Source organism: Protomyctophum parallelum (assembly GCF_964188405.1).
Source record: "Protomyctophum parallelum genome assembly, chromosome: 1".
In the NCBI taxonomy this organism is placed as follows: Eukaryota; Metazoa; Chordata; class Actinopteri; order Myctophiformes; family Myctophidae; genus Protomyctophum; species Protomyctophum parallelum.
Genome location: NC_139697.1, coordinates 81,412,901 through 81,683,594, shown reverse-complemented (window position 1 = coordinate 81,683,594; position 270,694 = coordinate 81,412,901). Strand labels below are relative to the sequence as shown.

The window sequence follows — 270,694 nt, the reverse complement described above, 5'->3', positions numbered from 1 at the left end:
CCCACACAGAGAGTCCTGTCTGTCGCATACGGGGCTATCGTCTATTATGGTGATCAGCCCCCGCGTGGCCCGCTCTTGTGAACTATACTACCCCTTTAATCTCATCTGCCATATTCATACCTACTGGAACATGCTGTGCCCCCCTTCCCTTCCTGTCAGTCCATTGGTCATTCTACAGCCTTGGCAGCAGCAGCGGTTCCTTACAGAAGTTGGTGGCAGCGGGCCAGGAATAGAAGCTCCCCTACCGAGTCTCAGTGCCTTGGACTGGTTCCAGGAGAGCATGTTCCTAATTGAACCCTGGGGATTGGACCCCAGGCTTTGGCAATGTTTTCATTTCCTGTGAGCTACAGTGCTAGATTGGCCCTCTCAATAAAAGCTAAAAGGCAGAAAGCCCAACTGTATCTAGGCCAATGGGGGCAGAGAGACTTCCAAACACTTGACACTTGTGTGCAGGTATTTAGTGCTTATAGTGACAGCATAACTGGCTGAGTGGAGGACACCATACTGTACGTTGTCAATATTTATGCTTTGCAGACTATACACAGCAGTGATTCTCAGGTTCCTTGGGGTCCCGACAACATGAGTTAAATATAGCATTAAAAAAATCTGTTTAACCACTTTAACTTTAACTTTAAACCCTATATTAAACAACAGCTATTTGCTGCCCATTAGATCAGCTATTTGTATGGGGGAGCCCTGACGATTTTTTTTTTTCAAATGGGAGTCTGTGGTCAAATATATTATGTATATATATTCATTTGGGGGGCCTTGACATGAAAAAGGTTGAGAACCACCGATGTACAGTACCTGTCCATCACAAGGACCAGTGTTCTAACAATATAGTGTTATGATGTCATGAATAATTGAAAAAGGCCGAGAGATGAACCGTGTTTGTTGCTACATGAGCAGTTTCATAACACTGGTTCAGCATGTTGTGGGTTGCTCTGCCAAAAGCCTTTCTATCGATCCGTACACTACAAAATGCTGAGAGATAAGTTAATTCTGAGAGTAAAAACCGGGCCAGTATGGTTACAATTTTAAAGTGTAGTTCTGCACAAATGTATATTATTACCTGCCTTTCGCAGAAAATAAAGCTCAGTAGCGGATTCTGAGCAAATCTGGGCATGAACCACTGCAAACCTAAAAGCACAACACATTATGGAACTGGGATACCTGTCGCCATGTGATGCAAGTGGCTCCAACAATACATAGTAAAACCCTTACTGTAAATTTAACTCAACTCAGTCAGTGTATGAATGCAACCAAAATTACCATAATGGGCCAATTTGTTTCCATTTGTGCCCACTCAGATTGAGAGAATTTCACTGTGCAGAGACCAGGTAAGTGTAGAGAACAATCATGGTGACTCACAACTATTAACATTTATAAAAGTAATGGGTCGCACTCAGGATGACAAGAGTGAGTTAACATTTTATTAGTGTGGTTGCCCTAACCAGACTAAAGTAATTGCCCAACTTTATCAATTAATTCTGTATAAACGTTTTAGGGTCCCTGTGACGTCATGTAATCTACATCTATTTATAATGAAGGACAAACGTTTCAGCTATCCAGCCTTTGTCAGTGACTCACAACCATTAACATCAGTATCTTCCTCTTTTCTGAGCCTTTCACCATAAACAGACTTTGTTCTGTTATATTTTCTGGATCTGCTACAACTGCAGTAAACAACCCCCAGAACCAGTATTATGTCCCTGGACTACGTTCAGCCAATGGTCACATGACTCCGTTCAGTCAATGGTCATGGGCTTTGGACTCCGTTCAGTCAATGGTCATGGGCCTCACATTTTTTACTTTTGTAAAAGTCTCAAAAGTAGAAAGTAGTCATTATGCAGAATGTTCCATTTCACAAGTTTTCAAATGGAGTAAAAGTACAATATTTACCTCTGAGATGTAATGGAGTAGAAGTAAAAGTATAGGACATTGGAAATTCTCCAGTAACGTACCTGAACATTGGACTTAGGTACAGTACTTGAGTAAAATAATACTTTACACCACTGGTTTCAGTAAGAAAATTCCTGACACTCTTCCCTGATAAGAGAATGAATAGCAACTGTATACTAGTGAGAAGTTGGCCTACAGTACGTCTTTGCCAACACTTCTGCTATTACATTTACATTCATTACATTGTTGCTGTCTGATGAAAACCTCATGTCCAAAACTGTTGCTTTTCAGGATTCAAATAAAAGTTAATATTGACAGCAATATGTAGTTTAATGTTTAGATCTTTGATGATAAATGAATCTAGCTGCTTTATTAGACTGTATGTCTGCTGTATATGTCTTAAAATATTTTCATAATGGTGGTTTAGTGTCTAAAATGGTGCATTCATGAATGATGGGAACCCTGTTTGCCTTTAATGGTTTACAGTAATTTACCCCTGCGTTAAGCCATTAATTCATCTTAATATTTGCGCATCAGCTGCAACAAGCCCATTAATCCATGTTATGACAGTGACCCATGTTTGGTCTCCAACCCAGAGAATACAGTAGTTTCCTCAATCCTTTACAGCATGTAATATATGTTTACATGTACTATTTATAGTCAATTTTGAAGATATTTGCAGGAAAACATAATATGAATGAATGAATGAATTTGATTTGTATAGCACCTTTCCAAACGTATAGTTACAAAGTGCTTTACAGACAGGTTATAAAAACAGTAATCATAAAAACAACAAAACATCAGGACATCAGATATAATAAAGCATGAAGAAAATAACAGGTCAATAAAACAATAAAAAGCAATATTAGGAAAAACACTTGGCATACAGATGTGTTTTTAAAAGCGTTTTAAAAGAAGGCACTGATTCTGCTAAACTTCTCCAGGTGGAGCCAAAGGCAGGGAGTTCCAGAGCAAAGGTGCCCGAGCCGCAAAGGCCCGGCCACCCCGAGTGACCAGACGCGTTGCAGGAGGAACTAGGAGGGCCCTCCCCGATGACCTAAGGGAGCGCACAGGGTTATGGGGTTTCAGCAAATCTCTTAAATAAATGGGAGCTAGGCCATGTAGAGCTTTAAAAGTAATTAATAAAATCTTAAAATCAATTCTGTAGCTTACAGGGAGCCAGTGAAGACTAGCTAAAATCGGTGATATGTTTACGTATATACCAGAGCAAAATTATCAGATGCCCTTATTGATCCATGTAGGCCTACTGATAGTCAATGCTGTGTACACACAGAATGCATTTTGCATTCAAGATCCAAACAAGCCCTACAACAAAACAACAAAACACATATTGAAAATGGGAAAGATGTGACACTTTTATTATTGAAACACTAGTCAGCTCAACAGTATTTGGCTTGAAGCACTGACATCTGTGTATCTACTATCTCCAATAAAGAACTCTAGTTCTTTCATAGTCTCTCTGATCTATTTCTCTCACCAATTTGATCCAAAATCAAACTGGGCCTGTTGGACATTTTTATATAGAGCATTATGTTAACGGCTTAATTGTATAATAGAGTCCACCTGTATGGAATAATAATGCATTGTTGTTTCTCTACTCAGATTCAGTTTTCCTTAAGGCCAAGCCGCACCAACGCAAATCCTTGCAACAAAACAGTTTTAAGGCCAGTCCACAGTACACCAATGCAACTCTCATTGCAGCTGCCATTGGGGATAATGGTTGCATGTTGCAAGGAGTTGCATTGGTGTGGACTGTGCACAGTGTGTTTCCTTGTCTACTTCTGTTGGATCAGTAAATGCATTTCCCTGCCCGTCCTCCAGAGATGAGTTCACTTGGTATAGTGGTGCAATACAATGTTTCTCCATCAATTATGGAGATTGGGACGAGCCGAGAGCCACATATACAACCCTAAGCATGGCTGCTGCTCCTCCCCTGTCCCCTACACACACACACACACCCTTCACTGAAACATAAACAGACGTAAACATAGTTTTCATATTAGACACATTATCGCATATAGGGTTGTGTAATTACTGTGAGAGGTTGCAGCGGCATGCTGCTGTGTTGATACATGGAGACATATTGGGGGTGCATTAAGTTAACATCACTTCATCTAGAATAGTGGTTCTCAACCTGTGGGTTTTATTTCCCTCCTATGTCCAACTTTGAGGGTTTGTGTAAACACAAACTTCGTCCTAACACAAACATTAAATGCCATTGACAATGAATGGCCAGCTTTGAGTGTTTGTGTAAACGCAAACATTGAAGACGCAAATTCTGATTGGCCGGAATGAGATGACGATGATACATCATTGTGCATCATCCCTCACTTCACACGGGTGTGATTATTATTTCCCCAAATTGTCGAAAATAATTGACTTGTGAGGCGGTGTGAGCTATAGGCTATTTTCACATTTGTCGTGTCGAGTCAAACTAAATGCAATGCCTCAACTCCCACAATTCCAAGTGCTTGACTCAGGGTGGGGGGGGGGGGGGTCACCAGTTCAAATGTGATTTTAGCATTCACATTCACAGCCTGAAAAGGTTCAGAACCAACCACTGATCTAGAGTAGGCTACATACAGTACACTGTGGTAATACTATGTACTCTACTCTTTATGGCATACATCCTATAGTATAATGTACAGTAATTGTACTATTTTGGGTATGTAAGGTGGGAAGTTTCAACAACTAAAATAGCAAATCTGCAAGCTCATGTGTTGCAATGCATTGAGCTTGTAGATTCCATTTTATATTTTCCTCCACTATGGGATAAATGTAATTTTCCCTTTTGTAGTGTTTGTAATTGTTGGTGTGATTCTTTTATGCTGTTGAGTAATTGAAAAGTCCCCAGGACTTTTGTTATCCTTTTAGCCTTAAAGTCTCACTATAATAAATATATAATAAAGTATTCAATCAACCATATTGGAAAGTCAGAAAGCTTTATGATGGAGTAAGAAACGGGAGCACGTCGTACATCAGACCAAGGTATAAAACCAGAGTAATGTTTATTCCTCTGAAACCACAAATATTGGTTGCTGCCAAGAAGTGTACACTTTATCCTTCCTGGAAGGCGCCACCTACACATCAGTCCAACCGTCTATGGATAATAGGGTTTGAGCCACAGAAAATTATACTAGCAGGATGTCCAAAGATTGAAGCAAAGGCAGTCCAGAAAGCTGCACACTGGTTCATTCCGCCTCCACAACCCGGTTTTAAAACAACACTGGTGCCGGATTCACAGATGCAAGTGGTTTACAGTAAATGTAAATAATAACCTAACCACACAATAAAAAATAAAGACAAGGAAACAATTGGCAGAGAGAGTTAAGGGGCTTGGAAACACATGGAATAGATATAATCTTATTGTCACCGTCGGGCAGAAACCCATGTCAGAATCCTTTCAGGAAATTAATTAATGATAAAAAGAAAGATAAGCGTTCCAATGGATGCAATGTAGTTAGGCCTATTTAGTCAGAAGCTCGTGTACATTATGGTTGCTCTTGTCAAAAATAGTGGAGGGAAAAAGCTCTACCATACCTAACCCTTCTCCCTCTTCTAGCCTAACATTAAGCCTTTCCTCATTTGCATTTTATTTTGACTTTTGTATTTCCAGCGTGCTAATATCATCCATCTGTTGTATGGTACCATCTGGCTCTGCCTGAACAGCTCCAACCTCCACCATACCCTCCCCTTCTTTATCCTAGGCTCTTCTTGCCTAACTTCTTGCCTTTCCTCACTTGGAAATTCTTTTGACTTTTGTACTTCTACTTAGATCGGCCAATGTCACTATATTTGCTATGAAGTAGATCATTTATACGGAGCCCTGGTGTGGCCATGGTGAGAAAAATAATTTATCTCGACCGGTCAAGCTAATATATCGACCCAATATCTCGACCGGTTGAGATTATTTTTCTCACCACAGCCTATCCAGTTCGAGATAATATCTCGACCAGTCAATATAATATCTCGACCAGTCCAGATATATTTTTTTCTCACAATGGCCACTCCAGGGCTCCGTACATTTAAGACAAAATAAAAACAAATAAAAATAAAAACGATACAAGGTTTCAGCCCGACAGCAACGATATTGAAAGTTCTAAACAGTAGCAGCCTGTCCAGTTTACTCATGCCCTCCCACAGGTTTCTTGTGCTTCTTCTTGGCTGGTTTGCCTGTGGGTGTGGGTGGTGTCTTGGCCTGTGTGCTGCCCTGCAGTGACTTGGCCTTCTGGGCTGGTTTGCCTGTGGGTGTGGGTGGTGTCTTGGCCTGTGTGCTGCCCTGCTGTGACTTGGCCTTCTTGGCTGGGCTGGGCTGGGAAAGTGCCTGTCCGTCCCCTGGCCGCTTATTTTTGTTTTTCTTTCTCGCCTGTCCTTGCTGGTCTCCCTCTGGTCCGTCCTTGGGGAAGGAGACATTTTGTGCACCTTCTGCGACCTTCACCTTCTTCTTACGATTCTTCCGCTTTTTAGTTTCGGGCAAGAAACCTTTCTTCTTCTTCCCATCGTCCTCTTGGCCTGCTTCCTCTGTTCCCTCCGTCTTCTTTGTCTTTTCCATTTTAGGCTTACTGTCAAAACATGGCAACACAACTTGTAAATTCTCAATATTTTTCACACTTCAAATTAAAAACATTGACATTTTGAGTGCATGCTTAGTTACTAATACAATACTTAAGTATCAGTAATGTCTAGGTAATAGAGCTGTCTGGCAAAGCTGGTCGGTACATGGTGAAAACTCACATGGCTCCAAAATGTGTCATGATGGCCCAGTACGTGTCTGCCAGGCGACCACATTTATTGAAATCGGGGGCTTTAGTCAAGGGCTGTAGTGCCTTCTTCAGAGGCTCCAAGTCCACTGATAACTTCTGTACAGGCCATAAGAAAAGAATATTGACTCTAAACAAGACAGCAGCCACAGTAACACGATATCCATCATACCTTGTGGAAACGCCAACTTTTGATTCCGAGATGTTTCATTACAAACCTTGGATCACAAACACGGATATACTGATATATTGTTGCTGTTGGGAGGAAAACACCTAACTCCATTTTGTTTTGCATAAATCAGTGCTATTGAACACCCTTACGCTTGTGTTGTTTCGAAAATATTGAACCAATGAAACGTAGTAAAAAGCGCTTGGGACAAAACCTCTTAATTCCATTGGATCCTGGCTCAAACTGTCTGCTAAAACAGCTAACTCCACCACCTCTCCCCTTCTAATGGAAGTAATTGACAATATATACAGTATAACACCAACTTTGATGAGGCAGTATTGCTGTGTTTTTTAAATATAAGGTTTTCTTAATTTCCTGAAAAATTAACATTTTGGAGTTAAGTGGTTTTAAAAGACCGAGATATCAGGGTTACAATATATGTATTATTATGTCACAAATATATGTATTGTTCTTGTACTGAAGCAGACTTCATGAGGCTGACTGCGTTGCAATGAAAAGGAACTTACATAAACACTGCATGAAACTTGAAATTACCTCTTGGTGGATGCGTTTGATCAGGAATTTACAGAGCTCCAGGGATTTCTCCATCTTTTCTCGCTCCACCTTGCTCTGAACACTCTGCTCCACCTTTTCAAAACTCTGAGAAGTGGGTACACCATTTAACAATTATCATCAATGGTGGCTGGATGGGAACCCAAGGCTCCCAGTTCCATCCCAGGCTTCCCCAGTTATTGTCGAGGTGTCCTTGAGCAAGATGTTGAACACACATTTGTGTGTGAATGTAATGCACAAGCTACTGTATGTAAAGTGCTTTGGATAAAGGCACTATATAAATGCACCATTTACCATATACCAAATAATTATGTTTATTGTAATGTTAAGCTTAATTTATACTCACTTGTTAAGAAAGCAACAGTGTTGCTTTCTTAACAAAACGAATACATCTACAAGCTAATAAAGCCATCCACACACCTTACATTGCTGATGCATGCTGAGGCTTCTTTTTAGGAGCCGATGCAGTCTATGTAATAGAGTACAATTGCAGACTTTTTGTCTTTAACAAATGATAATCCTCCAGATCAACGTTTGTTTGCTTCAATGTTGACATCTACCCGATGCCTGTTGTAACTTCGATCCATAGGCTTGCGTTGTAAATCGATAACATTCACATAATATTCAAAAATGTATTGCCAAAACCAATTTGCAGTTGAAAGAAATGTTTTGATGAACGTGAACATGCATTGCAAGCGTTAACAAGATTAACTAGAAAAAGTGCGCTTCTGGGCACAGGTCTCCACCAGGAGGATATAGGAGTGTGTGTGATGTTTGGCAAAATGTTTAGGAGTAATATACCGGTAAACATGTTTTTGTGTGGGTTTTTTTTTCTCCAACAATTCAAAGGAAATGCAGAGCCAGATCACTCATAGCATCTCTGAGGATAGAATTCTGGATGAGCAGGACATGTGCAGCATTTTGTACAAAATGGGCCACTCCTGAAAACTTTGGAAGGCAATCTTAGCCAATCAGTGTAGAATCTGAGAAAATTTGCGTGAGATTTGGATGAAATCTGTGCGACTAACATAAACAATGTGTTTTGCAGAAATCGGCCTCATGGTGGTGCTATTGTATACAGATCGATGCAGTTATAGGTAAAAACAGGAATTGCCCTGTTATAGCGCCACCGTGAAGCTGATTTGGAACAAAATGAGTGGCATGTCGTCCGCGGCCTAGTGGAAATGGGCGTGTATAATTTCACGGAAATGGCACACTGCGTTTGCGATTTGTGGCATTTTGTTCGAAACAGACCAATCAACGGACCAATCATGCTTTGGAAGCCAATCTTAGCCAATCAGGATGGAAAATGGTGCAGATCCGTGTTGATCACATAACTATGGAGATAGTGTATACCAAATTGTGTGATGTATGGATAAAATGTGTACGAGTAATCTACAGAAATGTGTTTTGCCTAAATCGGCCTCATGGTGGCGCTATAACAGGCCGTTGAGGAATATTTGGGGCAGAGGTTCGTCGTTAGCATCCAGGGAGTGTGTGTGCAAAGTTTGGCATGGATCGGGCCAACGGTGCCCGAGATTAGCTGGTAACGGACGGAAGGATGGACACTCACACACACGGACGGAGTGCAAAACATACTCTCTCGCCAGGCCTTCGGCCTGGTGGAGACAAAGAGTGTCTTCTTGCAACTTTAACTTTACTAAAGTCGCGTCCTCCCCTCCCCTCCCTCTCCTTAGGTGTGTATCAAAACATGAAGCGTCCGTAGGTCTAGCAAAATAATATCACTTATGTTCATAAGATATAAGATGGAGCAATCTTCCATCGTAATAATAATAATAGTAATTTACATTAAAAATGAATACAATTCTATTTAAATAGAGGGACTCACAGACTCGCTACAGTTCATAATATTTCTAAAGATAATGAATGAATAATAACTTGTAACTAGAAAAAGTGCCCTTCTGGGCACAGGTCTCCACCAGGTTATCCACAGATCCGTGCAGTTAGAGGTAAAAACACTTTTGGGCCAGTTATAGCACCACCTTGAGGCTGAGTTGAAATTGTTCATGTGGCATTTCGTCCTCGGCCTAGTGGGAATGTGCGTGCAAAATTTCACGGAAATCACGCGATGTGTTCATGATTTGCAGCATTTTGTTTGAAACTGAGCACTCCTGTGAACTTTGGAAGCCAATCTTAACCAATCAGGATGGAGTCTGAGAAATCTGAAAGACCTGTTTCGTTGAATGGCTCTAGAGAGACTGTGTACTAATTTGCGTGATGTTTGGACAAAATCTGTAGGTGTACTGTGAAAAAACTTGTTTTGCACAAAGCGGCCTCCTGGTGGCGCTATAACAGGCCGTTCTGGAAAGTTTGGGGCAGAGGTTCATGGTTGGCATCCAGGGAGTGTGTGTGCAAAATTTGGCATCGACCGGGTTAACGGTGGCTGAGATTAGCTGGTCACGGACGGACGGACGGACGGACGGACGGACAGACACACGGACACACGGACGGACGGACGGAGTGCAAAACATACTCTCCCCATGCCTTCGGCTGGTGGAGACAATAACCTACCTGGGCCAGCTGGCCTGTAGTCTTACAATAGAGCTCAGTCCATGGAGCCCCTGCTAACAGCAGCTGCACCTCTCTGCTCTGCATCGAGCGCAGCACCAACACACACGCCTGGCCCTGGTGTGTACACAAACGCACACGCACACAGACATTTAGCATACTCTTATCCAGAGCGACTTTGTGTACAAGTGCGAGATCAGAGTAAATAGACCATATTCACATGGTGGCATTTTGCATTGAAGAAGTCATCATACTACTTTCATCATCATCATACTATAATTCTGACAATGTCTGTCCGTCTGCCTGTGACTGCTGTAGCTCCTCACCTCCTGCACCAATCACTCCCACTTTTCACACAGGCATTGCCCACAATAATAATGGAGGTCTTAACGAAACCCTTTTTCCAATTTAACAAATTATAAATTCATAATGAATTTATTAGTGAATTAAAAATGCGGAAAACACACCCAGGGTGCAGTACCGCCCACGGCCACAAGGGGGGGGGGGTATCTCACAACGGGTAAGGGCTAGTAGATATAAAAACCTAGATGTCTCATTGGCCGCTGCAGTTCATTGGAGCGACCTGTATCGCACAGGAGGGCGGAAGTGCACCAAGGTACGCTGCCACTCAAGTGACTACTGGCCAATCACAGCGCGTCTTTTCTGTAACTTATCAGTTACATTCAAAGGAGCTTTATTGGCACGAGAAAACAAATGTTTACATTGCCTCCGATTGGCCTCCCGAACAGCTTCCGCATGCGTCACAGAAGCTTGTATTGCCCTCCCTCGAGATACAGACGCCCACCGTGAAATTAACTTAATGGCAAGATGGCCAGCGTGTGAATATGGCATGAACCCAAGTCATTGTTGACACAACATTATAGTGTCAACTCAAACTGGCTGTACTAGTGTATTCAATTCAAGTAGGGTTCAATAGCCTAGAGAGGATTTATAAAATTGCACTGTGATAAATTATGATTAATACTGGAAAACTTTGAGATGTAATAGAACCATATACAATATACATCCATGTGATATCTTAAAAGATGGATGACACTATCAAATGCTATTAATGATTGACTGTAAAATTAGACATAAAAATTTAATCACACCCGTGTGAAGTGAGGGGAGCTCTTATCATCATACATAATGTCATTCCGGCCAATCACAATTAGCGACCTTACTTTTGTCTTCAATGTTTACACACTTTTGTCTTCAATGTTTGCGTTTACACTCAAAGCTTGGCAAAAATATGTCAATATGACCTTATGCGATTATTTGCTCAAGGATTTCTATATTGGAAGTATTATGCCATTTCTTACCTGTTGGTGTTCTCTGACTCCTGATGTAATGTTTTCCACTGCTGTGTCCAACAGTTTGATAAAAAGATCCTGGAATAAATCAAATAAAAATGTTCACAATCAACTTCACACAAGATATGCTAATGCATTTGCCAGACATTACGCAAAGCTTGTTTCTCTAGTCGGTTACCACTGAAGTTATTTAGATCAAAGGTAGCGTTCTGAAAGGAGATTAAAAGTCATAATTGTAGGCCTGTGTAATCCAGTCTGGCAGTGTGCCACGGGTTCGACTCCCGATCTCGACGGCCTTTACTGCATGTCTCTCCCCCACATCTCTCTCCCCATTTCCTGTCAGCCTACTGTCTGTCCCTCCATAAAAAAAATATAAAATAAAGGCGAAAGCCAAAAATAAATAAATAAATAAATAAAAATAAAAAGTCATAATTGTACTTACAGGGAATTTATTCAGGATGTCGACGAACATCTGTGCAGTTAATGGACATTTCCTCTTTGTCATAAAGGCGCACAGGGCGTCTTTAAAGATGGCTACAACCCGCTCCACATCCAAGCTCCCCATGGAGAGCAACTAGACATAGAACAGAGTGATTAGTTACACGCTAGGGAACGCTTTGTGGCTCAGAGTAGACTGTGACATTTATGGAATTCTTATTATGGCGGTGAAAAAGCAGCAAACCCAATCGGTTAACCACATGAACCATAGCATGCCTATTCTGTTGGTATGTCTAACAAAATACACGCACCCTTCTGTGAATGTGATAATAAGCAAAGATTTGTCTACAAAAATAGATCTACAACCCAAGCTAGAAGCCTCTGCTGCCCTGGCGTGGGTCACACTTTAAGCACTTGTTCTTATTCCAAATTCCTTTAATCTACACACTACATATGCACAATAACTCCCTGACACTTTTTCTGACAACATCCAATCCGCTACGTGCAATCTCCATTCGGACGGGCGGCAAAATGGGCCTATTATCAAACCTTGGGATAAAATGGAGGAATCTTTAGAAAAGGCATAAAGTGAGACGTACATCCTCAGCAGGTGTGTCTGATGTCTTCTCCTCTTTGGTCTCGGATGCACTTCTCAGTACTTTGACAAGGTACAGAGATGCACTGCAGAAAAACAAAGACAGCATTGTCAGCTCAAAACCAGTGACAGCATAAAGACTTGATTAGCATAAAAATCCAATGTTGCAAAGTAACGGATGAGATGCCTCAATCTCATTTAAGATTGCAGGCCTGTGCAGATTGTTCCATGTCTGGATGTGCCCCTTCCCACAAATTGTGCTTCCAAGTACTCTTGATGAATACAGCGTGTCTCTATTTATTCTAGTCATGTGATAAAAAGGTCCAACCTGAAGAAGTAGTAGGAGACTGAGGAGTCTGCCTGCTTCCTGGCTTTGTTCATCAGTTTCTCTATCAGGTCATGGAGCTCCCCTGCTCGGTCTCCAACTGTCTTACAGTAAGACTTAGACCTGCACAGCTGGTTCCTAGGGAGTGCGCACGCGCACACACACACACACACACACACACACACACACACACACACACACACACACACACACACACACACACACACACACACACACACACACACACACACACACACACACACACACACACACACACACACACACACACACACACACACACACACACACACACACACACACACACACACACACACACACACACACACACACACACACACACACACACACACACACTTTACAATAGCGCCATGACTATCATTGTGTTCCTGTTTCCTGTGTCTACCAATTAATTCTGATGGCAAATAGCGCCTATTTTATAGAATTTAACCCATTAAGACCTTGATATATACTTGAACTTTATATACATTTGTCTGGAAACAATCCTGAAATAATAAATAAACGACAGCATTTCAGAAACAATGCAAAGACGTTTTGGGGGCGGAGCTTACTTGAAGATGTCTGCAGCCTTGCGTAGGAAATCCTGCTCCTGCTGGTCACTGTCAGAGCTCATGCCCCTCTCGATGATGGTGAGGAGGGGCTCCACCAAGTCCAGGACCAGAGGGCTGCGGTCCTGCTTGTCCAGAAACACCTCCAAGAGATCCAACACCTACAACAAGTCAGGTCAACAACAGTGAGCGGCCTCATGAGGAGTTAAGAGAAGAAATGTTTGCAAGAATTCTTTGAGTAAACAAGACAGCTTTAAGTTTAAAGGGGAACACCACCACCTTTTTGGACTGCTGCTGCTCTGTTCACAATCGAGACAGCTACGTTCACAACTTCTGTACAGTACGTCACTGTTTAAAGAACAGAACGCAGTTTGAGCTCGTTTTCACTGCTGCTTATTTTTTTTTAAATACTGTCAGAGCGCTAGAGAGAACTCTTCAAGGCTATGGACAAACCTTTTCCCTAGTTCTGAGGGAGGATGGGGTTCTCCAGCTCATGGAAGATAGGTAGCTCAGTCGGTAGAGCTCTCGCCTTTGGACCACAAGTTCATGGGTTTGATCCCGAGCACCGCCAACTCAGCGTATGAGTAGCGTGGCTTGGGTGTGGAAAGATACTGGGGTTTCAAGTACTGGGAGCTGATGGTAGTTGTGACGCTCCACCTCAGCAATCCACCTCCCAGAGTCTAACGCATTGTGGCGGGGACAGACTCCTGCCTGTTACCGGCCGATACTGACAATAAGCCACTGCTTCTTCTTCTTCTTTTTTTATCGGTTCACCATTAGCCGTTGGTGTTTATCGGTTACCAATGTCTTAACGGATAACGGTTATCGGTTGGCCATCCCTAGTGCGCCAAGTTGTGCACTAGGCATGGCGCTGCACTTCAGCAATCAATCTCCCAGGGGTCTAGCGCATTGTAATAGACTACTGTATTTTTCATAACTCTATAAAGCAATTATAAAACTATTAGCACACATACCAGCCCTTTAAACCCCTTATGTTCTCCAAGTTTGACTATTATGAAATAGGGAACTGGGACACTAGGTTTCATGTGATTAAGCATAAACGTGTATTTTCTACCTTGATCTTGAAGTCTCGGATCAGCATCTTATCTTTGTGCAGTCGTTTCTTCTCATCCTTCTTGGCCTCCGTCTTTTTCTTCTGCTCAGAGAAGAGCATCGCAAGGCTCTTATCCAGCTTCATCATGGATTCATCGTCCATCTCCTCGTCGTCATCATCACTGCCATCTTCCTCTATAGGCTACATGTGGGAGGTAGTGTGACTGATGTTATAACATACTCACTTCATACACCTAATAAAACACATTTCTGCTTAAAGGAGACAATTAAAGCCTTTAAGCCAGGGGGTCATGTTGGCTTGTGGTGGACATTTGTCAAAATTACATTTTTGCCACAGGCATACAAATGAGTGGCCAATAATATTACCAGAAACACAAAGACATAGCCCTGAATGGCCCCGAATGACCATAAAGGGTCTGTTGGTGTACAAATGGAGTCCCACTATAATTACTATTATTATACATCATTAGCGGACTCATAATATGCCATAGTGTCATAGTAATTCTCTGTCATACTATTATTCTGAAGAAAACCTAGAGATTTGACATTCAGTAATTGGCTATTATGATCAAAATAAGAACATGGTGTGCAAAACAGAAAATCTAAAGCTTGCCACGGCCGAGGCCAAGTCTTTTACCACAGACACATTTGTCCGTGTAGGGACATATTAACAACCCCTGCCCATATTAACAATACAGCATCCACTAGAAACCCACCATGGTATTCTGCTGATGGAAGACCTTCATCACCTCCAGGCGGAAGTTTGGATCTACGTCGCCTTGCTCCTGATCCTCCATTAGCTCATTATCATCTTCATCATCATCTTCATCATCGTCATCATCATCAGACTCCCCAGACTCTTCCTCCTGGAATTAGCCAGTGCAATGTATTAAAAGGTGGTACACGAGCAATATATATTTCTTTAAGATAAGTGTTCGATATTCTGATGTTTCTGTGTTTGTTCAATAATACAGGTCTCCCAGTCTCTCAAGCTGGTTGCGCACACATTTTGTTTTTTAATACCGGGACAATAAACATCTCATCTTATCTAATCGCTAAGAAAATAATCGATAGCTGCAGCCCTAGTAGAGATGAGTTTGATGAACAAACACATTTTAAATGTCCTTGGCACAATGTGTACAGTACAGTTGTACACATTGTGTACAATAAACCCCCAACGATTTACTGTACATATATATTTTTGCCATTAGTGTTTATTGCTAATAGATGATGTCTAGGATATAGCATTACTGACAGCTGACGCGGAAGTGATGGCGCCTGAGTTTGTGGTCGTCCGTCTCCCGCTGTTTGTTCTGGTTGTGTTTGTGCTTGTTCTAACAGTTGTCACAGAAAATGTCAACTCTCTACTGGTCGCCAAGCCCTGCTGGATATTCGCCTTGCTAGTGAAAATTTGACTCAGTTTCCGAGACAGAAAACGTTTCCTCTGCCACCGCTGCTCGCGGGTATACCTGCTCACTTGTGCGCTCCTCTCCCCCGTCGGAGACGGCACAAGACCCGCTCCCGTGGTAAACGCAGCGGCCAACTGGTGAGGCTGAAAGCCGCCCTGGTGCATTTCTCTGCATCTACCCTGGTTGGAAATGGATCGACCTGTCTCTACTCTGTCTCCCGTCGCTCTCTCTCGAGCCTATCGGCACCTGGCTGGTGCCTGTCACTGACACTGACGTGGATAAGGATTTCCCGAACCGTCGCTGCTCTCCCCACCTCCGCAGACGAGGAGTGAACCACTGCTGCCTTCGACCTCTCGCCCGGGCTCCCGCGGCCGGGACTGAACGAAGCGCTGCCCCGCCTCCAGCAAGGATCGCCCTGGTGAATGCTAGGTCACCAACAAACAAAACGTTTATCCTGAATGATTTCTTCGTCACACGTCAGCTTGACTTTCTGTCAATCACCGAGACTTGGGAGAGAGCCGGTGAGTCAACCACTTTTTCCGAACTTTTGCCGCCTGGCTGTGTGTATTTCAGCACTCCACGAACGACTGGCAAGGGAGGTGGAATTGCGACAGTTTCCAAACAAAACTTTGACTGTAAACAGCTGTCACCGCTCTCATTCTCCAGTTTCGAGCTGAACATGTTTGAGCTGGGTCGCTCTCCTCCTGTACTGTACGCTGTAATATACAGACCGCCAAAATACAACAAGCACTTCATCCCTGATTTCTCAGACTTTCTGGCTGAAATAATGCCGAAGTATAATCATGCTTTAATTCTGGGTGATGTAAATATACACGTGTGCTGTCCCTCTAAGCCAATGGCTAGTGAATTCTTAAGTCTCATAAGTTCCTTTGATCTTGTGCAGTCTGTGTCTGGTCCCACACAAGAGCACGGGCACACATTGGACTTGGTCCTCTCATATGGTTTACCTGTTTCTAATGTTGAAATATGTGGTGCTTTCTTCTCTGACCATATGCCTGTTGTTTAATATGTCACTCCCATGTCACACTGTTAAACAAGCTGCACCAGCTATTAGATGCCGTATACTTAACTCTTCCACTGCCGCCCGTTTCTCGTCTGCCTTCACTAGTGCAACAGTACCAAGCCCAGCCAGCCTTGTGTGTATGACCACAGATGAGCTAACTGCTCGCTTTGATTCCATCTGTCATAAAGCCCTTGATACTGTTGCTCCCATTAAAACCAGGCGTGCTAGACCTAAAACTGAGCCCTGGTTAAATGACAGCACACGGAAGGTCCGAAAAGAGTGCAGGCGAGCTGAACGTCAGTGGAAAAAAGATAAGCTAACGGTGTCGTTTGACATTTTGCGTGATAGTTGGCGTAAATACCAGCTAATTGTCAAAACTGAAAAAATGAAATACTTTTCAGATATCATTGTGACAAACTGTCACAAACCTCAGGTTTTATTTAAAACTATAAACGACATTCTTGACGTCCCCCAGCCTGTCTGTCTAGATGCTTCCCCTGAAACATGTGAGCTCTTTTTTATGTTTTTTATGGAAAAAGTAGCTAACATTAGGGCTAGCATCCCTACTCCGACACATGACCCGTCTACTGCTGTCACCTGCCCCGCCATTTTGAGCCACTTTGAGCCTGTGTCTCTTATTCAGCTAGAGGAAATTATTTCCCAAATAAAACCAACTGGCTCCCCCTTAGACGTCCTTCCCCCTCGGCTGGCTAAAGAGACCAGTGGTGCTACAGGGCCGGATCTCCTATCGATCTTAAACCGGTGCCTAGCAGGTGTACCAGCCGTTTTTTAACATGCTGTGGTACAGCCGTTGCTTAAAAAGCACAACCTCGATCCCTCTGTCCCATCCAACTTCAGGCCTATTTCCAAGCTCCCGTTTAACTCAAAAGTTATGGAAAAATGCGTCCTGGCCCAACTGATGCCCCATCTGAACGCCCATGGCATCTTAGAAGTGTTCCAGTCTGGGTACAAAACCCTCCATAGTACTGAGACTGCACTCATACGAATTTTTAATGATATATTTTTGGCTACGGACTCTGGTGATTCTCTTATTTTGGTGCTCTAGGACCAGCATTTTGCTCTCTCGCTTGGAGCACTGGGTTAGCATTAGAGGGTCAGCACTGGAGTTTTTCAGATCCTACCTGTCAGGGAGAAGTCTCTGTGTCACCCTAGGAGACGCTACATCCTCCACAGCATCCCTCCACTGTGGGGTGCCACAGGGCTCGATCTTAGGTCCAATCTTGTTTATGTTGTACCTGCTCCCCCTAGGATCTATTTTTTAGAAAACACGGTGTTTCCTTCCACTGTTACGCTGATGACAGCCAAATCTACCTGCCTCTGAAACGTAACAACCCTGACTCCTTAAAACCCTTGCTCGCTTGCCTGGAGGATGTAAAAGCATGGCTGGCGTTAAACTTTTTAAACTTTAACGACGGCAAGACCGAAGTTATGGTGTTTGGGCCAAGCAACAATGTGTTTCCTCCCGGTGATTTAGGTCCCCTTGAGCCTTTCTTAAAGCCAATTGCCACCAATCTAGGCGTTAAAATAGACTCTGATCTAAAAATGGACAAACAGGTAAATGAAACAGTCAGAAAGAGCTTCTTCCAGCTGAGAAGGCTGGCAAAGATTAAATCTTGTCTTTCCCGCCCTGTGTTCGAAACTGTTATCCATGCCTTTATGACATCCCTCCTCGACTACTGTAATGCCCTGTATATTGGAGTCAACCAGGTCTCCATATCTCGCTTACAGTTAGTCCAGAATGCCGCCGCACGGTTGCTTACAGGTACACGTAAGCGTGACCATATTAGTCCTGTACTAGCCTCCCTCCATTGGCTTCCTGTGCGATACAGGATTGATTTTAAAGTTTTGCTTTTTGTTTTCAAATATTTAAATGGTTTGGCACCCATTTATCTCTCTGAACTACTCAAACCGTATGTTCCCACAAGGACCCTCAGGTCCTCTGACCAGCTTCTCCTGGTGGTGCCTAAATCAAGGCTGAAGCTCAGAGGGAACCAGGCTTTTGCAGTCGCAGCTCCCAAGCTCTGGAATGAGCTGCCTCTGCACATAAGACAGGCCCCCACTCTTCAGGTGTTTAAATCACGCCTCAAGACATATTTTTATTCTTTGGCTTTTCCTAGCATAGTATGAGCTTTTTGATGTTGAAAGTGACACTGTGTACTGTATGTTGTTTGTTTTTTAAATGAAGCTGTGATTTTTATTATTTTATTGTAAAGCACTTTGGTACAACTTGTTATTTAAATGGGCTATAGAAATAAAGATGGTATGGTATGGTATGGTATTACATAATATGTCTTTGAATGTCTATGAATTGAATACACAGACCTCAACGGAAACTATTCGTTTGCAACTTTGCATTTCTGTCTCATAAAGTATCATACAAAGTCAGCGTTATGTCTATTCCAAACAAGACTACACACCTCCATGTCCTCGTCTTCATCGAACTCCTGTGGCTTTTTACTGGCGGTCTTCATGTCGTCTGTAACCACCACAGCACTGTCGTCCGCGTCTTTATCTGGGTCCAGGACCTACACAACAACACAACCACCACAGCTGTTTATCTGGGTCCAGGACCAACACAACAACACAACCACCACAGCTGTTTATCTGGGTCCAGGACCAACACAACAACACAACCACCACAGCTGTTTATCTGGGTCCAGGACCAACACAACAACACAACCACCACAGCTGTTTATCTGGGTCCAGGACCAACACAACAACACAACCACCACAGCTGTTTATCTGGGTCCAGGACCAACACAACAACACATGTCAACCACAGCTGAGCTTTGGAGCAGCCATTCCCACACTGTGTGGAACGTTAGAATATTGCAAGTGGGCCCCCAAATAATTGTCAAAACAGTAGTGTTTCACATACATACATACATACATATGTGTATAATGTCATGGTAATTTTTGTCTTTAAAATGTTGTTTTCATTGTGATACAGATAAATATTCTCTGAAATTGCATGCGGACCAACCACTAGACGACTTAACACAGCAGGCTTGTTAAGTGGTCTGGTGGTGGGTGGTCCACGCTTTCGAGATGCTCTCAACACAAGTAGGCCCTGATTCAGAGGCTGCTTTTAGAGGACCGTGAGCACAATGGTAACAACCCCCACACTGCAACAGCCATGTTTTAACACATTTAGGACTGACGTTGAATTAAAATAAAATCACACCCGTGTTAACCGAGTGGTGCAACTCCCCTCTTCCCCCCCGCCGCCCCTCGCTCTCATTCTCTCTCTCTCTCATTAGCAGGCAACAGTGCAGCACTATCTCTCTCTCTCTCTGTTTCTGGCACAACAGTGCCCCTACTGGTACTCATACTGGTGCTCATAGGTTAACATGGACATAGTCACATAGGTTAACACGGACATAGTCACAGTCACATAGGTGAACACGGACATTGCTGTTCCTTGGAGTGGTTGCCCCACTCAAAAACGTTCGCTCTGAAAGAATATATATTCAAAGATTTGTGCCGCATTTTTACGATTTTTCAAAAATAGCAGACCTACAAGCTCGTAGGGTGGCGCGCTACATTAAGACTGAGAGCCACTTACGTCCAGGATGGCAGTGAGTGCCCTGGCAGTGACGTGGGGACAGATGGAAGAGAAGACCGTCTTGCAGACCTGTCGTATGTGGCGGCTGGGCTGGGACAGGAGGGACAACAGGATATCCACCACCACCTCCACCCAGTGGGGTTCATCCTCATCTTTTGCTGTAGGGGGAGAGTAAATTTATACTTTATTCATTCCCTCTCACGGCACACTCACCCTTACACGTGACCCACATGAACCCCGGCGTCCTGATTCCAGGGGCGAGCATTTGGTGAAAATAGGAGATGCAGTGAGCTTGTAGATTGGCTATTTTTGGACTGCGACACACAGTCGTACGACAGGCTAAATTAATCGGCATCTCAAATTTGAAATGGTGACAGCCCTAGTCGGGGGACGACACAGGGACCTTCTGACTCCCAGATGGCCTCTCTACCCATTCAGCTATGGCTTCTCCGTTTCATTAAACGTTGTGTTCCGTTATCATTTGGATTCTGTCTTCCAGTTTTGTCAGCTTGTTTGGTTTTCCTCTGTCGCCGTTGCTTGCTTTCAGGTGAGACAGATGTTTTTACAAGCCCCATAGGAGTTTTTAACTTCGCCTGCATGAATTATACTTTTATTATATTGTACAGCTTATGTGTTTATCCTACAATAAACCACACAAGAACTACATTAAAAACAGAGGTAGCTATATACATTCCCCAATTACATTATGTATGTATTATGTTTATAATTATGCTATCATAGTTTTGTTGACTATAGAACAAATGAAGTATCCATTATATAAACACGTACTGTAAGCATTAGGTTTTTACCTCAACATATTTTTGTTTCTTGATCTACTTTAACCTTAACAAAGACATGATTTAAGTAAGTAAAAGTAAGTAGAACAGATTTTCAAGCTAACATTGCACCACGTTGTTAAGTTGAAATCCTGTTTTTTCAGCAATGCATTAGGATAGATATTAAGATATTAGGATAGCATCGATACAAACAGGAACAGGAACATTACCTGGTTTCTTTTTCTTCTTGGACTCTTGGGCATCCTTCATGCAGTTCTGGAGGTCCTGCATTATGTCCACCAGCTCCTCTGGGGCCTTAACAGCCACACACACACAATGTTTTATTGAGGATTTATGGAAGCCTATTTTACTGGCCAACATATTTAAAAATGTTTTCATCGCAGTTTTAGTGGCTTCAGCTAGGGTTTAAGCAATGTCCATGTGCACAGCTGCGCGCGTGCGCACACATGCACTATACTGAAAAGAAGCACTTGGAACGAGTCCCAGTCAACAAGGTCTGTAAAATGTAGATAGAATTGAATTTCTAATGTGTTTCTCTCCAGGGCTATGGAGGTCCGGTGTGTTATTTTGCTGTGGCAGGCACAGTAATAAAGAAATGCTAGTGATACCTTAAAGAGATGGATGCCAACCAACAGGAACAGCTGCTGGAAAGCATTGGTTTCTGGTGCATTGCTTTTCTTGGCTTTCTTCATCAGAGCGGTCACTGACTCCAGCATGCTGAAACAGCGGACAGGAAACAAACTGAGAGGTTAGGGCTGGGCAATTAACTGAAAATATTATCAAAACCGGATATTTAGAACCAATAATGGATTTAATCTAGCTCATGTAGGTTAATCAATTCATCGACCAGCCGTTTTGTGAAATGACTAAATCCATTAGTCGGTCTGATTAACCACATAAACCTGTGTTATACATCATTGCATTGCTTACAAAATAGCAGATCTACAAGCTCATAATGTGTATTGATGCAATGTGACATGCTGTGCGCTTGTAGATTTGCTAGTTTATATTGATACTATATTTTCGCTTTTTTGTAATTGTTCATTAAAAGGTTAACATTTTTTAAAATTGTGTTTTTGATTTAAAGTCAGCTATCACCCAGCCTTATGACAGGTATCAAACTGTCTATGGAATGGATTGCTGCATGATTACGGTCCTATCCCTAAATGGGACTGAAAAATGTATGAACAATTAATGAAAAAATTATGAACGCTATAAGCTAATTTGATGTACAGTATAAGAGTGGGCACAATGTCAAGTGATCTTAATGGTAAATTGATGTTTCTTAATGCTGGATAGCTTGTTCCATTTCTCTTCCACTGCAATTGGAGAGAGTTCACTTCCTTAGCCAGCATCATTTCAATAGGGTTACTTTTTAAGATTTATTTTTGCCATTTGCCACTCTTTATTTCAGCATAGAGAGACAGGCAACGAAGTGCCGAGAGAGAGAGAGACAGACATGCGAGACCAGACAGGATTTGAACCTGGGTCATTGTGCTCTACATGAGCATATGTTCTCTGGATGAGCCACCAGGCACCCCATTGTCTATTGTTTTTCCTCTTACCCGTCCCAGGCTTGTCTTTGCTCAGGGCTGAAGGGCTGAGCACTCTGGACATATTTTGGCTGGTTGAGCAGGACCTGGGCATACTGCACCAGGCAGTAGACCCACAATGTTCCGTCAGCCGTCACGCCCTGGACGCGCTTCTGGTTGAGGGCTGCAACCTCGGCGGAGTCCCCCAGCACTGGCAGGTGATACATGTGCTGTAGCAGCCTGGAGTGGAGGGTGGGACAGTTGGAAAGCCATTAGGCATGAGATGCATGTGCTGTTAGGCATGCTGCAGTAGAAAAGTGGTTCTCAAATTTCTTCATGTCAATTGGATCCCCAAATTGATAGGGATTTGGCTGCGAAGCCTCAGACTTATTTTGTGCATTGTAAATTTTTATTTTAGCCTCATTTCTATATCTTTTCATCCCAACTTATTTTTCTTATTCTTTTCATTTCACTAAATTACTATCTTGTGTATATTGCAGTGCTATTGTTGCAGTCTTGCAGACATGCTGCACCAACATTTCGCTACTTACGAGTGAGTGACAACCCTCATGATACCTCTTAAATCTTAATGCTCTGTTATATTCCTTCTACCCGTCCCTGGTTTAGTATTTTGTCCCGTCTTAGATGTAGTCTGAAGCAATATACTTGTATAAGGCTTATTTATGTATGCTTATGTTTGTTTGTCCTGTTGAAAATCACTAAAAAGAAAATGACATGGGTAGAAAGGTCTATCCAGAATGGAGTCCCGTTTTATGCAGTCTGAACGACAAAAAGAACTATATGGTTTTTCACAAATCAGATTTGAATCACTCCTTAGCCTTGTTCTTGTTCAGACTAAATACAACCATATCCGACACCAATCGAAAATAACAAGGCAAATAATGATTTACAAATATGTAACCAAAAGTTAGTTAAAGAGCTCTTACCCAAAGAAGGAACTGACTATAATGGCTCTAGTCCTGTCATCCAGTGGCATAGAGAGCTTTCCTTCGGTCTCTGGTATGTCTGGAGTGGCCTTCTTGGCAGTGAAGAATGCATGGAAGAACACAAACCTGGAACCACAACAACACCACCTCACCGTCATTTCTTTGGGGCGAAGGAAAACAAGTGCTTGACAGAAGTTCACAGAACTAAACAAGAAGTGGGTCTGACCTCGCCACGTCCATCACCAGGCCCTCTTCTCTCTTCACCTGCTGGTTCTCGATTGAAGTGAGCCGAGCAACGATCCACTTCCTCAGACGAAACACGCAACCCTCTTTCCTGAGAGAAGAGAGAACGAGCAACAGTCAGAAGATGAGATAAACCTTTACTGGGTAAGAGCACAGTGATAACCAACCCATGGGTCAGTGTTTTGCCAAATAACTGGCAAAACTCTAACGCCAGGGCTCCACTGGGCGCGTCTGCGGCGCGTCTGCGTCGCGTCTCCGTCAGTGTCGGGAATGTGCCCTTTTAATCAATGGAGGGTGGCTCCACTGCCCGCGTTGCGTCGCGTCTCCGTCACCATAAAATTGAACCGGTTCGTTTTTTGACGCAAGCACGCGTGACGCACGCGTGACGCACGCGTGACGCGCCCAGTGGAGCCCTGGCGTAAGATTGTAATATAACATTAATATTAAATTAAACAATAAAAACAATGAATGATCCAAGGCGAAACAATTGATTGATTGACCATCCACATAAACATAACAATGCCAACCCATCTGCGAAAGCGAACGCTTTAAAAAAAGTGAAAAGTGGCCTGGGCCGTGCGACAAACGCTAAAACGGTTTTGTTGCATCTCAGATCATTGCCGTGGTTTGGGCTTAAACGGCTGCGCAGCATGATCGCGGAGTGATCGGTGTGCAAATTAAGTCGAGCACTGAGTGAGGGAGGAGCGGGCTGGGGGGGGGGGGGGGGGGGGGGGAATCCAGACGAGCGAATGTGTAGCGGAACAAAAGCCGCCTGGAGCTAAGAGCGTTTTCTCTGGTACAGTTATCCTTCTGTAGTGTAGTTCTGTAGTGTGTACATCTTACTAAGTGTGCCAGAGAGTCAGTCACTAATGATCCAAAACAGACACTCATTTCCAATTCAAAACTATTTTAAGAAACTGCACAGGAAAAATGTTTTCGCACTCTCAGAACTGTTAAGGGTCCATCTGGGCCCTTAAAGCTAATTTTTTGACACACTCAGAGATTTGACTGTGCAGCGGCACCATATGGCAAGCAGCATCAAACACCATATGTGCAAAGGTACAACCTTATGTCTACAGGCAAGGCAGTGCCAGGTATTATTAACTGCCACTAACTAAATACAGACATGACTTTTGCATATGAAATTCAAATAAACTCTTAAGTATTAGACCTTTAACCCATTAAGACCCATTCTACAAATGTCTTCTAAAATCAGTATATCTGCTATTGTTGAATAGCCAATGCTAAAAGCTAAAACGAGACAGAAGCTCAAAGCTATTCAACTTTTGTGCCATGTATGGCACAAAAGAAAAATAAGATAGGGGTATTTGGTCTATTTGTTTGAGAACCACTGACTGACACTACCTGTCCTTCTGTTGTCCTTCTGCCTGCGGGTTGTCCTTCTGCCTGCGGGTGCTGAAGTCCAGGCACATCTCCAGCTGGGGGTTGAGGAACATGGCCTTCAGCCAGTCCACGTAGCGCTGCAGCGCCGCGGGCCGGAGGTGCTGCGCCACCCGCCATGCCGACGGCACCACCGGGTAGCCCTCGTTGGTGAGGGTGGAGAAGCCCACCATCACGGCCAGCTGCCTGTCGGGGTCCTCGCAGCCTCGAAGGAAATCTGCCACGTAGGTCTCCATCTCTGGAGCCAGCTTGACGCGTTTGGGTTTCTGGGGGGGGTGGGGGGGGGCGGGGGGGGGGTGGACAATGGGAGAATCAGATATAACTAGAAAAAATGCCCCAGTGCCTGGCCTCCTGGTGGCGCTATGATGGCAAGGATGATGTGAAGCATTTGGTTCCAAAAAAGTGTTTTGCAAAAATCCACCTGTTGGCGCTATAACAGACCAATGTGGAAAGGGTGGTATATATTCATCAGCCTAGTAGGAGAGTCTGTGAAAGATTTCACGTAAATTGCACGCAGCTTTCATGATTTGATGCTTTTTGTTTCAAAAGGGCCAATCCTGCAAACTTTGAAAGCCAATTAGGATGGAATATGAAATATCGGACAGATCCATCTTGAACACATGACTATAGAGATAGTGTGTAACGATTTGCGGGATTTTTGGACAGAATCTGGAGGAGTAATATAAAAAATGTGTTTTTCAAAAGTCTGCCTCCTAGTGGCGCTACAACAGGCCGGTCTGGAAATCTTGGGGCAGTGGTTCATCGTTGGCATCCAGGGAGTGTGTGAGCAAAATTTCGCATCGACCGGGTTAGCGGTGCCGGAGATTAGCTGTGTATTAGTGTGGAGTTTGCATGTTCTCCCCATGTCCCCTAGGGTAGGTACCCTCACAAAAAACATGCAGTAATCCTGGTCTCTAAACTACCTCCACCTGGCCAGCCGGGGCGCCTGATGGAGGGGAAAGGAACTGGTTGGAATAATGTGTTCCTTCCACACGCTACGTCCAACCGGGGAAACTCCTCTGTCAGGTGAAAAACAGCAGCTTGGACTCCTCATGCATAGAAGGAAGCATGAGGTCAGTGAGCTGCCCTCCCCAGGTTGGCAGAGGAAATGTAGCGCCCAGGATTACATTAGATAATTGACACTGGGTGAAAAAATGTGTTGCAAAATCGTGGGATAAATCAACTGATAGTACAAAGAAATGGGAACACATGTCACTGTCTGATAACTATAATCAACTACTCAAATTAAAACACTATCAATTCCTAAGCTTGCACATTTGAAGCACATTCTCCCCCCGCTAACATTGTTTTGATTCCACAAACCTGAGCCGAGACCACGTGCTCCCCATAGCGCTTCATCACCTCCCCATTGAGGACATTTTTCAGCTGGGACAGAGACAGCAGGGGCAGGGCGGCTCCCAGCAGACGGAAGCTTAGGAACCTGGAGAAATGCAGGCAAACGAGCCTCGGTCAACATCCAGAGCGGCAGGGTCTTCAACAGGGGGGTACAGGACCTCTAGGGGGCCCTCAGTTACAACAGCCCAAATCTTTGTGTGATTCAAACTGTTTTTTTATGTTAAGCCATATACATATCAATTTAGGGGTCCTTGACTTAAAAAGGCTTGAGAACCACTGATTTAGAAGGCCTTTGCAGAATTGGCCTCAGGCCTAAATTGGTTTAGAGCAGTGGTCCCCAAACCTTTTTGGCCGTGCACCCCCCCCCCCCCCCCATTACCTAGCTGATGCACCCCCCCAAAGTTCAGTCTCATAGTATTTGGCCGAAAATGATATTTTTTTAAATATGATTATGGCAAATAATCACAGAATGTCAAATGAAACCAATGGGCGCTTGTGGGTACATTTGGCTTAATTTTATGCGTTAAAATAATGTTAAACATCTGCATGAATTAATTTTCAAGAAGTCCTCACAATTGGAGAATGTAAAATAACTAGAATTTCGCGGCCGCTCATCCCAGAGTTACGTTGCCGCGCACTATGGGAAGAAGGAAATTGCGGGAGTTGACTCCACATGTAGTAACGGATGGGTTATTAGTTATTAGTATGTGTCCTTATTAGTGTAGTGTAGTGTAGTCAACACGTTATGGCTCATACACACTGCCCGGTATTTGCTGCGATTATGCTGTCGGGGAGCATTTTGGCGAAGGCCGACAAAACCCCTGAACTGACGTTAAGCGGTGCCCAAAAGTTATAGATCACAAAGGCTTTGCAGGTAGAGCACATGACATGGCCATAAAAAAATATATAATTTTAATATAAAAAACTATTTTTGCATCTGCCGCTTGAGATGACCTGAGATGACTTGATTGATTGACATAAAAAGTGGCCTGTCAGCTCAAACACACAATGCAATAGTTGTGGTTGCGTACAATCATCAGTAGCAAAGTCAAATACCAAAAATAAAAACCCTACCATTTCCATTTCCCCCACTCTATTTCCCATTCCATGTGCGTTTGTCTTATAGTTTCTCTGGCCTCTGTACTACTGCCACCTACCGTCCATTCATTGTATTACACAGTGGGTGAAAAAAACACACCCCTTAAGACTAAACCCGACCCATCAGAGGTGTGGCTTCCAGAGGTACCTTTGACATGACATTTTGTGTGTGTGTGTGTGTGTGTGTGTGTGTGTGTGTGTGTTTCGATGTGCAGGGCGTTGCTGAAAATGAGCACCTGTGCTCAGCTACTTCCCTGGGTAAATAAAAAAAAGAAAAAGAAAAAAAAAGAAAGGTACCTTTCAAAACCTATAGAAGTCAGCCTGGTAAAGACGAAGGGGACACCACTGTATGTAGCCTCAATTACATTTTGTAACTATTTTCTGCAATGGGATGATAGTTTTATTTGGTGGGTATATGAGCTGGTCGTTTTGAAAGTAGCACTGAAGTAAAAAAAAGTGTGGGCAGCCCTGGTATAGATGAATATATATATATATATATTCATTCCGTGGGTAAATCCCTGTAGTCTACCCACATATTGGTAGCCTATATTAGCCCAATATTGGCATTATGCATTTCCCTTGAATAATGTTGTGTGCGCACGTGCGCGTGCGGAGAAAGACAGAGTTATTTAATGAAACTGAAGATTATAACGTCCTGTATTGGTAGCCTATATTAGCCCAATATTGCCGTTACGCATTTCACTTGAATAATGTTGTGTGCGCACGTGCGCGTGCGGAGAAAGACAGTTATTTAATGAAACTCAAGATTATAACGTCCTGTCTCGCTGCCGCGGCGCCGCCGTGTAGGTGTGGCGTGGCAAGAGAGAGAGAGAGAGATCGTGTCTTCCAGGCGTGCGTGTGTGTGTGTGCAAGCCAGGCGTGCGTGTGTGTGCAGGCGTGTGTACTCGGCAGTTGGCTGGCAGGCAAAAATAGCCAAAGCGATCTGTGTAATCGTAATATTTAGGCACAAACAAACTACTGACAAAGTACAATGTTGATGTAACTAAGAGATTCGCTGAGTGAGTTATATTTTAAATACAGAGATTTAGAAGGAATAAGCAAAATCGTGAGGCTATACAATTCCTCTCCTTCCTTGTTTCTCTTCTCCTGCGGGAGATCAGAATCAGATTCTGAGAGCTAGTGTGGGCCTATTAGAAGACAGGGCAGTGTTGCCAGGTTTGCGAATTGTAAGTGAGTCGTAGTGTGTGTTGAATGGCATTTGAATGGCATTTGTGGGCTTGTGAATGCATTTTCTCACGTGTAATTTGTGCTCACTTGCATAGACCTGGCGAATGGTGAAATGGCAACAGTGTTCCGGGGGTGTGGGTGCTTCGGGCGATAATGTTTGTAGTAAACAAATGCATTGCCGCCGTGAGTGTGGACGGGAGGCATCTTTGGTGGCAGTGCAATGGGTATTTTTTGGCGGGTGGTGTCGAGTGTTGGCGTTGGGCGTGATAGGAGGAGATAGGTCCCGAACACTGCGAAGGCAAGTGTGTGACGTCACTGCCGTGTGAGTGTGTGTGGGTGTAGTGTGTAAGATGGTGTTGTGGGTGTTGCAATAGTGACGTAGCTGTTGTGGCTTTGGGTTTCTTGCCATGTGTTGGGTACAAGTTCTCACTTGTTAATATAGATTGTTGTTTTGATCAACATTTGTTATCGCTCCTATGGTACCAACATCAATACAGCATGGAATTGTGTACAAATTCGTATTACAATAAATTCATATTCTATGTCTTGGGTCTCAGTGGCTAAATCGAATCAGTGGCTGAAATTAATTATGGACCTTGTTATGAAAAAGGTTGAAAACCGTAACAACGTACTGCGTGGGTGATGACTGCTCCTCGAACTTGTTCTTGGGAGCGGTTGCGGGGAACATGCTCTCAACAATGGCTTTGGTCCAGAAGATCTGAAAGGTGTCTTCCTTCAGGGACATCTTCAGCAGGTCCAGGGCCACGGCTGGAAGCTGTGGGTCATTCTTCACAGAGCGCGCTGCCATCTTCAGCACCTCTGTGAGCCTGCAGGAGAGGACACCACAGGGTGCAGGAGTTTAGGGATGCCAACACTTAATTGAGCCAATTGCTTTAATCCATTATTTAAAAAAAATGATCGAATAATGTATGGATAATTTAATAACATTAAATGGCTGATCTACAAGCTCACGACTCGGCTATTTTTGGTTTGTGACACTGCACGGAAACATTAACATTAAGCGGTGTGTGAGTGTATATTTGTGGTGTTGGGCAGAAACCTTTTTTCTCTATAAATGAATGCCCTACTTTGTCATACTACACTAACTACAGTGCCACACAAAAATAGAAAAAATATATGATCTACAAGCTCACAACATGTAGATCGCTTACTGTAAATATCTCTGGATTAAATGCTAAATGCCTAAATTGTAAATTACCGGTAGCTATTTTTGCTTTTACACATTTTTAAATATATAACTAATGAAAAGTATAAACAACATGATCTTTGTTGTGAGTAATTTATAACTACACTTGATCCATTAGAACACAGAATTTTTTCTTTCTTTTTGATTTTGTGAAAAGACAAAGACAGACCCAAGACAGAGCAGCTTACATGTAGTTGATACATTCTAAAAGAACTTCAACATGGCCACGGTCAATGGTCACATTTAGTTACAGTAGTGAATGAACATCGATATAAATTGGAACCCGTTACGTTTCTTGCTTTTGATTGTTACGGAAGGAAATATTAAGGTTATATTCTAAATCAGGTTTCGGCTTGATGTAAATCAAATAATATTTATCCTGACAGAAGCATGTGATCAGAATCAGCATTTCAAGTCTTGGTTGAAGCTCACCGTTAGGGTCCAGATCCCAGCATGCCCGGTTAGACAGCCGGCCCAGTAGAACACTGGGTCGGTTCCGAGGGCCGGGCAGCCAGACCGCCCTGATGTCAGAACGACACCAGGGGGGCATCGGAGCCCGGGCTCAGCACGACTCAGAGAATGGATAAACTGTTGCATCATTTCACATGCTTACTTTCAAGTTTTATTCATTTTCATTCAGTGTTAATTTGGTTGACTAAGACTAATAGAATAAAACTAAGACTAAAAGACTAAGGTTTTTCAGAAGACCAAATAGGACTAAGAGTAAGACTAAAATAATAGTGTGTTATTCAAAAGACTAAATCAAAATATTCTGAAAACAATTTACACCGTTTTCATTGCAGAAGTAACACTGTATTCACACTGATTTGAGATTTGTTAAATTCTATTGTCTTGTGCAAATATATACACTACAGACACACATATTGATACAATGTACATTATGCTAAGCCAGTCAGTCTGTCAGACCAAGTACAGATGGCCAGGGCCAAGTTATTTTCTCTTTACTTGTACTGTCCTGTACGTATCCTACATTTCACTCTTATTGCCTTTGCTGTTACATTTCCCCACACAGGGATAAATAAAGGTGGTGGTAGTAGATCTATACACACCAGTGTTGTTTAATTAACCTTCATACTTCTTCATTGTGTTATTTTTTTTCTTCTTCTTTTCAGATCATGTTGTTTCTATTAACCCGTCTACCTATCTATACAATGTTTCTGCCAGACAGCGACCATCTGGCTATTATTCTCATAGATATAAAAGAAAAATAGATGCCTCATTGGCCGCTGCAGTTCGCCATGTGTGTCGGCGGGAAGGCGGAACAATTTACAAGTGCACCGGAAGCCATGCTACGCCACGCTGCCACTCAAGTGACTACAGGTCAATCACAGCGCATCTTTTCCGGGACTTCAGACCCAAACATATGCTCTGTGACACACGTGGAAGCTTCTGTGAAGTACCAACACAGAAGCTTGCCCTCTGTTGAGAGAATCCACCCCAGAGCCGTCTACCTTTCTATGTCTATGATTATTCTCACTTGGGGATGTTGTCCTCAGTGACGATGGTGGACGTTCCCAGCAGCTTCTTGAGCTTCTTGGGTTTGAGGGACTGAGGGAAGCGCTCCATGGCCACCAGGAGGAGCTGCAGCTGCTCTGGTGTGCTGAAGGCTGAGGACAGGTCCGACTGCAGAGCCCCCAGTAGCACCTCATCAAACACCTCCTCTGTTGTCTGTGAGACACACACACACACACACACACACACACACACACACACACACACACACTTCTCTTACCACATTGAGATCTTTCCTTGACAGTTTGACACCACAGTCTAGCCTAGCTGATAGACTTGGGGCTGAGCAATATATATCGATATTATATTGATATCATGATATGAGACCAGATATCGTTTTGAGCTTGATGTTCTGCAATTTTTGTAACAATTTTATTTTATATATAAATAAAATAAAATTTTATATTTGATATTGCTGTTGAAAATCTGTGATATTTGATTTTGTCCATATTGCCCTACAGTCACTAGTCACTATTCTGTTAGTATGGTTTGTTTCAAAACAGTGGTTGCAACTGCAGCTCCATTTAAACACCAGACTGGACTCTACTCAGCAATCCAAGTGAAGATTTCATCAAATCACCTCAGACAAGATGTCCACCATGGTCTTTCCGGGCAAGTCCTTAAGATGTTCTCTGTACTGTGACAGACTCTGCAACAACTGGACACACCCCAACACAACCTGTGGCTCCTGAGAGACAGACACACACAGACACACACAGACACACACACACACACACACACACACACACACACACACACACACACACACACACACACACAATTACATACGGTAATCATTAGACCATGAATACCAATGATTAGAAACAGAGTGGCTTTTTACCTTGGGGAGACGTGTGGACTGTGACAGTGCAAGAACACCAAAGAAGTTCCCGAACGCAGCATTTCTGATTAGTTTCTGAAATCATAAAAAAGTCGTTACACTCAAGGTCAGACCCAAGTTATACAAAGATGTGGCAAAATGCCCTTAAGACAAATTGTTAGGTGTTTGTTTTTTTTTTACCTTTTTCGCTAACTGTAAATTGTGTGTCTCTTTGATCCTATCAAAGACAGCCTGGAGAGATATATCCTCAGATGTGCTCAGCAGCTAAGGAAGCAAACAGAACATTTTGGTTTGAAGTTCAGACAGAAATTGCAGATCTATAAGCTCACTCAGTTGTGAGCTTATAGATGAGCTATTTTCGGCATGCGACACTGTTGTAAGAGATCACATACATTAGGCATAAGATCTCATCAACAATGGAACATCAACTAACCTGTCCAAGAGCCAGACTGAAGCCAGGACGGGCGACCTCTCTGGTGTGTGCCAGACCATCCACCAACCTCTTCAATGTGTAGTCCAGCTCATCTGACTGCAGGACACAGAAAGAAACCCATTATTCATGTTGTTGTTGTTGTTTTTCCACCCAAGGTTATTATGTTGCCGTCAGTTTGTTTTCAGTGCAGTGGAGTCATTTAAAACAGTCAAGGCCAGTGATTCCCTGTTCGAACCCGGGCACCCCAGGGTTAGTGTCGAAGTGTCCTTGAGCAAGACACTGAACCCCAAATTGCTCCTGATGTGCTGGCTAGTGCCTTGCATGGTTTCTGCCGCCATCGGTGTATGAATGTGTGTGTGAATGGGTGAATTGATGCACAATCTATATAAAACGCCTTGGATAAAGGCGATATATAAAAGCACTATTTACCATTTTAACCTATGTTTTCTGAAAACCTTCAAAGTATTAATTTTTTTTATGTATAGCAACAACTAGAGATGTCCCGATACTGTATCGGTAAAGTATCGGATCGGCCCATATTCGGTCATATCGGTATCGGCAAATATGCCAGTTGTGGAGTTTGCTTTTGCATTGGTATCGGGAATCCGGGATCGGATCGGAAAGGGAAAAAAAGTGTATTGGGACATCCCTAGCAACAACTAATGAGACACAGAGCTAGCTCTCGGATTGAAAGGTATAACAATTTATAGGTTGCAACAGGTCTAAATGGGTTAATAAATACTTAATAAATTGATTGGCTCAGGAATGCAACAAAATATGTATTCAAGGCTTCACAGGGTGAGTAATTGATAGAAAACTAGAAAAAGTGCCCCTCACGGCACAGGTTGTGGCCTCCTGGTGGCGCTATAATAAACCAATGTGAAAAGGGTGCCATTGGTTCTTATGCCTTTGATGGCAATTGGATGATTTGAGGCATTTTGTTCCCAAAATGTGTTTTGCTAAAATCCACCTGTTGGTGGCACTATAACAGGCCATTGTGAAAAGGGTGGGATATATTCCTCAGCCTAGTAGGAAAGTGTGTGAAAGATTTCACGTAAATTGTACGTTGTGTTCATGATTTGAGGCTTTTTGTTCAAAACGGGCCAGTCCTGCAAACGTTGAAAGCCAATGTTAGCCAATTAGGATGGAATATGAAATATCGGACAGATCCATCTCGAGCACATGACTATAGAGATACTGTGTAACGATTTGTGGACAAAATCTGAAGGAGTACCTGCAAAAAAAATGTTTTACAAAAGTCAGCCTCCTGGTGGCGCTACAACAGGCCGTTCTGGAAAATTTGGGGCAGAGGTTCATTGTTGGCATCTAGGTAGTGTGCAAAGTTTGGCATGGATCGGGCCAAGTGTGCCGGAGATTAGCTGGTAACAGACGGAAGGAACGGACGGACGCACTGCAAAACATACTCTCTCCCCATGCCTTCGGCCTGGTGGAAACAATGACTACTTTTTTGGGTATTCCTTCCCCCATGTTGAGAACCACTGGTGTTGAGGGAGTTTATGGAAATAGAGGAGAGGATCCATTAGTAAATGAAAAGGGAAATACAATTTAATTACAACACATCAGATGATGAAACAAATGGGATGCTGGTACTGTATAAAGACAGTGAGGCCATGCCCTTGTTCTTCACAGTTTTACAACAACACGTAATCAGATGATGAAATAAATCTGATCATAAATAAAGAGGATGTTGTTGTTCCTCTCACAGCTAATAGGACTTCGGGGGGTGAACAACAGCCATCCAGGAAAGGTGATGAACCGTCTGAAGTGTCTATACTAGTCTCTTTAGCCTTAACAGACGACGTCACACTGATGCACCAGCATGCATGCGCAGGCCGGCAGCGCATGAACCCTGCCTCTCAGTACTCGCGTGTAAAAATGCACCATCACACTTTCAGATGCTATTTTTCTCCCAGTGTGAAGGAAGAATGATTAGGATGTTTATTGTGATCTCTCGCCCTTGAAATATATAATCCTTGGTTTCTGTTGTGTGCAGTTGTCCTCAAAAGTCAAAACCACACCTCCAGTTGGGGAGAGTCGTTTTTGCAGAGCCTGGGAGTCGATGGTCGCTGAGGGGGCGTTTGTTTTACAGGTTTAGTCCACCCTGGGCAAGACCTACGCTGAAAAGACTATCATCGGAAGTATCGCCCAAGGAAATTACGTTGATGCTTTACAAATCAGTTTACATTCTCCGCGAATGAAACAAGTGTTGTGATTGGTCGGGAAAATATCGTATCCGGGGGATACATCCGCCGATAGCTTCTCTGCCTTACGTTGTGACCAGGCTTTTCTTTTCACAGATAAGTAAGCCTGGGACCGAGGCTAGGTTTAGGACTTTAGGCATAGTTTTAGACGTGTGGAAACAGTGACTAGCAGACCTCTAAGCTCACAACAGTCGCACCCGCGACTATCACCTGTTCTCTGTGCGCAATACTGTTGTGCAAAGTATAAATGTCTCCCTAGGGTGCCCCTCACTAGCCAATACACAAGAGGAGGTTGAATTAAATGAAACCAGCAGTCCCCAAAACAACCGGTTTGGAGATCTGTTGCGAATTCATTACATGAAACAGTCACCCATACAGTCGTAATGTTTTTAAACAAATAATTGGTCTATAGAGATGGACCTCTGCTTGTGGGGATCCAGGGGGTCCCCTGAAAATTTTAAATTTAAAACATTTAAAACAATGCGTATTTGAGAACAGTAGATCTCACTCACAACACATTGCGAGCTAAGATCTGCTATTTATTTTTTTTTACATTCTGAAATATCATGAAAGAAATGTGTAATACTAATAGCTTGGAAAAACTGAGGGGGGGGGGATCACAATAAACATTTCAGATGTCTACTGCCCAATACATTTAAGGGTCCTTGACCTGAGAAAGACTGGTCTTCAGTTTCAGTACCTTGTCACTGTTCTTGCCAAGTATGTAACTCTGATGTAGGAGTGAACAAAATTAAACCAAATTTAATGGAACCAAATGGACCGTTGCAGTTACATGAACAGTTACGTTGATGAATTGAACATGGTGAATAAGTGTAATGATTTATAGTATCGTTTTGTATCGAGTTGTGCTTGAAATGTACTGCAATTCTACAATCTGTTAATAAATACTTACTTCAATCAAGAATCAAACAAACAGGTCTGTAACTTCTAGTGAGTGTGTGTGTAGAATGTATTAGATGTTATTATATGGAACCAGTGTTCACAACTTCACTCTCAGAGTTATGCAGGACTTTGAGGTAACATAAAACAACGTTAATTGTACCAGTCCTGAGCATACTTTACTGGGGCTATACCAGTCCTTGTCACTGTTCTTCAGATAGTTTAAAGGACACAGCTGTTTTTGATTGATTTGATTGAATACTTTAACAGTTTCCAAAAATGAAGGTCTACTCTGAGAGTGAACAAAATGGAACCAAATGGACCCGCACTATCAGAGTTATGGGGGACATAGCATGTTCCCTCTCCCTACGCTCATTCTGTAGCTCCGAGCTATGGGGGACATTGTCTCCTTGAGAGGTTACCACGAAGAATAAACCAACGTATATAGTACCTTGTCACTGTTCTTCAGGTAGTCGATGAGGTCTTGTATCGCCTTCAGACGGACCTCCTGCTCGGGCTTGGCGATGTCCCAGAAGAAGTCTAGAAAGACTCGGTTCTGCTGCAGCACGCCTCGCACGTCCGTCACTCTGGCACGAGCCTTCTCCGTCTCTGATGCGGTGATCTCCCCCATGCTGTCCATATGCTGCTTTAACAACACGTTAATAAAGAAAACTAAAACACACCGATGATGATGATGTTGTTCACACAACACACATCTGCTCCATGCTATCTAGTATCTGGCTGCTGAGGAGGGAGAGAGAGAGAGAGCGTGGGAGAAAAACGTGCGTGACCCCCCAAAAGTGTTTCCTTCCGGGGTTAATTCTTCTTGTGTGATGTGATGGTTGACGGCTGTCACTGTACCCGATCGCACCCCCTAGCGCAGTGGTTCCCAAACGTTTAAGCCTAATATGAATGTAAAATAATAATAATGATGTAGGAAACAAAAACTGAAGGGACCCATATGTATGACATATAACAATGAGTGTAAAATAGAATGTGTCCGCGACCCCCGGGCCCTTGTTTGGACGGGACTGTCCAGCTATTTTGTTATGGTTTTGAATAGCCCCATATGTGCCCTTGATCCCTACGCTCATTCTGTAGCTCCGAGCTAGCCATGGTTCATGACTCTCGTATTCATACGAGTCATGAAGAAACTGCACCCTGTTTTTGGCGCTCGCTACATTTACAACTTTTCCGTATATATAAACATTCGGAATTCAAATATAAAGTACTCACAATTTGTCCCACGGGTGTTAGTTAGTTACAGCACCAGCGATTAGAATTTCTGCATCCTAATAAAAAGCATTTTTATCCGAGCTGTTATTTTGCCATTGGCTTTCAACTACGCGCTCCTATCGGTCGGGAGGAGGGTGGCACTCGGTGTGTTCGATATAGGTACGCTGACCGCCCTGCCAATACAGACTAATAGGCGAGTGCGCTCCCGGTGTGCAACTGTGAATTTCCCAAACGAACCCCGTTTGAAAAAAGTAGCCGGGGAGCTCGGATAAAAATGCTTTTTATTAAACAACGCGGGATGCAGCAATTCTAATCGCTGGCGCTGCTACTAACTAACACCCGTGGGACAAATTGTGAGTACTTTATATTTGAAATCTGAATGTTTATATATACGGAAATCTTGTAAATGCAGCGAGCGCCAAAAACAGGGTGCAGTTACTGCATGACTGTCATGATAATCATCATGGCAGTCATGTTTCAGGGCTAGCTCCGAGCTAACACAACATATGGGGCTTAGGCTAGGTTTTGTAATCTCAAATGTGATATACAAATTAATTAATTAATTACTTCTATGTGCAGCTACAGTTAGACCCGGCCCTTTTGGAACCCCGTACCTTTTTTTATTATTTTTTAATTGTTATTGTATTCTAGTTCTAGGAAGTTTAATAGGAACTATACGTCAGTGCATGCTTCCTGCCAGTAGGTGGCGGACGGTATGCTTCATATTTTTTGTCCGATCTTCCAAGGAGGCGTAGAAGAACAAAACAGAGGAAGTGAATTGATCATCATCATGAAAGCATGATGGATAATGGATGGATAATATTATGACTGAATATTAATGATTATAAGTCCCACTTCTTTTTCTCCACAAGACAACTAATTTATACTGTTTGCTGTTCACACTGTACAACAGTGTTTGGCGGAATACACTGGAATATCTGCACAGGTATGTATCTGTATGTGTTTAACCTTGTGTAGAGGCTTATTGGACAAGAGTAGCATTGAATCAATTATGAATATTATCTTTGCATTGCATATGTGAAAATATCAAAACATATTGGCATATCTGCAAATATCAAAATCGATCAAATACATCTACATTAGACTGATAGTCTTGATCTAAGGCTAGAACAAGAGAAGAAATTGACATGTAGTCAGGCTACACACAGAATCTAATGTGATTATATCAACTGGGATTTTATTAAAACTGTAATGTTTCTAAAGGCAAAGTTGTGTCATCATCAGTTTTAACCATGGTGAGAGCTATGGTGATGCTATGAATGGCCCACCTTTTGAAGAATATAATGGTACAAATAAGAAATGGAGTGAAAGAGTTGCAGTGATTGCCTCCTGGGTATATTTATTTGAAACTCAGCAAAAACAGCAAAGTAGCAGATCTACAAGCTCAAAATGTGTCATTTTGCGCCACGTTTTGAGCTTGTGGATCTGCTACTTGTGTTGTTTTTTTATGACGCTGTAGTAAGATCAAGTAGGGCATTAATTACGAAAAAAACACAAAACGTTAGAATATGGAGATAGGTTTCTGCCCAACAGGCGACAGCAACGCTATAACAGTTTACTTTTGTATTTTTTAATAAAATTTTGGTATTAACGGCAGGTTCACACAATGTTTGTCAATTAAACAGTAAAATATTTGTTCTACTTTCTCTCACACTTTCTAGTCCTTTCATGTACCCCCGTATTAACCCCATTTGAGAAACACTGCAACGTTTTGACGTGATGTCACAGTATGACGTCACATCACCTTATATAAACTGCTGTGCAGTAGTGTATATTATATCAGTATAAGAGTAGAATATATCTGAGTTCATCTACCTTAATAATATTAATACTGATTCACTCCCGAGACCTACTTGCACAGAATAACATCTGCAAACAGCTTGCCAGGGACTGACCGAGAAATACTAGGATTCAATTATTGACAGCTCAGCTCGTCCCTCCTTAAGCTCTCCAACACGGGTGTTGCTCTTTTTGTCTGTGCAGGATGGCGTTGCCGTGTCTTCGACTGTGCACCCCGTCCGGGAGAAGAGTGGGGCTTGGGCTTCGTTGTTACGCAAATCACGTTACATCCAAATCACGGGAGAAAGTGGATGGTCCGGTTTTTCAGTATGTTGGCCAGCACAGGAAACCCAACCACAAAGTGTTTGTGTGGGGATTCAGCTACACAGGTGCTCTAGGTATCCCCAGCTTTGTAGTGCCTGACACTGGCAGGAAGAAACCCAAGAAGTACCAGTTCTCTCCATACAGACTGGACACTGAAGACCAGGTTAGATTAACACTTGCTTACAGAATTTGCCAGACACAACTTTAATCTTCTTACTGCTCTTATCTTTTTTAAGAAAAACAATTAAGGCTAATAATTTTGATTTTCATTTAATACATAATCACATAATCTCCTCTTCTGGGGCGGTCACTGGCACAATACATATCAGTTTGGGGGTCTACTGATTTAGAAGGAATTTGTAATATCTGACCTTGATCAGGTCTTAATGAAATTAAATTAAATTCTTCAGTGTGTAGACCATATTCACACAGTGGCCATGTAACGTTGGCATTGTGCATTGAAAAAAACAGCGTGGCATTTCATGAACTTAATGGCAAGATGGCCGCCGTGTGAATATGGTTTATTTCTGATAACCGGTTGATCAGTGTTCTCTCCATAGATCTCATCTGCAGCGTGTGGCTATGGATTCACTCTCATGGCCTCGTCCACCAGAGATGTGACCAAGCTGTGGGGCATGGGTCTCAACCAGGACTCTCAGCTGGGCTTTCAGCGGACACAACATGATCGCCGTGAGAGAGAAATTATTTCTATCAATCAGCCTCTTGTGTGTTTAACTGGCTTTAAAAAAAATTGAAATCAACTGCATTTGATACCCTTCAAACATTCAATTGTGATGATCCTCTTATGTTCTTGTCATGTCCTCCTCTGTCTTTCTGAGCAGAAAAGAGCTATGACTACGTGTTGGAGCCCTCACCGGTAGCTCTGCCGCTCCGCAAGCCCCAGGAGACCAGAGTGCTGCAGGTGGCCTGTGGCCGCGCTCATTCCCTGGTACTCACTGACCTGGAGGGCGGTAAGATGACAAAGCCTAAACGCCAAACAGAAGGGGGGAGATTCAACGCGTAATGACTGGGCAGACCTCTGATTACCAGGCCACTAAGCTATGGCCATCAACTTATTGCATATCAAATTATATCCTCAAGGAAAGAGCCTATTAACTCTGTAGATCAATGGAAATAAAGCCTGCCCTTAATCTCTAACCCTTTATCCATTTTTTCTCTCACATTAAGCTTTCAGCATGGGAAATAATGCTTATGGACAGTGTGGGAGACCGATAGTTGAAGACGAAGTCTACAGGTAAATCTCAATGCATGCAGTACACACAAAAAACACAAAAAGCACCCCTGCTTTCTTTGTGCTTAATTATCTCTGTTGTTCATGTTCTCACCCCCCAGTGGCAGTCATGTGATTCACAAGGTCAGAGGCTTCGATGAGAGGCTCAGCCAGGTATGTACGTCCCTTTAGATCTGGAGTAATGAGACAGAGCTTCAGTCATGCATTGACAATGCGGAAGTAACAACAATAGATGATCTACAAGCTCGCTACTCGCCACGATGCGACGCATTATGAGCTTGTACTGTAGATCGGCTATTTTCGTAAATAATAAATCGTTTCTATTGGGTGGAAACCACATTATGTCCAAAACAATTACTTTTCAAGATACAAATTAACTGGCAACTAGCAAAAGTAGCAGATCGACAACCACAAAAAACCACTACTTTTGATGCATTTGTGTGATGCTGTAGTATGATATGCTCAAGTAATCCAGTAAGGCATTAATTTACGAAAAAATATGTAGAATATGTAAAATATGGAGTTTCTGCCCTACAGCAACGATAAGGATTCAGATCTGCTTTGTGTCCCATGTCTCACAGTGAAGTGTAAAGTGTGTTTTCTGTTTCCTCTAGGTGGCGTGTGGACAAGACCACAGTCTTTTCCTCACCGAGACTGGGAAGGTGTATGCATGTGGATGGGGAGCTGACGGACAGACGGGTCAGTTCTTGTTTCATCCCTGGCTGAGTCTAAAATAGGAGTCCTGGCTGTAACGTACAACATTTGATTCCTAAGCAGGCTACACATTTTGAAAGGGGAACTAAAGTTACTAAAACCCTAGGGCACTTTTGCATCAATTTGTTTGTGTGCTGCTATCTAAAGGTTAAAAATAATCGAAAGGCCAAGGCTGAGCTCGCTACATGATTGATTTGATTGATTGTATGTTTATTTTTGTGTACTGCATACAAAGTGCCCAACCCTCATCGGTACCGTATATAAGACACCATTTTACGCTTACAGCATGTTTATATTCACATGATACATTAAATTACAGCTCAGAATTATACAGTGTTCTATCTTCTCTCTCAAGCTTGACAAATAAAATGTACACTAGAGTAAGCATTACCAGCGGCAGCTAATAAAAATGATAATGGTTGTGTTAGATTTAGCAACTACTTAATCTATTGAGCAACTACTCAATGAACTACTCAATTTGCATTAGTTTTCACTTTTTAGCATGACCACACTGGCACACTTTGATGTAACACTTCCTGCAGTGAGTGTAAGTGGTATTTATAGAGCATGTTCATTTTAATGATCTATCTATCGATTGTGTTCTGGCTTGGATCAATGGAACCACTGTGGTATACCTTTACATTCTGAATTTTAAAGAAATTAAAATTAAAATAGTTGTGTTTTGCCAATTATCTGGGAGCCCACTTGGTTGGGAAATGCTGCTTTATTAAGAAAAATAAAATAAAACGCACAAAAAGAATATGGAGATAAGAGATTTGTGGCCAACAGCGACAATATGAATAAATGCTCTCCTGTCCTGCCAGGTCTGGGACACCACAACATGATCTCCACGCCGGTCCAGGTTGGAGGGGAGTTGTGCGGGGTGGAGGTTCAGCAGATCAACACCTACGCAGACTGCAGCCTGGCGGTGTCCAGAGACGGACAGCTCTACGGCTGGGGCAACTCTGAGTACCGCCAGCTGGCTGCCATCACTGAGGCTACGCAGGTATGAGGGCTCACCGCATGCAGGGCTGTTTTATTCTCTTAGAGAGGATTCTATCCATTACAGTTATACATGCATATTATATACTATATTTTGTAAATCAACGAAAAATCAAATAAAAAACATTTCTAGTTTCCCCCCCAAATAATTATAACGGGTATTGTATGATTTTGTACAGGTATAGAAAATATCTAAATGTGTTCTGGCATCACATCATACCATGATATGGATTGACATAATGATATGCATTTTGTCTTCTGTTTATTTATTTTCCGTCAGATGAACTCTCCTCGACATATTCCTTTGAAAGGGCTTGGCAAAGTGGTCCAGGCAGCCTGCGGAGGAACACAGGTGGCCATTCTCAATGGTCAGTTGAGTCAAAGTAGATAATTATCCACACTGAAACTCCCTAGAGTGATTATCCAAGTTAAAAGAAACTAGATTTTAGAGCGATTATTCACATTAATACAAACAGTTTTTACTATCCACACTAAAACAGAAGTCGCAATACTATGAAACTGCTACAATGTAATGAATGCATCTGGTGATGTAATTAATTGAAAGTTTTGTGTTTCAAAGTGCCATTTTGTTTTGTGCAACATTTCCAGACAGAGGAGAGGTGTTCGTGTGGGGCTATGGCATCCTTGGAAAAGGACCAGAGCTTTCCGAATCCTCAACCCCAGAGATGATTCCCCAGACGCTGTTTGGACAGTCTGAGTTCAACCCCTCTGTGGTTGTCAGGAGCATCAGATGTGGACTCAGTCATTTTGCTGCAGTCACAGGTGAGATGATCAGTGTTCATTTGTGACATTCATCAATTGTTATGCCGTCACCTACAGTATTATTATTTGGTTTTATATTAATATTATTGTTGGTGGTGTGGTTCTTCCCCATCCCCCAGTATGTATGATGTAAGAGCAAAATGTCTGCCATGTCAATGGTCGATATAGGTCAGAGGTGATATTTGACCGTGTCATTTACTCATTTTCCAGATCAAGGAGAGTTGTTTGTGTGGGGAAAGAATGTGCGAGGCTGCCTGGGCATTGGGAAGAAAGAGGATCAGTACTTCCCATGGCGAGTAAGATGACTTCATTTATAAACATAAATAAGTAACAGCAAAGCAATAAAGTCGGTAATGTTTCATGTCGTCTGTCAAAACCTCGTATGTCCAGAACTGTTAATAAAATGTACAGATCTACAATTCGAAACGCGGCAGCAAAGCCCACAAAAACAAAATATGGAGATAAGAGGTTTCTGCCTGACAGCAACCAAAACTGAGCATACCCCAAACCTATTTTTTTTTCCCCCACCATGGCTGTTTCTTCCAGGTGACAGTGCCGGGTCATGTGATGGATGTAGCGTGTGGCGTAGACCACACGGTGGCGCTGATCAAGTCCCTTATCTGAGCCGCTCTTCCTAGCATGGACAACGTGATGTTTGCACACCGCAGGGAGTGGGCTTGCCTTACGAGGACCTGGGCTGGTTTTTAGAGCACTGAGTGATTTGAGCCAGCTGTTCTCCACAGGGCGGGCGGGGGGACGGACCCTACTAGCCCCCCCCCGCACCCTCCTCTCGCTCTCTCTTCTGCACTGATATCATTCAGAATGCAGCCAGCCAGGCCAACCGGAGGCTCACTTCTCAGGCAACTGTCGAGTGCAGTGTCAGAGCACTCAACTGTATGTGTGGTGAGGAGGAGGCCGGTTAATCTCAGCTGTGTAGCCAGCCATCTACGCCTGGTTGGCAGTGGTGCTTCTCAAACTTTTATGTTTTTGGTCGTGGACTGACCCAACCGAAGAGAGTTTGTGCCAGGGACCCCTAGAAGATTTGTTTAAAAAAAATCAAAATTATTAAATTCCCAAACATTTTAAATAATTATGTTTCAAACATTTTCATGAATTGAAATAAATAGGAGGCCGAGTTTAACAAGAGCATTTAAATTATTTGCTTATGACCTCTGGCAGTTAGTTCCTCTGGAGTTTATTTTTATATAATTTACTTATTTTTACAATTCAATTTACTTCAATAAATTATGGAATATATCTCTTTTTGGATTATCGTTGAAAACCCTTTCTACCTACGTAAGATCAGAGCTGCTTAAAAATGTTGTAAGATGTCAGACCTGGTTGTTTTTCTTACCTAGTTGTGAATAAATAACATGAATCCCAAAGTGCCAGTCTTCTGATACTTCATTTACAGTGAGTAGCTGACAAAGATAACTATCATTATGGCAATGATGTTGCTTCTGCCAGAGAAGTCACCCATTTTAACCACATGAATCCCAAAGTCCATATTCTGAGGGTGAATATTCAGTGCAAATAGATGTACATCAACAAGCTTACATTGCATTGTAAGCTTGTTTCAGCTGTTGTCAGCAAATGGATGGTGTAGAGAGGGAAAAGATCACACTCGTGTGAAGTGAGGGGCACTAATATATTAAAGTCTAACTCATGTTCATTAGGTGATGTAAAACAAACGGTGCAAACAAACATTAAACGCCATTAACTATAAAGAGACAATGACATAAATGGCACATTATGACATACATTTCCCTTCATTGTCAATGGTGTTTACATGAGTGAGAGAGAGAGAGTAAATAAATAGTCTAAACTAAAGGGGTTTATTTAGGAGACAGACAATGTTCTTCTTTAACCATACTAATACCATGTATAGAGGAAATCCCTTCATTGATGCATTTCCACCACATCACAACATAGCTAGTGAGTACATTAAACCTAGCCTCCTTTTTTCTGGACATGTCATTGTAAGCGAAAATTTCAAAAATAGCCGATCTACAAGTTCACATCACAATGCATTGTGAGCTTGCAGATTGGTTATTTTGGCTATTTGCCGTACGACAAAGTACAATAGGGCTTAAGTGGTTCAAGGTGCTGTCTGCAGTTTTGTACATAACCGTGGACACTAACACAGCAGTGGTACTCGACCTTGTGTGGATCAGGGCCTACTCGAAAGTCTCAAAAGCGTCCGCAGCCCTTTTATTTCTCGATTGAGTTCCGCTTGGCGTAGCTAGTAACAACCTATTTGACCCTTTTTATTTATATGAAATTGAAATTGTTTCTTACAAGGGCCCTTCCTATGCAGCTTTGTTTGTGTGCTTGTAGCATGGAATGTGGTGATTTGATTGGCTGATGTCTGATGATAAGAGCGCCCCTCACTTTTCTTTTTAAGGTCATCATTAAAATCTTAGTTTAGCCAATTGCAATATCGTCTCTGTCGTTTGGAAACCTCATATGTACAAAACTGTTACTTTTCAGGATTCAAATGAAAAAAATAAAGCTCAAACCTCGAGCTTGTAGATCTTTTGAGTGATGCTGTAGGATGATCAAGTAGGGCGTTAATTTACAAAGTGTATATGGTTTCTGTCTGATGGCAACAACATTCTCACAGCCCCCCAGTGGACCCCGGCCCACAGGTTGAGGCCCCCCAGTGGACCCCGGCCCACAGGTTGAGGTTTCCCCCAGTGGACCCCGGCCCACAGGCTGAGGTTTCCCCCAGTGGACCCCGGCCCACAGGCTGAGGTTTCCCCCAGTGGACCCCGGCCCACAGGTTGAGCTTTGCTGGGTTAAGATGTGATGACAGGAGCAAAGAGTCTTCCTCTGAATTAGAATTCCCTTCTCAATCACACACTGGTGTCCGAGACGTCTATCCAATCACAGAAGCTATACACAGGATCACGGGTGGGAAACGCTGGCATTATTTTCCAAGGAAGAAAAGGGTCATCTGTGGGTCGATCTAATCTCCATCAGATGTGGAAAGTAAATAAGTATTTTTACACAAGTACTGTGCTTGAGTGCGATTTTGAGGTACTATACTTTATACTTGAGTATTTACATTTGAGTGGTGTTAGCCACTCCTATAGACAGCCGTGTGTGTACCTGGCTGTCCGTCCGAGTACGGACATAGCGTTTGTTGACCACCAAGTGTCACTGTTGCGCAGCCTAACACACACACACAGACCAAGAGGGCTTGTACAGCACGAGTACAGTACAGCGCCACTCACTTCAGACTGGTCTGAATTTTCAAGACTAGTCAAATATAATATTTTTAATCCACTAAAAAAAAGAAAGTAAAATCGTTTATTTTAATAAATTATCAATTATTGTTTTACAATTGATTAAATCCATTAGGTTAATAAAGTGTTAATAGATGGAGGCCATCCCATGAAGACGAGCTGAATGTTATTGTCACCAGTTTATTGATTAAAGTACACATTGGGAGCAAATAACAGTAAGAGGACATTCCTCTGATTTCCTACTAATGTCAGTAAAGTAAAAATGACACATGATGTCTTTGCAAAACGGAACACACAAGCTTAAAATAAAAAAGCTTTCATGTTTATTTTCCACACAAGCTAGAAAATGAAAAGCTTTCTTGTTTATCAGAAGAATTGTTGCCTTTCTCACTTTGTTTTTTTAACACTGATAAATACTTGTTTTCGGCAAAATGAAATCTAGCAAAGTTTCTTTTTTTTTTCTTCTTTTTTTTTGGGGTGCGACGTGAGGCGGAGAAAAACCTCACCCTTTTGCTTAAGACCAACAAACATCTCCCCTACTCGATAAATCCTTCAAAAGTAGTCCTCCCCCCTTTTTCACATCAGTACATCAGGCCTCTGGGGTTTGACCTGTATTAAAGTGCAGACTGGGATGGGGGAGGGGGAGCTTCTTGAAGGCCTAAAATGGACACCAGGGGCTTCAAATGAAATGTTCCCTGGGTGAACACTAGCTTATGTAAAACACACTTGTCATTATTGGAGTATATCATCAAAAAGTGGCTCAGTCATTTATTACCGGATGCAAACATAGTCGTCACTGGATGTCTTGTCAGAGCTGACTCTTGAAAAGCGCAAAACCACAGATGACGGTTTCCATATGGCGGTGGTTCACAAACCTAATTTCGAGGACCACCCTAACTCAAATGTGACCAAATGGACCCGGAATTTTTTAACTCAGTTATAGACCTAAGGGTCAATTTAGAACCCCCTTTAATGAACCCTGAGTCCCTGACGGTCCCTGGACCCCACTTTGAGAACCGCTGCTATAAGGGAACCCAGCATCGCAAGACCTAATTCCCCAAGAAGGCTGAGGGATTCGAATAATCAGATCATTATCGGAGCTGTAATTAAAATATCAAGTAAAAGAAAAACCACACCATTATCTTTAAACCGCACAGACTGTCGTTGCTGCTGGCAACATTCCTTCAATTGCACACATACATTTTTGACAAGGAAGGCATCAGTTTAGGCATTAAAACATCTTGGCACTGAGAAAAAAGAAATGTGTGGGGAGGGTGAAACAGCTTGATAATGTTTTTTGTTTTGAGAGTACATTCTTGTTCCTTCCACCATAGAAGTGTATTTAACTTATAACAGTATAGTCGATATGCAGGGGTGGGGAAAAGCAGCTTCGGCGTGAAAAGCAAAAGAAAATAAAAAAGGCAAAAAGGGAAAGATTCAGTCTGGTAAACGTTAAAGCAACAACTATCAGAGCAGGCAGTCAAGGGCCTCGAGTGCCATGGATGGGAGAAAACGTTAATCAAGGAACAAAGGCATCCTAAACACAGTCATACACCTCTCTTCCACCTCCCCCATACAACAAGCGTTGGGGTTGGAATCCCTTCCTCTCACAACCAGTCCATAGTAGTCCATTGATAAGGTCTTGGCACTTTTTGGGCATGATAAATCAACGTCTGAACACAATGAATTAAAACGGTTGTTTCCAATGTCTCTTACTCCTCCTCCTTTCAATGTCCTGCACTCTCATTGGTCCTCAGAGCTCCAATCACACTCTGGATGTTTTCCTCAGGGACCTGCAAGAGGTGAGGGGGAACAGTGAAGGGGTGTGGCAGAGAGAGGGGGGGTTATATTAATTTATTCTTCCAAAACCGCCAAGTGAAACCCTTAATTTGAAGGTTCCACCGGAACCCGAGATGTGAACCGGATGTAGGATAACGCTGTGTGTTGTGACAGACGCTCGTCTTTTCTATCACCCGGAGAAGACATTTTGTGGACGCGATCGTCGGTTCTTTGGTTATGGGCCGTTGAATAATTTTTTTTTTTTGACCAATGGCGCAATCTGGGAAGAGAATCGGACATGTGGACGGACACTATCTTGTTTCTGGTTTATTTTCTGTTTACTCAATCGCCTAGCAACCCAGAGCTAATGTATGTAGCATACGACATAAACCACTATAAAGACCATTTGACGTAGATTGACGTCATTGGCGCTTAACCGCTGGATTGGCCTTGACATGAATTTACATCAATGGCGGTGAATGTATTAACCCTAAATTTAGCCATGTTCATAGAAAGTGTTTAATGAGCAGTGGAGCGCTTTGAATATCACGTCCAGAGCGTTCACACAGAGCATTTATTATCGATGCCCAACCAACCATTCAATTTGAGTTGCTCTAATGTCATGTCATCCGTGTTATTACCACAACCAGCCTAGCTGAAACAATGGTAAACATAGTTGTCAGACACAGTCAGTAGGATCCAATCTGAGAACGATGAGCAGCGCTCCTCTCTAAAAATTGAACTATTTCCAGCTTGAAGCTGCCGGGAAGAGTGTTGCAGCGATTTACCTACATGGAAATGTATGACAGAGAAACGCTTCCTGTGGACAATACAAGCCCACTTATAATAGCCCATCTTTGTAGGTGGGCAATTTTCGACACACACGCACAATAAACCAGTATAAATCCGTTTTTACTGCCTCATTGAAATTAATTGTAGGAATTAAATCTTACCAGGGCATGGTCAAATTTGAAGGTGCTGATGTAATAAGCTGGAATGTCAGCAGTAGCCAGGGGTTCCGATATTTGAGCCACAATACCGCACTCATCTAAGAAAAGGCAAATGAACAGGTAATTAACATCTGGGCATGTAATCCATTCCACACAAAACTAAATTCTTAATGCTGGAGTATTTTTTTTGTTCCAACCTGGGCCTTATTTTTGTAGTTCTTAACATCACGTCTTTCACTGTTAAAATGTGCCTAAATGCTTCATAAAGGTAGATTCCAGTATGTTAAAAGGTGCAGTAAGTGATATTTATGTGTTAAAATAAGTGTACGGTAGTTTTATATTCTCATAGATCTAGAATGTTTGTTCAGTAACAGGGGTGTCCCCTCTCTCCTCTCTAGTGAGAAGAAAATTCATTTTCAGGTATTTTGCCAATTCCCTCTCTCCTCTCTAGTGAGAAGAAAATTCATTTTCAGGTATTTTGCCAATTTTATCCAAGCAGGAGAGAGTACCCATGCATTACAGCTTAGATTGTAGTGTTCCAATACCAATTCTGTCCGCTTTATGCCTTTGTCACCACTTCCAATTTCACCTGTTTATACTGCATGCATCCTGTATGTTCACTCTCCTGACTGGAAATTGGTATCCAGATCTGAAAATGCCTTTTCTATTACTAAAGCGCTGGAGAGACCACACTGTTAATGAAAAAACTTTTTATAGTAAGCTTTAACTTTTTAAAAGAAAAAAAGAAAAGAAAATGTTCATGTTTTATATCACCTACACTACAATCTATGCACAATCTATGTAAAGCGCCTTGGATAAAGGCGATCTAAAAATGCACCATTTACTACCTTTAAAGCCAGCAGCATTTAAATTGTGAAGTGATTTTCTTTTTGTCACAACCACTCACCATGGAAACGACTAAGGCCCAGGTTGAAAGAAACTAATACAAATGGTCCATTATTCTTGACCTTAACTCTTGTGAATGTACTAAACCTGCTACTCACCAAATCCTAAAGGTTGTCCTCCAATGCGAACCATTTTCCACAGCTCTCCTGAAGCACTCGTGAAAAGGACATTGTTTGGAAACCTAAAATAGAGAATGCAGCAAAAGGGCTTAAAGCCAAAAAGAATCCCAAGACTGAAAATGCTTTTTTGCAAATCTACACTGATGCCATTAAATGACCCCTATGAAATCATCAGGACTGAAATCAGGACATCAACCATGTCCCTCTAATCTCTCTAAGTTGAGGTGGAGGGAGAGAGAAAAGAATAATCATTTTCATAAAACTGCAATACTCAATGACCCCTGGCTTCATTTTCACATACAAACTTTTCCCTACTGGGTATAATTCAAAATGGGAGATCTAACGAACAGAGGTCATAGGTCACATACCACATTGTTCCTCATAAGGAGATGAATATGTGCAATGTAGTTTCCTTGCTGTAGTAGTTCAAACCATGGCCATTGCCATTAATCAACGGCAATGGCGTTAAGCGTCAGTATCAAAATTAGGCTTCAATTGACTTTAATCAACGGCAATGGCGCTGAAAGTATTAAGAGGTGACCTCAAGCTACAACGATCAGTTGAGAAAAAAACTTTATCTGACGAAGCCATGTTCAGCCAAAAATCTGCCTTTGGCTCCCGGACTAAATCCGTTTCTAACACATTCGAATGAACGCAGGAATCAAACGGTTAGATTTACAAAATGTCTCACCATCACAAAGACACTCGGATGGTAATTTCAGAGTAGTTTGGTCAGAGAAACGTGTTCATTTTAGATGTTTGTGCAAATAAAACAGACTCTGGTATTAACGCGCAAGTAATCAAGCTCACTGAAGTCGTGTCGGATGAAGTCGGTTGAACCAACAACAGTGAAGGTAAGAGAAAAAGTAAAAATGGGTGACCTATCCCTTAAGGCAATATTATGGGTCTCATGTAAATGTGTGGGGCCAAGGCTGCCCTACATGCTGCTGAGAAAAAAATCAATCACTTAAAAAATGAATGTCTCGTCCAATTATTGCAAAACCACATTGCTTGGCGAAATCACTGACCCATATAAAGGATGCAGCAACTCCCATGTCTGAATGAACAATCCTAACAAGTGCTAATGTAGCGGTCAAATTAGAGACACCAAACCAGACATATTGACTGGTTATTATGTCGCCTATTAGTTGTATTCTTATCGCTTTTTGCACCGACAGTCTCCCATGAGAGTGACAGAATAAAGAACAGCGACAGACATAAAATACTGAGAAACACACAATGTCAAACGTACATGGTATGTACCAGACTACTCTAATATTAGTTAGCAACAGGGCCAGCTCAAACGGAAATGCCACTGTTCACATTCTACTAAACAAAATAATGTGTCATGTCTTTCAAACAGTAATTGGTGGAGCAAGTTGAGAGGAATAGGATTAAAAAGAGCACTACTGGTACTTTACCTCTGCATGGTCTGTTCATCCATGACCAGAGAGATATAGCCCTCGATCAGCGAGAAAGAGAAAAAACGGATGTGGCTAGGGTCTTCACTTGATGTTCCAGGCTCCTTGGAGCTGAAAAGAAGAGGTATAATAATATAATAATATATCTTCATACCCAGTAACCAGATCTGCTCAAATGAACAATGCCTAGCCCATGCAATTATTCTCTTTGTGATGTACAGCATGCCATTTTGGCATCATTTCAATTCAATATTAACAACCACAGACAAAAGATATCTGCGAAGCTGCGATAAATTATTACGCTACATATCGTCGCTGACTAGCGGAAAGTCGGTAACCTCCTTTCTCCATATTCTAACTTTGAGTTTTTATCGTTTATCGTTTTTATCGTAAATGAAAGCCCCCCCCCCCATTTTCCCTCACTGTATATTGTATCTTTTCCCTTTTTTGCTTCCCATATGATGAATTCCTGTTCTGTACTTTAGCTACATAGAAATGTCTATTTGTATGTCTCTAAATGTCTGTATGTCTTTAAATGTTTTGATGAATTGAACAATGTGGACCCTGTTGTAAACAAGTGTAATGCTTAATTGGGTCGTCCACTCACAGTTGACAGTCTTTGTATTGAGTTTGTGCTTAAAATGTACTGTAAATTCTACAAACTGTTAATAAATATTTCAATCAATCAATCAAAAAAACCCTAATTGATCATACTTAACTAAAGTATCCAAAAGTAGCATATCCAAAAAGCTTGAAGCGTGGTGCGAAGACGAAGTGACACGTTTTGAGCTTTTAGATCTGCTACTTTTGGTAAATGGTGCATTTATATAGCGCCTTTATCCAAGGCGCTTTACATAGATTGATACTAGAATTTTTATACTAGAATTTGAATCCTGAAAAGTAACAGTTTGGGACATAATGAGATTTTCAACCGACAGACAATACACGATACAAACATTTATCGGGTTGGAGTAGGCTAATTTCCAACACTTTTATTTGGAATCGCAATGGCACGCATTCCACCAAGGAAATGCCGGGAGTCTTGCCGGCTAAACATTTTTAATCAATTTTTAATCCTCAGATTTAATCCAAAACTCTAACCCATACTCCAGCAATTAGTTGGTGATGCCCATCAGTCAGTCAGTGCAAAGTAACTACCGGTAGGTACATTTAAGTGCTTACAATGCACAGTATCATTTTGAGGTACTTTTACTTTAGGAGCCGGACAGGAACAAACAGGTTCCCAGTTCGATCCCCGGCTCCCCCAGAGTTAGTGTCGAAGTGTCATTGAGCAAGACTCTGAAGTCTGAACCCCTAATTGCTCCCAATGAGCAGGTTGGTGCCTTGCATGGTTTCATCCGCCATCGGTGTGAATGTGCTTTGGATAAAAGCGCTATATAAATGCACCATTTATTTACAATTACAGAATTTGACAGCTTTACTTTGCAGATTTTATTAATACAAAACATCAATAATAACTGCTTAATACTTTGGCTATTTGATCACGCGCGCGCACACACACACACACACACACACACACACACACACACACACACACACACACACACACACACACACACACACACACACACACCCCTGATTGCATAAATCAGTGTTATTGAACACACTTTACGTCTCAAAAATATTTAACCAATGGAAAGTAGTAAAAAGCGCTTGGGACTAAACCTCTTAACTCCATTGGACCCTCAAACTGTCTGCTAAAACAGCTAACTCCACCACCTGTCCCCCTCTCATGCAATTAATTGACAATATATAAAGTCACCAACTTGGATGAGGCACTATTGCTTTGTTTTCAAAATATAAGGTTTTCTTAATTTCCTGAAAAAAATATACTGTATTTTTAATTTACTGAAACATAAACATTTTGGAGTTAGGTGGTTTCAGCAAAGATATAGAACATTTATTTCAACAACAACCTTTAACATATCATCCATGGTTAAGTGTATGTGAAGGAATAAGTGGTCCCTCTCACCCGCCAGAGTAGAACATGACATCCATGAGCAGGGTGGCTACCGAGGGCAGTGTGTCTGGGTCCAGGCTGGTCACACAGAACATGTTACTGGGACTAGATAAGGGGTGGATGATGGGCCGGGGCACTGCAAGACAAAACCATGGATCAAAGCTAAATAAAAACACACGACAGAAATGTGTAGTTATGGCAATTTGTGCAACGGTGAAACTAGCGCCATCTTTCATAAACTGAGCCACTGCCAGGGCGCCAGTGGATCAGGGTTAGAGTGGCCGGTAGAGCGGGCGGGCTCGATCCTTGGCTCAACCCAGAGTTAAAGGACCACTTCACCACTTTTCAACCTACCTTCATATCATAGGTCCTCACTAATAATCATGAAAGAAAATGGCGCAATTATTTTCTACTCGGTCTGTGTCTCATAGGAGGGTTGTGGGCAGTTCAGAAACCGTCCTCCAGTGACATCATCGATGGGGAATACAAGCTAATAGAAACTGCAGGCTTTCTAGTCCTGAAAAGTTGCAATGCGAAAATGGAAGCCATCGTTCTCACGATGATGAAAATCTAAACATTTTTGTAAAGAATTCTTGTTTAAAAAGAAATCTGCCTAATGATGATGTCACTGGAGGACGGTTTCTAAACTGCCCACAGCCCTCCTATGAGAAAACAGACTGAGTAGGAAAAAATCGTACCATTTTATCATGATTATTAGTTAGTACCTATTATATGAAGATAGGTTGAAAAGTGGTGAAGTGGTCCTTTAAAGGTGATAGAGACAAGTTTCCAGTGTTTGTACACAGAAGTGATTGAGTGTTTCCAAACAAATGCAAATCTAGCTCCACCCCCCCCCCCCCTCATTCTATTGGCTGAGCCAGGTCACTTCAGGCACACTTGTTGCTGCTGGGAGGGACGCTATGGATATTGCGCTCGTATGGCTAAATATGACATTAAAACATTATACATTTCTATCGATATCTTAGTTACAACAATGACATCGAGTTGACATGTTTTTTTAAGGGCAACTGTAGCATAATCGCAATATCACACAGAGTCCCGCAAATGAGGAAGTAGGAAGTAGAGGAGACTCACTGGCTCTCAATTCAATTCTCTTTTATTTGTAATCGTGCATATAAAACATACTGCCCCTCAAATGCTCCAGCCACTACAGCATCGTTCATGTGAACTACTCTGTCCACGGTTATTCATTGCAATGAAAAAAATCGCTATGATGATCCGCGACGGCTAGCCTGTCACCGTTGGCGAGCACGGGTTGAATGCACGCTTCAAGCCGGCCGGCAGGCAGTCGCCGCGGTGGTGGCTGGTGAAATACTATTACTCACTTCCACAGTCCACTTCCACCATTTCAACAAATAAGCACATACAACCCACTCCACATGAACGAGAACGATATTGGCCTAACCAGGAGATTTTATTGGGGTCCGAGTCGTTCTGTGACTAAGGATCATCCGAGTTCTGAGGGGTGCTTGCTGCTGGTGTTGTTCAGTTTCACACCACCCAACCATGCACTATACATAGCAATTCTCATTTTCAATAGGCTTACATATGAAATCATAAACATACTATTTCACATGAACAATGTTAGTGAAACTAAGATATGGGGATAATATTATACATTGAAATCGCATCGCGTTTTCATTATAATACTACTGGGTTGAACAACGTCACTGCCTCGCGCTGCAATTGGCTAAAAGTTTAAATCCCCTCCGACGTCACGAGTAGTAAACTGTAGTGGATATAAACAGCGCATTCAGCCACAGGGGGGGCAAAGGGGGAGTGTGCTGTTGCAGGAGAACACCTCAGCATCATAATAATAGGGAAAGATAGAGGTGGAAAAGGCCAAACAAATACATTTATATATATTTTAGATTTTGGCTGAAAACTTGTCTATATCACCTTTAAATGACTCAAAATCTCCTTGAGCAAGAACCCCTAATTGCTCCTGATGTGCAGGTTGGTGCCTTGCATGCTTTACTCTGAAATTGGGGGAATGAATGTGTGGGTGAATGTAATGCATCTATATAAAGTGCTTTGGATAAAAGCGCTATATAAATGCACCATTTACAAATTACAAAAAAAGAAAGAAAAGGCAAGCCATACAGCCAACCAATATTGGAGAAATTGCAGATTGAGGCATACATCTTTGCATTTATGAAATATTTGAGATCCTTTTGTGGAAGATCGAACGATCGATGTATTTTATTGCTAGTTTGACCACTTCCAATACCCTTTCATTTTAAAATAATATATAACCGAAAATAGGCCATCTGCAAGCATACAAAGCATCGCTGCATGGCGCGTTGTGAGCTTATGGATGGCCTATTTTCAGTGTGTGGCATGATTCCATAGAAGACATGCCGACATAGACACATCTATGTAATCCAAATGAGTGAAATCTGTCACATGGAGACTGAGAACTTTAATCCCTGCAAAATGTTTGAAGCTGTGAGGGCTCAGTTCTAGACCCATTTCACTGTGCATCTTTATTATGAACAATTCCAAATAAATGACCCCCCGATAACATACCCTGTTCTCTGCTGTTATAATAAGTGAGTTTGTAGAACGTCTATATTTTTGAGGGGCGCTAGCCCCTCCTATATACAGGTTTAATGTTTGTTTTTAGTTCAATGTTTGTTTTAAAAACGCCATTGATAATGAAGGGAAAATTTACGTCATCTTGTTTCGCTGTGGTCCTCGCACACTGATGCATTTTTCGAAAGACCGTCAGACCCGAAATTCGTGCAGAGATTCGGGTCCGAAAACGCAGCAGTCTGCAAACACCATGAGCCTTTGTTATACGATGGTGATTTCAAGTATCTAGGGTTTAAACAGATTAGATTTAGTGTGGGTGGGTGCGTGCGTGTGTGTTTAGTACAAGCCTAAAGAGGACGATTAATGATTCCTGGAGCTAGTATCATCCCATATTGTGTTATTTTATTTTGTATTACCCAGTCCTTCTACCAAGTAGCTAAAACAATAGAGCACAGACTATATAAACATCTGGTCTGCCTGCACAGATTGTTCTATCTAGGGGGGTAATATCCTTGTTCAATGTCCTTGAACAAGGTGCTTCACTCTAAAGCAGTGGATTTCAACCCATCCCATTATTTATTAGGCATTTGAGTCACGGACCACCATTTGATGACATTTAGCCTCTCAGACACAACTTAGAAATAGAATATGTTGTTGTTGTTGGGTAAGATTTTGTCCACAATTCCATGCTGTATTGATGTGGGCAACAGGTACGGTCGCCCCTTTTCCATCTCGCCCCACTACTCTACCTAGCTGTAAATAAACATAATTCTTGTTGGTGATTATATGAAAGGTATTATCATCATCATATCATCATCATCATCATACTATAATTCTAACAATGTCTGTCTGTCTGTCTGTGTGTCAGAGCCGTAGTGTCAGAGCCGTAGATCCTCATTGCCTGCACCAATCGCTCCCACTTTTCACACAGGCATTGACCATATGAATATGGAGGGCGTAACGAAGCCCTTTTTTGATTTGACACATTAATGATTATTAATGAATTTATTAGTGAATTAAAAACGCACCGGGCACAGTACCCCCCACGGCCACGAGGGGGGGCAAATATCTCACAACAGGTAAGGGCTAGTCATATTAATTTATCATTGTTAAGTTCACTCTGTATATCCACGGGCATAATAGCATGATGATGCCATTACAAAACATGGGCTACAGTACATGGAAGAAATGCGTTTAATAAAACTAAATTAACTGCTAGAAGGTCCTAAATTAACTTAATTAAGCAGTCGCCGTCTCTGTCTCATGTTATTTTTTCTTAATTTTACAGAGTATAGAGATCAACTACTATACAATCAAATAAATCTGTATACAAGACAATTTCAGAGAGGGAGGGAAATACTAAATTAACTGTTTATATTAGGTGTGCTGCCCCGTGGGAGGTTAGGAGAGGCAACAGGCAAACGTTGATCAAAATAACAATTCTTCTACATTCTGTAATTTTGTAATCTGTAGACTTCTTGTAAACAGATGTTTAACAATAATTTAACTCTTGAGAGCATGAATGAAACCAAAAGGTTAAATATCTATAAAGGGTCCATTTGGTTACCAACTCTCCATCATTTAGCCGGTGACCACCTGGAACCCCGCCAAGGACCACCGGTGGTCTAAACTTAAAGTGGGTCAGTTAAGTAGTATATGTATGTCTGTGCTGCCTGGGAATTTCCCAGCATAAACAAAAGGCTTTGTTGTGAATATGTTTTCAATTAATTTAAAGGTTATATGAATGTCAACCATACGGCTCCCTAATGGTCCATACATGATTGTTTCCAGGTTTTGATGTGTACAAATAAATAAAAAGCACTCCAGTCTCATATATACTCGTCATGTGAAAACTAGCAGAAATAACCAAGCTTGTAGATCTTGAGTTAATGTGGTTAACATGCGTTTTAAAATGTTAAATTGAAATATCATCAAACATAAATATCAAACGTACCAGACAGTCTACCTTTCCCACAAGGAAATGCTTGTATTTAATAGAGTCTGAACAGAAGCACGGAAAAAAACATATCCTCTCTACTAGCGTTAGAAAATGAAATGACCAGAGTGGGGGCATATCAAAAGCAGAAGCATGAAGAGACATGATCGATTGTGTCAACGACTTCTTTCATATCGTCTCTGTCAGGTGGAAACCTGTTCTTTTCAGGATTTAAATTCAAAAACAGGTCTACAGTACAAGCTCAAGTTTGGTTTCGAGCTTAATGCATATTTGATACTTTTGTGCCACGGTGCTGTAGTATGATCGCATAGGGCTTTCACTTTTCAAAAAAAAATTAAATTATGGAGATAGTTTCTACCCGACAGCAGCGATATACAGTAAACATTCAGTACTGAAATTAAATTAACTTCTTCTGCCTACCAAGCTTGGGCTTTACAAAGCCGTTGGTGACTCCCAGGGTGTGGGCAGCGACGGTCTCTCCGTTCACCACCCTAAGGAGTGTGAACTCAGAAGATAAGGTGTGCATGACCATGGGAAGGTCTCGCTCTCGAACCTGAGAACAGAACAATGTGTGGGGTTAATTTTCTCTCATTCCGTCTCAGCTCAGCCGTAATAAAACATTTGTGCCAAAATGACATAAACCTTAAAAAAGATTGCAGATTCAGCTATATAAGAGTATGCAGTGCACACCTTTTTTATGTACATAATTGGTCACGTTCAAAACAGCCTTATGTATAGAGTATTTAGGATGACACTAGGTTAATGACACTAAGAAGAAAAGGAGCTTCCTATCATGGCGTCTCCAATATGACGGCAACATCATTTTTATACTGTACTTCAAATATTAAATAGATCAAATTGCATTTCGTCTCTGTCGGGTGGAAATCAAAACTGTTTACTTTTCAGGATTCCAATTTCTAAAATAGCTTAAAGGGATAAAGTAGCAGATCGACAAGCTCCGCAGCTAAATACATATTAATTATGGAATCCTTGACATGAAATATTTGGAGAACCACTGAGTTGAAACAACATCCGACTGATTTGAGCAGTAAAAGGTCAGGTGATACTCTTAAAGAGCACACAGGAATGTTAAGGTAACATGAGAAGGCCAGAGAGGATGACCTTTCAAATTCAAACAGGCTCATTCAATTATTGTACACCTTAACAACCTCAAACTTGATCTATATGAAAATAGCAGATCCACGGTGCATCGCAGTGCATTACGTGAGATTGTCGATCTGCTATTTTCGCCCCTGTTTTGGGCCTATAAATGGCATGCCAAAAATTCACTATAGGAAAACTATTTTATCACGCAATGTCAATAATGTCAAACAATTCAGTGACATACTGCAAAGTGCTTAAGTTAACACTGAAGATAAGTGGTTTATTTAATCAATAATAAATCATATCATTTACTGTATATTTATTAACACAATCAGTACCCGGGATTTCTTTCAAAATAACAGCTCGGGGTGCCACGCAGATATGGCCGCTTTTACTCTGTAATATGCCCATCTATGGACAGGTTGAACTAAACGTACAGTATGTAAACCTTTACATTTGAAGGCTAGAATGCCCTCTCTCTCTAGTATACCTGGTTCTTGTAAGCCAAAGGTGAGTAGGTATATATATTCCATTGCTATAACCGAATTGCCCATAGCAGCAAATAGATCCTAATCCGAGTTACAGTTACTATTATGAATAGAAATCTAAGGACTTGGTGAAGAGCTGGCTGGCATCACCACCGAGTGGCTTGACCCAAGCATCATACAGTACTCATGACATGACAGCAACATTTAGGTCAGGCATTACAGGTTTATGTAACACAAATAATCATAACACAGAAAAACACGGACTGGTCTCTGGCTCGCTCCCTCAACCTGACTCAGACCCGAGTCGGTAATGTACCCGTCCCGGACTGCTGCACAAACGGAAAGAATGCATTATAAACGCACATTCAAGGAAGCCTTTATGTTTCTCAGAAGGGGACGGACGCTTATGAGGCAGGGAAGACAAGAGGCGGACGATTAAAGCGGTCATTAGGATTGTGTTGGTACTATAGTGCCAGCTGGTTTACAGAGGAGAGGTACACCCATGTATGTTACCTGGAATTCCAACAACAACAGCCTGAGCCCAGGATTATCCTCTTTACATAACTACTGCCCCCCGATTATCCACATAAACACACTTTCTTTCTTTCTTTATAACAAACACACCAGCGCCATTAAGAAGCCTGTGTGTGTGTGTGTGTGTGTGTGTGTGTGTGTGTGTGTGTGTGTGTGTGTGTGTGTGTGTGTGTGTGTGTGTGTGTGTGTGTGTGTGCGTGCGTGCGTGCAACAATGTAATAAAACTGCTCCCTGAGGCCAAAAAGGCTCTGGAATGAGACATTAATAGTGCCGTTGACAAAATGAAAATATTCTTCTGAAAACAAAAACAGAAGCCCTGGGAGAACGCAGCATATCCACTGATATTGCTTTGCCATCTCAAGCTTTAGGAGACAATGTATTAATGTAAGCCTTTGCACATGTTATGAAGCTACACAAATTAAAAAATGTATATACTAGACTATTACTTATATCAGTATAATACAATATACACACACAGTATATCGATCAGACCCGAATCTTCACTACCTTGAAGTAGAAATCATGAAAAGAGCACAATGTAATGTCTAATGTTGAATTTGACAGAGCTTACCGCATCTTTCATAATGACCGTGACGCTATATTGTACTAATGCAGTACACCGATTGTTTCGATTTCCCAGCTAGAAGATTAATAGTTAGGAAACGAATGGACCCTCATGGGACTGGAACTCAGACAGTGTACAAATGGAAGAAAATGGTCCATTTGGTTCCATTTTGCACTCTCAGGGTCAAATGAACCTAGAGGATTTTACAGTGTAGATCGGGGACCCAGAGACAAGAGTCGTATGAAACGGGGGACCGTGGTAGCCAGAATTTCCATTAGGCTTCACTTAATTATTCAGTCTGTGCTCCCATTGCAGCCTTTTTCCAAGATGTTACTGGAGAGGGAGTCCTCGGCAATTAGACCATCTCCAAACCAATCCAGTGCCAGTCACAGAATTTGATGTAACACTGAGATATCATTTCCTATTTAAGTGGAATATTTTAACTGAATAGTCTGACACTCCATTCCATTTGGTTTCACTTCCATTATTCCTGGGAGTCTTTTAAAAACAGCTTCAATAGCTTGGAAGTTTGCGCTTGTTGTTCCATACCGTCTTACAGTTTACTTCCATCATCGCATTCAAAGGATGCTGATTGGCCTAGTTCGATTCCAAGCAAGAAAACGCAGCCAACGAGACCACGACACACCGTTGCATTTCACGATTGAAATGCGAAAATAGCAAAAGTAGCAGACCGACAAGCTCAAAACGCTTCACTTCACACCGAGTTTCAAGCTTGCAGATCTGCTACTTTTGTCCTTTTGTGTGACACATTCCTGATTTGCAATGTTTTTAATGGGCATGGCTAGTGATTCAAGGGCTGTAACTGGGCCTGTGGCCTAGTGCAGAGGTTCCCAACCTTATCTGGATCAGGGCCCACTTGGAAATATTTAAAGCGTTCGCGGCCCACCCATCTGGCAGCCAATCGACTGCTATGATCCTATTTATAGCTATTACAAGACATTTTTCTTTTCTTTATTTTTCTTTCCTTTTTTGCAGGATTTTTTTTTATATTAACATTGTATTATAAATTCAATCTTTGTGTTTGGCCATTTTTTTGGAGGTCCACGGCTCACAGGTTGAGAATCACTGGTGTAAGAACCCAATTACATTTTGCACTAAATCGTTATATCCTGGGTGATCAGACATGGTTATTGTGAACTTATTGTGAAACGTACCCGTTATAAGACGATTTCCCGTTATTTTGTGTGTTGAGCCTAATACTTTGATTTTGAAAGGAGTTTAGCATGACTTAGCCACTTGCGTAGTCTCGCCTTGCCAGACTGTTGCCTCTCGCAATTTCCAAATGCTTCCGTCATATAGTCTGGAGCAATGGAAAAGCCATCATGAATAAAATATAAAGTGGAGCCTTCTCCCCACTTCAGTTTCGTCTTTACAATTTATCCTAATATAAATAGAAAACATCCAAGCATATATAGCTTGTTGCTTATCAGAAAACGAAATAAAAAAATAAAATGTAAAGATATTTGAAGATATATTTTCGTGAACGGAAATAGCAGCTTCCTTACTCGGATTTCGGGAGGCATAGTTCCAGACTCTATATAGCATTTGGAGATTGTGGAATAGTTGTCTGGCTACGAGACTACTACTTGTGCGACGCAGAGAGGAAGTATGACGTAATAACATGCGTGACGCAGCAAAGGATTACATAATAAGAAGGTGCATGTTTTTGCTGCTTGCTGCAAAGCAAACAGTGCATTTTTTTGTTTGTCTTTTGAGACATTCAATTTAGTTTAGCAACCCCCTGAAGAGGCATAAGGTTAGTAACCATGGACTGTGCTTGCTACTTAGAATAGAAGATCGTTACAAATGCATGGCTTGTTTTGTTTACATCCTGTTCAGCTATGGTAGATTGAAAGACGTTAATTTAAGAAACGTATTTCTGCAACAAATGTACATGGTGTTAAGTATGAATAATGTACTGAACTGCAACTAAACCAGTTTGATTTTCTACTCTTTTGTTGTGTTTGCAAAGGAATTGGTCATTCTTATGACTATATTTCATACATTATGTGATAAAAGTAATTCATGTCATTATATAAATTTACATTTAAAAATAAGGTTAAAAGAAGGTATTTCATTACTTTATTTGTTAAAAGGGTAAACCGATTTCATACAATAAGATGATGTTGAATAAGTCATGTGCCTTAATTGATTGGACTTTAATTACAGTAATTACAGGCTTTTGGTTAAAACTACTTTAATTAAAAGGACTTTCAAGTGAGCTGTTTTGAATATGCTATTTACATTTGGAGCTTATGTGAGTGAGCTACAGTAATGTTATGGAAGAAATATGTAAAATACTAACAGTATTTTGTTTTGTGTTCTTTCTTTTCTTTTATCACTTCTCACGTTGGTTTATGGATTTCAATAAATTCACTACCATCAGTATAAGTCTTGACCATCTTTCGGCGGAGACCACTACAACTGGTCTGATGCATAATTATCAAACTGGGTGTCCTTGGCAAAAGAAAAAAAAGGCCTAGTCGTGTATTAAGGCACCAATGGATTTGCACTCACCAGAATGAAGTCTGTCTGATATGTCGACAGCATGAATACAGAGATATTATGATCTGCCAGTGGCGCGATGACCGATTTAGCAATTTTGGTAACTCCGATTGGCTGTGAATTGGTGGCATTCCCGCCCCCTGACACCACGTTAAGAGCCAACCACGTTGCGTCAGCAACGCTGATGTGCTCCGATTGGGGTAGTTCTGGAAGAGACAACAGAGAATGAAGTCAGTCGTGAGCTACTGAAACACTGACTAGGGCTGAGCAATATACTGACTGATATTATATCGATATTGCGGTCTTGAGATTAGATATCAAGTAATAAAAGTGTATAGCCGCACACTCGTAGCTGCCGATGGAAGTTTTATTGTGTCCACATTACAATAAAACTTGCATCAGCAGCTATGAGTGTGCGGCTATACACCTTTGATAACAGTCTGAAATTAGATATCGTCTGGCATTCTTGGATATCGATCGTAATATCATATCTATATCGCTCAGCCCTACCACTGACCCAAACACTTTGAGAGTGTCACATGTGTAATTTTACAAGTAACCTTAGAATGAGTGAGGAAGAGCCGTTCCAAGATAAAATAAAAGAAATGGTAGTGGTTTTTGCCAAAACCCATTCACATGCCAACGGTGGGGAATCCATGCAAGGCATCAAGCTGCTCATCTGGAGCAGGTAGGGGTTCAGTGTATGGCAGAAGGACCTTTTGTCACGAAGCTAGGAGGAGCCGGGATCAAACCAGGATTGATTGATTGATTCCCAAGGGGCCGGCCCACTCTACCTCCTGAACCACTGCCACCCCATATAAAATCTGCCTATAACTGATATATTTATTAGTTTTTATATTGCAATATACAGTCTTATACTGCTATTTGTACTTTGCTGCTATGCTACTTCACTACTCAGACTTTATGTCGCAATATACAGTAAATCTTCAAATCTTGTACTGCTATGTTGGATTTCACAATGCATACGAGTTTCACAGAAAACATGCATACAACAGAAAATACCTGCACCTGTTTCGTAACAAATAGCTTGTAGTATCCATGGTGACCAACGAGGGTCACCCTGGAAATGGCCAGTAATGACATGGATTCACTCACTGAACCAACCAACTACAAAACACAGAGCGTGGCAGCTTGGCTTCTAATCTGTAATGGGACTGGCAATGAAGCAATATGTGGTCAAACATTGCCAGCGAACATGCTGTATGGAATTGCAGAAAATCATAGGGCTACACAATGTGTCAATTTCCTGCTCACTGATCCATGGTTGCTGCAGTAACATAAGTGATCCATAAATAATTGCCTGGAGAGAGGCTCACCTTTGAATCCTTCCTCATCTACGATAATGGTGTAGTCCTCTGGAGTCTCCGTCAAACTAAAGAACTTGCATCTGAAAGTGAGAGAGACAAGTTCAAATTGAGAGAGACCATATTACAAACAGTTAACCCACTGAAAGTCATACTTAAATATTTTCAAAAATAAGAAGAAAAGGGTTAGGGTTAAAGTGGAAACATACGGAACAGTGACTGGGAACAAAACATGTGCACATGCTCAGCACTCCATGGACATGATGGTGGACCCTTTCTATTCTGGGGTGCTTCGGCTAGGTGTGCATATCTGAACGCACCCTATAACATATAGGGCTGTCACGATTAACTATTTATTGTGTTTTTGTTGCTGAACACTGGAAGGAAGAACAAGTAACATGTCTGTTTGGCTTTTAGGCTTTGAAGTTGCACAGGGAAGACATGGTAAATAAAAATAACCTAAAAACTAACTTTTATACTGAAAACATTAATAGTGGAAATAGACAATTTACAATCTCACATGTTGCATCGCAACGCGTTGTGAGCTTGTAGATCTGCTATTTCCACTATTTTTTGAAATATTTATTAAATATCTTGTTTTATTTTCTTATTTTCAAAATGGAAACGATTATGACAATTATGCAAAAATAACTCAAATAATCTAATCTCTAAATTATAAAGACAAAGACAAACCATTTTACAAGTCAGCTGACAATACAATTATGCCTGGCTCTTGGTCCAGTTGTGTAAAGCCGTGCTGGGAAAGGAATTTTAGAGACGAGGGAGAGATGTTTTTTTTAATATATTTTAGTTTCATACATCTGTGTATGTAAGTTGATACTTCTATATTTTTGTTCCATGCAACGTTCAATGCAAAGTGCAAACATATACAACCTGCTGGTATAAATACTGGGGGGAAAAACACCAAATTGTGTGGACTAGGTTTATTACAACGAATGACCACTGATCATCACAAACAATCATCTCACTGTTGTTAAACCCAATTAAATCTTCAAGATCCCCTCTGCATGGTTTACTAGGTTACAAGGATAAATGACTAGGCTATTCCCGTTGCTATTTCTTTCTTTCTGTTTTACCATTGTCAGTCAGTTCAGTTGTATGCTTTATTTCAGACCGACAGTGAACAGAGACTGGAAAGTTGGTGGTATGTGTGTGTGTGTGTGTGTGTGTGTGTGTGTGTGTGTGTGTGTACTGTGTGTGGGATGGGGGGGGGGGGGGGGTGAAGAGCCTTGGGTTATATTCAAACCCAGGTATCATTGTGGGAAGGACTATAGCCTTATTCACGTGGTATGTATGTGCACTCTCACTAGGAGAGCCATATTCTGGTCAGATTTGAACAGATGAGAAATTGTGTGAACCCCATCTTCAGAACCCCATCTTCAGAACCTCCCAGCAACACTCCCAGCATGCATAATGAATGGTGCCATTTCACAAGGAAGGACTTTTGAGCTTAATTTAGCGATTCATATTTAAACTCTGCCTTAAATGTAAATGTAAAACACCTTTCTGAGAAAGGAAAGCTGAACAGTGGGAACCAACCTTGCACACAACACAAACACACAACACCAATTGGAATTATTTGAGACAATCATCATAATTTTTGCATAATCGTTAGAATGCCTGGATTCCAATACATCTGTATAAATTCTGTTGAATCTGTTGGAAAAATTTCCATACATTTTCAAAAGCAGATCTACAAGCTCATAAGGCGTCACATCACGATGCGTTGCGAGATTATAGATTGTCTATTTCCACTACTTTATCAGCTTGCAGAGCTGATAAATGATCAGACTTTCTAGTCTAGTCACTTGGTCTAGTGGTGAGATTTCCATGATTGGCTGGCCTCTAAGCCAATGGGAGACTAACCCTATACTGCAATGGGACACTAAGCCCGCTCTCCTCTTCCCCACCATGACCAAGGAAGCTCTGAGAAGGAAGGGAAGTGGTCACGTGACTGGGCTGCGCCATGACACTTTCATGGACACTTTCATGGGAGGCGGGAGCCAAACTCACACCGGAAGTGCAATGAATACATGGCAGTGAATGGAGCCGGCTGGACCAGCTCATAACAAACATTATTTATGAACAATTGAGACCTTGTGAGTGCACAGTATATCATTTTATCTGAGGATCTAAACAGCAGCAGGTATTGTTTCTGGCTCCGAAGTATCGCGATATTTTGCTGCCAGACAGGAAACGGTGGGAAGTCTCGCGATACTTTGGTGCGTTCAGAAAGGTACTTTGTGCTCAAAAATTACACAGTGTACACATTGAATAACAACACACTGCAGACAATAATGTATGTGTTACATGTCTTGAGTCTTCTGTTATTTTCCAGAAGTGATTACTTTACAAAAGGTCTCAATCGTTCATAAATAATGTATGTTCATGAGCTGGTCACTGAGCTCTCATTGACTCCAGTGCATTCTGCCAAACTTCCAGGTAGTTTGGCTCCCATGAAAGTGTCATGGCGCAGCCCAGTCACGTGACCACTTCACTTCCTTCTCAGAGCTTCCTTGACCATGACCAGAGACTGCAAACGCAACTACAGAAAGGCCCTACTATTACTTACAATATGCAAAAGTATAAAATTATTAATAAATATGGTCTATTTTGGCGAAAGGACATTATATAATTGGTTTGGTACGGTCATTTTCCGTCAGTTGAGTTTACAAAGCTTAAAAGCTAAACAGAAATGTAATGAACATGTTCCAATGTTCAGTGTCAAAAACACAATTAAATTATGAATTGCAATTATTTCTATGATAATTACTCTTCAAGTACAATCTTATGATTGTGACAACCCTACTAATGATCACTGTGTTTTTGTTTTGTAGCAATCTTCAGTTAATACCCTGAAAATTAGTCTGTGTTGATCAAAATCCTGTAATCACTTTCTAATTATGATCATGTCAATAACACCTCTCCATGACATTCTATATCTGGATTCTGGATCTAACACCGTCAACAGTCAGTGGGGTGAAGGGGTCTCACAGCCTGAGCAAGATAGCAAATCAATGGAGAGGAATATTAATCACTGTGTAGCTGTTAATTCACTCAACACTTAATTAGCATTCCTCACATAAATGTGAGAAACTTAACACGGTCTCACAAATTGGGTTCCAAGATATGGCACCTAAATGCATTTGGTGAGCACATGCTCCAATTAGGAAACAAATCCAAACCATAGCCACCAATACTAAACTAATAAAACTAATATCTAGAACTTTAAAAATAGTACATATGCTCAAACTGAACAGTTTCATTAGTTTTGTAATGACTTGAACCCTAACATTCCCAGCTACTCCAAGCAAATAATAGTAGATCTACAAGATCACAACGTGTAATTCATTAGTAAAAAAAATTATAATATCCCATTCCCAATACAGGTTGCCTCACACTATTCCAGTTAGACCCGAGTGAAAATCACAGAGGTTTGCCATTGCCATATTATTATACTGTAGTGAGAGAACTGTAAATGGCCCTCCCTCGGACAGTTTATGTAGGAGCTTTACGGCTAATCTGGTTCCATTTGTACACTTCAGGAGGTACATTAACTCAGTAGATTTTACATATATATTGGAGTCGCATTCGCATCCAGAGATAACAAATCTAATGCATATGAAATTTGGGGTCATTGAGAATTCTTAGTGGCCTTGTGTATAACCATGATCAAGCACATAAGCTTTGAAGATGATACATACATACTCATAGTCACTTAACTTTCTGAGATTTCCCCAGTCATTCTGAGGACACGATTTTAAAGGGGTATGAAAGATTAGTTTAAGTTTGTTTTCCAGTTCAGTTACAGTAAAAAGCTACAGCAGATTAATACCCTGGCAGGATTGTAAGCAACGCAGCTGCAGCTAATTAAATGAATGGGCGTGTTAGATTTAGGTGTGCCCAGAGCCATGGGTGTGTGGCGTGTGCCACTGGTCATTCACACACCAAAATCTAACGCACCCATTGTTAATCTTATTAGCTGCAGCTGTGTTGCTGACAGTTGCTGTACTGTACAGCACTGTGTACTATGAGGTCAGCCTTATGCAGTTTTACCCTGCTGTAGTTTTTAAGCTGAACTGGAAAAACAAACTACAAAATCAGTCTAGGGTTTAATTCATGCTATCCCTCTTTGTGGGGAGATTATTGAACGGCCTCTGACACAGTAGTTGGACAAGGGCTGTACTTTAATGCCCACTGATTGAGAGTATACAGTAGCACACTGGTTCAACTTCTCAAATGGTCTGGCCTGGGGACTGCCAGCGGTCCATAAACTCTTACAGGGCTGTAACTGTGGGAGCGTAGAAATGGAACCAAATGGACCCTTGGAGTTAAATATAAGCACTGAGGATTTGTACAGTGTAGAATACTGTAGATTGCGTTCCCCCGGTTTGATGCATTAGGGTACAGACCATATTCTTATGTCACTGGGACCTCAATCTACTCTGTAAAATCCTCTAATTGCACACTTTGTCCCATTTGGTCCCCCTGTGGAGTGGTGGTCTCCCATACCTGAGAAGCAGTGAATAGCATATGGCAGCAATGGTCAATTCGTTTTTTTTAAGGAGTACAATGATAAAACAAGTCAATAGAGCACCAAAGTCCTGACGTCACTGTCAGTAGAGGGCGCCAGTCCACAGGTTCGTGTACTTTTTATTTGCATTGAAATCCCCAATTTTAGATCTCTTCATATAAGAATTGTGTTTGAAAAATAAACCGATCATCCCGGCCTTTTCACTCATATGGATATGAAGCATCGACTGAAGGTGGAAATGTACAAATATACCCAAAGAGTAACACAATAAGCGCTAGAAACGAGTCAAACAACCCAGAGACTACATTTCCGGGTAGGCGGGGTGGCTGCAGCTGCCTGTCGCACAACATAAACTGACATGTTAATTATTATTATTAATTTTTTTTTAATATATATATATTTAATGTTTCGTGGTTAGTACGAGTCGAGTCACCGCCAACTAAGCTTATGTCAACGAGGAATCTCAGGAACTCAATGTGTTGACAGCTGGGCGTGACGTATATTAGCAGCGACATTGCTTCCGCCACTGCCCCAGCCCTTCTCTCTGTTTTTACTCACCACCGCTCAACGTTATTTCAGCTCCGGTGGTCACCTCACCACCGAAAATCCAGACTATGAATGAGCCACTGAATGAGCCATGAATGAGCCATGAATGAAGCACTGTGACTGACCACAGTCAATTCAATTCAAATAGGGATGCACGATATTTTTTTAAACCTATAGATAACTTCCTGCTTCTCAACTCAAGACGATACTAATAACCGATATACACACATAAAAAGGACATACTAGTGAGTAACGGTACATTTAACATAGCTTTGACCTAAGAAAATTCAGAATATCATACAGACGATGAAGCATATGAAAATAATAATATATAAATAAATAAAAAATATATATACAAAATAATATCGGAGCTATTAATAATGTTATCAGAGCTATCGGGATGATGTCATAATTCCTGATATCAGGATTTATTTTTTTATCAATGCCAATAAAATAAAATAAAAAGTATCTGTGCTTATTATTGCTTATAATTATTGTGCATCCCTAAATTCAAAGGAGCTTTAATGGCATTTAAAGGCCTGTGATTCCTTAGCCCCTTTCGGGACCCTAGTTTACCTTTTCTGTATTTATCCCATACAGAAAAGGTAAACTAGGGTCCCGAAAGGGGCTAGTGATTCCTCTGGACTTTGGAATGAGAAGGTTCCAGACTTGAGATCTTAGGTTACACTGCTAACTCATAGGGTGTTGAAGGGTCAGTGATATATAGCAGCCCCAGACCTAGCTCTGGTCCATAGCTCTAATGCGTTTCATTTATACTTATACTGCAGGGCAGAATCGAAGCAGCTAGAAGGCTATGGACCAGAGTAGCCCCTCTCGGAACCCCCTGGGTCAGCCCAATCGATTCGTGCCGAACCGGGCTACCCGTGGGGTCCCTGTGCGTATCTGTGTTTTCATATTGAAATGATAGAACGCGGACATAAATATCGTCGGATACGTCGTGTCTGAGTCGTTTGACGGCTTCTTTTCGTTTGTGTCAACTATAAGTACCTATACATACCGCTGCGAATTCTCCTGTGCCGCGGAAGCCGTTAAGTACTACTACTTTGTTTGACCGATTTGGTCGCTTTGATTCTTCTTGTTTATTTACCGTTTATTGTACCGCCTCCCGATGTGCGGTTGGCTTGTGCATGGCTACGTTCCTGCCTCTGATCTGCTCTGTCATAGCTATAGCCATGTACAGTACTATATAGTACAATGAGGTGTCAATAAATAAGGAAGGAAGAGAAGAATCAAAGCGACCAAATCGGCTTCCACGCCACAGGAGATATTCGCAGCGGTATTTATAGGTACTTATAGTTCACACATTCAGAAGCCCTCAAACGAAAAAAAGCCCTCAAAGAGCGCAGAAGGACGTATCTGAAGGTATTTATGTTTATTTATGTGTGCGTACCAGGGGGGCAGTCAGACATATATTTTGTGAAGCCACTAAGGAAATGAAAGTTCATATAATGGCCTGTTGTGGCACTGTCATTGGACCCAGAAAAACCCATAGCCCCATAGAAGTCCATGTATTTGGGCCCAACTTCACCTAGACTGTATTACCTTAATAAACATGGTCATTAATACTTTCTGCTTCCAGTCACTAGTTTAAAGTCTCATTTCTAATCAATGTCATAATATTCTTTTTGGAAAATTATGGTCCCATTTATTAAAGAAATTACCATAAAGTCACTTATGTTCTGAGGGGCGTGGCTACCGTTAAAGTCTATGATCGGGATTCCCCTCCCACTCGAGTCAAAATAAAAACCAATGGAGAAGAAGGGGGGGGGGGGGGAAGTCCCGCCTCGTTGTCTGGGCCAGCCAATGGCCAGCTGGGCCCAAACGGATCTAGAAAGATGGCGACTTACAGTGCAAGGAATTCCAGGCTTCATTTTACGTCCATGTTAGACCCGGAGAACGCTTTGTCCATATTTTTTACAGTCTATGGTGCGTACCTGGTGGCAGGGTGGAGGTGGAATAGGACCCCATGCTATCTGGGTCTCAAAAATGTCAGAAACTTCAGTAGCATTGGGTTCTGACTTGTAGGGCTAGGACCAGAGCTACCCCAGACCAAGCACTATTAAACTAAACTTTAAACTAAACTACACAACATCACTTCACAGCAGCAGAAGAGCCCCCAGAAACAGATCCAGCAGCAATGGCTCAAGTAAACAGGCTTTTTCAACAAAACCATTGCAACAGTATGAGATGCAGTATCCCTGCCTGCATGTTTCTTTAGTTTCTTCTTTTATGTTGGATTTAACATCCCTTTTAAGAGAGCTCAGTCAAACCTTCAATGTTAACCCAGGGTATCCAAAAGGCTTATTATGTACACTCTCTCAGGCTGCTATATTAACATTGATGATTTTAGCTGTGTACAGACAGTGCAAAAAAGAACACGCGTACACGCACACACTCAGACGCGCGCGACACACACACACACACACACACACACACACACACACACACACACCCCTTTGTGTCGACAGAGCTACAGATGGCACACAGATAGCTACAAAATGATAAAACAGCGGTAACGTGTTAGGCCCTAAAACTGGACATGTTTACAATGTACAGCAGCCTAGCTCATATCACAGATCGTGTCTTTACATGGATCAATGCAAGATGAATGGCATGCCTTCCTTTCCTTATATGATAGGATATGATCGAGGCATCAGTTTTTGATCATGTTGACAGCAATAACCTGACGTGCGAATAGCATTATAGCGGAGCTTGAACACCTATGATATCAGATGTGCATGTTATCCGTGCATGTAAACTTACTTACCTTGTTTTAGAGGCCAGGAAAGCGAGTTTTATTAATCCGTGAGTGCAAATCTGGATCCCCTCTTTTTCTATGCTCGCCACTTTCAAGCTGTGCTCTAAAATATGGAGCTCCATCTTTTTCGCCTTCTCATTTGAGGAACAACTAAAATATAAACCTACGTGGTTTCAAATAATAGGCATGGATAAATAAATGAACACATACGGGTAAAGGGTTATTAAATAGAGAAAGAAACGAGAAGCAGGGAGGAATAAAGAAAGCAATGAGGTAAACGGACTAAAGTGTCAAGTCACCCGTGTCCAACCAGCAGCGGAATAGCTTGTGCTTCCGCCATTTGTTTTTCCAAAATAAAGCTCCTACCTGATTAAACAGAGACCTAACTGTGAAATAAATCGGAGTAGGCCAGGCCTATATGGTTACAACAACAAAACAGCAACAATTAACTTGTTTTTTCTATAGGGCACAAGAGGTTAGTCTATTCAAACAAAAACTACTCTCATTCAGCTTTACATTACAACCCATTACAATTCCACCAAAAAAGCTTTCCCCAAATTTAGTTTAAGATTCATTTATAAAAAGAAAACAGTAAGTAGGCATATATAAGTTTATAAATTAATTATCATTTTACGAATGATAATGATATTTCCAGTGGTGGGAAGTACTTAGTACTTAAGTACAATTTGTGGTATTTGTACTTTACTTGAGTATTTCCAATTTCCAGTACTTGTACTCCACTACATCTCAGAGCCACAATTTGTACTTTTACTTCACTACAATTATTTGAAAACTTTAGTTACTTTGGAGATTTTCATTTTGATTAGAAAACATACATTAACCACTTCAACCCTATACATTTCGGCCATTTGAAAATAGCAGATCTACAAGCTCACAATGCGTCTCGTTGTGACGCATTGAGCTTGTAGATCTGCTATTTTCAATAGATTTTGTACACAGTTTGAACTTGTGAAATGGGACATTTTGCAATATGAATACTTTTTACTTTTAGTGCTTTAAGTACATTTTGATGCCGATACTTTTGTACTTTCACTTGAGTACATTTTCAATTCCGTACAAAGTCTTTCTAAATTGCAGTATTGGTACTTTTACTTAAGTAAAACAATTGAGTAGTTTTTCCACTACTGGATATTTCATCATTTCAGTCATTTTATTTGATTTAAGCAAAAGCCTAGGCTAGCTATAGGCTATAATTAATTAGTTATTGTGGCTCATCATTATATAACTAGCTTGGCATGAACATAGGCTATGTTCTGTAAATGACTATAGGCCTACCCTACTTGCAAGAACTATCCTGGATTAACACTCTTATTTTGATTTGATTTGATTTATCTTGAACAAATAAAAGCACAGAAAACGGCCCCATACTCCACATCATCAGCAGAATAACAGGTCAACCATTTTTGTTCAAGAATTAAGGGGCAGAGAGAAGCAAATGCTTTTTCCCCCCGGCCCCCTTCTTACCTTCTCATATACTGTAATAATATATTGAAAAACAACAGTATGTTATAATACTAAAATAAAGTTTATATAACACCCTAAATGTATGCCTACATGAATGTAAATCAATTAGAATAAAAGTAGCATAATTAAATTAAATATATCATATCAAGTAAAGCTTCATAGTCAATATAAAATCAACAGTCAAACTGTATAATGTTTAATGTGTGACTGCTTATAGCAGCACATAACTGTTTAATATTATGTGAACATATTATCCTTGTGAGCTTAGGTGTAATGCATCTGTTTTGATGGAAGAAGTGGATAAGAGTTGGGTTAATGATAAAAGTTCGATGAATATACTGTAACTGTCCCACAGCTTTCTGAATCATCATAATTTAGGTCTGGAGCCCATATATCATAGGATATTTGACTTTGGTGACGTATCGGCAATTCAGCCGAAGTGTCCTGATGTTTTTATTAAATACAGTTCAGTTTATATATGTGTATTTTATATTTAGCCTACTTGTTTGCTTGTTAATTGTGCAATTAATTGTAAAGGTTGTTTTCATATAAGATGCATGCTTGCTTATGTAATGCCCGGGAATTCAAACCCGGGTCTCCCACGTGGAAAACCAACATTTTATGCACTATAGGCCTATACTGTGGGCATAAGGGCAAATCCCCCTTGGCCGGCCCAGGGGGATATTGGGCTTTTGGTCATCAGGCAGAGCCTCTGAGCCACAACTGCTACACTCACCCGGGTCACCCCCTTTTGACCTCCCGCACCGGGAAACCCCATCCGGGTCACGGCAGTGAAGTAACACTGTGGATTTGAAACGGGAAAATCCACTAGCCTAAAGGGCGATTCCCCCTTGGCCGGAAGATTTGTTTTGTGCATTTGTCTGCTTATAGGTGAAAGTTCTCAACAGAGACTTCTTGCACGACTGAAGATTTAGCATGTGTGTTTGAGACTTAGTTTCCCCCAAAAGATTACATTTTAATATATGTATTTTAAAAAAAAATACATTTGATGTTGTGAGCTTTTAGATCTGCTATTTTCAAATAGCCAATGTAAGGTTAAAGTAGATTTAAAAAAATTGAGGCTATAATACTAAACTTGATAGGAACCCTCTGGAACGCTCTCAAGAACCCCTGGGTCACCAGACCCCACTTTGAGCTGAACTACTTTATTAACAGTAAAAAAGCAGAAAAAAGCACAGGAAAGTACAGTTCAATACAAGGTGGTTAAGAGGATTTAAACTCAAGATAGCCTATTGGCTTGTTTACACTGGGGACCTTCATACTCAATTCATCAAACGTGAACCCAGGGCGATATTGAACCACTCAGTGAACCACTCATAGTATTGTTTAGACAGATACTACAGGTTTAATTTGGTAAATGGTAATCCATGATTATATATTTTTTGCATTCATTGTTCACTTATTTGCACTGTTGACTAGGGTTCATTCATGCATGCTTTAATACTTACCGTACTCTGATTGCTCTGGGATCGCTAAAAGCATCTACTAAATGCCTAATTGTAAATTGTACTTTTTTGTGAATTTATTTAGGCCTGTGTTTTTACTCCAAACTCAAAGGGCCTCCTTGTTCTTTTATTGTGAAGGAAAAACGATCATTCCGGAAGTAAAGATGTTGGGTAGGGTGCGTATATTTTCTCTCCAACAGGGACAGCAGTTGGTAACAGCGAAACAAACAACTTGCCATTCAAAAGCTGGGGGAGGACCTGCAGTGCAGCCGGGCATGTTGGGACATGTAGTTGTATCACAGATTCCAAATAAAATGAGTGATCCTTTACTGCTTTATGGGAGACAATTTAGGCTATACATTTTGACATTTGAGGGCATTTTTGTGACAAGTGCATGCTGAATTTAATTAGCAAAATGTAGCTAAATGTCTCCGTCCAACATAAAATTGACCATATAGTGACATTATTGGCATCCCAAAAATAGTAATTAATTTAGACAAATAGGAGTTAACAGCTGTGTAATTGAGACCTCATCTGTGTGTGTGTGTGTATGTGTGTGTGTGTGTGTGTGTGTGCACGTGTGCTTGTGTGAAATTCAGTTTCAGCTTCACCCAGGTAATGGCTGCTCAGATAGATTGTCGGAGGGGATTGAGCTGTTGGTATTAGATGTCTGTCTGTCTGTCTGTCTGTCTGTCTGTCTGTCTGTCTGTCTGTCTGTCTGTCTGTCTGTCTGTCTGTCTGTCTGTCTGTCTCATGTCTGTCTGTCTCATGTCTGCCTGTCTCATGTCTGCCTGTCTCATGTCTGTCTGTCTCATGTCTGTCTGTCACCAAGCTCATACTCTAAAACCGGCAAGCTTCTGATGGCAGGCCCTATATTGCCTTAACACTGATTTGTACTTTTGTAGCCTTTTGTTGCTTTTGTTTTTCAGCAGAAAATGGGGAAAATCTCAAATTCAATACCTACCTATATACACAGAGAGACTGTGTTGAATTGTCTATGCTGCCGTTTATCTAACTCCGTCCGAAGTCATAGGAACAACAGTATAAGGAAGGAAACCACCCTTGTAGTCGCAGTACGTTCATATCTCTGAATCATCATTGCTGCCAGTCTACGGTCACAGGTTCATGTAGTAGGGTGATTATAGCAGGGCATGTGCTGGCTGTAATCTGCAGTACGCTTGGGTGTACTAAATGCACCTGGGCTTTACTAAACCCAGTGGTTCTACGATTAGACGGCAAGGAGGGACACAGAGATAGCATCAGCAGAGCCTGCATGGAGCTGTGTAAATTGACTGCCCCTGCCCTACTGACAACTTGTCCACCATCAGTGCGGGACTGTAATTGAAAATCACCATGGTTCTGATGTATCCTTTCTTCTTGACAGGCTCTATATGCCTTCTATGGAGTCACAGGCGTACAATATCTGATTATGACTTTCTGAGACATTTACAATGAGACATCCACCGTAAATATAGTATTTGCTGTCGGAGTCGGTGAGTCCCAGGCAGTAAGGGTCTCTGGCCAGGACACACACACTCACACAGTCCACACACGACTCATAATGACTGCAGTCACTGACAGTCACTTGTGACCCTACCATTAACATCCTATGGCAGGCAAAAATGTCAAATTTTCCTTTTGCTTTAAGTAGCATGTGACATGTCAAACTAGGGGGTTTTCATGATTCTGAATCCATTCCAAGCATTAGTTTTGCACAAAATACACTCCTTGGGCTAAAAGCAGCCATAGCCACTTTCCCAAATGTGCCCAAAACCTCACCACATTTGTCATGTCATGTCATGTTTGATGACGTTTTTGGCCCAAGGAGTGTATTTTGTGCAAAACTAATGCTTGGAATGGATTCAGAATCACGAAAACTCCCATGTAGGATGTTAATGGTAGGGTCATAAGAAACCCCTATAAGAAATGCCCAATACAGCCGGTCAGCAAGTGGATTCATGAATGTATGTATATAGACAATATTTTAGGCCAAATTTCCCACCTGTCCACCTCGGCTGCCGGACTATGACTGGTATAGTAGCCGCAGCAAACTCTGACCCTGCATACATCTGGTCCTTGCTGGAAGAGAGGTCCAGTCCTCCTCATACAGCGGAATCTCTTCAATAATGAACATCTCCCAAGCGTAGTTCACATCTTTCTGAATGTAGCCGTTTTCAGTGCCGATGTACACGACAGGGTATCACTCTCCATCTAGTGCCAACACACTATCCACTTCAATCAGAGTCAACAAGGGCCCTTTCTTCACCACCAGTGGGGCCCTGATGAGCGGCCATGAACTGTCATCCATGACAATTTAATCTCTGATAAACAGTTTTATCAGGTAGTTCCTAAGAGATTTCATACCCCAGCTTTCGAGCAACATCATTGATGCAAGCCCCTGGACTGGGGGCATAGGCAGGGCCACTTAAACGTCTGCTCATTGCAACCTCTCCAATGGCAGCAGACAATCAGACAATCTGACTAGCTCGACTGAGGTGTAAAGATGGCATAGATGACACTTTAATTCCAGTTGTGGTGTTTCAGCAGGAACACATCCTGTCGATTTAATTGGATGTCATTGGTCATCTGACCAGTTTCATTGGACTTTATTGGATCAAATCGACAGGAAGTGGAGCACACACAGCCCAGGAAAAAGGTGAATAGACTATAGAGCAGTCTGGCCTCAGCAGTCCAGACTTCAGGGATGAAGTCCATTTATTCTGAAGTGTACTCTGAGTGGCCTCCTCCATATCCCCCTTGCAGCAACCTTCATTTATCTTTTCGAGCTGAGAAGTCTGCAATGATGTCAGAGGTCAAGAGCAGCTTTTTGTAGATGTTAAACATTTTAACTGCTGTAGCAAATCCAAAATCCAAAACAGTAGTCTCCAGTAACTACTTCATGTCAGAGTGCTGACTCCTCCTTGTTATGCATTGACATATGCCATGAAGTGAATGGACTATGTTTTCATAATTAATGCATAGTGATTTGGCTGAATGTGAATGCAATGCATGGATAAAAAATAATAATACCTCTTCAGTCTCCAGCAGTTAACATTCACTCCACCTAGTTTTAATGTTTAGGTTCTGGTGTGCACAGATAAGGTTTAATTCATGACACACACACACACACACACACACACACACACACACACACACACACACACACACACACACACACACACACACACACACACACACACACACACACACACACACACACACACACACACACACACGATAATATGGGGGGTATGGAGCTCGGTGTGAGGTAGAGGTGAGGTGGGGGTGTGGGGATATGGGGATATTTAACATTTCCCACCTGACCTCTTCGATTGATTTCACAGTATGTAGAATGGAATGGGTACATTTAAAACAAAAGTGTAACACCCAGGATTCAGGTCTTCCACATGAAAGTCCAACATCTTAACCACTAGACCAAAGGGATGTCTCTATGGACTGGGGGGATAATATTAGACTTTTGAGGCCATCAGGCAGAGCCACTGCTACAAAAGCACAAGTCAATACAAAAACTGTGAAAACTGGACGAAAACCATGATAAGGACTAAGGCGTTTACATCAGAAAATGTAAAGACGTACAAATATACATGCATGCTACACTCAGCTACAGTATGGGAAAAAAGGACTCTTTCAAATTGCAGCCAAACTCCCTCTGGTCTTGTGAGTGTGGATTTATAGTTGACATTAGTATTTAGACAGGTACATGGGTATATCTTAGTGGTGTAGCGAATCTTGTAGACCCAGGCCTATTGCAAGACGCTGTAGTGTAGGCTACTCTGTCGTCAACCCTAAGCCATTCCAGGCCCAGGCTATCAAAATGGGCATGGGTTGAGGTGGCTTCTGGGAGTGAGGCCAAGTACTAGCCTGGCCTGACTTTTGGGAAGTCTGGAGCCTTGTTTTAAGGGCCTTTGAGGTGCTGTAGTGGTACCAAGAGGTGCATGCAATCGAAGAAACCTTGTATGAGGGCTACTGGTCTTCAAGGTGTTTTAGTTGACCAGTGAGGAGATCCTGTACAGGAATCTTGTTCTTTGGTTGACTTGTTTTGATTACATTGGTGGCCATTTTATCACCAGAAAGATTTGCCTCCAGGTTGGATTGATTGATTGAAATATTTATTAACAGTTTGCAGAATTACAGTACATTTCAAGCACAACTCAATACAAATACTGTTAACTGTGAGTGGACGACCCAATAAAGCATTACACTTGTTTACAAGAGGGTCCACCTTGTTCATTTCATCAAAACATTTAGAGACGTACAAATAGACACTTCTATATAGCCAAAGAACAGAACAGAACAGGAATTCATCATCATCATGGTAATTTCATCTTTTCGTGTGATAATATTTTCACCCACTTTAACTGAGAAGCTGTTAGCCTTGCTGAAATTACTATTGCAATGTGACGCCCACCAGACCATGCGGGTCAAATGGGGTGGGAGTATATCAGCTCCATTTGGTGTAAGCAATGGTGTGAGGCAGGGGGGGGATCTTATTTAATTTATATATGGATGGCTTGTCTGCTCAACTGAGAGCCTGTAACACAGGGTGCATGGTCGGAGAAACATTAGTAAACCATCTGATGTATGCAGATGACCTGGTGGTCCTCAGTCCCAGTAGTGCTGGTTTACAACAGCTCCTTGACATTTGCTCTAAATATGGTGTGCAACATGATATAAAATGCCAGCTAAAGGGCTGTTCTAATATGTAGAAGTAAAGAGTACAAATGCCTTAACTTTCCTATTTTTAAACTATCAGAAAATAGTCTTGAGGTCTGGAATAAGTATATCTTGGCCATTTTATTACGGATCAAATGACTGATGATGATGATATATACAGACAATGTTGGAAGTTGTATGCTCAAGCAAACACTATTGCCCGAAAGTGATAGTGTCCATCTTCAAGGCATAAATTATTGCACACCGCTTTATACTGCTCATCTGTGGTCATGTTATAAAAAAATCTAGAATGCATAGGTTGCAAGTTGCATATAATGATGCCATGAGAATACTCCTTAAACAACCCAGAGGGGGCAGTGCTAGCCAGATGTTTGTCACTGCTGGAGCGAGGACTTTTAAAGCACTCCTAATAAATCTAATGTTTAAGTTTATGAAAAGGCTGGATGTGTCGACAAACACTCAAACAGTATCATTGTAGCGCTTTTAAGCCCCTCAGTGAGCTGTTCACGTTATACATCAAGATTAAGGGTTCACTGGCTTAAATGCCTGTATGTTCTGCCTGTGGGTTAAATTATGCATTTGTTTTACATTCTTTAATGATTTTATTGCCTGTTGTATCTCTTGTGTGTTAACCCCGTGTATGTATCTCTATGGACCTGTGTCTGCTAATAAAGTTGAATTGAATTGAATTGGTTAAAAAACATCACCATTTCTGATACAGACACACGTTGATGTCCATTTCTGATACAGACACACGTTGATGTCTTGCAAACCCACCTCGGGACTCCGGGGGGCCTAAAGAACATGTTAACAGTGTGACAACATGTAAAAAATAAATAAAGTAAAAAATAGGACCACACCATACAAATGAATACACTGTATGAATGATGAGAACGTAAATGGTATGATCTCTAAAATACTACTTTCGCTTATTCATTATTAACTAGTAGACAAAAAGCATGCTGAATTGAAGACATGGATTAAGTCTTTAATCTCTTCCGCATGACTCATGTGAAATGCTGAGAACACCACTGTTGGCAGGGCTCAGCTCACACCTTAAAACTATTCCCCCCTTCCAGTGCACACAAAATACATCTGATCAAAATGGTCTTTCACAGATTAATGGAATGTGCCAGCTTGAATTGCTAGACCAAGAAAGTGGCATATCTGTGCTTTCCTTAATTACATAGACTTGTTGGAAACTATATGCACAGAGCCATATTACAGTCTCTGTAGCTAAGATTGTGGAAAAGATAGTCTGGTTTGAAATGTGACAACTGAAGACGATAATAGCCAAGATCTTTTCTCGATGGAAATGATTCATGCTTTTGACATTCGTCTGTAACCGTCTTTCACTTAATACCTTGCATTGAAAATGTTGGATCTGGGAGTTTATTTTGTATAATTCAGTATCTTGAAGTATACAAATATTGACATTCAGTACAAGCAAGTATACACACACACACACACACACACACACACACACACACACACACACACACACACACACACACACACACACACACACACACACACACACACACACACACACACACACACACACACACACACACACACACACACACACACACACACAGACAGACACATATATATTATACATATATACTCAGTGACCAAGATCACTGTTTTCATGCTGTTTTGGATGTTATTTGAACCGATATCCTTTCTTTCAATCATTTTATTTTTCATTTGCACCGATATCCTGAAAGCCAGCTCCCATGCATCATCACCAGGGAGAGATCAATCAACGTAATGTTATAAAATGTTATAAAGATGAATGCATGCTGTGTTTTATTTTTTTTGCTGGCATACATACATGATTACATGACTATAAAGCAGCATATCACAGAGAGCCACTATGCTCTCTGAGAACCTCCTCAGCTTTCCATCTCTTTCCAGTGTTCTTCTGCGTGCGTGCGTGCGTGCGTGCGTGCGTGCGTGCGTGCGTGCGTGCGTATACCTCTACTAATTTATATAATATTTAACTAAAATGTTATGATGGAAGTCAACAGGGCTGTGGTCATACTTAACCTTGTCATGGATCATAATGTCATAGATAGTACAGTGTAGATATGTCACAGATGACTGATGCTCATGACACAGATGATGTGACGTCACAGAATCCCTAGAATCCCTGAATCCCTAGACTCCTTCATGTGAATCCCCGGACTCCTTCAAAACCGCTCTCAAAGAGCACCTGCTGCAAATCGAAACTGGCCCCTGTAAAAAAGTCAAAGGTCTTATTTTTCTTTAACTGTATATATGATTATTTCCTGTGTTTCATAAAAGTGTGTACGTCTTTAAATGTTCTGATGAATTTAAAATGGAGGACCCTGATGTAAACAAGCCTTAGTGCATTTTTCCTGGTTTCACCCATGGCTACCCATTCTACATACTGTGAATAACATTTTCAAGCAATGAATCAAACTGAGATCCACATTGAAGCCAAGTCAGAGATCAACATTGGAGCCACATCACTTCCTATTTCTTTTGTTTGTGTTTGCCATTCCCTACAGTCAAAAACAAATAGAAACAATAAAAAACTAGGCATTCAGTATGACTAGGTCGTCTACATTTCATGGGATTTCATTAGTTTATTCTGATAAAAAAGGGAAAAGAAACAGACTGCAAGTTGTTACAGCACATAATGCATATCATCATATCATCATCAAGAAATTCTCCAGGAAACCTCCATCTATGAAAAACCCATCAGTTAGCTACTAATTATTTTATTTTAAGTGTGGTGAAAAATGAATTATGTATGAATGTATGATACAGTGTTATATTCTTTGGATATTCAAACTGAGAAATCCTTCTGTTGGTGTCCAGACAATTTCCCATGGGAAGTTACATAACCAGTCTGCAAGTTTCAAGAAAATGCTACGAGAACAGAAATCTTTATAGTGTGCCTTGAATCCATGTTCATCTACATTCTTTGCGATAGTGACCATCAGTTGTACCCAAACGTTTCACAATGCATTGTGGACAACAAAATGGCATAATCATCACTAGGTTTATCTGGTGCACTAGTGAGTCGGAAGGGATTTCGGACACAGCCTACATTTTATATTTCAACTCAACAGCATTTCATTGCGGTTTACAGCTAGTGCTACATTGAATATTGTAATAATTTATGTATTGTATTTATTAATTTACTGAAAGGCTGTAGACGTATAATTATTTGAAAAAAACAGAAGTTGCCGTGGCACGGGGAGGTCAACTTGGAAGTCGTGGCTCCTGAGTCCAGTGACTTCTTCCACAAGGTCTCCTTCGGAGGCATTAATAAACTGGAAATGGGCATGGTTGCCCATGGGGGTTTGACCAGTGGCATTGAGCTGAATCCAATTATACCCAACAAGACCCCCTTTGGAGACATTAAACATTTTCTTAGCCATGGCCTGGGGAATGGGGACGTTTCAAAAGTTATAAATGGATAACTATTAAATGGCTTTGCAGAGCATTTAATAATGTTACTGTATGATGATGAATCCTTGTTTATATTTATAAACGTTTATATTATGCGTTATATATGCGTATATATGCGTTTATATTTATAAACAAGGATTCATCAGACAATTCATAAAGCAATTTCGCTTTATGAATTTTCTTTCTGAAAAGCATTTTAGTTATGAAGATGAAAATAATAATTAAAGCTATACATTCATCAGAGTGGTAAGCTGAGAACCAAGATTCTTATCAGCAGCTAGATTCTGTTATAAGACAGGAATCAGTCTGTCAGCAAATTATTCATAAATGTGATATGCTTACATGCCATAAACTCCAGCCTTGAATTGTTAACACAGGCATTACAAATGGCCAATGGCAAATGCATGGCTATCTTGCTCCATTGTGGAAGGAATATAAATGTTAAAATATCTGTCTCATGGTAAACCAATAAAGAATGGATTAACCTGGCTATGTGGTGCAAGACTAAGATGTAAGTAAATAAACACATTTGTTTTCGTTACAGAAAACCACCAAAATAATGCAAACAATCGCCCGAGTTAAAAAGGAGCAAAAATAAAGGAGAGTATTTAATTAACATCAAGTCACGCTTTCAGATAGTCAATACAGCCTAACAGGCAATGCAATATTCTTCAAAGGTACAAAATGTTGTCCAGAATAAAGACTGACTTGTAGCATTATCATATAGCATGTACACAGTTGTGTTTTACAGAAAAAACAGCAGTATCAAACATTAGGCAAAGTCGTCTCATGACAAACCAAGAACATATGCATGCATTTAGTTTTTTCGTAATATTGAGCTTCAGTACAAAGGCAGACAGATTACAAAATATCACATGTTGGCTGTATTAATAGTACTGTATATCACTGGAGAAAGGTGGGTCACCATGTTCTCAAGGGGTATACTGGACTCCCAGCAAGATTTCATATCAAGCTTGTGCCTCATAACTATATCCATAAAGAGACTGTAAGGCTTTTTCAAATGGGTGTAGTGATTAGCTATTGGAGTAAGCTGACCAGTGCTCATGTAAAGTAATGAACATTGCCTCCACCTGCTTTGAATATTATCTAATACAATTTAAATCCTTTGTCACAATGAAACTTTCTCACAGACAATGTAATTGTCTGTAATTTCTCATAAGTCATAGTATTAATACAGTAAAAACAATAGCACTGTGCTAATAATTAAACAAATCAGGTGAGATAGTCAAAATTATTTAAAAGGAAATTAAATACCTATTGTTTGGGGTCTCCAAAGTTGTTAGACACTGTGCAGTAGCACCTGATGTTTCAAATTAAATGAGTACTTCTAATATGTCTTTCTGAAATCCTGTCAGCCACAAAGACATACAGTAAGAAAAAACTGTAGTGCACAATAGCAGTAGGCTTATACTTTTCTTGCATGTAAGTACAGATGAACAAATCAACGATATATACATACAGTACTGCATTTTGAAACATGATCTGACAGGAAATATAAATTCTGCATGGAATTATGGAAAAAGAAAAATGGGGTGACAAATAAAGGGTCTGTTATACTTTGTTGCACACCGCGATGCATTGTGAGCTTGAAGATCGTCTAATTTCAGCGCGTGACATTGGTGTGCAGAGTTAAATTACCCTTAACAAAGGTCATGAGCCAGAATCAAACATATAATTAACATCACTAGTACAGGTCTAAAGCCAAACAGCGAGTGGCCATTTCAAATGTTTAAAAGCCTACTAGGAGGCCAAGTAAAAATATAGATATGATATGGTATACAATCTTATTTATAAAGCCCAATGTATTATTCTTGAGCTATAAATTCAACTGTCTCTGTTCCATCATAATTATGTGTCCAAGCAAAGACCTTTGAACAATGCATAAACAATATCAACAACACTGAGCACTAAGGTGCACATTCTCAGTGGATTTACTATGGTATAGAGAGGATTAAATGTACATTCTGTCGAATACACTTATAATGGAGTGGCTTACATAAATAATACCTCAAAGAACATATACTCAAAAACATACATGTATGCTACAGGATACTAACAACATACATACAGAGCTAGTACAGTAATAATTCATCCATTCAACCCCTATCCATCTAAGTAAAGCTTACAATGCAGGCTGGGACTATTGCAACGACTTTCACAATATGCTCAGGCTGCAGGTTGTAGCACCAGCAAGCCACAGCCCCTCAAACTGCGCCCACCACTCTGCAACCCGGTTATGTTTCAACTGACTCCACGGATATGTTGCATGATGACCTTTCTGAACAATTCGGACCTGCCATCCCAACAGAAATGTGTGCCGACATTAAGCAGACTTGAGCCCAGTGAGCTGCCAATTAAGGTGCATTCTAATATAAACCAACTCAAATAGTACTTGAGAATTAACAAAATGAGATAATTGACACCTGGGGTTAATTTCCACATGGACTGGGTTGAATCGACATGATCTACAAAGAATGTTGATATGATGAATTCAACTTATTTGTGGTGGTGGTGGTGGTGGTGGTGGTGGTGGCGGTGGCGTGAGTGTGGGCAGGGTTGAGGTGCTACCGCTAGGCCGCAGCTGGACTCCTCTCACAAGGTTAACAAGAGCTTGTTTGCCCTTTCAGCAGCAAACTTGAACTTTAGCAAGAGTAGCTGTTGTAAACATTACATGCTTTTGTCTTAGCAGTCTGTTGTAAACTTTCTATGTTAAAAGTCTGCCATTTTAAGATAAATACATGTTTCCAAATTTCAGTTGAAAATGCAATCAGCATGATTTGTGAAAACACATTTTCCATAGTGTAAACTTTGGGTTTAGTAGACTGCACACTATACATTATAGGGGTTGCACTGAAAAGTGTACTAGTAAGTCCAACGCATCAATTATTTACCTTCACAAGAAGAATAGTCAGAAAAGACTTTGAGAGCCATTGTCCATATTTTGTCATACTGTAGGCCTACCTTGCTCAAGGTTTTGCAATTGTTTTGTAATAGCATGCAACATCTATACTTATTGCAATACTATTTGACGGCAGTTTAGATTATTCATTCATATTATGTGGCATTTAAGTTAAAAATAGACCCGACAAGTGGCATGATTCCTACAAAAGATATCTTTGCTATCAAACTGACAGTAATTATCGTACTTTGTTTGTACAGTGTATTAACTAATTATTAGGGGCTTTATCTACAATTGGTTTGCCGTCATGCACCATGCATGTTGAGAACAATTCACAACATTACAGCTCCTGTAACAATGACAATGTTGCCTTGTTATTATTTTTAAACTTGTTTGAAAGCATTTGATTTGGCCAGGCCAAGTTGAATAAGCACGTGTGCTTCTTTTCACAATACCCTGCTTCACACTCACACTTCACACTGCGAAGTTGTCGAGTGCAACCATATAGTATTCTACGTTGGCCACTGGGAAGCTCCCCAGGAGAAATTGAGGGTTAAGTCTTTTGATCAAGAGCACATTTCAGTAAAAGCTGTTCAGGGAGCGGAGAGCATTTCACCCTATTGACTTTCCCCACCTATAGATTTTCCAAGCCGGTCTGACTTGATTTGAGCGGACAACAAGCTTGGTCTATTTTGTAAAAAGCAGATGTTGTGCAACCCCTATTATACGTATGTGATGCATTTGTTGAACACACACAAGATTTCTGCTATTTTGATCCAGACAAGCCCTATACAGTAGATATACAGTAGAGGATTACACGGGGGGGATGGGGGGACGGACGACGACATCGGTCACTCACTGCACAGTTCACGGCCAGCCTGGATATGACACATACAGTAAGAGGAGCTGCGAGCAATAAGACATTGAGGCCGTTGGTCGTACAGAATCGGATCTGCTTCATCCAGGTATAGGGACCAATTGATTGGACAAGATAGGTTGTGGGTCTTTAGTCGTTGAGCGCTGAACCAGGCAATTCATTGGTCAATGTATGCCAACGCTCAATTTTCTTGTCTTTGTTTTTGAGGCAGTCAAACCAGTGTTTGAGCCGCTCCCCATTTGCATTGATGCCCAGAGAAACGCCACCTGTGGGAAAGGCACAATTCAAGGAGAATACCAAACATTACATGGTGAAATATACTGCAATAAGTCAAAGAGTTATACAGTGGCCATGAGTAGCCTATACACTGGAGGGCACTTTGAGGGAATTTCATGACATCTGGCACAAAGGTCCACTTGGACTCAAGGATGAACTGATAGAAGCAGGTGGTCAAAAGTCAAAGGTCAGGGTCCCTGTGACCACATGTTTCCCATTGTTGTGAATGCGATATCTCAGGAACGCCTCGAGGGAATTTCATTACATTCGGCACAAACTCTGCCTGGACTCAAGGATGAACTGATTTGAAGTATAGGTGGTCAAAGGTCACGGTCACTGTGACCTCACATAAAGCTTTCATTCCATTCCATAAAGTCTTCAATCACTAGTAGTCTGGACCGACAGATGTAAACGGCAACTGGCATGGCGGAGGCATACAACCTCATTGCGATATTTTTGTTACATAATAAAAGTTGGTCATTTAACAATTAACATGGCATCAACACGTTGGAACCACCCAATCTGAGGACTTCTGCCTTAAGTCAAAGGCACTAAAAGTAAAAAGGCTTTCAACCATTTGTAACCTGACCTAATAGGAAAACGTGTCACCATTTCATCAAAAACTGACTGTGTGGCGGGAAAATGTTACTGTAGCTGTCTACACCTCACTGAGGTCTGAAATAAATGTGAGCCAGGCCACCTGAGCATATGATCTGGCTCCAAGATCCAACCTGACACAAGAGCCCACAGTCACTCCATCCTGATGTGTTCACTGACAAAAGTCATATTAGCCTGATTTATATTTTGTCATACAATTAGTCTCACGCGGTTGTGCAAGCTCACACTACGTTGTCACTACTAAGACAAGTGCTACGTACCCACCATAGCTCTGTTTGTGATACAGGAATAGAAGGTATGCGCATGCATAAAGTGAATGGCAAATCGAGTGGCAAATCAAGTGGCAAAGTGAGAGGCAAAGTGAGTTTAACAATGTTTAACGTTGTTTAATGCAATGCAATGCAATGCAGTCTGTCAAGGCCAGAAATTATTTTTTGTCACTCAGTAGGCCCATAGATATATATAAGGCTACATGACTCACCCACGCTGCTGGCCAATGGAGAGCGACGTTGTTACGTGGCGGCCATCTTACAGAAGGGCAGCATAACATTGTGTCTGGGACCGATTTTCAAAAGGTTTGGTTTGTTATAAACGTCAGAGACGTCCGCATACCTTTTTCATTAAAATTTCATTAAGCAGATAAGCGTCCTTTGTAATAAACCAACCCGTTTGTAAATCCGTCAAGATTTGAGCGAGTTATGACTTTTTTTGTTTGAGCTGCCATATAGAACAAGTGGGCTGTATTTTGCGTACTGTAGAACCGCAGCAAGATGGGCGCCGGGGTAACTACGTCAGAGACTCCGTCTTGAGCCATCTAGCCTTTATATATGTCTATGAGTAGGCCTTCCTGTATAACTTCCGGGTTTGATGATGATGTCACGCGCATACCCTCTATAGTAAATACTGTCTATGGCGGTTGCTGCAGAACTAGGTTAGGTCAAAGGTCAAACAGCACCAGTGCAACGCCTTGCAACTGCCATTGGGGATAATACGTGCAAGTAGTTGCATATTGGAAGGAGTTGCATGGCGAATCATTGGTGGTTTGGGCTTGATAGGTGACCAACATGCACAGCACACACACCATTTTGTTTTGACCAACAACATGACATATGCTTACCTATGAAATCATTGGATTTTCCTATGTCATAGTCCCACACTGTCACCTCCAGGGTCTTTTTGGTGAGGTCTGCATATTTGATGTCATAAGAGAACTCCTGAGAAGGAAAACAAAATGAAAAGTATTTCCCAACCTTTTCATCTGAAAGACATGTACCCAGATTTAATTATGTTTGCTTTAATTTAGTTTTGAATGAATGTATGGGACCCGAATGGAAACAAGACCGCAAGGTCTTTCTTCGGTGCTACCATTTGTGCTTGACTGTACCCCTGTACTGCTTGAATTGTATTGTCTAATACAATTATCAATCAATCAACCAATCAAAGCTGCTTCTTTTCAATTCACAGTTTCACCGTGAGGATATAATGTTGAATGTACTATTAGTGTCCATTTATGTTTTGGACCTTCTGTATGAAACTTTTCAGTCAGTTCAGTGCAAAGCAGGGTAAAGATTAATTTGTTTTAAAATGCACAGGTATGCACTATCCCACACCCCCACTTAACAAGGGCCAGAGTCAACCAATGTAGGATTGACTAGTGCAGTGACATAGATCGCCCCCCCGCAAACATGGCTAATTGTGGTGGGCAGGAATTGGCTGGAAAAGGAGATATTCTATAAACTTGACAGCTAGGAATGTTTCCTCTACAGCTTTTCTTGTAATTTTTCTTATTTCTAAAGGTTTTCTGTTGTTGTACCAAACAAATCTGAACTTTTTGAATAATTAGGCTCAAACAAGTGCTCTGATACGACGGTACGATCCACAAATCTGTGAAAATCCATGAAAATGCAAGGTTCTAACATGAGCTGTTACCTCGTTGAACTCTGGATTGAGCGTCTTCTTCTTCACAGCAGTCTTGTGCTTTGACTTTTTGTTCTCATCAGGCTTCAGGTACCTGCAGGCAAGCAGACCACTGTTTGAAAAGCAACTATTCAGTTTATTATTATTCCTGTGTATCACTGTACTGTACTGTACTGTACTGTAGGCTACCGTAATGCATTATATACTCTGATTCAGACTCTGAATAAGTAGAAATTATTCAGAATAACCATTAAGAATTATTTCATCAGTCCTCCACAGTCTAATAAAAATCTATCAGATGTAGATGTTTTCAGAAATTGCTCTGTTAAAAGTCCTGTATTCAAAATTAACAAAAGTATAAAAGTACTCATTATGCAGAATGTCCCAATTCACAAAATGTTCTTTAATTTCTGGAAATCTTTTGAAAATAGCCGATCTACATGCTCACAATACATCACATTGTCGCACGTTGGGAGCTTGGCTATTTAAATTATAAAATAGGGCTTCATTTTTTTATGTATGTTTTATAATATTTAAATCTGCAAAGTAGCATAGCAACTACAGTTTTAAAATAATTGTAGTGGAGTAAAAGTGAAGCAGATACCATAGATAGTCTTAGAGATGTTATACCATCCCAACCCTAGAGGGTGCTGTGGCACTGCCCTACAGTCCATTCTACAGCAGTTAACACACTTTCATCAGGTTGATTAAAATATTCAATTTTAACTATCAACTGCATTATTGATAGCCTTAGCCTAGCATTCAAATCTAACAGCCTGGATTAAAAAAGGAAAAATAAAAATAGAATGGGGGATAAAATATTTACTGGGCTTTGAGGACAAGATAACTTTAAATACAAATGTATAGTATTCATTTTATAATAACATTGCTATGTATGCAAGAGTAGTAATTGTAACTGTTGACAATGGCAACCAAAGTGTTGGTATTAAATGTGTTTTTAACTTGTATTAAACAGTGGAAATATATCAGCCAAGATAATCTTTGGTCCATCTGAGAGTAAACTGATGGCCTATCTCTCAATAGGTGCAGTACATTTCTATCTACTCGCGTCCATTGTAAGAATGTGAACAATAATTTACAAAGAGCCATTTACAAAGCCAAGGTTATCAGCAGTGAACGATGTCAGTGTACGGGAGACAGACAGATAACTATATCTATGTGACAAACAGTCACAAACCAGATGTCACATCCTTCGTTTACTGCATGCATTTAGGTGAATGGAATACATTCCGTTTATAATGCGTTTATGGTCTCGCATAATGCAGCCAGTAAATCTATTTATCTGTCTTTGTGTCCTTCCATCCAGACAGGAGGTGCTGCCTATCAGCCTCAAACTGTTAGAAAATGGTTGCAAGCCCTGAACACTGTTTAAAAAAAGAGCCTCTCTTTTGTTCACAGGGCACGCTTGATGGAGTCAAATATGTATTGTGATTTGATTTCATTACTCAGCCAGATGAAAGACTAGCTAAAAGTTAAAAGGGTGTGATACATAATTCACTGGGGCTGGTCTGTACGTTGTTGATAATCATTGAATGGAGAGTCTGCCTACAGTTCCCCTGCTAAAATGTGAACATGTACAGTACTACCCATTTTAAGCAAGTGGCTTTGGATTGGACTGACAAAAAATCAGTCAGTTTCATATACTGACCTGAGGTACAAAACATCTTCTGGATAAACATGTGTGGCGTGATATTGTAATGATCTGATATTGTAATCTGCCTGTGCGTATAGTTATTATGTATGCTACTATTGCAATACATTTTCAAGCAACAGTGTGCAATATTATGATCGAGAATATCCTGGAGTGTTTTATCAACCACCTGCAGTAAGTAATGAACCCCTTCAGGGCCATGCAGAATCTACAGTATCTGAACACTGTTCTGAGGGCTGAGGATCATTTGGTACAGTATCTGAACACTGTTCTGAGGGCTGAGGATCATTTGGTACAGTATCTGAACACTGTTCTGAGGGCTGAGGATCATTTGGTACAGTATCTGAACACTGTTCTGAGGGCTGAGGATCATTTGGTACAGTATCTGAACACTGTTCTGAGGGCTGAGGATCATTTGGTACAGTATCTGAACACTGTTCTGAGGGCTGAGGATCATTTGGTACAGTATCTGAACACTGTTCTGAGGGCTGAGGATCATTTGGTACAGTATCTGAACACTGTTCTGAGGGCTGAGGATCATTTGGTACAGTATCTGAACACTGTTCTGAGGGCTGAGGATCATTTGGTACAGTATCTGAACACTGTTCTGAGGGCTGAGGATCATTTGGTACAGTATCTGAACACTGTTCTGAGGGCTGAGGATCATTTGGTACAGTATCTGAACACTGTTCTGAGGGCTGAGGATCATTTGGTACAGTATCTGAACACTGTTCTGAGGGCTGAGGATCATTTGGTACAGTATCTGAACACTGTTCTGAGGGCTGAGGATCATTTGGTACAGTATCTGAACACTGTTCTGAGGGCTGAGGATCATTTGGTACAGTATCTGAACACTGTTCTGAGGGCTGAGGATCATTTGGTACAGTATCTGAACACTGTTCTGAGGGCTGAGGATCATTTGGTACAGTATCTGAACACTGTTCTGAGGGCTGAGGATCATTTGGTACAGTATCTGAACACTGTTCTGAGGGCTGAGGATCATTTGGTACAGTATCTGAACACTGTTCTGAGGGCTGAGGATCATTTGGTACAGTATCTGAACACTGTTCTGAGGGCTGAGGATCATTTGGTACAGTATCTGAACACTGTTCTGAGGGCTGAGGATCATTTGGTACAGTATCTGAACACTGTTCTGAGGGCTGAGGATCATTTGGTACAGTATCTGAACACTGTTCTGAGGGCTGAGGATCATTTGGTACAGTATCTGAACACTGTTCTGAGGGCTGAGGATCATTTGGTACAGTATCTGAACACTGTTCTGAGGGCTGAGGATCATTTGGTACAGTATCTGAACACTGTTCTGAGGGCTGAGGATCATTTGGTGTTGGTGGTGGTTTGAAAAACATCATTGCATAACAATATGAATTATGATGTTTCTTACATTTTGAGACACAAGAGGACCGCTCTCTTAAAAAACAAATAATCAACTATCAAACAACGCTAAAAAAGTTTCTATTACTTCTGGTAAAGCTTGTACGCTCTCGGGAGGAACGACATTCCTATGTTTGTTCATAAACGGTAAGGAAAAAGTGTTCATTTATGTATTTGTATTTATGATTATTATTACATGATTACAAATGCGTTCATTTGGTTACATTTGTACACAGAGTTAAATGAACACTCCAGATTGTACTGTTATGTGCGTGCGTGCGTGTGTGCGTGTACACTAACGTTTTGACATAGGGGTCAGAGAAGCCATTGGCATCCATGGCGGCGAGGTGGGCACAGCGTACAATGCCCACAACCAGACTAGACTTCTGCGAGTTGTATTTGAGGGAGATCATGATGCGTCCTCGCTCCTCCAACGACTTGTCTTCTGTCTTGTTGACCTGTTGCAGTGGACAGAGAGGTCAGCTGCATGTTTCAAATATACACTGGAGAAGTATATACAGTATATATATTAAATATTATATTGCATATTGCATATGTATGCATGTGTGTGTGTGTGTGTGTGTGTGTGTGTGTGTGTGTGTGTGTGTGTGTGTGTGTGTGTGTGTGTGTGTGTGTGTGTGTGTGTGTGTGTGTGTGTGACCTTTAACTCTGATAGTGTACAAATGTAATGGTCCATTTGGTTACATTTATACTCTGTCAGAGTTACACAAATAAGACAGAGGATTTTACAGTATAGCCGAAGTGGTTGTCCAGAACATTATGATTTCAAAATGGACCTTTTCTCTGCAGGTATGACAGTTTCACCATATTTTATTGAGTCCAGTGGAATGCCTGACCAGCCGCCTCAGGCTCATACACCATAACTGACACCTTCTGAAAATTACACTGAAAACATTTGAAGAGTTCATTTCTTGTATATCGACTTTGACAAAGCCCTAACATACAGTAATATTGTGTTTGTGTGCTCGTGTAGACAGAGTCAGAATCAAATGTGTGTTCTAAAACGAGAGAAATCAAGTGAGAAGGAGACAGAGGGATGAAATCGTGTTCAATAATTTTGTTCAAACTCTGCCATATAGCAAGATAGAAATGATTTCAACAACAGCTCTTGACTCTTCATACAAGTGGGTGGGCACACACACACACACACACACACACACACACACACACACACACACACACACACACACACACACACACACACACACACACACACACACACACACACACACACACACACACACACACACACACTCACACAATCATGCAATCACAATTGGCAGAGGCAGACTATCTCTGAGTTACAAGCAGTATGAGTGGACTCAATGTTTGACTCATCTGACATAACAGCGGAACCTCGCTGGTTGTCAGATTAATTTAGCCTCGTTGCAAAGGATGCATTTTCATTTTTGCAACACTTCAGCCACATGTCTCTTCTTCCCATCTCTCCCCTTCTCACTCTCTCCACCCCCTTTGTCTCTCTGCCTCCCCAATTCAGTAGGCTATATATATATGTCTACACAGGTAAATCATGATTTAACTCAAAAGTGGGTCAGTTGGGTTACATGTGTAAACTCTCAGAAAAAGAAAGAAAGAATTGAGACAAAGTATGGACACTCTCAGTCAAATCTGTACTTGAGTTAAAGTAGCCTATAAGTACTATAAAAATAAAATAATAATAGCTTGAGTTTATATAGTGCCTTTCATGAACCCAAAGACGTTTTACATAAACAACAAAGAATAAGCAACAAACAACCAAACCAAACATTAGCACTGTTGCTTCAGCTAGAAGGTTGCGGGTTCGATTGAAGGATCGATGCACGAGCTCAGTTCGGGCCTCTCCCCAGGTTGGCAGAGAGAGAGTACAGTGCCCCGGGATTACAGATTAGGCATTGGCACCGGGTGAAAAGGTGAGTTACAAAATCGTGGGATAAAATATTTGAAACAAACAAACAAAACAACAAACCACTATCTGTCATAAGCCTGAGAGAATGTCTTTTCAAGGCAGCCTTAACAGGGTCCAGTGTTAAGTATCCGATCACATACGCTGTACTGTGAAACATGCAAAAAAAACTAAATAAATAGAGCAAAGAACTCATACAGTAAATAAACATGCTTATTTAAAAAAGAAAAAGCACACAGAAGACTGATCTTGACACAAAGTGGGTTGTTTTGGAATCACACCAATGCCTCATGTAGAGACTGCAATTGCAATCTTGCCTCAGATTAATTATTTGTGTGGATGTAATCATAATGTTTTTCTGTGCTCCACAGGCTGACAAAAAATATCAGAAAAAAACAACAACACAGCAACACATCTCAATAATAGCACAAGCAAATTGTTTGTGTTCAACATCGGTATTAGTCATCGCCTCCGCATGGTGTGAATGTTGTCAGAGTGTAACATCCTGCAGGATGCGCATTGGAGGAGAGAGGGAACAGCATGCATTGTGGTGCACAATCAACAGTAGGCTATTGTTCTTTCATTTGCAATGTGTTGTTAGGGGAATTTATGTGTTGTTGTTTGTTTGTGATTGATATGTTGTTGGTTTGTGTTTATTTAATCATTTCGTGTGTATTCATTTGGGAGGGAAACCATGAGTGAAGGGTGGTAATTGCAGTGGTGGATAAAGTACTCCCATTTTTTACTTCAGTAAATGTACCAATACTGCAATATAGAAGTAGCCTACTCTGTTACAAGTAACTTTTAATTAAAATTGTACTTGGGTAAAAGTACAAAAGTATTGACATCAAAATGTACATTTTCGTATCAAAGTACGTACTTAAAGTACGTGTGTAGTGGGTAATGTATGTTTTGTAATAATAAATACTGTAATCAAATCTTTACAAAGTAACTAGTAACTAAAGTTATTTTGTATTTGTTTTGTAGTAAAAGTACAACATATGCCTCTGAGATAGTGGGGTACAAGTAAAAGTATTGCAGGCCTTCCCCAAACATTTCCACAGTGGTGGAAAAAGTACTCAAAAGTACTGCAACATAGAACTATTCCGCTCACATTGCTGAATGCTACTGCTGGAAACTTAGTGGGCTGGAAACTTAGTAGAAAGGACACCAAACTGGCGACCTCAATGACAATCCTCAGCAGTCTGCACCTTAGAGTATATATTAATAGAGACGGCACCCGGAGGAAACCCTGAGGCGAAATGGACATAGTGGCCGAATTTGGTATTGTAGCGCTGGGCCAAACTCATGAACGAGCTGGTCCGTTGACTATCATTGCGCACGTTCATGATGACACGTGAATGCTGAACGCGTGCAATGATAGTCAACGGCCAGTGCGTTCATGTGTTTGGCCCAATCAATCCCAGAATGCACTCTGTTCCTACCCGGAAGGAGGAGTGAAATCGCCTCATGTGCTTTTGAGCAACTTAATGCAAGTGGATGGGAGGAGAAATTCGGTGCCGTCTCTATAGACGAATTCAGAAACAGGTCTCATGGTCGCAGTTTACATATTCATACTCATACTTTAAATGCTTAGTATGAGGTATAAAGTACAGCAGCCTTGTGTTCATAAAACAGAAAGATTGGGTATTGGGTAAGACTGACAGTATCTTTCAGGGCCTTTCACTGCTTCGTCTCAACCATTACTCTATGGCTCTGCTCTCAGCCACAGATATTTCACATTCCGTTTTTATTTTATTTTATTTTAATGTTGCCACTACTGTTGGAGCAGCCATAAACTACACAGGTTCATCCCGATGTTTTAGGCATCTTTGTAATGTTAGTAAAAAGCAGGTAAAAGAGTAACGTTTGAGGCAGACTAACATGTCAGAGGTGCGGGTTTACCTGCAGCTATGTCGGCTCCGCCTACAGGAAATACGTAAGCTTCGACCACGAGACCCGTTTCTGAATTCGTCAATACTCTGCACTGTGCAACATCATTGAATACTATTACTACTGCTAGAAAAGACACCAACAAACTGGCAACCTCAATCCTCAGGGCCAGATGTCCGGTTTCACGCCGGACAGTCCGGTTTTAGACCCACCTGTCCTCCTCCTGCACCTCAACCTCCGGCCGGACACATAATTGTCCGGATTTTTGTGATATACAGTGCTTGTGTCATAACTGTCATTTACGTCGTCTGGTCTGGGTATTAAAATCTCCGCAGCGCTTGAGCGCTGCTCAGCTCCAGCAAGCCGGCCACACTCCCTCTGTCAAGAGAGAGGAGACGTTCGGAGTGTTGCCATGTCCGCTTAATTATAAGCGACTTTGGGCTTGTTTTATAAAATAGTCTACTAAGCCTAGTCAGGCTTCTTTTGGGCTTGTTTTCATAGACATGGTTGCTTAGTTCTCTTCCAAAACCTGGCAACACTGCCAGTGGGACGGTCGGTTTGTTTGTTGTGGAATGTGTGCTCTCACAATCACTTTAGGATAGTTAATGCAGAGATAAATAAACCAAATATGCCGAAATGAAAAACTACATTTAATGAGCAATGGAGCAAGGAACTCGACATCATAAAGAAAGGGAGGCTAAAGCACTGTGAACATATAGGCTACTCAGGCATCATTGCGAACGCAATGAGCACTAACTATGACAGCAAGGGCTGAATGTCTGTGTGTGTGTGTGTCCCGCTGTTACACCACCCGCCCGCCACCAGAGGGCGCAGCTGTATCACACAAAACACACACACGCACGCACTCACACACACACACACACACACACACACACACACACACACACACACACACACACACACACACACACACACACACACACACACAATTGTTATTGCCATTTACGAGCTGCGTTCGCTTCCCGCGTTTGCGCGTCTTACTTGTACTATATCCCACACCGATGACTATAAGACAGTATAAAAAAACCCACATGAAAGAGATTAAACATAAAACATAATCTAAACATGAAATAAAATAAATTGATTATAAAATGAATGGCCTTTGTGGTACCCTATACTTTAAAAAGGTTAATTTAATTAGCAAATATATGTTCTCTGTGGACATAATGCTGGAGATGATGGTGGTGAAAATCAGGTGCAATAGTAGTAGTAATAACAATAATAATAATATCTGGGAGGGGGGGGGGGTGAGCAAATCTGGGAGGGGGGGGGGGGGGGTCGGGGGAGCGGGCCCGGCAAAAGTGTCCTCCTTTCTGAGGTCTTGCAGGTGGCCACCCTTGAATGCTACTGCTGGAAATTACACCAAACTGGCAACCTCGATGTTGTGTATAATGAGGGAATGTGTCAATGTGATTCACGTGCGCTTTGAATGATTTGGATCACAGAAGGTCAAGGTGTAATGCGCACAATTGCGCAGGCAGCGTCAGGCTTAAATTGTGTAATGTTGAAAAATACATCTGTCATGACACCAAAACAAAAAAGAAACGGAGAAGGTAGCCAAAGTAGGCACAGCAGAGCTAGTATAGCTGTAGAGTAGAGCTATTCTCAGGTCAGATAAGGGCAGCCTCGGACCGGTACAGTCCCAGGCTTTTATTTTCGTTCGCATACGGCGGGAAAAGGTTTTCTCATGACGTGAATACTGTGTTTTGTTATTAAACTAGCTAGGCTACTTTAGCTCTCAGGAACGTAGACCCTTAGCCCTCCAAGCAGAACCCAATGCTACTGAAGTTTCTGACATTTAGAAAAGCTTTATGTAGGGTCCCGAAAGGGGCTAGTAGACACCACACCGGCATAGACGGACCACACGACCAACACAAGCTGCTGACGATGTTGGTGATTAGTTGGTAAGTACTAGGATATCAAATTAAATAGACCCATATCAGTATCAGTCAGACAAACAGATATGTTGAGGGATAAACGTTACAATTACATAGTAATTGTGTCCGTTTAATTTGTTCATACTGCAGTGGTGTCAAATCATTTCCATTTCCAATTATGCCCAAGTAAAACCAAATTGGTTGTCGGTGGTTGCTGCTCTTTGAGCCTGTCCATGAGGATACCTTCTAGCACCTTTGACATAATGCTCGCCAGTGCAATTGGTCTGTAGTTGTCTATGCTAGTTAACTTTCCCGTTTTATTTTTAACTACTGGCACTAACAGTACAGACAACATGGACTCAGGCAGTATGCCATGCATCACTAGCCCAGAGAAACACATTGCCAGTATAGCACTGAAACTCTATGGCTAGAATGTTTCAGATGTTCTGCTGTTATCATATCCTGGCCACTAGCCCTCCAAGCAGAACCCAATGCTACTGAAGTTTCTGACATTTGTTCGACCCAGTGCATTGGGTCCTGTTGCATCACTACCATGCCACCTGGTACGCAGCCATTCATAAAACATAAACAACATGTTTAGCGCCTGTCTGCGCTCTTTGACGACATTTTTTCGTGTGAGCGTTTCTGAATATGTGAAGTATAAGTACCCATACATGCCGCTGCGAATATCTCCTGTGGCGCGGAAGCCGTTAAGTATTTTTAATCTTTGTTTGACCGATTTGGTCGCTTTGATTCTTCTCTTCCTTCCTTGTTTATTGACACCTCATTGTACCGCCTATCTGGCTAGCTAGTGGCGCTATAGCTATGACAGAGCAGATCAGAGGCAGGGACGTAGCCGCACAAGCCAACCGCACACCGGGAGGCGGTACAATAAACGGTAAACAAACAAGAAGAAATAAAGCGACCAAATCGGTCAAACAAAGATTAAAAATACTTAACGGCTTCCGCGCCACAGGAGATATTCGCAGCGGAATGTATAGGTACTTAAAGTTCACGAATTTAGAATAACTCAAAGAAAAAAAGGCCGTCAAACGGCGCAGATACGGTCTTAGAGAGAATATGAATGTTCGCGTTCCAGAATTCCCATACGAAAATATAGTTATGACCAGGGACCCAACATAAAACTCATAAAAAATTCAGAAAAGCTTTATGTAGGGTCCCGAAAGGGGCTACCTGGCCACATGCTTTGTTTAAAACTAATTTTTCAATAGCATATCTCACCTCATGTCTGACAGTCACTCCATCACTGTGGGGGTGGGGAATCTCACCAAGGTTGAAAGGATCACTCTTAACACAATTACAAATATTTTCATAGTGCCTTCTCCCAGGTCAGCAATGTTATCAGGCCCAGGCTTCATCTTACGTCCATATCTGACCCGGAGAACGCTTTGTCCATATTTTTTTACAGTCTATGGTTTCAACTGACTGTTTAGCCATATTTCAAAATGGCGCAGAGTAGACCACGTCCTGATTAAACATGTGAAGCATGTGTAGGCAGAAGAATTATATTATAAAACATACATTAACCACTTTAGCTCGATTTTATACTTGGGCTATTTGAAAATAGGCAACATGTGAGCTTGTAGATGTGCTATTTTCAAATGTTTTAGTACTTTACTTTTGTATTTATAATCTATATTTTGATGCCAGCACATCTTCTGCTACAGATTCTGTGTGTCACCATGGACAGCTACTGGCTTTATGCTGGCACACGGAAGCCCCTGATGCAGAAAGTGATTTTTACTTTTTTTGCATTAAATAAGTGATAAATAGCTCTATATTCTGATAGTACTGCGATGCTAAACAGAAAAGACTATTCTCAGGTTGGTATTGAGACTTGTGATTTGACACTAATAAAATTGAATAGAATTGGTATACCAATTGTATGCAATCAGGATGCAGAATATAAACACGTGAAATTGGAAGTGATGACACAAAGACAAAATTGAAACTGGAACACTATGCATTTTAAGTTGAGTACTTGCTCCTGATTTGGATGAAATTGGCAACCCCCCTGAAAATGTGTTTTCTGTTCATTAAAGAGATGGAGCTACAAGCAATGATTACTAAGTGAATGTAGAGCTTATACCTTTTAATTTTTTAGTTTTAACCCAAAAATATCACTTACCATACCTTCATGTTACCCATCAAAATGTCTATTGTTATATCAGGTACAGGCCTAGGCTACATCATATTCTTTGTAGTCCTTTAACTTTACCAAACCATATAGCCTACTTGGTTGACCAGTTTCCCTGAGGGCTCTATAGTCTATATACAAGTGACTTCTGTTTTCACTTTACACTTCACGGAAAATAACTTCACTGTGTCTATTTCCATAGACACAATCAGCTGATACCGGGGACACGATGATCATGCTGTTGGTAAAGACACTGCTGGTAAGTGTTGGCCAGTTAACATCTCTGTTTTACTTCTGTTTTTTGCTATTAATATTAGAGCATTTCAAGTGGTTGAACTAGCATTATTTGCAGGAAAATCTTCCATAAAACCCTAATCGTCTCGGATATTTCATATAAAAGCAAACATTAAAGCCTCAGTCTGTGATTTCTTCACATGATTGGCAGTATGTAACGGCAGGAACAATATCACTAAAACATCATAATTTAATTCACATATTGTGTTAATTAAAGGAAAGGCAACTAGTAGTGTGGGGGCACACTGTTTGAGTCGTGAGATTGTATTTTGATTCAATCCATGGGAGAGGTAATGAGTTCCTCTGAGCAATCTGGCAAGCTGTCCTAGTTGGGAGAAACCAGAGCCAATAATGTCTATTCCATGCTAACAGATCAGCAGACAATTTGGCTGCTAATGCAAAGTGCTAGGCTTAGAAATTAGTGTAAAGCTTTTTTTGCCCCTAAATTGATTTTCAGGGGATTTCTCGATTTCAGGTGCACTGAAATTATATAATGATACAGATTGTTAAACATCCTTTAAACTAAGGGCAAGACGGGGGATACTGTAGATCAGAGACAGTTGCTAGGGAAAACACGTTTACGGACATGTAGGAAAATGCACCAGGTGGTCAGAGCATAGTGGCATCCCTGCAAACAAAATTATTAATCACATACAGCCCAAGGCGTTGTGAGTTTGTTGTGAGCAATGTGGCAAGCAGTCCCGAGTTGGGAGGAAACCAGAGCCAATAATGTGTATTCCATGTTAGCAGAACAAACCAAACTATATAAATAAAGTTTAATTTGATTTGGAGGCCCCCCTGTAGTAACTCAGAGGACTCCTTAGGGGGTCCCGGACCCCCTGTTGAATTTACAAACAAATTCCAACGTCACACAGCAACAAAGTCTCACTTTGAATAGTGAGCTCTGATTGGTAAATGGTACATTCATATAGCGCTTTACAGAGATTGTGCATTACATTCACCCATTCACACACATTTACACATCGATGCCGGAGAAAATGCAAGGCACCAACCTGCACATCGGGAGCAATTAGGGGTTCAGAGTCTTGCTCAACGACACCAACTCTGGGGGAGCCCGGGTTCAGACTGGGAACCTTGCGGTTCCCATCCGTTCACTCTACCCCTGAGCCACAACTCTGTGGTGAGCGAAATGTAATTCAAACTGAGGAGTGCCCTGTGGCAAATTCATCTGGTTTTCATGCTAGAAGAACCCTTAATAAGTGATTAATTATCTCTAGGTAAATGGCTGCCACTGGAGAGCTAACATTTGGCAGTTTGGCAGCATTCAGGGCAGCAAACATTCTGCATCTCTGGGGGTCCGTGGAGACCTGCCTCAAAAACATATAGCCATGCACATTGCTCTCTCTTACAATTTAAATATGAAAGCTTGGCTGCAATGACCAATTACCATCTAAGCTTTCTTCATTCACCTGAATGGTGTCCTAATGGTTGTTTGCTACTACTACTTTGTTTAGGGTTGTGTTCAGCAATAGAAATGCAATGCATTCCATGTACATGACAGTATCAGCATATACACACAGCGCATTACCCCAAAGTCAGCATACATTGCATGTGCACACCCCTGGCTATGGACTACTTTAGTAGCAACTAGAAAAAGCGCCCCTTGGGGCACAGGTCTCCACCAGGCCAGGCCAGGTCAGGTTGTGGCTTCATGGTGGTGCTATAATAAGCCAATGTGAAAAGGGGGCCATTTCTTCTTACACCTTCGATGGCAATTGGATGATTTGAGGCATTTTGTTCCGAAAATGTGTTTTGCAAAAATCCACCTGTTGGTGGCGCTATAACATGCCAATGTGAAAAGGGTAGGATATATTCCTCAGCCTGTAGGAAAGTCTGAAAATTCATGGATGCTGTGTTCTTGATTTGAGGCTTTTTGTTCAAAACGGGCCAATCCTGCAAACTTTGAAAGCCAATGTTAGCCAATTAGGATGGAATATGAAATATTAGTTCAAAAATGTGGTTTACAAAAGTCGGTGGCACTATAAAAGGCCGTTCTAGAAAATTTGGGGCAGAGGTTGCTGGAGATTAGCTGTACACGGACGCACGCACGGACGGACGTAGTGCAAAACATACTCTCTCCCCATGCCTTCGGCCTGGTGGAGACAATAAATTGTAATAATTATAGAACAAGGTACTGTATTTTTTAGGGATGCACCGAAAGGGAAATTCTTGGCCGAAACCGAATACCGAATATAGGAAACAGATGGCCGAAAACCGAATACCGAATAGCCAAATACATCTTGTGTGGAATGTGGAATTTCATGGAATTTGATGCGATGCGATACGATGTGATCCGACACATTTAACCTTTTTTAGATTTTTTATTTGAAGCTAGATCTATAAGGAATAGGGTTGGGACTTCATTAAAAAACATCTAATTAATTAGAGGCTTTGTGATTAATTCATCTCAATTAATCACATTTTAATCGTATATCAATAGGCCTATTTGACCTGAGCAGTGAGCATTTTTTTTCTACATAAGCATAGGCAATAAAAAGTAGTATAACTATTTTTGTTTCATAATGTAACATTTTCTTATGTGGATGAAGTTGAAGTGTACAGTATTTGCTGATGGTGTGTGGGGTTTTGGATGATTTCCATTTTCTATCACAGCTAAAATCTTGCTTACTTGACAAGGGTATATTTATTCAATTCAGTATTTTAGCTGTGACGTGAGCGCCCCCTCCTGAGATACTTCCGGGTCCTACTTTTGTGTCGCTTTTGTGTCCCCATGGAGTTATACTGTGACGCTCCGTCGGGCTAAATCTGAGACGAAAACAACCACGAAAGTCTAATTTTACCGCTTTCCTCGCAACAACAAAGCTGCGCTGCTCTCCCAAATCTGACAGTGACAGGCCGTCTGTCCCACATGGAATACTATCGCCAATTTTATTTTATTGTGTCAAATAAATCCTCATAATGCAAACTAGATTCAACATACTCAAGCCTGCACACATTCTAAATATACCCCAGAAATATTTTACCGATCAAATGGACTGTTGCCACCTTCAATAATAATGATAATAATAGTCTTTATTGTCTCCACATCATATATTTTTGTTGTCATGGATACTTGTACAAAACATTAATAATTCCACTCGAGTTGGAAGCATTAAGACCCATTTTAACCCTCAATGGCTTCCTTTCTGAAAAATAACGTCACTGTAAAAAGATTCACGCGTTTAGATATTCAATTTACAATGAGATGCGGACGGGAGCTGGTGCCACTTGGACCCGGACGTAACGTAGCACTACAAAATGACGTCGGACTTAAATACTGAATGATGCTTGCACTCCCCACCCTTAAACACATCATACTCACTTAATCCCTGCTTATGTTAGACTCAAATTGTGTGTGTGTGTGTGTGTGTGTGTGTGTTGGCTTGTGCATTTTATTAAATTTTTGATTGAAGCCCTGCATGGTCATCAAAAGTCTGTTGGAGCAAGCACTGGAGAAATATTGGTTCACTGATCAGAGCCCGCCTCCGCCCCTCCCCTTCCCCACTGACGTCACTACGGTATATTGAGAGCGACGCCCCTCTGCACTGTAGTTCACTTCCTCTCCTAGACCAGGAAATGTCTTGCGTTCCCCCAGCCGTAGCGAACTAAAATAAAAGCCTGGGTACCGAGGCTAGACACATACAGATCTGCAGCACCTAGTCTCGGACCTTCTTCAGGCAAATCTAGCTGATTAAAGGATTCATCATTATGTACAAAAGGCAGGGTCAACAGTCACATACAATTCATTAGTGGCAATAGGAACACACTTCTATAATACATCACAGGAAGTCATTTGACCTCAATCAGAAATCGATCTGCATAATGCAGCTTGACCGAGGATCAGGACAAAGGGCAACATCAGGGGAATAGCCAACCTATAATTACATAACAACATCTCATGAGTAATTGTTCACCCTTAGAGGTGAGAGGTATGAGTGTATGTGTGTATACAGTAGGATTCACATTGCTCAACCCATTAAGACCTGAGGCCGATTCTACAATGTCTTCTCAACAGTTTTCTCAAACCTTTTCAACATTATATTAGTTTGACCATGGACCCCCATCTAAATATATTTTGTGCCGAATTTAGTGTCTGACTCTGTGTCGCAGTGTTCTGGAACTGAAAGCCAGTGTTGGACCAAATTATCTGTCCAAATCTAAATTAAAAAAGGAGAATCTTAAAATATAGGTGCCAATTCACTTGATCTGCGAAATATGAGAATATGTGGTGATGACGTGTACGGAATTTCTTTCTCCTTTTCTTCAGTAAATCATTACAAGACAAGACCTGCTCCCCTGCAGGCCCATGGCAGGCTGCGGGTCATACAGTATGCCACTGGGCCATGAGAAGGCCAGGGCTCCCACTAATGGTGAGTTATGACAAAATGTACATGTTTCTAAATGGTTATCTGCCTGTGTATAATCGGTATATCGTATATGATATAGCAATATTATGAGACTACTGCATATTCCAAGAGCTGTGAGGTCGAATAGCAAAATTGTGCATTGTCCGTACCGACCGCGTGGGCCTACTGTACATGTCATTATGTTGGAGTGTGGCTCGCCTCTTTGCATTGGCCTGCCATGTGTATTGCTTCCTGTGTTGTTGTAGTAGAAGCCTGTTTATCCATAGAGTTAGGGTTAGGTTTAAGGGTTTCGAGTAAGTCAATGACTGACTTACTCAGATTACTATTAAACTGAGAATTGAAACTTTAGTTCTTTTGAGATGCAGATTCATTTCCGATTGAGGTCAAATTACTTCATGTGTGATCTACTGTAGGAGGAGTTCACTCTGAGCGAATTGCCAGTAATGAAGTGTAGGTGATGAGTGGTCACTTGTTGACCTTGCTTGTTGTACATAATGGCGTTGGTTCCATTTGCCAGCATAATGTCTGAAGAAGGTCCTTGACTGAACGTGAAGGCAGTGAGACGTCCCTATTCCCCAGGAGATAAACACCTAAAAAAGTTTCACAGTTTTATATGTCTAGTTTCATTTAGTTTTTTATGTTTAACACCAAGAAATCTTATTGAGATTAAAAATCTCCTTTTTTAAAAGACCTTGTAGTCTAAGCAATTACACATAATGATGACTCCGTTCTTTGTGTTAATGGTAACTGGTGGGCTGGGTAGAATCTGCCAGTACATTCAGGGCTATTGTTAGGACTGGGCCTGGCCTTTTCTATTCCTTGAGCCTGAATTGTTTCCTTCATTGTTTCCTTCATAGATTAATGAAAGTTTTACCAAAGTACAGTCATAATATTTGTTATAAATCAAGATTCTGTGCTATACAATATACATTGCTTTTCATTCTAGAGTCTAGACACACACACACACACACACACACACACACACACACACACACACACACACACACACACACACACACACACACACACACACACACACACACACACACACACACACACACACACACACTGTTGTTATATTGTAGTAGCAATGAGTAGGATGTAATTCACATGTGTACCAATTTGGGGCTTCTTTACATAAAGATCTACTGGTATGGACCAGCATGCAGCCATGTGTAACAGAACATGTTAATAATGCACCTTAAGGCACTAGTTTCCATCCTTTTGTCCTCTGAGACCCAATTATATCTGAGAAAATCTGAGCCACAGTTAGCCCCATATGTGCCCTCAGTCCCTACGCCATTCTGTAGCTCCGAGATGAGGTCACACACAGTCGCCATTCCACTGCGTTGCAGAAACGGCACATGGTTTCCACTAGGAACGTTGCTTACCCTTTTCTGCATATCGTATCCATTTTCTGTTGTTGTCCAGTACTAAATTAAAATTAGTTTCGCTCATTCTCTGACCTTTGCTTTTTGGATACATTGTGCAGAAAAGGGTAAGCAACGTGTGCCAGTTCTGAAACACAGTGGAATGGTAACTGTGTGTGACCTCATCTCGGAGCTACAGAATGAGCGTAGGGACTGAGGGCACATATGGGGCTAAGCCACAGTGAGAAGTTGCAGACTAACATTATTGCAATATTCACCGTTATGAGTGAGTGATCACATTCCATTACTCATATAAATGCTACATTGTTAAGTAGTGGCACTGTATGATGATCAGATCAGTCCTCTATGGCAGGGGTCTGCAACCTTTTTGAAACAAATGTTTTGATTGTCCACGAATATAACCTTTTCCCTTTTAAAATATTCTTTCACATTGTTATAATGATCATTAGACTCAGAGCATAGGCCTCCTATCTCCCTCCCCAGTCAGAGTTCAGAGTTTTAATGAATGTTGAATGATGTGGATGTAATTTACATACAAATATGAGTGAATTCATTTATTTGAATACATTTTTTAATTGTTTATTTACCGGTAATTGTTTTTTTCCATGCCAGTGTGCTTGTGATCACCCTCCTTTGTGCCAATTAAGGTTGGCACCAGTGCCAAATGTTGCCTACCCCTGCTCTATGGCGTTCAGACTGAATTAGACTATGGTTTGAGTGCACTCAGTCACCATCTAAATATGATTCTCAACAGTTTTAGGTTTAGTAAGTGCTGAAGTATTAACTACTACTGTCCAATAACCTATAATGATATTCCTAGGGTAGGTTTCCTTCAAAACCTAGCTGTCAGAACTATTTTATGTGCTACCCAGGACAGCAAATCTATAATTTTCCTTGTCCTGGGGCATAGGGGTGACGCCACACCCTGGCTACTTCACCCCTCATTCGAAACTTTTCTTCTGCTTAGAGAACAGAAGGGCGTTCCATGAAAGGTATTTTGTTCAGTTTATTTATACAACCAACGTTGTATTAAATAGAAATTTCACAATATACCTTTTGTTTATGGGACTTTATGAACTCGTGTGACCTGAACCTTTCCAGTGGGTCCCAGGTAAACCTTTGGGAGGGGTTGAGGGACTGCTTTGGGTCCAGAACCCATTTCTTGTGGAGAACAGGAGACAGTGCTATACTGTCCTGATGTTCTAGGGAGCAGCGGACCCCAAGACTGTGTGCGCTACAGAAGGCGCTGCGACATCTAGGTTATAGTATTTATACATAATAATAAATCAGCAGCATCAAGGTTATAGTATTTATACATAATAATAAATCAGCAGCATCAAAGAGCTCATCCACACCAAAAAGGTACAAAAGAACAACTTGCGGACTGCCTTATAAAAAAGGGGGCTTCTCCCTTAGTGAAGGACAGTGGCAACTTACTGAAAGTACTTAGGATTGTGACATTGAAAGGACATTGTCTTTGTCTGTAACAAAAGGGAACATAGAAAGGACATTGCCTATAACAAAGAAAAAAAACTTTGTCACAAGCTACGTACGTTGCTGTATGTTGCTGTACATTTTTGTTTTGTTTTGTTTGTTTTCATTATTGAGACAGTGTGTTTGTTAAGTCAATGCAATTGACTATTTCCAGTGTGTGATGTGTGTGATATGATGCACTGTGACTTTAAGGGGAGACCGGAGAGATAAACCGGATGTTGTGACACTGTGTGTGTTGTGCAGTTGGGAATGGCGGAGTGCCGACAATAAAGTTGTGTTGAGAAACTACAGTTGTTTTATTCCAGTAACAGAAAGGAATAATGCTGATGCTGGCATGCAGCACACTTACAGGTAGCTGTTTCTCCAGGCAGTTGTAGAAGTTCTTTGTTTGGTTGGGTTTGAGCTTCTTGAGGGGAATTCGTGTTTCCCCAATGAACTCATTGTGGCGAAATTTGTCTTCATCACACACCGAAATCCTGAAAGGGACAGTACACAAGACAGAATATGGCCAGATTAAGGTTTTGTATGAACAGCAGTACACAAGAACCATTCTTCAACCCTAAATTGCCGAAAAAGATACCATGATAGCTAGAAATTATTGGCAAGACGCATACAGTGGGCTACTGAGTGCAGCTATTCGTGGCATGAGCTGAGTCAATGACAATTTTATCTTTGCATGCTCCTCAGAGCAGAGGTCTTTGTCAGGCTGGGTTCAGTTGCCTACCCACTGTACCCAGGGCTGTGTCAGTCATGGGGTGCAGCAGTCAGGACATGAGGAAGCTGTGGGGGGGAAATAGAATTTGTACGACAGACGGTGCTACTTTTCTTTTCGGATGTGCACTTTTTAAAGGGCCCTCAATGTGCAATTCCATTTTGGGGATACCGGTAATTGGATGCATTCATGATTCATTTTCCAGCAATTCTTTTTTAAACCAATCGTAGCCAATTGGAATGGAATATGAACATCTTGATCACATTACTCCAAAGTGTGTAATGATTTACGTGAGTTTTGGACAAAAGCTAGAATTCAGAATTCATTTTCATTCAGCAACCTGATGAAAATAAAAATTAGTAGTAGCAAAAAAGTGTGCATGGCTATATGAGATGTTGCGTTATGATCAAAGCCATGGAGTTTTTTGTATTTGTTTTCATACGACCTATGGTTGAAGAGTTGTATGGCATAATGTAATGTAATGCAAGCCAATAACGCAAGCGTGCTTTTTCATGGTTAAGTGCAAATGCCGTCATACGCTCTGTGGCTCTGATGTCCAGGGTGCCTAATGACGAATTGTACGTCATGGACATTTTCAGAGGTTTGCCACTAGATGGTGCTCTTAGTTAACCTTTTTGTCACCATTTAACCCTCAGCCATAATGGAATTAGGGTGACTGCCAAACAAGGGGGCGGTCTGCTTCAGTTCTACAGCTCGTTTTCACACGCACTTTGGAGCTCTGCTAGAAACAGACGTCTCCCTGGTCGCCATAAAGGAGCTGTAACTAATTATCAATATCAACGGTCGGGGAATCAATTGTAGTGGATATAAATATTCTGTGATAACTCATTGGCACTGAGAGAATTAAATTATTATTTTGTTTGGCATTGAATGAGTTCATGGCATGGCTGTGTTGCAGCTTTAGGCACGATGTGAAGCAGAGTGTTGTGCCAATCATGTGTACTGTTCACAGAGTCCAGTCCATGGTGTTTAACAAAAGAGCATCTGTATGTATGGTCCCTGTATGTAAACACCGACACCCTCAGCATTTTAATTACTTGACTCTCATAATGGGTTCATAGGGTTACCGTGGTGTTAATTATTTTCCTGTCACAAGAATGAAAAGCTGATAGTCTTTTTACACTCACATATATTTGCTTTAGGTATCATCACTGCATTAGGTATCGTCTGCAATCTGGAACTCATTTAAATTAATCAAATGTTATAATGTTATTACATTACAATATAACTAATACATCTGCAGTGGCTTGAGATTTCTCTGTTTCACTGAGAAATCTAGACCCTGGTGACAGGTAGGACATAAGCCCATTATCTCGCCTGGCCAAGCGAGGATTCCCTCTAGTATGAGCCGTAGATATGGTGAGTGGTGGAAAAAGTACTCAAATGTTTTACTTAAGTAAAAGTATCAATACTGCAATATATATATAAACACTCTGTTACAAGTACACGTCCGGAAATCTAAATTTAAATAAAAGTACTGGTGTTCTACAAAAGTGTAATATACTGTACATTATGCAGAAATGTCCCATTTCAAGTTTTCAATGCATAAATATCTTTTGACAATAGCAGATCTACAAGCTCACAATGAATCGCATCATGACGCATTGCGAGCTTGTAAATCTTCTATTTTCAAATGGCTGAAATGTATACAGGGCTGAAGTGGTTACTGTATGTTTTGTAATAATAATCCAAATCTACAAATGCAAGATGTAATGGAGTAAAAGTATTGGAAATTGGAAATACTCAAGTAAAGCCCCCAGAACCACAGAACAGTGAAGCTGGTGGTCAAATCTGGGATTGCAATACCTATACCTAATAATACAAGATTTGAAACGCCAACGTGTCGTGCATTCTAGTGCTCAAGTCTTCGTAGTGGTGCCCATTCAAGTAGAACATTATTCAGAGTGCTTCAAAACGCTGGTGAGCAACGTTCATTGAATAGTTAGGTGCTGGCAGTCCGTCCTCATATAACTCTATGGGGAGGCCCGGGTTTGAATCCCAGGTGCTACAGTTGCAGTTGCCTCTATATTGTTGCATTTGCCATCGGAAGAAGACATGAAACGTACAGAATGCTGCTTTATTCAGACAGACGGGGAGGGGGTAGATGCATGTATCAATATCCTAATATGTATTTTGATGAATGTTACACAAATATACTTTTCAATACATATACATTTGTTGATTTATATTAAATATAAGAAGATATAATTGTGTGTGAATCAGAAAAACATTTGTGAACCTTATCTATGTGGAATTTCTTTAATATTTGATGCAATGATAGTTATAGACCATATATTTGGCCGCATCACCAGGAAGGGGTGGCCTTACTGGGCTGCGTTCACAAATTCAAGACACCTGTCTTGCGTTTGTCTTGTGTTTGTGTTTAATGGCCACTCCAATGCATTTCCAATGGAACCCCATATGGTTTGACCAAACATTTTGTTTGATGGGGGGGATGACTCCTTCAAAACCGCTCTCAAAGGGCACCTACGGATGGCTGCAATTCGAAACAGGCCTCTGTAAAATCTGAATCCGGTGCCAAAATTTGCCCTCCACGCAATGTGATATTAGTATGGCCAAGCCAGGCTAATTATTAGACCCTGTCTCACTGTAGTCTCTGCTTGGGGACAAAACATAATGCTGTCCTTGAAGATGTCCAGCAATAAAAACTGTCCCATTTCGTCAATGGTTGTGCATGGCATTGTGCCCACTCTGTTGCTCTTCTCAGGGGGAACATTATTGGTGAATATATATTTTGTCCTTGAGACTGGAAGTGACGATGGAGGGCTTGTCTGAGGACGACCTATAGAGAGAGACCCACTGGACAAAATCCAAGACACAAAAAAACGATTGTTCCTAGCATGTTGACCAAATTATTATTATCCTAAAGCATGCATGACTAGTTGATCATTTGAACCTTGACTTCTGTTGTGATGTCCTTTTGTGATCCCAAGCATTACCTTAGTCCAGAAGACAAAGTCAAGCAAACAAAGTCTCAAGCTCATACACTAGTTGAAATGTCTGTGATAGTATGGCCTGTAACCTTTTTACACCTTAGGGCCACTGAGTGCATGGTTGTGTGAATAGAAATCACACGTGTGTGAAGTGAGGGGTGCTCTAATCATTGTACATCATCATCAAGAATGGTGGTCCCTTATTGGCCAAAGGTGGACACCGCGTCATACCTAGACGATTTGCTCAGACACATATGATGTATATTCTCCATTCATTGTCAATGGCATTTAATGTTTGTGTTCAGACAGAATCTACACTATACTGTTGCTGTTTATAGCGCCCCTCAAAAGAATCAGAGGTCTTTTTACGCCCCCTTAACAGCAGCTAATCAAGCAACCACATGCAGGTGGTTTCAGCTTTTGCCAGCAAGCTGATGCAGTCTGTGGGTGCCCTCTGGTTATGGAGAGTCTGGGGCAGTGGGGCTCTGTGGGTGCCCTCTGGTTATGGAGAGTCTGGGGCAGTGGGGCTCTGTGGGTGCCCTCTGGTTATGGAGAGTCTGGGGCAGTGGGGCTCTGTGGGTGCCCTCTGGTTATGGAGAGTCTGGGGCAGTGGGGCTCTGTGGGTGCCCTCTGGTTATGGAGAGTCTGGGGCAGTGGGGCTCTGTGGGTGCCCTCTGGTTATGGAGAGTCTGGGGCAGTGGGGCTCTGTGGGTGCCCTCTGGTTATGGAGAGTCTGGGGCAGTGGGGCTCTGCGGGTGCCCTCTGGTTATGGAGAGTCTGGGGCAGTGGGGCTCTGCAGGTGCCCTCTGGTTATGGAGAGTCTGGGGCTCTTGTCTGTGATGGAACTCATGCTGGCTATCATTTGGCCCATAATACAAATTGTACAGAGGCTCGTTAAAGTAAGTCGGCTGAAATGCTTTTCAGCTATCCAGCTGGGGGAAGTTTACCAAATATATGCATTCTCAGCTATCCAGCTGGGGGAAGTTATCCAGTAGTCCAGATATCCACTGCCATAGCAATGAGCACAGCCGTAATGGCTCTTACACTATTTCAGCTGCACACGAGGTATTATTATTAATATAGCAATAAATAAAGCCTTACACTTTGATATGAAAGGCATATTAAAATATCAAAGGAGTACATACCATATGAATAGTCAATAGAAAAAAAAATATTTTTCAGAAAAAGGACTGATCAAAAGGTAATTCCAGACCTTTTAGTCTGTTACATTCTCTGTTCGAAGTCCCGCGTCCCATAGTCTGCTCTTTCAATAGGCCAGATGTTCGGATACCCTCAGATTAGCCAAAAATGCAAATAAACAGATGAGCATTTGTCGTAGGCATGCGCAGAGCAAGTTCAGTCAGTCAATAACTTCACTTTGTTTTAATTAACTGTAAAGCAGCAGAGGCAGGCGAGAGAGAGAGAGAGAGAGAGAGAGCACCTGCCACACACAGCTAGATAATAGATGTACGTGAAAACCTCACATCATGCAACACATTATTAGGGTTGTTTGGTTGGTCTGTCATCAAATCTCCTTTCTTTCAGCTTGCATTTTTTAGGAACAAAAAAAGATGATATGGGAATCTTACGCAAGATCTGGTGAATAGGAGTTGTGTGGTATCATAGGAATGTTTTGATACATTCATGAAAAGACAATGTGTGAAGGAAGTTAAGGAACGTTTCTGGTTTCTGTATTTCTTGGACATTTATTTTATTTTATATATATACTAGAGCGCTGCCTGTTGGGCACTGGCCTACTTGGAACGATGCAAGTTGGAAATGGATGCCCAACCCAGTTATTATCTGTGTCCCTTTTATGCCCATATATGGAGTTCTTTGTCAGGCATGCCCAAATATGGAATCTATGCAGATGTCAGAACACCATTGTGATGTCAGAACAGGCAGCTCCATATATGGAGATCTCGGGGTGATCAGGTGTGATTAATTGGCTAATTTGGACCCTGTCCAGAGCCTGTGCAAAGGCCTTTCTTGGCGGTTCTGGACAACCGTGGGTCCGACCGACTCAAGGGCGGGCACTGCACTCCTTGTGGTGGTGTGGAACGTCGCTGGGGCGAGTTACGTGGATTACAGACGCACATACAGAGACATGGCACATTTATAGATGTATTCAGTATTTCATTTCACTTTGTGGTTTCTATCTATTTTCATTTTAATATTGCTTGTAAGTTTGTATGTGTCCACATTTTTAAATGTTTTCCAGCCTGGCGGAGATCTGTACACTTTTCTACTTTGATATGAAATCATATTGCATAGTTTATGGTTCCTCTGCTGAAATAGAGAGAGACAGACAGCAGTACAGTACGCAGGTCAATGCTAGTGTGCAATTTACATAAGCGTCAGTCAAATCAATATAATTCCCTCTCCCAGGGTTGACTCAGTGTATAGTCTCTAGACCAGTGTTACCCATGCGTTTTGCCTTTGATCCCCCCCTTCTTACAAAAGCTGAAACCCTCCACGCACACATGCGCTAGATTCGGCAATCTAATGACATGCCCAAAATAAGAATGACAGGGTGAAAGTGGATGAAAGCATGTTATGATTTGGTGCTACACGTGTCAAATTTAGACTACTTCCAAACAGATACGGCTTCGAGCCTCTCCCCTCACGGGGGGCCCAGACCTCCGGTTGTGTGTAGACCATTGTGAAACAGTAGTCTATTCTAGATTCCATAGTGAACGGAGGCTGTGGAGCATCCTAGTGTCATTATTTAGTGCAGTCAGTCATGCAGTGTGTTTATTTTACACTGCACATTATGTGCACTTCAGACATTGTTTGCCTGTTGCTAATGCATCCTCCGTCAGTTTCAAGCTTTACAGCTTACTGTGTCATGCCTAGAACTCTTGGGGGAATGACGAGATTGTTTTGATGCAGCGTAGACTAGTCCCATTCAGAAGAACTACTGTAGTATGACAAGTAATTATGTTGACATTATAGGGTTTAATGTTTGTTACTCTACCAGCATTTGCATATATACACTTTTTCTAATAAAACAAATCAGTGAAACAAAATAAATAAAATGGCCGGCTAATAATCCCTCTAATAAAACAGCTATGATAATAAGAGGACATGCATTGCTGGTCCCTCCAGTCTCCCAACAGGTTGTATGGACACAACAAACTAATATCCATTGACTGCAGAAAGCCCACCATATTTTACTAGAATACAAAACCAACAAACTAATGACACATAATTGCATTGCCTGATTTCATCACCAGAGATAAGGCCTTGTTCGAAACGAGAAGCACATTCTAGGTCTATTGTCATGACTGAGCCACTGGGTTGACATGACCAGAAAAGACAATGAAGCATTTATTTCAGAATGAGGAGTGGTTGTTTTCCATGTAGCTGTCTGACTCTCAGATGTTGTCAAGGAAACAGATGTATCTCACCAGCAACCATCCAAACAAATGTACTAATTCAGTTTGAGATTAGATGACACAGGACTTCCCATCTGCTATCTGATCAATGGGGCATCACAGTCACATTTGGCTTTGCCCTTCACTACACATATTGTGAATTACATTTGGTAAACGGAAACAGCCCAGGTTTTTGAATAAAACCCTTTTGTCATACACTAATTTTATGGTATCAGTTAATTTTGCCAGACTATGGACCTACTGGATGAATGGGGTTTGGTGGCATTTTGTTTAAATCCTTCCTTCCGTTCCTCCCGGGGCCCTAAGCATAATATATTCACTCTATTGCTTATAAATAGTGGTAAAGGCTGTAACCAAATATGTTGATGATAAGTGGAGTTAAAATGCATAATGGGTGTCACTGTACCTGAGTGTTTTGCGGACCATATCCTCATCAGTGATCCCATAGTAGGTCAGGGTCTCACTCCAGACGGGGTTGAGAGTGTTACGCAGGGTCTTGGTTCTGAGCTTGTTGGCCTAGGAGACCAAAGTGTAAAGTGAAATGTTAAAAAATAAGTCGATTTAACGCCTGTTAAATCGACCAGGATTCTTTGCATGTATTCAATGTGTTGTTCACCATGATCTTCAATTTACATATCAGCGAGACAAAAATAAACTATAGCTTGGTTAGATGATTTGCAGGAAATGCCTCCATAAATATTCAAGCCTAATGCCAGAGCTGCTGGTATAGAATATTGTATTTGCATGTCTGATCACTGTATCAATTATAATTCAGCAATGATGATGAAAAATAGTGTAGCTGTCTGGGGAGAGTATTTTCAAGGTAGGTATATCCTTGGGGCACACTTATTAAACGGTGCAAGATGATAATTACATTGTGTATGTGGTGAAGAATATCTGATTCTGTTGAATTTAATCAATTAGCTGGTGTGATGATTTGCTAGACTGATGGACGTGTTCCAGATAACAAGGCTCTCTCAGATTGTTTATCTCTCAATCAGTATTTCGCTCTCATAGGAACGGTACTGCGTGTGCATGCAAATTCAGACATGCACACATAATAAGCATATACCGTACAAGGAGTCAAGGACACAGAGCTGATTAAAAAGCAGATGAAAAATGCAAACCATTTAATGGTCCACTTTTATCCAAAGTGCGTTACATTCACTCATTCACACGTGCATGATGGAGGCAACCAGGCAAGTCATTCAGGGGTTCGTAGTCTTGCTCAAGGGCACCTCGACATGGAGCCGGGGATCTAACCGAGAACCTTCTGGCGCCAAGACTGCCGCTCTACCTCCTGAGCCAGTGCTCGTCATGTTACACACACCATAGAGATCATGAAAGGGAAGTAATCGCAAGGACATGGCATATCATAAAATATTATGGGGTATATAATATAGGTTACAGATGGATGGAGCCTGCACACCATATTGGGTACAAAGAAGACGTATTTATTATTCGTCTGACGTTTCGATCCTGTGGATCTTCATCTGTGCTCCATCCATCTGTAACCAGAAGTCTCTTTAGGCCAGCACCCACCTGTCCATGTGCGTATTCTACGTCCTCTCTCCCGTATAATATTATCCCACAACATTTATTGAGAAATGTGTACGTACATGAAGTCCATACAATTATGTTAATGCCGACCCCAGAACACACATGTGGCAAACAGATTTCAAGGAGAGGAGAGAAACTGTTGGCGGACACCTTGCTTATTTCATTGGCATTTCTTGGCAGCTGCTAAGTGGATTGCTGGCAGCAGGGAAAGAAGCAGTCTGAGGGAGCAGATCAATTATATTGTCAATTGATAGCACTTTGAGGCCAGGAGATGGCAAGTAAACACTGTCATACAAACTGTCTTGATCAGTTAACAACCTTGAAATTGCATAATGGGAAAGTTAAACATGACTTTTTATGTTGGTAGTGAAATATGTATCCTGGTACACAACGGACAAGAACATTATTATTGCAAAATATTGATGGGGAATCCAAGCTAATAGAAACTGCAGGCTTTCTATTCCTGAAAAGTTGCAATGTGATAATGGAAGCCATCGTTAGAATAACGATAATAATAATAATTTAAAAATATATATATTATTATTTTAATCTTGTTTAAAACATAATCTGCCTATCGATGATGTCACTGGTGCACAGGTTTCTGAACTGCCCACAGCCCTCCTATGAGAGTATAACAAAATTGTGGTATTTTATCATGAACATTAGGGACCACACACACACATAGTCCTTTAAGTATATAATATTTTCTAAATAAATATAATTTTAAGGCTTTTTAAATTGTTAGGTTTTGCTTCCTCAACTTTGCAGCAGGAATAATAAATGGCAACAAAGAATAATATAAATTAGCAGCATTAATATACAATAGCAGGAAATAATGGCAATAAGAAAATAAAGTGTGTCCTTTGGTCAGTCCATTAGTCATAGTACAGTAGGTGCTGTGTTCATGGCTGTCACTTCTAAATGTTATCCATGTGTGTCCAACAAAATTGTTATTATTTCAGCTTATTACATACTGCTTATTACACATACGGCACATCGGCAGACTTCGAAGCAAGTCTGCCGCAATGGTCCAGTGCCAGACATTTATTATTTTCTCTCGAGAAATCTTGGCAGTCTGTTTGAGTGGCCTTAGAGTCATTGTTGACAACTCCCACACAAGGACATCAGTTCTCACTACACTCACAAAAGAGTATTTTCTTCCATGTTGCACTTCAATGCACTGCTCTTAAAGGTAATGTAAAGTGGGCATTATTTGACTGGCCATGGCTTAATCCATCTACAACACACTGATAATATATTCAGCCTCATCTCCCCATGCACTGTGCCACTTCTCCAAACATTCCAAAAGTGTATTCAGGTTCAGCCGTTTCCCCAAAATAGGGCCAAATATCAATGTATTGTACATTGTATTGTATGAAAGTATACATACAAACACGCACGCACTTACATCAATAAGTAAGTAGCCTTGCCGAGCCATGAGGTCCATAGGGCAGGCGCCTATCTCCTGTTTCTGTAGCGTGAGGCAGCTTGATGTACAAGTACACCCCCTGGACATGACGCTAGTATGTCGCAGGGACTTACCCCCAATCCAACCCTTGATGCTGAGTGTCAAGCAGGGAGGCACTGGGTCCCATTTTTAGAGTCTTTGGTATAACCCGGCCGGGGATTGAACCCAACCTCCCAGTCTCAGGGCGGACACTCTAACCACAAGGCCACTGAGCTGGTACATCAATGCACGCACATAAAACATCAGCTACACTAGTCCATCTTTTCTGTATCATTGCAGGAACCTGTTTCCTGCAGGCAGGTTACTGGTTTTGGTTTGACAGTTAGTGGAGCATAGCCTGTGCAGCCGTACGTGTCGTGTATATGTGCCAGAATACACTGCCAAAGCAATAAAACGAGAGGGGAAGAGGGGAAGGCGACTGTCCCGGTCGAATGGGAGACCTCTGCGGAGGAAACGCATCTGGGCTATTCTAGGTCGGACAATGACATGAAACTGGGGATTCCACTATTCATTATTTAGGCCAGGGAAAGGTCTGCCTGAGTGATACAGAGAAGGTGGATATGTACAGAAGCATAATGAATGGATTATTCATTTTTCAGATTTGTATCACTTAGGACTAATAGATGTACTGTACTGCACATACCTTGCTGGCCCCGGGCAGAAGGTGCAACTTGACATATGGATCTGAGAGCCCATTATGATCCATCGGCTTGAGCCCCTGTAGAAGACAAGCATAAAACAGAATGATCAAGTCACGTCCTGACCTGGCCTTAAATTCCAGGATTGGCTGAGGACACCACGGCGGGGAATGTCAGTGAGAATTGTCGTACTCTCTCTCAGCTGCTAGCATCATGCTGCCCTTGAGTTGGACATTAACCACATGAACCCTAGCATCTCTTTTCTGGGCATGTCAAAAAGCAAACAAGTAAATGTTAAATAATATAATGAAAATAACTTTATTTATATTCAAAACATTCTTGACAAAAATTGTAGAGCCTACAATTTGACGTCATTTGAGGTTCGGGGGGGGGCGGGTACCGTCCTAAAGTCGGCTCTTCGGTGCTACTGAAAATGTCTGACGAGCCGAAATCATTTCGGCACTACAGTGCCGAAACAGCGGTAAAATAGGAGTATGAATCGGCCCTTACTCTGTAGAAGACACCCGCATGGTTCCCTAATGAGAGGGATGAAAGTTGCTTTTCCAATAACGGTCAAATTAAGGCTAAATGGTTTTTCAAAACGGTAAGCGAAGCACATCTAAAAAACATTGTTTTAGCTTGACGTGTTTTAATGTGATAACCAGACACACTCCCAGATTACTGGATACTTTGTACATCAATCTTTCATAAGCTTTTCTGTGACAGCATCTGTCATTAGATATGAGCTATTAGATAGCCTATATCTGATTCACTATTTAATTACTGGCAAGAGGAGTAAACTGCAGGATGTCTTTAACAGGCAGTTGGAGGCAGAGTTACCCAATGAATGGATAAACCACAGCAGTTTGATTTCAGTTAAAGGGGAAGAGTCACAAAGACAATCTTTCAATAGCGTAAATTAGGTTACTGCTTCATGTCTGAGCTTTGAAAAAAATCAAAACCTTGGCCCTGAAAGATATAATTCAAGAAAAGATTTTGATTTGCCTCCTTGTTCCAGCAATTGTCTGTGTAGGATAGGATGAGAGAGATCTTATTAATCCCTAGGGAGATTCACTGGTCTAGCAGCACTGCAGTGAGAATGAAACAAAGATCCAGGTAAGTGTAGAGAACAAGTACAGATGAGTAGTAACCCTAGTAACAAAAAGGGTAAGGTGAGGACACATGCCTGAGCCAGGCATGCATACCTTTTGTTTAATGAGCTAATCTTACAAACTACTAGACCGATCATCAGCACCCAATTTCTCCTGCGCTACACCTGTTTCGAATGCCATCAAAACATAGAAACATAAAAGAGCATTGAATGCTCTCCGTAGCCAATCTACTGACCTACCGTTACCAAGATCTCAGTAGGCTGCATTCTGTGCGGTTGATCACAGCTACCAGGGATGACGCACGTTGTCAACTGACTAAGTGGCCGGTTAAGACTGATATGAGGTTAGGGGACTTAAGTGGCCTGTTTTTTTTTTTTTAAGATATTTTCTTTGCGGCTTACGCCTTTTATTGATTTTTGAAGGGACAGACAGTAGGCTGACAGGAAACGGGAGAGAGATGGGGGGATGACATGCAGTAAAGGCCGTGTCGGGTCCGGGAGTCGAACCCGCGGCACACTGCGACTGGATTACCAGTCCGGTGCCCAGACCGTTACGCTACGGCCTGGGCCTTAAGTGGCCTGTTAAGACTGATATGATTAAATAGCAGATCTACAAGCTCACAACGCGTCACACTGCTCTCCCATTTCCCACCGAAGAGCTCACGTGGACCATTCCTAAATGGCAGCCATTCAGTGAAAAGATTCGAACATCCGGCAAAAAATAACATCTAGATTAGCTATTTTCGGTGAAGAGATGGGCATAGCAGTGGGTGTGGTCGGCCATTCATTTTTACCATAGACTCATAGAGCTTTACAACAATATTTATATCAATTAGTTTAAGCCTACAATCAAGCCATCCAGGATCACCTTTGATTCTGTGAAAAATGAATGGCCGATCTTTCATTGTAACCAGAAAATCACGGCCACTGCTATGCCCTATAGAGGGTATGCGCATGCTTAAAGTGAATGTCACATCGAGTGGCAAATAGAGTGGCAAAGCAACATGCAAAGTGAGTTTAACATTGTTTAATGCAATCAGATATGACTTTTCTGTGTGGATGTATGGGCTGTCGAGGCCAGAAAGTAGGCGTTCCTGCATAACTTCCTGGTTTGATGCAAGAAAGCTTAGAGAAGGAAAAGACACCAACGTCATGGTGTCATGTGACTGGACGCCGGGGCTGCACCATGACACCCCACCACGCCCCCATGTGCCAAAATTCACACTGGAAGTTTGATGAATACATGGGAGTGGATGGGAGACCGCTGGACATCTTGTAAACAAACATTATTTATGAACGATAGCGACCTTTGTCATATAATCGGTCCAGGAATATAATAGAAAACATATCACAGATTGTTTTCCGACTGGGTGTTTTTCGACTTGCTAACTGTTTAATTTTATTCAGGAATTTAAAGAGCACAGTACGGCTCTGGGCTGAATGGGCTTAACCTGACTCCGCCAGCTGGTGGCAGTATTGGGTTCACAATCCTGCCTTCAAAAGCCTAACATTACAAACTAAATAACGCTTTAAAAATCTTGAGAATAAAGGATTTTGCAATATTACAAGTCAGTGGTGTTTTCACTAAAGTAAAAGTTGCCTAGCAGTAGCCTATCACAATGTAATATGCTCTACAAGTGGTTAAGTTTCAGAATAAATACGCAAATTAACAGTAGCCTTAGGACCAACCCGCCTAGTATAATACAACAGTAGTTTTAAGTAGTACAATACAACGTAATAGTAGTCTAGTAATAACTAATAATTGTAGTGAAAGTATAATATTTGCATGTGAAATGTAGAGGTAATTAAACGATTTAAGTGTCCCTCAAAATATAGTAGGCATAGGCATACCTTAAAGAAGTTAATGCTTGCTCTATCAACTCCAGACATTGCCTTATTCAGTTTCAAGTTAAATATGAATGAATGACTGGCTAAATGAAATTGTACTGGTACCACGGAACGTGACGCGCACGCACGCACGCATCGCGGCATGCACACAGAACAGCTGTATAGCCTAAGCCTAAAACACAATAGTAGACTTAAAATGGTCAGACAAACATCCTTACTGGACACTAGCGAAACTAAAAGGTTTGCTTTGGACGAATATATCTGTAACTGTTATTTGATGGAGGAGAACACCACACAGCAGCAGTAGTCCACACTCCTGTAAGTCAAGTGTGCATGGCATGCTTACCGGCTACGTGCGCTCACAGTCAGCTCAGGTATATAAACAGTGAAAGCTGTTGTTATGCAAAGTAGTGGCTATTTGAATTCGGCACGGTACTTTACACGGTGTGAAAAAAGGGGGAGGTGGGCGCCAGTAAACCTAGACCACTGGGTACTTGTTGGTGACTTCAAGACAGTAGAAAGTATGTGTGATGTTATGTTACAGAAGCGTTTATTTTACAATGGTCTCAATCATTCAGAAAGTGTTTATTTATATGCTTGTCTATACTTTGCTCCGTTCACTCCAATACATTCCCAGCAGTTTCGGCAGCAGATTCGTCACTGTGTACTACTTAAAACTACTGTTGTATTATACTAGGCGGGTTGGTCCTAAGGCTACTGTTAATATGAAAAAAAGTATTTCATCAAACACCACTGACTTGTAATATTGCAAAATCCTTTATTCTCAACATTTTTTTAAGCGTTATTTAGTTTGTAATGTTGATGAATTAAAAACAATATAGGCCTATGGGGTTTGAAGGCAGGATTGTGAACCCAATACTGCCACCAGCTGGCGGAGTCAGGTTAAGCCCATGCAGCCCAGAGGTACCAGAGCTGTGCTCTTTAAATTCCTGAATAAAATTAAACAGTTATCAAGTCGAAAAACACCCAGTCGGAAAACAATCTGTCATATGTCTTCTATTATATTCCTGGACCGATTATATGACAAAGGTCGCTATCGTTCATGAATAATAATGTTTGTTTACAAGATGTCCAGCGGTCTCCCATCCACTCCCATGTATTCATTAAACTTCCAGTGTGAATTTTGGCACATGGGGGCGTGGTTTTTTTTGATTGATTGAAATATTTATTAACAGTTTGTAGAATTTACAGTACATTTTAAGCACAAACTCAATACAAAGACTGTCAACTGTGAGTGGACGACCCAATTAAGCATTACACTTGTTTACAACAGGGTCCACATTGTTCAATTCATCAAAACATTTAAAGACATACAGACATTTAGAGACATACAATTTCTCTAAGCTTTCTTGGTTTGATGATTATGTCATGCACCCTCTATAGAGCGTCGCAGTCCCGCCCCCTTTCACGACGACGCCAGGCCCAGAAAATGATTCCCAATGCATTTTTCCCATAGACATTTCACAAAGTATTTATTTAAAGACAGTTACGCCACGGACAAAGCCAACTCGAACTGTGAAAAATCATGACAACAAAACACTATTTTGGACCAAACAAATAATTACAAAGAAGAAAAACAAGTAAAAGAGTTTTTTAACCTGCCGTTGTTTTCTTCTTTCTAATTATTTGTTCGGCCCGAAAAATTGTGTTTGTTATGATTTGTCACAACTGGAGTTGGCTTTGTACAAGGCTTAAAAGACATTTCTATGTAGCTAAAGTACAGAACAGGAATTCATCATATGGGAAGCAAAAAAGGGAAAAGATACAATATACAGTGAGGGAAAATGGGGGGGGGGGGGGGGGGGGGGGGGGGGGGATTCAGATTTTACAGAGGCCAGTTTCGAATTGCAGCCATCCGTAGGTGCCCTTTGAGAGCGGTTTTGAAGGAGTCAAGGGATTCACATGTCTTAATGACTGTTGGTAGGGCGTTCCACATTTTGGTGGCATAGGAGCGAAAATAATTTAGTCCCTTGTTTGTGCCGAATCTGGGTTGTACATGGTTTGTTGCACTCCCTCTGGTGTTGTGGGTGTGGACTTCGTTTACATTAAGGAAGTATTTAGACAGGTACATGGGTATCTTGGTGGTGTATCGAATCTTGTGGACCAGACCCATTGCAAGATGCTGTACTCTGTCGTCGACCCTAAGCCATCCCAGCCTGTCAAAGTGGGCAGGGGTGAGGTGGGTTCGGGGGGTGAGGCCAAGTAGGAGCCTGACCAGTTTGTTTTGGGAGGTCTGGAGCCTTGTTTTAAGGGCCTTTGAGGTGCTGTGGTACCAAGAGGTGGATGCATAGTCAAAGAAACCTTGTACGAGGGCTCCTGTTAAGGTCTTCAAGGTGTTTTTGCTGACCAGTGAGGAGATCCTGTAAAGGAATCTTGTTCTTTGATTGACTTTTTTGATTACGTTGGTGGCCATTTTATCACCGGAAAGATTGGCCTCCAGGATGGAACCTAGGTAGGTAATTTCATCTTTTCGTGTGATAATATTGTCACCCACTCTAACCAAGAAGCCATCTGCCTTGCTGAGTTTACTATTTGATCCGAAGAGGATGGATTCAGTTTTTCCCAGGTGTAAGGATAGTTTGTTATCAGCGAGCCAGGTGCAGATTCTACCGAGTTCAGAGCTGAGGGTCTTTTCAACCTGCAGTTTGTTCCTGTCCGAGACCAGCAGTGCTGAGTCATCTGCGAACAGGAACAAGTTGCAGTCACAAGCTGAAGTCACGTCGTTAACATAAATTAGGAACAGTAAAGGTTCCTTGTGGGACGCCACAGCTCACTGGGGTGTCATGGCGCAGCCCCGGCGTCCAGTCACGTGACACCATGACGTTGGTGTCTTTTCCTTCTCTAAGCTTTCTTGGTTTGATGATTATGTCATGCACCCTCTATAGAGCGTCGCAGTCCCGCCCCCTTTCACGACGACGCCAGGCCCAGAAAATGATTCCCAATGCATTTTTCCCATAGACATTTCACAAAGTATTTATTTAAAGACAGTTACGCCACGGACAAAGCCAACTCGAACTGTGAAAAATCATGACAACAAAACACTATTTTGGACCAAACAAATAATTACAAAGAAGAAAAACAAGTAAAAGAGTGTTTTAACCTGCCGTTGTTTTCTTCTTTCTAATTATTTGTTCGGCCCGAAAAATTGTGTTTGTTATGATTTGTCACAACTGGAGTTGGCTTTGTACAAGGCTTAAAAGACATTTCTATGTAGCTAAAGTACAGAACAGGAATTCATCATATGGGAAGCAAAAAAGGGAAAAGATACAATATACAGTGAGGGAAAATGGGGGGGTGGGGGGGGGTGGGGGGGATTCAGATTTTACAGAGGCCAGTTTCGAATTGCAGCCATCCGTAGGTGCCCTTTGAGAGCGGTTTTGAAGGAGTCAAGGGATTCACATGTCTTAATGACTGTTGGTAGGGCGTTCCACATTTTGGTGGCATAGGAGCGAAAATAATTTAGTCCCTTGTTTGTGCCGAATCTGGGTTGTACATGGTTTGTTGCACTCCCTCTGGTGTTGTGGGTGTGGACTTCGTTTACATTAAGGAAGTATTTAGACAGGTACATGGGTATCTTGGTGGTGTATCGAATCTTGTGGACCAGACCCATTGCAAGATGCTGTACTCTGTCGTCGACCCTAAGCCATCCCAGCCTGTCAAAGTGGGCAGGGGTGAGGTGGGTTCGGGGGGTGAGGCCAAGTAGGAGCCTGACCAGTTTGTTTTGGGAGGTCTGGAGCCTTGTTTTAAGGGCCTTTGAGGTGCTGTGGTACCAAGAGGTGGATGCATAGTCAAAGAAACCTTGTACGAGGGCTCCTGTTAAGGTCTTCAAGGTGTTTTTGCTGACCAGTGAGGAGATCCTGTAAAGGAATCTTGTTCTTTGATTGACTTTTTTGATTACGTTGGTGGCCATTTTATCACCGGAAAGATTGGCCTCCAGGATGGAACCTAGGTAGGTAATTTCATCTTTTCGTGTGATAATATTGTCACCCACTCTAACCAAGAAGCCATCTGCCTTGCTGAGTTTACTATTTGATCCGAAGAGGATGGATTCAGTTTTTCCCAGGTGTAAGGATAGTTTGTTATCAGCGAGCCAGGTGCAGATTCTACCGAGTTCAGAGCTGAGGGTCTTTTCAACCTGCAGTTTGTTCCTGTCCGAGACCAGCAGTGCTGAGTCATCTGCGAACAGGAACAAGTTGCAGTCACAAGCTGAAGTCACGTCGTTAACATAAATTAGGAACAGTAAAGGTTCCTTGTGGGACGCCACAGCTCACTGGGGTGTCATGGCGCAGCCCCGGCGTCCAGTCACGTGACACCATGACGTTGGTGTCTTTTCCTTCTCTAAGCTTTCTTGGTTTGATGATTATGTCATGCACCCTCTATAGAGCGTCGCAGTCCCGCCCCCTTTCACGACGACGCCAGGCCCAGAAAATGATTCCCAATGCATTTTTCCCATAGACATTTCACAAAGTATTTATTTAAAGACAGTTACGCCACGGACAAAGCCAACTCGAACTGTGAAAAATCATGACAACAAAACACTATTTTGGACCAAACAAATAATTACAAAGAAGAAAAACAAGTAAAAGAGTGTTTTAACCTGCCGTTGTTTTCTTCTTTCTAATTATTTGTTCGGCCCGAAAAATTGTGTTTGTTATGATTTGTCACAACTGGAGTTGGCTTTGTACAAGGCTTAAAAGACATTTCTATGTAGCTAAAGTACAGAACAGGAATTCATCATATGGGAAGCAAAAAAGGGAAAAGATACAATATACAGTGAGGGAAAATGGGGGGGTGGGGGGGGGTGGGGGGGATTCAGATTTTACAGAGGCCAGTTTTGAATTGCAGCCATCCGTAGGTGCCCTTTGAGAGCGGTTTTGAAGGAGTCAAGGGATTCACATGTCTTAATGACTGTTGGTAGAGCGTTCCACATTTTGGTGGCATAGGAGCGAAAATAATTTAGTCCCTTGTTTGTGCCGAATCTGGGTTGTACATGGTTTGTTGCACTCCCTCTGGTGTTGTGGGTGTGGACTTCGTTTACATTAAGGAAGTATTTAGACAGGTACATGGGTATCTTGGTGGTGTATCGAATCTTGTGGACCAGACCCATTGCAAGATGCTGTACTCTGTCGTCGACCCTAAGCCATCCCAGCCTGTCAAAGTGGGCAGGGGTGAGGTGGGTTCGGGGGGTGAGGCCAAGTAGGAGCCTGACCAGTTTGTTTTGGGAGGTCTGGAGCCTTGTTTTAAGGGCCTTTGAGGTGCTGTGGTACCAAGAGGTGGATGCATAGTCAAAGAAACCTTGTACGAGGGCTCCTGTTAAGGTCTTCAAGGTGTTTTTGCTGACCAGTGAGGAGATCCTGTAAAGGAATCTTGTTCTTTGATTGACTTTTTTGATTACGTTGGTGGCCATTTTATCACCGGAAAGATTGGCCTCCAGGATGGAACCTAGGTAGGTAATTTCATCTTTTCGTGTGATAATATTGTCACCCACTCTAACCAAGAAGCCATCTGCCTTGCTGAGTTTACTATTTGATCCGAAGAGGATGGATTCAGTTTTTCCCAGGTGTAAGGATAGTTTGTTATCAGCGAGCCAGGTGCAGATTCTACCGAGTTCAGAGCTGAGGGTCTTTTCAACCTGCAGTTTGTTCCTGTCCGAGACCAGCAGTGCTGAGTCATCTGCGAACAGGAACAAGTTGCAGTCACAAGCTGAAGTCACGTCGTTAACATAAATTAGGAACAGTAAAGGTTCCTTGTGGGACGCCACAGCTCACTGGGGTGTCATGGCGCAGCCCCGGCGTCCAGTCACGTGACACCATGACGTTGGTGTCTTTTCCTTCTCTAAGCTTTCTTGGTTTGATGATTATGTCATGCACCCTCTATAGAGCGTCGCAGTCCCGCCCCCTTTCACGACGACGCCAGGCCCAGAAAATGATTCCCAATGCATTTTTCCCATAGACATTTCACAAAGTATTTATTTAAAGACAGTTACGCCACGGACAAAGCCAACTCGAACTGTGAAAAATCATGACAACAAAACACTATTTTGGACCAAACAAATAATTACAAAGAAGAAAAACAAGTAAAAGAGTGTTTTAACCTGCCGTTGTTTTCTTCTTTCTAATTATTTGTTCGGCCCGAAAAATTGTGTTTGTTATGATTTGTCACAACTGGAGTTGGCTTTGTACAAGGCTTAAAAGACATTTCTATGTAGCTAAAGTACAGAACAGGAATTCATCATATGGGAAGCAAAAAAGGGAAAAGATACAATATACAGTGAGGGAAAATGGGGGGGTGGGGGGGGGGTGGGGGGGATTCAGATTTTACAGAGGCCAGTTTTGAATTGCAGCCATCCGTAGGTGCCCTTTGAGAGCGGTTTTGAAGGAGTCAAGGGATTCACATGTCTTAATGACTGTTGGTAGAGCGTTCCACATTTTGGTGGCATAGGAGCGAAAATAATTTAGTCCCTTGTTTGTGCCGAATCTGGGTTGTACATGGTTTGTTGCACTCCCTCTGGTGTTGTGGGTGTGGACTTCGTTTACATTAAGGAAGTATTTAGACAGGTACATGGGTATCTTGGTGGTGTATCGAATCTTGTGGACCAGACCCATTGCAAGATGCTGTACTCTGTCGTCGACCCTAAGCCATCCCAGCCTGTCAAAGTGGGCAGGGGTGAGGTGGGTTCGGGGGGTGAGGCCAAGTAGGAGCCTGACCAGTTTGTTTTGGGAGGTCTGGAGCCTTGTTTTAAGGGCCTTTGAGGTGCTGTGGTACCAAGAGGTGGATGCATAGTCAAAGAAACCTTGTACGAGGGCTCCTGTTAAGGTCTTCAAGGTGTTTTTGCTGACCAGTGAGGAGATCCTGTAAAGGAATCTTGTTCTTTGATTGACTTTTTTGATTACGTTGGTGGCCATTTTATCACCGGAAAGATTGGCCTCCAGGATGGAACCTAGGTAGGTAATTTCATCTTTTCGTGTGATAATATTGTCACCCACTCTAACCAAGAAGCCATCTGCCTTGCTGAGTTTACTATTTGAGCCGAAGAGGATGGATTCAGTTTTTCCCAGGTGTAAGGATAGTTTGTTATCAGCGAGCCAGGTGCAGATTCTACCGAGTTCAGAGCTGAGGGTCTTTTCAACCTGCAGTTTGATCCTGTCCGAGACCAGCAGTGCTGAGTCATCTGCGAACAGGAACAAGTTGCAGTCACAAGCTGAAGTCATGTCGTTAACATAAATTAGGAACAGTAAAGGCCCTAGTACAGTATGCTTCCTTGTGGGACGCCACAGCTCACTGGGGTGTCATGGCGCAGCCCCGGCGTCCAGTCACGTGACACCATGACGTTGGTGTCTTTTCCTTCTCTAAGCTTTCTTGGTTTGATGATTATGTCATGCACCCTCTATAGAGCGTCGCAGTCCCGCCCCCTTTCACGACGACGCCAGGCCCAGAAAATGATTCCCAATGCATTTTTCCCATAGACATTTCACAAAGTATTTATTTAAAGACAGTTACGCCACGGACAAAGCCAACTCGAACTGTGAAAAATCATGACAACAAAACACTATTTTGGACCAAACAAATAATTACAAAGAAGAAAAACAAGTAAAAGAGTGTTTTAACCTGCCGTTGTTTTCTTCTTTCTAATTATTTGTTCGGCCCGAAAAATTGTGTTTGTTATGATTTGTCACAACTGGAGTTGGCTTTGTACAAGGCTTAAAAGGTCTTTAAATAAATACTTTTTGAAATGTCTGAGGAAAATGAACGGGGAATCATTTCCTGGGCCCTGGTAGGGGGCTGGACTGCGACGCTCTATAGAGTGGGAGTATAGTCCCCTGGGGGTCAACTAAGTACACAATGGTTGAAGTGAGTAATGACAGGATGTTTGGGGGCTATTACTGTAGAGCAGGGAAAATCCTGGGTGGCTAAAACTATATTTGTATAGTGTGCATGCACTGTAGACTACTTGTTTGATGCCTAGACTTCACTGAATGTTGTATAGTGGTTTGAGCAGCACCGACTGCTTGCAGAGAAAATAAGACACTTAAGATTGTTGTGTTGTTGTTTGTCTGCATGTTTGTTGTGTTGCCTAGACAATTTGATAGGCCTAGTTTATTGGCCTGAGAGGGGAGAATCTATACAAGCAAACAAGGTTGTTCAGCACCATGGACAGCAACACTGTCAGAAAACACACCCACGTTTTGAAACAAAATGAATCACAAGGCTATCCATTTCAATAAGATATGTAGACATTGTCTGTTTAATTACAGTAGTAGTAATAAATACATTATGTGGGTTAATCACCCCCCCCCCCCCCCCTCCCCTCTTTCTCTACCGGAAGCACTTCAATGATCTCGCTAAAGGAGTGTGGGATGTGCAGTGAAAACCTGACACTTCCATTTCAAATTGTAACCTTTGACTGATGATAAAAAGGTAACTGACACAATGAATTGACAGACTTTGCCGATTACAGATACATTTTAACTACATAAATCTGTTTAGTTCAGCTCTACTATCGGAAGAAGTTGCAGCTCCTGATTCTACCCACATAATCGTCATCATTCAGATGAAGATACTATAGTTGGGTATTATCTGATACTTCCGTGACCGCGGAGAGCAAAGGTCCATTTCTCAGTGGATTTATCATCTATGAAGGTTAAAAAATAAATTGAGCCCCCATGCCCCTCGCAAAAAATTGTGAGAGCCCCAAATCCATATGGCTATGGCCATTAACAACCTGTTAATAAAGCACAATAAGGCAAAAATGGCAAAATTTCATTATGCTTTAAGCAGCATGTGGCGTGTCAAACTGAATCCATTCCAAGCATTAGTTTTTCACAAAAAAAAACCCTCCTTGGGCTAAAAACGGCATAGCCGTCTCAATTCGTTTTTTAACCTTCATAGATGATAAATCCACTGAGAAACGGACCTTTGCTCTCCACGGTCACGGAAGTAATAATTACAGTACAACTAGATCTATCTTGTAGATCCCTCTTTCTCCTGGAAACCAGGTCCAAAACGTCCAGAACATTTTGGACCACGCACACGATGGCGTCAAAAGATAGATGATTGATGTCCATTGATTATCTGCATCTCCCTTATCTGTTGCTGATTATTGCGGCCGACACTTGAGCTGTAAGCAGTGTTACTTTATTAGAGGGTTGAAATGGAAGGCACAGACAGCTGTGTCATGCCACTGATTGCACAAGCATCGTGTGAATACCCGGTTGATCATAATTACCGGGGGAGGAGAGATAATGACCATCCTGAGCGACAGATGGGTATCATGCGTCCGTGTACCCATATCTTACTTATTCCTACACGGCAAAGTCCACAGTGTTAATGTAACTCTGAGAGTGTTCACATGGAACCAAATGGTGCCATTTTTACACTCTCAGAGCTACATTAACACTCCATATTTCACTGTGTAATAACTTCCTGTCAGCAAGCCATTGAAATGCTTTGAAGAAAGATCTAAATTATATCAGAAACGATGATGTTCCACAGCCTGATTTGAAGGAAATTACTAGGTGGTTAGCATGGCTTGGGGGGTGCATGGGCAGTGCATTTGCAAACAATGTTTAATTTTGAACATTTGTATGATATCTTTTTGTATGACACATTTTGGACAGGATATCGCAGAGACACAAGAAATCAAAGGCAGAGAGAGAGAGGAAAGGCATGTGAGAATTATCGGTGGTCAGATTCGAACCTGGGTCCTCGAGCTAGGGAGCATTATGGTCTGTGCACTGAAAGACTGAGGGCCGATTCATACTCCTATTTTAGAGCCGAATAAAAGTCGGTTCGGCTCTGTAGAGCCTACAATTTGACGTCATTTGAGGTTCGGGGGGGCGGGTACCGTCCTAAAGTCGGCTCTTCGGTGCTACTGAAAATTTCTGACGAGCCGAAATCATTTCGGCACTACAGCGCCGAAACAGCGGTAAAATAGGAGTATGAATCGGCCCTAAGCCTGTGAGCCACCAGGCACCCCAAGAGCCTACACTTGTACTGTATCTATTGTATAGTTATTCTAACTCTCCCGTTGTGAGATATTTAAATTAATTTAAATTCATTATTAATAATTAATGTGTCAAATCGGGAGCGATTGGTGCAGGCAATGAGGAGATAAGTGTTTGTTTCTGACAGACACACACACACACGGACAGACATTGTTAGAATTATAGTATGATGAATAAGATTTCCTTTGACATATTTATTTAAATTAATTTAAAGGCAATAATGTAGTCCATCTCAATATACTGTACCAATCATTTGCTCACAAAAATAGATGTTACACGCATATGCCTGATAGCACAAAGGTTGAACAAATTAAAGTACTTTTTTCAAAGGCTTATAGCAAACAGACCTTATTTGACTAAATGATCAATTTCCTGATTTTGTATATTTTACAGAGAAGATATAAGATTGTATACTGGGCAGTGGGCACGCGCTCACACACACACACACACACACACATACACACACACACACACACACACACACACACACACCCACACACACACACACACACACACACACACACACACACACACACACACACACACACACACACACACACACACACACACACACACACACAATGTGGTATTACTGTGTTTCATGTATGTTAACTCAAAGCTCTGTCCACCATGCACGCTCATTTTCCACGGTGGTTTTTGGGCTTTGCTTTCACATCATGGATCTCTATTAGCATACGGGGCCCCGGCCCGAAGACAAGCCGGGGCAGGAGACATCAATCACCAGCAGCGATAGCTAATGGAAGGGATAAGATGGCCCACTGCTCTCATCCTGGCAGAGCTGACCTGTTGTCATGGTTTAGAAGGTGTTAACTCTGCAAGGGGCCAACTGAGATCAATATAGACGCTTTCATCCAAACGGCCTCATGTTGCTAGGCGACGAGCCAAATCCCTACACATGCTGCTGGTCGGTTGGTTAATATTTTCTTGTGTTAGCATTGGGCTAACCTCTGTATGTTAGCTCCCATCGACCGGTTCAGTGTAACGTTAAGCCCTGATTTGTACTTAGCTGAGAGAATGGGTGTCACACACCGAAAACAGCAGATATACAAGCTCAGACTAATAAACAACAAATCACTTATACAGTACTGCACTTTTAACGGTTGTTGTTTGTCAGTTTGAATTTGAAACTGTCTATACATAGGTTCTCGGCTCAAGGCTGTTCGCCATTAGCGCGAGGGGATGAAGTGACGGAGGAAGGCATGACAGAGAAGCAACACATTGACGTCGTTTATCAACATTGATATTGAAGTGGCTTGGTCCGTCGTAGCTTGGAACCGTGAGGCGGTGGCTGCTTATTTAGAATTTGTGTATGAATCTCAGGAGTGTCAATGTGACACATTCATGCATATCAGTCTCCATGTCAGTCATGCCATTAGTGGTGACTGGTGAATTATTGATTTGTCGGAGGAATGTCATTATACCATACAGGAAATAAATATAGTATACGATGAATATAGTATACGACTCAATAAAATGAACACAATACACTAGATTTATAACCAGACAGGAAGAGCAAGTCCACCAGCAGTAGGTAGGTACAGGGACAGTGTTTTCCTAAGATCTGGTGAATCCATCCATAGTGACTGCATGGCTTATTGATTCCATTGATTCTGTCCCGAATATACAGTATTGGCTTAGTAAACAATCTAAAGCCCTAACCACACCGAAGGGTCACCATGCGACTCCTTGGGTCAAAACGGTTGCAAGGAGTTAACGCTAAAACCGTCTCGAGCCTTTGGTGTGGTTTGGGCCATTGAATTCCATGCGTTGAATCACTAGGGTTAACGTGGGTCAACGTGCAACAAGATATATCACACTCCAGGGACAACGCTAAAACCGTCTTGACCCTTTGGTGTGGTTAGGGCTTAATTCTAAGTAGACTCCCAAACATATACTATACTTTAAAATTTAGACCAATTGCCAAAATTGTCTTGTATTCTACAAGCTCACAAAGTAACACGTTGTGTTGTAAGCTTGTAGATGAGCTATCTTTAAATGATTCTTTAATCATTATCTTTATAGAAATGTTGTTTCTATAAATATTATGGACACAGGCTTAATGTGATTAAAAGGGGAACACTACATTTCAGGGTTTTTATATGGCAGATAAAGGAAGAGGACAGAAGGATATTGGATTGGGATATTGGGCTTGGTTGTTGATTTGTTGGGATTGCTAAGTATTGACGAGTTGGGATTGGCTGGGATCCAAAAGGTTATCTGAGTGCCTTACCTTCTTGTATCTGGGGATAGGGAGCTGTTGTCCCATACAGATAACGCAGCAACACACAGACAGGATGAAAGCATGCAAGAAAATAGGGTGGAGGAAGAAAAAGAGAAAAAGAAACATTTCAAAAGAAAGTCAAAGGTAAACAAATATGCAAGTAAAAAAAGGAAGACAACATGCATACAAACAAAGTAAACAAACAAACAAACTGAAAGCACATGACATCTGAAAGATACTTTCAGTATAATTTGGGTAATCGCCAACAGGAAGCTACAGTATATGCTAAATGTATTGTTTGTTTCGGCACCGCCACATTCCAGCCCATTCCATTCGGTTTGTAACACCACCAACGCAGACTCACAGATGTAATCCATCATTGTCAAATCCAGTTATGTACAGAAGATACGAAGTAATTTTATATTAGAACAGAAACATGGGAATTGCTCGTTGCACTACAGCAGGGTTCCCCAATTAATTTTCCATATTTTGACTAGGGTATCAGGCTGGGGGCCGAGTACACACGCACGAGGTCGAGGTCTTGCCCTGAAAATTCATTTTCAGGGCATTGAAAAGGATGCCCAGTTTGACTACCTGTCAGTGGGGAGTGTTGGCTGATAAATTAATATCAACATCCTAATACATCCTAATACTGGGGGGTCAAATTATGACAGGCAATTCCTGCTGTCAAAATATGACCCCCCCCAGTCAAAAAACACTTTGTTTGAAATAGACACTCATGCTTTCCAAGGTGTGATTTGGGGTCCTAAGGATGAATATCAACATCTTAAAACCAAAATGTTGAATTGTGGGTTTGAGCTCACATGCCCTTTTGATGTAAATCAAAAGGGGGGGTAACTACCTGTCAGTGAGAGTAACTAAGTATGTTTACTCAAATACTTCAATATTCAGTATTTTAATATTTTAATTATTTTAATTTATTGATACTTCTACTCTCCTACATCTCTGTTGGGTGGGTGGAGTAGGACGTAGGCTCTACAATAGCGACTTTAAGTAACGACGGCTACGGCAGTCTGCTCCGGCAACCGGAAATGAATCAGTGCTCGATACATAAACCTGCTCTCCGTCGCAGCCCTTTCTACTACGGGAGAACCTACACTTACACGTAGTGTCTATAACCATGTTTATTGAAATTATAGCCGTCATACATTTACACTGATTGCTCCATCACCTCTCTTATGCTGTGTAATGTGTTGGCATGCTCCGAATGAAGAAATAACACTACCATATGTCATATTAACCATGTTTATTAAAACATTTTAGAATAACACAGATTGCTCCAGCACCCTCCTCTTCCCACTGCTGATCATGTCCAGTGCATGTAAGAATTAAGCAATATCGACAAGTTAGCTGATGCGCGACGGGGTGTTTAAAAAAAAAGTTTGACACATGCTGCATAGACGCATCACCATGGAATCCAATGTCGCCGTTGCCGACGGCTGTTTGCTTAACGATTTTGACAGCTACGGCGATTGCGTCACAGCTCCCGTATTTCCGCCTAGTGGAGCCGTCCTGAAAACAGTCGTTGCTTAAAGTCCCTAAGGTACAACAGTAAGCGACATGGTTAGGAATTGACATAACGACAGAAATTGGGGTGGAAGAGGGGTAAAATGATTGGCTACTCATAAAAGGAATAAAAGAATAAGGCTCAGAATGCAACTACGACTAATAAACCAACTTATTCTGTGTTTTATTTTATTTCCCCTTGGTTTTGTTTGGGAGCACTTTCTCCCCATTATTTCAATTCACCATTAATGAGCACATCTGAGATCTGACACTCTGAACTCTTTAAAGTGGATGGTAATGTGTTCGTTCATGATAACCCCAGAGATACCTTATTCATATCTTAATTCCTTTAGATGCGTGGTTTGCAAATCCCAATAATAGTGATGATGATAAAAACTATATTTAAGTATTTTCTTTCAATACTACTGCATTGGTTTTTCAGAAATGGCATAACATACAAGCAAAGGAGACAAAATAAATGAGGAGGAATAAAAAGAGACGTAAGAAGGACAAAGACAAAAAAATAAAATAATAATAAAAAAATATATATAAATAAATAATAATAATAATAAAAAACCTCCCATTTCGCAAACCCTCAACACCATCAGTGCCACAATAATCCATACAGTGCAAAGGGGTACATACTACATACCCCCCACAGACAAGAGCACTTGCATTGCCCGGGTGGTTGGCTCAACCGTCTGGGCACCTAGGCTGCTGAGCCAATCCCAATCCCGACTGCCTTTGCCGCATATCTTCCCCCCCCATCTCTCTCCCCATTTCCTATCGGATTACTTTCAACCTATCAATAAAGGCAGAAAAAGCCCAAAAAATATTTAAAAAAAGAGCACTTGTGTAGGAGAGGAAGTCATATCTTTACCAGGCATAGTGGTGGTGGTGACACCAGTGATGCTAAAGAATGAGAAGCCATGTTCACCGTGTCCCCAATGACTGCACCGTAGCGCCTTTATCCAGAGCTTCAGGACAGATCTTTCTTTGCCTTTAAGACCGCACATCATCACGAGGGAGAACATTAAAAATATTGGATAGTTGTCTTTAATCCAGTTCATTAAAATCCATCAAAACAATATTTAACTATGATCATAATGAATGAATGCTAATGTGCAATGAGGTCATTGCACATTGCACATGTGGCCATAAATCAATGACAGTTTTCCAAACTAGTTTGGTGAATGTATTTAATTAAGTTGTTGAAACAGATTAACAAATTGAACAGCAGGGGGTCCTGGCACAAATGTAGCTGTACATGGATCTTTAATACAGGTGTAGGAAACTTTCACAGGTTAACCTGGCGTGTTTATTTATTTTTTGGGGGCCATTCCTTATCTTTTAATGTCCTTATCCTTTTTGTTTGTTTGTTTTTTAACCTGGTTGGCTAGTTTTTCTTATCTCATGGATTAAAGTTCTAAGTCGCCACGACTGATCTGTCAGTCATTTGGATTCAGCATGTCTTCCATGGAAGCATGTCGCGCACCCAAAATAGCCTACAAGGCCAAGCCTATCTACAAGGCAATATGACTTGAGCTTGTAGATGGACTATTTTTGGTTATTTTAAGATTGTGTGTTTGAATAGTGTTTCAATGGGTCAAACAATAGAATCCATGTTCAAATGAACCTTCCAAACACCCGCTTCTCTAGAAAATATACGTCTAGAACGAACTGCTTTCATGCTGTCTCACAAATCACTTAACTCTGTGCTGTACTCTACTGGCCACTTTAGGTGGTGCAGCTTTCCGTTCTTGGACATACATACAGACACAGGGACAGATATACGGACACACATAGCTCCGTAATGGAGCAGAGGCACCGCTCAAAAAACAAGTATTTATTACTTACACAACACAAAAGCATCTCTTCTAATAGCATATAATTTGAATAATAAAATATATGTATTATGTATGTAAACCACAGACAGACCACTTCCACTTGCACTTAATAATCTTTAAAAGTGGCAAAAAATAGCTGGTCTACAATATTTATAAACCTCACCGACCGACTTAAAGGAACACTTCACCCCTTTTGCAACCAGATTTTAATGATGTTTGGGAGACAAGGAACACTTTCCTGGGGTTTTTATGTGGGTAATATGTGTTTTAGATACTTTAGTATTTCCAAGTGTGAAGTGTCCATGATGTCATGGACACTGGGCTCACTTACTTCCTGGACTACATCAAGAAAGCTTAGAGAAGGAAAAGACACCAGCGTCATGGTGTCACGTGACTGGACGCCGGGGCTGCGCCATGACACCCCACCACGCCCCCATGTGCCAAAACTCACACTGGAAGTTTGATGAATACATGGGAGTGGATGGGAGACCGCTGGACATCTTGTAAACAAACATTATTTATGAACGATAGCGACCTTTGTCATATAATCGGTCCAGGAATACAATAGAAGACATATCACAGATTGTTTTCCGACTGGGTGTTTTTCGACTTGCTAACTGTTTCATTTTACTCAGGAATTTAAAGAGCACAGTAGGCTCTGGGCTGAATGGGCTTATAACCTGACTCCGCCAGCTGGTGGCAGTATTGGGTTCACAATCCTGCCTTCAAAAGCCTAACATTACAAACTAAATAACGCTTTGAAAATGTTGAGAATAAAGGATTTTGCAATATTACAAGTCAGTGGTGTTTTCACTAAAGTAAAAGTTGCCTAGCAGTAGCCTATCACAATATGCTCTACAAGTGGTTAAGTTTCAGAATAAATACGCAAATTAACAGTAGCCTTAGGACCAACCCGCCTAGTATAATACAACAGTAGTTTTAAGTAGTACAATACAACGTAATAGTAGTCTAGTAATAACTAATAATTGTAGTGAAAGTATAATATTTGCATGTGAAATGTAGAGGTAATTAAACGAGTTAAGTGTCCCTCAAAATATAGTAGGCATAGGCATGCCTTAAAGAGGTTAATGCTTGCTCTATCAACTCCAGACATTGCCTTATTCAGTTTCAAGTTAAATATGAATGAATGACTGGCTCACAGTCAGCTCAGGTATATAAACAGTTAAAGCTGTTGTTATGCAAAGTAGTGGCTATTTGAATTCGGCACGGTACTTTACACGGTGTGAAAATAGGGGGGGGGGCGCCAGTAAACCTAGACCACTACTAGGCACTTGTTGGTGATGTGTGATGTTATGTTACAGAAGCGTTTATTTTACAATGGTCTCAATCATTCAGAAAGTGTTTATTTATATGCTTGTCTATACTTTGCTCCATTCACTCTAATACATTCCCAGCAGTTTCGGCAGCAGATTCATCACTGTGTAGGCTACTACTTAAAACTACTGTTGTATTATACTAGGCGGGTTGGTCCTAAGGCTATATGAAAAAAAGTATTTCATCAAACACCACTGACTTGTAATATATTGCAAAATCCTTTATTCTCAACATTTTTTAAGCGTTATTTAGTTTGTAATGTTGATGAATTAAAAACAATATAGGTATGGGGTTTGAAGGCAGGATTGTGAACCCAATACTGCCACCAGCTGGCGGAGTCAGGTTATAAGCCCATTCAGCCCAGAGCCGTACTGTGCTCTTTAAATTCCTGAGTAAAATGAAACAGTTAGCAAGTCGAAAAACACCCAGTCGGAAAACAATCTGTGATATGTCTTCTATTATATTCCTGGACCGATTATATGACAAAGGTCGCTATCGTTCATAAATAATGTTTGTTTACAAGATGTCCAGCGGTCTCCCATCCACTCCCATGTATTCATCAAACTTCCAGTGTGAGTTTTGGCACATGGGGGCGTGGTGGGGTGTCATGGCGCAGCCCCGGCGTCCAGTCACGTGACACCATGACGCTGGTGTCTTTTCCTTCTCTAAGCTTTCTTGGACTACATGTTGTCTCAGTAAGACAGCCCTCCTATCCACAAGGAGGAGCAGTGCACCAAAGCATTATGGGAATTGTAGTCCAGGAAGGAAGTGAGCCACTGTCCAAGATATCACGGACACTTTAAAATACTAAAATATCAAACGCAGCTAAAAACCCCACGAAAGTTTTTCTTGTCTCCCAAACATTATTAAAATAAGATTTGGTTGCAAAAGGGGTGAAATATCCCTTTAACCTCTTTCACTTAACACATGTGATGCGTCGTGAGCTTGTTGATTGCTATTGATCTGCTATTTTATATTTTTTATTAAGTAGTGTTAAGAGATTATTACTTGCGCAAGCAGAGTGCGCAAGTAATAATTTCGCCCGGTCTTCGTTCACCGTGACAGCCAACCCGCCATTTGATGTGTATGCAAAAAAAACAGCAAATCTGTGCCTGGTTTGCTGGGACCAGATCACATAAATGACCATATGTCTTACGTCATCATTTAGAGCTAGTCATACGTATACTATATACATAATCAGTAAAATAAAATAGCAAATTGTGCCTGATCTGCTGGGACCAGAGTACGTGGTGTGTACATGTATGACTAGCTCTCAATGATGACGTAAGAAATATGGTCATTTATGTAATCTGGTCCCAGCAAACCAGGCACAAATCTGCAGGTTTATTTGCATACGCATCAAATGGCGGGTTGGCTGTCACGGTTTTTGGCGCAAAGTAACCACAGTATACCGCTAATCAACTTACAACTACATACTCTATATAGTATATGTATATGTATACGTATGTCTTACGTCATCATTTAGAGCTAGTCATACGTATACTATATACATAATCAGTAAAATAAAATAGCAAATTGTGCCTGATCTGCTGGGACCAGAGTACGTGGTGTGTATATGTATGACTAGCTCTCAATGATGACGTAAGAAATATGGTCATTTATGTAATCTGGTCCCAGCAAACCAGGCACAAATCTGCTGTTTTTTCTTTTTTTTTTTATATATCTTTTATCCCACGATTTTGTAACCCATTTTTCACCCCCGTGTCAATCATCCTGTGATGTGATCCTGGGCTCTACACACCCTCCACCAACCTAGGGAGAGCAACGGACTTAACTCATGCTTCCTTCATGCCTGAGTGTCCAAGTTGCTCCTTTACACCTGACAGGGGGGAGTTTCCCTGGTTGGACGTAGCGCGTGGAAGGAACACGTTATTCCAACCAGTTCCTTTCCCCTCCATCAGGCGCCCCGGCTGGCCAGGGGGAGGCAGTTTAGAGACCAGGATTACTGCATGTTTTTTGTGAGGGTACCTACCCTAGGGGACACGGGGAGAACATGCAAACTCCACACAGAAAGGCCCTTTCGCCAACCCCGCCTTCGGGTATGGGCACTGATGACGCGGAGGAGAGAACACGCCACCAGCACCCACAGCGCCCCGAGCGGGAATCAAACCCAGGACCTTCTAGCTGTGAGGCGACAGCACTACCCACTGTGCCACCGTGCCCCCTATCTGCTGTTTTATTTGCATACGCATCAAATGGCGGGTTGGCTGTCACGGTTTTTGGCGCAAAGTAACCACAGTATACCGCTAATCAACTTACAACTACATACTCTATATAGTATATGTATACGTATGTCTTACGTCATCATTTAGAGCTAGTCATACGTAAACTATATACATAATCAGTAAAATAAAATAGCAAATTGTGCCTGATTTGCTGGGACCAGAGTACATGGTGTGTATATGTATGACTAGCTCTCAATGATGACGTAAGAAATATGGTCATTTATGTAATCTGGTCCCAGCAAACCAGGCACACATTTGCTGTTTTATTTGCATACGCATCAAGTGGCGGGTTGGCTGGGACGGTTTTTGGCGCAAAGTAACCACAGTATACCGCTAATCAACTTACAAATTACATATATATGTATATGTATGACTAGCTCTCAATGATGACGTAAGACATATGGTCATGTATGTAATATATCTGTGCCTGATTTGCTGGGACCAGATTACAAACATGACCATATGTCTTACGTCATCATTGAGAGCTAGTCATACATATACACACCATGTACTCTGGTCCCAGCAAATCAGGCACAATTTGCTATTTTATTTGCATACGCATCAAAAGTGGCGGGTTGGCTGGGACGGTTTTTAGATCATGTATATTTTAACAAATGTGAAAGTATTATTACAGAAATTGAAGTTAGAGACACCTATTACTCTGATCATGATTTAGTATTAATATCACTATATTCCAAGATGAAATACATTTAAAACAATTGACAATTTAGAATAAATAATAGAATAATTATACTGTATAACATATTTTAATTCAGTTTATATACCTTTTTTCATCACATATCAATGATTTATTTTTCTTTAAAAAACTAAAAAGGGATCCAGAATATATCTAAATCGATAAAACTGTATTTCTTATATAGATAGAAACTTGAACCATACTTAATAATACTAGGTGTTTATATGCATAAAGTAGGTAGGTAGCAAATAGTTACACCTAATAATTAGACATTTCAAACGTTCCTTCACAGAGATACTGAGATTTGACAGTTTACAGCGGTCGAAAGTACTTGCGCGCTCTGCTTGCGCACTAGTTGGCCATTTATGGCCTACTAGTGTGCAACAAGCAAGTATGCACTCGACAGAGTGCAGTTCTAGGTTATTATACTTTTCTTGACTGAAATAATGGAGATACAAGGTTTCTGCCTATCAGCAATGTATGATGATGAGTGATGACCATGAGTTCTCACAGACAGAGAATAGGGGAGGAGTGCTGTGCTGCTGACCATGAAATTGTAGCTAATTACTTGGTCTAGTTGGAAATGTAATTCAATTTAATTGATTTTGCTTAAAGTGAAATGGTTAACGATAAAATGAACGTACTTGTGTAATGACTTTTTTTCCCTTCTAGTCAGCAATCATTTAGTGACAACATTTTTGTCACATCGTCTTTTAGATGTCACGCCCATTGAAACAGCTTTCCACGTTTGTGGTATTGGATTGGCAACTCTCAAAAGGCTCCAAATTGTCAAATCTTTTCAGTCATGCGATCATTTATTAAGTGTCTGCAAATGTGGCACAGCTAATTGGAGTGACATTGCAACAGAGAATTATGCACTACTGTACATCACAGAATCATAATCAATCTTTATTGTCACATCACATCACAGGTTTACAGATGTAAAACAGTGGGTGAAATTCGTGTTTAATATTCCCTTCCTAGTAAAGCAATGGCCAGCAGTAGCCCTATGTAATTGTTGAAATCAGTGAACCATTATGAATCATACAAAGCTGTTTGGCTGACAGATGGCAGGATAATCATCGTTCTTGTGGTTATCTTTAGTATGCACATTACATTCATAATTGATGCTACCATCATATCTTTTGTTCAGCTTAAGTGACATTTTCCCCCTTTGAGTAGTGAGTTTGTTCAGAGGCGTGTGTGTGTGTGTGTGTGTGTGTGTGTGTGTGTGTGTGTGTGTGTGTGCGCGTGTGCGTGTGTGTGTGTGTGTGTGTGTGTGTGGTGTGTGTGTGTGTGTGTGTGTGTGTGTGTGTGTGTGTGTGTGTGTGTGTGTGTGTGTGTGTGTGTGTGTGCGTGTGTGGGTGTGTGTGTGTGCGTGTGTGGGTGTGTGTGTGTGTGTGCGCAACAAAGCTCACTTTGACAAAGTGACTGTTTTGCTGTCAATGGCTCACAAATAGGCTGTGTTCATTTATCTGTAACGGTGGTTATACACTCGGTTTCACGGTTGGAGCCGTGCCGCCCGAAGGTGGCTTTAGGTACATGAGGCACCGGCGAGTGAGCTAAAGCGAGCAAGTCGCCGTGCCGAGCTTTGCGAAGTCTCCTTCAGTCGATTCAGTGCTGTCCGATTATGTACCGAAAAGGAATCGTAAATCATTGTGTGTGTGTGTGTGTCCCTACCTCCGACACAGTGGCCCCGCCCTGACTGGCTGCGGGGGAGCAGGTGAACAGGAGTTCACAGAAGAAAACTAGTACTTATTTTTTAAGCCAACTGTAGTACTGCTATATATATATATATATATATACTTCAAGGTAAGAGATGTAATTAAATGTTAAGAGGTTGCAGTTGGATCTACTACAAACGTATACAAACCCCCAGAGTCCAGAGAAAACTCAAGTCGACAGCCAGTGTAATTTTGCTGAATGGGATAACACTGCCGCCGGCGCCACAGTGTCTGCTTACACCACTACACCAGCCATAGAATATTGTGCAGAAACCTTGTATCTCCATATTTCAACTAGGGATGTCAACGGGTAACCTGATAGCCGGTTAGCAGACCGTTAAGAAATATCCGAGTATGCTCAGCTGTATGTATCAGCTTTACGGTTAATTTGCATAATAATAAATGCGTGTTCTGATCTTAAATCCCTTTATTTGAGATCGTTTTTAGTAATAGTACAATATAAACATTACAGAGACTGTAGTTGTCACTGTACAATACTTAAAAACAGGTGTCATGTTGCACACATGCCTAAAATTGCTGTTATTTGCGCTGCCCAGCTTGTCACACTCCAGGCTGCATGAAAAACAGCGCCCTCAATGTCCCAAAGTTCTCTGTTGTACTTCAATGGCTAGTTGGCTACAACGGTAGCTTTGCGGTAGTCAAAACTAAAGGCGAGTGACAGCCAGACGAGATTAACACATGTCGACCGTATCAATGCAGATACCTACTTGGCATTATTAAATCCATTATTGCCCTGGAGGGAGAACGTTTACAGCCGCCGCCGCTTCCTCCTCCTCCTCCAATCCATCTCTCCACACTGGCACAGCTTATGGCTATCAAGTTAGCCATGTACTATCGATGTTTGAGGGTTTTCTCGTCAGCGAAAAGTCAACAAACAGAACATGTGAAATGCATGCTGATCTTCCTTAATAATAAAAAAGGCTTAGCCCATGCGTCCAGTGGCTTTATAGGTATAGGTTGCCCAGATCTGGACTGGCCTTATTTATGTTTTGAACTAGAACCGGTGGACCCCTGTACTGTAGACACGCAGATGCATGCCTGCAGATGCAATGCGTTGTTTATTGATGATTAAGCCTACAACAATTTATTTATATTGTTAAATGTTGCTTTTTTGTTTGTCTTTTAAAAAGGAGCATAAATAAATGTATACCATTCGTCTACCAACTTTAATTATGTAGTCTATAGGCCTACATGCATATTACATTTGGGGTAGCCTATTAAAATATATATATCAACCGCTAATTAACCGGATAATGCCATCGGCTACCGTTACAGACATCCCTAATTTCAAGTTGTGTTTTTTTTCGCATCATACATCATACTACAGTGTCGCACAAAAGTAGCAACGTTGTGAACTTGTACTGTAGACCTGCTATAATTCTGTCTGTGGGATTTATACATATTGAACCAATGAAAAGTATTTAAAAATAACTTGTGAATACGTAACTTTCACCCAACTGTGACGACAATGCTTTGTGACATCAAATCCAAAGTTCAACTACAGTACAAATACCATTTCCTCACATTATGTACATGAACAGCATAATAGATACACCTGTATCTGTTGTGGACATTCAGACTGGGTAACTCTTTTGCAACATTTAGTCGTCTGGACATTTTTTTGTACTGTGTCTTCTACAGCAGAGTACACGCACGCACGCACACACACACCGGACTCCTTAACCCATTAAGGTTTCCTATACTCACCAAGGGATCGATAACAATCACCAGATTTCATTAGCGGTATTTCCACTGCTCTTGGAGCAAACCGCTTCTTCCAGGAAATGACATGGGCAGGATGCAAATCTATAGGTTTTAATTAACACAGCCTGCTTATTTGAGATGTAGGGGCACTATGTCAAGCTATTAGCTATTAGTTCCACGTACTAATCAGACATGAGCTGCCTTGGCCTGCATGGCCAAGAATGAGAATAAGGTATTGTAAAAGATACAGAGAAATAACAATAATACAATACAATTTACAATAGCCATTCTCAAGAGGGTACTGCAAGTGGGCCCCCAAATTAATTGGCACAACACTTGTTTTGAATGATAATATAATTTATATTAAAAAGTGACAGCAATAAATAAGAATGTGAATTATACTACTGTATGTTGGTTCCATTGATTCGCGGTGGAACACAATTGTTTGTCAATCGACATAATAGTCATGCTACCAGTAAGACGCCTGAGGGCGAGGTTGCGTGCACCCATCCGCCTCGTTGACGGCAGAGCGCTGGCGCTTTGGCATCCCTCACCCGCTCCTCGCATGACTTCTCCCTCACTATTGATGGCTCCACTGTCACCCCCTCCACCCGAGTCCGCAACCTCGGTGTCATCCTTGACCCCACCCTCTCCTTCCAGCCCCATGTCAACCAGATCACTAAAGCTGCCTTTTTTCACCTCCGCAACATTGCCCGCCTTTGTCCCATGCTATCACACACTCCCGCTGAGACACTCATCCATGCCTTCATCACATCCAGACTCGAATACTGCAATAGCCTCCTGTATGGCGTCCAGAGCATGTGAGCGGAGCGGAGCGGCCGATAATTCCGCTCTTCGCTCTCGACGGCTTTTGTTACGCTCGCTCCGCGCTCACGTTCATCTTCCCCCACGCCGCTCCCCGCTCGCTCAGCGCTCACCTTCATTTACGCACGGAGCGCTCCCCGCTCCGTGCTCGCTCCGAGGCTACACTCAGATGCCCGCTCCGCTCAGCACAGATGCCCGCTCCGCTCAGCAGAAAGAAATGACGGGGGGAAAAATAAAATGCTGTTTTCCTGAAATTGGCTAATTAAACCTGAAGGCCTTCGTTTCAGACCGCATGTTGCAGCAACATGCAGTCTTTTTTGGAGCATGATGTAAATTAGCTTGATTTCGTTATTTAAAATATCATAGAATAATTAAAACAGACCCAGTTCAAATGTATCAACCGAAGTATGGTATTTATTTTAATGTACCACTGCGAGCACCATGCCGCAACCAAGTTCAACGCCAGTGACAGAAGCAGAACCACAATAAAAAAAAACGATAATTATGCACAGCCCTCGGGGCATATATAGCTCGGAGCGGAGGACAGTTCTCGCTCCGAGCGGCTCGGAGCGGCTCGGAGCGGAGGACAGTTCTCGCTCCGGAAGTCAATCTGACACATTTAAAAACCCGCTCTGCGCTCACGTCAAAATCCCCTCGCTCCGCTCCTCGCTCGCTCCGCGCTCCGCTCCGCTCACATGCTCTGATGGCGTCACCACCAAGGTTCTCAAAAAACTACAGTGTGTTCAAAACTCTGCCGCCCCCCTGCTCACCAGAACCAGATCCAGGGACCACATCACATGTATCCTCCGTGAACTGCACTGGCTCCCAGTCAAATTCAGAATTGACTTTAAAATACTCACCATCACATACAAAGCCCTCAACAACCAGGCCCCCCTCTACCTCTCTGAACTCATCCAACGCCATGTCCCCACCCACTCCCTCAGGTCAAGCACTGCCAACCAACTGGAACCCCATAAGTCAAACAAGCCAACCTGGGGTGACAGGGCCTTCGCAGTGGCCGCCCCCTCATTGTGGAACTCACTCCCAGCTCACATCAGAGCTGCCCCACCTTTGAAATGTTCAAAAGCACACTCAAGGCCCAGGCCGTAGCGTAACGGTCTGGGCACCGGACTGGTGATCCAGTCGCGGTGTGCCGCGGGTTCGACTCCCGGACCCGACACGGCCTTTACCGCATGTCATCCCCCCATCTCTCTCCCGTTTCCTGTCAGCCTACTTTCTATCCCTTAAAAAATCAATAAAGGCGTAAGCCGCAAAAAAATATCTTAAAAAAAAAAAAAAAAAGCACACTCAAAACCCACCTTTTCAGACTTGCTTTTCCTACATAATTCCCCACCCCCCACTTTGTCTGCCTACCTTACTTTCTAGTTTAACCTTTTAACGTTTAAGTTTATTTTTCTAATAGAACTGAGACTTCACCACTTTTCAACCTATCTTCATATAATTGGTCCTCAGTCTCATAGGAGGGCTGTGGGCGGTTAAAAAAAACGTCTTCCAGTGACATCATCCATGGGGAATCCAAGCTAATAGAAACTGTAGGCTTTCTATTCCTGAAAAGTTACAATACGATAATGGAATCCATCGTTCTCGCAATACTAAAAATGCCTAACGATGATGTCACTGGAGACGGGTTTCTGAACTGCCAACAGCACTCCTATGAGACACAGACCGAGCACAAAGGAATTGTGCTATTTTATATTAGTGAGGACCAATTATATGAAGAAAAGTGGTGAAGTTGTCCTTTAACACGGTCAGATGGCTGCAAACGCTTTTGTGGTTTTCTCAAGTGGGCCCTGATCCAGAACGGGTTGAGAACCACTGATTTACATTTTATGCGTTCAGCAGAAGCTCTTATGCAGAGCAACTTGCAAATTGCAAGATTGGAGTAAATGGCACGAGCCTTAATCAACACACGACAGGGTAGGGCTGACCTTCAACCTCTTTTGTCAAGTCGAAGATTCTAACCATAAAAACAAGCCGAATGCAAATCTTCGAAGACGAGGCCCGGGCGATGGTGGTGCGGGGGGGATTAAATAACAAGTCAGTAATTCATGAATCATGGAGCTCAAACACATGGCTTTGAAGGGTAGCAGATCTACAAGCTCTGAACAGCTTGTAGATCAGCTATTTCAATAAAAATAAACTGGAAAAACAAACTTTAAATAAACTAGATTTTGCAATTTTCATGTTCAACTTTCGTGCCATCGAACAAAGCTTCGAATATTCAAATGTGTTGGGTCAGCCCTTGTAAATAGTCAGCTAAACAGAGTGCAAAGAAAACAATGAAGTGCTACAAAGTAACGCGGATACCAGTTAAACATCAAACCTAGCATCCGTCTAAACAACATGCTATCTAAAGCATTTGAGATAACCATACTCAGTGGTTCTCAAAGCGGGGTCCAGGGACCCTCAGGGATCCTTCAGAGGGATTCAAATGGACCCTTACAGGTCTGTAACACTGATACCCTTACTGGTCCATTTGGTTCCATTTGTACACTTCTATTTGTTGTACACCATTTGGGTTCCATTTGAGTTATGGGGGTTCTTGAAATTAAACGTTTGTGAACCACTTCTGTATATGTCTAAAATCCAGATTTATGACAGGTTTATGACAGAGTCGAGAAAAAAATAAACATGGTTTCTTTGGTTGACTAGTCTGTGGTGTACAAGTAGATCCATCCAGGAGTCTAGCAGTCCAGCAAAATAGCTACCATCAATCAAGAGTGACGGGTGCCTGCCCACGCTATTGCCCACTGTCGTGCTGCTGCCCACTCCGCTGTGTGGCACTTACCTTGTCAAACATGCCTGTCAGACTGTCACCATTGCGTCTTTGAATTGTTTCACAATAACAACAAACATTCTTTAAGAAATACTGGGGAACACCACCACAGGCTCCTGAGGAGTGCAAGGACAGCCTGAGTTGTTAGCTTTTATATGGTGTGCCATATACATTTGCTCTCTCTCTCTCTCTCTCTCTCTCTCTCTCTCTCTCTCTCTCTCTCTCTCTCTCTCTCTAGAAGGCAGTTGAATGAACTCACACTCACACTGAATAATTGTGGCGTAGGCAATGAAAATCCTACACTTCCATTGAAAATCATAACCTTTGACAGATAATAAAAACATGAATTAATTAATAATTGTATAGGCGGCTGTGGCTCAGGAGGTAGAGCAGGTCGTCCAATGATCCCTGGGTCGGCGGTTCGAATCCCGGCTCCTCCTGTCCACATGTCGAAGTGTCCTTGGGCAAGACACTGAACCCTACATTGCCTCCAATGAGTCGGTCGGTGTAAGCTTGCCACCATTGGTGTGTGAATGTGGGAAGTGAGGACACTGACGTTGTTCTGGACCGAATAGACTGTTTTGCTTTGTAGCCCCCTGCTGCCAGTTGATGGTAAAATGCAGTACTCACCTCATTTCCTGTCTAGACAGGACGTTGTCAGATCAGGAAGAGAATCCATGACTACAATGTGCTTCCAACTAAATGTGTCAGTGTGAATTGCAATCTTTCTCCATCGTCTTCACATGCTTATTAATACGCAATGTCTGTGAGTAGTGTTTAGGAGACTTATATTGTTGATAAGAGCACCTTATTTGTGAACTTTAGCAGAAGGTTGTATTATTATTCTCTCTCATTGGATGCTATGGTCTGCTGTGTATATATTACAGTCTAGTTTACCCTAATTGATTGAGAGCCTGTAAAAAGAGAACAGGTGTTATTTACAGTATTTTCCTACCTCTTTGGTGCAAAGATCACACATTGCAGTACTTTCTGTACCCACCTGCCAATCACCTGCTGTATGTAATGGCTACCTCCTTCATCTGTTTATTGAGTGAATACATTTCCTACCTGGTTATGTACATTATAGGCCTACTGTACTTATGTCTTGGCTGTATGCAATACATGCTGGCTTATTCGTGATATTCTTTAATAATTCTACTGCATTTACATTTATTCTGAAACATACTGTATCGTTTCTGCTTTGTTTCAGTTTCACACTTTGTTCAGTAAATCTTCAAAAACAAGTCCCGGCTTCCACTGGAGTTATTGAACTGTGTTTAACTTACTGGGTAACCTATCGCTGGTGAGACCAGTACAGACGTCGACTGTTCGCCGCTTCACCTCCCAATGTATGAATGAATGAACCATTGTAAAGCGCTTTGAGCACTTGGAAAAGCGCTATAAAAATGTCATTCATTCATTAGTTGACACAAGGATTACAGAGAAATGGGAATGATATCAGTCTGCATCGTGCACACATGTTGTATCTTGTATTGCAACATTGATGTAACCTTAAAGTATGTACAGTATATCGATCATAGTGATTGAACAAGTATAAGTACCTATACATGCCGCTGCGAATATCTCCTGTGGCGCGGAAGCCGTTAAGTATTTTTAATCTTTGTTTGACCGATTTGGTCGCTTTGATTCTTTTCTTCCTTCCTTGTTTATTGACACCTCATTGTACCGCCTATCTGGCTAGCTAGTGGCGCTATAGCTATGACAGAGCAGATCAGAGGCAGGGACGTAGCCGCACAAGCCAACCGCACACCGGGAGGCGGTACAATAAACGGTAAACAAACAAGAAGAATCAAAGCGACCAAATCGGTCAAACATAGATTAAAAATACTTAACGGCTTCCGCGCCACAGGAGATATTCGCAGCGGGATGTATAGGTACTTATAGTTCACGAATTCAGAATAACTCAAACAAAAAAAGGCCGTCAACCGCCGCAGATACGATCTTAGCGAGCATATTTATGTCCGCGTTCCAAAATTCCCATACGAAAATATAGTTATGAACAGGGAACTTACATAAAACTCATCAAAATTTCAGAAAAGCTTTATGGAGGGTTCCGAGAGGGGCTAGTGGTGACTGGTGATTGGTGTGGGGGTGATTAGTACTGCTATCTGCGGTGATTTAACACAGCTCTCTGTTAATCAAAACAGGATTTCATTGAGACATATGCCATCAGTACGTCCTACACTGTGTGAAACTGCAGAAACTGTGTTTTGTGCAAACGACACACACATCCATAGAAGAAAGGATGCCATTGATGCCGGGCAGAAACCTCTTATCTCCATATTCTTTTAGTGTTCTTTCATAAATGAATGCCCTCCTTAATCACACTACAGCTTCACGCAAAAGCATAAAAAGTAGCAGATCTGCAAGCTCGAAACTCGGGACAATGCAACACGTTCTGAGGCACAAGGCAACGCATTTTTTTATTTGAATGCTAACAGTTTTGGACATAATGAGGTTTCTACCTGACAGAGACGATGCGTACGGATATTTACCAGCATTCCCACGTACGAATTATTTTAATATTATTGACGACCTCATCAAATGAATTATTAATAACCATTCAGACTATAGCCAACTTTAATACCTCTGACGAGGAAGGATATAGTATGGTTGAAATATCTATACGTGTCCAGAACAACAATTCCCCAGGCATGATTCTGATATACAACAGAGATATGATAGTAATCCAAAGGATAATGCAGCTCTGATAAAAAAAATATCAGATATATTTTTTATCTCTGCAAAGGCGAGTGTGCAATTGTTCAATAGAAAGGGCTTATAATATAGCCTTGGTCCTGAGCTTGAATTTAGGATACTTAAATCAATAGATTAACTAGAGTTGCGTTATGTGAGTAGCCTATATAATACTTTTTAACCGCTGTCAAAATAAGCTGATCTACCAGTTCATGCAGTACGGTGCATCGCGGACCACCTCAGAGAGGAGGAGATCTGTGCATTTTGCAGGAATGTGATGACGTTTTTCACCTGAGGAAATATATTTTGGTTCCTGTTGCCTTATATGTGGAATGGACGTGGATGTTCAATTATACCAGGCGACACCAGGAGAATGTGTGGCAAGTCATGCGGTTAGTACTGGAAGCTGATGCCGAGGTAGAGCGCAACACCTACGTGTTGCGCTCTACCTCGGCAATCCATCTCCCAGAGTTATAGCGCATTGCGAAACGGGGATAGATTTTTTTTTGGGAGCTACCTGGAGTGCGGATCCTTTCTTTCCTACTTGATTGTTAAACTGAATCAATTCAATTAGAGACAATTTACTTTCAGTAAACTAAGTCTACATTGCTATAGATCAAATTAACGTAAATATAGTAATATATAAGTAGAATCTGAATGGACAAGCATGAACACACTAGGGATGGGTCAGATTAATCGATTCATCGATTAACGTTGATAGGACCCGAAATCGATTATGAAAATTAATAATCGATAATCGTTTTTTTTTAGTTTTTTTTTAATGAAAATCTGTTGGAAAGGCAATATTGTCATCCAAACAGGACAGGGCCATAGGCCTACCAAAGTGTGCCTGGGATGTGTCTGTGTAGCTGCATGACTGAGAGGAGTGTGAGTGGAGATTGATTCCAATCAAGATACAGGTTTGGAGGATTTAGCAGGTGTTGGGAATTTACCTAATCAGGCCTAGGCTGGGGTTGCTATGGTGATCAATTGGCTCAACACTGGCCCAGGGACCACCAGTGGTCCTCATTTAAAAGATGTTAGTAACCAAATTATTATTATTAACTCTCAAGAGTTACAATTATTGTTAATCAACTACATCAGGGGTTCCCAAACTTTTTTGACTTAGGTACCCCTTGGGGGGAGGATTTTTTTAATTTGTAGGGTTCATTAAAATTTCATTAAATTATATATATATATATATATATATAATTTACGCACGCACGCGCTTGTTATTCAACCGTGTTAGATATGCTAGTCAATACACAGGCTGTGACTGAAATATTGATTCGGTGACTAAAGTGGTTTGTTTTTATAAAAAAAGAAAGTCCACACAAAGGAAAATGAATGAAAAGCCTCCAAGGTCCTTCTCATAAGGAACCATTTGTGCGGTCGTCTGTATCATGCTTATCAGTAGTACTCACCTTGGCTTTGTTGATGGTACAGTGTAGTGCGTTGTTCTCCTGGTCGTACAGCAGACTGAAGTCCAGGGTTCCCAGGGTAGCTACATAAAGACACAGTGGTCAAGGGGAAGAGAGAGCAATTAGAAATGCAAAATGCTAATTAAAAGGCTCCACTACCACCAGTGTTGTAACTAACGCCCTTACATCACGTTACGTTACCTAACGAAACTACTTTTTGCAGTAACTTGTAACCTAACGCTTTACATTTCCCCATTCCATAACGGCGTTATAGTTATTGTGCGTGCGTTACCCGCGTTATGCCGTTATTGTGAATATTATGTCAACTTATGTGATCCAAGTGAAAAGTCTCCCCGTCGTCTCTGTGCTGACTGCTGAGAGAGCGCTCTCTGTGTTGTACTCTGTTGACAGGTTGTGCTCTCATACTAGCCTCTGAGCCCACATGGCTTTTCACTCTAACATGAACAAAGCACGTCACAGAAGAGGTCATTGATTGGATAACATAAGGCCGGATTTCAGGGTAAGCCAATCAGAGACAGTCTGACAGAGTAGGGCGGGTCTTAATCTTATGGCTGTGGTAAACACAGACACACAAACCCTTGTAACGCATACACAGAAAATGCCGGTTGAACGAACATTATTACCACACGCTACAATGGCAAATGCGGATAACAGCGAGATCGGATGCTTTGTGGGTTGGAAATACAAGCATTATTTTGAGTACTTGCGGGTAAAGGACGACAAAAACATGAGGTGAAAATGCAAATTATGTGGCGGACAGAAAGCATTGTCCACAGCCAAGAAGAGCAATGCAAATCTAAGAAAGCATCTTAAATCAGTCCATGAGGCTGCCTCACATGGACCAACCACCAAAACAGACGAAGATCGATTTTAAATCGCCACAGTAGCATGTCACCAAGAGTCAACTTGGCAAAATGATTGCTAGGTAGCCTATGTTGTTGAGGAAATGCTTTCCCTATCAACGGTGGAGTCTGATCCTTTCAGAGCACTGGTCAGCAAAATACCAGTGAAAGCAGGGCCAATGTGCAGAAATACATTTTCCAAATACCTGAACAGTGAATATTCTAAAATGGAAGATGATATGGACTCATTTTTTAAAGATATTTTTTTTTTGCGGCTTACGCCTTTTATTGATTTTTGAAGGGACAGACAGTAGGCTGACAGGAAACGGGAGAGAGATGGGGGGATGACATGCAGTAAAGGCCGTGTCGGGCTCGGGAGTCGAACCCGCGGCACACTGCGACTGGATTACCAGTCAGGTGCCCAGACCGTTACGCCACGGCCTGGGCCTATGGACTCATTTTTTATTTGATTATAAAAATTAAAAAAAGAAGGCAAGTTGAGGCTACAATAAAGATGACTGTCAACATTTCTGAGCATGTTTTACTGTTCCACTACATTTCATAATGTTAGGAGGGAGTTGTCTTTTCTCTTACTGTGCGACAGAACAAAAAACCTTCTTTTAAATCGTTTTTTATATTATTTTTTAAAGTAAAGTAACTTGAAAATAGTTACTTTCATAATTTAATAACTAGTAAAGTAACTAGTTACTTTTTTACATAAGTAACTATAACTATAACTCTTTACTTTTTAAAAGTAACTTGAACAACACTGACTACCACTACCTGCCTTACACCAGCAATAGGCTAACAGCAGAACCCGAAGAGGTCTATATCCTCCTTGTCTATCCACATTAACCTATTTTATTTGGGCATGTCGTCTTTACAGTAGCAGGGTTTTTCAAAGATTTTCAGTCCAAGGACCCCAGAGAGAGATGAAACGGGGACCCCCACTACATATTAGATTCATGTTAAATATGTGTTAAACAACTTAAAACCTCAATACTTTCTAAACTTCTTCCCTCTTTCTTCCCTGTACACGTCTTTGCTGAAAATAGCCCCCCACATTTTGCACCCCTCACTTCACAAGTGTGATTTTCTTGTTTTTGTTCTACAAGCTCGTAATGTGTCGCATCACAGTGTGCTGTGAGCTTGTAGATCAGATATTTTTACCAGCTGCTGTGTGAAGCACAGGTTTATGAACGATCGTTTTGCCTTTCTGGACTAGCAAGCTATCATTCTCATTGGCTGCCGTATTGGCTCCCTCTTCTCTAGGAAACCTGCCACTTTTTAGCCGACCTCTTAGCCATGGGATGCTAGCTGAACGTGTCATGGCCGCAAATAGGCGATATGTAGGCCTATGGTAATTGGTCTTATATTCTAAAATTGTGTTTTTTACTCACACAAAAAATCAGAGCTGAGTGCAGTTGCACCTGAGTGCAGTTGCTTAATCTTCTTTTTTAAACATTTTATTATCCGGTACTACTAACCGGGGCAAATCTCACACGCATAGCCCTGTTGCCAGGATGATTGGTCGCATGCCCAGCCTCACAGAACTAAACGACAAAGCCATTGCACACATTGAAATCTCAATAGCACAGAACATCACACCCACTCAATCACCACCTTACTCCAATGGCCTGCTCCGGGCTCTCGTACACATTACAAAACTCAGGTGCAAAGGCTCTCGCTTTGGCGATAGCCTCGTACCTGCACTCATAGTGTTCCCAAATAGCAGATGCACAAGCTTAGCCAACGCAAAAATCTAAACTGACGCAGATAATACGCTCAACAGCAGTGGTGTACTCAAGTACTGTACTGTGCTGTTTTTCAATACAAATGAAGCCCTATTTTACACTTCAGCTATTTGAAAATAGCCGATCTACAAGCTGACGCAACGCAATGCATAGATGTGTAGATTGGCTGTTTATAAAAGTTGTATATTAATGTCAATGCTTTTGTACTACTTTACTCAAGTAACATTTAAAAAAAATGACTTTTATTCTGAGTACTTCTTCCACCCGGCTATACTGTAGTATGATCACCACCGTATAACGATTCCCCACTCTGGGCGGCGTACAGAACTGAACACTGAGGTGAAGGCTGCTGTCTGACCATAGGTACAGTATGTACTGTTTGCTCTCGGAGAAGTACAGTGCTGTTGAAAGGAACTCTACCTTATGAGACTAAAATGGAAAGTAGTATCGTTCAAAATACATTATGTTCAATAGCAAAAGCTCCTGTGATTCCACACTAATAAATTGTGCATTTCATATTGATATCTTTAACGCACTTGGTAAAACTTTTGGATGATCATCTCTCTAACAAGAATGATTCTCAGTCATAACTGCCAGGTGCAACAAGCTCTTGTAGCGCCCGTTTTCGTTCGTTTCCGACATTCTTTTGTTGGTTCACTCACTGTGTTTTGTTATGGTTGTCCACTAGCTCCAGTTAGCTCATAACGTTAGCTTATTGTATGTTGCCACTCGCTCCGCGTTGCGGCGTTCAGAGTATGGGTTATTATGCTGTTCAGACTATCATTGGCTTAGGAGGCAGCCAATCATGACTAGGTCATCACTAAAGTCGCCACTAAAGTGGTCTTTACGGTCTTCAGTAGTGGTGGGTGCAAATGTAGTCCAGGCGCTTTTCAAGCACCTGGCAAAAACCATGATACGTGTCCAGGCTAAATTATAGGCATCTGAGAGTAAGTGGCTAACGACAGCAACACAGTTATAGGCTTTAATTAACCACAGCTGTCTCCTCTTATACTGACTGTGGACAATTGTATCTCATAATGACCTGTTTCCACAGAGTCTGGTCATTGCATTTCCTCCTACTTCACTTATAACTTGACCTTAAAAAAAGACAAAAAGGTGGGCGGTGGCACTGTGGTCAATGCAGCACTAAGCACAGATTTGGTGCCTGTCCAGACAATTTGACTAGATAGGGCAGTGATGCAAATAGCCTGCATCCTGCATCCTGCATCACTAAATTAAGAAAAGACGCCATCATGTTACCCTCCGGGGGTCCTGGGCTGCAATACTGTACTTAGTACTGTACTCTAACGTTGTTGAAGTAGTGTCCCTGGGACCCATCTAAGGTCAGATTCTCACCTAATACTTCGGTAGACTCGGATGCGTATGGGCGGGGAAATTGAGGTTCTTGCATATTTAATTGGCTGCGGTTTGCCTTCACACTGTCATTCGCAGCAATTGGAAACGCAGCAGGGGGGACCTTTATCAATGTGTTCCATTCATAAACTAGAAAAAGTGCCCTTCCGGGCACAGGTCTCCACCAGGTTATCCACAGATCCGCAGTTAGAGGTAAAAACACTTTTCGGCCAGTTATAGCGCCACCTTGAGGCTGAGTTGAAATTGTTCATGTGGCATTTTGTCCTCGGCCTAGTGGGAATGTGGGTGCACAATTTCACGGAAATCACGCGATGTGTTCATGATTTGCAGCATTTTGTTTGAAACTGAGCACTCCTGTGAACTTTGGAAGCCAATCTTAACCAATCAGGATGGAGTCTGATAAATCTGAAAGACCCGTTTCGTTGAATGGCTCTAGAGAGACTGTGTACCAATTTGCGTGATGTTTGGACAAAATCTGTAGGTGTACTGTGCAAAAACTTGTTTTGCACAAAGCGGCCTCCTGGTGGCGCTATAACAGGCCGTTCTGGAAAGTTTGGGGCAGAGGTTCATGGTTGGCATCCAGGGAGTGTGTGTGCAAAATATGGCATCGAAAAACTTGTTTTGCACAAAGCGGCCTCCTGGTGGCGCTATAACAGGCCGTTCTGGAAAGTTTGGGGCAGAGGTTCATGGTTGGCATCCAGGGAGTGTGTGTGCAAAATATGGCATCGACCGGGTTAACGGTGGCCGAGATTAGCTGTTCACGGACGGACACACGGACGGACGGACGGAGTGCAAAACATACTCTCCCCATGCCTTCGGCTGGTGGAGACAACTAGCCTACACAGTGAAATCTATGGTGATAAAATTACACTCATAACGTGCATGTGTCGTGCCGTCTGGGACCCCTCTCTCTCTCTCGCACGCAGCCACCACACACTGTTCTTTTGGGCATGGAGGCACAGCGCTGCATGAGCGCACTGATATAACTCCCCAGTCCCCACACAGTGACAGCACTCCATAGCACTCCATGTTTACGGCACGCACAGACAGACAGACAGACAGAATATTCTGTAGGCTATAATAGGCTACACTGCAGTGTTTTTATGTGTTTTCTTAAGCAATTGATTAATGTACACGTCCTCATTTCGATCAGGGCTTCAGTCTCCTTATTCGACCACGTCTATCCACAGTAATGGGACATCTTTGCGCTGCGTAAAATATGCCTTCTCCGTCTCCAACTGTGTTCAGCTCCTCACCCGCCACATTATGTTTGCTTAATTTCCTTTATTTACTGCGGATTGCATTCACACCTGCACCGAATCGTAGTCAAGTGCGATTGGAAGCGAAGCGAAACCCCCGTCTTTGGGCGGAGTAAAATGCGGTTCTTTGCTGCGCATTAGGATTCGAATGAGCCTTCACACCTGCCAAACGAAGCGCACTTTCTGAAAATGCGCAGCAGGATTCGTTTTAATCGCAGCAAAGCTCTCTGGTGAGAATGTGACCTAAAAGACCACCCCTGGATCCTGGGACCCATTATATTGGAAACCTATTTATATCACTGATAGGGTATAGATATGTACTATGGTATGTATTGTCTCCTAGCTACAAAAAAAAGAAAATTAAAAAAAAGAGAGAAATGTAGGCTTGCTCAGCTATGTAATTGAAGTTCTTCTGCAAAGTTTTAAGCTGACCAAACAGAGACCTGCTTCCTTTCTGATAGAAAACCACCATAAACTGTCCTGGGATTTTCAGCGTGGCAATGAAATGCTGATGCAGCTTGTGCCGCATGATGCTGAGGCAGCTGATAATATATTGTAGTGATAAAATATTGTCAGTCAGATGGATAATCAAAAACATGTCTGTCAGTATTTATGCTTTTATGCAAAATGCAGGATGGCTAATTCTGATTCTGTGTCTGAGAAATGCTCGCATTCATGTTTCTCTTTGGCATGCTTCAAGATCGACAATGATGGTAGGACATAGGCACTGGTAATTTTTTTTTATTTCCAATAGAATTCTTTCTCAGACGATACTGTTACCTCTTGTAAAGTAAAACACCCAGGTTACCTTCCTCTCGAGGGAGAATGATACCTTCTCAATACCAGTATATATCTTAGATTGGAAATAGAATGTGCTGATTCTACACAATGTCAATGTGCTGCATGTTTTTACATCTAATAGTGCTTTATATGATCTGCAATACGAGTTTTCAGCGCTCCACTACTAAGATACATTTATGCTCTCTATAAGATAGAGTGTGACAAGAAATAACTCCTTTTATAGTGATCTATAAAAGTGATCTACCACAGCAGCCGTTGTCCTCGGGGAGGAGTACTGTAGCCTACGTTTATGTAAACATGAGTTTACCAGATGGTTTGATTGATTGAAGTATTTATTAACATTTTGCAGAATGGGTACATTTCATATGAAAGCACAACTCAATACAAATACTGTTACTGTGGATGACACACTGATAAAGCATTAGGCTACTCTTGTTTACAACAGGGTCCACCATTTTCAATTCATCAGAACATTTAGAGACGTACAAATACACAAAAAAGGAAATCATGTAAGGAGGTAAAAAGGGAAAAGAAACATATACAGAAAGGGGGAAAGGGGGTGGAGGGGGATTCAGATTTTACGGGGGCCAGTTTCTAGGTATCTGATGTTTTCACCAAGGGTCCACGAAAACCGTTGGTAGAGCTTCCAGAACTTTTCTGCCATATGCATCTCCATAAAGGCCTGAGGCTGATTCTACAAAACGTCTTCTAAATCCTAACGGTTTTCTGAAAAACATATGCTGTTATATCAATGGTTATGAATTTATATGTATTTGGCTGCAGAGTGCAGACCCCCCCCCCCCCCCATCTCAAAATATATTGTTCCAGGGACCTCCACAAGCAAAGATTAGAGTTAAAAATGTTAATATAAATATATATATATATATATATATATATATATATATTCACATATCTTTCCAAAATAGCAGATCTACAAGCTTGTAGCGTGGCACAATGTGACAAAGTACTGTTTTCTCCACAATCTTCTGATCATAAATATAGTTTTTCTTGGAGAATTAAAAAAAATAATTTCCCCCTTGCAGCATTTCTGAAAGCGTTTTAGCTCATAACTATGATTTTGCACTGTGCATGGATCAGCCATCTGGTTAACCACATGAGAGCTCTGTGAAAGCAACACATTCTCCCTCTCAATGTGTCACATTACAGTATGGACCTCTCGACATCACATTTTAGCACAATGGATAGCATTTTGCATTGTGCAGTGCAGACGTCGTGGAAGACATGTGCGCCTCCTACAATGGGTGACGGAAGGTGGAATGCTGCAGACCGGCTTAAAAGCAAGGCAAAGCATTGTTGCCATTTAAAACGTAGAAAACAAGTTCAAAACACTGAAAATACAGCAGGGGCAGCGCTTACTCGGCACAGCCATTGTCAACATCCAGGAAAAGTTGGTGATGGGTTTTTTTCCCATCATAAGATTTAAACGGAAGGACTGTATTAAAATTTAAGGACCATTCACCCATAAAATATACAAAATTATCTATCAGTTGGTACCTGACCAAGCATCAAAAAATATGTATATTGAGTTGGGAGTGCGAATGCATTGGGGAAGCCTATAGCAGTCTGCTGTACTTGAGTAATGTCTTATACATAGTTCAGGGGCATTCATAAAACTGTGCATGTATTCCTTAAAGGCTTACATGCACAAAACGCAAAGTGGCTACGGACAGATGCAAAGGTTATAATTGTATATCATTCTATTCAGAATATCAATATCATTCTGCAGAGAGGTGAGAGACCTTTCCTGCAAGGAGACGCATCACAAGGGAATATCCACGTATTTATCCAGTAGAATAATATGAATGCACACCTGATCGGCTCAGAGACAGCTGCGTAGGCAGGGATAAAAAATGCGCAAAAAGTACACAATGGCCTGCACACCGTCAGCACTTGCAAATTGCAATATGAACCCATTTATTATTTAAGCTACGTTTCATTCAAAGACCATCTGCATCTCTCTGCTGACAGCTAGTACTGTAACACAGCTACAGTAAATATATACAGAGATCCACAACAACCAATCGCAGTCTCCCTCGTTGATGGGGATGAGATACAACAGGTGGTGGTCTCATTTGATCAAGTGGTCTTGCCATCACCGTCAGTCTGTATACAACAGTTAATACATCTTCGGCTCACTTTACAGATGAAAAAAAGACAGTGGATCACTGGATCATAATGTATAAAATCAATCCATATAATATTACACGGTACACCTCAATATATTCAATATAAAATAAAGCAGATCTTTTTTTTAAATATAAATGTCAAGCATAAAAATACACTCAGGCAGTGTTCAAGCAGGAGATTAAGTCCTAGCACCTGAGTAGAGAAATTAAAAACAGCAACATTTGGGAGGCAAATCCCAATGAAACAAACTCTAAATATCCTGTTTCAAATCATTAAAGTGTACTGCGACTGGATAATCCTGATCATGCCTCCGAATCGAACTTTTGTGTTCACTCATTCTCTGTTTGAGTTGTGTGGACATTTTTCCCACGTAGGCCAGTCCACAGGTACAGCGTATAAGGTACACAACACTACACTTTGATCTTAAACTGTTTACCAGTGTGTGTGCAGATGAAGATGTGGTTTTGACCGTGTTGTTGCATTGCGCACAATGCCCACATGGATCATTTCCCTTAGGGAGGGGAGCCAGGCGAGTCTGCCCGTGTGCAGCAGAGCTGCGGGATCAGCATGAACCAAATGGTCCCTCAAGTTTTTGCTTCTTTTAAAAGAAAAGAGGCACAAAAAGTTGTGCCAATTCAGGGTCAGACTTATTGGATGTACCAATGTTTCTTAAAGATCGATTGAATCTTATGCTAGTTGGCAGAATAAGTGGTTGCTTTTTGAGGGGCGCTAGCCCCTCCTATATACAGGTTTAATGTTTGTCTTTAGTTCAATGTTTGTTTAATAAACGCCATTGACAATGAAGGGAAAACGTATGTCATTTTGTAACTCATTACGTCATATTGTCTCTTTATTGTTAATGGCATTTAATGTTTGTGTTGGCACTTGGCACCATTTGTTTTACATCACCTAATCAACATGCGTTAGACTTTAATATATTAGCACCCCCCACTTCACACGGGTGTGATTTCTTTTTTTGTAATAAATCAGAGCGGGGTTTGTTTAAGGCCAGTGTAAAGGCCTGCTCAACACACTCAAAATCATATTTTACATTTAATCTCTGAAGCTTTATTAATAAGCTGATCAGTGGAGGAACAGACTCTTAGGCCTAGGCTACACGTCTCTGGAACTTTTGCAAAACGCACATTTCTTTTTTCGAAAATATCCGTTTCAGTGGAGCTGTGTAGTCATGTGAAACGGAGCTTTTGAGAAACGATGATGTCACCGCTTATTATAAATTAGGTGAGAAATGCATGGAAACTACACGGATATCCATCCATCATTGTTCATGTTTATATATCACTGTTAACAACTTTAAAACGTATCATATGTTGCATCAACTGCAGCGAGCAAAGGCTCTGCTCTGCTGCATCCAATAATAAATATATCAGCCTACTAGTCCAGTGCAGACTGGTAATTGTCTCCACCAGGCCGAAGGCATGGGGGGAGAGTATGTTTTGCACTCCGTCCGTCCGTCCGTGTGTCCGTCCGTGTGTGTGTCCGTGAGCAGCTAATCTCGGCCACCGTTAACCCGGTCGATGCCAAATTTTGCACACACACTCCCTGGATGCCAACGATGAACCTCTGCCCCAAACTTTCCAGAACGGCCTGTTATAGCGCCACCAGGAGGCCGCTTTGTGCAAAACAAGTTTTTGCACAGTACACCTACAGATTTTGTCCAAACATCACGCAAATTGGTACACAGTCTCTCTAGAGCCATTCAACGAAACCGGTCTTTCAGATTTCTCAGACTCCATCCTGATTGGTTAAGATTGGCTTCCAAAGTTCACAGGAGTGCTCAGTTTCAAACAAAATGCTGCAAATCATGAACACATCGCGTGATTTCCGTGAAATTGTGCACACACATTCCCACTAGGCCGAGGAAGAAATGCCACATGAACAATTTCAACTCAGCCTCAAAGTGGCGCTATAACTGGCCGAAAAGTGTTTTTACCTCTAACTGCACAGATCTGTGGATAACTTTGTATGCAAACTCCCTAGTTTACTTTTGTTGCCCTTTTATCCAACCACCAGATGAAGGCAAGCTGCAATGTCCTACATTCCTATCCTGGTGGAGACCTGTGCCCAGAAGGGCACTTTTTCTAGTTTCATTTGTATTGCAATGTGCCTAGTGCAAAGCACAACCGATTGTTTTAATTCAAAGTTGATATTTTACTTGTGCGATATTCAGATAATCTTCAACCGATTGTTATAATTCGAAGTGGTATATATTCCGTGCAGTTTATATTTTCATTGGTCATGTTTTTAATATGCCTTTATCAAATGATATAGAGAGATGGTAAGCCTGTGCCTACATGCTGACAATGTGCGCGCGTGAACTTGTATTAGCCTACATTATAACGTGACATTTATTATACAGCTCGAAAATATAGCTACTCTACAAGCTCACAACTGGTTGTGGACACTTCTATACTGTAGGTCTGACTCTGCTATTAATTTCTGTACCAAGTCGCCAGAGCAATGGTAAAGTGTCTATAATTTTTAAATTATATGGAGAGAAAAGTCGAGAGTCGGGATCTGGAGATTTACGCACATAGTGTGACATGCTGACAGACAATGAAAGAAACATATACTTCCACTCACAATTTAGGTGGCTTTTAAAATGCGGTACTTATTCCTTCATTAAAAAATATGATTGGCACCTCCATAAGTGTAAATATAAAATCAAATATAATATAGCCTACAATTGAAACCTGCTACTGCAGTGATTTTATCCTGTGTTCAATGCGTTTCTGTGGATATAGATATCTCTGTCGTATGGGCAGGACGAAAATATCCGTTTTGCAAAAGATCCATGTACATATAGCCTGGGCCTAAGTCTATAGAACAGACTTATTGGTAAGGACCTTTTCAAGGATGGGGATGAAGACTGCTAGCTAATAACAAAGTGCTTCTTTCTGTTCTTTTTGATATAGAGTAGTGGTAAGACAACAGCTATTGTTAATTATCCAAAATATTAACTCTTTCAAGGCAGTGTACCCTTTGTGCATTTTTTTATCCAGTAGAATAAAAAAATCAGACCAGTCTGAAGTGAGTGGTGCAACAACGCCCCCTGTTGGTGCATATTGCTGTTCCTTGGAGTGGTTGCACCACTCAAAAATCACACCCGTGTGAAATGAGGGGAGCTCTTGTCATTGTGCATCTATTTATGTTAGCGGTTATCTGACATTGCTACATAAGGTACATAAGGTGGTCCCTTATTGGCCAAGCGCTCCCACCAACATGTGATTGGTTAGCCGATTTGCTCGTTTACATATGACTTTGAGTTTTCCCTTCAATGTCAATGGTATTTATTGTTTTGATATTAAATTTACGTCATATTTAGCGGAATTATCAGCTCTTATCATCACATATCATCATGCTTCATCTCATACGGGCCAATCAGAATGCCTGTTGCCTGTGATTGGTTAATTCTGGCCAATCAGAATTCGTGGTGCCTGTGATTGGTTAGCTGATTTGCTCGTTTACATATGACGTAAATTTTCCCTTCAATGTCAATGGCGTTTAATTTTTTTATGTTTAATTTACGTCATAAAAAGCGGACATCTGACGTAATTTCTCCGTTCACCGTCAATGGCAAAACTTGAGACGGGTGGGGACAAAATTTTGCAGATATTTGACCGGAATTCTCTTACCGTGGTCAATGGCAAATCTTGAGACGTGTGGGGACACAAGCTTTTTATAGAAGGGGCTAGCGCCCCTTAAAAATACATTGTCCTTAACGATTTACATTTAATTGCTTCCTGAGCACAGTCACGATGACTCACTGTAATTGTCAAAGGCAAATTAACTGACCTTGTTAACATGTCTGCCTGTCGAGAGAGAGCATAATCTAAAATACTTTTCTCTGCGAAGATCTGATATGGTAGATTGTCCAAGCAACAGCATGTTTACAAATCAAATGAATGCCTTGCCATGTGTTCAAAAGGACATCCTCAAGAGAAGCTATCTGACTGACTGACCATTGATTACTTTGTGAACATGATCGGCTTCAATAACAGTGTGGCTTCACATGTTTTTTTTGGGGGGGGTTTTAGGTTTGTTTTTGGCCTTTATTGATAGCTGGACATGATAGATAGAAGTGAAGATATACAGGAAAGAGGGGGAGAGACAGGTGGAGACATGCAGCAATACATACTGTTGTAATCCACGTAACTCGAGAACCGTTTGCCCCACCAACTTCAAATTGGACAGACGCGTTCCACATTACCACAGGGAGTGCAGTGCCCGGTGATGGCCCGGGAATTATTTCCTGGGCCAGTCGTCGTCATGAAAGGGGGCCCCACGGGCACATCTCTAGTATTATTATAAGTTGGGGGCCACAACCACAAGACAAAAACAAATATATATATAGATTTACCCTTTTACCTGAACCAAAACGGCATTGCTACATTTTCTGTCGCAAATCGACATAAAAGAACACAAGATGAGGTTTGGGTGCAGTTCATCCATGTCATCCATGTCATCCATGTCCTTTTAGTTTTGTAGCTACAGGTATCTATCGAGTGGATTTTGTCCATCACACCAAAAAGAGAATTCTCCGTCTCATCTCTTTTACAAGGTTGTGTGATTCATCCAATCACTCAATAGTGTCTCGTGCTGAATGTCATGATGCACTAACTAACTCTCAACTAATGGTTCATGAAACACGTCCTAAGACCCTGTACCCTTTATCAGCCAGGTACTCGAATATAAACACAAAAACAAAAATCTTTCATTCATACAAACATGGAAACACATCACCATGCATGTCAGCCTGCCTCAACTACTCACAAAGACGCTTTCATGCCAGGGACACATTGAAATGCATACTTATATTATACCTATTTAATCTAAATCAAAGCCTGTGCACTATAAAGGCTTGGCACAGAGATTGATTCATTGGTTGAAAATGTTATTAAAGGGACACTTCACCTCCTTTGCAACCATTATATTATTTATTAGTATTTCAAAGTGTCCATGATGTCATGGACACTGGTCTCACTTCCATCCTGGACTACAAGTTGTCTCAGTAAGACAGCCTTCTCCCTCTGCACAAGACGGTGTGAGTGCACCAAGCATTATGGTAATTGTCTGAGCCCCTTTGACTTCCACTATATACCTGTATGTGTAAGAAATATATTACACATGATATGAACAGAAATCAGTGGGGTTTACGTTAGCCCTAGTGACAGTGTGCACAAGACATCTGGCACTGATCGGTACAGTGATATGTGAAATCAGCTCTAGACAGACACACTGACAGACAGACAGACAGACCCTCTTCGGATACCTCTTTCATAGCCATGCTGTAAAATCACGTAATCAAGCATGACATTTGTGACCAGCTCTCACTCAGTTTGTGCTTATAAGTGTGGTTGCAGTTAAAATGCTGAAGTAATGTGATATAGCTTCCCATGAAATATGACAGAAATGGCAACGCCTTGAGTATGGATTGCCAGGCAACTGTTGCAGGTGTATCCCAAGTTCATAGACTCCCAATCAGGGAATACATCCATACAGTACATTAATACATATATTAAAAAGGCAGACAACAGTTATCATAGGCACCAAATCATTACAAGAGCAGACCCATGCATGCTCCACTCAAAGGCGGCAACCGCCACCCCTCCAGGCGGCAGGGCCAAGGTGTATCCCAAGTTAACACCAAATGTCAAACATGTCATCGTGATGAAGATGTACTGTACAGTAATAACACATCTAGAGGCTTCCTCTGCAGCTATTATATGATTTGGTATCAACTAGCGGACTATTAACCCTGGAAAACAAATATCTTGTCCATACTATGCTAAAGAACACCTATTTAGTTGAGCAGATTCTCTGAAACTAAAAGAAAATACAGGTACAAGCAGTGAAATGTTGAAATGTTGGCATGTCATGTCATGTTCATGTTCTGTTAGCAACAATATTGGATTGTGATCAAATAAAATTAGAACAATAATAATAATTAGGTAAAAAGACACACACGCCATGGTTTAATTCAATTTAAGATACTTCACTATTCAGGGGATAAGCTGGCCAGGTTCTTTAACATGCCAGACCCTGGATGACCAAAATGTAGCCAGACCCCAGCCTCGTTAGGCCACATGTTTTGGACGTGTCCTTCCCTCACTACCTATACTGGAAGCAAATATTTGACGTATTCTCTCATATGTGTGGAACAGTGGCGACCCCTTCTTTCCACACCGCCATTTTTGGCATAATTCCCCCAAACTGTACACTCACATCTCTCACATGCTTTGGCATTTGTATCCCTATTAGCCCGTAGACTAATCCTCCTTAATTGGAAGTCAGATAAGGCACCTTCCTTTCAACAATGGCTAAAATAAGTTCTATCATTCCTGCCTCTGGAAAAACTCAGGTATAGAGTGGACAGAGCCCAAAACTTTGTCCTGGCTTGGAGTGCCTTTGTAGTTTGTTGAGGACTTTTCATTTCAGTGAACTGTAATCCGGACTGTGTCCGACTATGTCCCTGTCTTGACTCTCTTTTTGATCTATGATTGTCCGCTGCTTTGTCCCACCACTTTTTTTAGTTTTAGTTTTAGTTTTAGCCTAGGAGGAGGGGGGAGGGGCTTGTATATGTTTGCGTGTTTTGTGTGTTTTCTTGCGTACATGTGTAATGTCATGTGAAGAAATGTAAAAAAAAAGTTGTTAAAAAAAAAAAAAAAAAAGACCAGTCTAAACCTTAAGCCAAATTCCAATACCCAGAATCTCGGCTACTCGCTCACTCGCACTCAGTCACTCCAGCAAGGTGGTGTTATGGTGGAATTGGTGACCTGCTGAAATATGTGACAACCGTGTAGACAATCACATAATGTAAATGTGTCCTAATGTCAATTGTTGCAGTTTGTTCATTAGCAGAGTTCAACCTAACTGTATTTAGGCCATGTATTTAAAGACTTCCATGTAATAGTTGTGTGAACAAGATGGTCACATACAGGTCACCAATTTCACCGTCATTTGCCATGCTGGAGTGAGCGAGTGTGAGTGAGCGAGTGGCCGAGATATTGGGTATTGGAATTTGGCTTTAGAGTATATATATTTATAGAGAAGGCACCCAGAGGAAATCTTGAGGCGAAATGGACATAGTGGCCGAATAAAGGTATTGCAGCCTGGCCCCAAACACATGAACGCGCTGTCCGTTGACTATCATTGTACACGTTCACGACGGACGACGCTCGTGCGCGTTCAACGGCAGCGCGTTCATGTGTTTGGGGCCACTCACCATTGCAATCCGTCCCAGAATGCACTCTGTTCCTACCAGGAAGGAGGAGTGAATCCGCCTCATGCGCTTTTGAGCAACTCAATGCAAGTGGATGGGAGGAGAACTCGGGTGTCTTCTCTATAGATATATATACTCTATGGTCTAACCCTCTTTAAAGAACCTCTTAGTAATGGGTAATGTGCAAAATAGGGGGAGGACGGTATTAGAATGTGGCATGTTATGGGCCATATGCCATATGTGTTGTGCATCGCTGAGTGTAATGTATCCACGTGTTGTGCCTGCTGGCAGAGTTTGGAATAACCAGATGAAAAAGTGAGGGAAATGGTGTTCCGCATCCTCCCCAAGAAGCCAAATACATTACTCAATACTTAGAAAGCGACAGCTTAACTTGCTGCCCCTCTTTATCTACACAGTATGATGTCACATGTGTGCACAGGCTGGAACGTCATATTGGACATGCTGCAGTGCTTCTTGAAATCTGAACAGTCAGCCACTCTGATGTGAAGAGAGCTGTATAGAAGGTGGGAAGACCGAGAAAGCTTCTGTGTAAATTTAGATTTGATCCACTTTAACCATTATTTTATACTTTATCATATATTTGGTCCCCACTAATGTTTATGATAAAATACCACAATTCTTTCCTACTACACCTAGTCTGTGTCTCATCGGAGGGCTATGGGCAGTTCAGAAACCCATCATTGCTAGGCAGATTTATTTTAACCCTGCAAGACCCGTATAAATTTCTACTTTCAAGAAAGAGATTTCAACCTTACTACTACTTTGAACTACTAGGACTTTGTAGAGGAAATTATGTAAAAATGAATAGAAAAAGCAGATTTATGCACATTTATAATAATTATTAAAATAATAATAAATTAATAATTTACATTTGGGGGATATCTTTCAAAATAATAAATAAAACATGTTCTAGACATTCTAATGATGACAAAAATACATATATTACAGGCCTTTTACTTACTTTTATCAGGGTTAAAGAGTCCAGAGATTTTTAATTTGTGTGAATTTCAGCCTCTGTGGGGGGTATTTATTTGCAAATATCATGACCAATGGCATTGCAATGGCATTGCAATGAACATCAATGATGATGTTTAGGTGAAAAAAGAACAGGAAAAAAATATTAATTCATTCATTAATTCAAATATGTTGTATATTTGCAACGGTGGGTCTTGCAAGATTTTTTGTAAAAAATATTTAGATTTTTATTATCGTGAGAACGATGGCTTCCATTTTCATATTGCAACTTTTCAAGAATAGAAAGCCTGTAGTTTCTATTGGCTTGGATTCCCCATCGATGATGTCACTGGTGGGCGGGTTTCTGAACTGCCCACAGCGAGACACAGACTGAGTAGAAAAAGATTGTGCCATTTTATCATGATTATTAGTGAGGACCTATTGTATGAAGATACGGTAGGTTGAAAAGTGGTGAAGTGGTCCTTTAAAAAAAGAATAGCAGATATACAACCTCATATAGCGCAGCATGAACTTGTAGATTTGCTTTTTTTATCGTCAACATTTTGCTTCTGGGGTGTCCCTGGAACAACATATTTTGAGATGGGGGGGGGGGGGTGTCAAATAGATTTGGGGGTCCTTGACATGAAAAAGTTTGAGCACCACATAGCAACATACGTTTTACAGAAAACTGTAGAATCGGCCTCAGGTCTTCATGTGTTAACAACACCCAGACTGACTGGGACAGGGTCCCTACTGATGGCACCATCAGTGTCTAAATTTGTCTCTGTCTCTCCTATCCAGCCACATCTGTCTCTCCTTTTTGGCCACATCTATCTTGTTCTATCCTCTCCATCCACATCTGTCTATCTGTCTCTGTCTGTCTCCTATCCAGTCATCTGTATCGTTCTATCCCCTCCAGCTACGTCTCTCTCTCTCTCTCTCTCTCTCTCTCTCTCTCTCTCTCTCTCTCTCTCTCTCTCTCTCTCCCCCCCCCCTCCCCAGCCTCTCTCAAGCTGTCTTTCCTCTCCAGCTACATCTGTCTTGCTTTCACTGTCTTGTCTTGTCTAGTTTACCGTACTGTCTGAAATCATTCCCTTATAGGGGATTCACACTGAGACGGACTGAATCCGTTTCATTGGAACCGTTTTCGAATACGGTTGCCTGGTCCCCGATGGCCATGATTCACATTGCCCGAGATTCAACAGCGCACCCGGGTACACTTGCATAACACACTTTAATCCTCCTGATGACGGTGTGCTTGATGGCTGGCGCGCACGGACACTGACCATCAACTGTGCGACATTGTCTCAAATAAATCCAGACACACTGCATTGCATTGCCTCTTTGGCTTTTTGCCGTTATACTACTTCACTGTCAGCCTCCCTGCTATTCACTGTGTCAGTCAGTTCTGTGCTCCAGTGTATTAGTTTGCTATGGATTCTACTTTAGCATTATTATTATTTTGTTTTACTTTGGAAACTGTGCCAAGCAAAGCCCAAGAGCCACGTGTAGTCCGCAGAATAAGATCAGCGCGGTGCTGCGCGTATAAGCAGATTCAACAGGAGAAGGGCGGCGTTGAGAAATGCGCTGGTGTTACGCATCGTGCAGAGGCTGTGTTTTTTTTTGTTGACGCTTGGCTCGTCGACTGCATGCATTCACATTGGAACGATCCGTATCTGAATACACTTCAACGGTCCAGAGACCCTCCCCCCATGCGGTCCCGGGGACGGTTGGGCGATCCGCTCCCGGGAACGGTACGCATCATTCACACTACCACAACATCTGCCAAGTGGTCCCGAGTGCGCACCCGGGACCATAGTGTGAATCCCCTATTAGTCTACTCCCTAAATACATCCTATATAAAGAGTTGTACAGTAAATGCATTGGTAAATAAAAGTCAGACACGGCATTGCTGTGGCACAATTAAAATGTGCCAGATCATTGTCAGTGGGTAGAATAATGAATAGTAATGAATACCAGCATGCATATTTGGTGATAAATACATACACCAAAAATGCATGCTGGTATTCATTATTATTCATTATTCTCAACACTGACAATGATCTGACACATCATAATTATGATCATAATTTCCTGAATGAATAAAATATGACAGTTTCCACTTTTCTCTATCCTCTCGCCGATTTCCATTTGCATTTGACAAAGGATACAGGTGGCCCGTGGCCGGGTAGCGAGGGCAATGCTTTGGTGAAAATACATGTGGGCGGTCCCAACGTTCCGACCTGGATCTTTAAATGAGCTGCTGGTATGTCAACCGTTTAACAGATGAATGAACAGGATACTGTATAGCCAATGATCATTCGCTAGGTGTGATATAGGCCTGCAGGCACTTCATCTAACCTTGTGTCTCAAGTGTTGCCTATCAAGCCTCTGTATTCTGTTGCCTGAGACCTGGCTCAGTCTCAGTATTAAGTCCTTTTCAGACGGGCAGCGACTGACACGCCTAGTAATTCATTTTCAATGAGAGGCGTGCGTTTATTTTGGACGCGCAGAGAAGTTGAGGGGCGACAACGCAAGCATTTTGTCATGGGGGCGGTTTTGACTTTTTCCCTGTATTTTAAATTTTGAATTTCTGCCCACTCACTATTTGGATTCCATTGTCTGTGGCCTACTGCCTCACTGGTCTCGACTTAGCCTGCATCACCCCTCTGTAAGCCTTGTGCCTTCTGTTGTAATACATCTATCTAATTGGACCTGCTCTGCATTTGGATCCTTCCCCTGTGTTGCCACTTGGCACTCAGTGGTGTCCTTTAATAAAGTCTGTCTGTCCAAAATGTTAAAGTCCAAATCAAGAACAGTTTATCACGAATGACATGCCCCTTATTTGAAAAAAGACACTCACCAAGACAAAAAGCACACCTGTATATTACCGTATATATATTATATACCTGCTAAACTAACCCCACATCTGCTAATCCACCTAAGAGGGTACAAGTGTGTCAGGTGTATTTCAAAGTAAATTATTTCACTCTGAACTACTGTAGATTAAACAATGTTTTGGATTTCATTTCTAACCATAAATTTGGTGGAAACGGCAGTGATCAAGAATTTAGTTTGGCAGCCTTCCCAGAGAATTTATCTCTTCTACCAAGCTATATATTCAGCATGGCAGCTGGATGGATTAGAAAGGGGGGTTTGGATCCTTCACCATTCAGCATGGCAGCTGGATGGATTAGAAAGGCGGGTTTGGATCCTTCGCGATATGGCATGTGTAGCAGCTGTATTGCGGAAGCCTGCAGTCTCATGCCTCTCACCTCTCATCTGGTACACTAAAGGCACACCCTTGAGCTTCTATTTTTCAAAATAAAAGGTCATGTCTGTTCTGCTTTTCATAAGTCTCCTGTTACGATGGCGTGATGTGAAACTTACATTATGCATTCAAGGGAAGATTTTGGTTTAAATGGCAGACCATGTACACTACTGTATATGTTTCTGAACCGAGAAATATGTTTCTAGAGGTGGACTGTGTCAACTCATTGTCAAATACTATACAGTATGTGCAATTTTCAAATGGATTATGAAATGACCTATCGGTATGCAACTCGGTGGTGTGGGAATTTAGGTTTAGGTTAATTTATTTAGCACGTAAATAGACAATAACATATCAAAGAACAAAAATACAATGCTAGGAAGGGAAGAAGCCAGCTGGCTTATTTTGAATCCTTTCCTGTATGGAAGAGGTCATTTGTTTAAACAGATTAAAAGTTCATAAAGAACAATACAAAAGTCTACAAGTTGGCAAAGGGGGGCAGCTGTGCAATAAAGAAATGCACAAAAAAGGGAAATAAACAATACAACAACAAACTATAAAATATAACACATCAAAGTAAAACATGTAATCTACAGAGAGGAAGAAATAAGATATTTCTTTAGATGTTTTTTAATATTGGCAAGGATAATGAGGATTTATTCTTCTCTAGTCATTCATTCTCTAGTCGGGATATCTGCCTCGCTTGGATCCACCTCACAAGGCTCAAGCCTGCCTATATCTGCTTTTTCTGGAATGTGATTGGAGTCCAAACACCACACCACTTTTTCAAGTCTAATCCTGCCCTCGGGGAAAAAACATTTGAGTTTTGTGAAATAAGAAATTCATATTTGTTGTTTACGTTGGGTATTTTATTCCTGTGTTTGGAACCTCACCCTCTGCTATTAGCTCTGAGCAGAGCTTTGTCTGGATATCCCTGCATAGGTAGAAATGGGTACTGCCCTCCAAGAGCAGTGTACAAAACCCTTTGCGCAGTATCATATCCAACTAGATAAAGTGCCCCTCGGGCCCAGGTCAGGTTGTGGCCTCCTGGTGGCGCTATAATAGGCCAATGTGAAAAGGGTGCCATTTCCTCTTACGCCTTGGATGGCAATTGAATGATTTGAGGCATTTTGTTCCAAAAATGTGTTTAGCAAAAATCCACCTGTTGGTGACGCTATAACAGGCCAATGTGAAAACTTTGAAAGCCAATGTTAGCCAATTAGGATGGAATATGAAATATCGGACGGATCCGTCTTGAACACATGACTATAGAGATACTGTGTAACGATTTGCGGGATTTTTGGACAGAATCTGGAGGAGTAATATCAAAACATGCGTTTTACAAAAGTCTGCCTCCTGGTTTCACTATAACAGGCCGTTCTGGAAAATTTGGGGCAGAGGTTCATCGTTGGCATCCAGGGAGTGTTTGTGTCTGTGTGGCCGGGTTAACGGTGCCGGAGATTAGCTGGTAACAGACAGACAGACGGATGCACACACACACACGGATGAAGTGCAAAACATACTCTCTCCCCATGCCTTCGGCCTGGTGAAGACAAAAACTAAAGGTATTTCCTGAGAGCTACAGATGCCAGTCAAACCCTGTTCGCATGTGCAATACTACTTCCGTATTCCGTAAGATTGCATTGGGAAAATATTTGGCTTGAATATTTAGGAAAAGTCATGGAAGCGGAAACTTCTGAGAGCTTCATGAGCATAGATAATAGACTTCAAAAGCTCAGAATTGGTCATGAAGACTGCTTAGACACTCAATTCCAATTCCCCCTATACGTGGGGTATAGGGGGAATTGGAGTTTGTGTGACAAACATCTAGTTTGCTTATTGCCCGTGTACATTCCCTTAAGAGTCATGAGATGCGAGGCTCCATGCTGTAGCATTACAGTCTTAGCTGCATTCTGGTATGAATGACAATGGAGGAGGCTCCTTGATAGACACATCACACATGCACATCAGAGGAAATGTGCAATATCTATGCAAAATTCAATGTCCATGGTTTCCTAAAAATGCATTAGTTTGTGAATGACTGTGCTGACACTAAATATAGTTTGGACAACAATCCTATATATTGATAGACACTGTATGATGCAACATTATACTTATAGTGTAGTTCTTTATAGCTTGGAATGCCATACCCTGCTCTGCCCTCTCCATAATGAATGTAAACTGAAAACCGTGTGTATGTCATAGCTATACATGTATTTAAGACAGATATTTCCATTCATAGTAATGCTGTGCTTCCATGTCAAACACAGAAGAGGACATACTGTAATCAATCCACGGGAGGGCCTGCATGAAGCGCTTGTTGATAAAGATGCGTTGATATGGTAATGGTATCCATAGAAATGATACCATGGGTCTTCCAGTAAATATGACAGCAGTGAACACACAATTTGGATGCTTAGGCCATAGAGAGGTCATCTGGGAATTGGGAGGTCGCCGGTTCACCCCCGGGCTCGCCCTGTCTGTGTCCAAGTGTCCCAGAGCGAGACACTTAACTCTGAGTAGCTCCCTAGAGCTGTAACATAACCCTGTGAACATAAATGCACCGTGTGCGTGTGCGTGTACATCTGTAATCCACGTAACTTCAAATTGACACATGCGCTCCCCACCAGTGCAGTGCCCGGCCTTGAGTCGGACGGATACACGGTTGTCCAGAACCGACAAAAAAGGCCCTGGTCAGGCTCTGCCAGTGGACCTAATGAGCCTAAGTCCCCTCACCTGTATAATTCCCAGCCTCTGCCTCAGATAAATGATTACCATGGCAACCCCGCACTTGATATTTGAAATTGATTACTTAACCAGTCCACTTTTCACAGTCAGTTTGCACTCTTCAGACACAGGCAGACAGACGGATACAGAGTCCTCCATATACACAGTATGGGCACAAAAGGGACACAGTCAGAGGGTTAAAACGGGTAAAACAGGTATTGCATACTAGGTTCCCAACTTGCATCGTTCCCAAGTCGACAGGCACAGGTCTTGGAAGTAATTGAAAATAGCCAGTCTATAAGCTCAACGTGTGTCCTACAAAGTGCATTGCATGCTCTACTCCAGACATCACCTCACACAAGAGACGACATTATCAAACCTGACTTGTAGCAATTAACAAAATGCAATAACTGCATAGTATAAATAGTTGGCGATTCTTAGGAGGCGGCGTTATTGTTTGTTAATGATTGCTGGATCTTCAAATAGAGGTTCTACCTTCATGGCAAACATGCTGAGCCTCTCCACTTTGATGGAGTGCAGCTTGATTGGCGCAGTGCTTAAGCTTGCTCTTTGATCAGTGTTGGGCATTGTGCCAACCAGACCTGCAGGCTTATTTGACAAACTCAAGTAAAAACTATGTCTGGATTTATGTATTGTAGAATGTAAAGTCCTATACTCCTCAGTCCTCAGTGTTAATTATTGAACTCTGATGGTGTACAAAGGTAACCAAACTAACCCTTTCGGATCCATTTGGTTTCTGTATACACATGAGAATGAGAATTTCTGTATATAATGCTATGGATTGTGCATGAATACATCTCCACTACACATATTTTATTTACTGTAGTATTGTGTTTAGAATTGTAGTTATAATTGGTGTCATGTGCTGTGACGTGCTGCGTTTCATGGATCCTTTTTTTAAATCAATTTTAAAGGCGTTTCACCAACTAGTGTGGTTACAAGTATTTTACAAGGGACAGGACCACACTGGTAATACGTATTTAAGTATAATTCATGTGGAGCAGAAACCTCTTATCTCCATATTTTAACTTTTTGTGTTTATGTATTTATTCCTAAATTAACGCCATACGTACTTGATCATACTATACCACGGTAACAAGACTACTCGCCCCGTTTCTGTTTTCCTCCCAGAAATTTCCCCAGTGAGGGGTGGGAGAGGCTGGACAGCAGACGGCTGGACTTTGAATTTCTCTAACTATAAACTTTCATGACAGCAGAACAGCCTAAGTACAAATATAATTTATGAAAAGCTACTACAGTGAAGTCTGTTCACAGAAGTTGTTGTAGGATATGTGGGGATTATCTGACGAGGTACCATTTGAGGGGGAAAAACCTTACATATACTAAATAATACTAAATTGTTTATAGGTTCAATATAAGTCAAATAATATAGCCTTTCCACAGGAGTATCTTTTTATATTTTTCCAAAAAGAATACAAACAGCCAATAGCATATTACAAAGTTATCCCCCTCACTGGGGAAAATTCCGGGAGGAAAAACGGGCAAGCACCGGGGCGAGTAGTCCAGTATTCCTATACCACATCACACAAAGCATCAAAAGTAGCAGATCCACAAGCTCATACCTTAGAGATCTTAGCTTAGCTTGTATTTACAGGTCTGTCTGTCTGTCTGTCTGTCTGTCTGTCTGTCTGTCTGTCTGTCTGTCTGTCTGTCTGTCTGTCTGTGCGTGCGTGTCACATATGTATTTCCTTTGTCCTGCGCTCGCATGCACACGTGAAATTTTGTACAACATGATTGCATTATCTGCCTGCACTCGATGCCTCCCCAAACCACTCAGAAACAGACAGCCCATATAACCTTGTTGGTTGCTAGGAACTGGCCAAGCTGGAGAATGGCTGAGACAGACAATTTTCTATACCCAGAAAATAGCCTTCCACATCGAGGGTAGCCTTGATCTAATAAGTTGTGTGAGATATACTATAGGTTATAGATGAGAAGCATGCATTTGATCTGCAGTAGAAAAGCCATAATTGAAAATATAATCTCTGCATGTGTCATTTATGACCCCTTTAATGCCCCGCAGGGCGATATTAAAGATTTAAGCTCACAGTAGCAGAGGTCAAAATGATATGTGCTTAACCTGAGATTAGGCTTCAACATTGGGAGTAATTCTCATTGTGATCCAGCCATTGTTAATTGACGCAGAGGATTTCACTGGCGGGACTTCGTTTGTTATAATGTCCCTTCCATTTTGGAGATCTAGAGGTCGAGGTTAATGCTGACAGTGACTGAAAACGTTCAAACATTTTATTTTGATGTTTCATGAGGCGCCCGTCCAGAAATAGTAAGATTTTATATTAACTCAGGTTTGCAACGCAGACATTTTAAATTTAAGAATGGTTACATGGCACATGCACAATCATGAGCATATTATCCACATGAACATTGGGCTATTTTGGGCATGTCATACTATGGCAAACATTCTGCAAAATAATTGGTTACTATTTGGTGAAAATAGGCAAACAGCTGGCAAAAATAGTTTTAAGCTTGTGTAGCGCATGTTTTTTGCTATCATCATAATTTTTCGACCGCGGTCGAGATCATGGATTTCACAATGCCATGCCAGACTTTTCGGTCCTTCAAAGTTCATTGCCATCCCCAGTTCCTGCTTACTGATGCTTACTGATACACGTGTCCCTAGCGATGACATCAGGGAACGACAGTTTGCTTTGAGGCAGGATTCCAGAGAAGAAGGGAAGATATAACCTCATTGTCAGCTCTGTAGCAGTGGCCGGCAAACTGTGTTCTTCTGGATCGGACTAGTGAAGAAACACAGGGAAGGTTGCCATATTGGATTAGTCGATGGGTGGCTCTTCCAAGAGAGATTTTAATTTCTTTGAATGTGTCCATGTCTCACTATATCATGTACACAAAGATTGTATAGGGTTACTGTCTGTGAATCCTTACATTATGTATTCGTATTTTGAGTAATTCATTTTTTTTTGTCTTTTCTTTTCTAAAAGCTTTTTTCTTTATTTTCTTTATATTGCAAGACATTTCAGCATTACATCCCTGGTCCCCACTTTGAGAACCAATGGGTTTAAGTCGTTAATAATAACTAGAACTCGACCGGTCTCCCTCTAGCACCACACCACACCATCCAGGTGGCCAGTTGTCCGGGTGGCCAGTTGTCCGGGTGGCCAGTTGTCCGGGTGGCCAGTTGTCCGGGTGGCCAGTTGTCCGGGTGGCCAGTTGTCCAGAGAGGGCACCATGGGTGTAGCTTGAACTTAACCCCAGGGGGTGCGAATGTGCACACGCGGTTTTTGCCGTTTTTATACAATGCCCTAACCCCTACAAATGTGTTATTTAGGACAGCAGCACACACACGCACTACAGCCGTACAGCGAGTCATCATGTCATGATAAGAGAGATGATTACAAACTACTGTCTTTCTGTCTTTACAGATAAACAAGCCCAAAGTAACAGCTTGAACAGATCTACAAGCTCACAATATTAAATATAAAGGTATTAAAGTTAAATCTAACTTGCCTAAGCCTGCAGTGCAGATACCCTGTTATGTATTTTTAGTAGTAGTAGTAGTAGTAGTAGTTTTTAATTCAGAATGAGATCATATCGACATCTGTAATATCGGTTATCGGCCATAACATCAAATAATTATATCGGATATCGATTTAAAATGTACAGTAATAGATTTTCTCAGTGGAGAAAAATAAAACAAAATAGAAATGGCTCGGGGCTAAAACAGTGTGTGTGAAAGCTTGAATTCAATCATGATAAAAGTGGTGAAAAAAAACTGAAGCAGTGTAAACCCATACAACATAATCAGAAGGACATCTACACGTGTCTGGTAAATCTACAGTTTTCAAACGTGTGTGCGTGCGTGTGCATGTGCTGCATGTGTGCACAAAGATCCCTGTGTACAATAACATAGTATAGTAGTCTTGTATAGCCAGACGTATCAGAGATACCAAAACTGTCATCTAAATTCAGTGTAAGGGCTTGAACTACATGGAAAACCAATCCAAGATAACAGCATTGCAGGAGCAATGCAGTCAGAGACTTTAGGGCAGTCCTTCGTATTGGGATAGTATCAGGAATTGGTTCTCAAAGCACTGCAGTAAGCATAGGTGTGTGTGTATATGAGTAGGTTTTCTCCAGTGTTCTATGTAATATTATATTAGTCTCAGAGAGATCTCTGCCAGAGATCTCTCTGAGACTAATATAATATTACATTTGATTATACTGTTGTTGTGGAATTCAAATGATAGACAGTTGTTGCAATTTGTTAGCATGCAGCATGGGGGGAAGGAGAACACTGTGCATGTAGTGGGGCGGGCATAGCTTATAGCTATATATTGTATACATTGTGTTTTGCGAGTGGAACCTTTTCAAATAGCTTCATAGACTTCTGTAGCATTAATAATAACAATAAAACTTTATTTGTATAGCACCTTTCATGACATGAAATGCAGCTCAAAGTGCTTTACAGAACGATGGAGAATAAAAGAAAAGCAAGGCAACGACATTAAAAAACAAGCAGTAATGCAATACAGTGAGGACATGAATAACAAAAAAATAAAAATAAAAGATCAATTAAAAGCAATGTTGTAGAAGTGGGTCTTGAGCTGAGCTTTAAAAATGTCTACAGAGGCTGCCTGACGAAGGTACAGTGGGAGCTTGTTCCATGCCGACGGGCCGTAGAAGCAAAAAGCTGCTTCCCCGTATTTTTTTGTTGCCATTTTTTTAGGCAAAGCGAGCAGGCCAGCAGTGGAAGACCTTAGGGGGGCGGTTTGGGACATATTGTGTTGGACTCACTTGCCGCTAGGGCTGACCTAGATTAGTCGAATAGTCGACTAATTGATCGGAACGGGTCTCAGTCGACTGACCACCTCTTAGTCGACTGAGCAAAAAAAAAAAAAAAGAATTTGCCCCAAACAATTGTATATAAAAATACAATATTTACAAAAATATACAAAAATATTGTATTATTCCACTAGGTCTGTGGGGGACATAAACACATTTGAACATTCTGACTGTTCAAATCTCCAATGTGCATGTGGAGTGTGTCTGCCTGTGTGGCAATGTGCCACTGCCTGTGACTTGAATCGCACAGTGCGCTGGCCTGATAGACTCCAGAATCTCTCAATCTGGCTAATGACAAGCCTCTCAGTTGTTCACAAAAAAAAGGAAAAAATGTTTTTTTTTCCTTTTTTTCTGGAGTCTATCAGGCCAGATTCAAGTCACAGGCAGTGGCACATTGCCAAACAGGCAGACACACTCCACATGCACATTGGAGATTTGAACAGTCAGAATGTTCAAATGTGTTTATGTCCCCCACAGACCTAGTGGAATAATACAATATTGTTGTATATTTTTGTAAATATTGTATTTTTATATACTTTTTCTTTTTCTTTTTTTTTTGCTCAGTCGACTATTAGTCGACTAACAGCAAATGTATTCATCTATCAGTCGACTATACAAATCCTTAGTCGGGGACAGCCCTACTTGCCGCCAAGGTCGTCTTTCGACGTCTTTTTATATTTTTATTGATTAAAAATGGTCTCGCTGATATCTACGGTCTGGAGCATCCCCGTCGCTAGGCAATGCTTGGCTCGGCCTAGGTGCCCTGACCAAGATAGACTCCTGTAATGACTGCAATCTTAAAACGCTTTTTTCTTTTAAACCTTTCTCAGATTGAGGTGTTTGAACAGAACGTTGATGTTATCAGCTTTAGGCAATTTTGCTTCCGGTTCATTTTGGGGTGAATTTGGGGATTTAAATTTTGGGTCCCCCTCAGAATAGGGATTCTATAGGGTTAGTGGTTAATGTAACAAATAAGGTCCCCCACCACGCAACTAATAACGGTCTCCCCCTGTGTGTGTGTGTGTGTGTGTGTGTGTGTGTGTGTGTGTGTGTGTGTGTGTGTGTGTGTGTGTGTGTGACTGTGTGTGTGTGTGTGTGTGTGTGTGTGTGTGTGTGTGTGTGTGTGTGTGTGTGTGTGTGTGTGTGTGTGTGTGTGTGTGTGTGTCTGCTCCATATAGAGATGCATCTTCGATAGCAGTAGAGCCTCAGGGGAATTTAGAGAGGTGGAACTCATAAAGTGAACGTTTATAGATGAATGAAGCTATACGTCAGCCCTGTTGTCTTAACAGCAACAGGCAAACATTGCCTTCACGTCTAGACTGTGTTCCACTCCCACACATCTCTGTCTCTCTCTCTAATCAACCAGCAGTCTCACACATGTGCTGCTGGGAGATATGACGCACGGAGAATTAGAGATGGGTTTTGGTTCTCTGGAAGTAGGAATAAAATAGTTATCAGGTCCATAGCCTGCCGTCAGACGAGGCCTGAGTCATCTTACCTTACTCCTTGGATTGAATACCAAACTGTCTAATCGTACACTGAGCTGCTCTGCAAATGTCAGTTGCCAAAAATGAGGGGGAATTGCGGGGAAGCTAATAAATAAATAGTAGCTGTGTTCTTTTGTGACATTGGTGGTGTAAAGGTTCTCCTAGCAGAAGTCACTCTACTGATGCAGTTGATGATGTATGGTACTGGAATAGAATTGAATTAAAACAGTTATTTATTTTTATGCCGTGGGCGTAGATTGACAAAATAAGGGTTTGTTTTACGCTGGTGTCGTGCACTGACAATAATAAGATCTACAGGCTCACAATGCATCGTAGCTTCGTCAATAACTTCCTGATTTTCCAATGTTTTACAGTCTAGTAGTCTACCAGGGCACAGCAATTAGCCAATTTCTTTTGAAAGTGGTTCAAAGAAGAGATTGTGTGCACACCTAGTACCTGTATTTAGGTCAGAGGTGCAGCTAGGAAATCAAGGCCAGAATCAAATAGAAAAGCCAGATGAAGACCTATGTGGTCAGAACATTGCAGCATTAATACAAATTGTCTGGGAGCGTGTGCAGATGTTTTAACCTCCTTTTTTAAAGCAGTTAATGACAAGTTATAGGAAGACAGAGAAGTATACTGTATTCAGTACAAGGCCTCAATAGACTATTGATCAGCTTGTTTTCACTGCACACACTTGATCGAGTGACAAGTAAACATTTTGTTTGTGATTTATGTGTTGAGCATATCACAAAACAAGCAGCCGATGCAGTCTGTTTTCACAGGGCTCTGACAACTATTGATGATGTTGGTCTAACCGGCTAGAACATTGGTCCCAGAAAACATAACTAGAAAAACAACTAACTACTGGCTGCATTTCTATGGAATTTGTTATAATTATAATTATAATATATGCTATTTTTGAATAGCCAACGTATAAATGCTTAAAAGGGTTAAAATGATTGTGATGCTGTATTAACACATTTTGCCGGGGGGACCCCTTGAAACCCACTCAAGGACCCCTGGTCCCCACTTTGAGAACCAATGGTATAGAGTGGGTTTAAGTGGTTAGGTGTGGTGGGAGCACACTGGGTTGAGGCTCAGGCTTGAATTTCCAAGCACAATCACATCTCAAAGCCGTGTCGAAAGGAGCTTGAACAAGATAAAGCACTATTCACATTCTGCCTCATGTCACAGTACAGGTCTGCAAGTGAAAACAACCCCCAAAGTGTCGACTTCACTGGCTTATTCCCAAGGCCACTGTTGTGTTTATTGAGCCCTGCTGTTTGTTCTAAATGTAATTGCACTCACCAGGTGTGCTAACTGTAGAAGTGTTCTTCAGACTGATTATTTGATTGCACCTTTTTCTTGAAATGACCTTTAGGAGATGGGTAGCTTGAGCAAAAAAGACTATCCTCGTTAACCATCATCCTGCGTGTATGGGTGGCGTAAGCTGTGAAGAAATAATTTAGTTTTGAGAAATACCTGGATGCTTTGGTCCCTGTGTTGGACTGGCCCGGCCAGGCTAATTTCTGGTATAGAGGGACGGGTCCCGGCTGGATCAGTGCATCCTATTGTTTGATCTGAGCACCCGCCCCGCCCCCCCTCCTCCCCTCTCCTCCCCGGTAGAAAACAGCAGAAAGCACTGACTGACGTCACCAAATTTGGAGCGACGGCCCTCTGCACTTTAGTTCACTCCCACTCCTAGACCAAAAAATGTGGCTCGTTTCCCCAGGCTTTTCTTTTTCTTGTGAAACGAAACACCTGCGGTCTCCGAGGCTAGGTACTGTATATGTCTCTTTCTGTGTCACGATAATAGAGTACATTTTTGTTTTGTTGTTTGAAAGTTAGACGACAAGATCGCCACCTAGTCGTGATTGATTCTAGCCAATGGGACGGCAAAGCGGCCTCTGGGCAATGGGAAGGGGAGAGGCAAATATCCCTGGCAACCACGCAGGCTGCAGACCAGTGGCGGCCTTATATATGTCTCAATCGTTTCAATTGAAACAGGCCTTGAGCCTCCAGGGGCCTCCCGATTAAAATTTGTTTTACAATCGTTTATAGTCTGGTTGCCCTTTGGGCAAACAGACTATTTCCAGAGTAATCTAACTTCTGCTGTGATTGGCCGAGCTTTGCATAACGATTGTAGTAGCTAATTGGCTGTTGTTGGTTACGTAACCGATCTATGTTTTACAATCGTTTATAAAGACATAAAAAGAAAAAATATTAATAGAATCTTGTGTTTCTCATGTTTGGCACACAAGATATCTCGTGAATGGCACAGAATTTACCCTGTGGGTAACAAATAGAGCTTTTAATTAATAATGGTCTACATCAGCGGTTCCCAAAGTGGGGTCCGCGGACCCCTAGGGGTACGCGACGCATAGCCAGGGGGTACCCAAGCCCCCTTTTTTTTTTTTTTTTTTTTTTTAGGGGGCTTGTGAATCATGGTGTGTGTGTGATATGAAATGTCCAGTACCTCCCCAGTGCCTCCCCAAGTGCCACCCCAGTGTCTTCCCTGCAGTGTCTGCCCAGTACCTCCCCAATGTCTCCCCAGTGGCTGCAGTTTCTCCCCAGTGTCTCCCCAGTGCCTCCCCAGTGTCCCCTCAGTGCCTCCCCAGTGCCTCCCCAGTGTCCCCCTGAGTGCCTCCCCATGCTCCCCAGTGTCTCCCCAGTGTCCCCCTGAGTGCCTCCCCATGCTCCCCAGTGTCTCCCCAGTGCCTCCCCAGTGTCTCCCCAGTGTCTCCCCAGTGCCTTCCCAGTGCCTCCCCAGTGTCCCCCTGAGTGCCTCCCCAGTGACCAGCCGAGTGCCTCCCCAGTGCCTACCCAGCGTCCCCCTGAGTGCCTCCCCATGCTCCCCAGTGTCTCCCCAGTGCCTCCCCAGTGCCTTCCCAGTGCCTCCCCAGTGTCCCCTCAGTGCCTTCCCAGTGCCTCCCCAGTGTCCACTCAGTGCCTCCCCAGTGTCCCCCTGAGTGCCTCCCCAGTGTCCCCCCCGAGTGCCTCCCCAGTGCCTCCCTGAGTGCCTCCCGAGTGCCTCCCCAGTGTCTCCCCAGTGCCTCCCCAGTGCCTCCCCAGTGCCTGCCCAGTGTCCCCCCAGTGTCTCCAATAGCAATACAAGAGCAATAATACAAATCAATCTTAATTTATTAATCTTATTCATTAATTATTGAATCAAATTAATTAATTAATCAAAATGTTCGACGCAAGAAGACCCCAGTGCGGCCTGCGCCCAGCACCATGCCAAAGCTTTTTCCTGCAGGAAACACTGCTTGTGGTTGTAAATATATTGTTATCTGTGTTGCGAGGATGAGGGGGTACCTGGAAAAATAGCTACCCCAAAAGGGGTACCTGGTCCAAAAAAGTTTGGGAACCCCTGGTCTACATTACATAGTAAATGCGTCAGCTTGGAGTTGTTATTGGTGACTCCTGTAGGACTACACCATACAATGCAATCAGTGGCTTAAGATCAATAACCTTGTATGAAAAGGTATTAAATACACCTATCCAAAATGGAATTTAATGTCCCTTTTGTCATAACAAAATGTGACATTGTAATTGGCTGACAATATTAGTGGGAGGGGCCTATGTAAGCGACTGCGGCAACCACACTTACATTTTTTCAAAATTGAGACCTTTCTTGTTATTATTATTATTAGTAGTAGCAGTAGTAGTAATATTGCATATAACGTCCCATATCTTATGACACACTTGACCAAAAATGTGTGTTCTGTAACCTGTACTTAATTTAAACTGGTTCATTTGGTTGCATCATGGTGCATTAGCCCTCTGCCTTCATCATCGGATGAGAAATCAGCTCATCAATGTTGCACACGCTCCACCAACCACCCCTTTGCTCCTTGGTCGCTCATATCAATAATTATGTAAAGGCAAAATTCTCCTTGAAATATAACTCATATTAATCACATTGACAACAACTTCAACCCTAGCATCCCTTCTTGATTACGTCATTCATAGGTGGATAATTTTCTAAAGCTTGTAAAACTTTTCAGAATTTTCTAAAGAGGTCTGCAAACTCAATGGGGCAGAATGCGACAGGTCGCAAGCTTGTAGACTTAACAAATTGAGCTTAAATGATTAAAACCTCCAACAATACGCTCCCATTCCACATACTGCCGGTCTGAAAGCCCCATGAATGGTTGGTCTGGGATTGTATCTCCTTTAAGGTCTTTAAGGACACCTTTTGTTTGTGTTGAAAGAGATGTTCAAATAAATGCTCAAGTTGTACGTTTAGGCAAAATGAAAGCTCACAGAAGCACTCATCACAATGATCGGAATGATTTCACCATGACCCTTTTAGCTTTGGTTTCAGATGATAGAACTTCCCTTTGTAAATCTGAAAGCAACATTAGTGAAAATGGACCACCCTGACCATCACCCCTCTGTACACACCAATGTAGCAATTAATTACTCTCCCTGACCCCGGCCATCCATCCCATGCATGCACACCACTGCATCAATCAATCGTTCATCTTGTTTTTTTAACCACTCGAACCCTAGCCTTGGAAGCATTACTTTTCGGGTTTATGATCCAGTCGGGAGCGAATGGTAATTTACCAGGGGTGTAACGATATAGTAACTGTATCGAAATATCAATTTTAATTAAAAGAATCGAAGTATCGATATGTAAACAGCAAATATCGTATCGTATCATTTTGCATATTCATTCTAAGTACTTGTGCATTGTATTTAGCAATTTTAAGAAGAAAAAAATTAAAAGATAGGTTTAATTACTTTCCCATTCTATATGGCAACAATTGGTCTATCGAAATTGTGTGTATTCTCTGTGTTCATGTCAAGGCGTGGGTTTGTCCATAATGTGTTCACAATGTCCATCTATTTGCCAGAGAATCACTGTGTTTACTTATTTATACCCATAATAATAAATCTTTCCGTATAGTATAAGGCGTTAAAAAAAAGGAGAAAAAATCATGGCGATAAGAGGTTTCTGCCCGACAAACTGGTTTCCACTTGACAGTAGCCTGGGGTCCACCTATGCTTACTATGGCATAGGCAGCTCCCGGCCTGATCCGCCGGGAGAATATAGACACAGCTGCGCGACATGAGACTGATTAATTAGAGCGACAGAGAGAGAGAGGAGTGTGTGTGTGTGTTTGTACATGTGTGCGTGTGTGCGTCGATTTAACAAAGATGCAGACAATCCGAAATCAGCAGAGAGTGATCGACGTTTGTGCTACTCTATGCCGAATTGAAGTGGACTCGGACCCAGACTTCTTTATTCCTCCCTGGAAATAAAAACGTCTGGGTTTCCAAGGCTAACTTGACAGTGACGATGTACAGAAGGATGCATCATTCTTTGAGGAGATGAGCTGAAGATTCATGTGCGTTAGTGGCAGTGGTTCTATTACCTGATTCTTTCAGAGAAGCACATTTAGCTCATTTAACTAATAGGACACGTTTAGAGGAGATCAATGGGACGCTGCCTGTCAGACATCTTTACATCTCAAGGAAGCAGGCACGACTCCAACTCGTTTCAATCTCACTGAGCATTCTTACTGGTGTCTACGGTCGGGAAGAGTTACCTTGCAATAAATCTCTATGAGAATACCAGCACAAGGTACGCGTTTCGGCGTTAAACCTTTCATCAGCTAGTTGAAAAAGGTACAAAGACATGCACATCCAATCCCAACTTGGGCAGGTGCTGAGCGGTGAGTAGAAAGTGCTTGTGAAAGTGCCTTTACTTGCACAAAGATTCACTATGACGTTTCGAGCGCAAAAATTGTGCAATGCAATGCACAATTTGTGCAATGCAATGCAATGCTCTTCCTCAAACTCTGTCTGAGGAAGAGCATTGCGCTCAAAACGTCACAGTCAAATTTTGTGCAAATAAAGGCACTTCACGAGCATCGGAGCCCACAGTGTGCGAGTACCTTATTTTCTTTACCTTTCATCAGATAGTTAACACTCACATGACTGAAGTAAGGCCAGGTACAACACAAGCTGAATTCAGGTCGAAAATACCTTTTTTTCCCCTGCAATGTTATTGGCTACTGTCTCCAGACGCTTTGACAGCTCTCCTACAGCGGGGTAGAGCCATTGTCTTTTACATTGAACAATGGGCTGTCTGGAGGTGTGAAGTTGGCTATCAGTGACATGAAAGCGTTGATTGTCCAGCAGGAAAATGTGTATGTTCTTAATGATCTCTTGACATCTCGCGACATGAGACTGATTAATTAGAGCGACAGAGAGAGAGAGGAGTGTGTGTGTGTGTTTGTACATGTGTGCGTCGATTTAACAAAGATGCAGACAATCCGAAATCAGCAGAGAGTGATCGACGTTTGTGCTACTCTATGCCAAATTGAAGTGGACTCGGACCCAGACTTATTTTTTTCCTCCCTGGAAATAAAAACGTCTGGGTTTCCGAGGCTAACTTGACAGTGACGATATGCAAGAATGATGTACGGAAGGATGCATCATTCTTTGAGGAGATGAGCTGAAGATTCATGTGCGTTAGTGGCAGTGGTTCTATTACCTGATTCTTTCAGAGAAGCACATTTAGCTCATTTAACTAATAGGACACGTTTAGAGGAGATCAATGGGACGCTGCCTGTCAGACATCTTTACATCTCAAGGAAGCAGGCACGACTCCAACTCGTTTCAATCTCACTGAGCATTCTTACTGGTGTCTACGGTCGGGAAGAGTTACCTTGCAATAAATCTCTATGAGAATACCAGCACAAGGTACGCGTTTCGGCGTTAAGCCTTTCATCAGCTAGTTGAAAAAGGTACAAAGACATGCACATCCAATCCCAACTTGGGCAGGTGCTGAGCGGTGAGTAGAAAGTGCTCGTGAAAGTGCCTTTACTTGCACAAAGATTCACTGTGACGTTTCGAGCGCAAAAATTGTGCAATGCAATGCACAATTTGTGCAATGCAATGCAATGCTCTTCCTCAGACTCTGTCTGAGGAAGAGCATTGCGCTCAAAACGTCACAGTCAAATTTTGTGCAAATAAAGGCACTTCACGGGCATCGGAGCCCACAGTGTGCGAGTACCTTATTTTCTTTACCTTTCATCAGATAGTTAACACTCACATGACTGAAGTAAGGCCAGGTACAACACAAGCTGAATTCAGGTCGAAAATACCTTTTTTTCCCCTGCAATGTTATTGGCTACTGTCTCCAGACGCTTTGACAGCTCTCCTACAGCGGGGTAGAGCCATTGTCTTTTACATTGAACAATGGGCTGTCTGGAGGTGTGAAGTTGGCTATCAGTGACATGAAAGCGTTGATTGTCCAGCAGGAAAATGTGTATGTTCTTAATGATCTCTTGACCAGAGCAGATCTTGGAGAATACATTGGCAATGCAACGAATGACAGCGATCCTTTTGTGCCACACAGAAGTGCATTCTGGCGTGCTCTGAGAGACGTTTATCGGCACAATGTACATCCTGAGGATATCATGATTAGGGATGTCGGTAACGGATAATTTCCCAGCCGGTTACCTGACAGGATTAACCGGGTCATTAACGGATAGTGTTTTTTTTTTAATAGGCTACCCCGAATGTAATATGGCTACATAATTAAAGTTGGTAGACGAATGGTATAGCCTACATTTATTGTAGGCTTAATCAAATAAGAGCAATTTTAGGCATGTGTGCAACATGACAAGTGTTTTAAAGTTTTGTACAGTGACAACTACAGTCTCTGTAATGTTTATGTTGTACTATTACTAAAATCGATCTAAAATAAAGGGATTTAAGATCAGAACACGTATTTATTATTATTAGTGCTGTCAGGCGATTAAAATTTTTAATCGCGATTAATCGCATGATTTGTGTAGTTAATCGCGCGATTAATCGCAATTAATCGCAAAACCTTTTTTGCTCTAAATTCAATGATGAACTGAAAGAAAACGCTGTATTGTAGAGATGCTCCGATCAGGTTTGACAACATTAATGTTACAAGTTTTTTTATTTACCTTTTTTCCACATGACGTATGAAAAGACAAGTGCAATGTGCATTATTTTATGGCTTGCCCATTTTCTCTCTTTTGAATAATTCTGTGAAATTAGCACATTCAACACAAACAACTGTTTCCATAAAACAAACTAACATAGGCTACTTCTCTAAGCAGAATCATGAATAGGCCTATTTCATTTGTACAAAAGGAGAAGAGAGAGAGCAATGTGTTTGTGGCTCAAACTTTGTCTAATATTGTTTTAGAGCAGTGGTTCTTAAACATTTTCATGCCAAGAGCAAAGGACACCAATATTTTTTCAATCTACAAAAATAATCCCAAAATCGCTTATAAATTAAATTAAATTAAATTACTTACTAATCGCTTATTTGGCAACACTGGCCAGAAACGACCAGTGTTGCTTCTTTTTGTCTTATTTTGTATAGACCTAGGTGGCTTGTTTCTGCCATAGAGTTATACTGGCAACACAGCTAGCTGCTGCTGTTGCTCCGTCTCGTCTCTGTGTGTGTACTGTCAGTCCCTGCTCCGTGACTGGGAGATGGGACTGTCGATAGTCTGGAATAGAACTTTCTGTTACAGTTAAATCAATATAAAAGTAACACAACTGAAAAGTATCGCGACTGTGACCGCAAGTTAGAAACGTGTGTGGCTATAACGAGGCACAGCTGTTTACAATGCGATGCTAAATTAACAGCGGGGGTTTTGCTTTGGGTCTGGATGGATGAATTCAATTGCACAGGTTTCTCAAGCTTTTTTGGACTGGAGCGTACACGAGCAAAACCTTTGTGAAATGTAAATGGAAGGGTGTTACTCCACTTTAAACATCCTAACAAGGGGTCTGGGAAGGGAGTGCATTGCAGGAACCAGTATTCCTCAACATCCCGCCTGCCAATCGCTGTGTTTTTTTTGTTGCGTTAATGCGATAAAAAAATTAGTGCCGTTAATAAGGTGTTGCGTTAATGCATTAATAACGCGTTAACTTTGACAGCATTAATTATTATGCAAATTAACCGTTAAAGCTGATAAGAATATTCGGATGTTTCTTAACGGTCGGCTAACCGGTTAGCCGGTTAACCCCCGACATCCCTAATCATGATCGATCCGATGTCTGCGACAGAGAATCCGCGTGCATTCATCACACGTGGATGGATAACACAGGGACAGACCCTTTACGGAATGCATTGGAGACTGCTTTTGTGAGGATGAAGATTCAAAAAGGCCTGCCAGATGAAGTCCAAACCAATTTGGAAGAGGTGACAGGACTTGCAAAATGTCCTTTGGAGACCTACACAGACCATATTGCTCATGCTGTGGACATGCATCGGAAGAGAATGGGGTGTCAAGTCTGTCAACAGGCCAAAGCTGTGGACCTTGTGCGTCACATGAATGAGAACACAGTGTCAAGACACGCAGAAGAACTGACAAAGATTCAAGAAGAGAGACTGATCCAGCCAGAAGCTGCACCTTTGCAGCAGCAGCAGCAGGACAGCACTGCCCATCAACAGCAAGTTCCACCATGGACTCAGAGAATGAGGGCATCACAGAGTCGACAACCGGTGTCATCTCTGTGCTATACAGCATGGCTTTTGATCTGTCACCTAGCTGTCATCTGACACTGACTTTTTCTACTCTCCATCTAAGTGCGCTGATGCATAGTGGAAATATATTGCTTCCACGTTGATGTATTGATGTTTGATTTTCATGTACTGTATGTTTCTTCATTCATGATGAATATTGAGGTTGCAGTAGTATAGTTTGTTTGAATATCTTGTTCCCTATTCTGGTTTTGATTTTACTGAATTGGTTTTGAGTTTTTGTGTTAATCACACTGTCTCTCACTTTGTAATTCTCCATTTATTTAGCTAAGCATTTTATTAGTACTACAGTTCCTGTCACAGTTGGGGGTCTTTGACTTCCCCCGACACACACACACACACACACACACACACACACACAAAGGTGACACCCACTGCATGTTATACTGTAGATGTTACTCATAGAATTGTGGGAGAAACTGGTGACCACCAGGCGCTCTGCCTGGGACGAAGGCCTCAATATGCTGTAATGGTATGGAACGGATGCTTGTACCTGATGTAACTATATGGAAGATGCCTTGTTTGAATAAATGATGGACTTTGCCTGGGATTTCTCAAACTCATTTTGTGCTACATTAGGAAAATAAGGAAATAATCCACGGACCCATGTAAGTAAGAGACATCAAGACCTCACATACACTCACGCCCCCAACATTTCAAGTCTCCATGGGGTGAGTAATCAATAGATCAGATTGGGTTGAACTATCCCTTCAAACGTACGACTTGCTGTCTGCTCTGCAGCGTACCATGCCGATTTATCTATTTAAATAAAAGTTCCTTAAAGGACTGCTGTCAGAGACCACAGCGATACTTTACTTTACTTTATTTGTTTATTTCGACAAGACAAATAATCCAGATTTAGCTAAAATGGTAGCCTACTTTACACCTGCAGTCCCCACACAAAACATAGGGAACTACTAGGGAACAAAGCATCAAAAACATACAGTACTACTTGCTACATGCAAGAACAATGCACAAAGGTATAAAGTGCTTTAGCAGTGTTTTTATAGCGCAATACAGATTTGTAACTAAAGTAGCTTGTGCATAAAGTGCATTACAGGTTGTGTGATACAACGATAAGTTTTAACCTTCAACCTTAAACCTTCATCAAGTTGTGTATAGACCACCATCTCATTTTAAATCACCTAAACACAGCGGATGGTCCTTGACCCCGAGGCAAGTGACTCACCATGAGCCATGTGGTCGTCAAAAAACAATCAATCAGGTGTAGCCATAGAAAATAGAAATACGCAGTGATGGAAAAAGTACTCGCATGTTTTACTTAAGTAAAAGTATCAATACTGCAATGTAGAACGACTCCGGACCGTTACAAGTAAAAGTCCCGGAATTCAAAATGTACTTAAAGTACCAAAAGTACAAAGTGCTCATTATGTAGAATGTCCCATTTCAAAATTTTAAATGTCTAAAAATCTTTTGAAAATAGAAGATCTACAAGCTTGTAGATCTGCTATTTTCAAACGGCAGAAATGTAGGGCTGACGTGGTTAGTGTATGTTTGCGGCTCGAGAATCCTCCACTCCTAAATAAAGTGCCTGGTGCTGGGAGTCTGGTGCAACGCACAGGGCCTGACCTGGTGAGAGCAGGAGTGGACCTGGTGAGACGTAGGAGGGGCCCGGACAGGTGTCAACCCACAGAGCCTAGTCCTTCCATGTGCCAGAATGGTACCTCCCAGTCCCGGCAGAGTAGTTCAGGAGGAACGGATTGTGTGGCCCTGGTTTTTCCCTAATGGGACTTATCGAGGGTAGCTACTGGGACGTAAGTCGGGACTTGATCACCCCGGCTGGGTCACCTGAGTGAGGGGTATGATGTTGTGAGACCCGAAACCCCGATGACCTTGGGATACATCACTGAGGATACGTCCCAGGTGCATCCATTTATGTATGTATTTTGTTATGTAATAATAGTAAAAATCTAAAAAGTAACTAGTAAAACATAAACGTAGTGGAGTAAAAGTACAATATTTGCCCCTGACATGTAGTGGAGTAGAAATAAAAGTACTTGAAATTGGAAATACTCAAGTAAAGTGTAAATACCTCAATTGTACAGTAAGTAAATGTACTTTGTTACTTTACACCACTGGAAATACGAAGGTCAATAATAGAAAAGGATGCAAGTAGCGTGGTATGGTCCGCAGTACAACACAATATGTAGGACCAATATCATAAAGATAAAGATAGACATAATGAAGATAAAGCTCCACAAGGATTTTCTATAGCAGTCTGGATGGTGTTTGGATTTATACAAATGCAATATCTATAAATGTATGCAATTTACCTTTGTGCAATATACCGTATCTGCAAGCAATTTTTAAGGAAGAATTACAGTTCCGAGTGCCAAACTCATTTGTATTATGTCCACTTCATAAAGACATTTGTCAGATGTTCATATCACGCTCATCACTGGATTACGCAGAGTCACTGGACACTGGTCAGCTATTCTCTGTGTGCAACACCGTTGCGCGAAGAAGTATCTCTTGGGCTCAGCCAACACACAGGAGGAGGTTGAATGAACTTGAAACCAACGCTCCTCAAAACAGCAGGTTTGGTGATCTGTTGGGAATTGATTACATTAAACAGGCACCTGTGCGTCCTGTCTTAATGTTTGTAAATAAATAATTGGTCTATACTTTGTCATGCGACGTGCCGTGTGTCACAACTAGCCAACCTAAAAGAAAAAAATAAGAAAAACTCCAGACCACCACACGTTGTGGAGAAAAATCACAGCGGTATGAAATAACCTTTAGATGATGAAACCAGTGCAGACTGCAGAGATCTGAGAATTGATGTCTGTTTTCAGCTTTCTAAATCCTTGTAACTCTCTGGGTGCTGTAGCTGTCTGAAACCTGAGGGAAGACCAGTACACAGCAGTTTACAGATAATGGCATGATGTTGTTTTGCCTTCTTATTTCAACATAAATCCTCTATTTCTTGCTAAAGGTTTCAGATGATATTAGGCTGAGTTTAGGGGTTGCATCAGTTAATCAAACTTATCGACAATAAATATATATATAAATTGATAATTGACAAGTTAATATTAATATAATAATCAATTAATAGTCAATCTCTATTTTGGGTATATGGGCGGAAAATATTTAGAAAATATGTGATCTACAAGCTCAGAACGCATTGCATCATTATCAGTTGTGACTCTTATTAATTTTAATTTTCATATTTTCACTATTTTTGCCCAACACCATATATAATGAGTATATAATAATGCAAAAAATGTGAGCAAATATGGCAATGAGAACAATTGATAGTTGCAGCCGTGGCTTTGTTTGTTATTGACTTGTCACAGTATGGCCATTACAATTTACAACTTGATCAATTACTATAACCCATTAAATGGGTTATAGTAAAAGTCAAAATTTTAGACTTGAGACCCATTCTAAAAACGACTTCCAAACCAGCTTTCTGGAAAACTAAAAAATGACACATCATCATTTTTCGACCGCAATCGAGATCATGGATTTCACAATGCCCCGCCAGACTTCCCTATCCTTCATTGTCATCCCCAGTTCCTGCTTAATGATGCATTATGTCCCTACTCCCTAGCGATGACATCGGGGAACGATGTCAACGAACATAAGGGAAGATATAACCTCATGATCAGCTCTGTAGCAGTGGCCAACAAACTGTGTTCTTCTGGATCCGACTAGTGAAGAAACATGGGGAAGGTTGCCGTATATTAGAGAAGTGCGTGCGTCTGTCCGTCCGTCCGTCTGTGTACAGCTAATCTCTGACATAAGAAGAACATAACAAAAATGACACATGCTGTCCGGGATTGAATGGTATAAAGACCTATAGGTCAAAAGGATCTAAAATAATTATGATCTAATTGGCCTCCCAGCGCGAACATGAGACAGATTCTAAAACTGAAAACATTTAATTGTCAGACTTTGAGGGAGTGAACTCCATCCATGCACATGAAACACAGCCATACAGACCTTAATGATCTGCCTTAGTCTTTAGATTTTCTCCTATATGTCAAAGACATCACGTTAAAGGTCACACTCTGACTCTGGTAATTACGTGAGGGTTTAAGTTATCATCTCATCTCATCTGTCACTTTCACTGATGTAACTCTGTCCTACCATTTATGATTCGTTTTTTAAATAACCTTCCATTACCAAGTAACTAAATATTGCTGCAAGCAGCGATAAGACGGGCCAAGCAATAAGAAAAATCACACCTGTGTGTGAACTCAGTGGTGCAGGCTGCTCAACAACACCGCTGGCTGGCTGCAGTTATAGTGCTCAGTGTGAATGGCCCTTTTAGGCTGCTCAACACAACAGTGCCACTTTAGTTCACCCAGCGGTATTGCAGCTGTTCGTACCCCAAACAGACCCCAAACAGACCTGCCTATTGTGCATATTGCATATAGTATTTGTCTTATTGCTGCATTCCTTGGCCCCTCTTATCACTGCTTGCGGCTATTTATTTGTTTATAAATGTCTTCACGTACAAAGTGACAGATGTATTCCGCATGAGTCAAGGCATATGTGTAAACAAGTTCCATGGCTTTTGGCCAAACAAGGCATGAGTTATGCCTGTTCAAAGTGCTAGTTATCGCTTCTTGCAGATATATTTATTGTACTGTAAGTTTTCACGTGCAAACTTCTCTTCAACTGGGAATTCAGATATTGGTCCAAAGTTTGTGTGTAGAAAGTTGTGCAAAAATCGAAGATTTTATTGAACTGTTTTGTCATATAATTCAAAATGGTGGGAGATTTAAAGGTCAGGGGTCAAAAGTCAGAACACGAAAGTTGTTCGAGACACATATGCATATTGAAGTTACGTTGCCAACGGTCAAACGGTTCATGAGCTATGCCTGTTCAAAGTTTGCATTTTCAATTAAGTGCTATTGAGCGCCACCCTTTGGCCAATGGTCGTGGGCTTTGCATCTTCACCATTTTTGCCAAGTTTTATGAAAACTGACTGCACGGTTAAGCCAGAACTGCTATTTTGGGCAGAAGGAAAGGAAGAAACAGAAGAAAAATCCGGGCAGTTATAACAAAGGTGACAGCCTATATATAGGCTTGGCCACCTAAATACAATAACGGACCAAAGTCCCTTCGGGCTTGGCCCCTTAAAAAAACAGACAAATACAATAAGGGACAATAGGCCCTTCGGGCTTGGTCCCTTAATTAGTCCCTGCATTTCACGAGAACATATTTTGGATGTAGCCACTCACAAACGAGTTTCTTCTTGGTCTTGTGATACCTGCTCGTGATTATACGTTTGGAAAAAAATTACGTTTTGGATATAGCTGTGTATCTATCTGAAAGAGAAACAACTCCTGCACACTATTGTCTTCAAACGCTAGAAAAAGATTTAATGGAATCACAATTTGCAATGTTTTGGTCTGTTAGACCGACATAAGGTTATATCTTAAGGTAACCTGATGAAGGTCTAACAGACCGAGACGTTGTTGAATTCCCATTAAAAAATAAATTGCATTTGAAGACAGTGTACAGGAGTTTTTTTTCTTTCAGTATGCTGGGATCCAAATTTGGTCTTCTCCTACACACCTGTCTCCTTTGTAGGTGTACAAAATACTTTTTATTAGATATAGCTGTACAGTATGGGGAAGAAGGTCAGTAGACCGAAAGCTTGCAAAATAAATACTTTGATTGTGCGCAGATCTGAGTGTGCTGAGCTTCCCTTTTTTTTTCATTATCCCTTTGTGACTCCAGCACCTCACTAAAGTTTTTTCAGCAGATGGTTCTTTTTACATTTTTGTCTGACAATGTTAGATTATAAAATTAAGACGTATCGATATTATCGATATTATATCCCGACGATATGTATTGATTTATTAAAAAATGATATTGATTAAAAAAAATTATAAATAAAAATATATGTTTTAGGGGTGCTAGTGTGTGATATGAAATGTGATGCTGTAATCATATTCCATCATATTCACGTGCTTTAGGAGAGAAATGAGACAGACTCCATGCAGTCACTTTCAGTAGTAGAGGCCTGCAGAGGGGAGCTGTATGTGTCTGTGACACAGGTGATGGTCGTTATTGATGCTCATTAATACATCAAGGAAGGCAATTATGTTTCTGCACTGTCAAATAGGTCTACATCTATCCTAAGATGCCATCAAAGAGTTTAAACATGAAAGCATGTTTACAGTTGTTGCACAGAAATTAAGTAATTTTACATGAAAAGTAATGCTACTTTTGCAATGTAGTTAAATAAAAAATGTGAAAAGAAACTGGTCGATGCCAAATCCGGTGCAAAAATACAATTGTATGCTTGTATGCTATTAGATAGACAGATACTTGGACGGACAGACAGACAGACAGACACCTTGAACGCGATGGGGAAATTCAGGCATACTACAGAATTGTTATTTGCCGATATGGGTATATCATCAACAGTGAATATAGTGAGTAAATATAATCCAATGAAACATTGAGCTACAACAGGCATCATTGATGGTTCTGTAGTGTACATATAACCCCCAGTTGTCTGTGTGTAAATGAAGGGTTAAACTTAAAGGGTATTCACTATCCCAGAGGGGAAATTAATTTTCTGCATTTGACCCAGACACCTGCTCAGATGGGGAGGCATACTATGGTCCGACGGAGCATTGGTTTGAAGGAGCATTGGTCCGAGGTGCGTTGGGGGTCGGGAGAGGGTTGGGGTTAGGTTTAGGTGTGCTGCCCCGTGGGAGGTTAGGGTTAGGGTGAGGGTTTGAGGTAGGTTGTCGTTCACACATGAACCCGCTCAGATGAGCACACTGGGGAACAGTTTGAGGTTATCCCATAGTCTCTCTCTTGCTCAGGGACACTTTGTTACAGAATGTGCCAGAGTTAAGCAGGAGTCAGTAATCCAAGAACAGAACAGAACAGAACATATGGGACAGGTTTGGTTGTGGAGACTGCCTGATGGCTACTTGCACTAAGTACTGTTTAAGTCACTTCGTAACATTGAGTCTTTGGCTGAATGTGCTTCTCGTCCTCACTAGCACATCACACTCCTACATTTCGACTACAAAGCTTTCCAGATCCTGCAAAAGTTCTGTATATGGTTTTTCATTTACGCTTTTGATTATAACCCGAACCTTGCTACAGAAGCTACAGTAGGCTACTTACTTTGCTCCACAAGCAAAAGTAAGGTCAGGTCTGTATGAAAGAGAAAGAATCACTTTCTGGTTGCTTTCCCAAGGTAGGGCGAGACTCAGGGTGGGGGCGTAGTCTCTGGAGCTGACGGTCATCTTTGCTCTATACTCGGAATGAGCGGCTGGTCGTCTCTGCTCCGTCACTGCCCCCCCTGGATTCCTAGAGAATCGAGGCGGAAGGAGGAGGTTGGGGTGGAGGAGGATGGCGATTTTGAAGAGTAGTGAAAATAGCCGATCTACAAGTGCAGTACTCACAACCCATGTTTGGTCTGTCGTGGAGCAGAACAAACAACTTGGTTGAGAGATCGCAGGTGTATTTATGCTGTGGTGATTGCACCAGGGATTGCCTGGGTGATAATGAAAGGCAGGTGAGTTGATGAGGAGGGAGGAGTTGTTGATAATGAGGGAGGAGTGGTTAAGGTCAAGCGGAAGGAGGTCTCTTCTCCCGAAACTACGTTGTATAAATACAACTTCCCTTATTTTAAATCAATGCAGAAGACTTTGTGAATCCTTTGCGTAAAGCACTTTGAATTGCTGTGTTGTTTAAAAATAACACCCATACTTTATACAGTATGGGTGAAAAAAAGAGAACCACAGTACCTTAATTGAACATTGATTTGATCGTTAATGTGTTTACAGACTTTCTAACTTTAAAGCAATTTCAACCAAGAAGAGGCTCAAATGTTGACAGATATCGGCATGCCCGAGTCAATCGTCAATCGGATCCTCGATTGAATGTGTATCCTATATGAATATTTAATCTACAGGGATATCCAAAGATCAGTGGTATTGGTATTTAATAGGATTCATGTCCTGTCATGGAAATACACTCCCCTGGGGGCTCTGACCATGAACTGTTTGATCAGTGACTGTGACAAGATGATGATGTTCCCTATGCCTCCATAGGGAACCACTGCTGGTCATCCAATTATTGGCTTAATAATGTGAAGAAAAACATTTCTGGGGTGAACTATCCCTTTAATATGAAACACTCGACAATGGTGTAAAGTAAAGTTCTCAAACTCTGCCCGAACCCGACCAGGGCCGGGCCCAAAACATTATGCTAATTAGTCGGGCTGGGCCGAGCCTCAGGCTCGGTGATTTTCCGCGATTTTGTCTCTGTTAGAAAGATTATATCTAGCTTCTCTTTACAGATTATATAATTTACAGAGGAGGACTTATTTGTTAGTGACCTGATGTTAAACAAGGCAAGGTTAAGCTTGTTATCACATTTTTGGGGGCTGTGATGCCTGTGAGGTACAGTAACCAAACAGCATTCTCTCTGCAGACCACTCCTTGTGTTGGACACTCTATTTGAAGTAACAGTAGAAATGTTGTGAACCTCAACCTGTGCAGTGATTGAAACACCAGGCTTTCTAGAAGCATGGGGTCCATACATGTTTGTTGCTGCGCATAATGGACCCTGTTCATATCAGTTATCAAATGTATTTTCTAGGCTATCTGGAGCTGGGCTTGACATATGGGACGCCGTCAGTCGGTGACATCGTCTGGTAAGGGGGGTCGACTTTATTCCAATGTTTATCAGGTCCACCATGCCCGGGGTGAATGAGAGGAGATGTATTGGTGAGGGGGTTAGAAATTCTTCCACTCGACTGTCATTGAAGGACCTCTCGGCGGCCTCGGTATCTTCTCCACCAGGGGACGCTGTGACTTCATGCTCTGTGATTTCTTCTCCACCAGGGGACGCTGTGACTTCATGCTCTGTGATTTCTTCTCCACCAGTGGAGGCTGTGGGTTCATGCTCTGTGGTTTTTTCTCCACCAGGGGACGCTGTGACATCATGCTCTGAGATTTCTTCTCCACCAGGGAACGCTGTGACTTCATGCTCTGTGATTTTTTCTCCACCAGAGACCTATAGACCTATAGCCTGGAGAGATGATGGCTCTGTGATTGGCTACTTCATTGGTTCAATAATGGTGTAACTGATGACTAACCTAAGCGGTTTAGTGTCTAAACAGAAGTACTGGAATTTATCAGAAGTACCCCCCAGGAAGTTAGGTTGAACTTGAGGCATTACAGACCTGTTTAATCTAGCCTCTCCGACCTACTTACTTACAGTAGCCTACATTGTCATTAATTCCTTTAGCGCCATCTAGTGTTACCATGCACACACCTAAGGAATGCCACCCGTCCGCTCTCACTCTGCGGTGCTTGTTTCCTTTCCGGGTTATTCAGGAAGGTAGATGGCAGTGAAAAGGTTAAGGGACCAAGCAGTCCCAAAGGACCAAGCAGTCCCATGAAATAGTATAACATCATCTCCTTTGTTGAGCCATTTGTGGATAATATAGTGATTATTTTAAATATAATATCTATATAATATCTATTCTGTATTTACCCAGGGCAATAGTGTTGTAGGCTACTTCTCTTATTACCAATAACAAATAAAAGCTGATCTGAGAGCAACACACACACACACACACGATTGACTGGGCAAATTAGCATCGTTAATGAGGGGGGGTGGGGGGGTGGCCAGCGCATCTCCGGCCGATAGGTGAGAAGGGGTTTTCCAATCGACGTGCTAATGGGGGATCATTGAAAACAAAGGTGGCTTGCATGCTGTGGTTTGCTACTAACAGAAATGTGCATGCACACGGGCTAACCAAAGTAGGCTATCTTTTGTTGTTTTTTCGCCACCTCTCTTCGAAGTTAGACTGGCAAGCGAGTCTAAACTGACTGGGTGTCTGGACCCTACGCCGTGATCACACACACACTCTCACACACTCTCTCACACACACACACACGGGCGCGCATTCGAAGTGAGTGCACCAACGCTTTCTCTCTTTTCCTCTCTCGTCTCATGTTGATTCAATTCTGCGCAGCCAGTGTGCTGCATGCAGCCAGCGTGCTACTTTAATAATGATGTTGCTTGCTTCAGTGCCAGGCACAGCACGTGTCACTGTCTCTGTGACTGTCTCGACTGACTGCTCAATAACTAACTCCATGCAGAGAGGTGGGGTTCTGAATCCATTCCAACCATTAGATACTTTGTAAAACAAAATTTTACTCGTGGCCATTCATATTGGCCAATTAAAGAAATTCCAGTTTTTTGCCCAGGCCTTCGGGTACACCAACTTTGATTGGTTCCCGCAAAGATTCCCAAGGGCCTTGGATTGGAACTAATTCAGAGGTGATAGTAGACTCCTTTATAAACATATTTGTGAAAAAAGCTATATTGGTGAGCATTTTCCAGATTGGTCCAAAATATAACTTTAACTAGGCTAACTATCAGAACGAGAAATTTCCGGGAACGAGGCTAGTGTACTTCAACAGCCAGCTGTATGTCAGTTTGCAGGGGTTGTCCCATAGTCCAGTCAAAAGTACAACATAAAAAACACAAACAACAGTGAAACAGAGATAATACAAATGCCTGGGGCAATCATAGAAACCCGATATGCTCTATACACAGGGCTTTTTTATTTCAGTGCAGTGTTTATAACCACACCTTCTTTGAATCAATAGACATAGGGCTCCAATTTTGTCGCAGCCTTTACCCGCGACATGGCCCGCAATTCAGCCGCTGCCAGAAAATTACGAATATAGGAGCTTCCTCTGTATTTTGGTCCAGTGTCACCCGCTATCCTTTTTGCCGACACTGGTATTGCGCCTCAATGGAGATGTCCAGGCACAGAGTCAGGCTGCGTCATCTCTCCAGCTTATTCTCCTATTGCATCTCTTTGTAATTTTCCTATCCAGCAGAAGTGAGTGCCTGCCACTTCCTTGTGTCCATTGTGTTTATTTAATTGTATAGTCAAAGAAGTTATTTGTGCCAGGCAAATTTGTGCAGCGTGCACGATTCCATTTGCTCGTTCCCATAGCAGCAAATGGGGTTTAATGATTTTGCCAAACTTTCCCTTTCGCTTCATACCGTTCCGTAGAGACGGCCTACACGCACGATCTATACATCAAATGAAAGCCCTCATTTACACAGAATTTAAAAAAATAGTGAAATTTGAGCGAGTTGTGACTCAATGAAAAGACGAGTGTTCTTGGCTCTGTGGGGTGGGAGAAAAAAATAAAAACTTGGGTGGGGGGGGGGGGGGGGAAGCAGTGTGCATCAAGACTTCAAGGGAGCAACACATCGCTCTTTCATGGGCTATAAACCGTAAGCCTATGAAGCAATATAGAACTGGGCATAACGGGCGACGGATATGGGATCTCTTAACCCATTCGGGGCGGGAACCCCTTTTAGTGTTTTACCCCCTCAGGCCGGGAACCCATTTTTGGGTTCTGTACAGTATACAGTATTCAAAAATTACAAAGAATTGATGCTGCTATATAAATATTTGAAGTTTTTTAGAAAACTTAGGTCAGGCTTTAGAAGGCGTTTTTAGAATCGGCCTTAGGCCTAAATGGGCAATGGCACGTGGACTGGTGATTGGTCAATTATTGTAACGCCCAAACCACACCTATGCATAATATAACGGGTGTTTTAGGGATTTAGACAGGTAACCAAAATACCAACTTTAGTGGGGGAACACCCCTTCCCCACTGCTAAATCCCCAAACAGTGTATTTAGAAAGATAAGACGAAATTGGAGCCCATAGTATGAACTTGTGGTTATTCAATCAGCACACAGCCAGGGTCTGCTTTTATCCCTCAAATTAATTCTTGTTCTTTCTATTGTTCTTTCTCTGCCTTTTATCTCTCTGCCCATTTTTCATGTAGCCTGCGTTTGGCGTTTTTCAGCCTATAACCCCAGCTTCCCATTATAAGGTGGCGTTTTCCATTAGTTTAGTGCAACCCATACAAAGGCTATACGCTGGAATGTCACCTGCACTGAAAAGGTGGATTTATTTTTTCCTCTCACTAGAATGGCAATGACCCACGCTTTCCAATTATTTGGATCATCTAATTTGGTTTTTATAGAGTCTGTTTTCTTTTATGAGGCTGTGGTAGAAACCATTTTATTGCTGTCATAGCATTTTATGTCTGGTTTGGTAGTGACAATAAAAAAAGTGCGTGATGCAGTAGTGTACTCGCATTCCCCTCTCAGTTAAATGCCACCTGGTCCCAAATGCAAGAATCCATTCATTACCTGCTAAATTCACATTCAGAAGCACAGGGTAGGAATAACAAAACTGTGAAAAATATAAACATCATGCAAAAATGATGCTGCAAATGTTTTTGTTTATGTCACTGGTATGTATTGGCTGTATTTGGTGGTGTTTTATATTCCATTACAATAAACTCTGACGTGTTTCACATTAGAGAATGTGAGAGTGCTGTGCGTGAATACAGATTCTATAGGTAAAGGGGGCACTCGGGTGGCACAAGGGTAAAGTTCTTCCCCACCACCACAGCTCTGGGTTTGAATCCTTTACGGTGAATCCGACTTGGCCAGGCGTTCCAACGAATGCAGTTAGCCCTTCACTATGCCCCACCTACTCCACTTTGTGATGGCAAGCTGTCCTGCTCAGCCATTGAGATGCGCATGTGAAATGCCAGGATTTCTCCATATATGAATAATCGATCATTTCAGTAGTAAGAGCTTTATAATGTTTTAAAATCTAGTCAACAAGGCCTGCAGTAGGCTATGCACTGGACAAATGTGCATGACATTATTTCAATAAACTATGCGAGGAAATGATAGAGCGAGACACAGTATCCAACTCAATCAACTTTAACGACCGTCCAACAGGAGTTTTCATGTAATGCACGATAAGACTACGGTGATTAGTAGTATTGCCATTCCCTGGGTGGGTCAGTCATGTAATTTTCCCAACGTTAAGCTGTGTATGTGTTGAACAACACAGGCAGCCGCATGCAAAAATGATGTTTCTATTTTGATTGCATTGGACAATCGCTTTTGGTGTGGGGTTTAGCGATGGGCTTATTCTTGGCTGTGTTCGTGGAGTGGGTAACTTGGCTAGAGGGGGATCCCTTCCACTGAATTAGCGACTCCTAGGTTTGGCATATTTAGTGCAGTGTGTGTGTGTGTGTGTGTGTGTGTGTGTGTGTGTGTGAGTGTGAGTGTGAGTGTTAATCAAGTAAGTATGTGGACATTTGGGAATTTGCCTAATGACGAAATGTTGAGAAAAATGGAAATAATCAAATAAAGATTCTAGTTAAAGATCGGGTAAGTGATATTTTTTGGTGATATTTTTTGAAAGGTGAAAGCATTATATTCTGATTGTAATCATTGCTATAGACTGTTCAGTAGGGTCTCCCTGTCTCTCCAGCTCTATAAACAGCAAATACATTTTCAGGTGGGTTGCATTAATATTCAGCCAAGGGAGTAACCATCCATCAGCTTAAATGTTAGTGTTACCGTTCCAATTTTGTCTGCTCATTTATTTGAGTCATCTCTTCCAATTTCACTTCATTGATCTTCTGATACAATTGGTATCCTGACCTGAAAATGTGTTTTCTGTTCACTGGAGAGCTGGGAAGACACTTAAGAAAATCATTTACCCTGCATTTAAAGTTACCCTACATTTAAAATATGTACTAATATTGTTCGAGGGTCTAAAAGGAGCTGACAAGATTATTTGCATTAAATATATTTGAGCAGTAGGCCTATTATTTAAAAAATAAAGATTAAAGCATGAGGGATATACAGTAGTGGCTGCCTGGCATTACTATGTAGGTGATATCAAAACTCCAATTGCTAAATTGAATTGCACTTTTATCAGTAAAAGTTGTCTAAATTCATTCAAATGATGGCCATTTGTACACCCCAGGCATTATACACCCCTGCACTATGAGGGGCAGAGGTCAGTAGCAATATCTAGTCACATTGTGAATAATTTAGCTCGTTGGCTCGTACCAATTCATCTAACTATAAATGCTGTCTGTCTGTGTGTCTGTATGGGTGTACGGTTGTAATGCACGTAACTCGAGAACCGTTTGCCCCACCAACTTCAAATTTGACGTTCCACACCACCACAGGAAGTGCAGTGCTCTGCCTTGAGTCGGTGGCATACACTGTTGTCCAGAAACACCACAAAAGGCTCTGGTCAGGCTCTGCCAGTGGACCTAATGAGGCCAAGTCCCCTCACCTGTGCAATTTCCAGCCTCTGCATCAGCCAATTGATTGCCATGGCAACCCCACACACCAATTGATTACTTAACCAGTCCACTTTTCACAGTCAGTTTGCACTCTTCAGGCACAGGCAGACAGACAGATACAGAGATCTCCATATACAGTATGGGCACAAAAGGGACACAGACCAGGGGGGTAGTGAAGCCAATAGTGTCTGAAGCCAGTAGGAAATCCTGACTTCCTGAAAGTTAATATAATGGCCTGTTGTGGCGCTGTCATTGGGCCCAAAAAACCCCATAGCTCCATAGAGGTCCATGTATTTGGGCCCAACTTCACCTAGACTGTATTACCTTAATTAACATGGTCATGAATACTTTCTGCTTCCAGTCACTATTTTAAAGTCTCATTTCTCATGTCATAATATTCTTTTTGGAGAATTATGGTCCCATGTATTAATAAAATGACCATAAAGTCGAGTATGTTCTGAGGGGCGTGGCTACCTTTACAGTCTATGATCGGGATCCACCCCCTGCTCGAGTCAAAATAAAAACCAACGAAGAAGAAGGGGGGGAAGTCCCGCCTCGTTGTCTGGGCCAGCCAATGGCCAGCTGGGCCCAAACGGATCTAGAAAGATGGCGATTTACAATTCAAGGACTGACAGGCTTCATCTTACGTCCATATCAGACCCGGAGAACGCTTTGTCCATATTTTATTTTACAGTCTATGACACAGACAGATAGTTAAAACGGGTGTTATGACAAGTTGATAACGGGTATTATTAGGTTCCCATCGTGGCCGACGGGCACGTACAGGTCTAGTTATCAAAGCTGTTGATTGCATTTTTGAATAATTAACAACCATTAACAGTACAGGCTGTAGTAGTAGTAGTACTGTATGATTGGAACTGAAAGTGAAAGTCTTGCCATGCAAGGAAAGCCTCTCTAGTTTCAGAGCAGTGTACACAATACAAATCCACTGTGTTAATTTATTCATGTTTAACAAAAATGGACCTGCACTGATGATTTTACGATGTAGACTAAATTTAGCCAGCCAGCCAGTTGAGCTACTGTTGGCCCTGCTCCTGTATTTTAGTATCTGTGCATCTCTGGAGGGATCGAGGTGACAGTGTAACAGTGAGAGGCAACAAGACCCGATCAAACTCCCATCACTCATAGTATCACATCTTTGGAAAGTTGCTCTCTTTTAGAGAACCTAAACTTGAAACCTTTTGAGTGTTGATTTACTGTAGCAACTTGTAACCGACGTTAACTGTGCCATCCCTCTTTTGGGCATGTATGTATGTATATACTGTATATATATATATATATATATATATATATATATATATATACACACACACACACACACACACACACACACACATTAGCGGTTGTATAGGCAAGTGGCCTTTAGCTGCCATTAAACCAATTTCCAATAGCTTACATTCATTTCTGCTCTTTGAAGAAAGAACTAAACAAGATCTACTGTATGTCAAAGCCATGATGATAAGGGGTCTCTGAATGAATGTGTGAGTGGACATTGTACTGTATGCAGTGGACCATGATGAAACGGAATGCAAGGACAAACAGGAGGGATTGCTATGGGAACATCGCTGTACAAGGGATCAATGGTGGAAAGCAACAGTGTACTCAAGTGCTGTACTTCAGTACAATTCAGGTATAGTAGAAGCCCCAGTAGGCGTCCACACGCACCCCCCTTATTTCTTTTTCTAGTTTGGATTTTTGGGATCCATAGGACCTCTAATATACAGATTTTGATGATCCCAAGAACAAAAATGGCCCAAAGTGTGTTTTTTTCAATGTTTTATTACCCCTATGAGACCTGCCAAATTGCTGTCTGGAACACCGGCGAGACTGTCTTTCAGAGACTGTGGCACGCTCAACTTTAGAGATAGACCAAAGATAGAGATACCATTTGATTCTAGACAACCTCAGGTTTCCAATGGGAACCTTGTCATGCCACCTTGTCGGGAAGGGGTGTAAATACCTAATTGATTCAAGGTTTGACTACTTTTTGGTGAGAGAAAAACAGCCATAGTCATTTTCATTTTCATTCATGCATTGCCGCCGTGAGTGTGGACGGGAGGCATCTTTGGTGGCACTGCAATGAACATTTTTTGGCGGGTGGTGTCGAGTGTTGGCGTTGGGCGCGATAGGAGGAGATAGGTCCCGGACACTGCGAAGGTAAGTGTGTGACGTCACTGCCGTGTGAGTGTGTGTAGTGTGTAAGATGGTGTTGTGGGTGTTGCAATAGCGACGTAGCTGTTGTGGCTTTGGGTTTCTTGCCATGTGTTGGGTACAAGTTCTCTAATATATAATAGATATATAGTAAATATATATATTATATATAATATATATATAGAATATTAGTGGTCCATGACATGAAAATGTTTGAGAACCACTGCTCTAAAACAACATTGGACAATGATGTTTGACAGTCAGCAATATTGTTTCTTATTCTAGATTTATTTTCTGACTTTTTCGGATTTTCTGACTTGATCTGGCCTGTTAACATTTTCATAGACCTGGTTGCTTGTTTCCCTCTCAGTCAATGTGGCAACCCTGGTGAAAGCCGTGTTGACTGTTGTGGTTCCGTATGATAATTTAGCTTAGCACACAACAGCTAGGAGGATGCAGCAGGCTGCTGCTGTCATGTTTAACAGTATTTTGCGCAATTTATGTCCCCGAATTTATGGATATGGACTTATGGCTCCATCGCTGCCTCTTTCTTTAGTAGAAGTAATAATTTAACGTGTTGCTGACTGTTTATCGTCCCTCTCACATGCGCGCGCGCACACACACACACACACACACACACACACACACCGCCTCCTGGCCGCTGCAGACCCAGAGGCTCTGTGAAGGCCGTAGTACTGTAAATATGACATGAATATGAATGCAAAGTAGTGGTTGATGTGTGGACAGGCTAGCTGTTGCTGTTGTGCATGGTGAGATATGTGCAAATGGTGTAGTTCAGTAGGAGAAGACGGCCAAAGGATGCAACACACACACACAGTCAGCGGCGCCAAATTGTATAGGGCACTCTTTGTTGTGTTGCGGCGGTAGCTAGAGGAAGCATGCCAGTGGGGTAACGGTGAGAACGGTGGCCTATGATGCACGTGTCGCTAAGGGGCGGAGGTGTGTGAGGGTGCGAGGTTAATTCACTAATAAATTCATTATTAATCATTAATGTGTCAAATCGAAAAAAAATCGTTAAGACCTCCATATTCATATGGTCAATGCCTGTGTGAAAAGTGGGAGTGATTGGTGCAGGCAATGAGGAGATACGGCGGTGTTTCTGACATTCAGACATTGACTGAATTATAGTATGATGATGATAAACCTAGACCATTGTACTGCATCTATAGACCCCATGCATTGACCACTGCACTGCATATAGATCACTGTACTGCATGCCAGGCTCAGCTGTCACTAAAGACAGACAGACAGGAGGAATTTGTCTTTAATACAGATTGACAAATATCCATTGAATGGGCAGCTCTATGTGTAGGGGGGCTAGGGGCAAGATATTTCACAGCCTGGAACAGCTTGCCCCCAGTTGGAGACAGTCACTGTGAAGGCTCTGTAGATGAAGTTATGTGGTCTACATATCCACTAGAGTAGTCTACTGATGCACTAGAGCAGTCTACTGATGCACTAGAGTGGTCTGAACATGCACTAGAGTGGTCTAAACATGCACTAGAGTGGTCTGAACATTGTTATGACCTGGCTCTTGGGCCATAACAAAGGAGGAAGACACACGGCTGTTTAAAAGTGCACAAACCAATATTTATTTACATTATAACAAACTTAATACGAATCAAACAAACAAACAAACAATACTACAGTTCTAAGGTGGAGTGTGTTAATCAGTAGATCAGTAGTGTAAGTGAGTGGATGTGTGGTAAATGTAGTGTGGGGTGTTGAATGGTGCAAAGATGCTGCTGCTCTCATGGAAGGAGAGAGAGACTGAGTGTGGCCACACCCAGCCTCTTATAGTGCACCCTGGGAACACTGATCAGGTGCTCCCAATGCACCTGATCATCAACTCGGCAGGTGGGAAGCACCAGACTAGGCCTACCTGTAACAAACCACACAGGCCCTAGTAGCCCAACTACAGGGGGCTGTGACACCCTCCCCCTACAAAACGAGGACCCTTAAGGGACCGAGACACCATCAGCTAATAATCAAAAGAAAATTCCATGTACTAAACATGTGTGACGTTTAGCAACTAATAATCGAAAAATGTAACCAAAGTCTGTTTGGCTGATGTTTCCCACACCAAACCGAAGCATTTGCGCAGACTTACCCCCCCAATTTAGATGCAAACAGCAAACCAATACAAATACAAAATAGAGCACAAAATGTGTTTGCTGAAGTTTAAAATACTTTAAACCGTGGCAGCTATCTGGCTGAGGGGCAGGTAACCCTGTCAGCTCTAGCCCTAATGCACAACAGCACCAGCTTGTTTGGAGCTCCACCTCTCAGAGGCGGAAGGCCAGCTGAGACTATCGTCCCCCCCCAGCATATAAAACTACCACACTGTGGCATGACGTTTCACCATCTAAAGCTGCCAGCTTTGACACACCAGTGACCAAGGCAAACAGAGACATACACATTTTAACAATCAGCAATAACTCAAAAGTGCTATATAGTCAACCAATACCATATACTTAACCAAACCAATATAACCAACGTACCAGACATAGTTTACCTAGGATACCTATAAACCAACATTAAGACAATTACTCAAAATGAATTTCAGCCCAACCAATTCAATCTGCACCCAGCACACCAGGCCTTCTATCAGCAACTAAGATTACCGGTATTCTTGAAGCATTTAAGAATAGAGGAACAGGGATATAAGGTAGATACAAGACAGGAACAGGCCAGATTTGAAAATGACAAAACACAGTTCACGTTGTCCAACATAACACTCTCCCTCACGACATGTTCTGATCCAACATACAAAATCCAGTCATTCAGTACCCTTTAATAAGACCAACCTGAATGAAACCCAAGGTGGCGGCTCCTCCCCAACCGGGAGTGCGCGCAAAGCCCCACACCTATCCATCCAGCATTGCCCTAGACCAAACCCCCCTCCCCAACCGACCCATATGTCAGAAGGGCAGGGGAAACGAACACTGCCTCCCAGCCATTTCGGCCTGACGAGACAAATCGCATACTAGACAGGATAAAACCAAAATCTACACCTCCAACCATCTACAGCCTGACAGATACAACACTGTCTCCCAGCTGCACCAGCCTGGTGAAGACTACTCCTGCCATTTCCAATTTTAAACAGCTCCCACACGGAGCTCTTACAAGATACGTACGTACTGACAACAAAATGATGGACCCACCATTTCAGACAGAAAACTGAGGACAAAACTATGATGACAAGTGAATTACAATTCACAATTTCAATTAACAATTAATTCACAATTAATCAACACACACAAACTAACAAAAAAAATGCTCTCTCTCACAACACTGTAAAGCCAGGACAGATATGACAGGTGTGCCTACAGGTGCGGTGATCCCCCTACCTCAGCTGCCTAACCAAAAACTAAACTGACTCACTTGCCCTGGTCTTCAGTGGCCCTCCTGAGTCCCCCATACCGACAAGGCATCCCAGTGGTACCACCCTGTCCCATCTTGTGTGGAACAGAATCTACAAAGACAAATCAACAAATTAAAAAAAATACAGCGAGTCCCACAGTGGGAAACACCATTAATCCTATGCAGGGACCACCAAGCCTCAGACAAAACACACTTGTCACACCCATCCTAACTTCTAACACTGTAGCAAATACACATGACATGACCAGCATCAAACCAAATCTTATAGCCAAACTGAACCAACAAATACCACCAAAACACTTTAACTACCGTGCACCTCCTCCTAATGCCAAAATACCATGACTAATTTAGTATTCTACAAGTTCAAACAAAACAGGAAGTTAGTTACTTTACCTGTTAACGTCACAACCAATCCGAGTTCAAATCACGAGCCCCCATGTTATGACCTGGCTCTTGGGCCATAACAAAGGAGGAAGACACACGGCTGTTTAAAAGTGCACAAACCAATATTTATTTACATTATAACAAACTTAATACGAATCAAACAAACAAACAATACTACAGTTCTAAGGTGGAGTGTGTTAATCAGTAGATCAGTAGTGTAAGTGAGTGGCTGTGTGGTAAATGTAGTGTGGGGTGTTGAATGGTGCAAAGATGCTGCTGCTCTCATGGAAGGAGAGAGAGACTGAGTGTGGCCACACCCAGCCTCTTATAGTGCACCCTGGGAACACTGATCAGGTGCTCCCAATGCACCTGATCATCAACTCGGCAGGTGGGAAGCACCAGACTAGGCCTACCTGTAACAAACCACACAGGCCCTAGTAGCCCAACTACAGGGGGCTGTGACAACTGACAACATGCACTAGAATGGTCTACTGACACACTAGCGTGGCGAGTAGTTACAGTTGGACTAGAATGCTCTACATATGCACTAGAGTGGTCTACTGATGCACTAGAGCTGTCTACAGATCGAGGCAGTGGTGTACAGGTGCACTACAGTGGTCTATAGATGTAATACAGTGGTCTACAGATGCACCACAGTGGTATGTAGACCACTTTAATGCATGCTTAGACCACTCTAGTGCATCAGTAGACTACTCTAGTGCATGTTTAGACCACTCTAGTGCATAGGGATCATCAAAATCTGTATATTAGAGGTCCTATGGATCCCAAAGATCCAAAAATAAAAAAGGGGGGTGCGCGTGGATGCCTCCTGGGGCTTCTACTAGTACTTTTACTTTACTCGAGACTCGAGTATTTCGCTTTTTCAATTCTTTATACTCTACTAAATCTCAGAGCTTAAATACTGGAGTTTTTACTCCACTACAACAAACTTTACTAATTACTTAAGATTTAGATTATTATTACAAAACATACATTAACCAAACCAATCACAACCTGTTTCATACATTTGATTGTAGACCGGCCATTATCAAATAGCCAGTCTACAATCTAAAAAGAATGAAGTACTTTTGCTTCTATTTTGATGCCAGTACTTTTGTACTTTTACTCAAGTAACATCTTGAATGCAGGACTTGTAACTACTTTTATTGCTACTTTTACTAAAGTAAAGAATATTCAGAGTACTTCTTCCACCACTGGAGGAAGAAGTACTAAAGTCTCTACAAAAACAACGAGGAACAAATGTGCAGTTGTTCAGTAATGGCAGACGGGTTAAGAAGCGTGTCTTTGGTCCTGTGATACAGCCACTCCTGTGTCGTGTGCCTCCGCTGCGCTGTCTCCTCTCAGTTCTGCTGTTATCTGTCTCAATCAATACATGGGAGAAGTGGTCGGCCCACTCGGCTTTAAAAACTGGGAGATTGTCAATAATCTATTAGGTGCCAAATGAAGAAATATCTGCACAGGTCAGTGCTGGATTGAGTCGATGGTGCACTCCACACTTATTGTCATAAGTCAGGGGGTGGGGATTGTAAACAACCACAGATTCTTTTGTTCTTGATTCACAGTCGCATTGATTACCTTTCTGAGCCTTATCAGAGCACACTGGGTAGAGACGGGTAATATTGGGATGGAAGTGAGGCTTCACCCGTTTTGTATGTGCTGCACGTTGCAGGTGATGTCTTCTTCTTCTTCCACCGTCTTTGAGAAGTGCGATACCTTTCAACTCTGCAATGGCACAATAAAGCGCTCTGCATCCAAGCAATACACGCACTAGATATGAATCCCAACATAATGAGATTTGGACAAGGGGGGGGGGGGGTGAGTGCCCATCATACATTAGGGAATGACAGAGGAGAATCTTTATTTATTTCTTCAATCAATCAATCAATCAAAATCAAATGCCCGCCGAATGCTTGAAGGTCCACATTTAACTATCATATGTTTTCCTAATGTTATTTTTATAACACAGTCATGCATTGTGCTTGATCGATATTGATTTCCACCCATCATTCTTAACATTTTAAAGGTTCAGTTTTATTGATTAAATTTACCAGTGGCAGAGTTTGAAGTGGTCGACGTAGAGATGAATATAGACAATCTTTGGCTTTTTGAATATGGCACACAATGACACATTACATAATCCTACATAATAACCAGTGGCCTATATAGAGCAAGCTATAATTGTGGCAATTATAATTTAGGCATTTAGCATATGTGTGCTACTGTGCTCTTGATTAAGAGCATCTGACAGATGCCTAAACTGTTAATTGGAATTGTAAATTGTAATGCTCTTATCAGAGAAGTCACGTATCAGGTTATATGATCTGAGAAAGCAGCATTAAAGCTATAGTAAGCTAACACGGTACCAGTGTTGGGCAAGTTACTTTGAAAGCGTAGCTTGTAAAGCTACAAGTAGCTCACCATGGCAGTAGCTTGATCAAGCTACATAGCTACCCCTGGAGAGATGTAGCTTGTAAAGCTACAGCTACATGGAAAAAGTAGCTCAAAGTAGCTCAGCTACTTTTTATTTTTCAGCGTTAAATTGAGAATGTACATGCGGGAGACCCCTCCTCCCCTCTGGGAGACCCCTCCCACCCTGCTCCCCTCTGGGAGACCCCTCCTCCCCTCTGGGAGACCCCTCCTCCCCCTGCTCCCCTCTGGGAGAACCCTCCCCACCCTGCTCCCCTCTGGGAGACCCCTCCTCACCCTGCTCCCCTCTGGGAGACCCCTCCTCACCCTGCTCCCCTCTGGGAGACCCCTTCTCCCCCTGCTCCCCTCTGGGAGACCCCTCCCCCCTGCTCCCCTCTGGGAGACCCCTCCTCACCCTGCTCCCCTCTGGGAGACCCCTCCCACCCTGCTCCCCTCTGGGAGACCCCTCCTCACCCTGCTGCCCTCTGGGAGACCCCCCCCACCCTGCTCCCCTCTGGGAGACCCCTCCTCCCCCTGCTTCCCTCTGGGAGACCCCCCTACCCTGCTCCCCTCTGGGAGACCCCTCCTCCCCCTGCTCCCCTCTGGGAGACCCCTCCTCCCCCTGCTTCCCTCTGGGAGACCCCCCTACCCTGCTCCCCTCTGGGAGACCCCTCCTCCCCCTGCTCCCCTCTGGGAGACCCCTCCTCCCCCTGCTCCCCTCTGGGAGACCCCTCCTCCCCTCTAGGAGACCCCTGCTCCCCCTGGGAGACCCCTCCCACCCTGTGATACCAGGGCAAATCAGAGGCCAATTAGAGGCAGCTGTCAAGTGCTGATATGCCCTCAAAGCAATCAGAAAAAGGAACAGTCCTTGATTTTTCAAAGGGGGTTCTAGTACAAGAATTAACACAGCAACCAATGGTCAAAATTAATATATTTCTTTCATGTTATTGCCCAAAATTGTAGCTTGTAACTTGAGTAGCTAAGCTACAAAAATGACCCAAAAGGTAGCTGAGCTACTTGACGAGGTACACAAATATGAATGTAGCTAAAATACCACAAGCTACAGCAAAATGTAGCTCAGCTACGTAGCTCAGCTACATGTAGCTTAATACTCCCCAACACTGCACGGTACGCAGTCGAGATTCAGGTATTGTCAAACCTTGCATCTCTTAAAGGAGAATTCCATGCTAGAAGGCTTTCTTACCTTTATTTGTAGTTGTTACGTCCCCACCAAAGAGGTCTTGGTGTTATTTTGTGCAAAAGCACATTATTGGCTATTTCCCCTACCATAAGCCCTCAATGAATTTAATTGAATTGCATTGAATTGAATGGGGCATTGGAGTTGGGTTGTGCTAATTTGCTTATTTCCATCGCTCAAAAATCAAGTAAATAGTACCCCAAGCGGCACACTTTACTACTTATTTCGATGGAAATAAGCGAATTAGCACAAAAACCCAACCCCCATTGAGGGCTTATATTAGCGGAAATAGCCAATAATGCACTTTTGCACAAAATAACACCTCTTTGGTGAGGACGTAACAACTACAAATAAAGGTAAGAAAGCCTTCTAGCATGGAATTCTACTTTAATGTTGTAATGCCAGGCAGCATTTAAAAATGCTCACGGAAAATAAGTGCATTGTGAGATTGTAGATCGGCTATTTTTAAAATAGGCCTTAAGTGGTTAAAGTGCTATCTCACCGTGACAGGTTATTCAGTTTTCACCAAGCACGTCCCTACACCAGTTAACATCCAATCTCACAAGGGAGTCATTGACAGCAACTAGGCTTTATTCCAAGCTTTGAACATCAATGCTCGAACCAAAATTACTTTCATGCAAAGTGGGGTCCTGGACATGAAAAATCATTACCGCTGCCTATCATCTTGGGTTTGTTAGAACTATTTTCATACTTGGCATTTGAAACAAGACTGCACAGGTGTTGATCACAGTCCCCGGCAACAGATATGTGCTGCAGACATGGAGTTGTGCGCATGTCCATTTGTCGAACATGTCCTCTTAAATGGTACTGTAAATCACTTTAACAGCATGTGCGTTGTCCTTAGGTTCCCTGAACGTAACCCTCACAAAGAGGCATCAATCTGTAGGGATTAAAACACTTCAGCCTTTCACTGAACCAAATCCAGCTACGCCCAAATGGCAAAAGACATGGACGTCTTTTTCCCGGACGGACGGACGGGGGCTCAGACTGACTGACTGACTGACTGACTCCGCATTGTTGAAACATATGCATGTGTGTCAATCGCTCTGCTGCAAACAACTAGAGTGCCATATCCTGTTTCTGCTCAAAGTACAAACAATTATATTGTATGTCAGGGGTTGGCAACCTTTTTGACATGAAGTGCCATGTTTTAATGTTATTGATAGTCAGTGTGCCACATTAACATAAAGTTACTGTATATTTTGACACATCAAAAAAAAGTATTTCCAACCGATTTTGATTGTCCATATACAGTACATTACATGTTTTTCTTCTTCTTTTGAAATACTTTCTTTCACATCCGGACATTGTAATGATAACCCACCTATCATCAGAGTTCAGTTTGAATGTATAATTATGTGCAGGTTGTAATTTTGATCTAAATGTGAGGAGACTTAATTTAATTGATATATATATATATCATCGTAATTCTTCGGTCGAGATCATGGATTTCACAATGCCACGCCAGACTTTCTGGTCGTTCATTGCCATCCCCAGTTCCTGCTTACTGATGCATGTGTGTCCCTAGCGATGACATCAGGGAACGACAGTTTTCTACCTCTGGTCTGCTTTGAGGCAGGATTCCAGAGAAGGGCAGATATAACCTCATTGTCAGCTATGTATCAGTGGCCGGCAAACTGTGTTCTTCTGGATCGGACTAGTGAAGAAACACAGGGAAGGTTGCCATATTAGATTAGTCGATGGGTGGCTCTTCCAAGAGAGATTTTGCGCTCTCATTTATACACACACACACACACACACACATACGATTTTAAACCAAAAGTACTCTCTCTCACACTGCCATTTATCACCCACCCCTGTGCCAGTGTTGGTACCCGTATAAGGTTTTCTACCCCTGCTGTAGGCTCTGCTTTCTTCACAAACACAACACAGAAACCTATGCTTCTCAGTCATTTCACATGCCACTGAGTGACTTAATTCCTATTAAATGCACCATCAAGTAACTGAATAGAATGTTTCCAAATTTCATAACAGATAAAAAGGAGACAGGGCTGTGGAATCATGCGCCGGGGGCGGCGGTGGCTCAGGGGTAGAGTGGCTGGATGGTAACCGCAAGGTTGCCAGTTCGAACCTGGGCTCCCCCAAAGTTAGTGTCGAAGTGTCCTTGAGCAAGACACTGAACCCCTAATTGCTCCTGATGTGCTGGTTGGTGCCTTGCATGGTTTCTGCCACCATCGGTGTATGAATGTGTGTGTGTGAATGGGTGAATGTAATGCACAATCTATGTAAAGCGCCTTGGATAAAGGCGCTATATAAATGCACCATTTATTTTCATTTGTTTTTCCCACAGCTAAACTTAGAAATTAGATTTTCCTACCCTGCTGCGTGTTGCATCCATTAATGTTAACCCGCTTTGCCCTTTCGACTGGAGTGTGAATTCGGCAGTCTATACAGTAATTGCGCCGACGGAGAAGAATCCTTTGTTAGTTTATGGTTGACATTGGCAAGATAAATGCTAAACACCACAGGTGTAACAATACTATTTATTCTGCATGAGTAATGACTCGTGAGTTGCATATCCAGAGGAGAAAAGCCAAGAACACTTTTATTTATAATCATGTGGCCAACTGTTTCTTTAAAGCAACTTGCACAACAGGTAGGCTAGTTACTTCAGATGAATTATCTCTTTTCAAACTAAAATGACAGCATTTAAAAGACAAACATACAAAAAGACAAGACTATGAAAGGCAAATTATTGAGATGGGAGTGTGGGAAATTACATGTAGGGTGGTTGCTGGGGAGAGAAGGTCACGGTAATGAAAACAATGAGCATAAATGAATAAATATTAACCACTGCTATACAATAAAGCATCGACATTCTCCCATCTCGTCCTTTAGCATGCCTATAACTCGAGCCTTTAAAATGAGATAAGGCAATAAAAGACAATAAAAGCCTAATAAAGTATAAGATGGCTGAAACATTCTGTTGCATTAATACTGTCTCTCTGCCTATGCAGGTATTTACGAGGAACTCTATAATGTGTGTATAATAGCACATGGTCACCTGTATAAACGGTTAATAAATAAATGCATTAAAACTATGCACGGACACGACCAGATGCTGTCATGTTGGTTGTTGGTCAAGCTTAGACGGCTGCGTGCTGCGTGTACTGACCTCAGTGACCTGAGGGGTTTAGTTTAGGACCACATGCTGAGATAACGCCTCTGGGAACCTCCATCCTCTGTAGGGTCAAGTGAGAGGAAGGGAGGGCTGACAAATAAGTGTAATAAGTGTACTAGTGTGTTAGTGTAATTCGTGTAATAGTGTAAATAGTAAATACCTACCTAGTGTAATAACCCTAATTGCCTACTGTGCCAAATTTGGCACATACCTACATTTATATCTATTGTTTGTGCTAAATTCAAATTGAGTATCTCAACTTAATATAGCATCTGATTGATGGCAGAAACACAAAGAAATGATTATCATTATCATTAGAAATTAATTCGGTCCAAAAGGGAGGTTAAACTGATCTTGATTGGTTAATTTAGCTGGGTACAGGGTAACCCCTGCCCTGGAACCCCCTCCGGCCAGGACCCCCACCTCCAGAAGCACTGCTCTGGGAGTCAAAGCCTGAGGTTGAGCCCCATGCACAAAGCTATGACAAATCCTACTGTTCTATATTGGACAGTCTGTATGCAGAATGTAGCCTCCCAGCACTTTCCATCCATGATAATTAGAATTTCCCAGAACCACATCACTTCGGACCAATTAGTGAGCGCACAGCAGGGCTTTTAGACATCATCACCTCAGTACATTAGTGCTGAGAGGTGTATGAAAATCTCTCAAAATGATCCATTGTCATTTGTAACAAAAAAATCACACCCGTGTGAAGAGAGTGGTGCAACTCCGTGTGGGGGTCCCCAGGGGGTCCCTGAAACTTCCAGACCCACAGGAATGAGCCCAGGGTGCCGGCCCAGTTCCGGTGAGCCGCCCGTGTCCGAAACGGTCGAGAAATGACAGTTACCGTATGGGGGTCCCTGGAACATCCAGACCCCCAGCGGCAAGCCGCCCCGCGTCCGAAACGGTTGAGAAATGACAAAGTTACTGTGTGGGGTCCCTGTACTGTACTGTACTGTACTGTACTGTACTGTACTGTACTGTACTGTACTGTACTGTACTGTACTGTACTGTACTGTACTGTCACACCCAAAATCATCATATATACAGTCATTTCTGTGCGTGCGTGCATTAGGTTGCACAACAGTGACACTTGGTGGTGAAAACCAACCAAACGGTATTTCCGTGCTCTGATACGATGACACAGACAAGGACACAGGGACACAGCCAGCTAGAGACACACACAGCTCCGTATATAGGAGCTCAAAAACCCTGTCTATTAGGCTGTCATGGCGCAAGTTTGAAGATACTGTGTGTGTGTGTGTGTGTGTGTGTGTGTGTGTGTGTGTGTGTGTGTGTGTGTGTGTGTGTGTGTGTGTGTGTGTGTGTGCATTTAGCCTGAAACTCATTCTCATGGGGTACTAATGAAGTCATCATTATCTATCTACAGTATGGATTCAATGCCCCTGAGATTGCTGCCCACTGTAAAGATGCCATACCGGATATCTGTCAGTGTGACATAACAGTCCAAGGTGAGTCCTCTGAGAATATGTAGTAAATCTGATCAGTATAGCGTTGCATTAACGTTAAAAAAGAAATGCAGACCATTTAACATCTTAAGCCTTATTACAAAAAATTATAATAATACATGATCTAAAAGCTCACAACACATCATGATGTGACTCACTGTTAGCTTTTAGATCACCTACTTTAGCTATTTAAATGTTTGAAAATTGTTCAAATGTTTGGCCAATAATGACTTGCCCAAAATAGAGATGCCAGGGTTGTAATTTTTCTGCAGCAATAAGTGTTTACATACGTTCATGTTTAAAGGAACCGGCTCGTAACGGTCAGCTGAGATGTGAATGAGGAATTAATTGGATGCTAGGTTGATTGAACCATAGGAAAAATGTTCCTACAGCACTTGATGAGACATTCAGCATAATTGTGTGTGAAATGTCTGTGGCGATGAGAGCCAGTGGACATGTCTGCCGGCTAAAAGCCTTATTGTTTTGACAACCAACAGCACAATGTGAGGTGTTGTTTATAAAATCAACTCTTTGTTTCATGTCTCACTTCTCATCATTCTGTACTGTGTGAAGAAAACCCACACATTTGTTATAGATGGGAATGGACTTTCATTGGTAATGGATTTTGTTGGCGAGGCCCAGCAGGACATTAACCTGCAGTATGTGTTTTTATAGGTCCACACTTCCTTCAAAGGATGATTGAAGCTTTATTATTTGTGAGGATGGCAATAGTGGTCAAGTCACTTGGTGTTCTTTTTTTAGGTCATATGTGGATATTTTGATACACCAGTAGAATCACATTGCGATGCGGAATATTGATATGTGGCACCTACGTATAGGGGCAGAAGTGAAAGCGCTTTTGATGGTGCGCTCTCTACAGCATCGAATCCCTGTTTGACGGTCATTGTCACATGACTCACTAGATCATTTGTACTAATATGGTGGAAAATGTCATGTGTCTGCAGTAACATTAGTACATTCTGGGAACCCCCGTTCCCTATGATGGAAGTGAAATTGCTTTTGGCTCTGTTTTGTTTATGGGACCCCTCAATGTGGGACCCATATTTGGGGTCGATTATTATTATTTCTGCCATTTTGTTTGTCAATTGGGCACTTTTGGAAAGCAATTACAAAGTCCATAACTTGTTTTTTGAAAATGTAAAGTGGCTCTATAACAATATATTAATATTTAGTTATATGTTTCAATAGATTAATCATTACTGACAGAAGAGTATGCATATAGACTGCATGGCCAGTAATGTTATGTTAAACAGCGATCAAGATTGCAGTTTTATGTAAGAAATGCTGGAGGAACATTCAATGTATTTATTCTTACATTCTACTTGTGGGGTTTATTAAGAGAAGCTGTTAATGCCACCACTTATTATTTCTCAACTCCAGTATTTAAATAATGCTTCTGTGAAAAAAACAATAAACAAACTTATAAAGAAATAAAATAAATGCTGGAGGAACAACAAAAAAGATGAGTCACGCCACACAGTATTGTTCTTTGTGTTAATTTATCCATGTTACTGGTCCGTTTGGAAACATTTGTAGACTTAGATTTGTAGAGTTAAATTAACACTGGATTTTACAGTGTGTGCTTACTACTCACACACCGGCAAAAACCCACGTCAATAATTGACCACCTCTACAGGGTCAAGGCTGCAACGCAGAACAAGGAAGTGCTGCAATGTGGGAAACCTTGACGGAGTTGTTATCTGGTCTGACATATAGTAGATACCGGAGGCACCAGTGCAACTCCATGATCATGTAGTAGATACCGGAGGCACCAGTGCAACTCCATGATCAGGTCCATACTAGTGATGCAAGTGATGAACATTCTTGGCAGATACCGATTTAGCTGACTGATACCGATATTTATTTTGTATTTGGTCTTATTATTTGCCCGATTTGTCTCATGGGTAAAAATCTTCGATATAAGAAATAACTGTTCAGAATCTGCAGAAATGTCACAACATAATTAACACACACGTAAGCTTACATTTCATTTCACAAACGCCATCGAGTAACTGAAACCTGTGTTGAGCGATAGTAGCAAATATCAGCCGATACGGATGTGCGGCTGATATGTCGGCGCATCCCTATAGTCCATACAGATACCCTCTCTGTGCACATCAACATGTACATACAGTACATACACTGTATACAAGTCCTCAGTGTTCATTCAAAGGGCGATCTGTTTTTTACCTGCATGGGCTCTATTATATTTTTTTAGGTGATTTGGAAGACAAATCAAGGGTATTGGAATCGGTCCATTGGTTCACCTCCAGACGTTTCGCGTCCGTCACTAATTTAAATAATGCCTATTTTATATTCATAAATCTGTCTAAGAAAACATTATTCCAGTGGTCCCCAGGGGTAAAATTAAATTGAATAAAACTGAAGAAGAAGAAGAAGAAGAAGAACAACGCATAGTTCTGGCTTGTCCAGTGGCAATCGAATGGACTATCACTAATTCCAATAGTTTGGAACCAAATTTGGAACACACCCTCCCTTCGTTTGTGATCCAAATGATCTAAAACGATCTAAAAATAGGGCCCAGGTTTAAAGAAAACAATGTTCCCCTTTAACTCTGAGAATGGACAAATGTAAACAAATGGACCGTAAGGATCCAAATGGACCCTTACGGTTCCATTTGGTTCCATTCTTCCACTTGAGTCAGTTACACATGGAATGAACACTGAGGTTTTTACTGTGTACAAGCTTAGAGTATATATTAATAGAGACGGCACCGGATTCCTCCTCCCATCCACTTGCATTAAGTTGCTCAAAAGTGCATGAGGCGATTTCACTCCTCCTTCCGTGTAGGAACAGGGTGAATTCTGGGATGGATCGCCCCAATAACATGAACGCGCTGGTCGTTGACTATCATTGCGCCGTTTGCGCGCGTTCATGTATGAAACATTCGTTCACGTGTCATGGGCCCAATAACATGAACGTGCGCAATGATAGTCAACGGGCTCGAGCTGCAATGACAAATTCGGCCACTATGTCCATTTCGCCTCAGGGTTTCCTCCGGGTGGCGTCTCTATTCATATATACTCTAAGTGTACAAGGTGTGACAAAAAAAAAACAAGCTTTTCAAGCCCAAATGTCAAATTGGTTCTCTGCACTGAAATAGCTGGCATTATGATGACTTAGCTTAGTGGGATAAAAGGAGAGCAAAGGCAGACTTTCTGTGTGATTAGGCAGAACTGCGGGCAAATGTTCAGTGCGGAAGGAAAGTCCCAATATTAGCAAATAATCTTTGCAACGTCAATAGTACCAATAAAACAACGTATGCTGTGAACGGTACAAAACTCTGCCCAGCTTTATTAGCCCTTGGCTATAGTCAGGAAACATCAAGCCATGCACTGCGGTGTGTTACACCAGGTTATTATCAGATGACAGTTTACAGATACCCATAATAGGATTCTAGGGCACTGGGCTGGGCAGCAAATGTTTCCCTCATTACATTAAAGAGTGTGTTATGAGACCAGTGTGAGATTTCCACTGGATCTGTGAAGTGTTTTTTTCCAGTTTTTGTGGCCTTGTACCATAGTGTAGACTGGCAATTGGCAACACCATTGTATGAAAACCTATAAACAGGTCGTTTATGTCTTCACAGGACCCAAACTAGTGAAAATAGCTTGTAGATCGGCTTTTTCACTACTTCTTAAATATTTGTTCTAATTTGTGGAATTTCTTAGATTTTTCTTTTATTGTCTGCACCAGGCCGAAGGCATGGGGAGAGAGTATGTTTTGCACTCTGTGCGTGTCTGTTACCAGCTAATCTCTGGCACAGTTAACTTGGTCGATGCCACATTTTGCACACGCACTCCCTGGATGCCAACGATGAACTCTCCCACCCATTTTCCAGAACAGCCTGTTATAGCGCCACCAGGAGGCCGACTTTTGTAAAACACATCTTTTAATATTACTCCTCCAGATTCTGTCCAAACATCCCGCAAATCGTTACACAGTATCTCTATAGTCATGTATTCAAGACAGATCTGTCAGATATTTCAGATTCCATCCTAATTGGCTAACATTGGCTTTCAAAGTTTGCAGGATTGGCCAGTTTTGAACAAAAAGCCTCAAATAATGAATGCAGCGTGCCTTTTTTTCCTGCTCCTCTCTCCATCCTCTTCATTCATCACCGCCATATCTCCCTTCCCTTTCTTTGGAAAATATTAATCCAACCTCCTTGTCAACTATTCTCCACAATAGACTGAATTAACTGCCCCCCCCCCCCACCCCACCCCCCACCCCCCTCGTCATGAAGCAGTTCTAAAACCGCGGGCGCCTTCATCTGGATGAGAGGCCATGCAGAACTACCAAAGTGAGACGTCTCAGGGGTAGAGCGGTTACGCACCCCAACCTGCAGTGCTCCTGTCAACATTATACTGTATGTGGCTCGGTTGCTTATCTCTGGGAAACACAAGAGCCCCGGCCCTGTCATGCAGGGCAGAGCGACTATTTCATGCGGCACCGGTTGTGCCGTGCCGCCGGCCCGTACCCTCCTGGTACACGCAGCTAATTGATGTGGCAGAGATCCCGCCATCCAATTGGTTTTGATTGCTCCCATCATAGGGGAGCGAGGATCCAATTGGTGGGTGATGCACTTTTCCATTTCAATTAAAATCACAGGTTGAGTCAATTTAATCTGAGAAGAAAAATTCACGCTTGTGTGAAGTGAGGAGCGCTCTTTATCGTCATGCATCATCATACACCACATTCCGTGCTCAGCCAATCAAATCATCACTAGTATGTGGTGCACACAAACACACAAAGCTGGCCAATCAAATCATCAGAAATGTGGTACACACAAAACTGGCCAATCAAATCATTACAAATGTGGTACACACCATAGATATTCTTTCCGGGACTTGCGCTCTGTGACGCACACTCATGCTTCCGCGGGGCTTCGCAAGGAATCTCTGGATTTGTTTGCCCTCCCTTGAGCACATATACGCTCCAGAGCCGAAAGGGGCGTCTACCTTTATATGTCTATGGTACACACAAACACACAACGCTGTGCATAGGAGGGGCTAGCTCCCCCTCAAAAATATGCTAGATAAGATGGGATTTGGTCCCACATTCATCACATTGATTAAGGTATTGTACTCAAATCCAACAGCGATGGTATTAACAGGCAAGATTTGTTCTCCACTGTTCACGATAGGCAGGTCATCGAGGCAAGGTTGCCCCCTTAGTCCTCTCCTTTTTGCCCTCTCGCTCGAACCGTTAGCGCAGACAGTACGTCAGTCCACAGCGATCACACCTATCTCAGTTAACAACACACAACATCGTATTTCTTTATATGCGGACGACATCCTGCTGTTTATTGAGAATGCTCCACAGTCAATTACACACATTCTTAAGATTTTTGATCAGTTCAGTGCCATCTCAGGCTACAAAATCAATTGGACAAAGTCAGCCCTTTTGCCGCTAAATGAGGGGATGCGATCTGTTGTTCTGCCTCCCATAATCCCAGTAGTGAACAAATTTAAATATCTTGGCATAGATGTGTTCCCGTCTCTTCAAGCTACTGTTAAAAACAATTATAGTGACACTTTGAACAAAATTTGTCTTGATTTAGACAGATGGTCGTCATTGCCCAACTCTCTTCGAGCTCGAGTATCAATCATAAAGATGAATGTCCTCCATAGGGTTAATTTTGTGAGTTCTATGCTCCCACTGCCACCGCCAGCACAGTATTGGACTAAGATTCATTCTGCTATATCTAAATTTGTGTGGAATAGGAAACGCCCACGTCTCAAACTTTCCTTGTTACAGCGGACCAGAGCTGATGGCGGTCTCTTGTTGCCTAACTTCAAATTATATTATTGGGCTTTCACTCTTCGCCCCCTTTTAAGATATTTCGACTCAACTATAAAGGTTTGTTGGCGAGAGCTTGAGGAGAGTTTGGTTCATCCTGTTGAATTGAGAGATCTGATCTATTCAAACATAACGAATAATCAATGCAAAGTTCGCTTTGGGCCAATAATTTCTCATTTAGTAACAGTGTGGAGAGCGGCTGAAAAATTGCGCAAGATTGATTTGAAATGGAATTCGTTTTCCCCAGTGTTCAACAATGATGGTTTGCTTTTGGACAATCGTCCTATTCGTTTTCCCAGATGGAGTTCCAAGGGGATTCATACTTTGGGTGATTTATTTGATGTTAATGGTTTACGTTCTTTCCAGAATTTATGTGATATTTTTAACTTGCCTGGTAACTCTTTTTTTTCTATTTACAATTGAGAACTGCCATGAGGACATATGGGGTGCCATGGCAGACCCCCCTTGCAATGCACCCTTTGCATAGACTTATCTGTGATATTAGGTCAAGAGGTTTTGTTTCCGTATTGTATGATTATATATTAGAATCTAGTTATGGGACCTTGCTTGTCGATACTGTATGGAGGAATGACATACCAAATCTAGATCCAGATTGGAGCTGGGATACAGTGTGGTCTAATGTTGTCCTGTCTTCTAGGAACAAATTCATCTAAATTTTGTTCATAGGACATACTTAACCCCCCGTAGATTGTGTGCTATGCGGATTTGAAATAATCACAACTGCACTTTCTGCACTTCAAACACCATATGTACATTCTTTCATATGGTGTGGGAGTGTCCGAGTGTCCTCACATTTTGGAATTTGGTTGCTACTAACCTTTCGACTATTCTACAAGTTAACATCACACCCTCCCCATCTCTATTCTTATTAAATGATGTATCCCAGTTGCCATTGTTTGTTTTTGTTTTTGTGTTCCTTGCTTTTGCTGTTGTGTGTTGTTTTATGTGTGTTTTGTTTGCTTTGAGTCTTTGAGTCTTTCATGTTGTTAACGTGTCTTATTGTGATTTTTGTTTTAAATTACAAAACATTTGATAACAAAAAAAAACAACTGCTGCTGCTGTTTGTGGGACTTGAAATTAGCAAGTCCCATTTGACCCTGCAGAACCAATTTAGGGCATACATTATAATGATATACTTCATTAATCAGAGTCCAACCAATGTCTTTACTAGGCCTCCCTCCCTTTTCCCTCTACACCAGTGGTTGTCAAACCTTTTCATTTCAATGCTGATCTGCAGACTCACACTCCGTCTCGTTGCTACACGTTGTAAGCCATAGGTCTGCTATTTTCGCTAAATGTTTGCCCCCAGAGTAGGGAAGGGTTCCCAAACCTTTCAGGCCACGACCCTGATGCCTGAAGAAGGTCAGTAGACCGATAGCTTGCAAAATAAGTACATTGATTGTGCACAGATCTGTGTGCGGAGCTTCCCTTTATTTTTTTCATCAGGCCACGACCCTGAAAAATAATGTGGGGAGTCTGGGGACCCCCCACGCTGACAAGCAATTGTAGGCATTGAATCTGTTCCACAGATAAATTGTGGAAAGAAATTAAAATAAAATGGCTGAAAAGCTCACAGTGTGAGGCGTTGTGTGCTTGTTGATCGGCTATTTTCACAATGTTTGCATCTTTCTTACGTATTATTTGACAATTTGGCCAATTTGGCATTAAAAAGGTCTTTAACGTTATTAAATTGTAACTTCAGAAATGTGCAGATACCTCACACTAATACTTTATGTTGGTTTAAATGTGTTTACTGTTGAGTGAGAAAACTATGTTGCACATTAAGCTAATCATCTGGGGACCCCCCAAAAACGATTTGGGGACCCCTGGTTTGGGGACCCCTACTCTCGGGTTCATGTGGTCAAATCTGGTCTGGTCTCAATCTGTAGCGAAAGTGTGTTAGTTGCTCCAGTGAGAGAGCCTCCAGTGAGGAACCCTGTCTCAGCTCACAATATATTCCCTTGGTGTAAACTGTGCCTTGGGATCATTTGGGGTGTTACATCATCAGAGCCACGTAGCCAAGTTGTTTACCGCGTCTCCCCTCATTAGACGCATTTAGCACTGCAGGTGAGGGTTTTCGTCATGGCAGGCGGGGCCTCTGCAGCAGTCCTTCTCAAGACTTTTATTTACTATTATTCATTCATCGTCACAGCATTTGCACTGTGCAGTCTCAGTCCGACACGGTAGATTAATGGCGGTGTGTTGCAGATGTCTGTCTCCTCATGTGTTCATCATGTCGTTAATTTGGTGCCACTGTGAAAGTGTGAAGGTGTCGTCTGGCTGTGTTTGTCTGCAGGGAGCACGCAGAGTTGCAGTGCAACTCATGCTGAACTGACACCGTATTGGACGCAAGTGCTAATGTGATGTATAATAGCTCCCTCTCAAGAGCATGAATTGTAATTTGCCATGCCTATTCATAAGCCGGCACATAGAACAACTCAACCGCCGATTTACTCAGATAAGTATGGCTTAAGTACGTGAAAAATTGCAGAGAAGCCACAGAAGTGGTGGATGATGTCAAACCACCAGATTTAGCTCTTGTATATTATTATACATTCAGAATTCTCTCAGACTAAAAAGCATGTAACGTACTAAAGTATTTCTGTAATGAATCACAACTCATACATGGCCAATGACTTAATTGTCGTGTTTTTCATTAACTTCCGGCGCGCCAATGACTTACTTTTCGCGTTATTTAGCTTCCTATAAATTGATTATATTAATGATGACTTATACTGCACATCAAGGCGACCGTTCTTGTGCAGACACACCACGTTGCTGCCGACAGAAAAACAAACACAAACACCACTGCCGGAGCAAAATCATTTGCACACAGCAGTATATGACGAGGAGTGGGGATTACTTTCTCATATACGCTGCCGTTCTTTCTGTTTCCTCTATTGATAAGAGCATATCTCCGCTGTTAGGCATAAACCTTTTATGTCCAAAACTAAACTGCTTTTCAGGGAATGCGGGAAAAAAGTAGTTATTATTTAGCCACAAGCTTTTTGTTACAACTTTTTACTGGTTACATATTTATAAAACCCACAGACAGCATCAACCAAGCTCACAGCATTATGCAACACAATAGTATCCTCTCACGAAAGCATAGATGAACATCTGCCAGACCAGACCAGACCTGTTTGTTGTGCTCTCTACCATCCCCCCTGTCCAGTTCTGGATTAGAGATGGCCTAAGCCCTCGTGCATGTGACAGTACATGGATTAACTCTTTGGAGAAGCCTCGCTGCCGCCACGCGTTAACCTGCGATTACGAGACAACCCTGACAGTAGAGCGCCTGAAGCCATTCCATTCACTGACCCTCGTGAGAAGTAGTAGGGCTACAACTATTGATTTATGTACTGTTGTTCTGTTAACTGATTATTATGTACTGTTGTTCTGTTAACTGATTATTATGTACTGTTATTCTGTTAACTGATTATTATGTACTGTTATTCTGTTAACTGATTATTATGTACTGTTATTCTGTTAACTGATTATTATGTACTGTTATTCTGTTAACTGATTATTATGTACTGTTGTTCTGTTGGGTACGAAATATGAAAATTCCCACCCAAAATCGATGATTTTACTAGAAATATATCACAGATTATTTCTTATAATTGATGTAATCAATTAGTTTGATTAATTGTTGCACCCCATATTGTTGGGCACAGGTGTGGTTTGGTATTGATGTGGTTATTAGAAGGTTGAGTCTCTTAACAGGGAAATAAATCTCTCTACATCTGTGACTTTGTGTGGATGATCCTGTGATCCCATCGCTCATGACAACCTAGCGTCAGATTAAAGGAGTGTTCCCTTCTATGATCAACAAGTCACTATTGTTGCATTGACATTTGACACGAGCACAGGCACCTCAATCAGTGCCTTCAAACACACGCACGGACGCACACCTGATGCACACACACGCACGTTTGGGTTGCTCACACACCTATTATGCTCAGAGAAGCGGAGACACATACTGTAGCTTCCCTGTCTCGCCAAATAGTAATAGGCATTCTATGGATAATAAGTAACAAGTAATAGGCATTCTATGCATAATAAGTGAAATTGCAGAAACTCTTTCAACTTTTTTTGTTTCATAAACATGTTAGTAACAACATATCAAAAGTCTTAAGAAATGTTAGCTAAAAAAAGGCTAAAATATGTGACGGTACCATTAACGACCTATTTAAGGCAAAATTCTCAAAATTTCATTCTGAATTAAGTAGCATGTGAAGTGACAAACTAGGGGGTTTTCATGATTCTGAATCCATTCCAAGCATTAGTTTTGCATGAAAAACACTCCTTGGGCTCAAAACGGCCATAGCCACTTGCCCATTTGTAATAACCATCACATTTTGTGATGACGTCTATGGCCATTTTAGCCCAAGGAGTGTTTTTCGTGCAAAACTAATGTTTGCAATGGATTCAGAATCATTAACTTCACAGGCTACTAATAGCCTAATAACATTTTGAGAATTTTGCCTTAGGTATATACTAGGTTGTTAATGGTATCATCACCTATTTTAGCATTTTCCCCTGGGATTTCTTAGGACTTTTGATAACATATTTATGAAACAAAAAACATTGAAAGCGTTTCTGTTGCAATTTGTTTGAGGTTAACCCCTATAATGCCTACGTATACTAAAAGCCTGTGTATGAATGCAAACAAGCTCTACTCCCAGAGGCTCAACAATATGCCTATACTGTAGATGTACACAGGAAAAAAAAGAAAAGTAAAACCCCCAGTGTTAATTTAACTCTGAAGGTGTGAAAATGGACTCGCCTTTTACACTCTCACAGTTAAATAAACACAGAGGGGCTTTGCTGTGTATAGTCGGAGGATCCGGCTGCCGGTTAATTCTGACAGAGAGAGAGAGAGAGAGAGAGAAAAGCAATGAATCATACGAACTGGTGATCGACAGCGGAGACACGTGAACCAAGAAACCTCTGGATAAATAAATAGATGGAAATAAAAAGGGACACACAGGCTCGCACATGCACACACGGAATCGGCAACACAATCACACAGCACACATTTACACCAGGGACGTTAAATCATCATCATCAAGCCTCATCATGCGTCTTTCGTCCTCATTAGGCATAGATTAGACGAGCCGAGCGGAACCACTGGAGTCAGTCGAGGCAGCAGCAGCAACAGTTGGCCGTCGACAGCCTAAGAGTTAGGAAGTAGAAGCGCCACGGCAAGATGTGCGCACAAACAATCAACCCCCCCCCCCCCCCCCCACACACACTGCACACACACACACACACATATACACACATACACAGTAGACACACACACATACACAGTACACACACACAAAACACACATATGGACCCGCAACGGGAGACTTGAGAGAGGAGAAGAAAAAGATGGGGGGAGTATAGTCTAAGGAAAGGGAAAGGTGAAAGATAACGGCACAGAGCCAAACCACCGCAGAAATGCCTGGCAACCGCCCGGTGGTAAAAATGGAGAGTGTGGGGGGGGGGGGTGGGGGGGGGCTAAAAGCACTAGGCACGGTGGACAGACATCTGAAGCCTGATTTATACTTTGTGTCTCGCTCCTGAAAGTACAAGCTCACAGCTTGTAGATCTGCTGTTTTCGGTGCAAGACGCACACAACTGAGTGTAAATCAGAGGGCAACATCAAGGGAGGAGGGGAGGGGGGGGTGACGGGGAACAAGCACAAGAGTGTAAAAAGGAGAGGAAGAGAGGGATGGTCACTCACTGGAGTCATCTGAGTCATAGCCCTCCACATCTGGCTCCTCTTCCCTCTTGGTGGCCTGCGAGGAGGTGGCGGCTGTGGCGCCGCCCGCCAAAGCCCGGTCCGGGCTATCCTCGCCACAGCGGACCGGGTCACTGTCGGACGAGCCCCCTGCGGACACGGCGGCAGCGCGCTGCGGGCTGGAGGTGGGCAGCACCGAGGGCGGCAGACCCCGCGGGTAGCGGGGGAAGTAGTCTGAGATCTGCTTGATGGGCTGGATTGGGCCAGGGCACACATCAATGGCCATGTGCTCCTGGATGCTGATGGTGGGCTTCTCGCCTTTGCGTTGTGTCATGCATGCGATCCCCCCCGGGAGCAGTAGTCCCTGCCCGGCCGCAGATCCCCCCCGGGAGCAGTAGTCCCTGCCCGGCCGCAGAGCCGACCTAACCCCCCCCCCCGAACAAAAACAACCCTCACAAAAAAACTAAAACTAAAAAACAAAACAGGACCCACCCCCCCTCCCCGTTCTTCTGGAAGAGGTGGATGTTGTCCTGATGGGCGCTGGGGGGAGTGGGAAGCGGTCCAGGTGCTCTGGTGGGCTGTGAGGAGAGTTGTGCCTGCCTGCGACCTGCTGCTTCATACCATGCTGTCTATAACAGAGTCACTCACTGCCCACTATCTACCCGCTCCCTCTGCTCTGCTCCACCCCTCTCTCTCTCTCCTCTCGTTCTGTCTCTCTCTCTCCCTCCACCCCACACCCTGCCCACATCTCCGCGCGTATGAGAGAGAGAGTGGTGTGAGAGGGAGAGGGAAGGGATTAAGGAGAGAGGAAGGAGGGATCAGATGATGTCACTGCTTAGCAACCAAGCGGTAAACAGGAACCGTCGACCGAGGTGCTTAATTGTGATATTAACCCATCCATCTGTCAGTGGGAGGGAAGCTCAGCGGCAGCACACACACACACACACACACACACACACACACACACACACACACACACACACACACACGTGTGCACTGTGCACAGACCTACTCTACCAGAAGATAGATCAATACCCCCCCTCCCCCCCACCCACCAACCTCCAGTTTCATTACGTGAGACAATGATTAAGTCTTTTTAAGTCTTATCCTTAAGGGCATGCGTGCGTGTGCGACTGCATGTGCGCGTGCTGACACTGACAGATAATTTGTGAATTATGCTCAATGAAGGATGGCAAAGCAGTGTGGCACTCTGGGGTATTCAAAGTGGCCCTTTCTAAGCCTCCAACCATTTGATTTAAATTAAGCACTGCAGCAAGTCCACAGTAAACTGAGGCGCCGGTGTGCAAAGATAACCATTAAATTCCCCTGAGCAATTGGTGCCAACCCACTGAGCATTGTTGTCAGAACAAGACTCTGACAGTCGTAGTGGCCAACACCTCGAGGGCCATATGTATCAACGGGTGTGTGTGCGCATGAAAATGATGCTGAGTAAAAATCTATGCAGCGATCGATATTATGAAAAGGAAATGTGAGAAGGTGCATGTATTTCCACAGGCACATACTCTGTAGGTGGTGTACACAGATTTTCAGGCAGTGTGTTTTGACCACAGAGTCGTGAGACATGAGGAGAGAGTATGAGAGTAAAATAAGTTATTTTCAATGTTTTAAAGATGGAGTCCCACAATTTTTCCAGTTTTTCACGTGTTTATGAGGTGACAGTACTTCATTAGACACCCTGGAGTCGTTTTTATGTGCAATGGTGTATTAACTTTGTATTTAGGGTTTCTTCCTGGAGGCTGAACCCTTGACAGTCAAACGGGCCAATGATATAAACACTGATAGTGTGACGTATTACTATTGCACACAGACAAGCACCTCCCCTCATCACATTCATTTTTTTTAAATACGACAACCTCTGTGGGCGGAGCTGCCTGCCACATACACACATGTGAGCTGAACTGCGCAGTTTGCTGCTCTGCCTGTGTGACAGATTTTCAAACAGTCATTTCACACATTACCAGATCACAGCAGAGCAGACGTCCATTAGATTGTTTTTCGTTATATTGGAAGCAAGTAGATGTTCACGTCGGGTCCTCAAGATGAATCGAGGAAACCACAAACCTGCCTTATACCTGCTCTGCTGTCCAGTTGCTCTTGCTGTTCTCAAGGAGTTCAGGTTGTTTCTTTTATAATCACAGTGGTCGGGCTTTGATACAGTGTGTTGGCAGTCAATATGTAGGTCCTAATACTTATACAAGGCTGTAAAGTCAAGAATTGGTTGACTTGACCAATGGTTCATGTGAAGGACCCTCATATTAAAAGGATTGGTGTTGTTGAAACGTTTTCATAAATATTCAAGGCAATTTCTGTGACTTGTTTTCGTGGACCTGGCCGCTTGTTTCTTTAAATCTGGCAACGCAACTTGCTGAAACTCAATGCAGTCAGAAGGAACAGCATATTCATGTTGTAAATTGAGTTTGATCAGAGCAATAGAAGAGTGGAGAGTCTTCTGTCCAGAGCATCATGTGCCTAGGGCAGAGCTGCAAGTGTTTTGTGTCAATAAAGGACAGTTTCAATGCCAGGGTGCTTAGCTGGAGGAAATCAATAGCCTACATACAGTATATTGGCAAATTATTCATGCTAAATGATCTATCAAACTAATTGTTTCAGCTGTTAAACTATGATTTAATTGGATGATGAGATGAGCTGATTGTGACAATAGGGTCAATATAATTGGAGGAAATAAATAAATGATTAAAAAAAATCAGAAAAAAACAGTTCTGATATGGTACGGATCCGTGGGTTATAGGCCTATACATGGATAAATGGTGGCAGTATAAGTGCATAATGGTACTTATCCGACATCTCAGAAATATGGGAAGTGTTAACTTCTAACATTCACAAAAACATGAGTTGTATTTACATTACAGACACCAATTTGTCATTTTGTAAACAAAAGGGCATAGCCATGGGCTGTCCTTTTGGGCTGTCTGTCTGTCATGGTATTGTATGGAGATCCCTGATGTCATCAATATTAAGCCCAAGCTGGTACAACACATGGATCTCCATTCTCCATATGTGGAGCTGGCGATCATCACATGGATCTCCATAGGCTATATGAAGATCACGACACTGACATCAAACCCTGGATAGCCATACATGGTTTGACATACTAGATCTGAATATATGGAACCAGCCAACAACTCTACATCTGACCTCACTGACACCAGATTAATAGTTTAACTCCTGCTTCTTAATACGGCACATTTGTTGTTGTTGTCGTGCTGTTGTTTCAGCACGACCTGGCGTCTGGGCGTCTTACTGGTAATGGAAGTCAAAGGGGTTCTGATCACACTACCGTCTCTGTTGGGTGGAAACCTCATATGTCCTCAACCTAAACTATACTTTTGATGCTTTTGTGTGACACTGTGGTACAATCAAGTAGTGCATTTTTAATTTAATTTTAAATATTCCTTTTGCTCCCTGTTGTTCTTTATTTAGTTCGGAGACAGGAATCTGAGTTTAGGGGGAGTGACACGCAACACAGGTCTCCAGATCAGGCAAACCGGGAACATTGGAAAATATCTGTTCAATGCACCAGCATTATCACTGAGATGACTAATAATAGACGAATAATTTCAGTGACTTATAGGACTATTACGTTTATAGGGGCCATTTTTATAGGGAGAAAATGATTCACTAAATTGCACATGTAATTAACCTCCTTGAATAGACTGAGGAGTGTGATAACAGGCTAATTGCGATGTCCTTTTCAATTTTCACAAGGGTTACATACATACTGTACAACAAAAGCGTCTGACAAACATAATACACACTCCAAATATTGTGCTGGCAAACATAATAAGGAAAGGCTGAAAAGCCTTACTTTGTCTGAAAGACAAAATAATTTGAGGACTGCTACCCCTGCTGTCCTATGGTTGGCTGTGCTAATTAACTACTTGTTGACTAATTCAAGCTTCATTATTTATAATGAGAATAAACAAGAATAGAAATGGAAAAGTGGATAGTAGCTTAGAATGTTATCAACCGATAAACGATGTTCTTAATGGAGGCAATATGGACATTTCCACATACTGCCTTCACCACGTGTAAGCGAATAGGACAAGCGGAAGTGACATTACTGCAGCCAAAGCGAAAACAGCGTGAAACTGTCTTTGAGCTGGGTTTTAGAAAGGAGATGAATGATTATTTTAGGACTTAAAGTTGGAGATAAGGGATGGACATCACAACAAGCAAAAGGTGTGAAGAGATAAGCAGACTCTTTTATGTTAGATGAGGTGTTATTGTGATATGATGTACTTTTGGTACTTTAAGTACATCTTGATGTACAATCTTGAATTCCGGACTTAGTATATACATTGTAGTATATACAAAATATACATTGTTGTAGTAAAGAGTACTTTTTACACCACTGCACATCACATTTCTGTTTGCCTTTTAGGCTTCGTAAAAAGAATCTGCACACTGCATGACAAATAACTTAAAGGTCGAATATGCGACTGACTTTGTGTACAAACGGGGGAGGTGTTCAAAATAGGCTAAAAGTTACATACGTACAGTAGTTGACCTTTATTATTACTGAAAGAACAAAGATGTCTGGTCCAATAGCCAAAATGAATAACAACTCACTACGGCCAAAATAGGCAACATCCTTAATGATGTTATACTTAAAAACAATAACAATATATAATAATAATACTAATTAAAGAATGCATTGCAGCTCAATGGACGGGATGCCATCTTGTGAGGATATTATTAATTCACCACAGTATGGCATCACGTTCATATAGTCTTATATAGCAATAATAGCCAATCTATAAGCTCATTTTTGAAATACAGTATGACAATTTTTTAACATTAAAGAATATATATCGTGGCTGTCGGGCAGAAACCTGTGCCCAGGGCCTTTCTATGTGGAGTTTGCATGTTCGCCAGGGTAATATCCTCACAGTATAATCCTGGTCTCTAAACTGCCTCCCCCTGGTCAGCCTGATGAAGGGGAAAGGAACTGGTTGGAATAACGTGTTCCTTACACAGTATACACACGCTACGTCCTACCGGGGAAACTCCCCCCTGTCGGGTGATAAGAAGCGACCTGCTCACTGCTCATGCATTGAAGGAAGCATGAGCTCAGTTCGGGGCTCTCCCCAGGTTGGCAGAGAGAGAGTAGATTCATAGGTTTTCACTGCATTAAATACACATTATCAATCATTATCAGGACGTTGGAATATGACGTTGTTTTCAGCAATGACGCCAGGCTGTGTTCACTTGGACTGCACCTATTCCGGGTGTTGCAGACATAACCTGACTCCGCCTGCCACCATCTGGCGGAGTCAGGTTAGTACAGACATGTCGGGTGGCATGGAAAGTAGGGGGGCTAATATTTAATTTACTATCGGTAACTTGAACGGCGCTGAGTCGGCTCTGGCGACTCGCTCGGCGGTGCCTCACGTGGCTCAAGGCTACCAGAGAGGGCGTGCCTCGGTCATGGTCACGGTCATGGTCACAAAAAGCAAGCTCTCCCGTAGTTTCACTTCCGCGTTTCCCAGTATGTGTGATTATCACATTTGGCTCTTTTCCAAGGTCCTGATCACGGACATATTCTTGATTATAGGCTGATAACATTCAAAGCGGGTGTGCCCAGGATTAAAGTTTAGGCAATTGGCACTGGTTGAAAAATGGTTTACAAAAATCGTGGGATAAAAATGAATGAAAAAAGGGCCATCTACAACAACATGGAAATAATGGAAATATGACATTTCTGTTCATTTAATACAGCAGTTCATTTTTTTAACAGATGACTGGAAATGACTCTAATGATTATGGAAAAAAATGAGATTAGCTCAAGCCTCAAACAATTGCAATCATGTGATTATGTAATACTCATGAGCTATAGTAAGAAGAGAGCTGGAATATGAGAATCTCTTCCCCTGAACATTCCCAGACTGCACCCGATACCTAGAACTACCTAGAAATCATCCCATTACAAGGGGCTGTTATCACCTGCTGAAGTTACTCTAGTCCAGTGTCCAAAAGAGAGATTTATACCCAAACTATTGAAAATAGCAGATCTACAATCGCACAATGTTGCCATGTTGTGAGCTTGTAGATCAGCTATGTTCACTACTTCTTAATATTATTTTTTTAATATATATATATATATATTTTTTTTATATAACATCAAATTCAACTTTTTGCTCACCTATGTATTTTCTATCCCCACAAATATGCAATTTTGAACAATCAGGATTTCGGGCTTTTATGGAAATTGCTCTCAGGAACAGCTCAACTGATTTGGTCATCAGTGATGTCATCAGTATCACCCTACTTTGTATAATTCCACCCCCTCTTCAGTTCCAAATGTCCATTTCTACATTGTTGTCTCCACCAGGCCGAAGGCATGGGGAGAGAGTATGTTTTGCACTCCGTCCGTCCGTCCGTCCGTGTGTGTGTGTGTGTGTGTGTGTGTGTGTGTGTGTGTGTGTGTGTGTGTGTCCGTGACCAGCTAATCTCGGCCACCGTTAACCCGGTCGATGCCAAATTTTGCACACACACTCCCTGGATGCCAACGATGAACCTCTGCCCCAAACTTTCCAGAACGGCCTGTTATAGCGCCACCAGGAGGCCGCTTTGTGCAAAACAAGTTTTTGCACAGTACACCTACAGATTTTGTCCAAACATCACGCAAATTGGTACACAGTCTCTCTAGAGCCATTCAACGAAACCGGTCTTTCAGATTTCTCAGACTCCATCCTGATTGGTTAAGATTGGCTTCCAAATTTCACAGGAGTGCTCAGTTTCAAACAAAATGCTGCAAATCATGAACACATCGCGTGATTTCCGTGAAATTGTGCACCCACATTCCCACTAGGCCGAGGACGAAATGCCACATGAACAATTTCAACTCAGCCTCAAGGTGGCGCTATAACTGGCCGAAAAGTGTTTTTACCTCTAACTGCACGGATCTGTGGATAACTTTGTATGCCAACTCCCTAGAGGCCAAGGAAAAACCTTTGCCTGGAATTTTTCACATCTGCTCTTTATAGCGCCACCAGGAGGCTGACATATGTAAAACACATTTTCTATTATTACTCCTTCAGATTTTATCCAAATTTCACGCAAATCGGTACACATGATCTCCATAGTCATGCCATGTCCTACATTCCTATCCTGGTGGAGACCTGTGCCCAGAAGGGCACTTTTTCTAGTTTACAATGTGGAAAGGAGGTACTGGAACTCAGACAGTTTAAAATGTCTGAGTTGCTCCAGTCCCTCCTTTCCTCCTGTAACCTGTCTGCCTCTGAGATGCACCAGACTGCTGGCCAGCCATAGGCTAGAGGCGTGGTTGGAACTCCCTTCTGTTTAGTTACTAGTTACTTTGTAGATTTTGATTATTAGTTTCTCAAAACATACATTAACCACCATTAACCCGAAATGTGAATACTTTTTCCACCACATGTCCCAAAGGTCCAAGCTGTGGAAATGAGCCCACATGTCACACTAAATAGACTTGGCAGATTTCTGAGGGCCCTTTGAATGCCTCATTCAAGGCACTTAAAGTACTTTACGCTACACTGTGAGTCAATGTGGTCCAATCATATCCCCTTTAGCTGCATGGCCAAAAAACAAACACGTTACCTTGCCTTATGACAATTAACCCATTAATGACTCGAGGCCCCTTTTCTATAAATGCCTTCTAAATCCAGTTTAGAAGAAAAAAACAGTTTTCTGAAAAATGTTTCTATAAATTAGCCCTCAAAATATTTTGTTCCAGGGACCCCAAAAGCAAAGATTTGTGTTAATATATATATATACAAAGATTTGCACCAATTGCAGATCTACAAGCTCATGGCGCAGGACAAAGTGACGCACTATGAGCTTGTACATCTGCTATTTTTTAATAGCCAAAGTATAAAATAATGATTTAAGTGGTTAAACTCTAATATGACACAGTACACAGGTGGTTACCTGGTTTTAATGTGTTAAAAAGTAAACCTTTCAAAAAATTAGTTGAACCAAAATAAAGTTGATGCCATGAGATAAGGCTACTTGAAATTCAAGTTTATATGGTAATACATTTAATTTAGGTTTTCATAAAGTATTCATGAATGTATTCATAAACAGGGTCCAATAACTGCATGGCTTCCCTGTGAATGCGTTATGTCATAATTGATTAATATTACCGCCCAGCCTGACTATAAGTGCATGTGTTTGTGTGCCTTCTGCTCTCTGCAGTTCAGTGAGAATATTTTATTTCAAATGAATAGGCAAAGATAAGCAGATGTTTTGAAACAGGTCTGTGCCACATTGGAGAGGTTGTTATTACAGTGGCACAGGACACTTTTGGATTCAGTGTGCTCGTACATAGTGTACAATGTGGGTCCATTTGGCTTCATTTGTAAACCGTGTGAATTACTTGCTTACTTACTTTACTTACTTGTGGTTATTGCACCTTTTCATGGATCATAGGCCGTTGACTACCCTCCACCAGGGTCCAGTGTTTTCCAGCTGTTTCCATGTCAGCCCAAACTGCTTCATGTCACCCTTGAGGGTCCCTATATGCGCAATGAAGGTCTTCTTCTTCTTCTTCTCTCTTCCATGTGCCTTGTGGGCCTTGTGGGCAATCAAAGAAGCTGTCTGGAGCGTGCAGTGGCCAATCCATCCACACCCTCTTCTCCTGAAGTACTACCTGTGTTTTTCAGAATACTGTATTTAACTTATAGGCTTTATAGAACCAATAGTGGAAATACTAGACAATCTACAAGCTTGTAGACAATATTTTGAAATACATACAAATTATATGTATATACTAGTCCTTACCCATTCAAGGATAGATCATAGCCTATTATTGATACATGTATTTTGAGGCAGGTGGTCTGCAGACCCCCAAGTGGTCCACAAAGCTGCTAATACTGCTGTGGGGCGCATCTCTGCGTGTTACGCAGCTGTGTGAAGTTGTGGGATTGATGGCGATGTTGCACAGAAAGCTGTGACCCATTAAATTAATTACTTGCTTCCCGTCATGCATCTGTATCTCAAGATGCGTCAACTGCGTCACACACCTGTCAAGTGATCTGCGGTAGCCAATCGGAGGAAGGAAATGGCGGGAGGAAAGAATTAAGTAAAGTAAGATTGGAGTTTGGTGCTTGTAAGCAGTGTTCATTGAGGCCATAGGACAGAGCAATATTGCACGCGGTGCGTGGAGGCGTGATGGGTTGCGTTGCGCTTGGAGATGGATCCATAAGCGAGCAGCAGTCTTGCACAGTGCTACGGAAGTGACCAAAAGGGACCACAGGGTTAATGTGGTTAACATGTTAGATTTGTTCTTCTTTCTTCCTCATTTCAATTATTTAAGCTCTTAGTTCAATTTGCCTGACACCGTTATGCAAGGAAGAACAACGAGAGACAGCGAAATGCCTTCACGACTGACGACCTATGTCGCGACGTATATTTTTCCGTCGCAACGTATATTCGAGTACGTCCTGGCGTAAATATCAATTCGTCCCGGCAGAACGGACTCGTCGCGGCTATATCTACCCGTTTGCGACCTAGTAGTTTGACTATTCTTTTACGTCGCGACAGAACGGGACACGTCACGGCTATATCTACCCTTCTCGACGTAAAAGGTAATTCGTTGTGGCGTGTGTGGACTCGTCGCAACAGAACGTGACTCGTCGCGGCTATATCTACCCGTTTGCGACGTAATGGTTGACTTTGTTATATGCCCGGTGCGCGGTGCCCTGCGCGGTGCCCTGCGCTGCCCTACGCCCACCGCGTGCACCTTGCCGGTCCGCCCTGCGCCCTGTGGCCTGGCACGTGTGCACGTGTGCCAGGCCACCGCGTGCACCATGCCGGTCCGTGGAGCCCTTCGCCGTCCCCAGGCGACCCTGCGTTCCAGAGCTGTCACATGCCCACCGAAAATAGCAGATCTACCAGCTCCTCTCCTACATACGGGATGGCCCGACCCGCGTCTGTGGACCCCTGGGGGGGTGTGTGTGTGAGCGTCTGAGCTCCTATCTGTGTGCCTCCCCCCCCCCCCCCCCACCCCATGTGGACCCTTGCAGGGGGGGGGTCGGGGGGTCCCCCTATGCACTTTGTGTAGATGCTGCGTATCGCCTCATACTGAAAAAATTACTATTTTACGCACAGCGCAAGGCAATATGTGATTACGATCGTCCTTCTGGGGGGGGGGGGGGGGGGGGGGGGGGGGGCTGGCCTACACAATAGATAACCTACCCTGGCCAACACAATAGATAACCTACAAGGACATATGAATTTAATTTATATACACGGCTATATTAATTTAGCCGATCATCAAAGCTCACCGCGCTCGTATAGCGCATTGACTGTCTGTCTGTCTGTCTGTCTGTCTGTCTGTCTGTCTGTCTGTCTGTCTGTGTCTCAATGACTTGCCTTAGGCGGATAATATAGACTACAAGTACTTTATTAAAGTAAAGTGAAAGAGTGAGTTCTCATTGCGTTCTCTGCGTCGTAGCGCATGCAGATAGGCAGATAGGGGGGGGGGGGGGCAGTTCTATAGGCAAGGGCAGAAGGTTCCTATAACGACAGTGGGTGCGTGCCCACCTTAGAGTAGCCTATATATTTTAAGGCACCCGCCCCGCAACTTATTATTATTGGCTTATTATTTTGCCACCAGCGGAGTTGACGGTTGACGCCGTTGTCTAGTATAGACTATAGGCCTGTGCCAGGATGATTTTAAATAAATATGTCTCTGTCTCTGCGTCTCTAGAGCTATAACATATATACTGTAGCACACATCATGTGTGACACATGTGCACACACACACACACACACACACACACACACACACACACACACACACACACACACACACACACACACACACACACACACACACCGAGTACTAAGTATAAGTAGCATATAGGGTACGGCTCTAAAAACATTAAATACTGCGGGAGCATTACACTAAACAAAGTTGGATTTGTACATTGCAGAAACGTAACATAACGTAAGTGTTCTTATTATTGTCCGTCTGGGTTTTATAATGCAGTGTGAGTCCGCTCCGCGATAGCCGATCTGCAAGCTCACAACGCGTTGCGCTGATTGACAGTGCACGTGCAGCAGCTACTGTATAAAATTATATTTAAGTAGGCTACTTTTTTGTGTGACGTCTGTGTGTTAGGCTACTTTTTTGTGTGACGTCTGTGTGTTATTGACTTCTTGTTCCTTAATGTGCAGGTTTATCAGAGCGATATAGTGCAGCTGTGAGTGAGTAGGCCTATAGCTGCTGCTGCTGCGTCCGTGCACCAATAGAGCGACCGCGGCAGCGGCACGTATGAAATATTAAATAAAAATATGTTGGGCTTCCGGGCGTCCGTTTCTGGACTGTACCAACGGGCTTAGGGCCGGACGGTCCCTTAACTCCACGGGCCCCTATATTTTAGGCCCGTGCAGGGCTCTAGTGTGTGTGTGTGTGTGTGTGTGTGTGTGTGTGTGTGTGTGTGTGTGTGTGTGTGTGTGTGTGTGTGTGTGTGTGTGTGTGTGTGTGTGTGTGTGTGTGTTAAATGTGGTCATTTAAATGTAGGCCTATTATATACACGCACCATACAAGCACCTATATTATATAATGTGTTATACAAATGGGCAATCAACATATAGCAGCACCCCCCACCAGCAGATGTATATAAACATGGAATTGCGCTATGATATTAAAATGGACTGAGCTGTGATTGTGCCGTACTGCGCCGGCCGGTGGCCACTGGCCTATTCTGCCATGCAGTATAAATGCATTATCATGCCTGTTGGTGAAATATAAACATCTAAAATGGTTCAGTAATAATTAGCATAAGTTATTATTAACGAAAAACATCTAATACTATTTTAAATTGGTCTAATAAAGTTAGTAACTAATCAGAAGCAGCAACCATTTTGTTTCAAACAACTATAGACCAATAAAATAGTAGGCTAGTATTTATGTTTTTCGTTAATAATAATACATGCTAATTATTATTGAACGGTAAGTACGCTGGTATGTACGCTAAGGTACACTATAAGCTTGTAGATCTGTTTATTTTAGTCAGAATCTCGTGTGTGTGTGTGTGTGTGTGTGTGTGTGTGTGTGTGTGTGTGTGTGTGTGTGTGTGTGTGTGTGTGTGTGTGTGTGTGTGTGTGTGTGTGTGTGTGCGCGCGCACACACATCACATGTGCACACATGTGTGCTATATGTTATAGCTCTAGAGACGCAGAGACAGACATATTTATTTAAAATCATCCTGTCTCGCACGGCATATAGAGCCAATGAACGGAGCATACCCCCCCCCCCCCCTCTCTCTCTCTCTCTCTCTCTCTCAGCACACGCTGTGCTGTGATATCAATCAGACGCAAATGATCATTGAGTAACGTTACTCTGACTCGCACATTATGTGAGATCACATAAAAGGCCTTTAATATAGCCACAGATCATATAGGAATAGGCTTGGGCACTACCCTACCATCTCTCTATAGTGGGGCACCGACGATCTGCAAGCTCACAACGCGCTGCATGTGGACGCAACACTTGGAGCTTGTAGATGCGCACCACAGATCATACAGGGCGTGTGTTCCAGCTAACCCTATAGCATAACACACACACAAGCAACAGTATAGACATCTATTCATCATTATTTATTTCAAATCAAAATACAATGTAATGCTGCACCACTGTCATGAAGTTCGCACGCACACGCACACGCGACACACACACACACACACACACACACACACACACACACACACACACACACACACACACACACACACACACACACACACACACACACACACACGTTTGCTTTCATTCGCTGTATGATACATTAGGCGATATAGACCCGCTGCGGCCCAGCGATAATCAACCGCTGTCCGCTGCGATGCGTGAGCTTGTAGATCAGATGCCGACAGACAGACAGACAGACAGACAGACAGACAGACAGACAGACAGACAGACAGACAGACAGACAGACAGACAGACAGACAGACAGACAGACAGACAGACAGACAGACAGACAGACAGACAGACAGACAGACAGACATGAAATGAAATGGTTCAATAATAACACACACGAGATTCTGACAGAATGCGGCGGCATGCTTAAAATAAACAGATCTACAAGCTTATAGTGTATACCATAGCGTATACATACCAGCGTACTTACCGTTCAATAATAATTAGCATGCATTATTATTAACGAAAAACATAAATACTAGCCTACTATTTTATTGGTCTAGTTCAGTTGATTGAAACAAAAGTCATGGAATTCAATTGCCTACATTCAGTATAGGCCTGGTTTTGATATAATGATGCAGGGAGATTTTCTGAGCCAGTCCGTGCCATGTCATTTTTTCAGATTAATATTTAAATCTTTAGTTGGAAGAATGCAATAGCATATCATAAGTGTTGACCATAATGGGACGGTTGGAACCAAATGAACCCCCGACGGCCGGCGCTATTCAGCTATAAGGCCTATAAACGATATGGCCATACAAATATGGTTATGTGGTGGTCTGTGACATGTCTGCGTGCGTGCATGCGTGAAAGAAAGACAGAATACGACGCAATGACATGTCAAATTGTCAATTGTAGATCAGCTGCTTGTTATTTAAGTAGGCTAATATGAAGGCAGCGTCTCCGCAAACGTGGACACCCGTGGCCCCCCTTGATCCCCAAGGGTCCACGGTGACCCGTACCGCCCGGGGGTCCCCGGACCCGTTTGGGCGGCCCGTCAGGTGGTTTTCGAGCTTGTGGATTTGTATTTTTAATATTGCTTGTCAAACGTTTAAGGCATATAGCCTATTTAATCTGATTGGTATAGCTCTGCATGGTTGCTGCTTCTGATAGCCTACTAACTTTACGCACGCATGCGACACACACACACACACACACACACACACACACACACACACACACACACACACACACACACACACACACACACACTAGAGCCCTGCACGGGCCTAAAATATAGGGGCCCGTGGAGTTAAGGGACCGTCCGGCCCTAAGCCCGTTGGTACAGTCCAGAAACGGACGCCCGGAAGCCCAACATATTTTTATTTAATATTTCATACGTGCCGCTGCCGCGGTCGCTCTATTGGTGCACGGACGCAGCAGCAGCAGCTATAGGCCTACTCACTCACAGCTGCACTATATCGCTCTGATAAACCTGCACATTAAGGAACAAGAAGTCAATAACACACAGACGTCACACAAAAAAGTAGCCTACTTAAATATAATTTTATACAGTAGCTGCTGCACGTGCACTGTCAATCAGCGCAACGCGTTGTGAGCTTGCAGATCGGCTATCGCGGAGCGGACTCACACTGCATTATAAAACCCAGACGGACAATAATAAGAACACTTACGTTATGTTACGTTTCTGCAATGTACAAATCCAACTTTGTTTAGTGTAATGCTCCCGCAGTATTTAATGTTTTTAGAGCCGTACCCTATATGCTACTTATACTTAGTACTCGGTGTGTGTGTGTGTGTGTGTGTGTGTGTGTGTGTGTGTGTGTGTGTGTGTGTGTGTGTGTGTGTGTGTGTGTGTGTGTGTGTGTGTGTGTGTGCACATGTGTCACACATGATGTGTGCTACAGTATATATGTTATAGCTCTAGAGACGCAGAGACAGAGACATATTTATTTAAAATCATCCTGGCACAGGCCTATAGTCTATACTAGACAACGGCGTCAACCGTCAACTCCGCTGGTGGCAAAATAATAAGCCAATAATAATAAGTTGCGGGGCGGGTGCCTTAAAATATATAGGCTACTCTAAGGTGGGCACGCACCCACTGTCGTTATAGGAACCTTCTGCCCTTGCCTATAGAACTGCCCCCCCCCCCCCCCCTATCTGCCTATCTGCATGCGCTACGACGCAGAGAACGCAATGAGAACTCACTCTTTCACTTTACTTTAATAAAGTACTTGTAGTCTATATTATCCGCCTAAGGCAAGTCATTGAGACACAGACAGACAGACAGACAGACAGACAGACAGACAGACAGACAGACAGACAGACAGACAGACAGTCAATGCGCTATACGAGCGCGGTGAGCTTTGATGATCGGCTAAATTAATATAGCCGTGTATATAAATTAAATTCATATGTCCTTGTAGGTTATCTATTGTGTTGGCCAGGGTAGGTTAGTCTATTGTGTAGGCCAGCCCCCCCCCCCCCCCCCCCCCCCAGAAGGACGATCGTAATCACATATTGCCTTGCGCTGTGCGTAAAATAGTAATTTTTTCAGTATGAGGCGATACGCAGCATCTACACAAAGTGCATAGGGGGACCCCCCGACCCCCCCCCCTGCAAGGGTCCACATGGGGTGGGGGGGGGGGGGGGAGGCACACAGATAGGAGCTCAGACGCTCACACACACACCCCCCCAGGGGTCCACAGACGCGGGTCGGGCCATCCCGTATGTAGGAGAGGAGCTGGTAGATCTGCTATTTTCGGTGGGCATGTGACAGCTCTGGAACGCAGGGTCGCCTGGGGACGGCGAAGGGCTCCACGGACCGGCATGGTGCACGCGGTGGCCTGGCACACGTGCACACGTGCCAGGCCACAGGGCGCAGGGCGGACCGGCAAGGTGCACGCGGTGGGCGTAGGGCAGCGCAGGGCACCGCGCAGGGCACCGCGCACCGGGCATATAACAAAGTCAACCATTACGTCGCAAACGGGTAGATATAGCCGCGACGAGTCACGTTCTGTCGCGACGAGGCCAGCTCACGCCACAACGGGTTCCGTTCTGTTGCGACGAGTCCACACACGCCACAACGAATTACCTTTTACGTCGAGAAGGGTAGATATAGCCGCGACGAGTTCCGTTCTGTTGCGACGAGTCCACACACGCCACAACGAATTACCTTTTACGTCGAGAAGGGTAGATATAGCCGTGACGTGTCCCGTTCTGTCGCGACGTAAAAGAATAGTCAAACTACTAGGTCGCAAACGGGTAGATATAGCCGCGACGAGTCCGTTCTGCCGGGACGAATTGATATTTACGCGAGGACGTACTCGAATATACGTTGCGACGGAAAAATATACGTCGCGACATAGGTCGTCAGTCGTGAAGGCATTTCGCTCCACCTGGAGAACAACACTGCCACTTTCTTCATGTTGCTTTGCTTCTTTAGAGGCTTATAGATTTAGCCATGTCTGCACTAGAAAATGCATTTGTAGCCAATAATAGATTTGTTCCCCATGGCTGGTTTTGTAACTTGAAGAGCATGAAGGTTGGTGAAATTGATTCTTAAATACTAACAGAATAAACTATCTCCATTAAGGTGCCCCTCCCCCTCTGCCCACACCGGCAAACAACTCAAAACATTCTTTTGCAAAGTGGAGTTAGAACTTTGGGGACTAATGCCTAGGCTATAGGCCTATTAGCCTATTGCCTATACTGGCTGCAACTATCCATTTCTTAGCGATTTTCTATCGATTCATTTTTAAAATAGTAGATCAACAAGCTCAAAACATGTCACATTGCGATGCGTTGTGAGCTTGTAGATTTAAATGTTTGGGTAAAAAGGGAACATTCATTACCCCCACCCAAAATGTATTATAAAATTGATAATCGATAATGTTTAAAGTTCAATTTGGTTGGATCGAGGGTTGACTCCCAATCGATTGCGTTCATACAGCCGCTCTGCTACTTACGAGACCCTGGCCTAGAATCAGGTTGTTTACGAGTCATTTGGTACCAAGTTATTCACAAACATGAAGTGCACGTCCGGGGGGAGTAGTCACAAACATCCCTCTGTGCGTGAGGCCATGCTGAGAGTCATCGGTGCACAGATCCTGTTCCGTCTAGGCAGGAATCAGGATTCTGACTTTGAGGTGTTCAGCGTTCATGGTTGCACATCACATCATCAGTAGGTTAAAATTAACCTAAGGAGGAGTTTAAATACCTGGAGTCATCTATCGAAATTAATGGGGAGTGTGTAAGAGAGGTGAGTGCAGGCATTGTGGAACGGATGGAGGAATGTGTCAGGAGTGATTTGTGACAGAAAGGTATCAGTGAGAGGTAAGATGTATACGGCGGTAGTGAGACCAGCCATGCTGTACGGCTCAGAAACGGAGGCACTCATGAAAAGACAGGAGGCTGAGCTGGAGGTAGCAGAAATATGAATGCTACTATTCTCATTAACATGGAGGTTACTTTAGTAACCATGGTTCTTTAAGTAAGTGAGCGAAATATTTCGCTCTATGGGAGGTTTTCCTTTCCAAAACCGAGTGCAGAACTTCATTTATGAACTCATCACAGGACATGAGAATAATGTACTGTGGGTTTAAGAGTGGTGATGTCAGACGCCCGAAGCCTCGGGGTTCAAAAGGCTGCGTCTACGTCACCGCCTCATTCGAACACTTTTCCTTCTGCCAAGAGCAAGACAAAAGGGTGTTCAGCGAAATATTTCGCTCACTTACTTAAAGAACCATGGTTACTAAAGTAACCTCCATGTTCTTTTAAGTTGTGTTCGCGAAGTATTTCGCTCTATGGGACCTTATGAACTCCCGTATCCTGAACTAGCCAAGTGAGTCCTAGGACTTGAGGATAAAATAAGGGCTGGAGATAAACCTTAGGTTTGTAGCCCGGTCCCACAGGGTGGAAAGGTGACAGTCTTAGACTGTCAGTGTCTTCCCGGAGCGGCTAACTGGGGTAGGGTGGAGTCTGCCCCAGGCAGCCTGGGTTTTATAGAGGGAGGAGGAGGGCTGCCTCATTTCCTCTAGAGCTCTTGTGGGATGGACTTGATCGGAGTCCATTTATGGTGCAGCAGCTCCCAAGACTGCGTGCGCTAGAGAGGGCACTGCCACATCTAGGTTATAGTATGTGGCGAAGGTCGAGGAGGAGGACCAGCTTGCCGCCGTGCAGACATCCTGGATTGAGGCACCCTTGTGTAGTGCCCAGGATGCTGCCATGCCTCCTGTGGAATGAGCCTTTAGCGTTAGCGGGGGCTCCACTCCCTGAGTGGTGTAGGCCAGGCGAGTGGCCTGCACTATCCAGTTTGAGATAGTAACCTTTGTGACAGGTTTTCCCATGGTTCTGTCACCCCAGGATATGAACAGTTGATGACCTATCCTTGAGGGGCCTGTTCTGTCCATGTAAGTGCTCTTACTGGACAAAGGGCTCTTACTGGACAAAGGCAGTTCAGCCTCCTGTCCTCTTCAGCAGTGTTGGGTATAACGGCGTTTAAACAAACGGCGCTACCTAACGTCGTTATTTTTTTCAGTAACGGGTAATCTAATTAATTACAATTGTCATTGTTACAACGCAGTTACCGTTACTGACAATGAAATGTGCTCCGTTATTATGTTAAGCGTCCCCAAGCTTTCTGTTACCACGGGCCGGCTGACAGTGTGTGTGTGTGTGTGTCTGTGACTCTGTGTGTGTGTGTGTGTGTGTGTGTGTGTGTGTGTGTGTGTGCTTCTCCTGTTGCTGCAAACATGAAGCCCAACACACACCGGCTCCGTCCGCCGCGTCGTGCCGCGTCGCCTGCCGTGCCGATAGAATCAGTTCTATTTTCCAGAATAGCAGCAACGCGCCGCGCCGCGTCGGACGGAGCCGGTGTGTGTTGGGCTTCACACGGTTAGAATAAAACAAACATAGCAGTCAGACTCAGTTGTGAAAGCTTGATGCTACACAGACCATGCTAATGCTAAAGCTAATGTTGACAGCCTGACTGCATGCAAAGAGAGAGAGAGAGAGAGAGAGAGAGAGAGATATGCAGGGGAGGGACTCTCGTGTGTGTGTGTGTGTGTGTGTGTGTGCGTGTGCGTGTGCGTGCGTGAGTGACTGACCACTGACCAGTTGTCTTAAGTTCTGAGCCAATTTGTGTCTTTATTCAGACAGTATTGTCTACCAGTTGTCTTGTCTGAAGTTGTTGGACTTTTGAGGTCCAAAAAGTTTGAGAGCCACTGGTGTAGGCAATTACACCTGGTTTACTGTTGAGGTTCAATAAATATTATATTGAAGTGCAATACATATATTGAAGTTGAATTATATTTCTCCCTCATGGCAAAAGGTTATTATGTCTTATGTGTAAGTTGTAACTTGTAAGTAGGCTACGTGTCTATGCTGTTCTACTCTATGCACCTTGTGAAACCTGCTCCCAAAAACAATCCAAATTCTTAGACATATTACACATATTGTTTACGCAAATAGTTACTTTTCCTAGTAACTAGTTACTTTTACAATAGAGTAATTCAGTTACTAACTCAGTTACTTTTTTGGAGAAGTAACTAGTAACTATAACTAATTACTTTTTTAAAGTAACGCGCCCAACACTGCTCTTCAGTAGCGAAGGGAGGGGGGTGGAAAGCCTGTAGATCCACCGGTACGCAAACTGAGAAAGCGTTCTTTGGTAAGAAGGCTGGGTTTGCTTTAACCCTGTAAAACCCAGATTAATTTCTACTTGTAAAAAAGAGATTTCAACCTTACTAATACTTTGTACTACTAGGAATTAGGTTAAAAATCCAGACATTTTTAATTTGTGTGAATTTCAGCCTCTGTGGGGGGTATTTATATGCAAATATCATGATCAATGAACATCACTGATGACGTTTAGGTGAAAAAAGAACAGAAAAATAAATAAATAATTAAGTAATTAATTAAAATATAATTGTTGCTATAAAGCAATGCTGGGTCTTAGAGGGTTAATGGTGACCTTGGTTGACCTTTCGTCGAATCTCATGCACTCTGGGGTGGTCGAGAGTGCGTGTAGATCGCTGACCCTTTCAGCGGTTGTCAGATCGACTAGGAGGGCTGTCTTTAGAGTAAGACATTTTAGGTCAGCCGTCTGCAGTGGCTCGAAGGGCTCATTGGTTAGAGCCATGAGGACTAGAGACAGATCCCAAGAGGGGACCAGGGGTCTGTTGACCTTGTGTTCCCTGCGTACGCCCTTCACAAACTGTTTTACCAGAGGATGTTTCCATACGGTCTGGTCGTTAATGCCCACATGGCAGGCTGAGATGGCTGCTAAGTGGGTTTTTACTGAGGAGAGGCCTAGACCTCTGTCTAGGAACTCCTGCAGGAATGTCAGAACGTCAACTACTGAAGCTTGGAATGGAATAACCTGGTTAGGTCGTTCTGAGCACCACTGCTCGAACACGCTCCAGGCTGTGTCGTAGCGGGTCATTGTTGACTGGGCTCTGGCCTTCTGAATTGTTGCAACAACATTCGGAGGGAGACCGGCCTCAGTCAGCATTAGCCTCTCACGGGCCAGACCCATAGGTCTAGGTCCTTGGGGCAAGGGTGGAAGATTTCTCGTCCCGCTTGCGTGAGAAGATCCGCTCATAGAGGGAGACGCCTTTGTTGGCTGTAGAGGAGGGGAGCTATCTCCGTCCTCCAGACGCCCCAGGCTGGTGCTACTAGTAGTACCATCAGACCCAGAGTTCTCACTCTGTCCAGAGTGGGAAGAATGAGACTCAGTGGGGGAAAGGCGTAGAGGAGGGACCTGGGCCATTGGTGTGCTAGAGCATCTAGCCCCAATGTCGATGGTCCTCCCATGGCGAAGAAAAGGAAAAAAGGTCCACCTTGGGTGTCCCAAACCTGTCCCAGATCTGGTTCGCTACCTGGGAATGTAGTGACCTGCGTGTCTGCGTAGCGGAGGGGTCCTCTGGACAGCAGGTCCGCCCCTGTGTTCAGAACACCCGGGACTTGACACGCTGTGATGGATAGCAGACGAGCGTCGCACCACATTGTGAGTCTCTGAGCCAACTGATGTAAGCGAGGGGACCTGAGTCCCCCTTGCTTGTTGATGTAGCACATAGCTGTTGTGTTGTCCGTCCTGACCAGAACGTGACAACCTCGGATGCGCGGTTCGAAATCCCTCAGAGCGAGGAGTACCGCCATCAGCTCCAGATAGTTGATGTGGCAGGACCGTAATTGTTCTGTCCACATCCCTCTGGTTGTAGTGCCCTCCAGTGTGGCTCCCCAGCCAGTCATGCTGGCGTCTGTGGTGACGGCTTTCCTGGTCAGAGGTCTGCCCATAGGGACGCCCTCTGAGAGAGTCCGTCTGTCTGCCCACCATTTCAGGGCCAGCACGCATTGTGACGTCACTGTTACCCTCTGGTGGCGACGGTGCATAGGTATGCGTAAAGCATTCATCCACTGTTAAAAAGGTCTCATATTCAGCCTGGCTAGGCGGATTATGTGAACCACTGAGGCCATAAGCCCCGCCATCCGGAGGCATGCATGAAAAGGAATGGAACGTTCCCTCTTGAATGATGCGGAATGTATTATTGTCTCTATTCTCTCTTGGCTCGGGCGAGCTGTGAATGAGATCGAGTCTAGTGTTATACCGACGAAGTCTATAGACTGTGTCGGAATTAACATGCTCTTCTCCTGGTTGATTTGAAACCCGAGAGAGTGGAGGTGGCTGAGCACTTGGTGTGTGTGCAACAGCACCTTCTGTGGAGAGTCTGCTGACAGAATCCAGTCGTCTATATATGTTGCTAGACAAATGCCCTGTTGTCGTAGTGGAGTTATAGCTGAGGCTGTACACTTCACAAAGACTCTTGGACTCAAGGACATTCCGAAGGGGGGGACGTTGTATTCGTATACTCACCCTTTGAACCCGAAGCGCAGAAACTTTCTGTGCGGGGGGTAAATTGGAATGTGAAAATAAGCGTCCTGTAGGTCTATTGACGTGAACCAGTCCCCTTTGCGGAGTGAGCGCAGTAGGACTGGCGGCGTCAGCATTTTGAAGCGGAATGTCTTCAAAAAGCGATTCAGGGCTCTGAGATCTAGAATGGGGCGAAGCCCGCCCCCCTTCTTTTTCACCAGGAAATAGCGGGGATAAACCCCGTTGAGAGACTGGTTGGCAGAGACCTCTGAAATGGCGCCTTTCTGTAGGAGGGAAAATATTTCCTCCTGCGGAATGTGCACTCGCTCACGAGAAAATAATTTTCTCGAAGGTGGGTGGTTTCGAGGCAAATTGGAGCCTGTATCCTGTCGCTACAGTGCGCATGATCGACGGGGAAGCCCCGCACATCTGCCGCTGGTTCAGGTGACGTGACAGAGGACTCCCTGTTCTCGGGGGAGGCTCTGTCTGTGAGGCTCTGATGCCCTCTAGCGGCCTGGGCGTGTAGAGGCATGGCCACTTTTCTCTTTTCAACTTTGTTAGAGTGTGAGAGAAATTTTTGGCGTGATGGCTCTGGTCTGTGACAGCTTTCTTATTGAAAATAAAACAGACACTGTGAATTGCACATTACAAATTTTTTTTGAGGGGTTTGTACAGAGGTAGCAGCTGCATATACATCCCCTTTGAAACGTCTTTAGTTTGCGGTTCGACAGTGAGGTCCATGACCACTACTCTCTGCGCTGAACCCTGAATGTAGGAGGAAAGGGGGGGGTGCGGTCTTGACCCCCCTCTGAACCCGGCCGGGCACATCACTTCCGCTTCCCATAGAGCGTCCTTCCTGTAGGGCGGAGGAGAGCGGCGGCCTTCGGTCCTGGGACGTCCTCGCTGCGCTGGTCTGTCCCCGCCGCGGTCCTGGTCCCTGGGTGGGGCCCCGTCCCTTCTGACAGAGCCCGAGAGGGGGGCCAGGTGGACCCCTCTCAGTCTCTCTTGCAGGATGGAGGACACAAGGGCCCTCCCTTTGTGCTCCGCCATCTCACACCGCAGAGACGCCATCTCGCGGTTGAGGTGGCAGAGTTCAGCCAGGTCCTCTGGCGAGGACTCGCTCCTCATGTCGGACAAGAGCCCCTCCGCAGCTCCCTGCAGGAGAGCTCCAGCGCCGACAGCCCTGGCCACTGTGGTGGCGAAGACAGGGTCCCCACTCAGGGGGACCACGCGTGGGACCGATGGGTCGGCCAGGCAGACCGCCACGGCCCCGTCCATCGGAGGCATGCCCTCCGGGCACATGCTCTCCACGTCCACCATTCCCACGACGCCAGCCTCGTTGATGATAACGAAGTCCTCGTCATACGGCATCTGGTAGGAAGGGAGTTCTCCTTCCTCTTCCTCCTCTTCCCAGCGCCGTGGGGAGAGGAGGTGGTCGACTACCCTGCTAGACACGACAGTGGGTGCTGCGCGCCTAGGAGGGGGTCGGGGTCTGGCCACTGGAGCGGGGGGAAAATTCTCCATGGGCGGTGGCGGCCCTGTTGGAGGAAGGTTTTCCCGCTCAGCTGGCTGGCAGGGCTTGTTGGTCGTTTTTGGCTTCGCTCCACAAGCCTCGTAGTCGAGAGCGTTGGCGGCCCTGACTGTCGGGGCCTGGGAGGAGGTAACGGTAGCCGTGGCCGGAGCGCGAGTCTGCGGGGCCGGGACAGGACGCTCTCGGGTAGCCATCTCCCCGGCGGAGATGGCGTTCCTCAGAGGCACTGGGTGCTCCCGCCTTGGGTGCATTCTTGGTCTTCGACGAACATTTGGACATCTTGTCGTCGAATTTAGGCTAGTGTTTCGGTGCTCGGCGTTGGCGGCCCGGCGGAAAAACCTAGCCTACAAAAGAGCGGGCGTTGGCATCCCGTTTTAAGCTAACAGGTTAGCTATAGTTAGCTGGAAGCTAAGAGTGAAGCCTCAGTGTTTGGCCGGCGGCTAAACAAAAAGCTAAGAGCTAGGTAGCTTCCCGCTCGAGCGGCAAGCTAGCTGTGAAGAAAGCAAGTTTCCAACGTAAAATAATTTTAGCGTATAGGAAAAAGGCTATTAAAAATTTCTTACTGCAATTTTGGTAAATAAGTTCAGTAGCCGAAGGTGTCAGAAAGTCTCACGGAGCTCGAGAACCTTCTCTTGCCCGATTTTCGAGACGTAGTTAATCCAAACAGATTTGGCTAGTAAAGCTCTTGCGTAACCTCTTTGGCAGAAGGAAAACGAATGAGGCAGTGACGTAGACGCAGCCTTTTGATCCCCGAGGCTTCGGGCGTCTGACGTCACCACTCTTAAACCCACAGTACATTATTCTCATGTCCTGTGATGAGTTCATAAATGAAGTTCTGCACCTCGGTTTTGGAAAGGAAAATGTCCCATAGAGCGAAATATTTCGCGAACACAACTTAAAAGAACTATAGTGACAAGGAAGGACATGATTAGATTCGGAAATGACTACATCCCAGGTGTGCGGATAAAACAAGAGAGGCGAGGTTGAGACAGTTTGGATGTGTGCAGAGGAGGGATGAGGGTTACACCGGGGGAAGGATGCTGAAGATGGAACTACCAGGCAAGGAGAAGGCAAATAAAGGCTCACAGTGTTTTTGAAAGGCTCCATCCTATCTGGAAGTCAAAGCAGTTCAGCCTAAGAACAAAGGTCCGACTGTACAACAGTAACGTACAATCAATGCTGATGTATGGCTCGGAATGCTGGCCAGTGACAGAACTGGATATGCAAAAGATCAATGCATTCCACAATGGATGCCTCCACAAATTCTGCCACATCTTCTGGCCTGAGAAGATCTCAAATAAAGAGCTGCACAGGATGACTAGGTGCTCCAGTGTTGTGTGAGTGGCGGAAATCAAACGCCGCCGTCTACAATGGCTGGGTGATGTGCTCCAAACAGGATCGAATCCCAAAGGTTGTACTGAGATGGACCCCAGTAGGGAAAATAATTCAAGGTCGACCCAAAACCACCTGGCGACGAACCGTGACAGCTGTGCTAAAGGAGATGGGTTGTTTTGTCTCACCTGCTCACATGGTCCTCTTTCAGATCACATTGTCATATTGTGCACCTACCTACATTTTGTTGCTTTCGGGCAAAAACCTTGTTTCTCCTTTTTTTCGTTTTATTTTTCCGTACCACAGCGTCACACAAAAGCATCAAAAGTAGCAGATCTGCAAGCTCGAAACACAGCCTCGAAGCTATGCGGTTTCAGCTTGTAGATCTGCAGCCTTTAGTGTTAATGAAAGCAGTTATGTAGATGTTTTTGCTCTGCCTAATGCAACATGGTGGATAGGTTAAGCTACAATCCTATTTTACAGCTAAAAAGTACACTAAATACATTTTCTGGAAAGAAATCAGCTAAGAAACGTTTACTCTGTATTTTTATTTGCGCAAGCAGAGCGCGCAAGTAATAAATTCGCCCGGTCATCGTTCATCGCGACAGCAACCCGCCATTTTATGCGTATGCCAATAAAACAGCAAATCTGTGCCTGGTTTGCTGGGACCAGATCACATAAATGACCATATGTCTTACGTCATCATTTAGAGCTAGTCATACGTATACTATATACATAATCAGTAAAATAAACTAGCAAATTGTGCCTGATCTGAGTACGTGGTGTGTATATGTATGACTAGCTCTAAATGATGACGTAAGACATATGGTCATTTATGTGAGCTGGTCCCAGCAAACCAGGCACAGATTTGCTGTTTTATTGGCATACGCATAAAATGGCGGGTTGCTGTCGCGGTTTTTGGCGCAAAGTAACCACAGTATACCGCTAATCAACTTACAACTACATACTCTATATAGTATATGTATATGTATACGTATGTCTTACGTCATCATTTAGAGCTAGTCATACGTATACTATATACATAATCAGTAAAATAAACTAGCAAATTGTGCCTGATCTGCTTGGACCAGAGTACGTGGTGTGTATATGTATGGTCATTTATGTGATCTGGTCCCAGCATTGTGATTTCAGTTTAGTTTTACAGGTGTAAGGCCATATGGCCGTACGTTGCTTCATTTTTAAACGAGAGGAAAGTCTGCTTGTTAGCGTTTCATTACGTGTCGTACAGTAATGCTCATGAATTTGATGTTATTCTTCCAGACACCAACTATCGGTTATGCTGAGGTGAACACTTCAGTTCCATTTATTGAAGATTTATCCGGGTGGCAAGGAGGTTATCATGATAGATTCAGGCTAGTCTCTTTGAACAGAAAAGTCCCATGGCTGGGAACCTTGACTGGAAATTATTTGTGTATTGGCTGGCTCATAGGGCAGTACTTCTCAAAGTTTTTTATTCCAGAGACGCATTCTGATACGCGTGGACGGACGGGTCCACTTGGTTCCATTTGTACACTCTCAGAGTTACAGACCTTATTTATGGGTCCATTTGGTTCCCTGGAGACCCCCGGGGGTCTGTGTAGTCCGGTAACCCATGTGACAGAAAAGTAAAGAAAGAAAAAGAAGAAGAAAGAAAATATAACTAGTGCAAAATTGTAGACATGAGGATGCATACAGTAGCATGCATTTCCTAAATGAGTTTCAGTGCACGTACTGGCCCAGAATGAGGCATTAATTCAGAAAATGTGCGCTGTGCCTGTTGCTAAACGGGTGCCACATAAGAATAATGGCACCCGCAGGTCGACTACCTCCAGTGACTACATAAACATAAACTATTTAATTCCATCCAGCTCCGAGCTGTTTTGACAGCGCTAGCGGGGAGGCACGTTTTTGGACACCTTTAACTGGTTCCCTGGGATCAGTGCATGACACCAGAGGGACTCGGAGAAACATCATCGGCCACAATTTAATCACATGTCCCCTCCTGTGTGTTTGTTTCATCGTAGGGCGCTGGTTTTCAAACTATGGTACGCAAACCATTGTTTGTTAGATGTTGAGCCAAATGTTAGAATGAAGCGCACCTCAAATGACCCAGACATCAATGGACAGTGTTCGCAGACACAGGCACGGCCTTCTGAAAAACAGTCATTATCTCCACCAGGCCGAAGGCATGGGGAGAGAGTATGTTTTGCACTCCGTCCGTGTGTGTGTGCGTGTGTCCGTCCGTGTGTGTGTGCAAGTGTCCGTCCGTCCGTCTGTTACTAGATAATCTTCGGCACTGTTAACCCGGTCGATGCCAAATTTTGCACACACACTCCCTGGATGCCAACGATGAACCTCTGTCCCAAATTTTCCAGAACGGCCTGTTATAGCGCCACCAGGAGGCCGACTTTTGAAAAACATTTATTTTATATTACTCCTCCAGATTCTGTCCAAAAATCCCGCAAATCGTTACACACTATCTCTATAGGCATGTGTTCAAGATGGATCTGTCCGATATTTCAGATTCAATCCTAATTGGCTAACATTGGCTTTCAAAGTTTGCAGGATTGGCCCTTTTGAACAAAAAGACTCAAATCATGTGCAATTTTACGTGAAATCTTTTACGGACTTTCCTACTTGGCTGAGGAATATATCACACCCTTTTCCCATTGGCCTGTTATAGTGCCACCAACAGGTGGATTTTTGCTAAACACATTTTTGGAACAAAATGCCTCAAATCATCCAATTGCCATCCAAGGCGTTTAGGAAACCCTTTTCACATTGGCCTATTGTAGCGCAATATATCAATCGACGATCTATCTGTCTATCTAGATTATTAATCCAAAACATATTAACCACTCTGATTTACTGTACAAGCTCACCTATTTTTGTAGATTTTGGTGCTTTGAGTATTTTACTATTTTCTGATGCCCATACTATTGTACTTTTATCCAAGTAACATTTCTGGATATGTCTCTTTCTGAGACCTGTAGAATCTGTATGGGAGTTATGTGGGAGAGTTGACGTTAGGTTACATTACTTTGGCTGGCAACTGATAGATATTTTCTTTTATTATGTTTTATTATTTTATACTTTGTGATCACATCTTAATAAAGGATGTTAAAAACACCTTATGTATGTATGTGCCGGACCTTCCTGTCATACAGTAGATGTTTTTCTATGTACACTGTTTTCTATGTGATTTCACTATCAGCTGTCACCCACTGCAGCTCGCCACAACCTATACCAATGGAAAATAATAATACCCAAATGAAAAACAATGGCCTTAAAGGTGGAAAACAACAAGGAGGAAAACAATGGCCTTAAGATGAAAACAACCAGGAGAATACACTCTGACCACAGTGATAAAGAGACATACCGGATTGAGCAAGTCTAAATCAAGGACTCAACGTGACTGGAGTCAAAAACAAACTGTCCGCGGATGACAACACGATGACAACTCTCTATGTTATGATATTTCAACCTATTGACATTCAACAACTAGTGTGGTACAACGGGTACTTCCGTAGGATTTTTTTTGCTGTTTTGGCTTTTATAGGGACCGGATCAGAAAATGACCCCCACCCCTTTCTGTTTTGGGACCTCCCATAATAGTACGCCAGACAATGTCCGATTTTCATAATATTAGGGTGGGGTTCCGGAACATTTGAACCCCATCATTTTCTCATAGTTTGGACTCTATAGAACCAAGATCTGCAAAAAAACAATGTTGGCACAAGAATCGTACACGAGCAGTTTTTTTGACGCCTCGTACCACACTAAACTGTGGACTGACATGTTGAATATTTCCTTGGTATAAAATGTATGTACAATTGATGTGATGGCATTCAGATCGAGCTTCTGTAACTCTCTGAATCTGAACTTGAGATAAAGTAACTTGTAAGATATACATTAAGTCTGTTATCATCGTGTCCACATACTTTTTTTCATATCTGGGTTAAAGGTTTTCATGGTTTTACAACTTTAGTTTAGGTAAATCTTTCATACCTGTCAGCAACTGCCGCCAATAAATGTTCTTCTAGAATTACACTTGCCTCCTGTGTGAACTGTGCATAGCCGAATAGGATAAGCATGGAGGCACAATGTCGACCAAGCAACCAGCCATGCTGTGCAGAGGTCAGTGGAGCAGCAATGAGAAATAGGCTGGCAGGCTGCATCTCTGACTGCACCTATCCATCAGCTGCTGGACCGCAACTATTTATAATTCACATTAGTAAACACACACACAGACACAAATACCGTTGTCTGCCATCTCCTTGTTTTGACTTTGTATGGCTTTTTTGTATTATTATTGATTTTTCGTAAATTACTTTATACTTTGTTATACTACATTTTCATAGAAAAGTAGCAAGAATAGCAGATCTACTTGTACAAGCTCAAAATGTGTCGCATCACGTCAATGTTGGACATTGGAGTCTTTTCCGGCCACGTAGTCGGACTAATGCGCAGTCACCAGAATATTAATGTAAAACCAATTACATACAGTAATGTTGTCTTTAGACTGAAGAGAGGAAAATATCTACACACCATACTTTTCTTCTTTTTTTTTTTTTGCATCGAGTTCCATAGAGAGTAGGCCAAGTATGCACATCAACTACTCAGTCAAACAAAGACAGCAACTTTAGCACAACTACACGTTACGCCAACAACAGCTGTGTCAGGTTTATATAGATGTATTTATAATTTTGTGCAGTGCTCATTACATAGGCATCGTCTCCATACATTTCTATTCCATGTTTGCTGATTGATTATACAGTAAACGTTTTCGATCAAATCTTGGTTCCCACCCGGTCGGAGAAACCAATTGCCTCTGGGTGTGTAGCACTCTACCTCACCACTCAATCACCGCTCCCAGCTCACTGTGAAGCTGCTCGCTCTTTCTGTCAGTGATGGAAAGTAACTAAGTACGTTTACTGTACTTAAGTACAGTTTTGAGGTACTTTAACTTTACTTCAGTATTTACTTGTTCTTTATTCTGCTACTCCTCTACATCTCAATGGCAAATGTGGTACTTTTTACTCCACTACAATTATTTGACAGCTTTATAGAATAATTATTTTATATTTTTATTACAAAACATGCATTCACCTTTTAAGCCCTATTTTATTTGAGCAAGACGCTGAACCCCTAATTGCTGCTGATGTGCAGGTTGGTGCCTTGCATGGATTCCCTCCGCCATCGGTGTATGAATGTGTGTGTGAATGGGTGAATGTAATATCCAATGTAATGGAGTGAGATTGAAGGGTTTGGCCACACCAGAACAGATCTAGGGCTCTGTTTGTGGGTCCTTCCACCTACGTATCTTGTTGCTTCAGTCTCTTCTGTAGAATACAGCCGTGGCTGCTCATAACTTTCCGGTTGAGGAAGCCTATAGATGAAGTGTCATGACGGTGGTGGTGGTCGCTACCTGTATACATAGCTAATCTACAAGCTCACAATGATTCGCGAGTTTGTACATCTCCTTTCTTTTTTTTTTCTAGATAAGAAATGCAAAATGTGGAATATTTTAAACAAAACTCTGGTATGGGGGCCCCTGGCACAACATATTTTCAGATGTTGGTCCGTGGATAAAATACATAGGCCTACATACATAAAAACAGTATGAAAAAAAAAGTGTTAATTTCGTGCAAAAAAGTGGGACCCATTTAGTTCCATTTGTGCACTCTTTGGAGTAAAATTAACAAGACAAATAACATGATTTTGCACAGTGCAGTAACACAAAACATTGTGGTTCATCAACTGCATCTTGAACCTAATTGAACCTCACAGTTGCAAACCAAATCCTTGAAATTAAAAAGAAAGAGTTTGAGAACCATTGTTCGTACAGCAGTGGTTCTGAAAGTCTGAAATATGTTAATACAGCATCAATCATTTAAACCACTTTATCCATTTATACTCTGGCCATTTTTTAAGAGTTACAGTTCCAAAACAAACGGCATTTGGGCAAATGTATGCCATTGACCTTGAATTTGCTCTTCAGATTGTCCAGTTTTCCTGCATGCCTACAGAATGTGCCCCAGTCGCCGTCTCCTGCAGTCCTATCATCTGTGCACTTGGTTTGCATTCAAGTCATGTTATGCCTGCCAACTGTACACAGGGATTACAGCAACAACAAAATGTCACGAATGGAAAGTTTTGTTAGGCCAAGTCCCAATCTGTGATTTGTAAAACAGCGTGAGAGCAACCCCCCACCCTAGCACTTGTTTCCAAAACAATTAGCACCATATGTGCAATCATGATATTTTAGTTATTATCACAGACTGTATGTTCTGCTCTTCTACGTACAGCCAAGAAGATATAGCAGAACTTGCATATTTTTGCCTTTGCTTTTATGATTATATTCCAAAACCATTAAGGTTCATGGAAGATGCTTCTGAACATAACACATATTCTATTCCTAGTTTGACCAATTCAAATACTCTTTCAATGTAAAATAAGTGTAACATGCTCTATTATTACTGTAGGGCTTGACTTTATGCCCTATGCACTGGGAGGCTAGTGCTTTGAGTCCTTGAGCAAGACTCAAGGTCAATTAACCCCTAATTCTCTGAGTGCCATGCTCACTGCTCCTAGTAGTTATAGGATGGGTAAATGCAGAGGATGAATTTCACAGTATGTGCATACTGCATATATACTTATACATATAGAGTTACAATAAACAGTTCCTTTGTCATAGTATCTTCCCGGTGTGTTCTGTTCCTGTTTGAGTTTTTGTTCATTAAAACGCTGTTGTATTTGAGCTCTTCTGCCATTGCCTTTCTGTCTGCACTTGGGTCCTAAACCTTCTGCCTCGCACACGTGATATATACAGTGATATACATTAAAACTGTTTTGAAGCGCCATGCTTCCCAGTAAAAAGAGTCTCTACTTCTCAACTTTATGAGGCACACTTTATGAACCAAAGTGCTTCACAGAACATAACATGCAAAGAGGCAAAAAGGAAAAAAAACAGAAGATAGAGCAAATGGAAGGAAAAACAAGAAAATAAAATGGTAAATGTCAAAATAACAAATAACAAAATAACATAACAATATGCAGTACATCAAATATAGGCTATGAGGGCCGGGGAAACTTACACATTGAAAGCGAGCGAGAAAAAAATTACTTGAAAACCAGCGAGACTGGGTCCGGCCACAGCAAAAGCTATTAAAACTATTAAAAGTTTTCATCAAGCTAAAACATCAGCATAGGCATAGCAGATGAGTAAATGTAAACTTTACACATTGTAAAGTGTACAGTGTTGGTAACGTGAGACAAACAGGCTACATTGAGATTTAAAGGCATCAAAAGTAGCAGATCTACAAGTGGATCTGCTACTGTTGATGCTTTTGTGTCACACTGTAGTATGATCAGGTAGGGTGTTCATTTTACGAAAACAAATACAAAGTTTGAATATATAGATAAGAGTTTTATGCCAGACAGAAACGATATATGAAAGCTGGCATATTGCAATAAGAAAGTGACTAGAAAAAGCCACCTTGCTCAATGCATTCATATATTCACTTCATGAATATATTTTGAATGTATAATTGCATTGTGGGCGATAGAAAACCCTCTGGAGTGACCATCGTTGTTGATCTCACCAAGTTCACTTCCGTTTTTTCAGATTTTTTTTTTGATTTGGAATGACACTTAGGGCATGGCAGCAGCCCTGAGGGCAAGTCAACGAGGGCTTGTTGAATGAATAACGAAGCGCAGTACGAGAGTTCCCACCGGTAATTACAACTTTAAGGGGCATTCATGTGCTGGTAACTTTGTAAATACTGTAAATATGGTGTTTCCACGAAGCAGTTGAAAGCACTCATAAACCATATTTGGTTGCTGCCAGGCCGAAATTTCCATATTTCATGTATTTTCGTATAATGTCCTACTTCGTCATGTGTCACACAAAAGTAGCTAAACTAACCGATCTACAAGCTCACGGCACATGATGCTAAGTGTGAGCGTTGTAGTCAGGGATTCTATAAAAGTGATTAAATGTCTTTAAATAAAATGTCTATAGCTACAGGTATTAATACATTGGCATTGGAATCAAGGTTGACAGGTTGTCATTGTCATATGAAGCTATATGATTCCCTGCTTTCATATGACATGAAAAAAATAAAAATACAATGGCAGTCCCTCAGTCAAATGGTCACAAATATATCGGTATATAACTTCAACTGAGAGTTCAGATGCAAATAATAACATAAAAATAAAATGTATGATAGGCTATTTCATATACCGGTAATATCTAGGGATGCACCGAAAGGGAAATTCTTGGCCGAAACCGAATACCGAATAGCCGAATACATCTTTGTTGTAAAGCTACCTGATTATGGCAAAAGACATGATTATGGCAAAACCCAACTTAAATAATAAACACTTATGCGTCCATTAAAAAACATCTAATTAATTGGAGGCTTTGTGATTAATTAATCTCAATTAATCACATTTTAATCGCATATCAATAGGCCTATTTGACCTGAACAGTGAGCTTTTTTTTCTACATAAGCATAGGCAATAAAACAAGTAGTAATAATAATAGTGATAATAATATTATTTATATAATGCTTCTCTGAGTACTTAAAGACACTTTTCAAGGAGAACATGAGAAAACAAATAAAAACAACTTTATTAGAGAAAAACTAAGACTATGGAATAAAATAAATTAAAGTGGAATGAGAGAGGTGGGTTTGAATTTATAGGTGGTGGCATGTCTCTGAATTTGCATTTTGTGTGCATTTTGACAGGTCTGCCTGTTGTGGACAGTGAAACCCTGAGCATTAAACACAGGCAGACGCAACGATAGTCTATCATTCATTGTTAAAGCTCCAAATGATATTCCCATTCGTCTTTGTCTGCCCGTGTAAACGCAGCAGCGAGTGTGAGGGGTTGGGGAACGGATGGAAAGTACATAGTGTTATTAAGGCGGACTCCTTCTAACTATATGGAAGAAACTAACGTTAGCTCCCATGCTAGCAGTAGCTTCCCTCGTCAGACAACACAACACCACCACAGATCGGGTGGAAGCTGCTGCCTAGCTGATATCACTGCTTGTGCCCGTGGATGGGAAATAAGATTTAAAAGTCTATGGAAGCTTGGATGAAAGCACAGATGTGTGCAATAAAGTTTTGTCATCCCTGTGCATCCCGTCTGCTGCTCGTGTGTTGTGAGTCTGTCGCTGGACTCGCTGCCTGCTGATGCAACAGATGCATAGTTAAAGAGTGTCATAAGCATGCGCCCTTCCTGCGCTGGAAGTAGCATAATTATCTACAAGTTATCTACCCGTCGCAATGCACAGCGCTTTGGGCATGTACATCTGTGATTCTCCCGCAGTTTAGTTGAATTATATCGATTCACAACTTTAGGACCCCTACAAACTTTGTTCGTCAATCCACTAACATTTTCGTCTAGCCTCGTCTTGTCAACGATAACACACACACGTCTCGTCATCGTCATCAAACAGAGCTACGGTATTTAGCTCGTCAGCGTCAGTCTTGTCCCGAATTATTTTAGTGTCGTTCGTTTTAGTCCGTCTTAGTCCTGGAAAAAGGGGCGTTGACGTCGTCATTTACGTTATCGTCAGTCCTGACGAAAACAACACTGGACACTTGTTTGAAATAATGATCCCTGGGTCCCTGACATCTCCAAAAACAAATGTATTTATAGCCGGTTGATCTAGGCTTTAGCAAAAACAGATGATAATGCTTTTGCGCACTGACAGCGAAAGGTTGACGGCTGGTGCTGATAGGTATTTTCTATGCATTTTGTATTTTGTGGGGGAATGGTCAGTGACTCCTGACCTTTTAATCTGGTTGCCCTGTGCTCCACTCATATGTAGATATTATTACTTCACGCTGTCTCAGCGTCTAGAACCCTGCATGTAACTGACCTTGAAGGCCGGGCGCTTCGTTATCAGCTCGTTGCCATAACCACCGGCCCAGCCTCTGGGCTTTCCCGGACTATACTTGAATTATGAACTACAAGTCATTCAAAACTACATATCCCATACATTGGTTAGATGTTCCTCTGTATTGCCACGTCTATTTTGTACCATTCTCCATTTTGTATTGAAGAAGTATAAATAAAATACCCAATGCCATTTTGGAACGGCATTGAGAGACCACGTTGGACCGGCCCTGCAGGGTCTGTCTAATCTGATTGTAAATTATTATTATGCTGTATGTGTCTCTCTGGATCAATATAAAATATGACTAAAACCCTCACTCTGAATGGATCTCTCGTCTGTGGTGAACTCAGGTAACATTTCGGTAATTATAAGGTAATTCTCCTAAAGTAACATTATTTATATTGGCTATTTACTTAAAGTATCCTGGTTAAAGTTAAGTATATATTGTAATTAGATTACTTCTAAAAGTATTTTGAGAGTTCCGGTGTTTCGGTGTTCCCAGTATCATAGCTCTGCTGTCGAAGCTATTTATAGTAACTATTTTAATACAGTCCTTAGTAAAACATATGGTGGAAATATATCTATCAGGTGCACTCAGCCAGAAGCCATCCAAAACACCATGTGGTGGCATGTAGACTATAACAGTTCAAGCGTCATTGCTTTAGTGAACACATCAAACAAAGTGATGTGTATTGTCTCTGTCGGGTGGAAACCACATATGTCCAAAATAACAGATTGCGAGAAGCGACCTCGCCGCGACCTCGCCGCTTCTCGCCCTCAGGCGTCTTACTGGTAGATGTGCTACAGGTATTTCTTTTTACTTTATACTGTGACGCTGTAGTATGATCAAGTACTACGTAGGGCATTCATTTACAACAACAACAAAAAAACTCAAAGTTAATGGAGAAAGGTTTCTGCCCGACAGCGACGATATTCATTCACTTTACCATATGTTGTGTTTTGGTTGTTGAGATCAGTGCATCAGTCTCAATGAACACAGGAGGGAACCAGTGTCTGAACCACTAGGCTGATGAAGGGACATTACTAAACTTCATAAATGTAAGTGGTCTTTAGTGACGGAGCACATGGCTGCATAATGACACACCAAATGGGGCGAGTGCATGTGTGAGCACTTGATTCCTTGCATGAGCTTTAAATCAGCATAGCGAAATAGGAGACACACAGCAGGCGGGTGGTGAGTCACCTACTTACAGTCTGGAACAGATGCCTCTATGCATTCACGTGTCCAAGTGTGAATTAGTGATGGAGATTTATGTCAATAAGCACGCGGTGGAACAGTCAGTGTGTGTGACAGTGCACATAATTGAACGTGTCCACTTGCAATCAGTAGTTTTTTGCTGCTGGGCAGAAAACCTTGCAGCTCTGAATTTCATCTTTGTTGTCTCCACCAGGCCGAAGGCATGGGGAGAGAGTATGTTTTTCACTCCGTCCGTCCATGTGTCCATGTGTGTCCGTCCGTTACCAGTTAATCTCCGTCACCGTTGGCCCGGCTAATGCCAAACTCTGCACACACACTTCTTTGATTCCAACGACGAACCTCAGCCCCAAATTCTTCAGAACGGCCTGTTATAGCGCCACCATGAGGCCGAATTTTGCTAAACACATTTCATTACATTAATCATACACATTTTATCCATACATCATGCAAATCTGGACGGTATACACTATATCTATAGTCATGTGATCAACACAGACCTGTCCGCTTCCCCATATTCCATGAGTGAAAAGAGGAGTTAACGGGCAATTATGGGCACTGTATTTAGCCCGTAGACCTCATATGGCTAATTTGTCCCTGATTGATAAGCACGAAGCACATCGCTTCGCGGCACATTTCAGGCTTGTAGATCTGCTTTTGATATGTTTGTAGTACGATCAAGTAGGTTTGTTAATATGGTGATAAGAGGTTTCTGACCGTCAGCAACGATATACAAGGTTTATGCCCGCGGCAGTGAGGATGTGTGTGTATGCAAAAACAAAAGTGTCCTGAAAATTAACTGCAGAGTTCCTCGTGTCAATATGGATAATTATGAACAAGCATAATTGGAAAAGGTCACCATTGATTTGTTCATTTATATAGAATTCTTATGGGGAGACAGAAGCGTCCTGGGGCTGCTCGCAGCGCTCATTAGGAAGCCATTCATCAGATTTCACCAGACGAGACATTGCAATTTGTCAGAAAATTGTTTTCCTCTTTCATTTACTGTACACTCACTGCCTCCCAAATAACAACATAATGAACAGAGATACTCAGACATTCTATTATATCAGAGCTGAATTAATCTCGTCAAGACGTCAGCCTGCTCACCTCGGCAGACTGGAGGATTCTCAAGGAGATTCTTCTGAGTTTATTGAACAACTTTAGGATGTAATAATAATAATAATAATAATAATAATAATACAACTTTATTTGTATAGCACCTTTCATGACATGAAATGCAGCTCAAAGCGCTTTACAGAGCAATGGAGAAAGAAAGCAAGGCATAAAACAAAAAAATAATAGCAGTAATGCAAGCAATACAGTGAGGACATGAATAACAAGACATTTAAAAGATCAATTAAAAGCAAAGATGGCTTCGGGAAAACAGGATGAATGTGTTGTTGGTAATGTACGTCTCCAGATGTCTGAAGTACTGGGGTTGAATGCTTGCATACGAGTGATTACATAAGCAGATTTACAACCTTTGTAAACAGCCCATTAAGACCTGAAGCACATTCTAAGTGGTGCGCAAACTTTTCATGTCAAGGACCCCCAAAATGATATGCATTTGGCCATTGTGTACACATTTTCACGATTATTATGTTTTTATTAGCAGATCTACAAGCTCATAGCGCGGCAGGAAGTGACGCGCCATGAGCTTGTATGCTATTTTCCAATATCCAAAGTATAAAATAATGCTTTTTAGCTCGAATCTTAAATGACACAGATGCTTTCCTGGTCTTATTAATGGAATATATAGGCTATATATAGGCTATATATATGACATCATTGACATGTATTGAAAATCAGTATTCACTTCCCATTTCCCATTACAATCAGAACTGCAGACTCACTCCCAATCTTCCACCGTAGTCTGAAAACCCACCTCTTCAGACTTCATCTTGGCCCGTAGCACTTGCTGTAGCACTCGCCCTAGCCCAAAATGTATGGCACCGACAAGATGGTTCCCTTACTTCCCTACAGAGACTCTAAGGTTACTCATCTACTCAAAAACTACTTTGACAGAGAAGGAAAGTTCGAATGGTGGTGTGAAAGCAGATGACTACGAGAAAACTATGTTGATGATGTGCTTGGCAGAAATTACCTATTCTTTCCCCCCTCAAATAGCTTAATAGGTTTAAAGTGGTTAAACAAATTTTGATGCTATATTAACACATTTAGCTGGGGACCCCCTGGAACCCTATCAATGACACCCGGGGGTCCCTGAACCCCACTTTGATAACCAGTTAACCACTGGTAGTGTATAAAGGATAGCTATGTTAACTGAAGTTTGCAAAGCAAATCATTTGTTTTGGTCTGTTCCTTTTCTTGGATTACTGACCACAGCTTGACTCATTTCATTTGCACATTCACACATGGTCTACTCTACTGCAATTTACAATTTGGTCATTTTATTCCCATGGGATTGTAGGCTAATGTTCATTCCATAGCAACAGTGCTGAGCGGGATAAGTGGGTTTCCCTTATCTTGCTTGGAACACCTGTTTCTCTGAGCCAAATTCTGTAAGATTTCCCCCTCTTATTTTGCACTATTTATACATTTCCTGGCACAAAACATGAAAAAAATAATAATCAAATTGCAGTTTACAATTCAGAGTGAATTGGCATGAATGACAGTATAAACGGTCAAGTGAGTGCAAAGAAAACAATTTGACGCTACAAATTAACTAGGTTACAAGTTGAACATCACACCTAGCATCTGTCTCAACAACAATCTTTGTACATCACAGACTGGGGAGTGAGTGTGCATTCCACAGCTTGAGATCCAGGAGGGAGAAGAGTCTGGGACAGAGTGCTGGCCAGCTGGGTGTCGTAGACGTAGAGCAGTGCTTCTCAAAGTGGGGTCCGGGGGCCCCCAGGGGTCCTTGTGGGGGGTTCCAGGGGGTCCCCAACTAAATGGTTGACAGTTGGTAACCAAAGGGACCGTTATGGGTTTGTAACTCTGAGAAAACTCTTTTCGGCCACTTGTATCCGCGAACTTATTCTGTAGGTCATGACCCACACTTCATGACAGTGTGACATATAGCAAAACTATACTCACAACTCACAACGCACCTCTATTTGTTTTGCTATTGTTTTTTCCAAGTCTAGTGACCGTAAGAATGGGGCAGGCATTGTTTTTCTGGTTGCAATGGCTGTTGAACCACTACAGACAACAAGACTGGCTGAAGCATCTGCCTCCTCCAGTCACTGCCACACAATTTATTATACATAAAATCGTCGTAAAACGTAATAATCCAAATGTATAAAGCACATCATATTGTTATACTAAAAAGCTAACCAAAAACCTGCAAAATATATATAATAA

General features: G+C 42.2%; 4 protein-coding genes across 5 annotated transcripts; 1 reads left to right on the top strand and 3 right to left on the bottom strand.

Annotated features, from left to right (window-relative positions):
• Positions 1–4,846: 4,846 nt before the first annotated feature.
• mybbp1a (MYB binding protein (P160) 1a) lies at positions 4,847–36,788 on the bottom strand. The gene is made up of 27 exons (XM_083783581.1): positions 36,455–36,788; positions 32,882–32,977; positions 32,629–32,712; positions 32,449–32,523; positions 32,188–32,295; positions 31,573–31,763; positions 29,500–29,694; positions 26,549–26,666; positions 25,190–25,491; positions 23,808–23,915; positions 23,582–23,707; positions 22,668–22,874; positions 21,711–21,819; positions 21,312–21,396; positions 20,306–20,463; positions 19,158–19,265; positions 15,003–15,152; positions 14,288–14,467; positions 13,216–13,373; positions 12,629–12,763; positions 12,305–12,386; positions 11,710–11,841; positions 11,277–11,345; positions 9,958–10,071; positions 7,408–7,512; positions 6,658–6,782; positions 4,847–6,485 (listed from the first exon to the last, which is right to left on the bottom strand). Exons 1-27 carry the CDS (start codon positions 36,641–36,643, stop codon positions 6,047–6,049), a joined length of 3,948 nt encoding a protein of 1,315 aa, XP_083639707.1. The 5' UTR covers positions 36,644–36,788; the 3' UTR covers positions 4,847–6,046.
• Positions 36,789–38,030: 1,242 nt separating this feature from the next.
• Positions 38,031–44,294, top strand: rcc1l (RCC1 like). Of its 2 annotated transcripts, XM_083762816.1 has the most exons (12): positions 38,031–38,185; positions 39,244–39,526; positions 39,924–40,053; positions 40,206–40,334; positions 40,552–40,618; positions 40,717–40,768; positions 41,230–41,314; positions 42,154–42,335; positions 42,612–42,699; positions 42,941–43,114; positions 43,325–43,410; positions 43,661–44,294. In XM_083762816.1, the coding sequence occupies exons 2-12, from the start codon at positions 39,245–39,247 to the stop codon at positions 43,736–43,738; spliced, it is 1,353 nt and encodes a 450-aa protein (XP_083618942.1). In that variant the 5' UTR covers positions 38,031–38,185; position 39,244; the 3' UTR covers positions 43,739–44,294. The 2 variants fall into 2 exon arrangements, with proteins under 2 accessions (XP_083618942.1, XP_083618941.1); XM_083762815.1 differs by lacking the exon at positions 38,031–38,185 and having other exon boundaries at positions 39,241–39,526.
• A 2,228-nt stretch (positions 44,295–46,522) lies between these two features.
• castor2 (cytosolic arginine sensor for mTORC1 subunit 2) lies at positions 46,523–72,739 on the bottom strand. The gene is made up of 9 exons (XM_083768592.1): positions 72,463–72,739; positions 64,586–64,656; positions 63,261–63,454; positions 58,452–58,584; positions 53,531–53,654; positions 51,538–51,648; positions 50,096–50,178; positions 49,095–49,189; positions 46,523–48,155 (listed from the first exon to the last, which is right to left on the bottom strand). The coding sequence occupies exons 1-9, from the start codon at positions 72,573–72,575 to the stop codon at positions 48,090–48,092; spliced, it is 990 nt and encodes a 329-aa protein (XP_083624718.1). The 5' UTR covers positions 72,576–72,739; the 3' UTR covers positions 46,523–48,089.
• Positions 72,740–84,149: 11,410 nt separating this feature from the next.
• On the bottom strand, positions 84,150–232,185 carry doc2b (double C2-like domains, beta). Its single transcript, XM_083773201.1, has 9 exons — positions 231,816–232,185; positions 153,501–153,580; positions 119,415–119,489; positions 116,150–116,259; positions 109,008–109,134; positions 93,519–93,676; positions 90,167–90,248; positions 89,355–89,451; positions 84,150–87,609 (listed from the first exon to the last, which is right to left on the bottom strand). Exons 1-9 carry the CDS (start codon positions 232,144–232,146, stop codon positions 87,473–87,475), a joined length of 1,197 nt encoding a protein of 398 aa, XP_083629327.1. The 5' UTR covers positions 232,147–232,185; the 3' UTR covers positions 84,150–87,472.
• Positions 232,186–270,694: the final 38,509 nt, after the last annotated feature.

Coding starts and splice junctions, on each gene's coding strand:
- mybbp1a (XM_083783581.1), bottom strand. CDS start 36,643: ATGGACAGCATGGGGGAGATCACCGCATCAGAGACGGAGAAGGCTCGT. Junction 23,916..25,189: donor GAAGGACAACAGAAGGACAG/GTAGTGTCAGTC, acceptor CTCTTCTCTCAG/GAAAGAGGGTTGCGTGTTTC. Junction 22,875..23,581: donor ATAGTCAGTTCCTTCTTTGG/GTAAGAGCTCTT, acceptor CCTCCACTCCAG/GCTGCTACAGCACATGTATC.
- rcc1l (XM_083762816.1), top strand. CDS start 39,245: ATGGCGTTGCCGTGTCTTCGACTGTGCACCCCGTCCGGGAGAAGAGTG. Junction 40,619..40,716: donor GTTGAAGACGAAGTCTACAG/GTAAATCTCAAT, acceptor CTCACCCCCCAG/TGGCAGTCATGTGATTCACA. Junction 40,769..41,229: donor TCGATGAGAGGCTCAGCCAG/GTATGTACGTCC, acceptor TGTTTCCTCTAG/GTGGCGTGTGGACAAGACCA.
- doc2b (XM_083773201.1), bottom strand. CDS start 232,146: ATGACACAACGCAAAGGCGAGAAGCCCACCATCAGCATCCAGGAGCAC. Junction 116,260..119,414: donor TTCTGCCCGGGGCCAGCAAG/GTATGTGCAGTA, acceptor TTGGTCTCCTAG/GCCAACAAGCTCAGAACCAA. Junction 87,610..89,354: donor AAAATCCAATGATTTCATAG/GTAAGCATATGT, acceptor CCTTTCCCACAG/GTGGCGTTTCTCTGGGCATC.
- castor2 (XM_083768592.1), bottom strand. CDS start 72,575: ATGGAGCTCCATATTTTAGAGCACAGCTTGAAAGTGGCGAGCATAGAA. Junction 58,585..63,260: donor ATCAGACAGACTTCATTCTG/GTGAGTGCAAAT, acceptor TTCTGTTCTCAG/GTTCGAGAGCGAGACCTTCC. Junction 49,190..50,095: donor AGGACAACCTTTAGGATTTG/GTGAGTAGCAGG, acceptor GCCTTTTCTTAG/ATGAGTGCGGTATTGTGGCT.